Source organism: Thamnophis sirtalis, unplaced genomic scaffold, assembly GCF_051295495.1.
Source record: "Thamnophis sirtalis isolate CommonGarterSnake01/CBP01778 unplaced genomic scaffold, rThaSir2_p1.2 scaffold_9, whole genome shotgun sequence".
In the NCBI taxonomy this organism is placed as follows: domain Eukaryota; kingdom Metazoa; phylum Chordata; class Lepidosauria; order Squamata; family Natricidae; genus Thamnophis; species Thamnophis sirtalis.
The window spans coordinates 46,291,391-46,521,102 of record NW_028261389.1 but is presented as its reverse complement, the minus strand read 5'-3'; the positions used below and the strand labels follow the sequence as shown (position 1 = coordinate 46,521,102).

The 229,712-nt window shown below is 38.7% G+C and overlaps 6 protein-coding genes across 9 annotated transcripts; 4 read left to right on the top strand and 2 right to left on the bottom strand.

Annotated features, from left to right (window-relative positions):
- The first annotated feature begins 26,502 nt into the window (after positions 1 to 26,502).
- On the top strand, positions 26,503 to 75,912 carry FRS2 (fibroblast growth factor receptor substrate 2). Its single transcript, XM_014056102.2, has 7 exons — positions 26,503 to 26,644; positions 58,037 to 58,145; positions 59,652 to 59,743; positions 60,403 to 60,589; positions 63,517 to 63,675; positions 65,640 to 65,803; positions 66,039 to 75,912. The coding sequence occupies exons 3-7, from the start codon at positions 59,678 to 59,680 to the stop codon at positions 67,026 to 67,028; spliced, it is 1,566 nt and encodes a 521-aa protein (XP_013911577.2). The 5' UTR covers positions 26,503 to 26,644; positions 58,037 to 58,145; positions 59,652 to 59,677; the 3' UTR covers positions 67,029 to 75,912.
- Positions 75,913 to 79,716: 3,804 nt separating this feature from the next.
- On the top strand, positions 79,717 to 92,393 carry CCT2 (chaperonin containing TCP1 subunit 2). The gene is made up of 16 exons (XM_014066663.2): positions 79,717 to 79,840; positions 81,032 to 81,106; positions 81,228 to 81,293; positions 81,375 to 81,486; positions 82,096 to 82,172; positions 82,543 to 82,655; positions 83,399 to 83,601; positions 84,952 to 85,052; positions 85,130 to 85,257; positions 88,631 to 88,734; positions 89,266 to 89,385; positions 89,957 to 90,085; positions 90,179 to 90,282; positions 90,720 to 90,819; positions 91,224 to 91,365; positions 92,136 to 92,393. The coding sequence occupies exons 1-16, from the start codon at positions 79,838 to 79,840 to the stop codon at positions 92,164 to 92,166; spliced, it is 1,608 nt and encodes a 535-aa protein (XP_013922138.1). The 5' UTR covers positions 79,717 to 79,837; the 3' UTR covers positions 92,167 to 92,393.
- A 560-nt stretch (positions 92,394 to 92,953) lies between these two features.
- LRRC10 (leucine rich repeat containing 10) lies at positions 92,954 to 96,984 on the bottom strand. The gene has a single exon (XM_087723455.1). The coding sequence runs from the start codon at positions 96,933 to 96,935 to the stop codon at positions 96,099 to 96,101; it is 837 nt and encodes a 278-aa protein (XP_087579581.1). The 5' UTR covers positions 96,936 to 96,984; the 3' UTR covers positions 92,954 to 96,098.
- Positions 96,448 to 121,422, top strand: LOC106540835 (cathepsin E-like). Its single transcript, XM_087723454.1, has 9 exons — positions 96,448 to 96,595; positions 103,144 to 103,321; positions 106,565 to 106,682; positions 107,986 to 108,104; positions 108,594 to 108,793; positions 109,563 to 109,682; positions 111,275 to 111,419; positions 115,310 to 115,408; positions 120,418 to 121,422. Exons 1-9 carry the CDS (start codon positions 96,582 to 96,584, stop codon positions 120,607 to 120,609), a joined length of 1,185 nt encoding a protein of 394 aa, XP_087579580.1. The 5' UTR covers positions 96,448 to 96,581; the 3' UTR covers positions 120,610 to 121,422.
- Positions 121,423 to 121,449: 27 nt separating this feature from the next.
- BEST3 (bestrophin 3) lies at positions 121,450 to 143,270 on the bottom strand. Its single transcript, XM_087723450.1, has 12 exons — positions 142,726 to 143,270; positions 141,302 to 141,476; positions 139,538 to 139,774; positions 137,841 to 138,004; positions 136,509 to 136,603; positions 135,658 to 135,891; positions 134,145 to 134,299; positions 132,682 to 132,759; positions 131,600 to 131,752; positions 125,885 to 125,965; positions 124,716 to 124,867; positions 121,450 to 122,483 (listed from the first exon to the last, which is right to left on the bottom strand). The coding sequence occupies exons 4-12, from the start codon at positions 137,990 to 137,992 to the stop codon at positions 121,574 to 121,576; spliced, it is 2,010 nt and encodes a 669-aa protein (XP_087579576.1). The 5' UTR covers positions 137,993 to 138,004; positions 139,538 to 139,774; positions 141,302 to 141,476; positions 142,726 to 143,270; the 3' UTR covers positions 121,450 to 121,573.
- On the top strand, positions 142,801 to 187,201 carry RAB3IP (RAB3A interacting protein). Of its 4 annotated transcripts, XR_015697751.1 has the most exons (13): positions 142,801 to 142,921; positions 155,652 to 155,811; positions 157,559 to 157,834; positions 157,967 to 158,228; positions 170,381 to 170,476; positions 170,983 to 171,060; positions 172,458 to 172,661; positions 174,727 to 174,855; positions 176,332 to 176,444; positions 178,114 to 178,213; positions 178,311 to 178,380; positions 180,404 to 180,516; positions 186,772 to 187,201. XR_015697751.1 is itself a non-coding variant. In XM_087723453.1 (12 exons), the coding sequence occupies exons 3-12, from the start codon at positions 157,584 to 157,586 to the stop codon at positions 180,412 to 180,414; spliced, it is 1,314 nt and encodes a 437-aa protein (XP_087579579.1). In that variant the 5' UTR covers positions 142,801 to 142,921; positions 155,652 to 155,811; positions 157,559 to 157,583; the 3' UTR covers positions 180,415 to 182,105. The 4 variants fall into 4 exon arrangements, 3 of the variants coding, with proteins under 3 accessions (XP_087579579.1, XP_087579577.1, XP_087579578.1); XM_087723453.1 differs by lacking the exon at positions 186,772 to 187,201 and having other exon boundaries at positions 180,404 to 182,105; XM_087723451.1 differs by lacking the exons at positions 180,404 to 180,516; positions 186,772 to 187,201 and adding an exon at positions 179,606 to 180,004.
- Positions 187,202 to 229,712: the final 42,511 nt, after the last annotated feature.

Below are 229,712 nucleotides of genomic sequence, written 5' to 3'. Positions count from 1 at the left end.
CCCCACTCGAATTGTGTGACTGTTGCGTTTTTAATAATGATGTATTGTCTGTATGTTAGAAATTGTTTGTCCTCCCCCCCTTTTTTTGAACTGTGAGCCGCCCTGAGTCCCCCCAGGGAAAAGGGCGGCATACAAATAAAGGGAAATACAAATACAAATACAAATACAAATTATTTTTTAATAGTGGTAATTATTGTAATTAATAACCTTTATATATAGTCCAAAAATATTTCTAACCTTCCTTTCTCATATCCAATTATTATTTATCATATCAACTCCACATTATATACATTACTATCAGTTATTATTCAGCTATATCTATTACAAATAAGAGTAATTAGATTTAGCTAATTTTAAGTTGTATTCTTCCATCTGTCAGCCTATGTCTCTCCAATAACAAAACCTTCTCAGTCCTATTGTCATTCGTTCAATAGATTTACCAAATGTTTTTATAAGCAAGTCCAAACAGGGATATCTTCGCACCTTTTTGCTCAGAATGTCTCTGATGAAATAGTAATGTTGTCCCACGCTTGTTAAACTTTTCAAATTGACTTTAATTCTCAAAGGTGGAATTATGGAGTCTGCCAATGATGTTTCATAAAGTGTAGTTTCTTTAGCTCCCCCCCTTTCCAGCATAGCATTTCTTCCTTCCTCCGAGATAGAACAGACGTCATTTCTCACATTTTTCATTTGTACTTCAGGAACATTCAAACATTCAGCGTTCTCACCTTTTCCTTCAAGTTTTAATGTCAAATAATCCATTTTTTTTTCCAAATCTTTGATAAGAATCAAACAGTTTTTGAAATGCAGAAAAAAGTGTATGAAGCGAGCCCTTGGAAATATAATTCGACGCCATGTTGTGTCGTAGTTAAAGACTCTAAGATATTTGCAAGTAAAAACACGCTGGGAGCTGTGCGATCTTATCTGATCTTAGACCAACACAGCCAAGCAATAAAAGTGTCAGATTGTTAGTTTTACAACCCACTTAGAAAGAGTCAGGGGGAGATGTTGAAGAATTCCTTAAAGCGTTTAAGAAATAGGGTAACCACCAGCCATAAATCCATTAAAAAAAAAACACCAATTCGCCGCTAGATTCTTCTGTTCTTTGGTTCCAATTAGCTTAAATTTTAGTGCGGACCGTCTCTCTTTGAGTAATAAAATCAGCTTACCAGTTGAATCCATTCATACCATTCTTAGGGGCAACCTGCAGTTTCGGTTAGCATACAGCTAATCCAAAAAGGAGTTGGCAGGAGGGGTTAATTCCACGCCCCCCAGAGACTTTGCGATTGTCTCTGAGGTCACTGGATCTCCCCTCACCTTTCACTGTCTTCTACGGGACAGCTAGGGTCCAACGACCCGTCCAAAAATCCTTCGGAATAGAGGAATTTCAGGAATAGCCTGAAACTCCGTCTTCTCACTGCTAAGCCCCGCCTTCTTCCAAAGTTGTAGCCATTTTATGGCAATACAGTAGAAGCCATTTAAGGAACAACAGGCTGTATCTTAACAGAACACACACACCGAAGGGTTTTAGTGTCTTTCCCCCCACAGTATTTGTTTCCAGAGAGTAAGTCATCTGTGTATCAAGTTTGGTTGAAATTGCTTGAGGTGTTCCAGAGTTATGCTGGAACACACACACAGCCGTTTTACATATATCTTAATTAATTTTAATTGCTTTTATATTTACTTTTTTAAGCTTATAAGCTTCCCTAGAATTGCCTTATTGATGAGATGGATGGCATACAAATATAATAAACAAACAAACAAACAAACAAATAAATGTTCTAGTACGGTAGCGGTTGCTTCCATAATGTTTTTCGACTTCCCAATCCAGCCATAACCCTTTCTGTTAATATCTCATCAGCGTATTAACCAGCTCAACCTACCTTTCTAACCCACCTACCATAATTTTGCCCAGATATTGTCACCTGCTGAGACATTAAGGTCAGATCTACCTAAAAAGAACTATTTAAAAATACACTTGTTCCAAGGAGCTTACTTTTATTAAAGCCAGATTCAAATGATATATAATATTTATGTGTTGTGCAGTAGGTGGCAGTTGGAGATAATTAAACTCTGGGGAAGATTTACAATAAAAGAGTTTCCTTTTGATTTTTTTTAAAATTTTAATTAAACAAAAACACAAAAAAAGATTCATCCTTCATTACATTTTGTAGAAAGAGTGTCGATTGGTTACAGATAATTTTCGTGCATTTCTTCCACAGTCATTACTTATAGTTCATATTAGATTATACACTTTAAGTCAAAAATCTTTGTATATCAATCAGGGACGTGCAGTCAGGGGAGGTGGGGCCTCACCAGTGTAATGAGGAAAAGAAAAGAATATTTAAAATAATTAAAAAGGCTAAGGTAGCTGCTGCCAGACTCCAGAGTCACAGTGACTCTGAGTCTGCTTAGTGCTAACTGCAGGGGGAGGCGAGAGAACTATGGACCTCCTTTGCATAAGGAATTTTTCACCTTTTAACCCTTGCTCAGAGTTAAGCAAGGGTTAAAAGGCGAAAAATTCCTTATGCAAAGGAGGCACGTGATTCTCCCGCCTCCTGATCTGGGAGCAGCAAATCGTGCCTAACCTAAGTAAGTTGCTTTTTTAATTAATTTTTTTACATTTTCATCATGGCAGGCGGACAAGAGGAGAGTTGAAATCCACAGCTGGAAAAGGTATGTGGATCGGACGGAGGAAGGGGGATTCAAAATTATTGTAATTAAATTTGTAATTTTTTATTGTGAGGAATTTTTGTGTGTGTGTGTGTTTGTATGTGCGCGTATGTTTCTTTCTTTACAGCAGTGGGGTCGGAGGAGGCGGGGGGCAAGGTGGCAGAGCGTGGCAGCGGCAGGGACGTTCTCACTGCTGTATCCAACAGGAAAGGCATCTTGCATTTATGTCCACCATAAACACGAGACGCCTGGCCTGTTGGACACAGCAGTGGCGGGCTGGCGCTTCCTTTCTTTTGCCAGGCCCCTCGCACCCATGTCCAGCTTGCTGGAGTTCGCCACACCGGGGGAGGAATGGGCTGCGTGGGCTAGCTGGCTGGGGAGGGGGGAATCATGGCTGCTCAGCCCCGGCGGCAGGGCTTTAAAGTGGTGGCAGGGCCCCGGCAGCAGGACTTTAAAGTCCCAGCACCGCGTCCACCATAGATCGAGTCCTGCTCTATGGCGGATGCAGCGGCGGGGCTTCGGCGGGGCTTTTGTGCTTGCCTCACCGGCCATGAAGCTCACTGCACGTCACTGCTATCAATGTAGCACAATTCTCATTTGACTACAATTATTAGATCATGCTTTTATCTCAAATCATTCATGCTTAAAGACACAACCACATAATGGCATTCATTAGCTATTTCAAAAACCCCTCCAATAACATTACACCTTTATAGCATCTTTTAAGTAAAAGTCAATAGATAACATTTTTAAACCTTTCCCCCCTTTTTTCCCCCAACTCACTGACTAACATTTATATCTAAGTTACTTTAGCCAATACCATAGCATGTATATATTGTTAAACAATGACCATTAACATTTCCTTGTTATTATAATTGGCTAAAAATCATTTACTATTTATGCCCCATGACCTCTCATCACCCCCCCCCCCCATAAAAGCCTTACACCTTTATAACAAAATCTAAATGAAAATTTGTTAATAAAATTTATAGGTCTTTCTCCCAAGTCACAATTTACAATTTATATCCAAATTTCTTTTACTAAATTGTCAATACATGTATATATCGTTGCACTGTATCCATTACCATTTCATTATTATTATTTATGGTTAATTAATTGTTAGCGAGTAAACATTTAATAACAATCTAAAACAATCTAGAAGTTACAAAGTTCCTACTATTAATCACCAATAATAAAAAAACTAATTTTTTATTACCAACTTTCATTGTCAACCTGTATCTTTCCAATAACAAAACAGTCTTATCTCTCTTGCCAATTGTGGAGTCAGTCTTCTTTTTGTCTCCTTTGCAAGGTTTTATTTTTTAATATAAATTTTTATTTTTATTACACAGACAACACATACACACAACAATAAAAACAAAAACAAAAACAAAAAAAGCATCATCACATACAGCATGTCGTTTGGTTACAGGTGTTTTAACATCCATATTCTCAAATAACATTTACCATCACAGATTTTTCATCTAGTATAACTAAATACCTCACTTTCATTGTACAGTATATGTTCAATTACAATTAGTATTATTTTTTCCCAATAAATCATAATTCCCTTACATTCTTGATTGTCTATTTGATAACAGTATACCTTTATATAATCCCCATGTGAAAGAAAAAAAATTTTTTTTTACCAACCATTTATATATCACTATTTTCAATTATGCATAGTTCCACCAATCAACTATCAGGTATGCTTATGTTCATTGTTATCCTTGTATCTCATACATTCAAACAGAAATCTTATTCCTTCAGTTTTCAACAAAATATTCTAAATAGTCGCTACATATATACCAATTTTCAATTATTCCTTTATTAAAATTATTTATCAACAACAAGATATCATTGTAATATGTTCTTAAGGTTATACATTATATTACCAATCCTCTATCAAGTATACATAAAACCATTGTTATCCTTATCCTTTTTAAAGCAAAAAATTCTAAAGTATTCAATTCATAGATGTATCAGTTTTTCATTGTATCGTTGTTAATCTATTTCACAGCATAATTGTGTTATCATTTAACTCCTTCAGTTAAAACATGAACAAAACATTTTTCATTTCCAGGTTTTTTCCCCCAGCCACTGATAAAACAAGTCCCATATCTTATAAAATTGCTCATCCTCTTGTTCTCTAATTTCAAGTGTCAATTTACTCATTTCAGCACAGTCCATTATTTTTCGAATAACTTCTTCCTGTTTTGGTATTGTTTCATTTTTCCAGTTTTTTGCAAATACGATTCTGGCTGCTGTTAACACGTTTACAATCAGATATTTTAAGTCTTTATTATAGATTTCTGGTATGGTTCCCAATAAAAAGACCTCTGGTTTAAAGTCTATTTGTTTGTGTGTCATTTTCTCCAACCACATGTGGATTTTAGTTCAGTATCTTTTAGCTTCAATGCAAATCCACCACATGTGGTAATATGAGCCCGGTATCTGATGACATTTCCAACACTTTTCTGATTTATTCTTGGACATTCTTGCAATTCTCATTGGGGGTAGATGCCACCTGTAAAACATCTTATACAAATTTTCTCTATATGCAGTAGACATTGTCATTTTATAGTTTTGAAACCACAGTTTCTGCCATTTCTCTAAATCAATCCCATACCTAAAATTTTCCCCCCAAGCTATCATCGTTTCTTTAACTTGTTCTTCTTGTAATTTAACCTCCAATAAGTATCCGTATAGTTTTTTAATTGCTTTTTCATCAGTACCTCTTAAGATTTTGTCTAACTCAGTCATTTTATTGTAAAAACCTTTGGATTTTCTATCTTCATTATATCTAGATTGTATCTGTACATATGAATACCAATTCATTTCTATCCCTTCTTGTTTCAACTCTTGGATAGATTTGAGTTCACCCTCTGCATTCAATATTTCAATATATCTAACTGTTCGTTCCTTTTTATATATTATTGGATATGAAAATGCTTCAATCGTTGATATCCAGACTGGAATTTTTAAGTAGTGTAATCTTTTAACATTTTCCCAGTTTAATAACAAAGCCTCCTTTATATAATGTCTTCTAAAATAGCCATGTGCTTTAGTTCCCTTATACCATAAAAAAGCATGCAATCCCAACAGTAAGTCATGACCTTCTACATTCAATAGTCTAGAATTTTTTAGTGTTATCCACTCCTTAATCCACAACAAGTTTGTTGCTTGATAGTATAACTCCCAATCAGGTAGGCCCAATCCTCCTCTAATTCTAGCATCTTGTAACAGTTTAAGTTTTATTCTAGCTTTTTTCCCTTGACAAATAAACTTCAAATTTATTTTATTTAGGTCTTAAAAAAAATCCTTACCCAATCTGATTGGGATTGTCTGGAACAGATATAAAATTCTAGGTAGACTGTTCATTTTAATTGTAGAAATTCTTTCCATCTTTGATAGTTGTAAATTTTCTCATTTCATCAAGTCAGTCGCAATTTGTTGTTTTAGTCTAGTATAATTGTCCTCTTTGAGAGTACTGCATCTAGGTGATAGGTATATCCCCAAATCAGTGACGTGCGGTGAGGTTTATGCCTGGTGAGGCTCAGCTGGGCATCTCTTCAAAGACTCACCAGCTCCAGCGGAGTTCCTTCCCAGATTTTGGTGAAGCAGCTCAGCAGGGCAGCGGTTAGCCTCGGCGGGGGGAATTTGCATTGCGGGAGCCACCAAGCGCCCGGGTCTGCAGCAAAGGTGCTTGGCGGCTCCCGCAATGCAAAGTGCCCCGCTACCGCCACCCGCCCGCTGCCCCGGCCTGCAGCCGCTGCTTCTCCAGGCTCCGCCGCTGGAAGTCCTGGATCGCCTCTGGGGGAAGACTGAGCGAGAAGCGGAGCGAAGCTTCTCTGCGGCCTCCCGGCACCGTGCAGAGGCTCTTGCATGAGCGCATGCCAGCGGCCGGTGGCCCGGAGCAGCCCCGGCTGTGAGACAAGGCAGCACTTAAAGCAGCCACTGCCACCGCCCCTCCTTCGCCCGGCGGGGCGTTCTTGCCACCTTGGGCCGCTTTGCCGCACGGCGGCTGCTTCTGCAAGGAGGCGCTGGGCCAGGAACTGGAGAAACCGGTGGATCGCTCGGACTGGAGCCTCCATGGAAAGGGCGTGGAGTGGCTTCCGAGCGATCCGCTGGCTTCTCCAGTTCCTGGCCTGCCTCCTCCAATGAACAATTCTGTTGCCCCGGCCTGCAGCCAGCCAGCCCACCCACCCCCGTCCGACCTGTTCCATGCCTGGATTCACCGCTCTCCTCCTCCTCCTTCTCCTCCTCCTCCTCCTTCCCGCTCGGTGCTGGGCTGGCTGCAGGCCAGGACAGCAGGATTGTTTGTTGGAGGAGGAGGGGGGGGCAAGTCGGTGGAGTGTGACGGTGGCAAGAAGCATCTCAGATGGAGCCGGGACACCCGGAAGGCAAGCCGGCATTTCAGCATGCCTTTAAATGCCGGCTTGCCTTCCGATGTCCCGGCTCCATCTGAGATGCTTCTCACCGCTGTCGCGCTCCACTGCCTTGCCCCCCCTGCCTCCTCCAATAAACAATCCTGCTGCCCCAGCCTGCAGCCAGCCAGCCCACCCCCCGCCCGACCTGATCCCTGCCTGGACTCACCGCTCTCCTCCTCCTCCTCCTCCTCGTCCTCCCCGCTCATCTTCCCTGCCCACCCAGCCCATTCCTCCCCCCGCCACCACTGTGTCCAATAGGCCAGGCATCTCGCGTTTATGGCGGACATAAACGCGAGACGCCTAGCCTGTTGGGACACAGCAGCGAGAACGTCCCTGCTGCCTCCGCACTCCGCCACCTTGCCCCCCGCCTCCTCCGACCCCACCGGACCGCTGTGAAGAAAGAAACACACACACACACATACACTCCACAATAAAAAAAATTACATATTTAATTACAATAAATTTGAATCCCCCCCTCCCTCTGTCCGATCCATATACCTTTTCCAGCTGTGGAAACTCTCTCAACTCTCCTCTTATCCGCACAACGTAAGCGTGCTCAACGTAAGCGTGCTCATAAGGCATGATTCGCTGCTCCCCGATCAGGAGGCGGGAGAATTAGTGCCTCTTTTGCATATGGAATTTTTTGCTTTTTAACTATTTCTTAACTTTTAAAAGGCAAAAAATTCCTTATGCAAAGGAGGCCCCGAGTTCTCTGTCCTCCTCCTAGTTAATACTGAGAGCAGACACCAAGCCACTATGACTTGAAATCTGGTAGCAACTACCCTGGCTTTAATTATTTTAAAAGAATTATTTAAAATTCTTTTCTTTCCCTGAGGAGACTGGTGAGGCCCCACCTCCCTTGCCTCTAGTGACTGCACGTCCCTGCCCCAAATATTTAAACTTGCTTGTAATTTGAATCTGCAAAGCTTCTGACAACTCTTCCTTTTGTCTTGCTGGTATATTCTTTGTCATAATCTTTGTTTTGTCTTTATTTATTTTCAAACCTGCTACTTTTCCATATTCCTCTATTCTTTCTAGCAGTTTGGGTGCTGTTTCTAGTGGATCTTCAAGGATAAAAACTAAATCATCTGCAAACGCTTGTAGCTTATATTCTTCTTTTTTAATTTTCATTCCTCTTATTTCTTCTTCTCCTCTGATCTTTCTGTTTAAAACGTCTAATGTTAAGACAAAGAGTAACCAATGGGCTGATTGGTGATAATGGGCAACCTTGTCTCGTACCTCTCTTTATTTCAATAGGCTCTGTCAATTCTCCATTTACCATTATCTTTGCTGTTTGTTTATGATATATTATTCATATGGTTTGAATAAATTTCTTACCAAAGTTCATCTGCTCCAGTTGTAGAAACATAAATTGCCAATTCACATTGTCAAAGGCCTTCTGTGCATCAAGAAACATCAAAGCCATTTGTTTTTTGGGGTGGGCCTCATAGTATTCCAAAGTATTCAAAATCATTCTCATATTGTCTTTGATTTGTCTCTTAGGTAAAAAACCATTTTGGTCTGAGTGGATGAAGCTATTTAAATATTTTTTAAGTCTTTCTGCTAGTATAGATGCAAATAACTTATAATCTGAATTTAATAAAGAAATTGGTCTATAATTCTTTGTGTTAAATCAGTCTCCTCCTTGGGTAGCAATGCAATGTATGCTTCTGACCATGATTTCGGTAATCTACTCTCAGATATCACTTCATTCATGACTTCTAAGAGTGGGAGAGTCAAAGTTTCTTCAAATGTTTTGTAGAATTCCACAGGTAATCCATCCATACCTGGGGCTTTTCCATTATTTTGTTTTTTAAGTGCTTCCTTTAGCTCCATCATTGTTATTTTACTTTCTAGCATTGTTCTAGTTTCGTCTGATATCTGGGGGAGATCGGCATCCTGTAAGTACTTTTTGACTCCTCCCTCCTCCACCTTCTCTTGTTCGTAGAGCTTAGCATAGTAATCTTGTATAATTTTTTTTCTCAGTATTTCCATACTGAATTTGTCCTTGTTCATCTTTTAATTGAAATATTTTCTTTGTTTCTCTCTCTTTTTTCAGCTTATATGCCAACCATCTGCCTGGTTTATTTGCATTTTCAAAGTAATTCTGTTTAGTACCTCTAATTTTTTGTGCCAGTTCTTCCTTTTCCAGAAGATCCATTTTATGTTTAATTATATCCATTTTTAACTTAACATCTTTTTTTGTGGCGATCTCTGTAATTCTCTTTCAAGTATTTTAAAATCATTATCGAAAGCTTTATGCATTTGGACTTCCTGGGGGCGTGGCCTGTTGCCGAGGAGGGCTCAACCGAGCTCCTCTCAGGGATCTGGTCTGTATATCTAAATAAGATCATAGATATCACCCCTTTTTGGCTAAGGAAGGGGCAGGGAGTAGCTCTGTATGCTAGGGTCTATTCGTAATCCACAGCCTTTTCTCTTTTTTTTTGGCTGTGGACAGAGATTAGATCCAGCGGGAGCGGAGCCTTTATCTCCAGCCAGTTCTTCTCAGCTGCCTTTTTTGGCAGCCCCAGACAGGCTAGCCCCCCCCAGGACAAAGCAAAGTTTTTTTCAAGCTAGGTTAATACGGGCGGGTCCCACTCCTGTGAGATTTATGCTTTTATTACTATCTTAAATACCAGCACCATTCGTCTTAGAGACTTCTTTGTCTAAAGGGACTTCAAAATGGCGATTTCCCCCCGTTGGTGATTGATAGCGGATGTACTTAGCCGGTTTTACCTTCCTGCAGACCGCTCCTTAACAAAATAAACTCTTTTTCTTTGGAAACAGAGGGGAGCAAAAGCGCTGCTTATCTGTTTATTTATTATGGCACCCAGATCAAAGAAGCGTCTTGCTACAAATGTGCCTAAAGAATCTAAAGAATTTATATTGGAATCACAGCCTTTGTCTCCTATGCCCTCTACTGGAGAATTTTTAACACAGGAATATTTCTTTAAAATGTTTAATGATTTTAAAAAAGAAATTAAGGAATTTGTATTGGAACTATATGATGATTTAAAGTCTAAAATTAACCAAATGAAGACGAATACGTTCGCAGCCGTGTCTGCCCTGTCAGATTATTCTGCTGAAATAGAGAATAAATTGGAAAGCTTGGAGAAGGCTAATTTTAATTTGACTACTAATATTCAAATATTACAACAAAAAATTAGAGACACTGAAGAACAGCTCATGATGATAAATTTTAATAGGAAGGCATTTGCAATAAGAGTTAGAGGATTCCGTGAAAAGGAGCAAGAGAATTTGAAACAGACCTTTGCTGAAGCCTTCAGCCATGCGGTGGGAAGCCCGGGACTTAACTTTGATTGGCAGATTCGGAAAATCTATCGCCAGAACTCATTGGTAGCGGAACAGCGACAGCTCCCGAGGGACATAATTATATATTTCTCCACAAAAGAATCCAGAAATGCGATTGTGCAAAAGTTTCATAATAACAGTCTCCGAGTTGATGACCAGGACCTGATTGTCTTCAAAGATATTCCTTTCCAGATGTTGAGAGCAAGAAGGGACTACGCCTTTTTAACTAAAGAGCTTAGGAGTCAACAGATTCGATACAGATGGGAGGCCCCTGCCGGCATTACGGTCACATTTGAGAATCAAAGATTTCGTCTTAACTCTGTTTCGGAGGCCCGAGATTTCTATCGTAGGACTTTGAAGGCGGGACTTCCTGACTCACTTGGAAGAGAGGAGAGACAAGCGGAAGGAGAAGGCAAACGGCAGGCCGCGTGGCTGCAAGATGGAGGGGGTAGCCTTTCCTCCCTCGGAGAAGCAGAAAAACGGAGATCGAGAATTTAGACATTTTAAAATATTTGCCAAAGTTGTGGACCGAATGGGGGTTTGCGACCTCTCTCCGGTAGAAAAAGCGGATTAATTCTTATTAGAAGGGAAAGTTGGGTGAAATTACTTTGAGCTAGATCTTAAACTAATGTCAGCATAAATTTGATAGTGGTAAACATCAGACAAGCAAGGGATGAGGGTAAAATATATACGGAATGATTTACGTTGTTTAAAGCTTATTAGAAGAGGAAAAGCCGGTTGGGATTATCTTAAGATAGATGTAAAATGAATGCGGAATGAATTATGTTGTTTAAATTTTGTTAGAAGGGACTACTTTAAAACAGAAGGTTAACTGACTTTTGTTGAAAGTATTATTTGAATATGTGGAATGATCCATGCTATTTAATTCTTATTAGAAGGGAAAGTTGGTTGAAATTACTTTGAGCTAGATCTTAAACAAATGTCTGCATAAATTTGATAGTGGTAAATATCAGACAAGCAAGGGATGAGGGTAAAATGCATGTGGAATGATTTACGTTATTTAAATCCTATTAGAAGAAAAAGTCGGTTGGGATTATCTTAAGATAGAAACTGATTTTTGTGTAAAGTAATACTTGATCTACGCTGCTTAAACTTTACTAAGAAGGGGAAGCTTGGTTAGATTATTTTGAATTATTGTTTGAAAAGGAGGTTAAGAAAGATTATTTACGCTGTTTAAATTTTATTAGAAGGAAAAGTTTGATTATTCTTCTGTAAAGTAATATTTGAATATGTGGCATGAACCACGTTGCTTAAATTTTATCGGAAGGGATCAATTTTGGCTAGACTGTATATTGATGCCTACACAAATTTGTATAAATGTTTACCTGAATATAAGGTTTAGGAAGGGGAACGGGAGAGTCTACAGAAGGTTGGGGTAAATAACAAAGAAGTAAGAGACGAGATTAAAATATAGATAGAATGACTTATACTATTTAAGCATAGATAAAGATGGGTGGCTGAGATCAACACGAAGAGTGGTTTCTTTTTTTTTCTTTTTTTTCTTTTCTCTTTTCTTTTCTTTCTTTGTTTTCTTGTTTTTCTTTCTTTTAACATATTACTTTTATTTTTAATCCATATGTATACAAGATATTTTAGACAGAAGGTAGTGCCAGGTGTGGGCCCTGGGAAGTCGGGAGGATTAGGGATGGGGATTTGTGGGGGGTGGGTGGGGGGGCATTAAAATAGTCTCAATAAGAACAAGAATGTATTTATATACGGTGGTTTTTTTTCTTTTTTCTTTTCTCTCTTTTTTCTATATATATATATATATATATATATATATATATATATATATATATATATATATATATATATATATATATATATATATATATATATATATATATATATATATATATATATATATATATATATATATATATATATATATATATATATATATATATATATATATATATATATATATATATATATATATATTTTCCCTTGGTTTATTTTACTTTTATCAGATTAAACAACACTCGAATAAAGGCATACACCAAGGAGGGAGATAGAGGGAAAGAAGAGGGAGGAGTAAGGAAGGAGTAAGGGGAATGTAAGGAGGGCGTGTGGGGACTAAGGGGAGAAGGAAGGTTTGAGGGGAAAGGGAAGTAGGAGGGGAGTGTTAGAGCGAGAAAGGAAAGTTGGAGGAGGTAGATGGGGTGTATGGAGGATGGAAGTGTTAGGTGGGGTTGTGAATGATGAGTTGTGTTCCTTTTTATTTTGTTTGTTTTATTTCTTTTTTTTTCTTTTTTTATAGTAAATACCCTGTATATAAGTGATTGCAAATGGAATGTGAAAATGAATAAAATATATTTTTTTTTAAAAAAGAAAGCTTTATGCATTTGTCTTTTCTTTAAGTTTCTCTTCCTTGTATAGTTATCAGACCTCTAGTAACAGCCTTCATTGTATCCCAAAGATTCTGCATTGATGTATCTTCTTTTCTATTTTCTTTAAAGAAAAGGGCTAGCTCTTTTTCCATTTTTTGTACAAAGTCTTTTTCTTTCAGTATGGTATTGTTTAATGTCCATCTAGATCTTGCTCTTTGGCCTTTCCATTTAATTGAGATTGGGTTGTGGTCCGCCCAAGTGCTTGCTCCAATCTCAGTTTCTTGTACATTGCAGATCAATTCTGCTGAAGCCCATATCATATCAATTCTAGAGAATGATGAATGTCTATTTGAATAGAAAGTATATTGTTCTTTTTTGGCATTTCTTTCTCTCCATATATCTTTTAAATTTATTTCATCTATCATCCTAAAGAAAGATTTCGGCAGCAATTTTCTATTTAGCTTTTTTGTTTTGTGTGTTTTATAGTCCATATTCTGGTTCACAATGCCATTAAAATCTCCCATCATACAAATATCAACATAGTCTAAGTCCAAAATTCTTTTATGTAGTTTTTTATAAAATTCGTCTTGTTTTTCATTGGGAGCATAGATTCCAATTAGTAGTGTTTTTTGATATCCATAATTTCCACCATCAAAATTCTTCCCTCTTTATCTGCATAAATTAATTTTGCTGGAATATTGTCTTTAATATAGAAGATCACTCCTCTTTTCTTGCAGTTCGCCAGTGTTGAAAACATTTTCCCAAGCTTTGGTTGAGTTAGTAGATGTTCATATCTCTTTTGGATATGTACTTCTTGTAGGCAAATTATGTCAAGTTTTAACTTCTCTAATTTATGAAATGTTTTCTTTCTTTTAGTTGCTGAATTAAGTCGATTGATATTAATTGTAATCATTTTTCTTTCCTCCATGTTTATACTTTATATACAGGATTTATAGTTCTAGTAGATCTGGGTTCTCGTTTTTCTCTGTAGCTTACACCCCCCACTGCACCTTCTTCTTTCTCAATTCCACCTACAGCTCCTTCTACTTTTTCAGTCTCAGTTATAGGTGCCTCCAGTAGTTGTGCCACAAAGTCATCTTTCCCAGTTTTCTCAGCCATTTCTCTAAAATATTCTGCATAGAAAGCTTCTGCCTTATCAATTGTATCTATCCTGTGCTTTTGTCCTTGCCATGTACATGTAGACCTTCCAGTATGAGCCATCTGTAATTAACACCTTTTTTAATCAGAACTTTAGTCAAAAATTGGTATTCTCTTCTCCTCTCTCTCACCTCTCTCGGAATTTGTTTGAGAACTATGATCTCCTTGCCTTTGTATTCTAATTTTCTATCTCTCATTTTCTGTAGAATTTGTAATTTGATTCTTTTCTTAGTAAATCTTACATGAACTTCCTTTGGAAGAGCATTTCTCATTGCATATCTTGTATCTACTCGAAAGGCTTCGTCTATGCCATCGATCATCTTCTCTTGGGGTATCTCTAATACGTTTATCAGGAACTTAGATATTATCTGTACTAAGTTCTCTCCTTTTTCTTCTTCTATGTTTTGAAATCTTAAGAAAAATTCAGAACTATCCATCTCCCATCTTAGTATTCCACTACTCTCCCTTTCCACGTTGCTCAGTCTACTATCTAACTTCTCAGTTTTCTTCTCTCCTTCTTGGATTTTACCTTCAATTTTTTGAATCCTGTCTTCATATTTCATCATCCAGTTGTGCGTATTTTCCATTTTTCCTTCCATTTTATCAACTTTTTGTACTATGCTTTGATTTTGTTGTTCTATTATCTCCATTCTTTTTTCCATACTCTCAGACTTCTTTACAATGGTGTCTAACTTATCATCCCTACTATCAAGTCCTACTTGCATTTTCTGTATCGCTTGCATGATTGTCTCAAAGTTTGCTCCTTTCTCTTTTTCTTGCTGAAGCATTAACTGTATTGACCTCTGACCTCCCGCCAGTAAGGAGGCAGGGGTTGTTGTTGTAGAGCCAACAGAAGTTACTTTTCTACTCATGCTCAACAATTTTTGAAGGTGTGAGGTTATAAATGCAATGAAAAAAGGGCATAAGAAAAAAAGGGTGGAGAGTGAAAATCTGACTTAGGAAAGGGGGAAAAGAGAAAAAAAGAGAAGAGAGAGAGGGGGGTGGGAAAACTCTTCAGTCCAATTTGCTCAAAATTTAAGGTGAGTCATCCATTGATGTCCCAATATCTTCAAAAGGAAAAGAAATGCAAAAAGAAAACATAGGGTAAAAAAAAGCAAAAAACAAAGATACTTCAAGCCACAAAAAAAGGAAGGGAGGGAGTCAAAAAGTCAAAAGGAGTAAAAAAAAAAAGCAAAAAGTCAGTATCTCCCCAGCAGAATAATATAAAAATAATATAAAAACTGCCACCAAGCTAGAACAAATAAGTTCAGTCTTTTCCCCCGCCCCTAAGATAAAAGTCTTTCCAAGGTCATACTCAGCTTCCTTTGCTGCTTAGTTATTTAGTCTAAGGCAGGATTCCAGATAGCAAAAAGCTCCAGCTGCATAAATAAAGCCTACGTTTTTTTTCAGTCTAGTCAAATGGTTTACAGGGAAAATTTTGGTAACAATATTTCAAGTTCACTAGATGGCAGTATTAGCTTGTGTTAGTTTGTTAACTTGTATCAACTCGATATTAAGACTTCTGTTTAAACTTTTTTTAAAGAAAAGAAAAAATAACGAGTTACTAAAGAGCAAGCTGAGAGATAAAAAAAAGATCTTCAAAGCACTTTAAGTTTAAATTCAATGTCCCCACAAGGTCCAGAATTAAGAATATCAGCGATAAAAAGAAAAACACAGAAAGCCAATCTACATTGCAAGAAAGTCCAGCCCGGCTTCCGGAGATAGAAAGAGAAACGGAAAAAAAAAATCATTCAATTGGCAAAACCTATACCCGCTGCTTTTCTCACTAGTCAGCCTTATTTTAAATTGAATTTCCAAATTTAGAGTGATCTCTTTTCAATAGAAAAAAGGTTTTAAAACTCTCACCAACACGACATGCTTCTATCCAGTGCATTTAGGGCTGTCAGCAGTTTCAGTAGCCTTGGCTGATCCGGAATCTCTGGCAAAGAGGGTTTTTCCCGGGTCACCAGAGACTTTGCGGGTGTCTCTGGGACCACTGAATTTCCCCCTACCTTTCACTGTCTCTTCGGAACAGCTTGGGTCCAAAAAGAACCGTCCAGATGATCCGTTTTAGATGGACACTCAGGAACAGCCTGAAAGTCCGTCTTCACACTGATAAGCCCCGCCTTCTTCCCCTTTGCAAGGTTTTTATAGGCATCTCTCCGCAATTTGTTGCTTGAAGGGTCTCTCAGATAATCTCCTTGCCCACCAGTTGCTACTAAAGTTAACTTGTCTTTGTTTGTCAATCTTGCTTCTGAAAAAAAAATTCTTCTTATGTCTATCATCATTAGTATTTTTTTCTCTTCTGTGTCTTGGAATCTAGGGTAGAGCTCCAATTCGTCGAATTCTCTTTTCCACATTCCCTTTCCATTTTCACCCACATTTGCTCCATTATTAAATTCATCTATTTTCTTATCTTTATCTCCTATATCTTCATTCTCCCCTTCAATTTTGGGGACTCCAAACTCATCATCTTTTGCTGTGAGCAAGATTAGTCTTTCCAGCTTCTTCTCAATTCTCCCATATCCTTCCAATAAATTTTGAATTCCAGCCAAGATATTTTGGAATTTTAAGGTTTCCTCATCTAAGTATTGACCCATGTTTCCAAAACAGAAGAGAGAAAGAAAAAGAAGAAAAACCAATAATGATTGCCAGTCTAGTCTTCCAGGCTTCTCTTAGCTTTTATTTTATTTAAGTTGACTTAAACACAAGTTCTTTTTTATAAAGTTTTTTTGTTTTAATTAAACAAAAACACAAAAAAAGAATCATCTTTCGTTACATCTTGTAGAAAGCGTGTCGAATGGTTACAAATACATTTCCTGCGTTTCTTCCACAATCATTACATATACTTCATTCAAATTGAGTTGTACATTTTAAATAAAAAATAATTATGTATTTTACTATCATTGTACCACAATTCTCATTTAATTACAATTATTTAAATGTGCTTTTATCTAAAATCATTTGTATTTAAAGACACAACCACCTATTGGCATTCATTCGCAATTTCAATAAACCTCCAATAACATTACACCTTTATAACATATTCTGAAACAAAGTCAGTGAGTAAGATATCTAAGCATTCCCCCCCTTTTCCCCCCAACTCACAATTTAAAGCTTATATCCAATTTACTAGTACAACACACACATATATATCATTAAACATTATCCATTAACATTTCCTTGTTATTATTGTAAACTAAAAATTATTTACTATTTATATCACCTCTCATCTCATCAAGCCCAAAAGAAATTATACCTTTATAGCAAGCTCTAAACAAAAATTTATTAATAAAATTTATGTCTTTTCCCTAAGTCCCAAATTACAATTTATATCCAAGTTATTTTTACTAATTAAGGTTATCATTTCATTATTATTATTGTAGTTAATTATAAGTTAACATTGAACATTTAATAAGAATCTAAAACAATCTACAAAATGCTAACAAAATGCTACTTATTAATCACCAAAAATATCCATTAACATTTCCTTGTTATTATTGTGGTTAATGAAAAAATTATTTACTATTTATATCACATCTCCTCTCTTCAGACCCAAATTAATTATACCTTTATAACAAGATCTAAAATTTGTTAATAAAATTTATAGGTCTTTTCATCAAGTCCCAATTTACAATTTATAACCAGGTAACTTATCCTAATTAAAGTTATCATTTCATTATTATTGTCATAGTTAACTGTATGTTAACGAATAAACATTCAATGATAATCTAAAACAATCTACAAAATATTGAAATCCCTACTTATTAATCACCAAAAATTAGCTAACTTTTTATCATCAACTTCCATTATCAACCTGTATCTTTTCAGTAGCAAAACAGTCTTATCTCTCTTGCCAGTTGTTGTATCAATCCTCTTTTCAGCTCCTTTATAAAGTTTGTATAAACTTCTCTCCGCACTTTATTGATGAAAAGATCTCACAAATAGTCTCGTTGCCCTTGAATTGTTATTAACGTTAGCTTGTCTTTGGTTGTCAAACTTATTTCTGAATAGGTTTCTCTTCTTAACTCCATCATTATCACCCTTTTTTTTCCTCCTGTATCTTGAAATCTGGGATAAAGCTCCAAATTGTCAAGTTCACTTTTCCATCTTCCCTTCTTTCAGCTTTCACCCATATTTGCTCCATTAATAAGTTCATCTATTGTCTTGTCTTTATCTTCTATATTTTCATTCTCTTCTTTAATTTTTGGGGCTCCAACCCATCATCTTTTGCTGTGATAAACAATAGTCTATCCAACTTCTTCTCAAATCTCCCAAATCCTTCTAAAATATTTTAAATTCCGGCCAGGATGTTTTGAAATTTTAAGGTTTCCTCATCTGGATATTGATCCATTTTTAAAAAAGAAAAGAAAAAATGAAGTAGAAAAAAAGAAAAAAGGAGTCTTATAGCCACTGCCACTCTAGCCTTCCAAGTGTCAGCATTCCAAATATCATGTAGAATTAAATCAGAGTCCAAGGCAAAATGATCCTTAAAGTTCCAATTTAATAAATCAGACATCTTAGCATCATGCTGTGGAATCCCAATTCTAAAGAACTTCCTGGGATTCCACCCAGTTAAAAGTTCATGATCTTATCCCCACACCCACAAATCCATCATGGTCAAATCGTCTTTTTTCACACTGGCATCTCCACCAGCTGCTTCTGGTCAGGTGCAAAAGTGCGGAGACAAAAGATTACCTTGGTCTTCTAGAAAAGAATGACAACAACACATTCCACAATCCTACTCCTTTCTATTTCCCCCTCCCAACTACTATACTAATGGAACAGCACATTGAAATAACAGAAAGTGTGGCACGCCAAAGATCCTAAAAGGGATATAATTGCAGGTCTGACACCAAGCGTCTTTTATGTATGTATGTATATGTATTTTTTACAACCCCTGGTAAGCCCCAATTATGGGAGGAAGCTAACTGCTTCCATCATCTGTCCTTCGGCTCGTCACAAGAGTCCATCACGACAGAAACCCAATATTTTTACTGTTGCCTTTTGTTATATTTGTGTTTTTATTTGTGCTGATAAATAAATAAAGGGAGACTAGTATAGATCTATTTCAAGCTATTTAGCTCTCATCAGCTAGTGTCACAACCCCTGGTATGCCCCAATTATGGGAGGAAGCTAACTGCTTCCATTATCTGTCAATCGGCTCGTCACAAGAGTCCATCACGACAGAAACCCAATATTTTTACTGCACAAATATAACACACACACACATATATACATACATACATATATATGTATATGTGTGTGTGTGTGTGTGTTGTATTTGTGCTGATAAATAAATAAAGGGAGACTAGTATAGATCTATTTCAAGCTATTTAGCTCTCATCAGCTAGCCATACCCTTACTGGGATTAGAACCTGTGCTGTATTGCATTTTAGGCAGATGTGTTAACCATTAAGCCACAAGGTTCTTCTCCTTATCAGCTGATCCAGGGAGAAAGGTATATATTTAAAGTCACAACCCCTGGTATGCCCAAATATGAGAGGATGTTCACTGCTTCCATTCTCTGTCCATCGGCTCGTCACAAGAGACCATCCAGACAGAAACCCAATATTTTAATGTTGCCTTTGTTACATTTGTAACAATATATATATAAAGTCTTAAGCACCAGTTCTTTTGTACTCTTCAAAGGAGAAGGGTTCTTATCTTTTTCTTTCCTTTTCGTTCTCTTGCCAAAATATTTTCCAAGAGCACCTGCAAAAAGCAATTCGTGCCCTTGACTCTTTATCAGATTTTGTAAGCAAGTTGCAAACCCTTCAGTTACAAAGTCAGTAAGATCAAATAGGAATGAACAAAGGATACATTGTTTCAAAGAAAGAACTTCAGACTCTGGCTTCCGAATGGCAGATTCCACTTTTTCATACTTTTCTCAATTTTATAGAAAACAAAAATCTTTACTTGTCTTTGGTGGAATTTAATAACAAATAGAAGGGAGAATTTGTTAAAATAAAAAAGAGAGTTTTAATTTAAGCCAAAAAATAAGGTGGTAAAAAATAGAGGAAAAAAATCAATCCATTTGCTTCAAATGGAGAAACAAGAAATGTTACAATCACTTCAATCCACAAAATATTGTTACAAGAAAGAACAAAATCTTTCCAAGGCAGTCCAATAAGAATTAAATTCACTGCTTTATTCTTTTACTTAAAGGACTAATTTATCTTTTTTTTAAAATTATTTGGGCAATCTTTCTCAGAGTAAAAAAAAAACCTCATCCGATGGACTCACTTTCATTTCCTTCCTCCCGGAGCCGTCTCCGACTTCGTCAGCCTGAGGGCTGCCTGTTTGCCGCCGGCTTGAAGCACTTCCCTTGGGTCAAGCAATGTCCCTGAGACCAGCAAGGCTTTGTCTTCTTGATCACCGTCTCTCCAGGACGGTTTAGGTCCTGCTGGACCATCCAGTGGCAAAAGTGTCAACAGCGGTCTCGGACAGTCGAGACCACACGTTGTGTTGTTGCGACATTGGATCCTACTCATCTCAAATTCTTTTATGCTCTTCAAAGGGAAAGGGTTCGTCCCTCCCTCCCTCCCTCTCCACCTCCCTCCCTTTCTTTCTCTGCCAAAATAGTTCTCAGAGGTACCTGTGAAAACAATTGGTGCCCTTGGTTTTTTATCAGTTTCTGTAAACAAGTTGCAAACCCTTCAGCTGCAGAGTTAGTGAAGTCAAATAAAGAAAGAGATATGTTGTTTAAAAAAAAACAACCTCCGACTGGCAGTTAATTTTCACCTTCTGTAGGAAACAAAGTTCTTTAGATTGCTTTTAGTGTGATTTAATAACAAGTAGTAGAAAGAACTGTTAAAATAAAAAGGAAGATTTTAATCCAGAAGTCAAAAAATAAGCAACAAGAAGCAGAAGAAAAAAAAATCAATCTGTTCACTTTAAGAGGGGAAATGGAGAATGTGATGGACATTTTAATCCACAAAAAATAGTTATAATGACAAAGGGAAAAAAAACTTTCCACAACGATCCCATTAGGATTATTTTCGCAGCTCAATTCTTTTGTTTAAGGATCAATTTGGTTTTAAGGAAACATTTCTTTGGGCAGTCTTTAGCAAAATAGAAAAAATACTTCACCAGATGGACTCACTTTCTCTTTTCACTTCCTTCTTTCCGGAGCATCCTGACTAGGGGCAAGGGGCTGCCTGTTCTCCGCAAGCACTTTCTTTGGGCCTAACAGGGATTTTGCAATATCCCTGAGAGCAGCAAGGCTTTGTCTTCCTGATCACCATCTCTACGGGATGGTTTAGGTCTTAGTGGACTCCCCAGCGGCAAAGTGTCAACGGCGGTCTCAGAGTGTCGAGACCTCACGTTGTAATGTCGCGACGTGGATCCTCCAACAATAAAAGGGTTTCTATTGTTAGGTTTAGGTTTAGGTTTAGGTTTATTGGGATTTATATGCCGCCCTTTTCCCTGAGGGGACTCAGGGCGGCTTACAACCACAGGGGAGGGGAAGTGCAAGGTCAAAACAAACACTTTGTGAACAAAAGAAAAATAATAAAACACAGCTTTCATTCAGCAATCAAACACTCGGGCGGGTAATTGGAAGCCTATCCCCAGGCCTGCTGGGAGAGCCAGATCTTGAGGGCTGCGCGGAAGGTCTGGGTCGTGGTGAGGGTGCGGATCTCCATGGGGAGCTCGTTCCATAGGGTCGGGGCAGCAACAGAAAAGGCTCTCCTCCGTGTGGTCGCCAGTCGACATTGACTGGCAGATGGAATTCGGAGGAGGCCCAGTCTGTGCGATCTGATTGGTCGATTTAGGGAGGTAATCGGCAGAAGGCGGTCTCTCAAGTACCTAGATCCACTACCATGGAGTGCTTTAAAGATGGTCATCATTATCCTGAAGCGCACCCGGAGACCAACAGGCAGCCAGTGCAGCTCGCGGAGGACAGGTGTAACGTGGGCGAACCGAGGTGCGCCCACTATCACTCGCGCGGCTGCATTTTGGACTAGCTGTAGTCGCCGGATGCACTTCAGGGGCAACCCCATGTAGAGCCCATTGCAGAGCCCATTGTTAAATCTTTCATTACATGAAAACTCTCTCGAACCGTTTAATGCACTGTTTTAGTCACTAATCAATGATAAGCAAAATAGTTCAAACAACAAAGTGTAAACATTTTAGGTTATTTAGCTGTTAAAATTCAGAAGTTACTGGCAGAGTGAGAAATACTTTTGAAATATTTCGATATTATAGATGTTTATAATGTACATTCAATGCAACGTGCAATAGAAGAGGGGGGAGCTGTGTTGGATATGTTCACTACGTTGAGTTATTTGTAAAAATAATAAGGGATATAAATAAATTAATAAATAAAAATATTCAATTGAACCTGAGCTAGGTAGGATTGACTGTAGCAATTGTTTTGTAACAATTGGCACTTTGATTACAGTAGCAATGATGCAGCACAGGAAAACCTGAAGGACCAATTTCGGGACAGATCTTGTATAGTTGCTAAGAGACAACATCAACTCGGCCCATAATCAAAGAGAAAGATGCTATATTCATAGTAGCAAAGTAACATATTTGACTGTTGACATGATGTTCTTTGAAGAAACAACAGAAATATATCCTAGCCATTGATTATGTTTCTGTTCTACAGGGCGGGGCATAACCTTTTCCTAGGGGGTCACAGCAAGATCGACAGCAGTTTACAACTTCCGCGACACCTCATTTTAAAGCCCATAAAAAACTGAATTGAATGAGCTATTAAATGTTAAATTTGCTTTAAGAATGGCTGGAAAATTCGATTCGGAAGAACAAAGGATCATTGACAGAATAAAATGCATTGCCTTTCGAGAGGCTCGCGATGCTGGAGCGACGTTTATCAATCGAAAATGGATTGCAAACAAATTGAAACGTCATCCGGATTGGGTTACTGATAATTGGAACAAAACAGCCCAAGAATGTTTCACAAAATTTGGAGAAGGGCGTCCTCTGCAACTGTCCCAAGAAAGCAAAGCCATCATTGCAACTGGCAGTCGCAAACAACGAAAAGGAAACCGAAAAGTGGCCCAAGAAATCCTTCAAATTCGTGGAAAACGAGTTGATCAAAGGACAATCGGCCGATATCGAGAACGAGAAGGTTTGAAGCCATTCCACGTCATTTGCAAACCATTGAAAACTCAAACACACGTTCAAGATCGGCTTTGGTTGTGCGATTGGTTGTCTGAATGGACCGAGGAAGATTTTCTTCATTTGGCGCCATCTGACGAATTCTTCGTTTATGCCATTCGAAAACCGAATTTCCAGAACGATCGAATTTGGGCTAAAGACGTCGACGACATCGCCAAACATGAACGATATCGACAAATCGTTCGCAATCCGACTTGCATCGGGATTTTCGTCATTTTCACAGCCAAGAAACTGCATTGGGTTTTGAAGGATAAAGGGGAATCCTGGGATGGCAGTTATTTCCGTGAGAAAATTTTATTGGAGAATGTCATTCCATTTCTCAGTGATCCAGACAATGTCTTGGTGGTTGGTGAGGCTGTCTTTCTTCATGACAAAGCTCCTTGCATGCATGCAAATGCGACTCAGCAATTGTTAAAGGAAAACAATGTCGAATTTTGGGGCAATGACGTCTGGCCGGGAAATTCGCCAGATCTCAATCCGGCAGAGAACATTGGGGCCATAATTAAGGATGAAGTGGAAGCTCTGATGATTCAGGAGCAAGGTCAAAATCGATATTCGGTTGAAACTTTGAGAATGAATTTGGAAACTGTGTTGAAAAATCTGGAAAATCGAACGGAACTGTTTGAAGATTTGTTGTGTTCTTATCCACCTCGTTTGAATGCTGTTCGAAGGGCTAATGGTGGTCATACTGACTATTAAATCGTGTCAATAAACTCAGTTTTTGATGGGCTTTCGAATGGTGTATGAATTATTTGTGTTGTTATTACAAGTGTTGCTGTGACCCCCTAGGAAAAGGTTATGCCCCGCCCTGTATTGTTGTATTTCTACTTTCTCCATCAGAAACACCAAGTTAGGCCCCAGGAAGTAACTGTATAGTATTGAAATAAATGTAAAACTTGCCATTATTCTGTGCAAACTCCTATGCAACAGATGGAATCAGACTGATTCAGTACTAAAGTAATTTGGCACAACTGAATTACCCACATTTAGCAAGGGAACTTGTAACTTGAGTTATATTGATTCTGAGCATAACATGGAAACGTTTGCCTCAAATGAATTCAATCAACATTCGCTAATGTCCATTTTTACAACAATTTGTTGTTTAGGGATAATAATATGATTTATAAAAATGTTTGCATACTTCACCTAACCAGGTGTCTTTTGACCATGATTTTTGAAATGAAACAATTAGCTTACCCCAGAGTGGCAGCCATATTTTTGTATTGTAGATGTGGAACATTTTCAGTTTACAGATTTTTCTCCATTTCCAGAGATGCCTTAAAAATTTGAGGATTATAAATCTCACATAAGTAGTAAGCAAATAACTAGTGTTTAAACCACAATTTTTGTTGATTTTGCTACATGGATCACATGAGAACATACCCCATTACTTTATTCTGTTTCTCTCTTTGTCTTGGATATTAATGTAATTCTATTCTCACCATCCACTTTCTTTCTCTATGGCTATTGTTGCTCTCACAGGAATTTCCTGCATTCATCTGCTGAAGTGGCTGTAATCTACAAAAATTTATGTGATAATCAAACTGGCTAGTCTTTAAGGTACCACAACTCTTTACCATTTACCATTCTGCCAGAGGAAGGTAGTTAAAGCTCAGAAATGTGTGAGGTCTCAAATGGAGACAGAGTGCTATTATACTCCTTTAATACGGTCCCTGTTTTTCATGTGCAAAAGTGCCACTTTCAGATGACCTCACAGGAATTGTGGGAAATTATCTAGCAGAGGAATGAGTCTTACTCCAGCTAACCAAAGAACAGCATGGGAAAGAATAAGGAGCAGTTTATTTTACAGATATATTCCACTGAGTAAAAACAAGTTATGCTGCTTGACTGCTCTTTAGAACTACATAGAGTTGGCTACTTGCTAAAACAATATGGGTCATAGGTGAAAATATGTAGTCTATGCAGTCTAATTTCCATGACAAAAACACCACACAATAAGAGTTCTTTCCTGTAAGAGTGCAAAGACTGGAATAATAAGGTCATGACAGGTCAAAATTGAGATGGCTTGGAAGAAAGAGAAGCTAATGCAGGCCCCAACCATAGATACAGTAATGTGAGAAATTTTAAGGCTGCACTGCAAAATCTACTCATGGAGAAGTGATTATTACTGAATTTACCTTCTGAATCTAACAATATGTTGTTAAAAGATTCCAACAAGATAACTTGACTCTGGCCATGTTCACAATCTATTTTTAATTCAAGTGATTAAAAACAAACAAAACCAGAATACTTATTCTAAAACAGCAACGTATTTGCTCTTGCACAAAACTGCCTTTTCTGTGGTTGCCTCTAACTAATGTAGAACACCCACTCCCCAGTGATCTGGCAGGCCCCCACCTTTAGCCTTCTGAAAGGCCATCAAGACTTAGTTGGTGAGAAATCGGATAGTTGTTGAGGCATTCTAGACTGATTGAGACACTGGATTTTTAGGTTCGGTTTTTTTTTCTTTTTTGTTGTCTTTTGAGTCAGTGTTATTACTATATTTTTATTCTTACTTTTAATAGGAAATGAATATACTTCATGCCCTGCCCTGCCTATTTTCTCTAAAACAAGCGCCTTGTGAGATGGATTGGACTGAGCAAAAGTTACCGACCCAAAGTTACCTTGTATTTTTCCTCCTAAAGAAGGCTTAGAACTCAATCTTTCACCACACTAAACTAGCTCTCTTTTCAGTTTATGGTTTTGTAGTTTAACTGCACTCATAGTTATGCTCCGTGATGGCAGATGTAGAAATCTCTTAAATAAATGATATATAGTAGTTTAACCAGATTGTATTTAACAATTCCAGATATTAAATCTGTGAGTACACTTTATACATAAAAATGAATATTAAATAATAAAAAACATGTCTGACTATAGAGACATTATCCATCAATAATTTAGTAAACCTCATGAACAAGCTAAACAGAGCTTTTTTACTAGTCATTTGCTTTAGGATTGACGGCAAGAGAATGGCATGTGGTCATTGAAATAACTAAGATAATATGTTTAATTGAACAGCACTTAAAAACTTCTGTTTAGCGGGATGTTATTTACTCCCAGGAAAAAGTCTTGATGGGATTACAGGCAAAATGCCTCTGTTCATTTGGAAGCAAATTATTTTGGTAGGAGATGAATTAGCCAATAATACTCTCGCCGGGCTATCAATCCTGGACCACCAAAGGATGGTCCGGATTTTGTAATCCAGGATTGATAGGGGTTAATTTCAATCCAGAATTGAAAGGGGTTAATTTCCTTCCTCCGCCCCGCTTTTCGCGCCGTGATTCCCAAACCCTCCGTAGCGACAGCCAAAGGCGCGCCTTCCCCACTCCCACCGGCAAAGACGGAGAAGCCGCGATTAGGGAGACCGGCCGACCACGCCCACTTTCTCCCTTCTTTGGCCCGGAAGGAGTCGCCTGTTTGGCCTCGGAAGTTGTCTTGGGCAGGGTCCGGCCCCGAGCGAGGCCTGGCTGTTACTCTCGGGACTGGAATTCCGGCTAATCCAGGCAGGGGTGGACCCCGGTCGGCTGCCTCTTAGCCACCTGTAGGGCAGTCGGCCTCATGAAGAAGAAGGTGAGGGCGGAATCTTTCTCGGCGGCCGCTTCGGCTGCTTCTTTCCCGGTTCCCCGCCACGTCCGGGCGCTTCGCTGATTTAGCCTTTTTCGGGTCTGAGGTGGTTTTGTCGATTTGACTTTGAAAGAGGAAGGGGGAGAAGTTGGCTGCGGGCGCCGTTCCCTTCTTCTGCGCGCGGGAGGAAGGCTGCGGCGAAGGGAAGGAGGCGCCCCTTTCCCGCCTGTCCCCGGAGAAGTGGAGTCCCGGCGAAGGCTGCGGTCCGAGGCGGGTGGGTGGCTGTGGGCACTGGTGGCCTGACAAGGCTCGAAGGGGAGCGGGCGACAGCGGGGACGGCAGGCGGGAGAGTCGGCGTTGCGCGCTTGGGTTCTTTTTACAAATGTCTAAGCGCTCTTGGCGGGTGTCGGCGAGAACTAAGGTCGGTGAAGGTCTGCTCCGTGGCGGCTTGAGAGATGCGCTAACTTGAGATGCGTTCGCTTTCCCCGAGTTGGTCCCTTCCAGATGCGTCTTTGTTTTGCCTTATAACTCTCCTCAGTATCTATATTATACATCCTGTTTTCTGAGATGTCTTTGGGGGAAAAAACTTACATCTCGCTAATTCAGAATTGTACTTCACACAGTAGGTAGCCTGCACATAGCTTTCTAAAAGCAATAAACATGTGTTTGTGTTGTGAGAGGAGGCCTAATCTGCCATACCTGTAGATCAGGGGTGTCAAACTCGTGGCCATCATCTCCAGCTTTCCCTTCGGGGTGGCTCCAATGGACATGATATTCAAAGATCTTGGCCGTCTTCAATCTTCAATCAGTCGCACTGATCTCACCAAACGAGTCAGTCCGGCGCCTCCTTTCTCAGAAGTGTTGCTTTTGAGCCTTCTGTGGAAGCGGGAGGGGATCATTCAGGAGCAGTTTGATGTCCGGTTGACCAACACTTGCTAGCTTGACCCAGACGAATCACATTATGGCGTAGTAGGGTATGTGGACAGAAACGCTGCTTTCCTCACCCTTATTAATAATAAACAAAATGCGGTTCTGGTAAACCGAGGCTTCAACTGGGGCTGATAAATAGATTCTGGAGTTGGCTCCCTGTCTGTGTGCTTGTTCCTTGGTTACTCTCTGTTTCAGGGTTTGAAGAGCAAGCAGATCCAGATTTTAAAAACAATCCAAATAACTTTCGGATTGATGACTGTCTATAGGCATTCTGTGCCTAGCAATTTTTTTTACATCAAACACTTTCAAGAGGTGCTTTTTAAAATTATTTAAATAGGTACAGCTTTTTAAAAATATAAGCAATTTTATTTGTATAGTATAAAACTTTAAGCATGTTTCTAGATCTCCTAGGTTCCTTGTATTTTTTCACAATAACTCAGTAATGCAGTGTTCTCTTGTGAGCCTCCAAGCTAACAAGGTATCAAATTAATCACAAATTCTAAATGTGTATAGAACTAGTAAAACATTCAGAATATTTTCTGATACATTAAAAAGTCAAAGGATTCCTTTTCAGTCAATATGATGGTCTAAATAAATTACATTTTATTTTCTGCATATTTCTTTTCAAAGATGCCAACTTAGATTGAGCAAGGTGGTTATTCCCTTGTCTCCCAGAGCTGTAAACCTGCTAGAGACCACTGTTTTGCAATCTCATTGGGAGCAGCTGTCTGGAACACTTGTGGGCAGTTGCAAAGAGCTGGCTCTTCACCTTTGCTTTTCACAGAGCTCTCTTTGGTTTGCCATTTCTTCATGCATAAATATGTTGCTTTTCAGGCTAAGATAAAATGCTTCACATTGATTAAATAAAAAAGATTAGAACCGTCCCTAAGATTTACAAATTTAAAAGAATGGGAGTTGAGGGAAAAAAGAATAGCAGAATTTTATCTGATAATATTTGAACAAAAGAACAAGCCTTCAGTAAGCCTTTATTTTCAATTTTGATTGGATTATTTTTACCTGATAAGAGGGAGTGTTACTTCCCTGGGCTTCTTCCTTTGGCAATTGGAAAAGATATGATTTGCTTTCCTTCAGGTGTGCAGCTACAAGGCAAGTGGCAATTTAATGTGAATAGAGATGTTCTTATGATTACATAGTACATTCAACAAACCAAGTTAACGCAGGTTGGCTAATTTTGTTTCACTTTTTAATCCAGTACTTCTTGTATCATAGTACATAATTTGGCTCACACAGGGAGACATTTTCAAACAGCGAGTTACAATTAATGGGTGGGGATTGTAAACAAATTGGGAAGGTCACTGGTTTTTTTTCAAGGTGACCAGAAGTATGCATATTTAGTGGGAACACTGGCAACACTCATTCCATGTTTTGTTCCTACTTTGCATAGTGAATCCCCCTCTTCAATTATTAGTTTTATTCATGAAGTCACACAATATCATTTATTATTAGTGGGTCACAGTACCACAAAGTCTGAGATCTCCTGCCATAGGAATAGAATACCCTAACTTTTCTTCTACTTTTCCCTTAAGCATGTTTATAATCTTATTTCACATATTCTTGGGTAAGATTTACAGTATTCAGTAATCACATAATAGATTTAAAATGTCATATGTCTGTGTGTGTGTATGTGTTGAGTTTTGAACATTTTAAAAAAGTGTCTACATTAAAAATATAAGTTTTAAGTAAAATGCCTTTTTGCAGAATAAAAATCAATAACCTTTTGCATCATATTGTTTAAAAAAGACTGCAGAATTTTTTATTAATTTTATTGAAAGACTAATAAGCAGAAGTATTTAAAAATATTTCAGTAATCTTTAATTTGCTTGATTCATGACATTAAAATGTTAAATATTAGGAATGTATACTATTTTCTTCTACAATTTTTAATAATCACACTGTAATTCCACTAAAATTATATTTATAAGAAATATTAAAAGTTGGTATACCAGTTTTAATTTTTAAAATGCATGTTATTATATTGACATTGAGTCTTTATTGATTAGCCCTTGGGCCATATCAAACTGCAAAGTTCCAGAAACAAATTATTACTAAAATGTAATAAAAGCAATTTAAAATGGAATTTGATAAAATACAATTTTAAATGTAATTGGAATAAAATATAGTCTTAAATGAAATTGGAATACAATGTAATAATTTAAGATACAGATAAAATACGATAAAATTGTATTTTGGTGTCACCCTTGCATTCTACCCCAATCAGTCTGCATATGGAGATCTCAATCAAACCATTTTGCTTAAGTACTGTGCTGGGTTAAATGTTATTTTCAGGTTCTAGCCGCACATAAGGTAAGTTGTTTTGATATGGGGATCCCAGTGGGTCATTCGTTTGGTATATAGACCAAGGTACCTGTCTCTCATCCCCTTATACAAGCAACAATCAAATAGGATGTGAGCCAGGTCTTCTACCCTGCTGCTCCGCAAATGCAGAGACACTCATTGTAGGGTATAGAATAGAATCTCCCATATCTGACCATTGTGTCAAGCTGTTTGAATCTTGCTCGTGTAAATAACTCCCTAAGATGTTTTGGAAGTTGTAACTTCATCCTTGCCCTGAACTTGATTAGGCAGAGTGGATTGCATTCAAATGAGGTTGATACAACAACATAAAACCCTATGCTCCAATTTAATGGTTTGCGGAATTTTTAAATAACCATAACAATTCTTTCCTAGTACCGCAGACCCTGTCTATATCCCAAATTATTTCTCGGGGAGGATTTTTGTCTTATACAGTTTTATTGTGTACAAGGATACTTAAATAAACACTGCCAGGAGTTTGCGGCATGTGTAATTTAGGTTATAAAAATGTTGAAATATAGATGAACAAGAAAATGTCCACTTTTCCTATACTGGGGGTGTGGGAGGACTAATGCCTCATGGTGTGTCCAATTTGCTGTAAAGGCTGAGTGGTTAAATAACTTCTGGGCAGATTTCTCAATATGGGAAAGAGCCATGGGAGCCTCCACTTTTTTGCCTCTAGTATTATTTTGCATGTCAGCTATGTGAGGTTGAAACTTACTTTCCTCCCTTTTTCTTGGGCAGTTTGAACTCCATTCCCATGCTTCTCCCTTGAGCCCCAAGAAGCGAATGCTGTTATTATCAGTGTTTGGATGATCTGGGTCCTGACTTTGGCTATTTTTGAAAGAGACTTTATTTTTCTGGATGGGTTTTGAATTTCCAGGCTCAAAAGAGGGCTGAGAAAGCTTTATGGAGCTACAGTATATGGTCTGTATATTGTGTATTCTCTTTTATCTCGTATAAAGTATAATTGCATTTGCATTCCAGTGTATAGGAATGGATGGAACTGGCAGTAGTGTGATTGTTTCTAGCTTTAAAAAAAGAAATGTTGAAGTAGGACATCTGAGTGTGCTGGGATGTAAAGTATGTACTGGAGTGATATTCCTCTTGTCATTAGTTAATAGTCACCTTCTGTATACATGGGTACTGGCAGTATTTTCAGATTAGCTGGATGGATAAAAGATGCATTAATAAAATCTTTATCCCTTTTTAAATAAAATATGTTGATGTAACAGAATGCAGTCCCACTCAGTATGTTGTGTAAATGTGACCCTAATGCTCCTAGAGAAACAATATTACTCATTCTGTGATGTCTAGTCAAACTCTGACACAATAATTATATACTTCAAGTGACTAAAGGCAATCTTCAACCTATGACCATAATGGAGCCTTTCTATTACAGTTGCAAGTGGTGAAAACCATTAAGTCAGACAGCTTTGCATAATGACTCCCACCCCTGCTCACCCTGATACCACCATTAAATGAACACACAGGATATTGAAAGCAAGCATATAGGGCACCTTGTGGATCGGGGAGGCCCTGGAAGGCCCACTATCCAGCTGGGTCCATAAAAGAGGCAGATAAGCAGCAAAAAGCAAACAAACAAAAAACCAGCTAGCATGGGGAAGAGCCCAGCTAGATTAGGGACTAGTGCCATGTTCCAATATCAGAGAAGCTTCCAAATAAGCCTCTGTGCTGGCTGATGAAGATGGCCTTGTGGGCGGGGCCTCTGTCCCTGATCAGCTGGCCATCGGAAGACTGCAAACCTTTCCTAAGCTTTGGGGAAATCAGCTGCTTGCATGCCAAAGCAGCAGTTTCAGTAAGAAGGTCTCAAAATCTTCCCTACTTACCATATTTTTGGAGTATAAGACGCACCAAGATTTGGAAGAGGTAAATTTTAAAAAAAGTTTTTGCACATTGCAGGCCTTCCAAAACCTCTGCAAGCCTTGTTTTTTGTGAAAAACAGGGCATGCAGAGAGTTTTGAGAAGCCTGCAAAGTGCTCCTGGAGGCTGGGGCTCCCACCCAAAACGAGCAAAAAATGCCCCATTTTTTGCAAAAAAACAGGGCATGCATAGCCTTTGGGAGGCTTGCAGAGTGCTCCTGAGGGCTGGGGGGGTGAACAAGCAAAAAACTGCCCGTTTTTTTGCTTGCTTTTGACCTCTTCAGCCCCCAGGAGCACTTTGCAGGCCTCCCAAACCCTCTGCACCATTTTTGTGAAGGAAGGCCAAAAACGCAGTATTCAGTGTATAAAATGCACACAGATGTTCACCCTCTTTTTTGGAGGGAAAAGGTGCATGTTATACTCCAAAAAATATGGTAACCCTCTGCCTCCCACAGACATCCACATTTCTTCAATAAAGCAGAAAAAAGCTGGGGGGGGGGAGAAATGAAATACTTGTTGATCTCCTCCCTCCCTGACCAATTGGGTATTGAAACTAACCTTTCTACCTCTATTCTAAAATCTTGATATTTTAATTTATCTCATTTTCTAAATTTACTCTATGCCTGAAAAGAGGGTAACAAAAAAAGCAAGTAAAAAAACTTTTTTCTTCAGCTTGTGTTAAGGAACTAAAGAAAAATTCAGCTCAAAAAGTTCAGCTGGGTAGAGCATATATTCACCGCAAGGGTCAAGGCAGAAGCTGGCTTCTCAGAAAGCTTCTTACTGTTAGTCTGACTGCCTTTAGGACTCACCTAGTACTTGTCTAAAGGCAGTCAGATAAACAGAAAAAGCTTTCCAAGCAGCCAGCTTCTGCCCTGACCATTTACTGCATGTGTTGGGGAAAGGTTTTGAAAAGTGCCTTCTGAAGTTGTTGCCTTTGCATGCAAGTGGCTGGCTTCTTAAAGACTAGGAAGAGTCAGGAGAAGTTTTCAATCTTCCGATGACCAGCTGATCAGGGCAGAAAACTCCAAAAGCAGCTACCATTTCTGCAAGAAATTGCCCAAGCACTGAAAATGGCAACTACTCCTAGGAGGCATAGAGAGCAGGCTCAAGTAGTCTCCTCAGAGTTGGATGAGGGTAGTAGGGTGAAGAAGCACTGCAATATCCCTGTGGTTGGTCAGAGAGGGGGAATGACCACGAGGGCGCTAAAGCTGCCTTAATTTTGAAACAGGTTTGTATATTTGAAGGAGCTGTTCTAATTTTGAATAGCTGTTAAGTGATCCATCATATCTTGAAGACTACCTTTATATAACTATTTAATATTTGTTATTTAACCTACAATGTGAGTTGCTTAGACGTAAATGGAATATAACTGGTTATATACAGCTTGCTTTTACAATTGTCTCACTTGTTTGGCAGTGTTCTCAGAATCAAGTTTGCAATTAAACATTTATCCTAAATAAGGTATTCTGTTAATTTATGTAAAGAGCTTTTGTCACCGTGGTAACTTTCCTGAGGGATATTGTAATGCAATGCATTTTAATAATACTAAAATGTTAAATTGTCATAAAGCATGCCTTTTCATGAATTACTCATGTAAACACAGTGCATTTTTGTGCATCTGTGGACAGAGTCCCTCTAATGAGCTTCTAATTAAAAACAAATACAAGACACTGCAGGTATTTTCTGAAGCAATTTTACTTTAGCAAAAGGGTGGGTTTCAGGTTGGTGAAATTTAGTGTGCCTTCTTGTACCCCTTCTTCCGGAGGCCCCGTACTGGAACGCCGCCTTCCCCTGGCCTGACCCCCTGCTCGCTCCCCCCGCCTTCTGGTCGTCGTCCTCTCGCTTGCTTGCCCCGCCCACCCACTTCCTTTGCCCACCTAGCTGAGGCTTCGAGGCTGCAAGTGGCCATCTGCCCAAACAAGGAGAAAACTATCTTACGCTGGGGAAGCAATTGGGTTGATCAGAGAAGGCAGGACAATAAGGAATCCAGGAGAAAATTATTGTAGAGATAGAGGTCATATAAGGGTTACGTAGAGGCCATTAGTAGCAAAGTGCCACGCCTCAGTAACTGTTTACCTCAAATGTCTATGAGCTCACCTAATTAGCACCACCAGGCAGTACCAGGAACCATCTAGATATGTGAGACTCTATCTCGGCTGGGATGTTCTTAGAGATTGACAAGAAGAATACGCCAATAATGATGCTGTTGCCATATACTCTTTGCTGCTTGTGAAAAACTGTATAAAAAGCAATACACTCTGTGGAGGCAGACAGATATTTTGGATACTCTACTATGACTGAGTTCTGAATCCATCAAGCTATCGCATGCTGGGGAAAGCAATTGGGTTGATCAGAGAAGGCAGGACAGAGAGGAATCCAGGAGAAAACTATCACCCAAAGATCTCCCAAAGTTCTTTCTCCAGCGTGTCATCCCTTCTTCATTCACAAATCAGGAAAGAAAACCACCAGACTCCATTTGTTGAAATCAAGTGTACTTTTACTAATTATAAATGAATAGAAGCGAAGCTAAGCTAAGTCTGATTATTTAGGCGCGAAAGCAAATAATATATTGTATAATTCATTCCCCTCCCCTTGGCATCCCGTATTCAGTCCAATCATAATTCTCCCAAATGTCAGGTGTGAGAGGGGGGGGGAGGCTGGTTCTGGATTTCTTGCCCCCAACCCCCTTTGGCTTCTTCACCCTCCCTTAACCTATGCATTGAGTACCTTTGCTCAAGATCTTCAGCCTGCTCCCTTTCCTCGGCTCTTTCACAGCTCTTGCGTTCAAACCAAGCTTCCTCGAGGAGCCTCATGGCGTGGGACAGTTTGTAATTTTCTTCCCCAGCGGCACCCCAATCCGCTGACTTTTTTTTTTTGTCTCCTTCTCGTGACTCCAGCATCCAACTCCTCCAACTCCTCTTTTTGCCCCGCACCCAAAGTCCATCAGGGACAAAAAGCAGGCTCTTCCATTCTTAGTCCAGACAGCCTTTCAGTTAAAGATGGTTCTGCCGTCGCCCCCTCAGTTTCCTCTTGGTCACTCACTTGCAAAGACATTTCTTCTTGTGAGGACACCCCCCTCGGTAGGTTGTAGCTCCGGGTGGGGTGAAAGTGAGACTTAGCTTAATTGTCAGCCCTTTTTCATTCACAAATCAGGAAAGAAAACCACCAGACTCCATTTGTTGAAATCAAGTGTACTTTTACTAATTATAAATGAATAGAAGCGAAGCTAAGCTAAGTCTGATTATTTAGGTGCGAAAGCAAATAATATATTGTATAATTCATTCCCCTCCCCTTGGCATCCCATATTCAGTCCAATCATAATTCTCCCAAATGTCAGGTGTGAGATAACGTCGAAAGGCATCACCAGGATGGAATGCTGAGCCGTTGGCCTTGGCAGGAAACACTCCTCCTCCACATGCGCGTAAGGTGGTCAGTTCAAAATCTAGAATCTTCCTCCAGCACACCAATGATTCCCCTCCCAAATACCATGCCCCCCTCCCCGTTTCAATGGCAGCCGAAGCAGCAGCAAAGCGGAGGCTGACACAGCGTGTAATAGTTTTCTCTTGGATTCCTCTCTGTCCTGCCTTCTCCGATCAACCCAATTGCTTTCTCCAGCGTGTGATAGTTTTCTCCTGGATTCCTCCTTGTCCCTTCTCTGATCAATCCAATTGCTTTCCCCAGTGTGCAATTTCAGCCCTAAATCCTTCAGCGGTCTATTTTTCGGAGTTTTTCCCCTCTCTTTCCCCCCTTTTCCCTTCATCGGAGTCACAAAAAGGTTTGCCATCGTGGGCATGGCTTGGTTGGGGGGGTGTCATGTGACTGAGTGTGCATGAGTGATGTCAAGTTGGCCATGCCCACCCCAGTCACATGGCTGCAAAGCCACTTCCACCCAGTCACATGACCGCTGAGCCACTCCCACAAAACAGGCCACATCTACAGAATAGGTTCTAAAAAAATTTGAAACCCACCACTGCTTTAGCAGTAGTTTGTTTATTTAACCTGATGGCAATTTATGATTACATCATGCTAATTATTTGGGAATATAATTTGTTGTACTTTTTATATCATATTCAAAAATGATTGATTTTTATGGACTCGTTGTTCTTGAAAAAGCCTTTTCTGATCTTATTCAGTGTGACCATCCTATTTATAGCATAAGAAATGGTAGAATGTTGCATTTTCTATGGGTGGTACACAATCAATCTCTGCTTAGCCATGAGCATGATAAAATGACTCAAGAACAATCATGTTCCCATCATATCTAAGAATGTTTGAAGGATAAAATGGTGGAATAAAGTAGACCTCATTAGAGGAGAAACAAAGTAATAGTGCATTACAAGCTGTAATGTATCAAAATATGACAATTTGGCAAATAGCCATTTTTAAATCAATGTTTCATAATATTGTGTAATAGCGGTGAACTAAATAATATGATCATAGATTTGGAGTCTAGTTTAATGAAAATAAGGACTAGGGTTGACATGATAGCAGTATTCCAATGTCTAAGCGGCTGCCACAAACAAGAGGGGGTCAATCTGTTCTTCAAAGTCCTGAATACCGGATAAGAATCAATGGAGGAAAATTAATCCAGGAGAGAGCCAACCTAGAACTAAGAAGGAATTTTCTGACAGAACAATTAATTGGTGGAACAACTTGCCTCCAGAAGTTGTGGGTACTCCTACACTGGAAGTTTTTAAGATTAGACAGCCATTTGTCTAAAATGGTATAGGGATTCCTACCTGAGCAGCGAGAAGACTTCCCAGGTCCCTGTTGTGGCCGCCAGCTGCCAGCAGAGCTGGCAGCAGACTCGGACAATGAGGAGGTTGGGGAGGAACTTGGGCCAGTTCTGGAGTCTTGTGAATGTTCAAATTGTGAATGTTGTGGTTTTGTTTTTAAAGTGTTTTCTTTGTCTAGTTTTCCCCCTTCCCTTGTCTATTGTGAGCCGCCCGGAGTCCTTCGGGAGTGGGCGGCATACAAGACAAATAAATACAAATACAAATATAAGTCTGGGGAAGGCTCTGATGGATGCTCTGCGTCCGATGCAGAGATAGAGCCAGGGCCGTCTGGCATTTTCCAGCCACCGGAGAGGCAGCAGTCTGCAGGCTGATATGAGTGAGGAGTCTGTTTGAGATGCAGGTTTGCGCAGAGCAGTTAGAAGAGGTGAGCAACGGAGGACAAGGAGTTGACTCGGAAAGCAAAGCACACGTGGATGCTGAATGGCACCTCCCTGGCTGGGGAATAAATAGAAGGAAAGGGAAGTATTTGTCATAGGAGACAACAGTTTGTATTTCTGAAGATTTTGTTCATTGTGTTTTCGTGCCATAAAGACTGCTTGCCAGAACTTAATTTGCAGGTTTTCAGTTGGGAGCTCACCGCCTTGCAATTATCACAAGTAACTGATAAGGTTTGTTACTACATTTAATTACTTTACCTGGGCTTTTCAGTGGTTGAATGCAGTTAATTCACAAGAGGTAAATAAAGTGAGTTTTTTTTCCGTGACAAGGAGTGTTTCTTGCTTCTGCTAAGGCTGGGTCAGAACAGTCCCATCCAACTCTGTTAATAATGCCTACTATCATCTTTAAGTTTTCATACCTTTCTTGGCCTTTTATGTAATAGGCAGAAATTGATCTTATATTCCTAGGGGAAGCTCAGGTAATATTGTGTTTCCCCGAAAATAAGACAGAGTCTTATTTTCTTTTGCCCCACAAAATATGGCCTTGGGCTTATTATAGGGGAGAACTTATTATTTTGTGGGGCAGGTGAGAAGCGAGGCGCACCTTTTACCTTTCCAGCTCCGTTGCGTTCCTCACCATTGTGCTCAGGAAAGCGGCTGGTAAAAAAACCCCTTCTCGCGAGTTCAATCAAGCTTCTTGAAATCGTGAGAAGGGTTTTTTTTACCAGGGGCTTCCCTGAACACAATGGTGAAGAATGTGATGGAGTAAGAGCCGCGCCTCACGGCCCAACACTGCCCACCTTGCCCCAATGGTAAAGATAACCTGTCTGGTCCCCTTCCCTGCCATCCCTGTAGCGAAGGGTGGCAGGTGGGGGGGAGGGAGGTCCATTGCATTCTCGCCCTTTCGCCCATTGAATCCCCTTATAAAAAAAGGTTTTTTTTACAAGGGGATTCAATGGCCGAAAGGGCGAGGAACACGATGGAGCTGGAAAGGTAAGAGGCACGCCTTGTGGCCCAACAACACCACCTTGCCCCGATGATAAAGGCAGCCTGCCTGGTTTCCTATCCCCGTGGCCCTTTAGTGAGGGGTGGCAGGTGGGGGGGGGGAGAAGCGAGGCATGTCTCTTACCTTTCCAGGTCCGTTGCATTCCTCGCCGTTGAACTCAAGAGGTTTTTTTTTTACAAGGGGATTCAATGAGTGAAAGGGCAAGGAACGCAATGGACCTGGAAAAGTAAGAGGCGTGCCTTGCTTCTCCCCCCCACCTGCCATCCCTCGCTAAAGGGATGGTGGGGAAGGGAACCAGACAGGTTGCCTTTACCATTGGGATGGGTGGTGTTTTTTTGCGCAAGAAGGAACAGGTGGGAGGGGGTGATCACATTGCTGGCCTGCTGCTGTTTTTGCGGTGGGCTCTTTTTGCATGGGAGAGAAGGGCGGGAGGTGGAAGCACTTTGCTTCGTCTGCCACTCTTTTTGCGGCAAGCCCTCTTTTTGCCCCGCACGCTGTACCGGTAGGTGGTACAGTGGTAATGGTGGGGACCAGTTGCGCATGCGCTTAAATAGTTGGGGCGGGCTTATTTTTGGGGGGAAGGCTTATGCCGCATGCTCTGAAAAGACCGATTGGGCTTATTAGCAGGGTATGTCTTATTTTGGGGGAAACATGGTAATAAATTTACTTTCCAGGAATGTTGCAAGATTCTAATACAGGGGTGTCAAACTTGCAACCCATGGGCTGGATGTGTCACATGCTGGCCACGCCCAACCCCAGTTTAGCGAAGAGGGAAAAAATCACAATACGTCACTTGATGATGTGACGCCACAAGTTTGACACCCCTGTTCTAATACAATGCCATTGATCCTGTAACAATTGCTCTGGGCATTGCAATCTGACCTTGGGGTGAATTTGCTGGGACCTCCACTCCTGGGAAGATTGGCAACTATCTTGAATGTTTTCCACTTGGGAAATGGTGTTCCTTACTATAGAATGATGGACTGTTTGGAAATGGTCCAGACTGATGGGGCAGCAACAATTGCTTCTCTAAAATCATTGCTGATATCTTTCCTATTTGGCATTGTGTTAACATACACTTAATGCTGGAGACCAGGAAACTCTTAAAACTTTAGCTTTTATAGAGGTAGTCACAATTGCTACTCATCAATTGATTAAGGGCATTTGATTAGCAGCACCTGGTTGCTATTTAGCCTCTTCATACCCATGGAAGCAATAAGGGTGTACATAGTTGTTCATACATGGGTTCTCCATTTGGCTTTCTTTTTTAAAAAAAAAATAAATGATGACATGGTGTAACACATAACATCAGGTGTTGTTATTTGTATAAGGTTATATTTACCTATTTTTAAGAAATGCAAACAACCAATGATTTTTAGTATGTCCTGATATGTAAAATCATTAGAACTTCAAGTTGTTAAGAAGATGTACTTTCTTTTTCATGTGAGTACTTGAGGTTTAAATTCTCCCTGAGATGAGTAGTTTTGGGTATGTAAGGGTTAAAGATCTTTTTATACCAATTTCTGCTGAATAATCTCAATATAACACTACAATCTAATGCTTTATTAGAAAAAGAATGCTTTATAAAAATAATCAGTAATTGTTTAAAAAAAATCCCATCGAGAAAAAAAGGTATTAAAGAGCATCACTTCCAGCCTACTCTTTATTAAATAGATTTACAACTTACTATTTTCATAACAGCCATTTTATTAAATACAAAATATTGCATATTATGTGAGATCCCACTAAGCATTTTAAAATTTCTAATGAGCCCCCAGCAATATACAAAATGACATCTTAATCAAAAGCTACCATATATGCATGGTCAATTAAGAACTCTAAAAGTCCATTCTAAACATATTTTCAAGTGAATGAACTTCCTGGATTCAGAAGGATTACTTGAAAGTAAACAGACATTGCACTGCATTGTTAAGGTTTACCTCTCTATAATTATTTTGCAGTACTAAATATGTTCTTTCATCTCCCATCATTCATGCACATGTATCTTTTCTCTGTTAGACTGAATATTTTATTGTTACTAGCCCAGTCTATCAAGATCGAGTGGTGAGTACATACTAGAAATTAAATTTACTTTGAGTTATATTATTTTAATTTTTTTCTACACAGGCAAATAATAGACTTTCAATTGAATGAATATTAAGAAATGTTAAGTGTATATTTTAAATAATTGTAAGATAGACAATTTTAGTTAATATAGGTTTCTAAAACAAAGGCCTTTTTCTTGCCCCAGATCTTCAACAGTACAAATAATTCTTCAAACTCCTAATTGTTAGTATAAAAATCACTATGGAATAAACTGAAAAGGAAAGGAAAACATAGGACAGAAAAGTGGAATGTTCAATAAAATGTAAATGAAAGAGTTAAGATGGAACCATTTCTCATTCCTTTCAGCAATATGAGAAAACTATATAGATAAAATCATTAAGTAAAAACTGGAGAATTTTCTGAATAAAAAACAAAAAACACACTAGAACAATGATTGGGGAGAGAGCACACTGCATAAAGAATTTGAAACAGACACCAAGATAAATTTATTCACTTAGTACAACAGACTGTCTGATGCATTAATGGTACCATTGAGCTGATTCAGCACATATGGAAGATTCTTGCCTGAATATGTAGCCTTTTGCCTACATATGCAATTTCTCTTTGTGATAAGTCCAATTAACCAGAAACATCAATTAATCAATCAATCATAGCTTCCTGTTTTATCCAAATTAGGAACATAAGGTTAGCAGTTTAGGACAAGCTGAGTGGATTTATCAGAACCATAAATAAGTCAGTGAAGAATCAGAACTTTGGCTCCTAGCATTCATGATTTAATGGGTATTATGGACACTTAATGGGATGTTTTCTATCTGAGATGTTTTCTATCACTGGAGAATCCAATGAATTTACCCTAGAGCACAAAAAGATTTAGCTGTTGGTTGGTTGAAGCTTTATTTATTATCCTTGAAAAATTATAGATAATTTCTATGAATCTGCAGTTGTTTTAATATTCTAAGCTATAATGAAGTTGATAAACATAGTTTCATAGCTCACAGGAAATGGAAATCATATCTAATATAGGATTTGTGTGGTAAAAGGAAGAAATTGCATGAACAAGCCAAAATTATTTCACATGTCGCATTATTCTGTTGGATGTGTGATCTGTATTTCTCTTATTTTTCATTTCACACTAGCAGGTCATTTCTTAATTATGCATTAATTATAGCTGTTGGCAAGCCCAGTCAGTCATCAATTCAGAAATATTTCCTTAACAACAACAACAACAACAACAACAACAACAACAACAGAATGACCAAGGACAGGCAAAAAATCAATGGGAATAGTAGCAACTTCCAACTTTCTATTAGTTTCCCCATTGAATTTCCTTGTGGGAAGCTGAATTAGTATTGGAAACCTTCCTCCACCTCCCAGCAGGCAGGTAAGTGGCTGCTGCTGGGAGGGGGGGAGGAGGAAAAGGGATTGTGCAAGTGTCCAGAAACTGTCCAAGAATGTTGAAAATGAGGACAACATGAAGCCTGCAGTACAGCAATCCACTAGCGCTGAAGTTGCCACAACTTCCCTAAATTTCATTCTCAGGAGAGAAGGGTCCCAGCATTCTGTAAGTTAGCTCATTTAGGATACCTTAGCTGACAAGGTTTTGTCCTATGATGCATCATTTTGATCAGTTAAAAGTTTCTAGACAGGAGATTTTTAATAGTATATTGTTTATATTTTTTACTATTGTGTATATTGCACCAAGCTAACCTCTGCAATCCATCCACACAATATATCTTCTATCATTGGGTAGCTAGTACAACCATGAGATATGGTCTCAAGGAATTACAGAGATTAAAACTATATATAACTCATGGACAACAGATGTATAAGATTTTGTAGGATAAGGGACTTTATTATATGAATTGATTTTGTTAGAATTTACAGAACAGCTATTCCTTTTTCAAAATCAGAGTTTTGAATGGCACAAGTTTCCTAACACTAATCAACTGATAAAACGAAAGCTCCATAGTTCAACCAAATAAATACATAAGTCTATAAGCCAGTCTCTTCCACCTCTCAGTTTTCTTACTGTGTCAGTGTTCAGAGTCTATGACATTATTTAGTTCACCACTATTACACAATGCTATGAAACCATAATTTAAAAACTGGTATTTACCGGTCATATTTTGCCTACATTACAACTTGTATGCACTATTATCATGTGTCTCCTCTAATAAGGCCTACTTTACACCATCATTTTATTCTCCAAACATTCTTAGATATGATGGGGATATGATTTTTCCTGAGTCACTTTGTCATGCTCATGGCTAAGTAGAGATTGAACCCAGAGAAAATGCAACAATTCATATATTTTCTCATTAAGTGGACAAGGAAAAAATATGATACTACAGTGATAATGATGCATATATTGTCAGAAAGGAAAAGTCCGCATATATCATGCTCCAAGAAAAGCAGTGGAAAAAATACATCAAAAACCCATAATATGATATGTCATAATAATTTCCTCTTTTTTGACAATAAATCACTATCACCATTGTTTTTATTGCTCTTTTGTTATTAATTAAAATAAATAAATAGAAAATAGAAAATGACAAATAGTCAAACTACAAAAATCAATCTAAGCCACAAATCTTCACATGAGCAATTTAGCAAATTAAATCCATGAAGAATATCAGGAAAGCCAGGGAGGTAGATTAGACAAACAAAACAAAATGGGAAGTAATTATTGTATTTTTGGCGAAGAAATCTATTGAGAAACTCTTCATGTAGTAAAAAAGGAGGTAAGCTCAACTCCAGGAATCTTTCACTTTTTGTGCAACAGAAACTTACTAGGAGTACACCCCCCTAAGTCATTTGTTTGACTTAGTATACAAAATCTTAGGTTTTTTTTTACTACTTAGGTTATATTTAGTGCAGGGTACCAAGGGTAGTATTTGTTCAAGTCAAGTTGTTTCTTGTTTGTCTAATATAGAGTTAGCTTTTCACATGACTGAGATAATCAAGGGTTTAAACAGAGAAGCTGAAAAAGACCCCTGCAGAGTTGGGAGTGGAGAGGAAAGATAATTATCTAGTTAATTTGACTGACAAAGCAAGCAATTGAATAAGGATTTAGGAATTAATGTGAGCACAATTAGTGCAATAGTGGAAATTGCTTTCAACATTTTTATATGATTCCTGTTTATAAACAGACTTGCATATAAACCGGAATCAACTATGACAAAGCTTTTTTCTTATATTATTTATGTATAAGAGGGAGGGTAAAATTGTATGGCAATAGCAAAATTTAAAAGGCAATATTGAAATTTAGCTTCATTAAAACACAGATTATTTATTTAACTTATATGGCCACCTGCCCATATATTCTTACATCTCAAACAAGTGATTCTGGGCAGGAAATAATCATAAAATCAATTAAAAATTAAATGCATCCAACAGGCAAGAAATATTATAGTCTGTAGATCTAAGCATAACTAGGAAACAGGGCCCTTCTTACATACTCTGGGCACCAAGCCTGGGCAAATAACTAGATGTTCAATGTCTTCCAACAGGCCAACAAGGTTGAGGCCATTCTAATCTTGGGTGAGAGGATTTTCCTGAGGGCAGTTACTATTGCAAAGAAGGCATGTTTTCTGTGTCTCATCAGCTAATACTCCTTGACGGATGGGACCTGGATCACGCCTATATTGCCTGACTGGATTAGATGGGTAGAAGCCACTGAGAGAAAAGATTCCCTCTGGTAATCTGATTCCAATCATGCATTCATTTTAGGGAGCTTTGACTAGGAGGGGCACAAATTTAACACGGAAGTGGCCAAAATAACAGTACAAGCTACAGCCTGTCCACTGCCTAAGATGTAATGGAATTGAACTCCTCCCAAATAATTGTGTAGCTCTATAGTCTCCACTGGCCCTGCATCAAGGCTGCAGTCCAACTCAGAGTGAGTCTGAGCAATTGTATCTTACAGATGTTCAATACATTTCTCACAGTGATTCTGAAGATGAACCCCACAATTATTCCTTCCAAGAAGGTTCTGGGTCACCTGAAACAGAGCCACTGGATAGCTATTTGAGAATGCGCTAAGGATGGAGAAATAATTATATTTCAGTACCCTTACTACCACAAGATAGATTTAATTGTGCTGTAGCTTGTTCAGTTATCTTCCCTCTTTTGTTAGTTGCCAGTGGTTGTATAGGCATCTCTTACCCTCTTTAACTCCATTAACTCCTCTGTATACTAAGGAAAGTTCTGAGATCCAAGGATGCGGAGAGGATGCTCAGGTGTGAACCAGTCCAAAATCACAATAGCTCTCCAATTTCAGGCAGGCATCAATGCTCCACCAAACCAAGTAGTAGACTCTGAACAACCCCAAGCTCCCTCTGGAACCCAGTGAATTTCATCTGGGCAAATTACTGCAGAGGAGCGTGGCACTAGAGAATCGGTATTTTACCAGGAAATGATCTCACCATGTTGGGAGAAAAAATATACCTCCCAAATTCAAAATACTATGCCACTGCTGGTCAGAAGTATGACCCACTATTATGCGTCAGGCCCTCAATGATTTGGAAGAGGCCCATGGCTATCATGGTAGCTATTAATTCTCACACTATCTCTGATCTCAGTCCAGAGAATACAACACAAAGTTCCCCAAGATCATAAGCCTGAGGGATTCTACCACAATCTAAACACGAAGTCAAGAAGCTGAGGCAGAAAGGTTGCTATACAATAGAGAGGTGGGTACAATAGCAACAATCCCAATGGATCTCTCTTAGAGCCCAACGTAACAAATAAGGTCTCATGCCCAACAATCAAGTCTCTCAACAGTCTCAGATGACTACTTCCATCCCACTTCCCCTACTCTGGGGTCTTGGCTGGTGCCACATTTAGAAACCAGATGGAGATATCTCAGAAAGGGGAACCTTTCCCTCCTCTCCCCGACAGGTTTTGGTAATACATGCCAGGTCAGCCTTCTGATACCGTATCAAGAATTATGGAAGAAGGAAGTTATGATGTAACCTTAGAGAAAGAGAGTAAAATATAAATGCACTTATATACTGTTGTCAAAAAGACTGGAAGCTGCTTCTCTTTATCTTTCTTTTAGTTTAGTTTTCTATTTTGTTACTTATTCACCATTCTTTACTTTTTTATTTTTTAATATTTGTATTGCTTTTATCTTGTTAAAATTTCATACACATACACATACACATACACATACGTAAACACACAAACACACCACACATGACATTTTAACAATAACAACAACAAGAATAATGTGGAATAATGTGGAAAAAGAAATCAAGTGTTGTCCCAATTGTAATTGGAGCCCTTGGAGTAATACCTAAAGGGCTACCTCGCTATTTGGAAATTCTAAATTTATTGGACTTGAACATTCTGACTCTACAAAAAACCACCCTACTTGGAACAGCTTATATCCCCCAACATTACCTTATCAGTTCCTAGGTCCTTTGTTAGGACTCGAGCTATTGAGCTACCAACCAGCCCCAAAGGCTGTGAATCTCACCAAAGATTAACATAATAGTAATAGTAATAATAACAACAACAACAACAACAACAACAAAGGTCATTATGTAAAAAATATGATTTACCTGTATCCAAAAAGTCATGAGAGCACAAAGTGGAAAAAGTTACCAAAAATGAGAAGGTGAAGATCTTGTGGGAGTTTCGAATACAGACGGATCGTCATTTGGAACACAACATGCCAGATATCACAGTTATAGAGGGCCGAAGCATACAGTTTATTGATATCGCTGTATCAGGAGATGTCAGAGTCGAAGAAAAAGAACTAGAAAAAATAATGAAATATTGCGACCTGGCCATCGAAACTACATGGCTATGGATGAAACATGTAACAGTGATACCCATTGTCATCCGGGCACTTGGTATCATCTCCAAGACACATAAAGAAATTGCAGCTTCCTGAAATAACACCAGCAGAACTGCAAAAAAAATCAATCCATCCACATTTCTATTGGTTCAGTTACAAAATGGGCAGGGGTACTCCCAGCGATTGACCCATCCAAGTGGCAAAAGGCAATGGGCAATTTCAAAGTCCTCAGTCTTTAACCCATTTTCTCCACCACCTCTGGGCTGATTACACATCGGGTGCATCTAGAGTCTAAAAGGGCCAGCATCTTCCCCTGGGCTCCAGTTGATGGCACTTTTAATTCTACTGGGATTGTCATGGGGCCCGATCAGGGACTCACCGAGTGGTCATCATCTGAATCATTTTCACTTTCTCCCGTGGAAGAGGAGGGTTCCTTCTCCTCCTGGCCTGGATGAAGGGCATTAGCACCTTCCATGCTTCCAGGGCAGCTTCAGAGCATCTCCCTAGCTGCCAGCCAGGTTCCTCCCCACCAGCTGGGGTCAGCATATGCACAAACAGCTCACAAAACTCCTGTGTGTACTCAACCTCAGGCCTCCCCTCCTGGGTTAAGGGTTTCATCCTGCATTTCACCTTTTGATTTAGGAGGGTATCATCAAAATGTTTCCTCAGGGCAATCATAAACTCCTTGTAATCCTTCAGCAGGGGGGAATCATTACGCAAGGGTATCATCCAGGTAGCCGCTTTGCCTCCCAAAGCCATTGTAACACTTCTCACTTTGGCAACTTCCGATGAGAAAACTTCCCCATACTCTTGCATGTAATCCCAAACTTTCAGTACCCCCCCCCCTCAGTTCTTTGGGATCTCCTCTGTAGTTCCCTCCAAGTGGACGAATCTGAGGCATTTGGTGACTTTGGGGGTTTTCCCCCCTCGGGGGAGCTCGAACTGCTGTGGCTGTGGCTGGGGGCCCTCCCTCTTGACCAGCTCTGGGAGCTGTTCCCAGGGATGTTTCAGGGCTAACCAGGTCTTCTGCTCCTCCCTCCGCCTGCTCGGCTAATCCACTCTCCCTTTCAGTGAGATTTACACGGGTGCACTGTTGTTCCCAAGCCTCCTGAAGAAGGTGTAAAGCATGGGTCATCATGAGATCCTCTCTTTCTGCTGTCTGCCAGTCATCTTCTGGTTTTTGGCTGGTTGTGACCCTTGCCATTCTCTTCTCCTGCTTGTTGCAGGGGTTAGACATTTGGGTGCTCCCCCATGGAAGCTTTTAACTCCGGGATGGGTGCGAAGTGAGATCTTGCTTAATGTCAGGCATGCCTCCTTCAACATCCAAGAAAGAAAAACCTCAACTCCATGTTAATAGAGATAAAGTATTTTTACTAGATATGAAGTGAAAGCAGCTAAAAGGAAAGCAAGATCTGAGCCAGAAAGGCGGAAACATATACATATCAAACGTTTACCCAGCACCCTCCCCCCAATTCCCCAACCCAGTGTCCAATCTGCAACTCCCTAAGATGTCATGTGGGGTGCATCTTCAAATAGCCTCATCAAGTTGGTATGTGAGACGTTTGTCCTTGACCAAGTCCAAACATCAGCCACCAGCATGCGCAGAAGATGGTGAGAACAAGACTCCTCCAGTACAATATTATTCCCTTCCCCAATACCATGCCCCCCTCCCCCGTTCCTATGGCAGCCTATAGTAAGCATTTGTAGCAAAGCAGCCATAAGCAAGTAACCAAAACAGGCTGACAGGCAGTATGTTGATTAAATATCTTTAATCTTTTTGTTTTGCAATGCAAAACAAAGTTTAAGCACTGTAGTCCTCAAGTTATGAAATTACAATGGTGCTGAATGAAGGGACTTATTACCTGCTGCCTAAACTGAGCCATTGCAGCAGCTCTATAGTCATATAATTGTTGCAATCTGGACTCTTGACAACCTGTTTGCACATGATGGGTTGCCAAGCCCTCGGCGATCATGTAATCACCAAATATGCAGAGACTTTGCAAAACTGTTGTACAAAAGCACTTTTATTAGGCACTGCTCCTAATTGACACACTGTGTTGTTGTGGCACACTCCCCCCCCCCCCCCGGCTTGCCTTAGAATGAGTCTCTGTCCCTCTACTGCTCATGTTCTTGGTTTGCTCTCTTGCCATCTTGGTTGCCCCTGGGAAGAACCCAAAAGCGTTGGGACAGCCGTGATCCAATCTTAAATTGGTCCATACTTCTGCCATTTTTAGTCTACTTCTAAGCCGGGCCACTACAACCACAACGCTGTATGTCAAATAGGAGCAGCGCCTAACAAAAGTGCTTTTGTACAACAGTACAAAAGCTTTTGCAAAGTCTGTGCATGTAATCATCATTTGCAATCTTCCTTGCTGGTTTCCTCAGAAAGTGTCAGGCCCGAAAGACCAGGTCCACAAATGAAGGTTCAATTTAACTGCTTTATTATTAAAAGACTAAGCACAGGAATCTTCAGTCAGCACTTGGTTATGGTTAGATAAGGGTCAATGGCCATCAAGAGAAGGTTGGACTTAACTAATTTATGGCTTTTTGTATATTATATAATGATTCTAGCAGACTCCTAGAATCTTTTTCGTTCTTTGCCTTGGCTCTGCCACTCCTCCTACAGAAAGTCAGTAGGAAAGTCGCTACAGGGCTTCCTCTGGTTCCTGGGGACTGGTTGAAAAAGATGTATTGAGATCCATTTTGGGATGGACCTTTCCTTTTCCAGCCAGCCTCTGAGTGGGAGGGCAAGCTTTTCTCTATTTCAGAAACATTGGATGTGCTAGAAAGTGAGCAAAAGTTAATGAATGATGAAACCATGAGACAAGTTGCCCATTTTCATTTGAAAAATTGGGTCCTTACTTACACGACACACACTGTTGCTGTACAATTTTTTTTAAAGAAACAGGGCTGGAAGGGACCTTAGAGGTCTTCTAGGCCAATACGTATACAGAACAGCCTCAATAGAGTTCAGATTATTTTGACTTGCATTCCTTATAGGTTATTGGAAGTGAAATTAAGTATGCAACTGTTACGTATTAAATAAAGCAAATAGTTAGAAATTAAAATTTGGCAATGCCAATTTTGATAAGCGAGTTAGGTACATTTCTTTTGTTTCTTTTCCAGATGATAAATGTCTGTTAAATTTTTTCCAGGTGGCATTTTCCAAATGGCAGATAGCATTTTCCACAGTCCATATTTTCCAGGTGGCATTCTGATGGCAGTACATTTTCCAGGTGGCAAAACATTTTAGTAAAATCTTCCTGAGGACTTCTATCACTTTTTAATCAGCAGAGTGCCTTTGACTCTATATCTTTGCTTACCTCAGCAATAGGCCTTCCATATACAGTAATAAATAATAGGATGATAGCAGCTTGGAGAACTGTTGATAAAAGAGATGGGTTCTACACCTGGAAGTGAATGGCCTTGCATTTTTCTTTTATGTGTGTCAGATAGGTAGAAGAGAATTATTGAGCCAGAGATACAATTCCTTGAACATTGGAAAATATTTGAAGCGTAGAACTAAAATGTACTTTTACTAGTAATTTTTTTGAGGGGGGAAGGGAAAGAATCTTAGCTTTTGGAAATTTATACACTCGAGTTATTTGAGGTGATTTGAAGGTTTCTATTAATATTTAAAAATTATTACAGTTATTACACTACATTATATTGCATTATGTTTACAATATTCTGTACTACAGATGCAAAATGAATACACAAGAATCTCTGATATATGCTGTTATATGTACTAATTAAAATGCTTCTTTTGTCTCCATTATGTCCTTAAGCTAAACCACAAGTTGTAGACACATACATATCTAAATTTTTAATGTATTCGTATTGCTAGAAAGGAAGAGTGTGTGTATAACAAAGTTGAAATACTTTCAAATTAAAAAGATTTAATCTTGAAAAAAATCTGAAAACTAGAGGCAAGCAGTACTTGAAAATTAGAGAATCTATTCTCAACCGATTGAACAAGCATTTCAATTGCCAGTTTTGGCTGACTTTAAATGGACCAGCTGCCTGTGTCAGCAGCATAGGGTTACCAGGGTAACGGTGGCTGTTCAAAGAAGAATGTAGCTGAGCGGGCAAGTTTTTGATCTGTAAGTTGAGGGAAAGAATTTGATGTGATCATCCATTAGCTTTTCTACAGTAATCACACACATTCAAGTACTAAACACTATATTAGTGGTGTGTAGTAGCCTATAATTCTGTTGCATTTGTATGAGGGTTTTAGTTACTTCATTTTTAGAAGCTAAAGAGTTTATAATAGGCAATTCTACATTTTTAGTTTTGAGGCACAGTATTGAGACACTGCTATATTCAGTATCTAACTGTAGCATTTAATTTGCAGTTGCAGGAATAAAATACGTCTCCAGCTCTGGATTTCATAATTTGCCCTCTTTCAGTAAGAAGAAACATTCAGAACTGTTTTCAGGGGAAATAATGTACCTACCCTCAGTACTGTAGATCCTTTTCTTTGTAGTGTTAATATTACTGGTTATTCATTTTACCTTTCAGGTTTTTGATTTTCTGGAACAATAATTCCAATTTGCAAAAAGGCAACATTTTCTTCTCTTCTCTACCAGGAAAAGGTAGGCAGGATTTAGACCACACATGGGCAACCTTCACATGCCCTCAGAGACTTTGAATATGCCTTGCCATGAATGCTGAAGCCCTGAATCCATCTCCAAACTATTTTGCTATTTAGAAAATTGTGAGAGGGGACTAGGATAATGCCCGGGTAATCAATATACAGGAATGACCTTTCTCTTCACAGTTCATACCAAATTTGGAAGCTGTTAATTTGTAAAGATATAGGGAATTTTTCATAACCCATTAAATTTGTTCAGCTAGTTGAAATTGATCGGAGCACATTATTGAATATGCTGTCCTATGAAACTTCTTAATCATAGTAACTTCTGCAGGAAAATCACATCCTAATGTGATATTCTCAGAAATTTTTCCAACAACAAAGTTCAAAAGTGGCAATACTCTCTGCTTCTTCACAGTCCAACTTTCACTTCCATAGACTGACATGGGGAAAACCATTGAATGAATCTGATCTTTGTAGGTATTGACACATCCTGACATTTTAATATTTTTTTCCCAGGCCTTCATTTCTATTCTAGCAAGTACTAGTGTGTGGAATATTTATTGATTGCTTCTCCCTATATTGTTCATAGTCAATTCTAAAAGGCAGGAGCTATCCATCAGTTCAGTTGCAATTAGTTTTATATTTTCATATAAATATAAATAGTTTATATTTATTATTATATAACATAATTTTATATTCAGTAGCAATTCTTTATATTTACTTTTAATTCCATATTTCACTGGGCTCCTTGACTTTCATTAACAGAATTTCTGCGTCATTTGCATTTTCAATTCTCAACACATTCTCAAAACCACATTCATTTTCCAATCTAGTTGTCTCATTCCTTTGCTGACTTGGGGTCTGTCTGTTTTGCTATCTTCTGTTCAGATTAAGGCATTTGTACCTATGTACTAAATTTACATGAGGACAATGAAATATATTGGGAAATCACATGTTATAGTAGTCCAAAGTTTGTTAAATTATTTCTGGGATCAAATATCATGGAAAAACTTTTTTTTTCATTTAATTGTGTCTGATTGATTCTCAGAGACTGCCTGGACAGGACCCTGCAGTTTTCTTGGAAAAGTGGTTTGCCATTGCTCCTTTCTAGGTTTGAGACAAAGTGTCACCCAACTGGCTTTATACCCTAGGTGGGGACTAGAATTCATGGTCCTCCAATTTCTAGCCTGATTCTTAAATCACTATACCAAATTGGCTATTTAGGATAAGTTTCTTCAAACATAAACAAATATATATATTTTCAAGCTTGTCTCCCATCCTCCCAAGAAAAATTTAAACCGTGCCTAATTTATGACAGTGATTACGTGCACGCAATATGTGAGGTCAAAGTTATATTAAACAAATCTATATTGCATAATACAAGAATCTGTGACTCATTTTTTAGGTTTGAAAAGGGAGAAATATAGCCAATTATAATGGAAGAGTGGTCAGATGATATTTTAACTAACACTAGTACTGTAGCTTGAAAATATATTTATCTAAAAGAGAAGGTAATGGTATTGGAAAACCAATCTTACCAAAGATTAGATTGCAGCTAGTTCATGGGAGGAAGACTAAATTAGCAGCAATTTGATGGTTCTGGACAGGAAGGCAGTTGGTAATTAATACCTTCAAACATAATAAACTCATAAGAAATAAATGCTTCTTTAAATATGCTGAATAAAAAGATACTTGGGAATCAAAAGATAATGGATATCATAAATTGCAAGATTCTGCATCAAAGCAGGTTATTTTTTATCAGGTATGTAAGTTGAGGATATTTTTCCTTGTTTCTGAAATTTGTTCTTGTCAAAACAAATACTGGACTGAAACAAAAAAAAGTATTATACACATATTTATGAATCTCTGAGTTTTTTTAATCATCCATTCATAGCATTCACTACCAAAGTGGATATTATGTGAACTGCCATTTAAATACTTTTTTTCAAATTTAATGGACTGATGCTCTTAAGAGCTATATGTAGTTTTTTTTAAAAATTAATGCTATAGGTACCAACCTGATTCTACAAGTTTGACTATGCTTGAATAATGTAGGAAGTGTGAAAAACAGTTGAATAATTATTTGAATGATTTCTGTATTTTGTTGTATCAGCAGTGTCAGAACTGCCATCTCACTATGCCATGCTTTGCTTGCTGCCATTCTGCTATATGCAGTGGGGAGAAGGAACTGCGGGGTTGGATCAGGGAAAGAGGAATCAAAACTAAGCATCTTGCTGTCCCGTGAGAGTTGCTGGCAGTTCCAAGGTCACACTGTGGAATGCAGCACCATCCAGCCTGCGAAGGCAGGGACTGTTATCCAATCAATTTCTCTGAATCCAATTGGAGACCTAGAGATAACAATGGGGGAAGGTTATGCTTTGGATGTGAAAATCTCAGATCCTACTTTACATCTTTGTAACCACTTGGCTTTAGTGAAGTGTACTTTCTCTAACAATGGATTTGAGAGTCTTTCTTTTCTATTTGACCATGTTAGGACGATTGACACAGAGCGTCCAATGTTTGATGAAGTTATGAATTATGAAAAAGATCTCAGAAAGATTCTGACTTTATCATATGTGATACGCTATTGTTTCGTGATTTCAGCTTTCTACCTTCAAAATGTTGAATTGCTTTTTTTACAAATGGGCAAATTCATTTAAACCTCCTTTTTGACAACATTTTCAGGATTATACCAAGGTGTTGGGGGATGTAGTCTTGACTTTTCTGAGCTTTTTATTGTGGTGGTATTTAAATAATGTTTTCATAAGGTTCAAAACTAAATTTAGTCTCTTTCATGTTCTGAAAACAATCAACTGTAGCGTTCTGTTATAAAACTTAACAAAAAAAATTCTTTATAAAAATAAAAAATTCTTCATGCTATTTTTAAGCCGGTCTTTATAGCATTAGATATTAAAAACATAATTTATTTATTTATTTATTTGTTTGTTTGTTTGTTTGTTTGTCTTGTATGCCGCCCACTCCCGGAGGACTCCGGGCGGCTCACAAAAGACAAGGGAAAGGGGGGAACAAGACAAAGACAACATATTAAAAACAAAACCAACATTCACAATTTCTATGGAGGTAGATGCTTCTCAGCTCCCCCAGCCTGCTGGAACAGCCAGGACTTGGTGGCTTTGCGGAAGGCCGGGAGGGTAGAAAGGATCCGGATCTCAACAGGGAGCTCGTTCCAGAGGGCCGGAGCTGCAACAGAGAAGGCTCTCCCCCGGGGAGTCGCCAGCCGACATTGGTTGGCAGATGGAATCCGGAGGAGACCCAACCTGTGTGATCTAATTGGTCTGAGAGAGGTAATCGGCAGGAGGCGGTCTCTCAGGTACCCAGGTCCGATGCCATGTAGGGCTTTATAGGTAGTGACCAGCACCTTGAAGCGGATTCGGAGACTAATAGGTAGCCAGTGCAGCTCGCGGAGGATAGGTGTAACGTGAGTGTACCTTGGTGCACCCACAATCGCTTGCGCGGCTGCATTCTGGACTAATTGGAGTCTTTGAACACTCTTCAAGGGCAGCCCCATGTAGAGCGCATTACAATAATCCAGTCTTGAGGTCACGAGTGACTGTCTGAAGGGCCTCCCGATCCAGGTAGGGTCGCAATTGGTGCACCAGGCGAACCTGGGCAAAGGTCCCCCTGGTCACAGCCGACAGATGGTGTTCTAGAGTCAGCTGTGGGTCCAGGAGGACTCCCAAATTGCGAACCCTCTCTGAGGGGCGTATAATTTTGCCCCCCAGCCTGAGAGATGGAACAGTTGGAAAATCTTTGGGAGGGAACATCAGAAGCCACTCGGTCTTGTCTGGATTGAGTGCCAACTTGTTTGCTCCCATCCAGACTCTAACAGCCTGCAGGCACTGGCACATCACTTCTACTGCTTCGCACGGGGCAGACAGATACAGCTGCGTATCGTCTGCATATTGATGATACTTAATCCCGTGCCGGCGTATGATCTCACCCAGCGGCTTCATGTAGATGTTAAATAGGAGGGGGGACAGGACCGAACCCTGCGGCACCCCATGCTTGAGGGGCCTTGGGGTCGATCTCTGCCCTCCGACCAACACCGACTGCGACCTGTCTGAGAGGTAGGAGGAGAACCACCACAAAACGGTGCCTCCCACCCCCACCTCTCGCAACCGTCGCAGAAGGATACCATGATCGATGGTATCGAAGGCCGCTGAGAGGTCAAGAAGCACAAGGATAGAGGGGTGACCCCTATCCCTGGCCCGCCAGAGATCATCGATCAGCGCGACCAAAGCAGTTTCCGTGCTGTAACCAGGCCTGAAACCCGACTGAAAAGAGTCTAGAGACTGGACGATAGTTGCTCAAAATGGCTGGGTCCAAAGACGATTTCTTCAGGAGGGGTCTCACCACCGCATCCTTTAGGAGGGGTGGGAAGATTCCCTCCCGGAGAGAGGTGTTCACAATCGTCTGGATCCAGCCGCGTGTCACCTCCCTGCTGGTCGAGACCAGCCAGGAGGGACACGGGTCCAGTATACAAGTGGAGGCCCGTTGAAACTCAATCCATAAAGCATGCTCAAGACCCTCCCCCGGTACCTCGGCTGGTATCGTGCAATTGGAGTCCAGCTCTGTCCGAATCTGAGCGACTTTATCCGTCAAATACTGAACAAATTCCTCAGCTCTACCCTGTAGAGGGTCACCCGCATCCCTCCCTTTCAAGAGGGAGCGAGTTATTCTAAACAAGGCGGCTGGGCGCGATTCGGCAGATGCAATAAGGGCGGCAAAATGCGAACATTTCGCCGCCCGTATTGCCACGAGATAGGCTCTAATAAAGGCTCTCATCCGTGCTCGGTCTGACTCAGATTTACTGGCTCTCCAGCGGCGCTCTAGGCGTCTCTTTTGGCGTTTCATCTCCCGGAGTTCCTCGGTGAACCAAGGAGCCCTCCTGGATCCGCCGCCTCGGAGAGGTCGCAAAGGCACAATCCAGTTTAGAGCCCCCGCCGCCGCTATATTCCAAGCAGCGACTAAGGACTCCACCAGATTGTGGACGATAGTGTCAGGTATTTCTCCAAGCGCCGTCTGAAACCCCATTGGGTCCATCAGGCGCCTGGGGCGGAACCACCTAATCGGTTCCTCCTCCCTACAGTGGGGGATTGGCCTCCGAAAGTCAAGCCTCAGCAGGAAGTGATCAGACCATGACAAGGGCAAGGTTTTAATGCCCTTCAACTCTAATAGTTGAATTTAATATTAATATATGTCTCTCCTCCTCCCTTGATACTGATATCAATAGATTTTTCTAATGCAAGAATTTGAGGTTTAAAAACAGACAATTTCATTTCTACTCCTCCAGTCTGGTTCGGCAGGGCAGCATGGGCATGCATTGGCTAAGGAATACTGGTTGACAAGGGCCAAGAAGAGTCCTTCCTTTTCCACTGTAACACCCGCCATATGGAGATTAGACCCTGACTCTGCAGTCTATTTGTAGCCCAGTAAAGACCAGGTTCTGTGCCCAGGCCTGGGACCCTGAGTGTGTGTGAAAGAGCCTGCCTCTTGGATGTATTAGCACTGCTGACTGTTGTTTTTCTCAGATGCTATATATTATAATTTTTGAATTCAAAATATCATTGTTTTTATACTATTTGTTGTTGTTTGCTGTTGAGATAGGCAGCTTTTCAAACGGATTAAATAAATAGAATTTAATTCAAATTTGCTACTTAAATATTAGAATCTAGGTATTAATCCACACAAGTATTAGAACCTAATCAGATTATCATGATCAAAGGCTAAAATGTGGTTTAGTGAGAGATGGCTAGATGTACAAATATAGTTTTTTTAAGTCAAACCTATATAGTGGTTTCCTGTTCATTGTCTAAACCAGGGGTGTCAAATATTTCATTGAGGGCCACATCAGGGTTGTGTTTAACCTTTGGGCGGGGGTGTCAGAAGGGCATGGCCAGGGTGGTCATGGCCAGCTTGACATCACTTATGCCCAGGATACCTGTGGTGGCCCGAGTGCTTTGCCAGTGAAAACAGAGCTTGGGAGGGCTGCATTCAGTCCACCACCACCCCCGGGCTCCATTTTCGCTGGCTGAGGATCTGCGGGCCGGTCCTTCACTGTTTCCAGGGTGGCCCCACGGGCCAGGTCTAAACACCTCATGGCTCACAGGCCTTGAGTTTGACATCCCTGGTCTAAACTATTACTACTGAATTGTTTTTCCATTCCTTTATAGTTGTCCTAATTTACCAACCACAGTAGGCAAATCTTCTGCTAAGCAACATTATTGTAAAGTGAAACATCACATGACCACACCCAACTTACAGCATCAGTTCGGAATGCAGATATTAAGTGACTCATCATAGTCATTAAGTGTAATGTCACATGACCATGACTTGTGACCTGCTGGCTTCCCCTTTGATTTTTTCACTTGTTGCAAGCTGACTGTGAAGCTCACAAATGGTGGTCACATGATTGCAAGACCCTCTGATCATTGTAAATGTGCACTGGTTACTAAGCACCCAAATTCTGGCCACAAGGCCACTGGGATGCTTTGATAGCCCCAGATGCAAGGACTTATAATAAATTTCCTTTTTCAGTACCATTATAACTTGGAATTGTTGCTGAATGAGCAGTTAGTAAGCAAGGATTGTCTGTACATTGAATATTTGAGGATTTTGAGTTTATTTTCTTCATTAAATTACATAACAAAATCTTTACTGCCCGCACAAGAGAAACTGTTATAAGGTAGTTGACCAGTTTTTTCATTCTTACATTTGTCACCCATAAACTTGACTATGTTCCAGCTTTTTACACCTGTTTTATTGCAAATGATATTTTCATATATTTCACTATCCAAAGTGTGTGAGGTGTTATAGATTCCAAAATATTAATGTCTATTTTTAATGTAATGTAAGTACAATATAAGCTATTACACATGATTTACTAAATTAGGCTGAGGAAAGCAATATGGAGCTCTTTAATGTTGAACTACAACCCTTTAGCCATTATACTAGATGGTACAGGATGACAGGAATTGCAGTCCAATATCTTGAGGGATGAGTGTTGACCGCTGTAACAGAATGTAGAGGAATCAACCCTACATAGCTAGCTTTTAATAGCATGATGTTGATTGTGCAGTGGTATTTACTATACAGAAGTCAAGATTGCTGGAAGCAAAATACCTATAACTTTTCTTATATATGCTCTATTATCAGACAAGAGCCATGGTGGTGCAGTGGTTAGAATACAGTATTGCAGGCTAGTTCTATCATAAGGTTGACTAAGCCTTCCATCCTTCCAAGGTTGGTAAAATGAGGACCCAGATTGTTGGGGGCAATATGCTGTAAACAGCTTAGAGAGGGCAATAAAACACTATGAAGCGGTATACAAGTCTAAGTGTTATTGCTATTAAAATGGATGTGCAAAAGTTATAATCTAACATACTTCAACAGAAGATGAGTGGAGTGTCTTCTGTTGTACACTGAATTCAAAAAGTAGTTTTTTATATATAAACAAGAAACATATACCCTATAGTAGCTGTTCATTAGGAATAATTAGTAATGGTTCAGAACAGAATAGTAATCACTGTTTTATTTTAGAGGCAGTTTTTTTATTTAAAGCTGTTGTCTTAATTCATTTTACAGTTTGTTCAAACTTTTATTCAACTATCTGGAAAGAAAACACGATGTTTTGAAGTATGAAAGGATTACTGCTGCTATACCAGAGGCTACGAATATTAATGGGCAAATCTAGGTGAGTATATCTACTTTCAGTGAGATGTTTCTCTATCAGAATCTGAAATCATCTTGTATATGAATTATAAGGTATACAATTGTTACTATATTTCCTGTTCTGTACATAGATAGAATGTCAGTAGCTTGCCCCAAAACAACAGAGCAACAGAGTTTTTTATTGTGCTTTTTAATTAGCTAAAAATACAAATTGTGGTTTTTCCAGCTTTAATTTTTGTGGCAAGTAAGCACCTTTGCCAGTTTACTAATGTATTCTAGCTATAACCCTTTTTTAAAGAAAGTGATATTACCTTTCTACCAGAACATGTATGTATCTTAACATTCCTCCATCCCTTTCCCCATCTTTAGAAAACATTCTACCAAGGTATATACATTGATCTATTTGCTCTAATTTTTCATTATTTGTGTAAAACCTGCAGCATTTGCTTTACTTTTCCATTTTAAGGTTTGTACTCCTTGTTGCATCAAGCAGTGTAACGTTTGCTGCAAATTGGCAGTTGGTCTTACCTGAACTGCTATTTTAGGAGTTGGGACAGGAGGCTCCAGTAGGGGCATTATCACGCCCAATTGGCCACGAGACTGGGATGAAGCTGAAGCCACCCCTCTGTGCTCCACCCTTGACTCCCAGTTTCATCGAAGCGAGCTCTCCCGAGACCTGAAAACAAGGCACAAAGGAGAAATCTCACTCCCCACCAGCTATCTAGCTAACATAGGGCGGGAACTGGAGCCTCCTTTCCCAACTCCTAAAATAGCAGTTCAGGTAAGACCAACTGCTATTTTCCAGAGTGAGGAACAGGAATCTCCAGTAGTGAGACCTCAAAAGCGCCGCTCAAAATGGCCACCGCAATGGCGACAGAGCCTTCTCAGCCCTCAACAAACAAGGCACTCTCCGTAGTGGCCAGCAATGGAAGCCACAGTCAGGCAACTTACTGGCAGGAGAAGGGAGCTGTTTCGCAAGAAGGCTGCAGAGGCAAGGAGGGTCCAGTAGTGATAAAGATCAGGAGTCAAAATTTTATGTCTTGTCTCTAGCCAGACTGAGATGAAACTGGAAGTCAAGGGTGGAGCACAGAGGCGTGGCTTCAGCTTCATCCCAGTTTCGTGGCCAATTGGGTGTGATAATACCACTACTGGAGCCTCCTGTCCCTCACTCCAAAAAACATTCAGTTTCATTAAATTCTGCTCAGTATTTTCCCAGGCATACTTAATAGACTAAGTTTCATACAATTTTTGCAATCATCCTTGTTACCTTTCCTTTTGTATGTGGAAACATCAACAGCATTATCAAATGAGTTATTATTAAAAAATACAATATTTTAGAAATATGGAATTCTGTGTTCATTATTCAAGCATTAGATATAATATATTTAAGACAGTTTACATTTGATCTCTTCATACTGCTTTTATAATATCTATCATGTTTTTTGAATATGTTGCAATTATTTGCACTTCATTTTCCATTCTCTTTATTGCATTTGTCTTCAAAACAATTCTTTTTTCTTTGCTATAGTAATCACACGGTCTTCTAAAGAAGTCATGGGTAGCTGTTGTAGCTGTCCTGATAAAGAAGCAGTCCCTGATAACCATCGGAACAAATTTAAGGTACATTTCTACATGGAAACTTTTGAATGCAAGTTCTGGTTTGGGATTGACAAAGGGAAAAAATTAATTGTAAGGAATGATGGAGATTTTTGAAGTAATTTTTAAATACTGACTCTATTTTCAAGTTGATTCTTAAATTGAGAGCTAAGTAAGGTTGAGATACAGTGCTAGGCAGTCTGTGTTTGCTATACTTTGGACTATAACTCCCATCAATGCAGAACTAATGCTCATAAATTTTGAGCACTGTAATGAAATAATTGCAAAATATCATACTCCTTTATCTGCTACTTAATGTATATCTCTATTATTTACCACATGGATTATTTGGATATTTTCTTTTGTAATATTTTCAGATTAGGAACAGTTGATATCATAATTCATATCATCAAATCTTTGGGATAAATTATATCTACTTAAACCCACTGAAATGGATGATGGAAAGATGTGAAATATATTTTGTTGCATGGAGAAACATTTTCACATTCTGGAATTAACTATGTATTATTCTTACAATTATGCTAGGTTTATTTTCTGTTATCTAGCAGTTTTTAATAAATATTTGCTCAATTATATTTAGTAAAGTATATGGATGTATATAAATAAATATTTGAGTTTGATTGTGTAAATCATGTTTATTTTCTGAAAAATGTATTTTCTAGGTTATTAATGTGGATGATGATGGTAATGAATTGGGTTCTGGTATAATGGAACTTACAGATACAGAATTAATCTTGTATACCCGTAAACGGGATTCTGTCAAGTGGCACTACCTCTGTCTGCGCCGTTATGGCTATGATTCCAATCTTTTCTCATTTGAAAGTGGTCGAAGATGTCAAACTGGACCAGGTATGTATAAATAGTTCCCTATTTCATAAGTCTGTTAAATGGAACTCATATATAATGTAAAGCTAGTAGTATTGGTAAAATATGAAGTCTTAGAAATACATAGTATTAATCAACCTGTATCAACTGTACTTAGTTAATCCCTGTTATGGATACAATTATTATCTCCATCTTCTGAAGTGCTTTGACAAGTTCAAAGCCCTACTGATAACCAACTGGCAAGGCAGAAGGCCAGCATTTGCTATCCCATAGTTTTAAAACTTCCATTGCAGGCAAAAGGAAAGATTATATTTAAGTCAATATGAGAGCTGGCTGAATGTTGTGTCTGACAGAGTGATGGGTACATCAAGGATAGTCTGGAATATTAGCCCTGCCCATCTGCTTTCTGGGGGCACTCCCTCCCTTTTTTAGGCCTTTCCAAAACGAGAGATAATCAGTAAAAGAAAAAACCTGACATGAAGGGAAATTAAAAGGAATGGTATCTATCAGATTCCCCTCTCTTCACCATAAGGTTGGAACTAATTAAAATATTTGGAGAAGGAAACCCAACCTTCTCATCCTGAAATACTGTCCTGCAACATAGGATTATGTTGTTACAGAAGGTTTTTATTGACATTAAACAGTATTAATCTAATTGGCATTGATCTGTACACTATCAATTGAGTGTTCAGTGGCAGCAGGAAAAAGACATGTTTCAATTAGAAAGCAACTGAGGAACAGAAAAATGGCTGGTGCCAGGTTCGGTTAACGTGGGTTCATTAGTCAGAACCTTGACATAGAATTTATTGGATTTTCTTTTTTAAAAATACAATAGCCAAAATCTGTAGTCACACAAGGAAATTAGAGAAAAGACAGAGTGATACAATAGAATTTTTCCTATGAAGAAATATTTTTTAATTTAGAGATGGACCACAGAGAGATAAAATATTGGGAAAGAACTAAATTGATGTTTTTTTCCCCCTCTCTTTATTACAAAGGAATCCAGGTAATGGCTTTGGTATGAGTTAAAAAAATATTTGTCACAAGATGAGAAATTGATTGCTTCAAGGACTGTGATGGCCACTAACTTAGAGAGTTTTAAGATAAAATTAAACAATTTCATAGAGAATAGTTTTATCAGTGGCTAGTTGAAACTTCATGTTGATATACAATGTGCTTCTCAATACCAACTGCTGAAGGTCAATATCAGAGAAGTGCGGTTTGTGAGTCATTGAACTTACATAATGGCCTTGAATAAATCACATCTCCCACATTATTCATGTGTAGATAAGTGACATAAATTGTAAATATGTTTATATTCTCAAAACTTAAATATTTTATTGGATTTTAAAAACTAAGCTCATATAAATGCAACCATATTTTCAGGATCCAACTATTGCCTTATATTTGAGAATATACAAACATGGTCCTATTTATTTATCAACATTTCAGCTTTTTTGTTCAGGAATATGGTTAAATGCAGTATAAAAATGTAGTATACATCTTTATGATTTATTGTCCAATTATTCAAATTATTAATTTATCTCCAAACTGTTGTATAATATTAATTTCCTGTTTGTATGAGTTGTATGTTTCAGTATCAAGTAACTCTGTAAAAAAAAAATTATCTTAAAATACTAGCCTTCACTGTGTACTGAAATTATCGGTTATACACCATAGCTTTCATAATGTCAGCTCCAGTTGGTATAGCATTTTAAAAGTCTTATTTAGAATCACATTTGTTAAAATTGCTCTATAAGGCAAAATCCCTAATTTTGCCATATAGTTTTGCCTATTTAATCCTTAAAATTTCAAATTTATAAACCTACTTTCCTGGAAGCTGGCCTAGACTAGACAATTTTCTTCAAAGAGAATCATCCCAGACAGTATAGTACATAGCCCAACTACTGTTAGGAAGTTTGCATGACACTAAATCAATAGATTACTATTTAAAGGGTGGGGGAGGTTAAGTTGAAATTTATTATTGGCTTGAATAGAATAATACATAATTTTTAAAATATTATTTAAATAAATATTTGATGTTAAATAAGCCAGCAAAGGCAAAGATACAATTGCTAATAAGAAGGTCAACTTAATTATTTCAATGGACAAATAATACAATATTGCAACTATATTGTTTCCCTTTGTTGATGAGAATAAGATGGGGGTTTCATTGCTGCTGAAAGAAAAAAGTGGAACAACTCTAGAGGAAAATCTTTGATACTGCTTACTTTGTTTCTGATTTTAGTCCTTGAGACCAAACCAGATTTGTTTTATTTGTTCTATTCACATCTGTCACATTCCTTCAAATTTTAACTTTGACATGAATCTGGGCTGTGTACCAGAGGTGGTATTCAGCAGGTTCTGACCAGTTCTGGAGAACCGATAGTAGAAATTTTGAGTAGTTCGGAGAACTGGTAAATACCACCTCTGACTGGCCCTGCCTCCATTTATTCTCTGCCTCCCAAATCCCAGGTGATCGGGAGGTAATGGAGATTTTACAGTATCCTTCCCCTGCCATGCCCACCAAGCCACGCCTACAGAACCAGTACTAAAAAAAATTGAATCCCACCGCTGCTGTGTACCTTGTGTTAGATCCTTCTTATTTCTTTATATATAATGTTTACATTAATTTTGGTACTATAATGGACCTGAAAACTTGGAATGTATTAAGTGTGAAACTATGTTCTGCTAAGAGGCAATTGTTCTTGAGATGTTTTCTGATATTATTCACGTCCTATGCTAGGCTACAAGTGTACTCCAAAATTCTTGGTCTGTAGCTATGGTCTTGCAACTAGTTTTCTGATACAGATACCAAAAATTCTCCTTTGGAATTGCAGGAAGTTATAATTGTTAAAAATTTAAAAACTAAATATCTTTCATTAACAGGTATATGAATAAATGATTATGCATACATTCATTATTATGATGTCTAATATATGTTTTTGCAGGGATATTTGCCTTCAAGTGTGCTCGTGCAGAGGAACTGTTTAATATGCTGCAGGAAATCATGCAGAACAATAGTATAAATGTAGTAGAAGAACCAGTTGTAGAAAGGAATCTACATCAAACAGAGATTGAGGTTCCAAGAACACCTCTCACACCTACCAGTAAGTTGATGTGTGAGTGATTCATTGACTAGGCTTACATGATTTGTTAAGGTTGCCATTTTTTTTTAACTTTGAATGTATCAAGTGATAATTATTATACATAATTTTCACACCACGTGACAGTTAATATTTTAAAGAAAATATAAAGTAATTAGTGGACTAAAATAATTTGTCATAAGGAATTCATTACTGTATTTTTTTTCAAGTTGATAATCTGATAAGGATTGATGTTAGTCACTGTTATTGAAAGTTTCTGAGGAAGGGAGATTGTCGGCAGAGATAGATTGTCTTGGAAATGACCTATGACAACTTACTGTAGAGTCAGGACAAAGTTTGGATTGGAGAGGCCTACTCTACAAAAGCACTGACAGATATTGGCCCTCTGGCTGTACCGAGGTGATCTCTTGGAAGGACTTCAGAATGGGGCTTTAGCCTGGGATTTACACATGCTTGCTAATATTGAAAGAGAGAATATGTTTCTACAGTGCCATATACTTGCCACATTGGGGAGAAAGTAGTGGACTATATAAATGTGATTGTATAAGAGAAGGTAATTTTTTCAGAGGATAATGTTTTTTTGAACTACATACCGTACCTAGGAGACAACCAGATAGCATAAATGGATTCTTTGTACTTACTATGCTACAAAACTGATATTGCAGCATTAGAAAGATAAATGTATAACTCCATTTATTCAATTGATTGAAGACCTGATTCACTTACTACTTATAGGCTAATTGCCTATACATGTAGACTATGTACAGCCAATATCATGAAATATAGGACTCATTTATGGAGAATATAATAGACTAAAAATTATTAAAATTATTGTCATATAAATGTATTAGAAATACATATATACTTGAATAATATTTACATTAAATATTTACATTAAATACACACACACATATATGTATGTATGTATGTATGTATACATTATAGTATAATGCCCTATCATACTGTTTTTTTCTTTGTTATTTTTTTCACTTTTTTCTTACAGCATGTTTTATGTGTTTATTCTTCTCTTTGACAATGTACTGTATTTTTTGGAGTATAAGATGCACACACACCCCTTAAAAGTGGAAGAAAATTTAGGTGTGTCTTATAGACCAAATCCGGGCATTTTTGGCCTCCCAACGCTCCGCGCGTCACGTTTTCATCCTCCCCAGTCCCCAGAAGCACTCTGCAGTGCTCTGCACAGCCCGTTTTCGCCAAAAAATGAGCCTGTTTTGGGCCTCCCAAGCCCTCCGCACATGACTTTTTGGAACCTAAAAATGAACCTGTGTTTGGCAAAAATGGGCCCAGTTTTGGCAAAAACGGCATGTGCAGAGTGCTTCTGGGGGCCAGGGAAGGCTAAAATGCAAGCACCAAGGCCAAAAACTATTTTTTTCTTGTTTTTCCTCCTGTAAAATAGTCTGGTGTGCCTTATAGTGTGAAAAATACGGTATCTATCCCCCATTATTGTCTTTGGGTTTTTTCTCGTTTTTTCTCAATTTTGTTACTTATTAAAAAACAATAAATAATTGCTCCAAGTCTTGGGAATGGTGTGGTTTATAAATTTTAATGAGTAAAATCTGATGCAGAGTAGGCCAAACACAAGAATTGCATTTGTTTTTGTTTCGTCTTTTAGCCAGTCCATGCTTCTAGACATGTATTTGGTTTTAATATATGTGACCTCTTGCTCTAGGCAGGAGCCTTTTTAACATATATGGCCCCTGGTCCTGAACAGAAAGTATGAATTTTGCTTTTCTTAAGATAAAATGCTGATAATGAAATTCTGTGAACTCTTTGCTGCAATGTTTGAGTCTGTGCTTTTTGAGTTTTTGATTCCTAGCTACTCTCTGGACAAGCCCTTGCAATTGTTACAGTTTAACTTGTAGTGAATTAGTATTTATTAATATATATGTTCTGAAGGAATAATATTAATGATATCAATGTAAAAATTGGATTTTCTTTTTAACCAGCACCTGGATTGAGTGGGCAGAATTTACCTAATGGGTACCCAAGGTATCCCTCCTATGGAGATGCTTCATCACATCCTTCCAGCCGACACCCTTCAGTAGGAAGTGCACGTCTTCCTTCAGTAGGTGAAGAGTCCACACACCCCTTACTTGTAGCAGAAGAACAAGTAAGTTATTCTGAATTTTCTTTTCCATATTCTAATTTTATTGTAACTAGCCATTATGATATATTTATATTAATATTGCTAAAATATGCCCTGTATATGATGGAAGTACACTGAATCCAGTTTTATGTTTAGTGGGTGTCTACATTATTATATGTCATTGTTAGATTTATGTGATCAAGGGTCAAAAAAGAATATGGCAATGTATAAGATTGACATTGGACTCTAACTTTTGCAGGTCCATACATATGTGAATACAACGGGCGTACAGGAAGAAAGAAAAAGCAAACCAACTGCACGCACACCTCTGGAACAAAAGGTTCCCAATGCAGAAACAAACAAGGCAAGAGAAGAAGAGGCTTGCTGTGATAACAGGGATGCACAGGTTGTACTGGAACCTCAAGGAGTCAAATTTGTTTTGGGCCCTACTCCTGTCCAGCGACAATTAATGGAAAAGGAAAAACTGGAATCAAGTGGGAACTGTACTCAAATTAGTGGCAACAATACTGAAACAAATGGTAGCAATACTCAAGCTAGTGGAAATAGTAACCATGAATGGGATACTGGATATGACAGTGATGAACGCAAAGAAGTGTCTTCTGGTAATAAACTAACGTATGAAAATGTAAATAGATTGTCTATCCCTAATGCTCCAGGGCACATGAGGGGTCGTCTAGTGTCATCCAGTACTTCTGATACTCAAAACATCAATAATTCAGCTCAAAGGAGAACTGCACTGTTAAATTATGAAAATCTTCCTTCTTTGCCTCCAGTTTGGGAAGCTCATAAGCTAAGTAAAGAGGAGGATGACAGTTTAGGACCAAAGACTCCCTCTTTGAATGGCTATCATAATAACTTAGATCCCATGCATAATTATGTCAATACAGAGAATGTAACAGTACCATCAAGTGCTCACAAAGTCGAATATGCAAGACGTCGGGACTGTACCCCTACGGTCTTCAATTTTGATATTAGGCGACCAAGTTCAGAACACAGGCAACTCAATTATATACAAGTTGATTTGGAAGCTGGCAGTGACTCTGATAACCCACAGACTCCCAAAACTCCTACTACTCCACTTCCTCCAACACCAACCAGGCGCACCGAGCTATATGCTGTGATAGATATCGAAAGAACTGCTGCTATGTCAAACTTGCAGAAAGCACTGCCACGAGACGACGGTACTTCTAGAAAAACTAGGCATAACAGTACTGACCTGCCTATGTGAGCTTGGAAAGCAGTAGTGAAATCATTTGCACCTTTGTGAAGAATTGTTTTAATTGGATGAGTGCTGTTTTATTTTTGAATGCTATCACCTTTCATAGGTTAATAGATTTTTCTGAATACTTCATTTGCTTGCTTAAAGGGAATTTAAGGTAGAAAAAGTATTAAATAACATTATCATTTTATAATTATAGAAACAGCTTTTAAATATTTTTGCCATTTTTATAGTGCCTATTTTATTATCTGAAAGTTATAGTAGCCAATTATAATAAATTGGCCATGTGCCTAAAATCACTGTCAAGGCATTATGACACTCCTATGCTGCCTGAAACTTGCATTATTTTCAAATCAGTAGAATCTCTCATAGTACATGAATAGACTCACAGATTCCAGTTGAATTTATGTGTGGTATAAATGAGAAAGATTTTAGTCAATGTCAGTTGTAAAATCATGGTACGGTTTTCTTTCAGAGTGCTGGGTTTTTGAGAAAGGATTGACAGGCAGCTGTTACCCTCCAAACCTCTTCTAATAGGAGCAGCTTTCTATAGTAAATCCTTTTATTAAATCTAATAAAGCCAATTTTAGTACTGAGGAGAATGCCATTTAATGGCTGATTTGGGAGAGAGGGAAAATGGATGAAATTGTCATCTTCATTAAGATTTCATTCAGATGTCATGTAGCTCATGGAATTGGTTTAAAATTACCCATGATCTTTAGATGCACTTTAAATTCACTAACCATAAGTCCAATAACTAGTAATTTAAAACATGCTCTGGTACTATTTTATTAAAAAGTTTGTTTTGCAGTTCTAGAATTTGTTTTTTCTTTCTCAAGTTAATAACAACAGGTAAATAATATGAAGAAGGTACATCATTTATCAGGAAAATGACATGCACCTAAATAATTTCAAACCTTTTGCCAAGTGAAGATGGATATTGTTAAAGGAGTACTATGCTTTATGGGCTAAGGGCTATAAATTGTATATATAGGACATAAAGGATGATATTGCATTTATCTACAGTGCAACTTTTCTAGCTCTTTTTTCTTTGTGTAGCTCTATTACTTTCTCTAAAACTGCTTTTGAGACCTTCAAAGACCTATGAAGGCCTCCTGGAACAAATATTCCATGCACTCTGACAGGATGCAAGCAGAAGTAAAAAATCAGGTCTCCTCCTAATCCATTCAAAAGTACCACTAATGCACAGGTCTCTTTAGTTTGTGATTTCCGTGTTAGTTATTTTTTTAAATACACCAACTTGAGTTTAGAATTCACCTGCCACTATTGTTGTATGAGATACAGCATTAATTTTTTTCCATCAGATTTCTTCCATCAAAGAATTTAAAATTTGTCTTGCTTTAGATAGCTCTTTTTATACTTTTATACAGATATTCACACTCTAAATATTTTTAATATAATTCACAATCATGTATCTACAGTGGGTTCTTTTTACCTTTTACTTTTGAAAATCTTCTTTTACTTCCCTCTTTTCAGTTGTATCAGTAGCTTAACTCTGTATGTAATTTGTGTTCAGCATATTTTCTGTGTTTCATCTTGTTCAGTGTTTTTCATGTGTATTGGAAAGGCCCATTTGTAATATTGTCAATTAAGAGAAAGCTGACTTTCACAATTTAAGGATGCATTATGTTCATTTCAGAGCATTGTTATTTTTACAGAGGCATGATGTAATATGTTTTCATATTTAGTTTAACCCAGAAAAAAGGAATTGCAAACCAAAGTATCAAAGTTAGAATGATGGATTTAATACATTGTATGACTTACTTATAAAAGCCAGTAACATGGTTTAGTTCTATGAATAATGAGCTTGTGGCCCAAAAATCCTTTCAGTTTTGTTATAAGCTACTCTTTTCTATAAACTGACTTAATCTTAAGTCAGTTTTACTGAAAGTAAAAATGGAATGCCTACTGAATGTAATCTCTTAAATTAATACTCATAACTCCTTAATAGATACTTGATAGCTTAATTACTCCTGAATACTTCCTATACATTTACCATTGCTGAGTTTTACCTTTCAATCTATTTTTGACTCTGTCGAATTCCCAGTTAGAAGTCTCTATGTATACAGTGCTGTGCAAAGTTTATAACAGTATGAAGCAGTTTCTATCTACAATTTAAAAAAAGTAAAACCTGTTTTAAGCAGCTATAAAGTTTATACAGATAGTCCACAATTTACAACAACAATTGGTACTGGAATTTTGGTTGTAAGCCAAGGCTCTATGTGACCTGATTTTTTTTTACAGTTGTTAGGGTTAGGGTTACAGTGGTTGTTAAACAAATCACATGGTCATAAATCCACTTTCCCAAATTGACATTTTTTTGCCGAAAACCAGCAAAAAATGTTGCAGTTCATGCTCATGGGTCACTGCAAGCAGTTTTAAATGTGAGCTTGGGGGAGCACATATTATGGTGGCCAGAAGTGATTTATGAACCATTAAAGCACTCTGAGGCCATCATAACTGAATGGTTGCTAAATGACTGGTTGTAAGTGGAGAACTCTCTGAAGAGAGGTTGCCATTCTAATGCATTTTGAGAATGTAGAAAAAAAAGTAGTTTAGCTAGTGTGGTTTCCTAGGGGAAAGAAAAACAAAACAAAGCCAAACATTATGAGGAAATTCCAGTATAGAGGATGCTTATTTCCTCATTGGACTTAAAAAGCATGAAATGTATAGATCAGCACATAATGATAGTGCTTCATATATTTAAAAAAATTGAAAATTGCATTTTTATTTGAATGGTAATTCAAATCTGGCCAGTGTTATTGCATAATACATTTTGTCTAAAGCTGCAATCCTTCATCTACTTACTTGGGGCTAAATCCTATTAAAGTCTATTTTCATTTACTTCTCAATAGACATCCATACATTTGTACCATAAGGTACTGATTTTTTCAACAGGTAAGAAAATGGGGTAAAATTGGAAAGATCAGTATAGTAATAAGTAAGATTTTGTTATTTGAATTTAAAACAATATGTAGACCTTAGTATAATCATGCAGAAATTAGAGGAATTCATATTTTCAGATGAAGCTCTGAAAGTAAATATTCATGTTATGTAGCAGTGGAAGTATATTTGGATACTAAACATAATGATGTACTATTTTTTACACAAAATATTGGACACTTAACTAGAGTTTAATACCTGTTGATTCTAGGTAATTGTTTCTGACTAAAGAGGACTAGATTTTTAGCCCCTAGATTTTTAGTAAAATAATTATTCCCAAATTACATTTATCTCACATGGTAATAATACATTTATCAGATTATGAGCTTTCAGGTGGTGTCTCCACCCTTCAAAAGGACCAAATTCTTCAATCAATATAATTATTTGTTTTGGAAAGTATTTAGTATTCCAGATTTGGAGCAATAGCAACACTGCTAACACTTAGTAATTTAGAACATTACATCTAAAATACATGCATCAGTACGAGTTCAGATTACAACAATGAAACCTTTGGAAACATAAGAACAGTATTCGATCAGACCAAAGGGCAATTTCTATGTGGCCAACCAGATTTATCTGGGGAGTTCACAGCAATGTTTGAGTGCAGTGGCATTGTCACTCTTACAGAAACTACCATTCTGAAGCATGCTGGCTCCAATTCCAGAAGAGAGTGTGTGTTTGTGTATATATACAGAGAAGGGGAGTTCTCTTTGCTAAAGTTCCTATTCTGTTGTAATTTCATTTTTATTTCATTAGAATGCTTATGGTGACAAATTGCCTGAAAGGTGTTCCAATTATAGTGTGTAAGAATATAATCAGATATTCAACTAGAACTCTGTCTTGGAAAAATTGATGTTTCCTTTATGATGACATTTTAATATTCTATCTGGCAAGCATTTCGGTTTTGTTGTCAATAAATTTAAGAATATTCTCTATAAGGAACATTAACCCCAAAAAGTCAAAATAATATACGAGTTCATCTCAGTTTAATCTACAGTATTGCAATTAACTGGAACTATGATAGAACCACATGCCTTAAATAGTTTTTCTTCAGACTGGTGCCAAATGTGCTGTGTTACAATGGTCTGATTTCTAAGGCAACATATTGGCTGAAAATTAGAGGCACCGCATTTGCAAAACACTTGAAGAGACCAGGCTGTAGAAAAAGTTCAAGTTCCAAAATTCTCAAAATACAATAGGAAAGCTAATGTAACCAGAAAAAGTAAGATTTCAATATGATGAGCTGTATTTAATTCTGTTTCTCTATTTTTCATATATTCTGTACCTAAAACATCTAAGTATGTTGGAAAGTAATTGCGATAGTTATTTCTTTTCTCTATAGTTTTATGTTTCCAGTGATTGGCAGTACATCTCATTAGCTGCTGTCAGCTGATGACATTTTCCTGGATAGAGTCCATTATGGTAAATTCAAAATCGCAAATTTCTAAATGCTTTTCTTTTCATCAGTACTAATATTTGTATTGAACTTGCACAGTGCTTATCAGGACAGCACTGAAAATAAACATTTAGGGGAATTAACAGGCATAGTAATGAAATTTAAAATAAAAATACAGTGCCTTTAGTAACGCTGATAATCTATTTTTTGTGACCTCGTGATAATTTAGCCTGAATTTCAATATTGTAGAAAGGTGCAAGAAATGAGATAAAATTGCTACACTTGAACCCTTTTACTGTGATAGTTTTGTGCTGAAAAGCCTAAGGGAAGGTGTAAAACTTTGCCCCCCCCCCCCAAAAAAAAGTGCCATCAGAGCTAGAACAGCCTGTCCACTGCTATTCTGAACATTATATTTAGTAAAACCATAATTCTGTCCATTTTTCTGTGCCATATTTCTACATCAAGACTATAAACATAACATTTGCCAAATTATATTATGTCAAGCAAATTTTCATATGTCCTTTTTCCATATTACCTAAGTACTTGAAGGCTAGATACATAGATCACACACAAAATGTACGTCCATTACAAGAGAGTCTATTTAGCCTACCAGAGCTTCAAAGATTGTAGTAGGCATTTAAAACACATCTCAGCTATTTCAACTACCAGATTCCTTTTTTTCATAGGAAAATCAGTTTGGAAGACCGGTGGTGCTTTTAGACACATGAACACGGCCATGATTACATGTTGAGATGATCAGCTTCATAAGTTCAACTAAAAGCTGCTCTACTAAAGCATGATAGAAAGCAAAATTGTCTCTTTGAACTTCTAATAATTTACATATTGAATTATTTCTATATAGAAGAAATATGTGGAGGCTTCTCTAATTGTTAGTATCAGTTGAAGCAGATGAGATGCAGTTTCAAGATAGTCAAAATTATCTTTATATGGTTTATTCTAAAGTGATTCTGCTATGACAATGTGCAGTTGCATGCTAAAATGATCTAGTCATCATCATAGGGCTTCCCTTTTTAGTTTCATTGCACAAATTCCTACCTTGAGGTATAAGCTTTTGTTTGCCCTATGGGTGCCAACAACAACAACCCTGATGTTTTCTCTGTTGGGTTAAGTTATCCTTTTCTTTTTTAATTATTTACTGATTTTCAGTGAGTTTTGCACTATTGCATCTATCCATTTATTAGTCAAAATTAAAAGGTTTCTAACAGAAGCAACTGATTTAAATTTAAATTATCCTTACAAAAACGATTATCTAGTGATATCATAAACCAGCTAAATCCGATTGTTTATTTAGACTAAATCTGACTGAGACTATTTTTTTCTTCTTGTTCTTTCATACACTCCCACCTGTCCCCTCCTGTCAATTTTTTAATTGACTAAAATGTATTGTTATACTGCATTACTGAAGGTAGAAAATATATGGGTGCATTGCCATATATATTTTTAATAAGAAGAGTATATTCACTGAAAGTTTGTTAAGTTTTATTTCTGGCCAGCAAAGACGATCAAATAGAACATTTACTGAAAGGGCAACAGACATAGTATTAAGTAGGTCTAAATTATACAAGTCTATTTGGTAGATGGGATAAAGATAATTTGGCTGAAATATAATTTGTGGCTATTACGATTTATCTCAATGTACTCAGGAATAGTACAGTGAAATGTACTTACTGTATTATGTAAAGAAAATTGGTAATAGAATATATCAAAGCAATATTGCATGTGATCCCACTATATAATGATTTCTTTACTTTTTTAAAAATTATCTTGAATTCTTGTTCTGGAATCCTGATGAAAGTTCTTTCCCCTTCCTGCTTGAGAAATTGTATCCATTCTAAATTTAAAAAAAGTTTATGGCAAATGCCTTCCCATTTAATTTCAAAATTATAAAGTTCTAAAACATGTGCATTTATTAAAAAATAAACTAAGAGGAAGTTATGGTGTCCTAAATTAGATTTGAAGCCTATAATTATTAAAAATGCTTGGACATTCTGATACTATTCCACTGTCTCTTCTCTAGAGTAATCTTGTTTGATGGATCTTACAGTATCTTCTCCTGTTTTTATTTTTTCTATTAGCAATGCATTGCAACAATGGATTACTTGCTAATGTTATTTAAATGTGTGTGACCAGATAAATAACAAGAGTTTCTCTACATTTACTAATGATATGAAACACTATTTTAGTTAAAGTGGTCAGTCCATTTTGGATTCCCCAACTCAAGCATAAATTTGCAAGACAACATGATTTAAATGAATTTTGTCTATTTATGAGATATATGTTCCCCTAAGTCAGTGTTTTTCAACCTTTTTTGTGCAAAGGCACACTTTTTTCATGAAAAAAATCACGAGGCACACCACCATTAGAAAATGTTAAAAAAATTTAACTCTGTGCCTATATTGACTATATATAAAGTAATTCTCCCACGGCACACCTTACACTATGTCACGGCACACTAGTGTGCCACGGCACAGTGGTTGAAAAACACTGCCCTAAGTATCCGTTTGGATTGCATTCTTCCATCTTATAACAGTGTTTAAACACTACGTACCAGCACTATCTAATTGATTCTAATAAATAAATTCTCACCTCAGACTTCATAACTGGCTGCTTTTGTGGTATAGCCAAGTTGTTTTTCACATTTTATGGTCTAACATGGTAATATACTAACATGCTAATAAGACTAGAGCCTGAGACCCATGAGCAGAAGGAACATTAAATTACAGGAGTTACAGGATTTTCCTGCCCCACACCCTGGAAAACCAGTCCCTGAGATTTGGAGCAGCAAATAAAATATCATAGGATAAGATGTAAAGGATCATTGTGGGAGATATCTTGGATGAATAGTATTTGCTAAACAGGGTGCTCTAGTTTGAGATGATTGACAACTGATTCAGAGGCCCGGATCAGGTGAACTGGTAGTGGCGGCGATGGGAGGCTCCACTCACCTGCCCGGACATTTCTACGCATGCGCAGAAGCGTCATGCATCTGCATGAGGAAACCGGTAGTAAAAAAAAAAAAATGGAAACCCACCACTGAACTGATTGCATCGATTCTCATAGATTTTGGTAGAGATATTGGAGGAGAAATTAGTGAAAGTCTTTTACAGCTTCCTTCTCGTTTCCATAATTTTACTTCAAATCTTAACATTTCTTGTAAAAGAATGTATGCTAAAGTTAAGATCCCTCAAAATAGCCTTCATAATCCATGAAGCATTGCTGAAAATCAAATTTTAACCATGTACTTGCAAAAGGTATGTAAATTATTTTTGGTTTTTAAGGCTAAAATTATATATTTGGTAACATACATGTTGACTGTCATAGCCACTAGAGTTAACCTTTGTATTTACATTTGTAATGAGTCCTAGTCTTTATAAATTAGTTTATTAATTATTTTGGCACAATGTGGTCTTCCTGTATGCTCATAAAATACTGTCTTGGAACAGGGCCTTTATGAAAACGTAATTCTCAGTGAGATGTCCTTTTGAAACATTATGTAATAAATTTTATGAGGTAGAGGGCTACACACACAAACACACACAGCCTTAAAAGAGTATAGAAGCAATTAGACAATTTCTCTAATATATGAAAGGATGAAATTAGCCCCAAATTAGAAAGTGTCTTCTAGTTCTCACTTTCCTGAGACATAATCTTTATCATATAAATATTTATAACAGTGGAAATAATAGTCATATAATTACACAAACTATTACTTTCTGTAAAGGGAAGACTGATTGAAATCTTCTCAGAGTTTAGAGATTCAAATGTAATAAAAAACATGAATTTTGTCTTTTGCAGTAATTATCTCCCCCCAAAAATATGGAAAAATGCTCAGTAAATCGAGTATTCAATAATTAACCAGTAAATTCAGATACGTGTGTAAATATTACTGTGAATTTTGCTTCTCTTCATGCTTTGAGTTTTGAAATACTCTATGTGAAATAAATGATTTTAAAAATGGAGAGGACCTTTCACTCAGGAATTTCTATACTTGTTAACAATGGATGTCAACATCTTAAACTTTAACTTCACCTTTAAAAGTACATGCATATTAACTCTGTATTCTTATTATTTGCTAAACTAGGAATACAGATAGTGTTGCTTGTAAGACTGTCACCGAATGCAAAGGAAATGCTTCCATTTTGTAAAAAAGATTCAATGTTTGTACATTATACTATGTTACAGTGTGTCTCAACCAGCAAGTATGATGCCTTTTTATTTTTATGGCATAAACATCCATTCATTGTAGCATCACCTACTGTTATGTCTTTGGAACCACTGTGTAGGTAGAAAAGGAGGCAGTGTTTCAGAAGTTATTAATCTGACATCTTAATATGAAAACAGCTAACAGTCCTGTAATCACCAGTGTGCCACAAATGCATTTCTGAAATGCATAAATATACATTTCTATGAAAGCCAAATCTGTATTTGTATGTTAATTTTTCATTACACTGTAAAATACTGTAAAGTTGTATGTCCTAATTTTGAATTATAAAAATGTTTTCCTACATAAAAGCATCAGTATAGCAACTTTGTATGAAAGTAGCTTTCTACAGTTTTATTTTATATATTAAAAAGTCTAAAGTTGCCAAAATACTCCTTGAGAAGTTCAAAAGCTGTTTTTTCCCATCCACGGTGGCTCTTTTTAAACATTCCAGGCTTCTTTTGAAGCAATAGTGTTAGTCTTAAAAACATGCTGTATTTGTTTTTCAACAACCATATATTACCATTTAAGCTTGCTTTTACATTGATTTATCAAATGATGTCCATTTTTAAATTTATTCTGTAATACTGATAGCATTGTCCTCCTCAGAAGTGCCAGCTTCACAAAGAGCTGTAGCATGGCAATAAAATATTGATTTTATTATATAAGAATGTTCACTGTGTCTTCAATATTACCCTGTTTTCCCGAAAATAAGACTTCCCCAGATAATAAGACCAATCGGGCTTTTGAGTGCATGCGCTAAAAAAAGCCCTCCCCGAAAATATTGCAACACAGCAGCAGCCATGAGGTGACCACTCTTGCCTCCTCCTGCACCTCAAAAATAATAAGATCTCCCTGAAAATAAGACCAAGTGCTTTTTGGGGGGATCAAAAGAAAATAACACCCTGTCTTACTTTCGGGGAAACGCGATATAAGGGATGCTGTTTCCACATGTCCTGGATGTATGGTATTTTTCTTGATGTTCAACTTTAAACAGACTGACAGGAATCAAATATCTTTTAATGAAGATGCTCAGTAATTTCTTTCAAGTAGGACATAATATGTCTTTAGAATCTATACGGTGATAAAGCAGACCAGTGTCTGGACCAAATCAACTCTGTTGTTTAATAAGTCATCAACAAATGGTCCTAATTATGCCTTTAATTAAATTGATTGGACTAGCAGAAGAATTGTTTTCCTACTACCATATCATGTTAGGATGACTACAAAACAAGGATCAAATTTATTTGTTGAATCAGAGAATATAATATTTTTCAAGAAAATTAGAACTTTCTTTGTCTATGGAGCTTCTCAGTCATCAAGGTTATGAGTGACTCAAAGTTGCTTTTTTAAAGGCATGTAGGGAGCCCCTCCCCAATTAAAATATTCTTTATTCTTAATATTAAAAAGAATCAGGATATAAAATTTTCCCTAAAGGAGAAGAAGAGAAAAATCTTAACCAAGGCCGAAAGCAGCCACAGTCTTCTTGCCATAGGAAAACAGCCTCAAGCAGAAACTTGAAGAGGCTGGTCTTCAGGAATGGAGATTTTTTATCCATTCAGAAAGCCTGAGCCAATCTATTCATAAGCAAAGAGCAGCCCGAAACCCTAAATAAGCACCTAGGATTTGCATTTCTCTTTTTGCCTGTAGAGCCAGCCATGACTCCTCAATGACCCCATAGGAATCTGGCAACAGACATAGATCTTGAAGGACATATTCTTGCACAGGAACAGACATCTCAATTACAAAGCCCCAATGAATGTATGCCCACCTACTCTCAACCCCATTTCTCATCCACCCCAGAAACATGCCATTGTTCCTAGTTTCTGGCTACCAAATAAACAAGAGACTTTCTTTCCTGCAGCCTGCCTCCATTTTATTTCCAGGGTCTTTCTTCCAGCTTGGAATCAGACCAGATTTTCTTCCAACAGGGAAGTGGACTTTGTTTTTCCTTGAAGACATTTCACTTCCCATCCAAGAAAAGAAGCTTCTTGTATGAGAAGCAAAACATCTTCAACTCTCCCCCCCCCCCAAAAAAAAAGTCCAGTTGCCTTTTGTAAAAGTACCTTTGGGATAGTACTTGCTTTCTGGATCTGTAACTGATGCAGCCTGAGACCTTTACTTGTATTTCTTGCATTTGCCAAGTTGAAGATTACCATTCTGATTTTCATTTGGGCCAGAAATGAAAGAGCGAGCAACGGGAGATGTCCAAGAAGAAAGAATAAGAACAAGAGAGATGCTGGTTTTTACTCTTACATGAAATTTTACCAGGGTGCTGTTGTGTTTATATGCTATCTCATTATTGCTTCTGTCATGCTTGGTACATTAACAATCTTTATTAACATTTAAAAAAATTAATTGACCAAATATGTTTAGTTTTCAATCTTAAACATTCTTATTTGAGAGTGTTTTGATGAAATTGTTTCAATGGGTTGTTTCAAGTTAGTCTGTCCTCTAAAGTTTATTACACTGATGAAAGAAGTGTCCTTCTGGGTTCGGCTGCAAGTGGGGATAAAGACACTGGAGACATGGAGGCTGCTTGGAAAGATGGACAGGACTACATGGTTTGAGTCCACCTTCAATGTTGGTGGAGAAGAAGAAAAGGGCTGAGGGAGGGGCTTGCTAGGCTTTTTATAACCTGTTCAGTCCCACCTCTGTGTTTCCTGTTCCTATGTAAGAAATGTATTCTGATTGGTTGTCAGACTCCCATGGGGCCATGCAGGGGCAACTCTCTAGGCTGTGTTTTGAATCCAGGTTTGGTTGAGTTCTCAGATGCCATGTGGCGCGTTGGGGCTAATATTATCATGCTTTAATCCCATCTCCCTGGAGCTGAAGTGGAGAAGTCTTTATTATGTAAAGTGGACTAGTTTGGCCTTCTTAATGGCCCATTGACAAAGTGGGGATGGGCAGGAAGCTACAGGCAACTATTCTGTCTTTTAAAACATGTTTCTTTCTTTTCACATCCAGAGAAATATTCTGCCTTTTCAATATTTCCTAGGATATTTCATTTTTCTGAGAGGGGGCTGAGTGATAACTTCATACAACACAAACTGCAAAAGTCAGGCAAAAAAAGAAAAATTGTAGCTCGATTACTGTAATGCGCTTTGCATGGGGCTGCTCTTGAAAAGTGTTCGGACACTACAGTTAGTCCAGAATGCAGCCGCATGAGCGATTATGGGTGTACCTAGATACACCCATATTACACCTATCCTCCACGAGCTGCACTGGCTTCCGATCAGTCTCAGCACACACTTCAAGGTGCTGGTCATCACCTTTAAAGCCCTACATGGCCTAGGACCTGGATATCTGGGAGACCGCATACCTCCCAACGGCCGATAAGAACCCACAGACTGGGCCTTCTCCGGGTGCCGTCGACCAGACAATGCCGGCTGGCAGCTCCTTGGAGGAGGGCCTTCTCTGTAGCCGCTCCGACTCTGTGGAACGACCTACCCATAGAGATCCGGACCCTCCCACTCTCTCGGCCTTCTGAAAAGCCATTAAAACCTGGCTATTCCGGCAGGCCTGGGGCTGTTGACTCCAGGAATGAGGTCCAGCCCCACCCAGATTGAGTGTATGGTGCGTTTTTTTAATTGTTTCTTTTTAAATTGTTTCCTTATTTTAACTCTTTATTAACTTTTTCTGTAAGCCGCCCAGAGTCCTACGGGATTTGGGCGGCATATAAATTTATTAAAAGTTAAAATTAAAGTTAAAGTTCTGTCCTTAGTAAATGGTTGCTTTAATAAACTTATTTTCATAGGTTTCATATTGTTATTGCTCACTTCAGAGACTGAAATACATCAAACAACAAAATGCTTTGAATGTTTATGGCTCAGCAGCACATAATGTTTGAACCTAAGCAGCTGCTATGCATGAAGTAAACCAAGAAGAGCTAAACATATGGACAGCAGCGAGAATTTCAACCACTGGAATTTTTTCCCCTTTCTCTAATATAATACACTTCTGATGTGGTTTGTTTTCGGTACTGCGAGAAGTTAACACACCAACTGCGGTTTTGCAGAAGACACACCGTTGAGAAATCACAACCTAACGTTTGCCGAAGGGTGGATATAGAGCCCAGAACTACATCTCCCGACATGCAACTTTCTCATCCGGCGGCTAAGGGCGGGGGCGCTTCCGTCATTTCCGCCGCTCGTTGGATCTTGGGCACGAGCGGCTGGCTTTATTCCCCGGACACGAGGCGGCTGGAGAGATTCGAGCCTTCGGAGCGTCGTCACTATGGTGAGCCTTTGGCGCGCGGTGCTGAGGGGGGCTTTTCACTGCGCGGGACCGCAGCGCTTTCTCGGTGGGGGGCTTAGGCCATTTCGGCGGGAGGGGAGATGGAAGGTTCCAGAACTGCCCGCAGCGGACTCGGCTGGGTGAGCTGGGTGGGGAAGGCTATAGGCCCGTGAATTGTAATTTCTCCTCAGCGAGACTTCAGTTCTCATTATTCCCAGCCGGTGAGGCTTGGTACAGTGCAGGCCAGGGATGATGGGAATGGCAGATGGCCTGTTTCAGAAGAACCGCGTTGTGGAAGGGCGGGCCGAGTATCTCTTCCCTCTCAACCGCTCTTAATGTTCTCCACCGTCGCGAGGCAACGAATTCCTTTCCTTCCTTTGAGATTTTAATTTCAAAATGTAATGGGAATATATTTTGTTTCCTGGAGTTTGTCTACGATTCCCATAGGACCAATTAGTGACGTAAAGTCCAGTGGTCTCCAACCTTGGCAACTTTAAGACTTGAGGAACTCTGGGAGTTGAAGTCCACAGGTCTTAAAGTTGCCAAGGTTGGAGACCACTGAAACCATCGCCTCTGTAGTTGTTACAGTCGAGAAAGCTACCAACTGCATTTCAACTGTCCAATACAGTAGATTTTGATTCCCTAGCACTGTCTCCATAAACTCTTTTAATGGAAAAGCCCACTTCAACTTTCAACTTTAATAAGATTTGTATGCCCCCCACTCCCTTGGGACTCTTTGTCCGAGCAATGTTTTTCAGAGATTTAAATTTCTTAGGAATTTGAGTCCTGTTATATTTTCTAAATAATTTCATATTGTTACCCTTAGTTTGATTATTTTTTAAAATCACTTCCATTCCTTTAACCACTTTAAAACAACATATTCAAGATATAAACAACTTAAAAACAACATGGCTAATATGAACGTATTGTATGTATACGTTTGAAAACTAAAATTATGCATGGAAAATTGTATGTGAAAACAAATTGAGATGGCATTCTTCAAATATATTTAACCTAACTGAACTCCAAAAATTAACTTTTGTTTTAATAATTTTGTTTTAATGGTTATTTTAATGACATTGAATATTTATTTGCTGTAATGTTAACATATCAAAAAATCCTGTAGTTAGTGGTGAAGTGTTTTGTAAGTTACTTTATTCAATGTGGTTTATATCATCCCAATAACTTATTCAGGCAGCCATGTCACTTGCACCTGTGAACATCTTCAAGGCTGGTGCTGATGAAGAAAAAGCAGAAACTGCTCGTTTAGTAAGTCTGTCATTGATTTGTTCTAATAACTAGCTACATAAAAGTTGAAATGTATTTTTTATTTTTGGCACCCTGAATCCAAGCTGAAAGAAATTATATTTATTGGCTATTTCTATTACAGTCCTCTTTTGTTGGAGCTATTGCCATTGGAGACCTTGTTAAAAGCACTTTGGGGCCTAAAGGCATGGTAAGATTCTGTAAGAATACTTTTCGTCATTGTTAGGATTTTGAATTTGGTGCTTTATAATCACAAATATGTAACTTGCAGGACAAGATTCTTCTAACTAATGAAAGAGAGGGGCTAGTGACAGTGACAAATGATGGGGCAACAATCTTAAAATCAATTGGAATTGATAATCCTGCAGCTAAAGTTTTGGTTGGTATGTATGTTTAAATATATTATTCATATACTTTTAAAAATTATAAATTATTCATAAATTATATGTATAAATAAATATATGTTTAGTAAAATACACAGTATGTATATTCTACTTTTGATTAAAAACATCTATAGCAGCTTTAGTTTGGCTTTATCAGCTTACTCTGAGCTGATTATGTACTCCCAGGCAAATATAATTATTTGCCAAGGAAAGCTGAGGATACGACACATCTTGCCTATCAAAAGCAAATTGGTGGAGACCTCATCTATCCTTATGGAGATTCAATAATCTGCATAGCTTTGCTTATGTATGACATTTCTATTATCTGCACAGTGAAGCTGTGCGGAGTGCTGGATTCAAAGGGTAAAAAGCGCTTTGAAGTAAATGTAACATTCAGTTCCCTAAAACAGCTGCAGTCTTTACTGAGAATCTTTACTGCTGCTATTCTACACAACTGTAGCAAGGTCCAAGGGGAAATGGACTTGCACATTAAGGAATTTGCAACTCTTTAGCACTCTTCCTTTTGAATGAAAAACACTGCATTGTTCTTCTGGAGAGGTCTCTATATAACAAATGGGAACTATTAATTATAAAATAGTATTCCTACAGATATGTCCAAGGTTCAAGATGATGAAGTTGGTGATGGAACTACTTCAGTAACTGTTCTGGCAGCTGAATTGCTAAGAGTAAGTTATTATATCTTGTTTTTAATAAAGAAGATATAACTATCCAGAAGCCAGTTTTCAACTTATATTCAAAAATAGCTCATAAATCATTGAGGTTTAAATGTGAAAAAGCTGTCATCTGCTAGACAATTTATAATAGGTACTATATAATCTAAGGAGAAATCATTGAGAAAAATGTTCATGCTAATTTTTATATTGGAAATTATAAAGATAAATGCTATCAATTAGTTTCAGTATAATTTTTGAAATGTACCAAGCAAAGAGAAAATTCGCAATCGATTTTTAAAGTTTGGATTTCATGCAGTACACTACTAATCATGATATTCAACAGAATTGAAAAATAGTTGATATGCTAATATTTCATTAATAGGAGGCAGAACTATTGGTTGCAAGGAAAATCCATCCTCAGACCATTATTGCTGGCTGGAGAGAAGCCACAAGAGCAGCCAGAGAAGCCTTGGTGAAATCAGCTGTGGATAATGGGTTAGTATAGCCACAGGCAAGGTAGCATTTTTGTATCAAACTTGAAGTCAAAATTATATCTAATAGAAAATAGTGCTTACAACTTGATTGCTGTTCGCTATTATGGAAGAATTTGAAACAAAGGATGTTTACTGTAGCATTCTAACAAAATACACTGAATGTTCAGAATTCTGTATAGTATATATACCTGTGTAAACTAACACAAGCATTAAACGGATGCAAGCTACCATTTTCCTCATCCTATATATTTCACTCTTCAATGCAGAGTTGATGTTTCCTGAATATTTTTGTTCTCTAGAAGATGGTTCAATATTTGGTGTAAGAATTAAGAAAGTCTGTTCCAGGATTTATTGTTAAATACAATAAATATTGTTAAATACAATAAATAAGTACAGTATATGTAGATGAGTACGTGCTTTGTAACATTTGGTGTTTATAGATTTTCAGTACGGCAAAGTTCATCCTTTGGGAACAATATCTTGTTACTGAATTTAATTATCTCTGTGAACAATATATTTAAATCTCCCTCTTTGAAGTACAAGAATGAGAAGTCACATTAGTCGGAATCTATTGGAATTCTAGAAATTGTTATGGGATTTCTTGCTATTAGTTACCTGCTTTAAAGTGCTATTTTTTACATTCTAAAAACAATAAGTCGTATGAATATATTTTTAGAAAAAGGAGAATGAGGCTAAAAGGTATTTTTTTTGTTGGTGGTCCTGATTATTTTTTCTGTTTTTCAGTACAAATGAAGTCAAGTTTCATGAAGATTTAATGAACATTGCCGAAACAACACTATCTTCAAAACTGCTTACTCATCATAAAGAGCATTTTGCAAAACTTGCTGTAGATGCTGTCCTTAGGCTGAAAGGGTCTGGAAACCTAGAAGCTATTCATGTCATCAAGAAGTTAGGAGGAAGTCTCATAGACTCTTACTTGGATGAAGGTATTATATTGCTGTTTTTGATTATCTGTATGAATAGAGAAAGATTTATTTGCCATAAAACATGGCAGTGCTTGTTGCAGACTTCAGTAGAAAGTTTATTGTTAAAAGTTCCAGTTAACCAAAGAAATAACATAGCAATATTATTTGATAAAATGTAAAAGCAAATTCTTGAGGGAGCCTTAAAGTTATGTAATTCTGCATAATTTTAATTGTCTCTTAATTAGGTATTTCTCAGATTATGTATAATTTGGAGCATACATGTATACCGGACTTTTGTTAAAACTATATCTTTATCAAAAAATAAATATTTGAGTTTCCATTACTGCAGATTTGGCCTTTCCATATTTTTACACATGATGTACAACGCACTTTGAAGGCTGTTGAGGAAAACAATCTTCAGTAACATTATATAGCAGAGGTGTCAAACTGACGGCCTGTGGGCCGGATGCATCACATGTGGGCCATGCCCACCCCAGCTCCATGAAGGGAAAAATGTCATGTGACAGCAAGTTTGACACCCATGTTATATAGGATGTATAATGACAAACTGAAGCTGCAAGTTTATCAAACACTACTTTTGACTTGTTATATTTCCTGTTAATTGTCTTGAGTGAATAGGCTGCAATATAAATTTTCCAAATGAATAAATTTCAGAGATATTTCCATATCTAAACTAAGAAATAGTATGGATATGGATGAACAAAAAATTGGTGGAAGCAGGAGTGAATTCTGGTTTCCAGGCAACTTCTCTATTGAGTTTCCTTGTGGCAAGCTGGCAGTGAGAGTCCAAAATCTCCCTCCCTCTTTTTCTCTTTTCATTCTATCCCCTTCCTTGCTTCATTTTTCTCCCTTCCCTTCCAGCAGGTAAGTAGTTAAGGAGAAGGGAGCAAGGAACTGTGAGTGGATGGCAAGGTGTGAGTGCAGAGCAAGAGACTGAATGGTCAGCACAGTTTGGGTGCAGATGGAGTGGCAGACAGTACAATTTCTTCATTGTAGACTTTGTGGGAAGGTGAGGAGCATCGATAATCGTATCAGTTCCTTCCAGGCTCACCAGTAATGTATGGTAAGCTATCAGGAAATGTTGAAAATGGGGCATAATTGAGGTAGCACTGTGGTAATGCTGAACAGCAGTGGCACTGAAGTGGCAAAACATTCTCAGATTTCATAGCCTTAGGAATAATGGACCCCACCATTCTGTAGGCTAACCCATTTGAGATTTTGTCCTATGATGCGGTGTTTTGCTCAATTGAAGATTACTAAATATCAGACATGCATGAGAATTTTAGTAGTATATAGATTTAAAACTGTTCACTTAATCATTTATTGTTTTACCCTGCAAACTATTTTCAGGTTTTCTGTTGGATAAAAAAATTGGAGTTAATCAGCCAAAAAAAATTGAAAATGCAAAGATACTTATTGCCAATACTGGCATGGATACTGATAAAATTAAGGTAAGTGGATTCCATAATACATTTAATTGAAACAATTGCATTTTAGTTAATATAATTATTGTATTCATTTAATGTAGATATTTGGTTCCCGTGTAAGAGTGGATTCCACAGCAAAGGTAGCAGAAATAGAACAAGCAGAAAAGGAGAAAATGAAGGAGAAGGTTGAGCGTATTCTAAAGCATGGAATAAACTGTTTTATCAACAGGTATGTATTTTGCCAGCAAAATTGTAGTTGACAAGCTTGCTGCTCCAGTGGATATAAAAAGTCTACACTCCCCTGTTAAAGTGCCAGGTTTTTGAGATGTTAAAAATTTATCACTGTATAATTCTTTCCACCTTTATATAACACATAAACAGTACAATTTAATTGAAAAACAATATGGTTTTTTTAGTTGGAAAAGAACAATAAAAAACTAGAATAATGTGGCTAAATAAGCATGCACACTCTTATCTATCTAGGAATGTGGCTGTGTTCAAAATTAATCATATTCAAGCTGATGGTAGATACACACCTGCCATCAATTAAAATGACCGATCAAGCCCATATAAAGTCCAACTGTTCTAGTAGTATTTTTCTGACATTTATTCAGTTACCTATTACAGCAAAAGCCATAGTCTGCAAAGAGCTTACAAAGCATCAAAGGGAACTCATTGTTGGAAGATGTCAGGAGTAGGTACCCAATTTTTTCCAGGAAATTGGATAGAACATGAAGCACAGTGACAACAATTATCAACAAGTGAAAAAATATGGGCACTACCCATATTTATATTACCAAGGATTGGATGTCCCTCCAAAATGTATGAAAAAAGAAGAGAAATTGTCCAAGAAACCTATAGCAACATTAAAGGAACTGCAGGAATTTTTGGCAAGTACTGGTTGTATACTACATGTGACAATAATCTCCTATTCTTCATGTCTGGACTGTGGGATAGGGTGTCAAGAAGGAAGTCTTTTCTTACAAAGAAAAACATCCAAGCCCAGATACATTTTGTAACTACATCAAGTTTGACAAAAGCATGTAGGAAAATGTGTTCTTGTCTGATGAGATTACGATTGAACTTTTTGGTTATGATTCCAAAAGGTATGTTTGGTGCAAAAACAACACTGCACTTTAGAAATACACACTACCCACAGCAAAGCACAATGGTGGCAGCATTATGTTTTGGGGCTGTTTTTCTTCAGCTGGAACTGAGGTTTTAGTCAAGGCGGAGGAAAGTATGAATATCAGTCAAGTTTGGCAAAAATCTTTAGGCCTCTGCTAAAATAGTATAGTATAGCCTTTATTATCATTGTACAAAATAAATACAACTAAATTGGTTAGAATGCTAGAGATGAAGAGTCATTTCAATTTTCAACACGATCACAACCCAATGCACATCTCCAAATCAACAAAAGAATGACTTCACCAGAGCCTGGACCTGAATCCAATTGTAAATCTATGGGGTGACCTGAAGAGGGCTGTGCAGGAGATGCCCTTGCAGTCTGACAAATTTGGAGTGCTTTTGCATGGAGAGAGGGCAAAGATTCCCAAGGCAAGATGTGCCATGTTGATAAGCTCCTACCCCAAAAGATGTAATGCTGCTATAAGATCAGAAAGTTCTTCAACAAAATGTCTTACGGGTTGCATACTGTTGAACATTTTTTATTATCTCTCCCCCCCCCCTAAAAGATTTCAGTTTGGTTTTCAATTGAATTATAGAGCTTATAAATTGCATAGTGGTATTGTACTAATGCTGCTATAAGATCAGAAAGTTCTTCAACAAAATGTCTTACGGGTTGCATACTGTTGAACATTTTTTATTATCTCCCCCCCCCCCCCCCCCCGTAAAAGATTTCAGTTTGGTTTTCAATTGAATTATAGAGCTTATAAATTGCATAGTGGTATTGTGGTACTGATTGCTAATTTGGTTCAGTGAGGCGTGATGAGTACCAAAAACTATGAATACCAAATTTTTCCCACTAGAAATAATGTAATGAGTCACAAGGCAGTCACTGATAAGTACCAAGTAAACAATGAGTACCAAGACATTTTTGCATTAAAATATGTTGAGTACCAAATTCAATGGGTTTCTGGGCAGTTGAATATCAAGGCACCACTATATTAAAAGTGGAAAAATTTATGAAGTAATTTATCGTGGTCTAATTTATTTTACATCTCAAAAACCTGGCATTTTACCATAGATGTGTAGACTTTTATATCCACTGTACGTAATTGGTGTGATTTAGAGCAGGGTTTGTTCATCTCAGTAATTTTAAGATGTGCAGACATGCTAGCTGGGTAATTCCAGCCCACATATCTTAAAATTGTTTGAGAAACACTGATTTAGAGGTTGAGAAACACTGATTTAGAGTTTCAGTTTAAATATTTCTATCACCAACTAGACTTGCACTCAGAATATTTCTACTTAGATAAAAGTAGAGAAATTGTTTATCTTACCTTTATAGTTTTTAGAATGAAAATACCTAGATATTTTGGAGGTGCAACTTTAGCGGGAGGAGTTAACAAAAGGGGAATCATTGGAGTTTGCATGCCTGCCTGCTTTGCCCAAAGGAAAGGCTGCATTGCATTGGAAATGAAGACAGAAAGAACCCTTCTGTTCACTAGAGGAATACTTTTGAAACCACTATATTACTCTGATGCATGACAGTAGTTAGATTATATCCCAAGACGCTTTACTGGACAGTTTCAAAATAGACAAGATGGTAGGCATAATATTGCACCCAAGCCTCACCTCTTTTGTATGCATATATAATGAGCTGTGTTTGCATTGTAACACTGTATCTGTTGTGTCTGTTTTGATGCTTCCCTCTCCCTGTGGATGATGCATCCTTTTGTGCATTTATTTTCTGTCTCATATTAATATTTATAACTTGTGCTTATATTTTAAAGTATATTACATAGATATAAAAAATATCTTAATTTTATTGATCAGTCAGTAAATAGTTCATAGTTCACATATTCTTTCAGCTACTGAACATTCTCATTCTTCCAACCAAATCTGTGTCTGTGGGGGCTATTAATGATCATTTCTGTGCATATCTGAGCATTATGAACATTGCTTATGAACAAAAGAGTTGTTTTCCCTTACAAAGATTTGTCGTACTAACAATGTGCCTGATCCATAATGATTGTCCTTATTCAATTGAGTGTAGGAAAATGCCTGGTGGATTACAAAAAATTAATTTTATAGCAGAAAGTTTGGAAACAATTTTAGGAACATCTGATATTTGGAGTTGTGCATTTTGAAATGCAATGGTTCTATAGACCTGTTTTGTGCCACTACTTTTTGACTCTCTTGCTGATGGCCTCTTAAAGGCTTTTTTGTCAGTCTTGTCAAGTCCAGACCACTTTCAGTTTGAAAAACTGATCTCTTTAATCAACTATCCTTCAGAAATCTTGAATTAAAATTGATAATTTCCAGACATTATAAATTAGAATTATCAGGTTTATATTCCCATATATTGGAAATATAAGGGATTTGATTATTCTGTTTTTGTGTGCATGAGGAAGTTTGTTAAGTTGAAGAATAATCATTGTTTCCCATGTGATTAGGAATGCTGTATGTTTCCATTACAGGCAGTTGATTTATAATTACCCAGAACAGATGTTTGCTGCTGCTGGTGTTATGGCAATTGAACACGCAGATTTCGCTGGAGTTGAACGTTTAGCTCTTGTGACAGGTAAGTAAAGAGTAATCCATTCTATAATTAGTGTTGATTTTCACTATTTACCCTTGAAATACTTTCAGTTTAATTGGAGGAAATGGGATAGATAAAATGAAAACAAAGAATTATAGATTATTTCCTACCTTCTGGAAAAAAAGTCCTGAAGCTTAAGAATATTTAAAGGTATATTATGTAGGGAACGGTAGCTATGTGGGTAGATTGGATGTCCTCTTTTCCCATGAATCAAAATGCCTTTCCCTTGTGCAAAAGCTTCTTGACTTAATTGTTTTGAATGACAATTTCCTTTTAACATTATTCCTTGTTGATTTCTCATGACACTCTTCAGAGAAATTTCATAGTTCTGCATTTTCTTCAGAACAATTTGTTTTGAAGTAGCAGTATAATAACTATTTCTTCATAAAGCTATCAGAGATACTTAGGAAGAGAATGCCTTTTGCTTTATTTTAGCAATTTGGGAAGATAAATAGTCCCTCTCTGGACCATTATGCAAGTGAAAATGGTTCATGTGAACTTTAATTTTTTTAGGTGGCGAAATTGCTTCAACTTTTGATCACCCAGAATTGGTAAAGCTAGGAAGCTGCAAGCTAATTGAAGAGGTCATGATTGGTGAAGATAAACTTATTCATTTCTCTGGAGTTGCTATGGGTAAGATGGATTGAGCCAGTCTATTCTCCAGTTATTCCTATCTTACTAAATGTTGGACACAACAATCCTAATCCAAATATTTATAAACTATTACTTGTACTGTGTAGTCACCAGACCAAAATAGGGGAAAGATGCAAAATTAAAAGCAAGAGAATGTAAAAGTAATACCTGACCATACATGGAGCGATCCCATGAATTCACATTGATGATCCATATTTTTCATAACGCTCCTGTGTTATAACATACATATCATTGTATTTGTAATCTAGTAGGTATAGTGGAGTTGGTAAGCCCAGTAATAACAAAGAGACAATGCATGCCACACACTCTGTAGAACTATTAACCATTAGATGCTCCATCCTGTAACTGCTCAGAAAGGGGTGTATATGCTGAGATTTGGTCTGCCCATGTAATACAGAATTTATGAAATTATTATATAGCATTAAGGTCTGTTAGAATGTGACCATCAGACTTTCTACAAGTAGCTTTTGAGCTAGTCCATATATCTCAACTAATAATCTAAGACTCATTAAATTTAAATTTACATATCTTTCCCTTTTTTGATACTTAGGTGAAGCTTGCACCATAGTCTTACGTGGTGCAACACAGCAAATCATAGATGAAGCTGAAAGGTCACTGCATGATGCACTCTGTGTTCTTGCCCAGACAGTCAAAGATACTAGAACTGTGTATGGTGGAGGTGAGTATTCAAACTTTGAAACCTAAATTTTCTTCAATGCAAATATTATGTATTTACTCACATTGGCTAAGAGTTGGTTTTTCAAATTTTCAGGCTGTTCAGAAATGTTAATGGCTAATGCAGTGTGGGAGCTTGCAAAAAGAACCCCTGGAAAAGAATCGTTAGCAATGGAGTCTTTTGCTAGGGCTCTAAGTATGGTAAGCTCCTGTCCACTTAATTGTATTACAAAATAAATATATAAAGCTAAAAGATATGGAAAAGATCAGCTGGCTAGCCTTTTGAGGGTTTTAACTCTTGGGAGAAATCATCATTTCTGTGGGATAAGTTACTTGTTCCATGAGTCTTGAAAAAAAGATAGTGATTAATATTCTGAACTATTTCTCTTCAAGGTAGCCATCCAAATAATGTACAGTATATAATGTAAAAGGTCCAATTAAAAGGTATATGTCTGAAAATGGAATAATGCTGCAATTGACCCTGTCCCCCAGGTAGCATCCTCGCTGTAATTTAAAATGCTTAAATGTGAATGAATATTATTGAGATTTGTTGCATGTTATCTTAGGTTTGAATGAGCTTTTATTGCTTGTTTGGTACTGGTTTTAAATAGTCCTTTAATAAAGGCTTATCTTTGTAGCTCCCGACTATCATAGCTGAAAATGCTGGTTATGATAGTGCAGATTTGGTTTCCCAACTTCGAGCTGCCCACAGTGAAGGGAAGAATACCTATGGACTAGGTAAGTTTATGTTTTAAGAAAATCTTAATGCATGAGTGGGAAAAAACCTAGTAGGCATTTGCTGATAAATAGTTTTTACACATCAGTGTCTGAAAAAAGAGAAATTGATAAAATATTATTTCTCTGTCCCTCCTCACTTAGTTAGAACTTTCATTGGAAACTATTGTGAGTTCAATTCTAATATTAATTACAAACACAACTTAACTTCTACGGGTTTTAAACTTGTATATTCAAAAACAGTCCTCAGATCTAAATGGACATCTGAGCTCTTCCTCTCCAGGTCACCAACTAATCAAATCCCCAAGCTTATAATACAAATGACCTTAATAAACAATAATTGTGTAATTGAAAACTGCAACAGAAACAAAATGAGAAAGTCAATAATTCCCTGTAATCTCTTGAAGATATGAAAGAAGCTGCTATTGCAGACATGGCAAGTCTAGGAGTCATTGAAAGCTTTCAAGTGAAACGTCAGGTTTTGTTAAGTGCTGCTGAAGCAGCAGAAGTCATTCTCCGCGTTGATGACATCATTAAGGCAGCACCAAGGTAAAGTGCAACTTTTCAGCTCTTGTGAGGGAATGAGCTAATTGAATATCAAATATTTTGCAGTGGGTGGGCAGGATTTTCAGCAAAATGTATTTTTCTGTTTACTGTCTTGACCTCTGAGGGCAACAGAAATAGGACATAGATGCAGAGATATCACCAGATATAGGCAGAAATCACCATAGGCAGAAATCATTGACTTTTGGGGGGAGTTGAAGAGAAATAATTGGGTTAATCTCTGTGGAGATTCAATATATATATTGTTGATTGTGGTTTTAAAAGGCCAAAAATTACTCTCATTTGGTAATATATAGTTGGAAGGGATGCACGAATGAGATGTCTATATTTTTTATTATCTACCCATGTTTTTCTGTTTAAATATTGCACACATAGCTTCAATATTTATTTTATGATTCACTGTTACCAGGTTATATGAGCTAATGCTACTTAATGAAATCTTAAATTGAGATTTATCATTTCTAATTAACTGGTGATGCAGTGGTTAGAATGCAGTTTTGCAGGCAAACTCTGCCTACAATTTAGAATTTGATCCTGATGAGTATCAAGGTTGAGTCAGGTTTCTATCCTTCCAAGCTCTGTAAAATGAGACCCAGATTGTTGGGGCAATGTTGGGGACATTACAAACTGCCTAGAGAGTGCTGTAAAGCACTATGGGGTGATATATAAATCTAAGTGCTATTGCTATTCTGAATAGAGAAATACTTTCATGTCCTGTGGCATCTGCTTACACTCAGTTCTATTACTTCTTTCAGGAAACGAGTCCCAGATCGGTATCCTTGTTGAGCATTTTACATTCAGAAAGAACATTCAAACCAGACATTTTCAGACTGGGTGTACTTCTAACAGACTACAGAAGAAATGGCACATTTAGTACCGGCGCATAAGTGTTTTGGTTTAACTTATATTGGTTTTTTTAAAAACATCTAATTCATGGGGCAACATATGTACTCCTTCACTGTTCCTTTTGTGTAGTACTCATACTCACAATAAACATTTCAAATAGAAATGGATTAATCTTTTAGTTTCCTATCATTATTCCACTGAATGTGCACTTAAATTTGGAAAAGTGAAAGAGCAGATTACTTAAAATATTTGTAGGTGGCAGTTTGATCTTATAAGCAGAGTTCAGGATCATTATTTTAAACAAAAAAATTAAATCTTATGTTTAGTTCATTTAAGACTATTCCTCAGTTCCCATCACTCTCAGCCAATGTGGCCAGTAATAAGGAATTAGGGAAGTTATAATTGAACACTTCAGGAGAGTATCAGATTGGTTGTTCTTACATTAATAAAGATAAAATATTGTAGTAGATTTTCTTTATGTAATAGTAAGTGCAAAGTTATTTGGTTCCTAAGCATTGTATATACTCTCAGATGAGCGGGGGCTGGGGTGGGGGGTGTTTTAAAATGCACTGCCAAGATTGGGTTCTGCTGACCTATCAAACATACTTTTAAAAATATATTCTCTATATATGTAAGACTATCTGAATAAGCAGACTCTTGAGTTTTTAATCAAAACATGAAAAATGCCTCCTGTAAATAAGCCAGTTGTGAAAATTGAAACATGAAATCTTTCAAATTCATTTTATTGATATGATTTAAAATTCTGGAGGTAGATATCAGACATCATTGGAGCAAAATGATAATTTCATAGTCTTGTTAACCAGAACAAATGCATTTAGTATGAAAGTTTGAAGATTTAGCCAGCATTTTGAGATGCACAAAACAACAAGAAACTCAGAATTTGCAAAAGGTTGAAAGAAAAGATAAAAAATATTATTTAGGCAGAAACATCTTTCTGAATAAAGTACATCTTTCACCTTAGGAGAAATGCAATTGTAAACTGAATAGCAATCGGAGAAAATGCACAAATTATACATTTAACGCTTTGTTTCAAAGTCTGAGGATAATGCATACTTTTATTTCATAAGTTGAAAAAAGAACTTCATTGTAGGCTGTATAAAAACTCACAGCAAATAAGATTCCAGGTTCGGCATCTCTTCTGGTTGGGAAAGAGTCTTTTGTGTCACTTTAGAAGAGCTCATAAAGCATAACATGATTGCAAAACTTGGTATGTCAATGTTCTGTTCTGATATAATGCAGCTTTCTGTGTCCTACATAACAGGAAAAGCATTGTGGCTGCATTGGACTTTTTGTCACATGGAAGACTGCATCCTGAAAACGGGTGCCCTAAAGTATTTGCAAGGGAACACATTTTGGTCCCTGCCCACTCAGGGTCACAGAAAGGTAGCTGGTTGGACATAACTTTTTGCATCCTGCTATATATAGTTTCCAAGCCTTCTTGGGAAAGAAGCTCCTTAATTTAGGAACGTTTTAAATATTTGGTAAATTTATGAAATGTCTAATAGTAGTTAAGAACTACATTCCCAAGAGGGCATAGCCTCATCTGATGCGGGTTTTTAAAATAAAAATCAGGAATAAATACCGTATTTTTTGTACTATAAGTTTTACAGTCCAAAAAATCTGGTATTTATTCCCAGCTGACATTTCCAAAGTGGGTAGAAATGCCTGTGTGTCTTACAGAGCGAATATTGCAGCGGGTGAGGGGGTTGATGCGGTGCCAATCATCTGTTCTAGTTGGTGTTATTGACGCCACTGCCTCTGCCCATTCAGTGGTGAAGGGACAGCAATAGGCGGCAAATGGGCTGTGGCGACAGACAGACCACATCAAATGGGCCATGGCAGCATATGGGCTGCAAATGGACTGCAGGTGGCAGTAAAAGGGCTGCGGCAACCATGGCAAATGGGCCGTGGCACCAATAACATGCTGAAGTTGACCAAGCTGTTTGCTGCAAGGATGCGAGCCAAATGAATACTGGATGGATGCTGGGAGGCAGGGCCAGATTTGTTTTTTCTTGTTTTCCTCCTCTAAAGCTAATGTGTGTCTTATAGTCCAGATCATCTTATAGACCAAAAACTAAGGTAATAACTGGATACATTGAATATACAGATGTCTCCCATTAGATTTTCTGAAACAAAGTAGCATTTTGTGTCAGTTGAACCTAGTAGGTAGAGTACATTGCAGCAATTCAGCCCTGAAAGTTACAAGGTGTGACTTAAGGTAGTTGTCTTTTCTAAGAAAAAAAAAACTTCAATAATGGATACAATGTGAACATGTCTTTTAAGTTTTAAGTTAAGGGCTTAAGAGAGGAATGTTAGTAAACTGCCTAGAGGCACACCATTGCATTCCACAAAAAAGCCTGTAAAATACATGTCTTCTAACCTTAACCCATGTTATTCAAATGATGTTGCTACTCTGGATACCTGAAGTTATCCATCCCTATATAGATGAAAAGCATGTTATTTATCAATACCTAGTATCTAATTTTTCAAGAACCGCTGTGTTCTGGAATACCCACAGTGTATCAATATTGCTGCATAAAATTAGGAAGTAAAATGGATTTCATGGCCACCTGCAGCCTTCCAGGCACCAATTTGCAGCCTCAAAAATGCATCAAGTTCCTGCCAACATATTACAGAAGTCAAATATTTCCGTTTAAAAGTGACAATGTGTACAAGAAAAAATAAGTCATTACTAACCTTCCATTTCCTCATGGCCCCCTGCTGGAAAACATTTGCTCTGCCTATCCAGTGAAGACATGGTCCCTTGCCATCTGCCTTTTCTGTAATCCTTAGAGATCATACATGACCCAGGTGGATTACAAGTGCTGCCCTAGTCCGAAAAAAGTGATTCACACACCTGGGTGCTTTTGACAGAGAGCTATAGTAAGAAAGTCATGCAAAAAAGACAGTTTGGTCTAGTGAATTAAGGCACCAGGCTAAAAAGTGGCATACCATGAATTCAAGTCCTACCTTAACCATGAAAGCCAGCTGGATAATTGCACCAGTCACTCTTTCAATGCACCCCACCTCACGGGGTTGTGGGGAAATTAGGAAGAGGAAGGTATGTTAGATATATTTACCCTTGAGTCATTTGTAAAAATAAAGGCAGGATGCAAATAAATAAGATTGGTTAGAGTGTTTACTTTGTGATCTACTTTCCCTAAAAAAAGTGGAAAAGTTAAAATATTTCTCAGTTGCAGTGTAATTAACAAGGTGAGCTTGGTATAAATATATTAAAAGGAATCCTGGTGATGTGTAAAAGTATAAGAGAAAAATGCCAAATCATTTTTTCTCTCCAGCCTTTAATAATTCTTAAAAACATTTTAAAATCTGATTGAAAGACCTTATTTAAATAGCAACTAGTTTGAAATGTTGCTTATTTATATTAACATAATTATAAAAGGTTTCAAAATGTTTTCAGGATGCTTCTAGACAATGCCTCTTAAGAATCCAGTGCTATAGTTTATTGTCAATAAATGCAATAAATTTATCCAACATCTGTTTAAATAAAAATGGCCATTGTGACATCTGATTCATCTGTGCATTGCTTTAGCCTTCCATTTTGATTTTTTGGGGGGAAAGCAATTATATAACATAGTTGCTGACTGCCTTTTCTCTTCTGTACATTTTTCAACTACACATTTGCTACAAGTGTTCACATAGCTACTGTGCATATGCAGGCATACAGACGCATACGTACCACTGGAACAAATGATATTCTGCCAATGTCACCTTCATGCAAGCTTGCAAAAGCAAGAGCCAGTTCAAGCGTCCTGTTGAACTTTTCCAAGAAGTAGCCTTAGGCACTAATAATTGTTTGGTCTTTGGGGGTTGAGGAATGTTCTGGCACTTTAATTGGACACTTTGCAGGAGAGAGGAGGAGGGAGAGGAAGCAGGGAGTTGATGTCTTCTATTCCTTTGTTCTTGTCCATCCCAGATCTCTTCCTAGGCTCGGGGCTCTCCTCTGACCATCTCCCAACTCTGTGCACCCCCTTAGCCACCTTGGGTGCATTTCTACAGGGGTTGTGGTCATAGATCACCAATTTCAAACCATTCAGGTGGATGAGACTGGGAAAATCATGAATGGCATTGCAGTCCACATCAATCACTTCCAGGAAAGGCATATGCAAAAGCACTGGTGGGAAATCAGCCAGTAAGTTGCTGGAGAGCCAGATAGTACGCAGTTCCTTCAGATACTGTAGCTGTCCAGGCAGAGAGCGCAGTGCATTGGATCCAGCATGCAGCGTCTTGAGTTGCTTCAGCGCACACACCACATTGGGCAGGTGGTACAGGCGGTTGGATTCAATCCATAAAGTCTTGAGGTTTCGGAGCTGATGCATCTCTGCAGGTAGGTCTCCCAGTTTGTTATTGCCCAGATAAAGGATACACAGCTGTTTCAAGGTGCACACTACTTGGGGTAGTGTGTGGAAGTTGTTGAAATCCAGTGCCAGGATCTGAAGGTTTTGTAACTGTTCTAACTCAGGGGGCAGATGACTCAGGTTGTTGTTGCTCAAGTACAGTTTGACCAACTCCCTGAAAGAGCAAACACACACAGGAAACCGTCTCACTTGCCTGCCACTCAGATCCAACATTTTATCAATTGGCATCTCTTCAAGGTCTCCCAGGATGTATTTCTGGCACTCATCAAATGGGAGAAAGGCTATAATTGCTCTTAATGTGTTGCCCATTCTTAAAAGCTACAATGGCTTTTAGAGTCAGATGAATAGTCCTTGTAGATGTAGAAACTCTCTGGGTCTTACTCTGCTCTTCTGTCATTTCCCCTTCCCAGTAAAATAGAGGCATGGTCTACATGGCAACAATCATGATTTTCAAGAGCCTTGAAATATTTCTGATAAGTGAATGAGTGTCTGCTGATGAGAACTACAGACATTCCCGTGGAGCAGCTCTAATAGAAAAGGGCAGTAAAACTATCTCAGGGAAGTTCTTGTTGATCTCAAATGTTTTTTGGAAATGCTTCTGAGTTTCCTCTTTGGGATATTTCATTTTTGAGGTTTGTGTCCCATGACTTAATGACCAATAATGTGATCAATACTTTCAGCAATTTATCCATTCATATGTATGGGTTCAGACATGTGTTAAGTCATGATATGGCTTCCTGATTTTGGTTTAGCAAGTGGTATGAATATGTGATTATGATGGGGTGAACAAGATGAACAAGGCATTGAATATCAGCTTCAGTAGCTGAAAAATTAGGCCCGTGTATGGACTTAATTTCCCCCTCCATTTCACATGATCCCATTGGCAGAATTTTATTTAAAAAGTAATCATGGAATGAGAAATGTTTTAAAGCATCATCTGATACCAAGTGCAATGAATTAGTGCATCTTGCATAGCACAGTTAATCATATTCTCTAGTCAGAATGTGGCTTTTTGTTACAAAACACAAATTGTCATATTTACTTAATAATAATGACAATTTGTTTGTGTTTTATTACATTTCTTTAGTATTTTTGGGATGTGCCAAAATTTAGGTGGGAAGGTCTGGCTTACCATTTAACCATTAATCTGTTTTATCGACATAGATCATTATGACCTTAAACTATTGCATCTTGTGACCATTGACATAGCCAACGTTTCAGCAGAGAGATAGTGAAGTAAAATATTGCAGAGAATGAGTTTTGGAAAGTCTTTGGTTTGTGGGGAGAGGGTGGGAACCAATTAATATTTTTTTCTACTTCTAAAAGATGGAATCTTTTAGGGGAAAAAAGCTTTTAGGGCTCAATGTATGTTTTTCCCCTTTGCCAATATTTTATCCTCCCAAAAACCTGTAAGGCTGAGAAGATTACTGGACCAATGTGGCTAACTGGATATGGTTTGAAGTGCTTTTCTCAATTTTAGTTCATTCTGACCATAAGATTATACTGATTCTGTAGTAAAACAATGTCAATTTAGTTTCCTTTCTTGAGTCATTTTAAGAGCCAGTTTGGTGTAGTGATTAAGTCATCAGGCTGGAAACCAGAAGAACCATGAGTTCTAATCATGACTATGAGGCAGTCACTCACTCTCCACCACAGCAAACTACTTCGGAAAAACCTTGTCAAGAAAATTGCAGGGACTTGTCCGGGCAGTTTCTGAGATCAGGTGAATTGAATAGAAGAAGAAGGGGAAATGAATCATTTAGCTGTATGTTGAATGTTGAATGTTGAATGTTGAATGTTGATTTTATTTATATGCCGCCCTTTTCCCCCAAAGGGGACTCAGGGCGGCTCACAACTCAACCAGGGAAGGGGGATACAAACAGAAAATTAAAACGACACAGAAGCAATACATAATTTAAAATACACAACAGTCATACCAATTCGAGACAGGGGCAATAGTTCTTAGCCCCAGGCCTGTCTGAACAGCCAGGTTTTAAGGGCTTTGCGGAAGGCCTGGAGGGTGGTGAGGGTTCGAATCTCCACGGGGAGTTCGTTCCAGAGGGTCGGAGCAGCCACAGAGAAGGCTCTTCTCCGGGTAGTCGCCAGTCGACACTGGCCGGCGGATGGAATTCGGAGGAGGCCTAATCTATGGGATCTAATCGGTCTAGTGGAGGTAATTGGCAGCAGGCGGTCTCTCAAGTACCCAGGTCCAATACTATGAAGGGCTTTATAAGTGGCGACTAGCGCCTTGAAGCGTATCCGGAGACCAATAGGCAGCCAGTGCAGCTCGCGGAGGATAGGTGTTACGTGGGTGAACCGAGGTGCACCCACGATCGCTCGCGCGGCTGCATTCTGGACAAGCTGAAGTCGCCGAATGCTCTTCAAGGGCTGCCCCATGTAGAGCACGTTGCAGTAGTCCAGTCTAGAGGTCACAAGGGCGCGAGTGACTGTTGTGAGGGCCTCCCGGTTCAGGTAGGGACGCAACTGGTGCACCAGGCGAACCTGGGCAAATGCCCCCCTGGTCACAGCTGACAAGTGGTGTTCAAAAGTCAGCTGTGGGTCCAGGAGGACTCCCAAATTGCGAACCCTGTCTGAGGGGTGTACTGTTTGACCCCCCAGCCTGAGAGATGGAACACTTGGCCAATTAGTAGGAGGGAAACACACCAGCCACTCGGTCTTATCTGGATTGAGTACAAGCTTGTTAACCCCCATCCAGTCCCTAACAGCCTCGAGGTCCTGGCACATCACGTCAACCGCTTCACTGAGTTGGCACGGGGCGGACAGATACAGCTGCGTATCATCCGCATACTGATGGTATTTTATCCCGTGCCGTCGAATGATCTCACCCAGCAGCTTCATGTAGATATTAAACAGGAAGGGGGAGAGGACCGAACCCTGCGGCACCCCGTATTTCAGGGGCCTAGGGGTCGATCTCTGCCCTCCAACCAACACCGACTGCGACCTGTCCAAGAGGTAAGAGGAGAACCACCGTAGGACAGTGCCTCCCACCCCCACCTCCCGCAGTCGTCGCAGAAGGATACCATGGTCGATGGTATCGAAAGCCACTGAGAAGTCAAGGAACACTAGGACGGAGGCATAACCTGGCTCTCCAGAGGTCATCGATCAATGCGACCAAAGCAGTTTCCATGCTGTAGCCCGGCCTAAATCCTGACTGGAAGGGATCTAGATAATCGGTTTCCTCCAAGGACCGCCGGAGCTGAAAGGCTACCACCTTCTCAACAACCTTCCCCACAAAGGGGATGTTGGAGACTGGACGATAGTTGTTTAAAATGGCTGGATCCAGAGATGGCTTCTTCAGAAGGGGTCTCACCACCACCGCCTTTAGAGTGGGGGGAAAGAACCCCTCCCAAAGGGAGGCGGTAACAACCGCCTGGATCCAGCCCCGTGTCACCTCCCTGCTGTTAGCAACCAGCCAGGAGGGGCACGGGTCCAGTACACATGTGGAGGCACTTGCGGCTCCCATGGCCTTGTCCACGTCCTCAGGGGTAACAGCTTGAAATTCAATCCAGTGATGTCCTGCCAGATTCTCCCCTGGTGCCTCAGCTGGCTCTGCGCAATTGGAGTCCAGGTCCGTCCGAAGCCGAGCAACTTTATCCGCGAGGAATTGGACGTAATCCTCAGCTCTGCCTTGCAAAGGATTGCTCATATCCCTCCTATTTAGGAGGGAACGGGTTATCCTGAACAAGGCGGCTGGGCGCGACTCAGCGGAAGCAATCAGAGAGGCAATGTGTGTTCTTTTAGTCGTCCTAATTGCCCGGAGATAAGCTCTGATGCTGGATGTTAAAAGCGCTCGGTCTGACTCGGACTTACTGGATCTCCATCGTTGCTCTAGGCGTCTCTTTCAGCGCTTCATCTTCCGGAGTTCCTCAGTAAACCAAGGGGCCCTCCTGGATCCACTGCCTCGGATCAGCCGTAAAGGCGCAATCCGGTTAAGAGCCCCTGCCGCTGCTGAATTCCAAGCAGCAACCAGAGTCTCCGCCAGACTGCGGGCGAGGGTATCAGGAACAACGCCAAGCTCCGTCTGAAAGCCCGAAGGGTCCATAAGTCGCCTGGGGTGGAACCACCTAATCGGTTCCTCCTCCCTACAGTGGGGGTTTGGTCTCCGAAAGTCAAGCCTCAGTAGGTAGTGGTCCGACCATGACAGGGGTAAGATCTCGCTACCCCTCAAACCAAGATCACAACTCCACTGCTCCAAGAGGAATATGAGGTCGAGCATGTGACCCGCCGAGTGAGTCGGGCCCCGAATTACTTGGGTCAAGCCCATGGCTGTCATGGAAGCCATGAACTCCTGCGCTTCATCAGAGTGTTCACCGAGCGAAGGCAAATTGAAATCCCCCAGAACCATAAGCCTGGGAAACTCAATTGCCAGCTCGGCTACTGACTCGGGGAGTGAGGGGAGGGCTGCTGCAACGCTGTTGGGAGGCAGGTACGTTAACAGCAGACCCACTTGACCCTTGAGGTCCAACTTCACCAGCAGGGACTCACACCCGACAAGCTCCGGAGCAGGGATCCTACGAGGTACTAGAGACTCTCGGATAACAATAGCCACACCCCCACCCCTTCCCTGGGATCGCGGCTGATGAAGCACCTGAAAACCCTCTGGGCACATCTCTACGAGGGGGACTCCTCCCTCCGGGCCCAGCCAGGTTTCAGTAATACATGCCAGGTCTGCCCTCTCGTCTAATATTATCATATTATTACTAATAATATGATATTTCAAATACATCATAACAATTAGAACATTTAATCAGTGGAAAGATTTGCCTCCAGAAGTTGTGGAAGCCCCAACATTGGAGGTTTTAAGAAGAGATTTTTCTGAAATGGTTATAGGATTTCCTGCTTGAGCAGGGGGTTGGACTACAAGACCTCCATGGTCCCTTCCAACTCTGTTATTCTGTTATAATTCATAAATGCAATATATTTCTCCAGAAAATAACTCACAGATGTCCACCCTTCAATAGCTGTGAAGGATGCTCCAGAAAAAAACCTTCCTTCAGATGTCTATGGAGATTCTCAGTCATCCAGGTCATTGTTGTGCCAAAGGTGCTTTTTCAAGAGGCAACTACACTTACAGCAAGTCCAGTTGCCTCTTGAAGCAGCACCTTTGGGACCTTCCTTCAGATGTTTGGTCACAAGTGATTCATACTCACTTAGACTTAGAGAAAAGGCTTTCTATGACCTGTATGCAATTTGGTAGCAACTCTTGGTAAAATAATGTTTGTCATTAAATGTTCTGGTCTTATACAATAGAATAGTATAGAATTCTTTATTGGCCAAGTGTAATTGGACACACAAGGAATTTGTTCATAAGCTCTCAATGTTCATATGAATAACAAAGTGATAAGTCATAGGGCATAAACCATAAGATACACTCATAAATAATAAGATACAAACAACAATTGATAAATCATAATAGTTCAGTGATCTACCAGTAGATCCCAATTTGGGTCTGCTCATCCTTAACAGGTTGCAATATTTACACAAAACAACTCTGCTTTTACAGCATATTGCAGATGTCCTGCCAAACAGCTATTGACTCACCAATAGCTGATTGTGTTCCCAGGAACCACAGTGACATATAAAAGAGCAAATGCTCCAAGAAATCACCTACATTTTCATTTTCAATACACCGAAGGCATGAAGGTTCTTTTTGTAACTCTGGTTTATATTCCATTCATGACTGCTCTGATAAGGTAAGAAAGAATTTCAGAGCATTTTTATTTGTGTGTTTATGCAGCAATATGAAAACAAATTATTAGTTTACTTCAAAGCTTCTTTAGAAAACTTTATAATGTTTAAATAATGTCCAAAACTATTAGAGAATGATGCTACTATAATTTTCATTTGTGGCAAAACCAAATCAAATCACGTGAATCCACTTCTTAAGATGCTCTTTTTACAAGGCCAGAGTATTTAAGCACTAAGCCTAATTTATCTGCTATGGAAGTAGATGATACATATAGATATCTCCTGCTGGGTCTCTTAGATGTTATATTAGACATATAACAAATATTTATTACAAAAACAAATATTAGGAAAAAACAAAGAAAAGAGAAAAGGAAAAGAAATAGTAGGACAAAGAAGCAGAATCTGTTGTGGGTGGTGGTGGTGGTGGTTATAAATGCATTTATATTGTACCCATTCTTTCTAAAGTTTCATCATCATTTCCTCCTTCCCCAAGCTATCCTGCTTTTTCACTTTCTCTGCTAAAGTTTTGGGCTGGAGGAGAGTCCATTTGGACCTAGATCGATTGCATGTCACAGGGAGTTTTCTTTTTATATGTCTCTGGCCACTTTTTCCAATGGCAAGATCTAAATGGTTCGTGTCCAGTGAGTATGTCCAATTGAACCAAAAAGATAAAGCCTACCCATAGCATACTTTGATAATACTGTAGTATCAGTTCACTGAGCCTCAAAACAGGAAAAACAATGCAAATAATGACATTTGGTAAATGGCAGTGTCAACATTCAAATCTATATTTATATTGTTCAATCAGGATTCCGCTAGTTCAGTTTAATTCTATCCAAACTGTACTTCGAAAAGGAGGACAACTAGAGCAATTTTGGAGGAATAATTTACCTGAAAGTTTTGCTCAGAAGTACCATCCTTGCTTTCCATCTGATATTCTTTTGTCCCTGAGAACTGCAAAGGAAAAACTTCATAATTACATGAATGTGAGTATGTTTGTAGAAAACAGAATGAAAAGAATAGTCTGGGACAACTCTGGGTCAACCAAAATAAGCAAAATAAGCATAGAGCTAGGGCACCAGGGGGAAGGGAGGCCCACAGAGTTTTCCCCTTTAGCTGTTGTGCTCTGAAATCAACTTTAGTCCATTTTCTGCAACTGTCATTATCTATCAGGCTCCACTTTCATCAGCATTGTATAATAATAACTTTTTTTGGGCATGCTGAAAGACTAAAGTTTAAAAGTTTAGCTTGAAAGTGTCATCAGCTATTACATTTGCTTCCATCCCATGGAGTGACAGTTTTCCTTCTATTGTTGGGCTGTATTGAGAGGAATGGAAACTTCTCCTGGAGCAACCCTTAATTGGCCTTGTTAATGAGACCTTTTGCCTAGACCAACATATAATGCAAAATGGGATTTACTAATTGAAGCAATAAAAATACCAATCAGATACTTACAACATGTAAACTCACTAATATTGTTGGCACATACAAACATTTTGTAATCTAGCAGATGCCAGTTATGGTTAATTCCTAAAAATAGATTATGAGCTCTGGGTTGATATGGAGAGTGGACTGATACGGAGCGGATTCCCGATAAACCTCTGAAAGCAACAGTGACTGATTGTCTCTTGACATCTCAGATTCAATGGCTCATTTTTTTAAAATCAACTTCAGAGTTATTTTCAACCTTCACAAAAAAATAAAATTGCTGGCAGAGTTCATGCAGAACTTTGGAATGATATATCACTGGTATGCTGATGACACCCATGGGCTGATGAAACCAAATGATCTAAACATTTGCTTTTTGACCCTTCCCCAATAGCTTTGGGTTCCTGTGTGACAGTGACCGCAGAGAGTGTATTTGCACTGTGCCTTATCTAATCATTCCTGAGTTGCTAGACTTGGCCAAAGTTTCCAGAAAGTAAGTGCCAAGCACTGCAGATTTTTAATATGGAATCGTTTTAGTTCCAATATTTTGCACTTATTTGCTGCCTGGATATTTTACACCAATTGCAGCTTTAGACACTTCTCATGTTGTGCAATCCTTGAGAAGTGTCTAAAGCTGCAATTGATGTAAAATATCCAGGCAGCAAATAAGTGCAAAATATTGGGGTCATTTCTGAGGTCCAGCCCCAATCAGATTGGGTGCATGGGTGATGTTTTTTTTTTAAATTGTTCTCTTTTATTTTTTTACTAATTATTATTCTTGTTCTGTAAGCCGCCCGGAGTCCTCCGGGATTGGGCGGCCTATAAATCTATTAAATAAAATAAAATAAAATAAATAAATAAATAAATAAATTGGAACTAAAACAATTCCATATTAAAAATCTGCAGTGCTTGGCACTTACTTCCTGGCTACCATTTAAAGTAGTAGTTTTAACATTTAAAGCCCTAGACGGTGAACCTATGTCATGCGTGCCAGAGGTGTCACATAGAGCCCTCTCTGTGGGCACATGCGCCATCTCCAGCTGCTCTTCTGGTTTCCAGCATGCACATGTGCACCACCCAGCTGGTCTTCACAGGTGCCGAAGCTCTGGAAAACAGCCCGAAAACAGCCTGAAAAACACATAAAAGTCTGTTTTTCAGGCTGTTTTCTGGATGGTTTTTGGCCTGAAAACAGCAGACAAATGGCCTGAAAATGGCCAAAAAACAGGCATGTGCGCACCAGCCAGCTGGTCTTCGGGTTTCCAGTGCTCCAACATGCATGCACATGCATGCACATTCCAGTTTGGGCACTCATTACCGAAAAGGTTCGCCATTACTGCCCTAGACCAAAAAAAGCCCAACCCCTGATTACCTGTGACCTAACCTGTTATATCAGGTTTAATACTTAACCAGGACAAGAGGTTGTCTTCTGATGTCCTTACTCTCTGAGATCTTGTTATGCATATGGGGAAGACCCTTCCCTACACAACATCCATGCTGCATCTAGGAATTTAACCCAGTCTTCACTTTTTCCAGTTTTAGAATAGGAGTTAGACCTTCCTAGGAGACCTTCCTGTTCAATTTTAATTAGTTTATAATAACTTTTTAAACATCTTAAATGATTATGCTTTATTGAGTGCCATATGGACATAATGGCAAAATACTGTATAATTGGGATTTTTTAAAAAAAAAATGCTTAATACATGATTTGTGTAGAAATAGATATGCACCTCACAAAGAACATGATGAAGTTGTATTACCCTGACTTAATAAGTAAAACAACAACCAATAGTGGAGTTGATTTTATTGATTTGGATTCATACCCCACACAGTATTTCCCACCCTGCCCACAGTATTTCGGTATGCAATATGCAGTACTTCTGTATTGCTCAAAATGCCTTTCCTGAGCCTTGTGTGAGCTGCCATACATTGATCTTTCTTTTACTATTTCTCCTTTCTACAGCACCTTTTCTTCCCATATAACCTCTTGGATAGTCTCAAGCATCCTCCTCAGACGTATAAGAAAAGCTTTCATGAACCAAAATTAACTATGGAGAAATATAAATAGGCAAATCCTATTTTGTGAGCCAAGATTTTGGGTTCAAATTATGTTATAGTTTATATTTATAATACAAATTAAAAACAGGTGAACAAATAAATAATAAAAATATAATAATACAAATCCAAATGTGCCCTGATTTCCTAAAAAAAAATTGATGTTGAAGGATTCCCATTAATGGAAGGGTTTTTGTTAGTTCCTCCTATGCTTCCTGGATGTTTTTTTTCTTAAGGGTTGAGAAGCAAATAGAATTAAATATGGAAATGAAAGGATTAGCAAAAATCCACTCCCTGAAGTTATTATAACATTGTCTGTGCTATTCGTATGCTTGATTTCAGGGTTATGGGTTATATTAAGTGTTTTTATCAGACTCACAGAGTCCACTAATCACAGCTAGAAGCCAGTTAGAGACAGAGGGCACAATGGAGCCAATGACTTTTTAAAACCCCAAACTTGTTCCCCATGTTTAGAAAATAATAATTCTAAAGAAGAAGCTGGAATGATAGCTATCAGAGTTTCAACCCCACCCCCCAAATTCTCCAGATCATTAACAGGGTCTGCCTAAGACTTTGGACAAGAACAAGTCATTTTCATGTTTTAGAGATGAGCAGGCTAGCTATGAGCCCTTATACTGTCCTTTCTTACAAGATGTCTGGACTGAAGCCTTAGAACTGAAAATGATTTAGAGCAAGTTGGAATTGGTAGGTGACTAATTACTGAATGATGGATGTCTTTTTTCTCCTAGGCCCAATACTATGGAGAAGTGAGCATTGGCACTCCCCCGCAGAAATTCTCTGTGATATTGGACACTGGATCTGCTGATTTTTGGATACCATCAATATATTGCATGAGTGATGCTTGTTGTAAGAAATATTTATATCATTCAAGAACTTAAATAAAATCAACAAAGAAAAGTTCAAATTTTGTCATACAAGAAATTAGGGGAAAAGAATTGTTAATTCATGACTTCATCTAATGCAAAGTTCTCTCATAGATATGGAACCCCTTTGAGATTTCTTCTCTGCTGATATTTCCGATTTATCTCAGCTAGATGATACAACTCTTCAAAAATTGTGTCATTTTGGAGTGGTCTCGTTTTTTTATGAACATTATTTTGATTTTTCTTTTTTATTGATTTTTCCATTTTTCTGTCATTTCTTTTAGAATTTGTGGTTTTATTATTCATATTTTTCTTTAAACTGTTTTAATGAGGAGGAAAGTCTGCACAGAACTAAAATAACTAGGAACAAAGAATAATAGAATGCTTAAGCTGAAAGAGATCTAACATACCCAATTCCTTCAGCCTAAATCATCAATAGTTATGATAAATCTAAGCAAAGATGTTCATATCCACAACAGGTACTTTGAATCTGAAGCTAATTTTTGTTCAAGTGATTATTCTGCCCTAGTAGGGCAATTTCCTATAGCCATTCTTCATAAGCAGTCAAGAATTATTAGCTGTAGAGTTTTTCATTGATGCTTTCAGCAAAGAAACTAGATTTGAAGTGAGTCACAAACACTTTTCAATCTTTCTCTTAGTAGGAGAATTTCAGTATTCTTTGAATAGCTTAACATTTAGATCCAAATATCAGCTTTGCTGAGGCCACACCACAATATGTATCTCTCTGAACAAAGAAGACGACGATATTCTTTCCTAATATATAAGAAACTGAATAGACTTCATGGAACCTCCAGTTCTTCCAGTTCAATTTGTCCTTAGCCTCTGTCACATAAAGCAGCTGCCTCTGGAATGGGCCAACTCGGTGCACCCAACTCGCTGCGGGACATTTATCAATTCAATTTAATTATTTAAAATAAGTATATTTTTGTCATTCACATTTCATTTTGTTTCTCCATTTGCATCCTTTATTTAATGATTCTATTCCACCACTTCTTTGATATTAATGTAAATTTTGTACTGTAGCAAGTTGTCCTGAGGCGAGTTGGCTGTAGTGAGTTGGCCATGGTGAGTTGATAGGACAGTGATGAATTGTCATTGACCTGCTGCCTTATTTGCCAAATCAAAGAATTTCTTTGCTTTCTGCCAAATAATTTGACCCTGATACTTTAATCCCATGTTTTTCTTTTGCTGAAAAAAATATTTTTAATAGTTAATCCTACTTTCCAGAAGAAGTAATGGGTTAAGAGCAAATTTTATTTTTACAGTAAAACACAACAAATTTGAGTCATTTCTGTCACATTCCTACAAACATGGAGGGCGACAATTTTCTCTGCGATACGGTACTGGGCACCTCATGGGCATTTTTTCCAAAGATGTGGTCCAGGTGAGAGAACTGCTGTTATCTTCAAGAGTTTTATGTTTTCTGAGAATATGTACAGTATTAGAATTAAAAAATAAATTGCTGGAAATAAATGAGACTACTTTTAAAAAGTATTCGACTAAACTAGGAACCTTCTTGTTAGAGGAGTTAGGAATAATAATATCCTAAGGAAACAATTGAGAGCCAATTTGGTATAGTGGTTAAGATGTTGGCCTAGATACCAGGAAACAATTATTTCTAGTCCCATTTTAGGCATAAGAAACTGGCTTGGTGTTTTTGGACCAGTCACTCTTTCTCAGCCCAATTACCTCAAAGGGTTGTTGTGAAGAAAATATGAGGAAAAAAGGAGTGATGGTATGCTTGTTTCCATGCATTCTAGATGAAAAAGTGGAATAAAAATCTAAATAAAACAACATTTCCCTTGAAATGGTTCCTACTATATGCAGCTGTAATATCTTTTCATACTGTTTTTCTTTTACAATCAATGAACAGATTAGCAACATTTCCATTGAGGCCCAAGACTTTGGTGAATCTCTCTTGGAGCCAGGCAACACCTTTGTCTCTGCACATTTTGATGGGGTGTTGGGCTTGGCATATCCTAACTTGTCAGTGGTGGATGCTGTTCCAGTCTTTGACAATATGATGAAGCAGAATTTGGTTGAAGAGCCTGTGTTTTCCTTCTTTCTTAACAGGTCAGTATTTGAAAAGAAGGGCCAACATTAACCTATACAAATGGAGGAGAAATAGATGCATCAGTTGATCAATATCTATTCAAGAGTTGTTTAATCTTAATGGCATTGCCTCTTTGGGGGAATGGTCCAGCTCTATGTCAAAAGAATAATACATGTACAGGAAGACGATTGATTTATCTAATTCTGCATTATATATTCTGGGAAACACTATTCACAGCTCTTAGATAAATACAGTTGGAAAGCTTGTTTTGCAGCAAAGAAGGCTTCCTTCTCTCAAAATAAACCCCCAAAATAAATCACAACACAATTACATGTTAACTTTCAGCTCATCTGTTTGCTCAAAGCTCTGTATTTTTTAAAAATAAATAAATAAGAAAATCCATTTTTCTATGAACTTTTTCTAAGAATAGATTATTACAAGTCCTATAAGCATATTTCCCTACTTATATCTGTATACAGCTTTCCTATTACCTGTATTATAGATATTTCCAAATAGATATGCATTGCAGGAAACCTCCCCAAATACACACCATTTTATAGGCAGTTATGCGGTGAGAAATACTTTGAAATAGATTTTAATAACTGATAATTCATGCTACAATAGCTTCCATTTTGGCAAGTACATATTTTTCTTGAAAATAAATCCATAACAGATTTCTTTACCATCCCTAATTTATTTCAAATATCTCCTCTGAGTCCCAGTTGTGTTCTCATTCAGTTTAACAACTACATGTTTTGCTCATCAGCACAATGCATTTCATCTTTTCAGAGATGGCACCAATGATGGAGGTGAATTGATATTTGGAGGCATAGACCATTCACTCTACCATGGACCCATATATTGGATTCCTGTCAGTCGGAAAATGTACTGGCAGATTCCTCTTGAAAAGTAAGTTTGCTAAAACAGAAACCTTGAGGTAGGCATGCAAAAACAACGTCTGACTCCTGATGAAGCAGATGAACCACAGCCAATACATATATATTATGCTTATGTTTGAGTATGAGAAGCAATTTTCTGGGCCTGCACTGTTGGCTGGCAGCCAACAAGATAACAAGCTGGATGCCTGCTACCAGAGTCCAGTAATATATGAGCTCAGGAAGATTTTTTAAAAAAAAGAAAAGAATCCTTTTTACCAATATATTATGATGGCAACTGTAAACACAGACACACAGCCTTGGTATAATCAAGACCAGGAATTCACTAAACAATGACAAATCCAAGCGGCAAGACAAGAGACACAATGAGGTGAAATCCAGAGTTCTAAATATGGCACAGTCATAGACAGAGTTGAGGACTGAAAAGTTGTTTCCAGCATCTACTACCAGGAAAGAAGTACAATACACCAGCTTATTTTTTTGTAAGCCATCCAGAGTCACTGAGAGTGAGCAGGCAGCCACGTAAAATTTCTAAATAAATAAATGAATAAAATACAGAGCAGCGGCAGCTGAGCTCTCAGCATTGGATCTTCTGTTGTCCTGTTTCCTGCCAAGTCTCTCCACTCTATGGAGTTGTTTTCTCTATGGCTGAATCTTTATCAACCACTCTGCTTAGCACTGGTGGCTGGACCTCAGAGTCTAAGTGGCTGTGAATGCAGAGCATATTCAATTTAACTAAATATAATTAGTTATTACATAATAGAATTGTACATATACTTTTCTTTTAATATCTTCACCTGTAGAAACTTTTTCAAAAGAAGAGAGACATAGAAAGTATTACCAAGATGTTTTCTTTATATTTTTGTTTTTCTGTTTTTTAAAAAAACAGAAGCATGGTTTCCTTGTGCTCCCCTTATAAATAAAATAAATTAGATGTTTGCATGGTAAAATGTAAAAGTTTCTCTGTCATCCATGTCTGACTCTGGGGCATGGTGCTCATCTTCATTTCATGGACAAGGGAGCCAGTGTTGTCCAATGACAGTTTCTGTGGACATGTGACCAGCATGGCTATATATCAAAGATGCATGGAATGCTGTTACCTTCCCACTGAAGTGGTATCTTTTAATCTCCTTGCATTTGCATGTTTTCAAACTGCTAGGTGGGCAGATATTGGCATGGGTAAGAGCAGGGGTGTCAAATTCACATCATCACGTTGTCATTACAACTTTTCCCCTTTCACTAAAATGGGAGTGGGCATGGCCAGGGCATGACGCATAACACCCCTGGGTTAGAGGATAATTCAATACATATTTATTGAAGCATAAATCTTACCACAGGATTTTAAAAAGTATGAGATTGGAGCCTTATTTTCTCTTGACAATACTGAATGCAAAAATCCAAATGATATTAATGGACAGATATTGTGTGTGTGTGTGTGTGTGTAATGCAAAGAAAGAAATGGTCTAATGTTTGCTTTTTCAAATACCTATTTAATTTTGTTTGTTTTTGTATTTATGTATTCCAATTACGCTCAGTTTGTTTCTTGATTATTGATGATTACTCTCCTCCTTTATCCCTTTATGCTTTCTGCATCCAATAATGCAGTGTGAAAATCCAGGGACAGATCGTAGCATGTAAAAATGGCTGTGAAGCTATTGTAGATTCAGGAACCTCTCTTATTACTGGTCCATTACTAGATATTAAAAAACTACAAGCAAAAATTGGAGCTGTCCCCAGTTCTTCTGGAGAGGTAAATAAAATTCTGGGCTGGAAAGGATAAAAATTATTGATATCATGGCAACGCAAACATATTAAGAGAGAGAAGACCTCTCAAAATAAGAGCTATACTAAAGCATAAATAAAGATTGGTTTTCTGAAATGTAAAATTAACCGTGAAGTTTTGTTATAATCCTTTTATCCACTATGCCTATATCTAATATATCTGGAAACCAGCATAGAAGCTGTTGGAAATGGAAGAGGCTGAAATTTTAAAGAGATAATTTGGCATTTATTTACTCAGCTTTTATTCACTTTATTTGGAACAAATTTTCTTCTACGATGGATATTGATATGGGAGAATGAAAATAGGAAAGGCACTGAATGGAAGATGCTTAAATGAACTGGCCAGCTTTTTTTATTCTAGCGCTAGTAGGTCTGGCTTGCAAACATTTGGATGACCACTTGATATTTCTATGTTTATCTGGATTCTTCAGCCCAGAAACTCGGTGCTCTTTTTTTATGGGGCTGCAAGAGAACCCACAACAATCAAACCAGACTCTTCCTTTTATCCATCACGTCTCTGATCCAACCCACCAATTTGGGGACCTGATTGGCTCAAAGGGCAGCAGACCAATGGTGAAAGTGAAGAATGAATTAAAGGGTTAATGAGAACGAAGCTATCTGCTGCTTCATGGCACAGTCCTTCCCAGGGGCCTGTCATTGTTTGGCCACTTTTAAACATGGCTTTAATCGCTTTTCAAAGAGTGCTAACCTCATGTTTTAAAGACTAGACTGACTTCACAATTAAGAAATGTGAAGGGGGAAATTGCAGAGCAAAGTGTGAGTGAATTTTAAGCAGCCACTCCCCATTGGTCAGCTGTTAGTTTGGCTACTTTTGAACACAGGTTCATTATACTTCTAAGAAAGTGGGAAACTGGTCTTCAGGAGGAGTGAAAAAGAAGCTGGAGAAATGAGCATCTGTCAAAAGTAATTCCAGGCTTTGCACAAACTCTGTTGGGAGCTAATTATTGACCTTCCAGCATCTAACAAGAAGTCTGAAAAACAGATTGAACAGTAAAGAGGAGGAGATCCCACTTTCCTGCTGTGCTCTTCAGCTCCTTTCAGCTGTTTGGGTTTTTTCTTTTACTTTTTCATGCAGTGAAGCAGGTTCTTCTCCTCTTTACTGTTCAACCTGTTTTTCAGACTTGCTGATAGATGTTGGAAGGTCAAGAATTAGCTCCCAATAGAGTTTGTGCCTGGATATTTTCCCACTAGCTGGTGACATTTGGTAGAGGGAGTGAGAGACAACTCAGAGCTTCTTTCCTTTCCCTTGTATAAGGATACCACCATTTGAGAGGCATTTGTCCTGTAGTAGGTTACAAGTTGTTACAAATGAAACTTTATACTAGTATGGTTTAATGCTGGCTAAAGAACAGTTAGACTGGCTCAATAATTTTCTTGACTGAAAGTCATAATTATTATTGCTTCCGTTTAATTAAGTTGACCTAATTCATGTGGATTTCTTTTGAAAAGTTTCTAGGACCTTTTACTGCCATCTGTTGTCCTTATATCATTATGAGTTGAGAGATACTGATATAGTTGAAAACTGCAATTGTATTTAGATGGCACTGTGAAGTCTTTTTACAAAAAGGATAACTGAATCGAATGTAGTGCATTTGAGTAAATTTAATGATCAACATTTTAAATATCTTTTATACATTCACCAGCTTTGTAGGAGGAAAAGAACTGCTCAAATTATGAACTTCACTGTGTAGCTCCAGAATTGTGCTCACTCCCTTCTTAAAACTTCCATTTTGACAATTGATTTTGTACATCATCATCTATATTGATTGTCCCCTTTGACTGGCTTGATAATAATGCTTGTTTCTATTAGTTACTGCTGATATGGCTAGTTGGCAGTTGTGCACACCTCTGAGAATGGTGTTTCACAATGTATATGTTGGACCTTATTTTGAATCATTAGAACAGTGACATCCTTTTAAAGCTAACATGGCTGTTTTAACAGTTTTAAAATAAATTGCTCAGCATACAGGCCCATACAGTGCAAACTACTCAGTGGTGGGTTTCAAAAATTGTTGGAACCTACTCTGTGGGAGTGGCCTCCTTTGTGGGAGTGGCTTGCCACCCATGTGACCGGATGGGAGTGGCTTGCCACCCATGTGACCGGATATGAAATTATGAATTAGTACTTAGGTTGGTCCAAGTAGCTATTCAGAAACACTGGCATTGAATCATGCAAGTCTTAAAGCTGTCAAGTTATAAGATCCTTGCACCCCTAACCCTTTAGAAAAAAAACTAGGGGTCTTCAAACCTGACAGCTTTAAGACTTGTGGACTTCAACTCCCAGAATTCCTCCTCCAGTCATGTTGGCTCAGAAACTCTGGCATTGAAGCATGCAAGTCTTAAAGCTGTCAAGTTACAAGATCCTTGCACCCCTAACCCTTTAGGAAAAAAAACCAGGGGTCTTCAAACCTGACAGCTTTAAGACTTGTGGACTTCAACACCCAGAATTCCTCCTCCAGTCATGTTGTGGTGACGTCATCTGCGCGGATCTGCTCCATCTTCGGTTTTTTCACAGGGGGCAGGGCTGCCGCTGAAGATGCCGACAAGCCCCCGCCGCCACCAGAATAACTGCTGCATCCTCCTCCTCCTCTTCCAACAGCACCACCACATTTGTTGCCCAGTGCTGAGGCTGAGATGAAGCTGCCAAAGCTCCCGCTGGCACCCCTGCCCGTGGCAGCAGTGGCAGCACCTCCCCCTCCACTCGGAGCACCTGAGCTGGGCCCTGCGTTATACCTGCCGCCTCCTCCTCCTCCTCTGCTGTGCTTTTGAGAAACCATGAGGCCTTTTTTTCCTGCTCCCGCCCCCTCTGCTGCCTTTCTACTGGCTCCCATGGCCTTATGGCTCCTCAAAAGCACGTCAGAGAAGGAGGGGGGAAGGATAATGCAGGGCCCAGCTTAGGTGCTCCGAGCGGAGGGGGAGGCACCACTGCCAGGGGTGGGGGTGCCGGTGGGAGCTTTGGCGGCTTCACCTCAGCCGCAGCGTCGGGCGGCAAATCCGGCAGTGCTGTTGGAGAAGGAGGAGGCGGCAGCAGATATTCCGGTGGCAGCGGAGGCTTTGGGGCTTCAGCCACAGCACCGGGCGCAAGCAGCTAGGACTGGCTGCCCACAAAAGACCTCCCTGGGCTTGCTTTGCTGAAAACGGGGTGACTGATGGTAATGAGCAGCGCAGCCGGCGCCTAGGAGGAACATTGCCAGCGTCCCCGGAAGTTAATTACTTCCGGGTTCACCGACCAACTGGTCCGCAAGAACCAGCAAGGATGGTAGGAACCCACCCCTGAAACTACCTCTTGTGACAGTTCATCAGTGTCAAAAGTGTGTCAGCCTTGCAAACAACACAAACATTTTAATGATTCAAGAAATTTGCCTTTATTCGTTACCCACTCTTTCAAAGATTTGTATGGCCCTATTTCTTCCTTGGCTCATTCTCTGTTATTTATGGCCAGTTTAACTTTATGCCAACAGCATCATTAGCTTTTTGTCAAAGAATGTAGGATAAATCTATCCAACCTTGGCATTTCCTTGTTCTCTCAGTTTGGATGTTGCAAGCCCACCTGTACCAGAGGGAAAGCAATTTGGGAGATTACATTCTTATGATAAAATATTGGCTCTTTAATAGTTCCAATATCTCCTCATGCTGCTTTTAATAAGACACTATATCAGTTCTTTGGCTTTTACTGTGGCAGGCAGATCCAGCATTTGCCATTTTACTTAATTGTTAAACATGAAACTTCCATATTCAAATGCAATGGATGATTAGATGTCAGGAATTATCAGGAACAAGTCAGTGTAAATGGTGACCAAAATTTTAGATCAAGGAATGCTTTGATTTGTGTTACAGTTTCTTGTGGACTGCAGGAGACTTTCCAGTCTGCCCTCAATAAGCTTTACCTTTGGGCAGAAAGAATTCACATTAACATCAAAGCAATATATAATTAAGGTATGTATCAAAGCTTTAATAATGTTCATTTAATGATCACTTAATAATGAATTTTAATAATGCTGTGCTTCAATGATTAGATGTCCTAGACATAGATCTTTTTAACATATTTTATTGGAGTCTACTAATCTATCTGAAATGTTAATATATATTACTAGTCCATGTATGATATACCATATGATAAATAAATCAATAATGAATACATTTTCTAGCACCACACAATAGGCATAAGTGCAGATTTTCATCTGCATGATTTTATTACACAATAATAATATTACACAATATTATTTTGGAAGGGTTTAGAAATTGGCTCAAAGAACTTTTTAATATATTGTTCCTTATCTTTCATATATCAGTTCCTGTTGCAGTCAGAATATGCTGCTTTAGGACTATTTTCTCCTTCAGTAAATAAATTTGCTCATTTGGTGATGAGACTGTACACAGGATGGACCTAACTTATCTGGAGATAACCATCCTTGGGTAGGTGATGGTAATATTGGGAGGAAATGGATCCTTTTGCCCTCAGTCTAAAGAAGAGGCCTTGTGCTCCAGCTGTCAAGTCCAATTGCCCCAAGGCTTGGGCAGCAGGATTTCCATTTAATCTGTTCTATTCATATGTGATTATGGATTGGTAATTAAGTCAAGCTGATTTTTCATGAAGCCATGCAATAGTTCAGATTCTAGTTCAGATTGAACAGAAGAGGATAGAAGAGACTGAATAAAGAGACAATGATTAGATCATACTGATGTGATGGTAATCCAAGAGCAAGTATCCATGGTGAGAGGTTGACTGCAAGAGTTTTAAAAGGCCTACCCAGTGTACCCCAATTGGCTCCCAGGAGAGGTAGAAAAGAGCAATTGGTGACTCTTCTCCAGATATTGCTGAACCAGAATGCCAAGCAGCTTGAGCCAACATGGCCATTAGGAACATCTGGAGAAGCACATGTTGACTACCTTAGTTGATAGAATCAGCTGTGTTTCAGAGGTTACCTGAATGGCATCCTTTCTTCACAAGATAGGTTTAAAGATCTTGTCAATTCATGGTTACATTAACATTTTTGGGGAGTGAGGACCACAGTAGAAGAAGTCTTGCTTCCAATGTGGGTGGTATCAGGATTTTCTGCTTTTCCTGGATTTGGGGCAGTTCTGAGACTATTATTATTATACAATTGTATCACAGCGGCCAGTTGTTTCACCGGATTTGGCATTGGTTACTAGTTGGGCCCCACCCAGGGGCTTAGGACGTCGTAACGTATTTTCGTAATATGCACCCAGGGGCTTAGGACGTCGTAACATATTTTCGTAATATGCATTACGTAATATGTAACCCGTCCGGGAAAAACCCCTGGACTACTACAATGAGTGGCCAGCCCCAGCTGACTGTGGGAAGAGATCACCATGGATTTCATCACCGAGCTTCCAAACAGCGGCGGTAATAGAGTAATCTTGACAGTTATTGATTTGTTTTCCAAGCAAGCACATTTCATCGCTTGCTCGGGGTTGCCATCCGCAAAGAAATTATCGAAAATGTTTGTGAAACACATTTATCACCTACACGGGGTGCCAAAAAGGGTCATTTCAGATCGCAGAGTTCAGTTCACCGGTAGGTTCTGGAAAGAGTTCCTCAAATCAATTGGGTCCACGCAGGGGCTCAGCTCAGCATTTCATCCCAGCACCAATGGTGCAGTAGAGAGGGCCAATGCGATGGTGGAACAATACCTCCAGTTTTATGTGGATTATCAGCAAGACAACTGGTCAGACTTACTACCCTTCGCTGAAGTGGCATACAACAATGTGGTCCACAGCAGTACTGGTTTAACTCCATTCCAGATTATTCAGTGGCATGGAGTTCGTTCCCATGCCTGAGCTGCCATGAGAAATTCCCTGATAAGCCAAAGGGTCCCCCAGGGAGAGGAAGGGGTGGAATATATATAAACTTTCTTTAATTTTCTTTTCCAGAAAATGTTTTTCTTTTGAGGAGAGGCTTCCTGTCAGGCCTGCAGCGATTCCTTTAAGAATCTTTGGCCTGCCACACTCTTATTAAGGGGGGGATTTAGCAAAGGGTAGAATGTGTTGTTTTCAAAATAAAAAAATTCCTTCCTAGAAGCTCAAGATCATCTTTTGTCTCCCAAACCTTTACACCTGATCGGAAGCAGTTAGGCGTAGACGCCAGTGTGGAAGAAGAAGATTGGACCATGTGATGGACTGTGGGTGTGGGGGCAAGATCATGAACTTTTAACTGGGTGGGATTCTGATGTAACTTCCAGAGTCGGAATCCCATAGCACTATGCCAACATGCCTGCTTTATTAAATTGGAACTTTAAGCATAGTTTTGGCTTCAACTCTGATTTAATTTTACATGGTATTTGGAAAGCTAACAGCCTTTTTGTAATCAATCCAGACCATATTCAAGTTCGTTTTCCTGTTCTTACAATTTTCTAATATCATCTTATCAATTAGGAGCTGATCTTTTGTGCCCCTGCTCCTTCTTTTGTTGCCTTTTTGCTCTACTGGTAAGATGTTGTTTGTTTCCAAATAATCCATCATGTTATCTGCAATAATGCCTGTGAGTAATTTGAAGGTTGTTGGCAAGCATGTTATTGGTCTGTAGTTTTCAGGTGTTGTTCCTTTAGTTGCATCTTTCTGAATCAAGTATGTTTTTCCAGTTGTCAACCATTCATCAATTTGGCCCTTTTGTAAAATTTCAATCAGTTGCCTGGCCAATATTGTTTCGCTGGATTTGGCATTGGTTACTAGTCGGGCCCCACCCAGGGGCCTAGGATGTCATAACGTATTTTCGTAATATGCATGCAGATCCAAGCAGTGTGGCTTTTTGCATTTGACTGATGGTGATTTTGTCAATTTTTAACTGTTTTAAATGTAATTCCAGTGCTTTTGGAATAGCACCCAGTGTGCCGATTACCACTGGAATTACCACTCCTGGTTTGTACCATAATCATTGAATTTCGATTTTTAAGTCCTGTATTTCGTGATTTTTTCATATTCCTTCTTGTCGACCCTGCTATCACCTGGAATTGTGATGTCTATGATTGTAACCTTATTTTTCTCAACCGGTGTGATGTCTGGTGTATTATGCGCCAGTATTTTGTCCGTTTGTATATGAAAATCCCATAAGATCTTGACCATCTGATTTTCGGTGACTTTTTCAGGCTTATGTTCCCACCAGTTTGTTGTTGTTTTAATATTATGTTTGCACAAATTCCAATGGATCATTTGTGCTACTGAATTGTTGTTGTTGTTTGTTGTTGTTGTTGTTGTTATTATTATTATAAAACTCAAATATATTTCAGGGCTTAGTCAGCTAATGTTTCAATGGGAAAATCAGGCCACTGAGTTTGGCAACTGTGGTCAAAAGGAGGCATCAGATTAGAAACTGGGTCCCACTTTAAGCACAGAGCCAGCTGGGTGACCTTGGGCCAGTCATGATCTCTCAGCCCTAGGAAACAGAAAATGGGAAATCACTTCTGAAAAACCTTGCAAAGAAGCCTTCAGGAGCTTGTGCAAGTAGTTGTCAGGACTCCAGACTGACTTTAAGGCATTAAAAAAGAGGGGGTGAAATTATAGTACATGGACCAAACACAACCATGATGAGATTTCACTCACCCCAGTCTTAGGATTTAGTCTGCCTGAGAGATTCTAAGCCACACTAATACAGCACTAGAAAACCCATGTAACATTGGGTGGCAGGGAAACTGGCAGGGAGCATTAGAAATCTTCCCTTCCCTTCCTTTCCCATCCCATCCTGATAAGCAGATAAGAGGCTGCTATCGGGTAGGATCAAGGGATTGTGAACTTGGCTGGGAAAGTGTCATAAAGGTTGAAAATGAAAATCACGTGACAGCAGCACAGCAGCCATCAGCAGAACTTAAACAGCCAAAACTTCCCCAAATTTCATTCTCTTGAGAGTCATGGGTTCCGGATTTTGGACACATTCTGTAGATTAGGCCATTTGAGTTAGTAACATGGTTCAAAAACTGTTGCCCAGTGATGCACCATTTCACCCAGTTAATGGTAATGACAACAAGACTTTTAGTAGTGCACAAATAGAAACTGGCAATTAAGGGTTTGATTGAAGGAAGTGCCCGCAAATTTACAATATTCCACTGATGAATGACTTCTACTTTCAAATATGTCTGGTGGTGAATGCTATGCATCTATTGTATGCTATTTGTAACTGTATCTGAACTCCAGTGTGGATGAGAGTTTGCATCTATTTCTAGCTTAGCTTGTTAATTATATGTAATAAGATTGGGGAAAGAATCATTAGAATGATTATAGGACTGGGTGAATTTGTCAATGTTGTGTTCTCATTTTTATGAAAGTATCAATTTGGCGTTTTTTTATTTCCTTTTTGCATAAAAATGCAACAAAATTTAGAGAAGTTTTAGTGGATATTTTTGCAACTTTTTTTTTTGCAATTTTGCCTAGTGTGCTAAGATTGAGTTCCAGTCCCAACATTAATCATAAAACTAGCTGGGTGACCTGGGACAAGTTATCTCTCTTAACCCTAGCATGGTGGCAACAGCAAACCACTTCTAAAAACATTGCCAAGAAAACTGTAGGGACTAGTCCAGGTAGCCATCAGGAGTTAGGACTAATTTAAAGGCAGAACAAAAGACAGACAAGGAAAAAAAGGGAGGGAGTCCATATGCATATTGTACAAATGTTGAATTAACATGAACAAGTTTTCAAAATTGTTGATGAACTGTATTTTAAAATAAGATGAATTTTGAATATGAATAAGTTTTACTACATGTATTGGTTCAAAAATGCAAAATTATAGATAATTTACATTCTAATATCCCCATTCCTACAAGGTACTACATTGAAGGAAATGCACTATCATCTCTTCTGCTAACTATCCACTCTCTTCTTAATAATTTCATAGCATTTAGTTAAAGGGGGCAGCAAACTTTCTCATCACTACAGCCCTCTATTTCAGGTCTAGCACATGCTATATAATGGCAGTCTTTGTTTCTCTTTGGCAGGAAAACAGCGGAAAAGAGGCCTTGTGTTTCAGTGGTTTCCAATCGCTGGATCTCATCTCTAAAGAAGGACCATTGTGGATTCTAGGAGATGTATTTATGTCGGGTTTTTACTCTGTTTTTGATCGTGGACATGATAGAATTGGCTTTGCTAAATTAGCTCATAAAGGAAGGAAAAGAAATCAACAGAAATAGTAAAAGCAGCATAGGTAGAGATAATATTGATAATTTTGCCTTTCACACAATGAACAAGAATTGTTTTTGATATGTGGAGAGAGAATGGGGAGAAGGTGTAAAAGGATTTAACTATATCGGGATACCACTTTTACAGCTTGATTCTGATCCTTCTGTGGTCATAATGGAGGTGTAGCAACTCTTTCCAACTATTGACTGTCAGGGCTAACCGGGTGACTGATTGGAGATCTATTTATGATTGAAACCTCACTACCTATTAGGTAGCCATATTAGAAATAGCTGAATAAAGTCTTCAAAAGTCATAAAGCTGAGCCATTTGGCTTACCTAATTTATATTTACTTGGATCATGATGTATGTTCTCTTTGTCCACCTGTCATCTGGTCATATAGTTTGTATTACAAAGATTATAGTTCTTAGTCTTATTTGTATATGACACTAGAAATGGCTGTCTATTTCATACCTGTCTTGAGTAAACGTCATAATTTTTTTATTATGATTTGTTTGTATAATTCAAAGCATTTCAGGCACCCTATTCTGAGCATCTTTACTTACATAGAAATCAAAATTCAAGTTGTCATGCCTTTACTTAAGCAACATCAAGCAGGGATGAGTTTTAGAGATAATCTTCACTGATAAATACTCAGAATTTACTGATAAATGAATTAGGCTGTTACAAAAAGAAAGAATGCCAGTTTCTTGAAGTGTGATTATCCTCCCTCTTTCCTACTCCTTTTAATATTTACTCTACTGCATCTTAATCTTGTTTGATTTGTATTTACATATGTCTAAAAATAAAGGTAAGTTCAAACATTTTTAAATTGTTTTTATCAAAATAAAAGCATTGAAAATACACAGTAGGATAGACATTATGTGGGCTGCCAAGCTTTGTTTCTCCAAGGCAAATTAACATTCTACATGCCAAGAACTTTATATCAAAACTATGAGTCCATAGCACTCTATTTGTCAAAGATGATCTTTAGTGGAATCATTGTTAAACTCAGCTATATGAAGAATATCAGTTTCTTTAGTATCTGGTTGCTCTAGTAAGTAACATATGTCAAATGTATTTGGAGAAATAGGACTAGGTGTAGGTGTGCTATCTGGACTTAAGTTGTTTTTTCCAGAGGAAGTTGCCAATTCTTTGGTACTGAGCACTTCATGCTGAGCAAGAACATCTGGAAATCTCCATCTTTGATTATCTGCCATATTGACAGTTGATTTTTGAGACGAGGGTGATTTATTTCCTTTTGGCATACCCAAAGGTGGATCCTGTTGCTTGGATTCCGTATGAGGAGGTTCTGTTTCTGAAGGTGTTGTCAACAAATCTGCATTGCTGTTGTGTGTTCCACAATGGGTCAGCACAATTCCTTCAGAATCTGTTTCTGACTCACTTTGACTGCCCAAATATTTTCTTGTCATGACAGAGGAGTCCTTGTCTGAATCTACTCTGGTTTCTTTGCTCTTAGTTTTGACAGTTACTGAGTCTACTTTGCTAATTCTCTCATCCACTTTGGATTGATTGGAATTCTCTAGAGCATCATTCTTGCTGCTTTCTCGAATAACTGTAAGATCCATACTTCCATGCATCTTTCCATCCTTATCAGACCAGTTATGAGTTTTTCTGCCATTTAAAGGGAAGTGTCTCCCTCTAGAGTGCATTTCCAGAAGATTATCAATATGACGCATTTCATGTGATGGGAAAAAAATTGAGCTTTCACTGGATTGCCGTTGGTAGGTCCTCCTGCTGGGCAAAGGGGAGACTTCTCGGACACTCAGAAAGCGTTTCACCCTTCGCAGCACCGAATGCTGCCTTCTAACTTTATCATCATCCCGGAGCCAGTTTTCTGCATGGAAGAACTGACTGTCTGCCAGGCTGCAAGAAAAAACATGCAACATTTATTTTATGTATTAAGAGCAAACTGGGTCTCTTGACCTATATCATTGGCAAAGGAAAAAACTCTATAAGGACAAATGAAACCTTTAGTCCTCAAACAATCTCAGTAAAACTTGAGGAGACCGAATGATCATTCCTGAATGGGGAGTGGAGGGGAGAGTGGGGGGAAAGAAAGGGCAATACGGTGGATTTTCTCTGAAGAGGTATGGCTGGTTGGCTAATAAACAAAACACAGGCCCTAACTTTTTGCAGATCCTATTTGAATTGTATCTATTATTACAAACAATTCCTTAAGTAGTGGTATAAATACAAAAATAGTTTTAATATTGTGATCATATTATTAGATCTGCAATCAACCAATTATTTTATTATTGTTGTTTTTATTATTATTATTCCCAGATTTTTTCATATACAACTGAAAGCAGTGAACATACCTACTAATCCTTCCTCCTAATTTTTCCCACAACAGAACCCTGTGAGGTGAGTGCTCAACTCAGCCCATGACAGAGATTGACAGGGCCAGTCATCCAGCTGGCTTTCATGCCTAAGGAAGGGCTAGAAGCCTCCTGGTTTCTAGGTTCCACAACAAAACCGCGTTCGACTAAAGCGCGCTCGACGAAACCGCGTAGCTGACGTCATCAACAGGGCGACAACAGCGCGGAGACAGAACCACGCTGTAAACGCTAAACCTTAAATTAACCCCTAAACCTAAACCTAACCCCCTTAAACCTAAACCTAACCTTAAACCTAACCCTTAACCTAACCCTAACCCTAACCCTAACCCTAACCCTTAACCTAACCCTAAACCTAATCCTAACCCTTAACCTAACCCTAAACCTAACCCTAACCCTTAACCTAACCCTAAACCTAACCCTAACCCTAAAGCTAACCCTAAACCTAACCCTTACCTTAAGTTGAATCGGCTTGCTTTCAAAGCGCTATTTAAAGCACCCTTCTTTCTCCGCGCTCGCTGTTGTCGCCCTGTTGATGACGTCAGCGACGCGGTTTAATCGGGCGCGGCTTAGTCAAGCGCGGTTTTGTCGTGCCACGGGTTTCTAGGCTAGCCCATTGCTGCATGGGCTATGCCATTATTTTATTAAATATTATACATATCTCATTTTTCTCTGAAAAAGATTTTATAAATTATTATTCAATGAAAAAAATATCAGAATAAAAAAATACAAAGCAGAAAAATAAATCAACAAGGACCGGCCCTTAAAATCAAAACCTGGGGTTATGTGAATATTTTGTTTTTTCAGGGAAAGAAAAATCCTGTTCATATTCAATAACCCTCCCCACAAAAATAATGAACAGCCTCCCCCAATTGTATTTCTTCCACTCTAGCCATGTGAACTTTAACTCCTGACATTCTCAATAATAATTGTATGCTGGATGAAGTCCACATATCTGGATGAAGTCCACATATTCACATATTATGTGAATTTATGAATTATTTTATAGTAACTTGATGACTGAAAGTAGATTTAGAGGAAATTTTATATCATGCATTTCCAGCTTGATTAATTAAATTCGGATTCCAAATCCTCTTGATATATATTTCTAAAATGTTCAGGAAAGCCTGTTGGATTTCATCTGAGAATTCCAAACAGCACTGAAGTGTTCCTTTTATTTAAAATAAACTGTTTAAATGCTGTTCATGGTTTTAATCAATGGGTTCTGGTAAGTCAAAAAGAAATGTTTGAATTTGTCTAATCTGTCCACTCTTCCTCCAGCTGAGTGAAGGGTAGACCCATCCATTTTATTTCCACAACAAATCTCTGAAACAGGGCAGGCTGAAAGAAAGGTCAAAATCGCCTGTCCTTATTCCTATTAGGGTTCACATCACATAATTAAATTAAATTAAAAATGCAACTAAAAGCTAAGATCAAACAAAATATAATTCTTACCTAGGTCAAAGAAAAAAAATATTCAACTGATAGAAAAAAGACAATCTTTTATGAGAATGCCTCAAAGTTATCAAAGGTCACCTGAGGCGGAAAATTCCATAGCATTCATTGTCTTTTCCATAGCCTTTATTACTGAAAAATGTTGCTTATTAACAGATTTTCAATGGTAATATGTTAGGGGGAATATAATGACGGGTAAGTAAAGGTTCCATCTAACTTTTTTTTAATTACAAGAAGAGGCTGTTAATGATATATTATAATTTGTATATGAAAAAGTAGGATAAGACATTGCAGATTTGCATACCCCATTTCAATAGTTGATCCAAGGAAGGATGGTATGCAGGAATCTGCAGCTGCTAATGTATATGGTGGACGGGCTGAAGAATCATTCCAGTAAATATCTTTTTTCATTCTTGGTAAATTCATATGCATTTCATCAACAGCCAATAGTGAAACCTATAAGAATTAAGAATTAGAACACCTGCCATGCACATTTTAAATATCTCAAATATAAGTCACAATCCAAAGAACTGCATAATACAACCATATCATTTTTATTTAAAGCAGCAACAGCAGCCTGTACTTTTCTGGGCCAAAAGGAGAGTTTAAAATGTGGTAACCATGTAAGAGGAAACAAATCTTTAGAAGATGCTTTTAGATCTTTAGATATCCAGTAACTGAGTGAGACAGCCTTGATGTAGCCTTACCTGCAATCAGAATGAATCAAATTAGAACAAAAATTAGACAATCTCAGAAGGGGGGGATCCTGTTGCAAGACCTAATGGATATTAATAACGAGTCAGCTTCCGTCATGTAATCCTGACAGAAGACATTCTACCAGAGAAGTCTACAGGTTACCAAATCTAATCACTCTGGCTACTCCCACCAGCATAGTTTAAAAATCCCAGGAACAGAAATGCTCAAAACAGGGGGGAAATCCTTATTTGGAATGGTTCTTTAATTATGTTTTAAAAGATGGCTTTCTAATATTACTACCTGAATGTTGCTGGAATATTTCTTTCTCAATTTCTAGACACTGCATGCTCAGACTTCTTGCTGAACAGCTCCATTATTGCTTCAGTAACCTTGCCATGAACTGCATCTTACTCTACTGGATAACACCCAGCAATATATTTTGAATGCCTTGATCCATATTGTAGCATTAGTTGCAGTTGCACATGATAAGACAATGTTTGTAGACCCCTTGACAGTAATACAAAAAAGTAACCTAAGCAGGAATTGAAATGTAAATGAAAAAGCGAATGAACCAACAGCAAGGAAGCTTCAGCAGCTTGCAAAATGAGCACTGTATATGAGCACTGAACTATAAATAATTTTACTTTAATCCAGAAAATATTTATAAAGATGGGAGCAGGATGCAACACTTGTGCTATTTCTTGCTAGAAATTGCATAAATTTATGATGTTGCAAGACAGCAAAAAATAGCAATCAGATGAAGCAAAAGGGTGTTACCTGGAGATTCCTATCTATGCACCAGTTTGTTTCAAAATCATCATCATCTTCACCAAATGGGTTGATAAGTTGCTCAGCAACCTGTAATTAAAGTTGGATTATCCAAAGCTGATTTACAAACACATCTAACCATTACAGATATGAACGGTTCTTTGGCAACATCAAGGAGAAATTCACATAGAATAGATACACTACATTGTGTGATGAGATATTTATGGACATGCCATATTTTTAAGCATTAATCCTTGGTTTTTCAAGAGACTATTGCTTTGTGTATTTATTTGTTAGATGGATATGTTGCATTCCTTTCCAGATACAACACTCAGAACAGCCTAACAAAAATAAATAGAACAAAACATTAAAAATGGACAGCTGAAGGTGTAAATATTTGCATATTTATTTATTTATTGCAATTATTTATATTCTGCTTTTTGGGATTATAATCCTCCCAAATTATCTTTCAAACAATTCCACCCAAACAATACATATTATTTAAAAACAAAGTAACAACATTCAAAGAACTTTCCCACAAGACACTTGTTGGTAACAAATGGAAATCAGAGCAGGCTATAGGGTTCATCTTACATTGCCTTTCACCCTCTCTCCTTCCCACAACACAGTTGATAGAGTGAGCTAGAAGCAATCAAGGATGTAGGATGTCAACTCTTCACGAGTGGAACGGTATCCAGTCATAGTGATTACAATTCATAAAAGTCTCAGAAAGTTGGGAAATGGTGGCCTAGAATGAAATAGTGGAAGCATGAGGTAGAACCATGAGGTGCAAAAGGTGGTTTGATAGGTGGGATTCCTCTGAATATTCTTCCTCCATTGTAAAATATGCCATACTTAGGTAAAATATGCTAGGCTTGTTTTGCTGCATTCCTGTAAATGATTGGTACTGTTTGATATACTTTCCTAGACCATCCAATATCTTTCCACCTTATTTATTCAATTTACATGCCGAATAAATATTAAGGGAAATTGGATTGGGGTGAGATGAGTGTGGTTTTAACATTGCAGAAAGAAACATCAATAACTTGCATTATTCTGATGACACAATATTGATAACTGAAAATGCAAAGGAGCTGCAAGCTGTAAAGTAGTAATAAAAGTCAAGCAGCACAGTGAAAAATGGACTGAAATTAAACAGGAAGAAAACCAAATGAATGGCAACAGTGACAACACTTCAGCCTTAAAACTGATAATGCAGCTATTGAAGTGATAGATAGCTTCTGCTTTTTAGGATGAACCGTCAAAAGTAAGGGAACAATCAGTCAAGAAAGACACATAGGCTAGTACTTGGAGGAACATCCATGAAGACCTTTGAAAAGTTATTCAGATGTGTGTCTATAAATATGGAATAGTTGTGAGATGCAAGCAACCAGAACCACATGTGAACAGTTGAAGTCAGTACTTTCTACCACCTATGTTACAAGGATCTCATCAGGCTGCTTGCTTCCTCTGGGAACGATCATGGATTTGTGGGAAGGTCAAGTTATACTGCTGCTTGTGGCCGCACAACAACTCCTTGCTTGACTCCTCATTCCAGCCTATTTGGCAGTTTCTCATCAATAATGCAGGCAATAGTATTCCCTGTAACACTTTATAGATGTGAAAGTATGGCTTTAAAGAAGCTGATGCTTTTGAACCTTACTGCTTGAGAAGACTCCTGAAAATACTATGGATATCTAAAAAAAAAACAAATGAATCATAAAACAAATAAACCCATAGTTTAAAGTACAAATGACCAAGCTCAAATTATCCTACTTCAGGCACATTAAGGAAAATTACAGCTCTCTGGAAGAGGCTCTTTTGCTGATAAAAATGGAAAGAAAGAGAGGAAGAGCAAGATTATCTGGAAGGTGGATTGACTTGGTTACAGTGGCAATGGGTGAACCACTGAAATGCCAGGAAGATTAGGTTAGAAAGAGATGGTCATGGAGAAAATCCATGTTTGTTAAGAATCAACACTGACTTAATGGCACACAATCAATCAATCAATTTTCTTTGTACATTACCTTGAATCTCAGAGGACTTTGTCTATTATTCTTATTTATTCATATTTCCCTAGCTGTTCCATATGTTTTTCTTCTACATGGGCATCCAATCCTTATATCTTAAACCAAGACTGCAGTAGTATTTTCTTTTATTTCACTATGAAACAAACTAATAATAACTAAGTAAATAAAGTCTACAATTTTATCAAGCGGCTAGATTAGTAAACAATCTGGCATTCTTTATTATTCAATTTCTTTTGCTCCAGACATCCCTCAAAAGTATCATGGCAAAGTTGTAATCTGGAAAATACTAAATTTCCTCTTCCTATGAACAAGTTGGTTATTTTATGTATTGGCAAAACTACAACAGGACACCCTTAAATGAAATTGAAAGATATATACAAGTGTGACAACACTAAGAAACTTTGTATTGGCTAGCTGCATTGGTATGTGGCATATAATCTCACAGGATTGAATGGAATGCAATGGAAGACAATTACATGTTATTTTAGACACTTGGCTACCACAACAAAAAGGATTACAGACTAATCCCAGACAACAAGGGCTAGGATTAAAAGGATTTCATGTGAGAAAATCACTGTCCTATATATAATGTGATTGGCAGGCAAGCAACAACTTAAAATCATCTGGCTTTAAAACTGTTTTCCTTGCAAAAGAATACACATACTCTTATAATTAAATGTCCTTTGTGAATCAGAGATATAGATGAAAACATATCCAGAGGAAAATACATTTCTGCATCCTTTGTTATGCTGAAGCAGGTAACAATTTTGTACTAATTATATTAAAATAATTCAGCATATCCATTTCAACAGGCAAATTCCATTTAGGATGTCTTAACATCTTGACTTTGCTATGATGAAATTTACTGTCAGCCTCTGCTTTGCTGCTGCTTCGGCTGCCATTGAAACGGGGAGAGGGGCATTGTATTTGGGAAGGGAATCGTTATGTGTTGGAGGAAGATTCTAGACGCTGACCTGACCATCTCATTGCGCATGTGGAGGAAGGGAAAATTTGCTGCTATTTTTGTTTGATTATGGTTTTAGAGTAGTTTATCAGCTTTGTCCTATTTTATTGCATGTATTTGATTTTAATAGTGTTTTGGAAATATAACATATTATTTTATTGTATATTATTTTATAATATACAATAATAAATAACACTAAGGTACTACAACCACAACATTGTTAAATCAGAAGCTAGGATACCAATAATGCTAGAAATTAGAATAACAGTCTGGATTATTCTTTAAAAGTTATAGCCCAAAATATTATGCAAGAAAACCAGCTCATGTAAAAGGACAGTGTTTGTTTTTCCTTTTGTTTTGGCTGTGCTTGGTCCAAATCTATCCTGGAAAGCCATTCAGTCCTTTGAAACTAATTTGGAGCAGTGAAGGAGCAGAAAAATCTATTTTTCACCAGTGGATGTTATATGCCAGCAGAATGACCTTCTTCAATATCCAATCCTTATTTATTTTACCATTAATACACTAAATTTTCTTGAAACTAGTTTTTATTCTGTTTAAACTGTATAGCCTGCCACGATAAATTTGTAATATAGCTCATGAATTTTAGTGAAAACAAATAATTATTACAAATCAACTTTGCATGCATAGGTTTATTGCCTGTTAACCACTAGGTATAAAATATATAAGATAGTTAGACGGATTCTCCACTTGTACCTTCCCCCCCCCCCCCCCAAAAAAGACATACTTTGCATGTATCCGTTAGACTAGTTATATTTTCACGGCTTTTATTTCTTCTTCTCTCAGTTCAGTTAGTCTTTTATTTTCTGATATTGACCAGTTAGTTTTGGCAGCTACCTAAGTTGTCACTTCACAATAGAAGGAAGCGCCTACAGGCTTCCATATGTAATAGACAAGGAAAACAGAGGTGATTTTTTTTCACTATGTTATATGCTGAGTAAGACATACCTTTATTTTTTCCCACACAAACACCAGCCTCAAAAATATGTTCCTATAAAAGTTATTTGCCTGACTTTAATATTCCTTTCTTCATTCTTTCCACAACATAGAACTATCTACTATATAATACTTGACTTCTATAACAAAATCAGATTGAAATATATGTACATTTCATATTACTCCTTTCTCAAATAGGCATCAGTAGAAAATAAAGTTCCTTTACAAGAAAGATTATTAGGAATTTATTTTCTTAGGTAGTAAAAATCCATTATAGGTTAAACAAGCATTACTAGAGGCAGTGAAGGGAGGAAAATGGCACTCTACACTAGCATTGATGACTTGTTTACATTAATTATAAAAAAGCAAGGTAAACCACTTCCATCTAATGGACATATTCTGGCACTATGTCTGATTTAATTTAATTTCAATAGTACATTATAATAGCACAGCAATGTGGTTAATCCATGTATCCTACCAAAACATGATAAAACAATAGTGCTTGTATTAAAAGCAAGCAAATAAACACCCAAAATATAATTAGCTCTAGAATCTGCAGAATTTATTCTAATGAATGATTAATAGAAATGTTTTAATGGCATCAGTATATTTTCTAGATGTTGTTGCCTTAAATATTCTTCACTTAAATTATATTCCATTTTAATAAATCCAAATGCAAAATAAAATTTGCACTTATTCTCCACATGGAAAACAAAAAGTAGCATTTATAGTGGGTTCAATGAAATTACTTAAAATACAGAAAGAACTATGAATTTTACAGATATTAAGCTTGACAAGAAATAACTATCAATTATGACAGTTAATTACTCACTTGAATCTCTTTCCTAAAAGATATAAACTTAGAAAAAAATATAGACTCAATGTTACGTGATCTGTGATATCTTTTAATTTTGAGATCTTGCATGCAAGAAGTCTGAAGTTTGTATTACTGTAAGAGCATTGGCTGAATATGTACATCCAGCTGTATTTAACAATACAACCAAGCCAAGTCAAAGGCAGGCAATTTGATCTTTGAAGAAAATTAAGCAAAAATTGGAAACCGTTTCCTTTAATTAGCTTTGCTCTTGTTTGAGGCCTGGTGATGAACATCTGATAGCTATGACTCATTCTTTGGGGATCTCCTCTTGGAATGTTGTGAATCTTTCCATTTTGTCTAATGAAGTGATCTATGAAATTTGAAACTTGTGATTTCCTCAGACCAGGCACAGACACTTACACAGAATGCAGTTGAATATCAGAATGGTTTCTGCAGTTCTGATAGTAGGCTATATATAAACCTGGGAAATTGTATGGATGACAGTGGGCATAGGAATAAATAGTTAAATACATTTACACCCCTGATAATGGGCAGGGTTTATCAAGGTACTATAAATATGCATATGAGGTTTGATCTCGAAGTACAGCTAACACTGTAGTTATAAATGCTAAATACTTTGATGTGTCTTATCGTTAGTGTTAATGTGTAAGAGATATGTTCAGTGCAGAGGTACTCAAGGTCTCTTATGCAGACAAACAGCTTTGTTAGCTCTTTAAAATGCGCACAAATGTTTTTATAGCACTATTGTACAACTGTAAAGTATTTCTTGCTTCATGACAATTGGTGCTAAGTAAATTGTTAACTCAGATTCCCAGAAAATATTAAAATGTTAGCAAAATTTTATTCACGTTCATGTAAGAAAACTTTCATTCACATGAGTCTCTGGTTTCGAAGAAAACTATCAGAAAATTCCAACCCTTTTTAACATTATTGTTTACCTTAAGCCATCCTGCATAGAAGAAAAACTGTAACAATGTGAAGATAGGAATGTAAAGATCTAAATCATGACCTGGGATGCTTTGGTCAGGATCCAAAAACTGACGCCCAATAAGGCAGGTGAAGAAGAAGGTATAAACAGCCAGGGTGACAACCTAGAAGAGTTAACATTCATACAAAGTTATGAATGTAACAATGAATGCAGGATGTTTTCTATACAGTATATCTAAAGACCTGCCTTCCTTAACTTCTGTGGTATTGTATTACAATGTCCAGAATTCCTAGTCAACAAGGGCAACAAGAAATATCTAGGGAAATCTAACTTGAGGAGGCATGCAAAAGACTATATTTTGAAGATACGAATTACAAAACGTGATGGCCCATTCAATGCAAAATGTTTCTATTTCTGAAGATCTTGGATTTCATTCCTTGGTTGTACTTGGCAGTAAATAAACAAGGCTTATAAATCTCTGGTTCTTTAGATATGTTGCAAGTATGAATCTTGTTAGGATCAGCCACCTCAGCCATTTATGACGCCATTAACACAGGGGTGAAATCTACTTACCTTTGCTACCAGTTCTCAAATGTGAGTGCACACATCACCTCTGCGTATGCACAGGAACTTCCGTGCATGCTCAGAGCATAAAAAACGGACATGGTGACGTCCGGGTGGGCGGGCAGAGCCTGCTACTGAGTGCGCCTGTAAGGTAAGTAGAACAGCAGTGTGTGGGGAATCTGCTGTGCCACACGATTTATATTAGCTAGAAAGCTGGAAAACCTGCTTTCTAGCTAATATAAATTACATGTCACAGCTGATCATTGGAAATAACGGTTCGTCCGAACTGGTCCAATCAGGTAGCATTTCACCCCTGCATTAACACTGTATCTGGAGATGATGGAACTGAGACTTGAATGCCTTAAATTAAGAAAAGCTAAATCAGAGTAGTGAGAGGTACAGAAACGTTTTCAATGCTTGAATATAAAAGTATTTATATATGAATTTAAAGTTTTCAGCACTCAAGATTTCACCCTACCCTAATACATCTCAGATATATTTAATAATATATAAGCATTCACTTTGTACCTGTGTGTACACGAGTGGAATTCCAACCCAGTCATAACCAAATAGTAGGCTACACCATGATCGAAACCGATTCATCTCCTAAATGGAAAATAAAAACAAATAGAGCAACTGATGTATTGTTGAGGATTATCACAATGTATTAATTATTATAGATACTGTATGATATTTGCCAGGAAGTAAGATAATGAATTCTGAGGCTATGTTCTGATGACACTTTTCTTTGGTGCTTTCCAGTCAATGTTGGCTTCTGGTGGCTGCCTGGAATAGTTCCTTGCAATTTACTTAGTGACTTTTGGGGAAATGTTTGGATTGCCTCTTTCCTAGGTTTGAGAGTCACTGGCCCCAGATTACCCAGATGCCTTTTTGCTTAAATTGGGATTAGTATTGATAATCTCCTGGTTTCTAATCTAGTGCTCCACTGCTACACTAAACTGAAGATTCCTTGGTTCTCTCGGAGTTTGGTTGTTTGCCCATAGATGTTTCATTACTCTACATGGTAACCTCTTTGTTTATATACAATATTTCCCTGCCAGTGTCGGTATGAGTGTGAGTTTATCTTTAATAGTTCTTTATTTAGGGTATTGTTTCTGCTAGATTTTTTTTGTCTGGTTCAGTATTAACTCCTGCTTATCTGGATGTTGGCTGCTGAAAAGGATATATTTTGGTCTTTTTGTTTCCTTTTTGGCTCTTTGATTGTCAGTATGTAGAAGTTGTTTATGTTCCTGTTGATGACTAATTTGTCTGCATGCCAGGGTTCTAGGAATTTTCTAGCATTTTTGGCATTTTAGCTTGGTCTAGGATGCTCATAGTTTCCCAGTTGAAACAATGCTTAGGTTTGTCCATGTATTGTGAAATTAAGGTGTTTTCATCATGTCTTCTAGTTGAGGTTCAGGGATGTGCTCTGCTAGTCTTCTGCCCATTTGTCCTACAGAGTGGCTGTTATACAGTCCTTACACTGTATGTTGTAGATCATTTCTTTTCTTCTTCTTGGACTACTGGGTCTTTTGGTTTCTGAAGATGCTTTAGAGGGTTTTAGTTGGCTTCTGTTCTCAATATTACATTGCTGTAATAGTCTGTTGGTTATTTCTGAGATGTTTCTGATATAAGAAAGAATGAACTGTCAAATGGTAAGCCAAACATCTATAGTAACAAGAGGCCATCAGCAGCCATTTAACCAAATGTTTCCTGAAGCCTGGAGATAGCCTTCAGATACTGTACAGTGAAAACATTTAGGTTAGGAAGTGGGCAGTTTTGGAATATTCTTTTTGCCTTGAGTGTCATTTTCATCTATGAACAGCCTTGCACAGGAATACAAGAACAGCAAGTCTCAGAATATGAAAAAATGAAGATAGATAAAGAAATTGGAAAAACAATTTATATGGAGTAGATGAATAGAAAAATAAGTATTGTATTTTTGGCTTTCTAATATTTTTCACAATTGTTCACTGCATTTGCTTACTTACAATCATCAATGTTTGCAAGTCCACACTATCTTTGATTCTTCCATCTTGTCTTGCTTTGGTTGCCAAATTTCCAAACCAAACAAAAGGGATCCAATATTTAAGATGGGGTGATTTAAGATCATCAAATATTATCCTTTCTTCAGCTGTCATAAAACCTGTGTATAAAGAAATGCAGCTGGATTTTATGCATGCCCGTGTATTAAAATGTATGTTCACTTCTTCAAACAAGTAGTTTTTAATCCAGTGCTCAAATCAAAGATGACTACCAGTGGCCAACAGAAATGACTTTGAAGCTATTTTACTGTATCTGTCATGTGATGAACCCAATAAATGTTAATTTTACAACCTACACATCCACACAGCCACTATTTTATTTACAAAGAAAAGTAATAATACCTTACTATCTATATTTCTGTTATGCATGTTATGGCATGTTGTGTTTTAGTAATATCTTTTTGGCCCATTATATCTTATATAATTTGAAAGAGCTTTGCTTCATAAAAAATTAGTTGTCTGAACTATGTATCAGTTCAATTCTTTCCTCTACAATATAGCTATTACATAAATATTTTACAGCAACACAACCTTAGCTGACTTTGCCAAAGGCAACTATCCTGTACATCACATTCAGTTCTCATCCCAACCACTTCACCTCCATACAATTAGTCTCTGATGTGTGAACTGAAGCCCTTGTTGCTAGATGATAAGCTTTTACTGAAGATTATAATAACAGCCTTGCTGATCAGATCAAGGCCTTAGTCCAGCATTTTATTTTTCAGAGTGACTGACAAGAGGCATCTGGCTGTATCACGGGATATAATCTACCTATTATCTATGGTTATTCTCTTGCAACTATCCACAGTATACTGGGCCCAGTAGAAATAACACTATATCAGTGGTTCCCAATGTGGGGCCCATAACCCACAGGGGGGCAATTTGATTTTTAATAGGGGCAATTTGAACCTTGTTTAAACCAAGTTAATGGCCTTTTAGGCTTCCTCTGTGTGAGTAGAGTTCATTTTTTGAGCAAATTAAGAATTATATGTCACGGGGGATTTCTAGCCCAGTGACAGACAGTACTGTGATACAGTGAGAATTGCACAAAGTGCTGAGTCGTATCCTGAGATTGGTCACATGAGAAACTGTACAAAATAAGGCAAGTTTCCCCAATATCTTTGTCTTCTATCATCCCACTGGGTATGAGGGCTAAAGATTGCGGAAGTTGTAATAAAAAGAGAATACCAGATTGGGGAAACCTGTAGTAAAGTATAAGATCATATTAAATTATAAAAATATTTATTTATTTAAAATATTTATATGGCCACCCATCTTAAGCAGCTTGGGTAGCTTACAGTAATCATAAAAACATAAAACTAATAGCTTCATCTCTACTTGTTTCTTGCAATGCAGTGTAATTATAGGGACTCCACATAAGCACTGTCCCAAATTTCTGCTACACTGGGAAATGTTGACTAACTAGGTCAAGACAGGAATGAAAATAAGTGAACAGTACCTCCTTCTACCACATGTTCTAAAGTTGGAAATCTCTTGTAGACAGCTGTGCTCACTGATCGAAAGATGAGGAGAGATGTTAAGTTTACATAACGCATTAGAGTTCTCCTGAGTAATCGGCCATACTCATCTCTTCCCTGAACAGTGCTGGAGATCAAGAACATAATTCTGTCTGGCCATGGCAGATTTACAAATTGGTTCCACCAGCGGTTCACCACCAAAGTAACATAAAACCCTGGAGAGTTCAAAAATCCTGATTCACATTACTTGTTATATACCCAACAGAAGATCTTCTAATATTATGCATGCATAAACTCTATATATACTCTTCCAGTAATTCCCTTGACATCAAGCAGTAGATTCTTTTTTTCATCCATCCCTGCTCCAAATACATTGATGAAATCCCAAGTAAACCTTTATTTATATAGTGCTCTCCAACTATGGCCATGCTGGAAATTGTACCTCCAAGAGATCTGGAGAGCAGTAGGGTAGGGAAGGGTCTCCTAAACCAGGTGTGAGTCATTTTTAAGATTTGAGAGAAGCTGCAGCAGATGGGTTAACTAGTCACAAAGTAAGACTGGAACAATTGCCACATATAGTGAGGAAGGGGTTTTTATCCAGGGTTTTCTTTTTTTTAAAAAAACCCTCCACATTAAGCCAATAACTTAGTGTGGTGCCACCAATTAGAGGAAATCAATTGGAACTTTATTTATGTTTCCATTCCATCTCAAATCCTTAGGGATTGGGACAGGTTGCAACAACTGTACAGTATATTTTAGGTTTTACATTTCTATAAAGTAGCCTTGCAAGTGTTTCCATCCCTACTCTGCATGAAATGGAATGTAAGCTTACCCAGAACAAAAGTGACTGGAATTTGTTCTGCATATTTGTCACAGTAAAGGGACAATTTCTCAAAGTACCGTTTCTGGCTTCCTGAAAGGAAAAATCTGTGACAAAAAAAGACAGGGACTTTTGATATAAAGACTAAATAAATACAAGTTAAGAACAAAGTTAAGCATCCCAGCACTAGATTGTATATTGGACCTAACAGAAGGAAGGCAGTGAGAGATTCTGCAGTGAGAGATTTCACCGTTAGTTCCAGTTGGAGGTTGTAATAGCTACAGACTTCAAAGCTACATCAAATCTAGATCTGACTATAAGGGATTATATTAGTAATTGTAGCAGAGTGAAATCTTGAAACAATTGCAAAATAAATACTTGCACATTTAGTTTTGCTTCAAACTGCAATTCTACAGAGGGATGACATTCAATTAAGATTTGAAGCTGAGCTGAATTTTCTCATATCACATTCACTGAAGCTGCTCATTGTAAATTTATATCTCCATGAAATGACAATTGCCATGTGGTGTCCTTCAGAGATAATTGATTTACAATTGTCATGTCTTGATACTTTCCCCTCAATAGTGAAGACAAGAATTTTGTTTGGCACTTGCCTTCTTTGTCAAGATACAATTATGAAACATTAAACTATTTAACTGTTTTATGAAAACATTATGAAATACTAAAACAATATGTAACTATGTTTTACAATACATTTAATTCTAAATATAACCAAAAATTCCACAAAATAATTTTAGTGAATCGCCTAAATTATTTGCTTTAATTGCAAAACAATCAAATTATACAAGATGTTTGATAATGGCAAAAAGCAAGCTTGAAAAGCAGCGCTTTTGCACAGATCTTATAAATTTCAACACAGCTTTTTAAAACAAAACCTTCTTGAACAGTTATGATCTATTATATACCAAAAACAGCTTCATTTTCCAATTTCCAGTATTTGTGTAGTCAAAATGGTACCCTAGATGAATGTATAAAAGAGAAACACTGGCAGATATGGGGAAACATCAAGACTTGCAGAAATAAAAAAAATTAATAGGAAAAGTTTCTAAAGAAGGCATGTCCAACTGGGCCCTGCGGGCTGCATGCAGCCCTGGATGGCTAGTAAAAAGATCGCACAAAATGTAACTAAAATATAAAAAATAAAGGAAATTTGTTATTTATATATATTAACTATATTATATATTTCACATGCAGCTCAAGACAATTTGTCTTCACTTAATGCAGCTCAAGTAAGCCAAAGGTTTGGACATCCATATTTTAAAGGAAGAATCTATAAAATATTTCTGTTAGGACTAAGCATGTAGAATGTGAAAAAAGTTGTACCTATACAATATACTTATCGCTGTGTAAAGACTGGCAAAGAGAATAAATTCTCTGTAAAGCAGTTTGTAGATGCTTCCTTTCCATTTGAGAAGTAGCCTGTGGAACCCAAAGAAGGTAGCATTTGCAACTTTACTGGAGTATGTGACGGTCATCTCTCCAAAATGCTTTTGAAAAAATGGAAGATAAAGGCACAACATGAAACCAATGGACTTCATGGAGAATATTGATTTAAACCTAAACGGTCATGGTTTTCACAATGAAAGGTGTCATCAGAATGTTCCTGAACTGGATATACTAGCACTGAGGATTTCCTACTTTGGGTAATGAAAACGTCTGCAAGAAAACAACTAAGCTCAGAGAACATCAAGGGCCCCTCATTTCAACCCTGAGCTTCAACTATTCTGCTTTATTGGGTATTTGTATAATTTCATCAAACTAGAGTTTTACAAGTTGCTCTTTTAGAATTACAGTAATGTAATTCATTCTCCAACCTGCTTCCCTTTGGATACATTAGAGTAACTTCAACAAAGCAGAAGTTAGTTACATGTAGAGATCACTTTTGATGTAGATAGTGAATTCCATAATTGATACCAGATCCTGCAACTGTGTAGCAATCCTGCTGACAGACAGGATATGCATTGCCTTACTCAACCACTAATCATGGCATTGCAAAAAGGTAATATCAATAAAATCTCAATGTACGACTGTTGAACTAGAACTTTCTTTAAAAATATTTTTATGTTTTGTGAGCTGCCCAGCATTGTTGTACATAATATAGCTCTTGTCCCTGATGTGAAATATTTTCATTGATTAAGCTAAATACAAAGTTACAAAATGTATTTGCCTTTATCAATGGTATACATCAGTAGTTGTCAACCTTTTCTACACTACAGACTCCCTTTAAATACCTTTCATGGCCATGGACCTCCAAGACTTAACTCAAGATTTAAATCATAACATTTCTTCAAGCCTTTGCAGACCCCCTGTGATGACATCATGCCCTTCCCAGCATCCGTGGACCACAGATTGAGAACCACTGGTATACATTGATCAGCAACAAGAAACTTTCTAATAAATATGTTAGTTGCAATTTTACTCATGGTTTCTGGAAGGCAAGATCCCTTGATGATAGTTGGGACCCAATGAATGTTAAAAAAGAATTAAAAATGACAAAAACATTAGCAGTGAGCCACATATTGATTCTAGTTCTAACACAAGTCATTCCAAGGGATTACTAAAATATATTTAAATATATTTAAGTATATGGAAAGTAATAATTAGAGGTATTATTCTTCCTTAAGGCCCAAATTACCAAAAACAACTAGAAGTTGGCAAAAGTTTGGGAGTCATCTTTGGTAGGAATATTTCCACCATATCTTTTCCATTTTTTAATGCAAACATTTTGGAGTAATTCCATACTGCTCTAAGCATGTGGAGTAAATCTAACATATAAGGAATGAAGTGATTGTGGAAGGGCCTCAACTATGTTTAAGCTAAGGGAGGACCTTTGTGGAGTTTACACCTCCACAAAGCTTTGCTATGTATTTTTGGAGGTGGTAAACTGTCTAGGTATTGATTAAATGTTAAATTAATTGTCTGCATTAGAAATGCGCTGTTAAGAAATCAGATATAGTTTTCAAGCACTCATAGCGATGCCAAAACAAAAAGAAACACAATAAGATTTTGGAAACACTCACCCTTTATTCTGGCTAGGGCACTCAAATACAGAGGTGATGATGTGGGGCTGTTGTGTTCCCCAAATAAAATCATTCAGGTTACTTTGTTCCTCTCTTTGCTTTCAGCACACAGCCTATCAGGGTTCTAATTTCTCCCTGGAGCTTTCACAGGACTGGATTGACAAGCACAGGGGTGAACGCATCTTTCCACTTCAGGAGATATGTTTTTGCCAAGTTTTCTTCTTCTGTCACTTACAACTGAGAACAAATACAAGCAAGCAACAGCTGCTGATCTGGCTCATCTCAAATCTATAATTATCCTCCACTCGTTCTTCATAGGAGAACCCCTTTGGAGGGAAGTCACAGTCATAGAAATAATTTGCATCAACCTTTTCCAGTTGGGATGCATTCCTTTCTCCTATCGCTCAGTGATATAAAAAAGGTCAATTATTCAGAAAAGAAGAAAGAAAAGAAATGGAAAAGCAAAAAAATGAAGGTAAAAGAAAAATGCCTTTAGATTCTTATTTTGTTGTAATTAAAAAATAAGAGTCAGAAAGGGAAACGAGGCTTTTGAGGTTGTGGCCTAAAAACTATGTGCTAACTAGTCAAAGGTGATTGGACCAGTTAAATGATATTGTCATATTAACTTCCCAAAGACGTTTCTCTTGAATATAGTTTCCACGGGTTGGACATGGTATAGTATGAGCAGCTATGGAACGAATGCTTAAAAAGTCCCACATTGTAATTGCAACAGACAAAATATGCATCTATTAAGAATTAGATGATTCACAATGCAATTTCAAAGATTTATCTAGATGTTAAGCCTCAGTAACTGCAGTGGTTTAATAATATGTAAATATGCATATGATTGCTTTGAAAGTTTACATATATCTTTACTTTTACCTGCAGTATCTCTATGAATAGATACTATTTGAGTGTTACAAAGGATAAGGAACTGGTGTCAGGAAAATCAGAAATGGTGTTATTCATTTTCTTGTATCTTACAGGATTACAAAGGTGGGGTTCTGTAAACTATGGGATAACCTATAGGAAGAGGATTTGGCAGTGAAATAACTGACAAAAAGACATAGCTCAGAAATCCTAATACAGAATGATTTATGATAAGATTATCGTAGAATTTAGTGTAACAAATGATAAAAGTTTCTGTATATTCAACCAAGTTTAATTGGCATTACAAGAGAAGCAGGATGACATATTTGATATGGGGGAGAGGAGACATTTTTCTAATATTGGCCAGTAAATCAGTCAACACCATCTATTAATCTAGCAGATCACATGTAGAAAGTTAGCACTCACCCCTCTCCTAGAAGAATGAAATATTTTGAGAAATATTAAAAAGGCAGAATATTATATTTCCCTGGAAACATGTTTTTTTAGATGCAGGAAGCAGACTCACTCTTAATAGCCCCCACCTTTCTTAATAGTCCCACCAGATATCAGCACTTAAGAGATAAAGAGACAGCTAGCCCTATTCATAAGCAAATTCCCTGCAGCAAAGTCTGAACAAAGGTAGGGTTAGTCCTCAGCCACAATAGGAATTGCCCAACAAGCCGAAGGGTTGTTTGGCTCATTGCATCAGCCAAACTTCAACTAAGCTTAGCTAAGACAAACTCCTAGGATTTGTACATGGCACCATGGAAATCTGACAACAGCCAATAAAATGCATGTTCTTGCACAGGAACAGGAAGTTCAAGTGCAAAGCCCAAGAGAAGGTATAAAAACCCCTCATTCTCAATTCCATGTGGTCAGCTGCCCAGAACTCACGTGGTTCTACTTCATCATTAAACCATCTTTCCAATCAGCCTCCAAGTTTCCAGTGTCTTTCTTCCAGCTTGGAAATGACCCAGATGGATTTTTTCTTCCAATGCTTAGATTTGCCATTTGGAAACTTAGCAAAGTGGGAAATTATGAGGAACAGAACAAAATATAGTTGGATAGCCTAGAAATAAAACAGGAAAATAATTTACCAGTTTCTACTGATTTAATTATTTCTTCATTGTAACATTTTTCAACAATTAAGTGACACCAGTGTGCACATATGTTGTCAGACAGAATACACGGAAATCAAATTGATTATGTTACTGATTGAAAGAAGTCGAAGAGAGGTTCTACAGCCAGTTTCAACAATAAGATCCTAAGCACTTTCCCATCCTTTGCAAAAAGAATGCCAGGAACTGTTTTGAAGTCCTGAACTTCATTGATATGGAACCAGAGGACTATGGTATAAAATCAAACAGGGTTAAATATGGAAAGAGACTACCTAGGACCAAGCAACAGAAGAAAGCAAATTGAATGTTAGAACAAACAGTGGAAATTGCCATGATGAAAAATCAAAGCCAGGAAAGACAAATAGCTCAGAAACAAAAAAATCAGAAAAGACAAGAAGCAGGTGCTTCTTCAAGAGGCAACTGGTCCTTTGGGGCAACCATGATCTGGATGATGGAGTATCCCCATAGACCAGAAGTGTCAAACTTGATTTAATTGAGGGACACAAAATGTTGGTGAGAAAGGAAAAGGAAGTCAGGTGACTATCATTTTCATTAATTTGATTAAAACTTTTGGGATAGCACCAGTTTCCACAGGGTGTGGTCAAAAGAATAAAGAGGCCAGCCAAGTCAATTTTTTATGTACAACATGCACAAAAACCTTTTCTGTCAAAGACCATAAGATTGTTCATCATTTATAAGAATTTTTTTAGAAATCTCTGTGGCGGATATGGTCCAGAAAGTGTTGAGTCAAGCGACACTTTTGTTGGGAAATAATCCTGCTCAGCTTCAGGCGATTTCTCTCCCCCTGAATTAGAAATAGGATTTTAGAACTTTTTTTTTCCCCCGGAGGTGGGAGGAAGCCTTGCACGGGCCACTTTTAGCTGCTTTTAAAAAAAACCACTTCAAGCAGGAAATACGGCAGGAATGTTGACAATACAGTTTGCAGATGTCATCATTTCGCTTCTCTCCCAAGAAAATACAGCTCAGGACAAGTCCAAGTGAAATACAATTTTCAGTATTTTTTAGACCTCGGAGGGATTAATCTCCAGCTCCGATTCTCCTACTTTTCTCGCTTCCCCGCGGAAAAAGCAGCTCCGGCAAGGTTGCTGGGGAACCTCCACTCCGGCAACAGCATGCAGTAGAGAGCGACATCCTCTAGGGGGAGCTGCGCAGCTCTCCACTCCATCCCAGAAGTCCTACCTGGCATCGGCGGACTCCGGTTCCGCCCCGATCGAGGTTGTTGTGCTTTTAAACGCATGCGCAGCCGCGCCCCGTGGTGCCTCCGCCGCTGGTGTTCAGGATCGGATCTGGCAGCCGGAGCGAGAGAAGAAGTGGGAGCTGCTGTTGCTGACTCGTCGCCTGCGGCTGGGAAGGGTGGTATTGCTGGCCTCCGCAGGTAAGTCCCGCCGCTGGTAGGTTTTCCTCCTCCTGCTCCTCCTTCTGGAGTCGCTCCAAAGCTGCCGCTCCAGAGGAGTCGTGACACCCAGTGGCATTGGATTGCAACTCTCATTGCCTCTGGTTAACGTGGTTGGAGATTCTGGGAGTTGTAGTTCGACACAGTTGTGGGCACCACCGGATTGCAGAAAGATGCCTTTTTTTTTGCGTGCCGCCGCCGTGGCCGCCTGCGATGAATGGAACCGCGTCTCTTTTCCCCAACTCCCTCGGCAATCGCAGTTTCTCTGTCTCCTTACTCAGGTGTTTCAGGCGTCCCTCTGACCGAGTGTCTGTGCAAGGTCACTTGAATGCCCAGCTTTGGGTCTCTTTGCTCACCTGCGCCCGGCAATGATTCCTTATACACACGCACGCACGCACGCGCACGCACTTAGATTATATTCAGTGTTGTAGATGGGCTTCCGCCGGAGATCATTTTGAAGGGTCTTTTAACATCTATTCCGTATGATGCTTTTTAATTCGTAGGGAGAAAGGAAATACTGTGATAAACGGAGGATATAAATATATGGATAATGGCATATTGGTATTCCTGGCTTGCTAGATAACTCAGTATTATACCGTGCATTCAACGTTCAGAATCTCCTGCTGGGGCCTGAGCATCCAGCATCCATGGCGCTTTCTTATTTTCAGAGTCATCAAGCAATCATCTGCTTTGCTCTCCTTAGTCTAGACTATTTCTCAGGTTCTCTGAATTCACAGTTAACTCTCCCGGTCGCAGAATTTGCACATTTGAACTGATAGTTTGCAACATTCACGGAAGTGGATTTTGATAAAGCTGATTGTTTTCCAAGATGATGCAGCACTCGTTTTCCCCCAGAGGCTAGCACAGCCTTTCTGAAAACATTTATTTTATTTGTCAGAAAGCCAGAACTACAATAACCTAGATGCCTGAAAATATACAGACCAAAAATGTGCAAAGCTTGTGCCTTCTAAGCAATTATGTCTGGCCTAGCAGAATCTCTTCTGTTTTCCCAATGTCTGCAACTTTTGTTCTTTGCCTCCCTGAACCAGTAAGCATAACTTTTACTAAACTAGAAATGTTGGTTGCAATGGCCAAAATAATTTGGGCCTGGACTTAATCTGGGTTTGGTAATAAATTAGTATTAACTGGAGATTACCAATATTGCAAATACGACATATTTAAAGTAATAATAGTATATTACTGAGGTTAAATTGGTTGAGGGAACAATGGAATATTATTGCAGGATTTACATTGAAAGTCTTTAATGAAGCTTTTGATAGAAATTGTGCATTTAATTCTTCATTGAAATTAATAGATTGTGGATTATTTTAAAAATATTGAAGTTGTACATAGCTCTTGTAAAATTACATCTGATAAATAATGGAAAATGCATAATGCATGTATTTGAAAGCCATTGATACCTGAGCTTAATCTTTTATATATGAAAGGGGACTGTTGGCAAAAGTTAAATACAATCATATATTATTTTATATCATTCACTTTACATATGTTTTGTGCACATTGTACATGTCAGTTGCAGAACTCTTGTACGATTAAATTAACAACTGAGAGCAAGGATAAATAATTCACTCAAGTTGTGCTTTTAATAAATAAATAACTAGTCTATGTAATTTGCAGCTGATGTCTTTTCCTATTTAAAGGAACAATACTTGTGGAAGAGAATTCTAATGGAACTTTTTTTTGTCAATAGAGAAAATATTTTAACTAGGTTCAAGGAAAAAGTCCTTGGCATTAAATAAATTGGATGACTTTTAATTGATTTGGGGCTGTTCTGAAATGTTTCAGTGAATATCACAGAGACGCACACTATTTAGAATGTTGAGAATTCAAACTGAAAGTATTTCCAGAAAGCTTTTAATATGGGCTCCAGTGGCCTCCAAAGCAAGTCAATTACAAATGGTAAAGTGCCAGGTAGGGATGTTGTTGAGTGCACTACTGAAAAGTAATCACATTATTTAACTTTAAATATAAATCAGAGGCAGTTTTTATCCTGACTATCTTTTATCAGTGTAGACTTTAATATGTTGTTCAAAGTCCAGTTCCAGACTTTGCATCTCCCAGCCCTCTCCCAAATGTTACAAACCCCTGCTATAAAATATTTTTTGCTGGGATTATTTATTTCAGTTGTTTCAGGATATTACCCCATCAGAGTGATTCGTAATTAATATTAAAATATATAATCACAATTATATCCATATATAAAGTCTTCACAATCCTGTAAACATTTTTGAGGCAATTATTTCAATAACCTTCTGGCCTCCAGTCTTGCCCTTAATAAAATACGGAGCTTTTTAGATATAGAAACCAAACATGAATTAATATGACCATCAGGATCTAAGAACCTTAAAATTTCCTAATAATCTGACATCCAGATATAACGGTGAAATTGAAGAGAAAATGGTTTTAGTGAAGTCTTCCCTCCTATTGTAAAACAAATAGGGCTATCATCAAGCAAAGCATGTGATTAATAGACAATCAGAACTTGATATCAGCTCTGCAAATTATTGGATATTTTGTAAATGTTGTAATAGGCAAAAATGCTTCCAATTTTAAAAGTATTTTAGGTATTCAATCTTTCCCCATACATCAAAGTATTAATCCAATGTTCCTTCAATGCTATTGGAACGTAGGTTTAGGAATATCTTCCACAGTGCTGGAATCTATACTTGTGATTCAGTGATTCACTAAAAGATTGGCCCATGCCCTTCCTTACTGTACTTCATTCTTATAAAATTTTAACAAAGTATTGCCTTTGATTAGGAATATTCCTGGACAACCTGAAGAATATTATAAATCATTGATGCTGTTCAATATTGCTGTCTTATATTTTTGTCTGTAGCTGTAATAAAACCCATCAGGCACTTAGTTGCAGATGACCATCTGAGTTGGTAATGGTAGAGGTTCAACTGTAGTAGACCCCAATGTCATTTTGCCTGCATCCTTCATTTCCTTAGATTCCATCCTAAATTAATTTTGCTGATTACACAGTTTTTATAAAGACTTTTTAATACTTCTTTAGATCAGGCTTGAATCTGCTAATCTACAATTTTCTTGGCAACTTTTTCAGAAATGGTTTGCCCTTGCCTTCTTACTAAGACTAAGACAGAGTAACTGGCCGAGGTCACCCAGCAGGATGTGTACCCAAGGCAGTCCTAGAATATGCATTTGCCAGTTCCCTCTCTTCAACACATACTGTATATAGTTATTTATTTTGTCAAATTTATTTTCAGCTTTTAAAAGAAGATAATCCTTCACTGTGGTATAATAAATATTTATCACCAACTATTACATTCCATTAGTCTTCATTCCTCATTGTTCTGCTCTTTTGATTATATAGTCACCTGTTTGGTTGCAGGAACTATTTTTAACAGCTGTATTGTTGAACTAAGTAACTGCTATGTTAATGAAGTTGAAGAAGTACTATGTATTAAGAAAGGTAAGTCATTTAGAGGTAATGCTGATTTTTAGTTGTCCTTTGGACTTTGTGTTCAGTTGAAAATCAAAAGATTGGCAGTTTAATCATTGCTGTATATGACAAATATTTACTATTTTTGGTCTGATATTAATCTTTATTAAAAGAGGTAGCAGATGTTAAACTCACTAAGTAGAGTCAACATATTCAGCTTTTGACGGACAACCTGTTGTTAATACTGTGTAAGTAACCCATGTTGTTTGTGCTCCTGAGGCACCTTCAAATCTCTATGTAGCTTTTATTCTTTATTCTTAGCTTGATCTTAACATAAACTTGGTGTCTAAATTAAAAAATGTAGGACTTTTGGGGGGCAGGAAAAAATATATAGGGACATTTGTTAGCAAATACAGAATAACTGAAGGGGAAAGAGGAAAGCTACCCTGTTTCCCTGAAAATAAGACCTCCCGGATAATAAGCCCAATCGGGCTTTTGAGTGTATGTGCTAAAATAAGTCCTCCCCGAAAATATTGCAACATAGCAGCAGCCATGAGGTGATCATGCTCGCCACCTCCTGTACCTCAAAAATAATAAGACCTCCCCGAATATAAGGCCAAGCACTTATTTTGGAGGTCAAAAGAAAATAAAACCCTGTCTTATTTTTGGGGAAACACAGTACTAGTTGAACTTTTAGTTGTCTTCAAAGATAACTCTGCACTGCAACTTTTTCTCTTATTTTTGGATTTATATCATGTCTTTATGCCAGAAGAAAATTAATTTTAAAATGTTTCAAAGTATTTTTTAATTTTTTGAAAGTATTCTTCTTTACCCTAAACTTTTCTGCAAAGGTTGTATTCTAGGCTTACTTACATTTATTGCAAAAGATTTCTCTAGCCTGTCACTACAGTGAAAAATAGCTAGTAATGAATCACCAAAATAACAAAAGGCATAGTCCTCTCCAATGGCTTCAAATTCACAGGTTTGTGTGTGTGTGTGTGTGTTAAAATAATCAGGCCATAAAACAAATGAAATGCTTTAAATCTAGGAGTGGTGTTCCAATCCTGTAAAAAGAAAATAGCTCAAATTAATTAACATGCCTTTGTCGTAACCTAAAAGAATGCAGCAGTGATTTTAAGATTTTAAATTTTAAATTCCCACCACTGTTTTCTGCCACAAAAAGTAATAAATCTTTCAGGTGGTGGGAGCATTGCACTCTTTTCATTCTTTACCCCTTGTAAAAAAAATGTAGTCAGAATTTTTAATGTTTTCCCCCCCTTGTTACTTAGATGTATTGGGAATGTGGCTCTGAAACTAGATGCTGGTCTTTGAACAAAGGAAAACTGGCGAGTAATGTAATTCTATTTGCTTGGCTGAAGTTTAACCTGATTCCAACTGGGTTGCTTCCATTAATGATAGCTGATAGAGATAGATCTGCTTGGTGGAAAAACACTATAAGGAAAAAACTGACTTACCGCATTTTCTCTGAATTTTCGTTACTTTCTGGTCTTGTAAGTGTTTATTGGACTTCTCCACTAACTGTCTGCATATTTATTTATTCTAAATGTCACTGGGAATTCACCAGAGTCTGTCAGTGTCTTACCCTCAGCAATTTAGAGGTCAGTTATACAGGTAGTCCTTGATTTATGATGACAGTTAAGCCCCAAATTTCTGTTGCTAAGTGAAACAGTTAAGTAAATTTTGCCCATTTTATGATCCTTCTTGCCACAGTTGCTAAGTGAATCACTTCAGTAGTAACATGGTTGTTAAAGTGAATCCGGCTTCCCCAGTGACTTTGCTTGTCAGAAGGTCATAAAAGGTGATTACATGACCCCGGGACACTGCAACCGTCATAAATATGAACCAGTTGCCAAGCATCTGTATTTTGATCACATGACTATGAGGATGCTGCAATGGTTATAAGTGTAAAAATCTGTCATAAGTCACTTTTTAGTGCCGTTGTAAGTTTGAACGGTGACTAAATGAACTTTTGTAAGTCAAGGACTACTTGAAATGGCTCTCCAGTTTCCAAAGGTTAAGCCAATATGAAGCAGAAGAGGTTGGCATATTGAATGCACTCTCCTTTGATGTAAGTTTTGTTCTAGTGTTTAACTCAGTCTTTACTAGGACTGAAAAGAACTTATGTCACCTTGATGAATTTGATATATTTATTGATGGACAAGAGTCTCTAAAGTGATTATATTGTTGTAAAATTCTGCTATTCAGCCACAGATTCTGTTTGAATACTGTATTTGTGAGGACTAAGGTGAATAAGTGGGTTTAAGTTTCAGACATGACTGTTTTCATGCTTTTTATTGCTGTATCTGATTTCATTCTGCTCTAAGAGCTGAGTAATAATAATAATTTATAGAAAGAGAAAAATATAGAAAAGTTATTTACTGCTTGGGGCCTTTTTAGTGAGGTAGTTTATAAATCTTATAAATACATATTCTCATACCCATGTGTATGGAAGGTTGAACAGTATGTAGAGTATAGGTTTTTTTAAATTTTGAATTATGTAAACAATAGATCTTTGGAGAAACTTAAAATTGTTTATATGTTAACACTTCTGCTCATATACCACAAAAGAAGAAAGTGATCATTTTCATACTGTTGCAAAAAAGCCCAATATGGATGTACGTAAATAATCACCTGGAGTTAACCTTCAATTGAGGAAGACTTTAATTTCTAATTTAGCTCCAAAGTAAACATGAGCTGGAATCTCTACATACTGTATTTTTCGTACTATAAGACTCACCTGACCATAAGACACACCTAGGTTTAGAGGAGGAAAACAAGAAAAAAAAGGGCCACAGATAGGTGTCCTCTCATGTGTCAGCTCTGCCTGTTGACTCCTGCACTGCAGAAAAGAGACAGAAGTGGCGGGCTTCAGCACCGTAAACGCCACCGCAGCCTAGCTGCTATTCTAAAGGACCGGCACTGCTCCACCATTGGGGACCCCTGAGGTAATACACGTCATGGTCTGTGATGCAATATTCACTCCATAAGACGCACAGACATTTTCATCCACTTTAGTGGTGGTGGGGGGAGTGTGTCTTATGGAGCGAAAAATAAGGTACATGAGGGATGGTGCTTACATCATCATTTTACGATATTAACCTTTTCTGGTGAAATTGCTGGATTGCTTGTATCAACAGGCACTAACTATTCCAAACAACTCTTGGTAACTGTGCACTGTCATTGAATAAATACTAGAATAGCATCATAGGAAGAAGGGCAGTTAAATAAATCAGATCACTAATTTGTAGGGGGTTTTCTTTGTGGGAGGAATTAATGGTAAGCCCTGCTGATTCCCAAAGATATTTGCTTATGCCAAGTCTGAACACAGAAGTATTTCCAGATGCAAAGAATAGTAGGTTTAATTAAATTAAATTAATACTAGCCTCTAATACTAGATTTTTTTTTTAAACATTCCTGGAGAAAAACCATTCAGGCAGATGTTGAAGAATTGATTGAAAATAAACAGTGAGTCCTTGGTGCTTTCTGAGTTTGGTTGTTTGCTTGCAGATATTTCATTATCTGCACAGACACTAGATGTCTATGGAGATTCTCAGTCATCCAGGTCAGGTGCTTTTTTAAAGAAGCAACTGGACTTTCTGGGTTTTCTTTGAACATGTTTCGCTTTTCATCCAAGAAGCTTCTTCAGCTCTGAAGTGAAAGCATGAGAAGCCAAATGTCTTCCAAAAAATCCCAGAAAGTCCAGTTGCCTCTTGAAAAAAAGCACTTTTGGGACATAACCAACTAGATAAAATATCAATGCTAGCGAGTTTGGGGTTTGCTCCCTGTTTATATACAATCACTTGCCATGCCAGCTTTGGTGGCGGTGTGAGTTTATCCTTGATTAGTGTATTAGTTTCTGCTTGATTGTTTGTCTGGTATTAATCGTTGCTTATCTGGGTGTTGGTTGCTGCAGAGAATGTGCTCTGCATGTATGTTATGTGCACACCTCAAACCCAAGAATACACTAAGACAGAAACTTGCCCATCCCAAGAATAAAATACCCAGACAGAAACTGAGCAATGTGGTATATGCATTATAATGCAGTGAGCCATGTGCAGATCTGTACATTGGGGAAACAAAACAACCACTTCATAAACACATGGCACAACATAGAAGAACAAAAACATCAGGACTAGATTCAGCAGTCCATCTGCATTTAAAAGGCACGGCCCACTCTTTTGAAGATAACAAAGTCCATATTTTGGACAGAGGATCACTGGTTGAAAGAGGAATTAAAGAGGTTATGTCAAAATTGAACAGCCCTCTCTCAACAGAGGGAGAGGGATAACACTTACTTCCAATCTGCAACACAGTCCTTTCAACAGTTCCAAGAAGGCTCTTCGCTAATTTGCACTCTGACCCTGATGACACAGATAAACCTCCAGGTGACCTTAATGACTTGCTAAAAGAATGTAATGCCCAGCTGTCTGCAAGGAGTATAAATCCTTCCATTCCCCACCATGCAGTCAGAGCTGAAGAAGCTTCTTGGATGAAAAGTGAAATGTCTTCAAAGAAAAAGTCCAGTTGCCTCTTGAAGAAGAAAAAGCACCTTCCATGACCTGAATGACTCAGAATCTCCATAGACATTTAAGATGTTTTGGCTGGCTTTAGCTGGTTTGTGTGCTGTGATGATGCAGTGTAATAGTGTGGTGATGTTTTTGATGTATGGCAGTGTATCCTTTTTATAACTTGTGTTTATCATGCTGTAATGGGTTGCGTGATCAGGCACGTTTTGCTAAAGTTGCAAGGGGATTCATTTTGATGGGAGATGTTGTAGAGGCAGTCTGCTCCCCTTTTGTTGTGTTCTGGGTTGCATTTGTACTTGTCTGGTAATGTCCTGTTGTGGAGATTGTATCAACCTTGTTACTTTGATAATGTAGCACTTGGTCTGGGTTTTTTTTTAATCGACTTGCATTTCTAATTGATCATGATTTTTTCTGTTGATAAGGGTTTTCCAGAAGGTTAGAAAGTTTCATTTTTTCTTTGTGAATGTTATCCCTTTGAAGATTGTTTCATGTTTTTTTACTATAACAAAGGTGTTTACATAGCAGAATCATACTTTTGGCTGTATGTATGGGGTGCAATCTAGACATAACACCAAAGTTATTGCTATGAGTCCTCAGAATGATAATCCCACGAATTCATGTTTTGGTATATTTATTCATCAAACTGAATATAGGTAATGAGGTAGAAGTTTATGAGGTCCATGATTCTGGGAATTACAAACTTAGTATTTTTGGTCAGGTTGGATGAGCAGTACTGTAATACTGCTATGGTGCTTTTCTTTTTTTGCTAGTTCTGGCTATATGACATAGAATGCTGTGACATCAAATGAAATGACTAGCTGAGGAAGTCTGGAAGTTGAACAAATCTTAAAAGTTGCCAAGGTTGAGAATCATTGGTTTAAGCTGTAGTTGAGACTTTTCTGGAGGATATTGCATTCTGCAGTGGAAAGCTAGGAAACAAACAAAAAACCCACACATGATTCTGGAATAGACATTATCAAGATGTAAATACTGAAATGAATGCACTGTAGGGAAAAATTGTGATTGTAAGTTTATCGTTATAATTTTTAGATATAAAAAATCTAAAGGCATCTCTTCTCTATCTCTTTAAGGTATATTTTTACATATAATTTAGATCACAGATACATTTTTAATTATATTTTATAAATATAATATAATTTGCATAATTTGTTTAATTTAAAGTTGAGGGGGTATGTGTTTGCCTGCTCTTTCATTACAAAAGTGTTTTATTCATAAGTATCTATATAAATTCTAACCTGATCTTTTTTGGAGAAATATTCAAGTATGTAAATCTATTTCCTGCTGTCATATTCTGAAAAAGGGTTAAATGGTGGTTGTTTTCTGAAATAGTTTTGAGTCTTTGTTTAATTCTGCATGATTGTCCTTGAATTACTTGTTATTGAACAATAGTGCTTGGCAAGTATAATACCCGTAGTACCTTTTGAATGCTTCTTAACTGGAGATTAAAAGAGATTAATTTGAATCTTTTTGTATTCATATCTTCTTTTAGTGGACTGATTTGGTTTGTTGATTTTTGCTCCCCAATCAGCAGAATGAATACAAAATTGGTTCTTCGTACTCATGGCATTTAAACATAATATTTAGTCTAATAGTGAATTTGAGTGCTAGTAGAATTTTAGCCAGAAAAAGGCTATGTTAATCGTCAGAGAATGAGTGCCATGGTCAATCCCAAATATTAAAAGTTAGGGGGTGTTGGACTATTTTTATGGACTATTTTGAACAGGTGGTCCTCGACTTATATGAATTGAGCCCAAAATTTCTATTGCTAAGTTAGCTATTTGTTAATGCCCCATTTTATTTTTATTTATTTATTTATTTATTTATTAAATAAATATATTTATATGCCGCCCAATCCCGAAGGACTCCAGGCGGCTTACAAAAAATATAAGAAAAAAAACACGTAATGATAAAAGAAAACAGTTTAAAAACAGCAATACCCTCATACATTCATTCTAATCGGGGCTGGACCTCAACAGTGAGGTCAACAGCCCCAGGCCTGCCGGAACAGCCAAGTTTTTACAGCTTTCCTGAAGGCAACCTTTCTTGTCAGTTTTTAAGTGAATCACTGCAGTTGTTAAATTAGTAACAAGGTTGTTAAGTGAGCTTGGCTTCCCCATTGACTTTACTTGTCAGAAGGTCACAAAAAGTGATCAAATGACCCCAGGATACTGCAGCTGTCATAAATAGGAGTCAGTTGCCAAGCATCCAAATTTTGATCACATGACCATGGGAATGCTGCAATGGTCATAAGTGTGGAAACTGGTTATAAGTTACTTTTTTCAGTGCCATTGTAACTTTGAACAGTCACTAAATGAACTGCTGTATGTCGAGGATTACCTGTATCTCATAGTACCTAGGAAGAGATGCAGTATTTTCACTTACATTTCTGATTAACTGAATTCCAGCACTTCATCCAAACTCTAAATTTGGAGATAAAGTAAGCATCTTACAGTTGCCTTTGCTAGAATAAAATCATTCCCACCCTTTTACACCATCCCCTTTTAATCATTTTATATTGCTCTTCCTTCCAGCTTCATGATTTATTTTTGCTCTCAGTTGATTTATGAGAAAAACCCATAGCTATAACACATGTATTAATGTTGACTTCCAACATATCTCTAGAAACATTAAATCTTTACTGTAATTTGTTTACATCCTCTTCATCGTTGTTGACTGTGCTTCCATGGCTAGTGATAGTGTGGTATTACAGGTTGCTGACTTGTGTCAGGTAGCAGCTAAGTCTCTTGGACTTGAATGCTTGAAGGGGTTGGATTACACTAAATAAAACAAAGACTCAGAAGTGAAAACCAAATTTTGGTCACCGTTATCATGGCTGCATCATGTTTTTCAAGAAAATGCCAGGACTTTCAAGTTTGCTTTTTGCATTAAAAATAGCACAGCTCAAAAGGGTGATATTTTCTCTAAGGAATTTATTGTCATCTTGACTTCTGAGAACAAGATCAAATGGAAAGAGCATTGAACATCCTATTTGGAATATTCCAAAAGTTTAAACCAGGATTATCTCACAGTGCAGGCTTGCCACATGCTTCACATGATTTTGATAGAAAAAAATGCAGAATTTAAGATTTTGTAGCTCACTAGCTTTTATTTATTTATTTTTGTTTATGTGCTTTCAGGATTTGATGTTTATACGAAAAAGGAAACTAAATGTTAATAGTATTATTTATGTTAACAGTATTATTTGCGCACATGACAAATGACAGAATAATTGAAATAAATAGAGTGGCAGTGTATATTTTTCTAATGGAGACCAACAGGTGGGTTGTTGCTGGTTCGGCCCGGATTGGGCAAACCGGTAGTAGCGGTGGTGGTGGGACTCTGCCCACCTGCCCGGATGCTTCTGTGCATGTGCAGAAGTGTCACGGAAGAATGTGCCCAAACCAGTAGTAACAAAATTGGCAACCCACCACTGGAGACCATGACCATAGCATTTCCATGAGAAAAAAGGGGGAACATTAACAAGAGACTGCTAAGGGAAAAAAGTTCAAGGAATATAAAATTCTATTGCAGAGTGAATCATAATGAAAGCTCTGTCTTCTAATATTAATCTATTCTGAGTAAATCTTCCAAGAAAAGGGAGTCTTGAGATAGGAGAAGCAGATACATTAAATTTTATCTATTGGTTTATAAGAAAGATGCACTTTTCATTGCAGAAGGATTAATGGAAATTATTTTTGTCCTTAGTAGGACAAATAGGATCTTTGAATATTTGTCTGGGCATCACTTGCATACTGCTTATACTATGCTTCTGAGTTACTGGATATAGGGTGTGTATACATGTGCATTTTTGCAAGAAAAGGGTACTTTTATTATATAGTCTGTATTGTATTTTAAAGGGGAGGGGAGGAGTTCTGGCATTAAATGCTATGAAATCTAATAAATAAAATTATCTGACAATTACTTTCCTTTGATCTTTAAGCTTTGAGTATAGTTAGTTGCTAGGTACTAATTTAAGATATGATTACTGAAATGCTGTATGCAAAATGCGTCATGTTTTAAAATAGAAGTAGTTCTCTAATAGTCTTTTAAAAAACAACCTCTACAATTCAGTTAGGTTTTTGAAATATTTGGAAATATCTGTCACAATTGAATACAGTTTGTGGCATGGAAATATTTGAACTGTTATTTCAGTGTTTCCAGTGATATTACAGTTGGAGACCCTTCTATGAAATTATGGGTAATATTAATATTGATGTCTTCCCTTCCCTTTAAGGATTTTAGACCAAGACACCTGTGGAGAACTAGTGCCTCAAGGCAGAAGGGATTGTTTAATGAATCTGGGGTCTGTGTTTCCAGCGCTTGAGCCCTTATTCTGTACTCTTACTCATATCACATTGTGTTGCAAACATTTTGAAAGATCATGTTTTTTTAAACTACTTGTTTCTTCTGTAACCACAAATATGTTTTTTCAACTGCAAATGTTTATGCAATATTAAGTACTTTATTGACTATTGCCGTTATTTTTTTATAATAGCTGAAGCAAATATCAGCTAGTACTTCAACAGGTTCATCTAATAATACAAATTGATTCCCATATAAATTCTCTACAGGAATCTGGAATATGTGTGAAACAAAAAAAATTTGAGACATCTCCATGAATAGAAAAATTATATTTCATGTGTGTTACAGCAATAGTCATCTTGGGCTTGATTTAAAACATAATATTAACATAATTTTTCCTCCTGTCTTTTTACAGATCTGTTCATCTTGATGCTTATGGAGAATTGTTTGCTCGAAGCCTATCTCTGAATCTTCCAAGGACTTACCTTAACAAGGAAGAGGATTGGTGATTCTTCACAGAGCCTGGGATTTAGCAACTGGCTTCTAATATAACACTCTATATAACAATGATTGCTGTATGGTCCCATTTTCTACCTTTTATCTGGCTTCAGCTTGTCTAGTTCTCAAATTAGAGTTGAGAAACTTTTTGAAACGAGAGCTCATTCCTACATGCTATATTTGGGAATTTCCTGTTCCAAAAAGATTTTTATGTGTTCTGGATTTTTATGTGTTCTGCCTTTTTACCCAAAGGCACTGTGGTGAGATGATTTTGCATCATTTTCAATACTATTTTGCCTATCAGATCTATTTATAGTTCAGAGGCATTCTCATAAATAAATATAATCCTAGCTACTCTTTTTTTAATTACACGAGTCTCTAAAAAAGCAAAAATCCAGTGAATCTTATAGGTATCAAGGGAGATGTCCCTAAGCACTGTGTTACCTAATCCCGTTATAAATCCATATTCTTTTTAAATAACTTTATTAAAACAAATTGTCCGTCAGTTGCTCCTGCTGTTAGAAGGATTGTAATATTGAGTGGGACTGAAGAATTGGAGAAAAATGTGAAATTGAGAACATCAGATTTAGGAACAAGTGGGGATCCAGCTGTCCTTATAGTTATTTCTATTCCACAGTTGACATATACTGTACTACTAGTCATGGAAAAGCAAGTATGTCACCATTGTGCTCACAAGTACCTTCCTTGGCAACCTCTAGAGTTTTTATCCTATTTTGCATTTTTCTAAAAAAAGAATACTTAAAAGTATAATTCCGAGGGTCAGCATCATCTTTATTTCAAACATCCTATGCCCTGGTAGCTTAGAAAATAAAAATAACAGATGATTTGAGGGCAATATTGTGCTCAGAAGTAAACCATTTGTCTGGGAAAGCTCAGAGTAAACTGGGGTGATAGTGTGTAGATTTGGAAGGCTGTGTTCTGATAAATTAGTGCTTTGAGATATATTAGTCCCTAACTGCTCTTTCTTTGAGATTGGACAGGTCTCCATGGAAAACTGTGTGTATGACACAGTCTTAAAATTCTAAACATACCTTTAAAAGATGGAGACTTGTGATTTAGGTAATTCTGGTACACAGTGCCTAGAAAACAAAAGGTTAAAATATAATTTTAAGTAATCTCTCATTAATCTTAAATTATTGATGGTAATATAAATCAATGAACTGTTTCATATTTAACAGTATTTATTAAATTTATATGCCGCCTATCTCACTATTAAAGCAATTCAGCGTGTAAAATAGATAACTGAAATCTCTTAAGTGAGTGTCTCACAAGTATCTATCAATAAACTGATCTGAACTTTTTGATGTCTTTATAAATACACTGAAATGCCAGTATGAATATGGGAAATAGCACTACAGAATTTAGGGAAGTGTGTAAAATAAAGGATAACCATTACTGATCTGATTTAAGAGGTATGAATTGTGAAAGAAGGGCTTTTGTTCTCTACCTTAATTGAGGATAAAGTACACATGGTTTGAATGTGAACTTATTTTTATGAGCAAATAAATCCCCCATGCCTTCCTCACTTTCAAATATTGAGATGTTTGGCAATGATTTAGAATACAACCTGGCAAACAGAAGGAAAAATGTCATAAAATAAGCTTTATTCTATATATGGAGACATAATTTTAGGATCCAAATATGTATGTGTGTATAAATGTATATTGCTGTCTTAAAGTTGCCAATATAGAATGTTTAATATGCATTTCTGAATAAGCTGATACCTTCACCATCTATTTGTATGTAATTTGGGGATTGGTAACAGTCCAATAATTCCGGGTTGTTGGTTTTTTTTTTTTTTAGATCTTCATATGATGATTTTTTTATCATGGCAAATGACACTTTAGAAGGTTTTCATGAAGTGAATCTAGCTTCCCCCACTACTCCAGATCTTTTAGAAGTGCATGAATCTAAAGCTTCTGAAGAACCTACCTCACCTACCATTATTTACCGGCTTCATCCTTCAGCTGTGTGCTCCTTACCTATTCAACCAAGTGCTCTGAATGTGACTGACCTTCCTACACAACCTGTCTACTCATCTGCCAGGCACCTAAATTGTGCAGAAACACCAGGTATCAGGTTGGTTGTAAAAAAAAACAACTTCTATTGATTATTACATAGGTTGTGTAACTAATCACTTTGTGTTATCTGTGAATGCAGATAATCCATGCATAATATATTACTTTTTAAAAATACACTCTTTTCTTACAGCATCAATGTCACAGAAACTGTACCGTGTTCTACCTCAGGAAGCTATGGCGGGTTGTCCAAACATGATCATTCCAGGAAGGACAACTGTAGCGCAGAGAGAGAATTTTTGCAGGGTGCAACAGTAACAGACTTTTCTGAAGGAAGAGATGATGTTTTTGGGCTAAGCACAGATAGCCTGTCTCGTCTGCGAAGTCCATCGGTATTGGAAGTTAGAGAGAAAGGCTATGAAAGACTGAAAGAGGAACTTGCTAAAGCTCAAAGGGTAAGAATAATACATATAATGCTATTTCTGTGTAAGGGAAAAATATTGGTTTTGAGATAAAACATGCCAAATCGTGGTAATTCTTTATTTGTCTTTATTTTCTAACTTTTCTGCCCATCTCCCCTAACTATACCTTTCATTATGTACCAATAAAATATTGCACTGCCCTTTAGATAGCTTCTAAGCCATTTCACTGTTTATTGAAAAACAGTGTTATATTGTGGATGTCTGGGGAAGCTATGATGAATTGAAGATGATGTTGCTGTTGACCCTGTCAACTGGTGGACTGAGAAGTCAGCAAAAGAGCAGGTTTCTCGTTATTCCTCTCCAGACAAGGAGAGGAATCAGGATTGCCCACATGCACTCCAGACATGAAGACATACAGTAACTCCCCACGAAGAGTGTGTGATACAATGGACTTCCTCTGAGAGCTGAGGAAATCTTTGCCAAAGCTATGGCTTTGAGCCTTCAGAAGGATACTTGTCGCTTATTAATTGCCTTTTGGATATTAAAATAAACTATGAAAATTTAAGGATTTTTAAAAACTATTTTGGAATAAGCAAAAGGATGATTACAACATTGATTTTTGAATGTCACAGGTGGGCTAAGGGAGCAGAATTTGAAATAAGATTTTGAAATTAATTATAGAAATCTCTCCTGTGAGAAAATGTAGTTTAGGGGGAAATGAATCTTTTGAAATTAAGTATAAGTTGCGTTTATTCAGTTGCGTTTATTTATAGAAATATTCTTGCAGGAAAGTGATGATCAGAATAATACATAAAATGGGACCTTGAAGGTTAAACACTAGAGGGAACCAGAAAGAATTAAAAGATTATAATTAAAGGTCCAAATTATTCTGAATAATTTGAATTTAAGGATATTTGGGAATAATACACTCAAAAGTTATTTTTAATTTGTATTTTTTTTTTGTATTTTATTAAATTTATATGCCGCCCTTTTCCCGGGGGGGACTCAGGGCGGCTTACAACTTAAAAAGGGAAGGGGGAGAAACAAACTTTGGACATATAGAACAATACAATTTTAAGAACACAACATTCATACCATTCGGGCGGGTTACAATCTTAGTCCCAGGCCTGACGGGATAGCCAGGTTTTAAGTGCTATGTGGAAGGTCTGGAGGGTGGTGAGGGTACGAATCTCCACGGGGAGATCGTTCCATAGGGTAGGAGCTGCTACCGAGAAGGCTCTCCTCCGCGTGGTCGCCAGTTGGCACTGGCCAGCAGATGGAACTCGGAGGAGGCCTAATCGGTGAGATCTGATAGGTCGCGTGGAGGTAATCGGCAGTAGGCGGTCTCTCAAGTACCCAGATCCACTACCATGGAGGGCTTTATGGGTGGCAAGTAGCACCTTGAAACGTATCCGGAGATCGACAGGTAGCCAGTGCAGCTCGCGGAGGATAGGTGTTATGTGGGTGAACCGAGGTGCACCCACAAGCGCTCGCGCGGCCGCATTCTGGACTAGCTGAAGTCGCCGAACACTCTTCAAGGGCAGCCCCATGTAGAGCACATTTCAGTACTCCAGCCTAGAGGTCACAAGGGCACGAGTGACTGTTGTGAGAGCCTCCAGGCTCAGGTAGGGTCGCAACTGGTGCACCAGGCGAACCTGGGCAAATGCCCCCCTGGTCACAGCTGACAAATGGTGTTCAAAAGTCAGCTGTGGATCCAGGAGGACTCCCAAGTTGCGGACCCTGTCTGAGGGGTGTAGTATTTGACCCCCCAGCCTGAGAGATGGAATATTTGCCGAATTGGAGGAATGTTTAGGAATGTTTAGGAATGTTTATTATAATTTATAGGCCGCCCTTTTCCCTGAGGGGACTCAGGGCGGCTTACAAAACACGGGAAAGGGGGTACAAAGACAAAAAACCTAAAACAATACATAGTATTAAAAAATAGAACACAACAATCATTCATCATTCGGGAGGGGACAAACTAAGATTTTTTATCCCCAGGCCTGACGGGATAGCCAGATCTTAAGGGCCGTGCGGAAGGCCTGGGCGGTGGTGAGGGTGCGGATCTCCACGGGGAGATTGTTCCATAGCGTCGGAGCTGCAACTGAGAAGGCTCTCCTCCGCGTAGTCGCCAGTCGGCACTGACTGGCGGATGGAATTCGGAGGAGGCCTACCCTGTGCGATCTGATGGGACGCAGGGAGGTAATTGGCAGAAGGCGGTCTCTCAAATGAGAGGGAGGGAAACACAACAGCCACTCGGTCTTATCTGGGTTGAGCACAAGTTTGTTAGCCCTCATCCAGTCCCTAACAGCTTCAAGTCCCTGGTTCATCACGTCCACCGCTTCATTGAGTTGGCACGGGGTGGACAGATACAACTGGGTATTGTCCGCATACTGGTGGTATTTTATCCTGTGCCGCCGAATGATCTCGCCCAGTGGTTTCATGTAGATGTTAAAAAGCAGGGGGGACAGGACCGAACCCTGCGGCACCCCATATGTTAGGGGCCTAGGGGTCGATCTCTGCCCTCCAACTAACACCGACTGCGACCTGTCCGAGAGGTAGGAGGAGAACCACTGCAAAACAGTGCCTCCCACCCCCACCTCCCGCAGTCGTCGCAGAAGGATACCATGGTCGATGGTATCGAAAGCCACCGAGAGGTCAAGGAGAACTAGGATAGAGGCATAGCCTCTATCCCTAGCTCTCCAGAGGTCATCGGTCAATGCGACCAAAGCGGTTTCTGTGCTGTAACCAGGCCTGAAGCCAGACTGGAAGGGGTCAAGATAGCTAGCTTCCTCCAAGGACCGCTGGAGCTGAAAGGCCACCACCTTCTCAACAACCTTCCCCAGAAAGGGGAGGTTGGAGACTGGACGATAATTGTTAAGAACGGCTGGATCCAAAGATGGTTTCTTCAGGAGGGGTCTCACCACCGCCGCTTTAAGTGCGGGGGGAAAGACCCCCTCCCGAAGGGAGGCGGTGACAACCGCCTGGATCCAGCCCCGTGTCACCTCCCTGCTGTTAGCAACCAGCCAGGAGGGGCACGGGTCCAGCACACATGTGGAGGCACTCACAGCTCTCATGGCCTTGTCCACGTCCCCAGGGGCAACATCCTGAAACTCAACCCAACGGTGGTCTACCAGATTATCCCCCTGTGCCTCAGCTGGACCTGCAGAATCGGAGTCCAACTCCGACCGAAACCGAGCAACTTTGTCCGCTAGAAACTGGACATAATCCTCAGCCTTACCCTGCAGGGGATCCCCCGTATCCCTCCTATTTAGGGGGGAACTGGTTATCCTAAACAGGGCGGCTGGGCGAGATTCTGCGGAGGCAATCAAGGTGGCAATATAAGTTCTTTTAGCTGTCCTAATTGCCCTGATGTAATCCTTGATGCACGATGTTAGAAGTGCTCGGCTCGATTCGGATTTGTTGGACCTCCACAAGTGCTCTAGGCGTCTCTTCCGGCGCTTCCTCTCCCGGAGTTCCTCGGTAAACCAAGGGGGTCTCCTGGATCCACAGCCTCGGAGCGGCCGTAGTGGCGCAATCCAGTCAAGGGACTCCGTCACTGCCGAGTTCCAGGCAGTAACCAGAGTGTCCACCGGATTGTGGGCGAGAGTATCAGGAATGACCCCAAGCTCCGTCTGGAACCTCAAGGGGTCCATAAGTCGCCTGGGGCAGAACCACCTGGTCGGTTCCTCCTCCCTACAGTGGAGGTTTGGCCTCCGAAAGTCAAGCCTCAGTAGGCAATGGTCTGACCACGACAGGGGTATGATGTCACTGCCCCTCAGACCAAGATCACAAGTCCACTGCTCCGAGAGAAATACGAGGTCGAGCGTGTGACCCGCTGAATGGGTTGGGCCCCGAATTACCTGGGTCAAGCCCATGGCTGTCATGGAAGCCATGAACTCCTGCGCTCCATCAGAGTGTTCACCGAGCGTCGGCAAATTGAAGTCCCCCAGAACCATAAGCCTGGGGAACTCAACTGCCAGCTCGGCTACCGACTCGAGGAGCGAGGGGAGGGCTGCTGCAACGCTGTTGGGAGGCAGGTACATTAACAGCAAACCCACTTGACCCTTGAGGTCCAACTTCACCAGTAGGGACTCACACCCGACAAGCTCCGGAGCAGGGATCCTACGAGGTACTAGAGACTCTCAGATAACAATAGCCACACCTCCACCCCTTCTCTGGGCTCTCGGCTGATGAAGCACCTGAAAACCTTCTGGGCACATCTCCACGAGGGGGACTCCTCCCTCCAGGCCCAGCCAGGTTTCAGTAATACATGCCAGGTCTGCCCTCTCGTCCAAAATTAAGTCCCGGACGAGGGGAGCCTTGTGAACTACAGACCTGGCATTTAGCGACAACAGCCTGAGACCAGGGTCCTGATTACTCGCGCCCTCTGGCCTTGGAGTGGGACTCATAGGGTCGGAAGGAGGGATCTCTGTGACGTAGCGAGCCCTCCTTCCCCGGTAATGGCCAGCCCTAAAGTCCCCGCCATATCTGCCCCTCCCTGTTACGACCGTAATGCTCCGGCCCACTCCCGTGTCCGTGGTCCCCCCAACCACACCTATAGCTCCCGCGTTCCCCGGCAGGCCCTCCGAATCAAACACACTCATTCGTTCACTCAGACAATCCCCACGTGATAGTTAAAAACACATAAAATACAACAAATAGGTCAATAAAAGTGGGAGCATTCACTCAATCACACACGTATCCCATACATATCCCATGCAAAAGAAAGAGAGAAGAAGAGAAGAAGAAAAAGAATAGAAAGAAAAATTGCGCAACTATTAAAGTGCGAAATCAGGCAGGGCCGAATGGCTCTTAACATTCAAGATGACTGATGTCCAGCTATGGTCCAGGCGGGATGTACAGGGGAGTGACTCGTATCCTCCTCTTGCAGGTCTGAAAAGTCCAGAACAATTGGAAGCAGCAGGGGGCCTTCTTACACAGATGTTGTCCCAAATAGAGCCCCAAAGGCAATGACGGATGATGATGATGGTAATAGTCAATGTCCAGTGGGGCTGTGTCAGCAGGCCAAAAAGTCCAAACGCCGCAGCCAAAGAAGGCCAGATGATAAAGTACCACAATAGGGAGGTGCCAGATATCAGGCGGAGGAGCACAGGGGGAGAGCCAGATGGTGAAGATGGTAAACAAAGGGAAGGAATCTCCATAATCGTTGGAATAGTATAAGGGAGGGGGGGCGCCTAGGGGGGGCGTAACAGCGACAACAAGGCCTGCCAAACTATCCCCTTTGATGCCATCCAAGGCAGCTACCCCCTCCCTGGCACGATAATTCCCAGTTCAGTTCAATCCAAAAGGATCTATTAGGTCTCTCACCCGAGGAATAAAGATGTAAGACACCGGCCTTGTTAACACTGCCGGGCACAAACAAGCTGGTAAAAAATCCAAGGGCTCCTCCGGGCTCCTCTCGATTATGAAAAAGCAAAGCCAAATGTCTGGAAAAGGCCAGGAGATGTCCGAATCGTCGCCAGCTGATAGAGCGATGGGGGGGGGGGCATCTGGGAGGAACGCAGCGGCGGCAGGCAAGGCAAGCAAAGCCAACCGCCAGGTCTCTTCAGTGCCATCCGAGATCAGCCACCCCCTCTCTGGCACGACAGCTTGCTGTAAATCTAAGTTCGAGGCTTCCCCCGGTCGGAAAATCCACAGCGAGATCGAAAGACGCTGGGACCGTTGGAAACCGCCGGGGAACGTCGTCGTCAGCATGCCACCATTTCCTTTACAGTTAGATGGTCGGAGGACTACCGAGGGCGGTCGCGCAGCCTGGGAGCCGTTCGAAAAACGGCAACCCTCCAACAGCCGCCCGCTCGTGTCCCCTGGATCACCCTCTACCATTGGAGCTCCTTCCCGCATCGATTCCGACTAGGTTCGGTGGTGTTTTTTGATGTTTTTCGCCTACCTAGTCGGAGCGAGGAAGCGAGCAGCAGCCATCCGCAATTCGCACATGCGCAGAATTTTTAAGACTTATTAACAAGACTGAGGCTGATTTGAATGTGGATTTAAAAATGGAAGATTATAACAATTATACACATAAAGATTTTACAATGAATATAGATAAAAGAAACCACCTGGTGTCTTAATACTTAAAAGATATACAGAAATAACAAACCAGAAAAGTGACTTGTATACCGTTCTTAGTTTGTATTTAGAAAAAAGATGTTGGAGGAGATAAAGAGAAAATTGAAAAAAATCAAGGAATCTATTCAAAAGGAATAAAGATTAAGATTGTTAAAAGTAAAATGAAGGAACATAAAGTGGGGTTATTTGATCAAGGTTAAAATGTATATGTTTCTGGTAACTCTTAATGGATTTTTGCTGATGAGGATTGAAAGATGAAGTTCCAAAATTTATTTATAAATAAGACTTAAGATAGAGGAAGAAGAGATCCTTTGTTTTATCCTGTTTCCCTGAAAATAAGACCTCCCCTGATAATAAGCCCTCCCTGAAAATATTGCAACACAGCAGCAGCCATGAGGTGACCACCCTTGCCGCCTCCTGCACCTCAAGAATAATAAGGCCTCCCCGAAAATAAGGCCAAGTGCTTATTCCAGGGGTCAAAAGAAAATAAGACCCTGTCTTATTTGGGGGGAAACATGGTATTTTTAGGGAATGTGATAAGGTACTGTGTTAAATAAAGGCAGGACTATATAGCTGGTTTATTTATTGTTATTTCTGGTAACTCTTAATGGACCTTTGTTGGCTAGGATTACATGACTACAATCTATTGATGAATAAAAGATGCCACATGGCATGAAGAGTGCTTATGTTGCAGCATTAGAGAAGAGGATAAGCTACTGAAGTTGTTTGTACTTGTTATGATGAAGGGAGAAGTTATTTCTTTATATATCTTTTTTCGTAAATATGATTTTTTTTCCTTTTTGTACTTTTTAATTTTTTAATTACATTTTAGTGTTACAATTTTCATTTGTGTTAGCCTTATCTTTGTAATTGTAAATTTTAATAAAACTACTATTGAAACAGAAAAATGTATATTTTTCATAAAATGCCAATAATAAAACACCAATAACAATTAGCAAAATCGGTCAATCTGATAAAACAGCTGTAAGTATTGTACATTTTTGTGTTACTTAGGCCTGTATTAGGTAAGCATTTTAGCATTTGGATGCAATCTACCTTCTTTAATTCAAATCCATTGTTCTACGTTGTGCCTTAGAGAATTAAAAAGAGGTCCTAACTGTCTTCTGTATTAAATCATTTTATATATTTTAAGAGCACCATTGTATCTCACAATATAGTCCCTGATTGCTACTCTTCTCAAAGTGTGGTGCCAAGAACTGCACCTAGTGCCTAAAGCAGAATAGAGTGGACTAATTAGTACCTGTCCTTTAAAATTAAACTTGTGTTGGTGCAGCCTAAAATTGTATTTGTCTTGTTAGCAGCCACCTCACATGGCTGGCTCATATTCAATCTTTATTTTTGAGCTAGCTTTGTTTCTACTTAATTGCCCCAGTACCCAACCTATATTTTAACTAGTTTGCTTATTAATATGTCATGGGGTAGTTTGTCAAATGTGAGGTAAATGTGGGTTACATTTGTAGAATTCCATACAACAGACAAAAAGCAAATAACATTTCATGGAAATTTAAAACATGGGGTCAACTATAGAAAATTGCTATATCTGAAGCTGAGCAGGGGTTTTAGCACATCTTAAAACTTGGGGGTAATAGTGGGAAACAGTGGAAAATTCTGTCTGTAGATAGATATCCACAGTCTGGTGAAGGTGATACTTCCGCTGTAGAATAACTTAGCATTTTTTTTTAAATTTGAATTTGTTTTGCATAAGACTTCTAAGAAAGTGTATTTTTATACCTCTTTAGAGACTGATAACAAAAATGCTGACCAGTTGCATGCTGGTACCTGCCTCCCAACAGCGTTGCAGCAGCCCTCCCCTCGCTCCTCGAGTCGGTAGCCGAGCTGGCAATTGAGTTCCCTAGACTTATGGTCTTGGGGGACTTCAATTTGCCTTCGCTTGGTGAACACTCTGATGGGGCGCAGGAGTTCATGGCTTCCATGACGGCCATGGGCTTGACCCAGGTAATTCGGGGCCCAACCTACTCAGCGGGTCACATGCTCGACCTCGTATTTTTCTCGGAGCAGTGGACTTGTGATCTTGGTCTGAGGGGTAATGAGATCATACCCCTGTCGTGGTCAGACCACTGCCTACTGAGGCTCGACTTTCGGAGACCAAACCCCCACTGTAGGGAGGAGGAACCGACCAGGTGGTTCCGCCCCAGGCAACTTATGGAGCCTCTGAGGTTCCAGACAGAGCTTGGGGTTATTCCTGATACTCTCGCCCACAGTCCGGTGGAGACTCTGGTTGCTGCCTGGCACTCGGCAGCATCGGAGACCCTTGACCGGATTGCGCCACTACGGCCCCTCCGAGGCGGCGGATCCCGGAGGCCTCCTTGGTTCACCGAAGAGCTCCGGGAGATGAAGCGCCGGAGGAGACGCCTAGAGCACCTATGGAGGTCCGATAAATCCGAATCGAACCGAGCAATCCTAACAACCAGCACCAAGGAGTACATCAGGGCACTTAGGGCAGCAAAAAGATCTCACATTGCCACCTTGGTTGCGTCCGCTGAGTCCCGCCCAGCCGCCCTGTTTAGGATAACCCATTCCCTCCTAAATAGGAGGGATACGGGGGAACCCTTGCAGGGTAGAGCTGAGGATTATGCCCAATTCTTAGCGGACAAAATTGCTCGGTTTCGGTCAGATTTGGACTCCATCCCTGCAGTTCCAGCTGAGGCACAAGAGGATGAATTGGTAGACCACCTCTGGGTTGAGTTTCAGGATGTTGCCCCTGGGGATGTGGACAAGGCCATGAGAGCTGTGAGTGCCTCCACCTGTGTACTGGACCCGTGTCCCTCATGGCTGGTTGCTAACAGCAGTGAGGTGACACGAGGCTGGATCCAGGCGGTTGTCACCGCCTCTCTTCGGGAGGGGCACTTCCCCGCCGCACTTAAAGCGGCGGTGGTGAGACCCCTCCTGAAGAAGCCATCTTTGGATCCAGCTGTCCTTAACAACTACCGCCCAGTCTCCAACCTCCCATTTGTTGGGAAGGTTGTTGAGAAGGTGGTGGCCTTCCAGCTTCAGCGGTCCTTGGAGGAAGGAAGCTATCTCGACCCCTTCCAGTCAGGCTTCAGACCCAGTTACAGCACAGAAACCGCTTTGGTCGCATTGACCGATGATCTTTAGAGAGCCAGAGATGGAGGCCATGCCTCCATCCTGGTTCTCCTCGACCTCTCGGCGGCTTTCGATACCATCGACCATGGTATCCTTCTGCGACGACTGCGGGAGGTGGGGGTGGGAGGCACTGTGTTACGGTGGTTTTCCTCCTACCTCTCGGACAGGTCGCAGTCGGTGTTAGTGGGGGGGCAGAGATCAACCCCTAGGCCCTTAACATATGGGGTGCCGCAGGGGTCGGTCTTATCCCCCCTACTATTTAACATCTACATGAAACCGCTGGGTGAGATCATTCGGAGGCACGGGATAAGATACCATCAATACGCGGACGATACTCAATTGTATCTGTCCGCCCCGTGCCAACTCAATGAAGCGGTGGACGTGATGAACCGAGGTCTTGAGGCCGTTATGGACTGGATGAGGGCTAACAAGCTTGTACTCAACCCGGAGAAGACCGAGTGGCTGTTGTGCTTTCCTCCCAATGATTCGATCAGCGTTCCATCGCTCAGGCTGGGGGGTCAAACCTTATACCCCTCAGAGAGGGTTCGCAACTTGGGAGTCCTCCTGGACCCACAGCTGACTTTTGACTACCATTTGACGGCTGTGACCAGGGGGGCATTTGCCCAGGTTCGCCTGGTGCACCAGTTGCGACCCTACCTGAACCGGGAGGCCCTCACAACAGTCACTCGGGCCCTTGTGACCTCTAGGCTGGAATACTGCAATGTGCTCTACATGGGGCTGCCCTTGAAGAGCATCCAGCGACTTCAGCTAGTCCAGAACGCAGCCGCGCGAGTGATTGTGGGTGCACCTCGGTTCACCCACATAACACCTATCCTCCGCGAGCTGCGCTGGCTACCTGTCGATCTCCGGGTGCGCTTCAAGGCGCTACTTATCACTCATAAAGCCCTCCATGGTAGTGGGTCTGCGTACTTGAGAGACCGCCTCCTGCCAATTACCTCCCTGCGACCAATTAGATCACATAGATTAGGCCTCCTCTGAGTTCCATCTGCCAGTCAGTGCCGACTGGCAACTACACGGAGGAGAGCCTTTTCAGTAGTAGCTCCGACCCTTTGGAACGATCTCCCCGTGGAGATTCATACCCTCACCACCGTCCAGACCTTCCGCACAGCCCTTAAGACCTGGCTAGCCCGTCAGGCCTGGGGACAAAGATAACTGTCCCCACCCGAATGATGAATGAATGTTGCTTACTATTTTACTTCTATGTATTGTTGTGTCTATTGTCTGTATACCCCCCCCCTTATTTTATGTAAGCCGCCCTGAGTCCCCTCAGGGAAAAGGGCGGCCTATAAGCATTAATAAAACCTAAAACCTAAAACCATTCCAGAAGCTTGATGTTTACCTACACAGGGAGAGCTCCTTTCCATTCTGGGATCGTGCAGCCATTGCCCTGATCTACATTTCTTAATATTTACTGCCCCCTAGTGCTATACATTATCTTTAACACTAGTTAAAGTGTAGAGGATTAACACTTTGGGACCTAAATTGAATTTTTTTTTTAGTTAACCAGTTTTTGTATTCAGATTTGGCTACAAATATAGAAGATATATGATTTTGTTAAATGTAGTTTGTGTGTACATATGTGCAAGTTCCACACATTTAATTGTCTCACCGGTTCAGAAAAATGCCTTTAATTACAGGCAAAAAAAAAAGCAATGCAACAATTGCACTTCAACTTATGGACACTATGTTAGCTGCCACATAATATGGACCAAGGAGGTTATTGAGGTCATGTTATATCTTCATATCCCTGGGTTCCTTGTGTTTTCATTTTTCCATTTTTTGCTCAGCCACTGTAACTATTATTGCTCTTTTGAGATTTCTTGAATTTTCTGGCTGTGGGAAGGGTTGTTATTCAGGTATTCAGTAGATATTTTGTAAGCAGTATCAAAGTTCAGTCCTTAGAATCTCAATATAATTTGGGGAAAGGCCTCTCTAAATTTCTGGAACTTGCTGCTCCTGTGATACTGTGCAAGACGAATCACAAAATACCTTGACATACCATAGTATAATTGAAGTCTGAAAATAGCAGGAAAATACTTCATTGGAATACTTGGACTAAAAAGGGGTCAATACTTTAAACCAGTTGATTTTTAATAGTGATTTTAACAATTGTGAGATATTACTGTTTGAATTTTAGTTTCCTTCAATATACGCTTGCTGAATATACAGCTATATTAGTATATAGAGCTGAAACATCTCCTAACTGAATAGTATAGGCCAGATAGTTAGCAGCCTCTGAGTGTCTACAATATTGATTTCTTTAAGAAATGCTTTCCTTGCATGAAAACCTACCATTTAATTTTATAAGCTACAAAAGATGAAATTAAATTATTAGTTATGCATTGATTTGTGGAAAGAAGAATTGAAATTTTCAGTTTTGGAAAATCAGTGGTTCAGGTGGTAAAAAAATACATTGCTTATGATTTTAAAATGAAATTAATTCATCATAAAATTTCATTAAAGTTTTATTTGACCCCTACAAGAATATTTTAAACTAAGTTAAAGGGAAATTAAATTTCTTATTTTGAATGATATGAGCAATTTAACGTAACATGATTTGGTCTTGTTCTTTTATTGCTTTATTTTGGTTTCAGATTTTAACATATATGTTAATATAACTTCAGAAAGACCTGTTTAATAATTTCAATATGACACTGAACTATGCTCTTTAAGTCAGAAGTCTACTTCTTAAATTCTCCCGTGTAATATGAGCCAAAAAAAAGTGAAGAAGGTAGAGCTTTCATCTCCTGTTGTCTTTGTGATATTTTATATTAAAAATGGATTCTATGCATTTTGATTAGTTATAAAAAAAAGCCAGATCCCTGAATGAAATGCACATGGCTGTCTAGTTGCACATAACATGAACCTAACTTCCATATTCTTTTTGAGTTTGCAAGTTAAACCTGTCATTTATGACTGTCAGAATAACATCCCCGCCCCCCTCCCAGGAGCTCAAACTAAAAGATGAAGAATGCGAGAGACTTTCCAAAGTACGTGATCAACTTGGCCAGGAACTGGAGGAACTCACTGCTAGCCTGTTTGAGGTTTGTTAAAAGACTTTGGTGTAGTATACTCTAGGAATGATACGGCTAATTTCATGAAACCTTTTCCTCCTAAAATAGCAAATTTGGGAAATTGTTTGTGCTTCTGAACGTTGCATATTCAAAATGAAGAAAATCTCTCCATAGGTTAGATGATGTTATTCAAATTTATGTTTTTGATTTTAGAATGATATTTTCACAGTTAGCTTCTCAATGGTAATCAAGTCTCAGTGACTGTTTAAAATTGACTTAGATTCATTTTTCCAATTACTGTGCTATACTTCAGTAATTTTAAGGCATGGGTAAAAGGTCTGAAGAGTGAACTATAACATTTTCAGAAGTTGTGTCACCACAGTTGCAATCACCAAAAGGATCTTATTTCTGTCTAAAGCTTCTTATAAAAGTAAAATAAAAGAGAATTTTAAAATTGAATATATTGGATCCTATTTTACACCTATAGTGTAGATCTGTGTGAAGTAATTATACCACATAAGCTTTGTTTTCAATAGGAAGCTCATAAGATGGTGAGAGAAGCTAATATAAAGCAGGCCACAGCAGAAAAACAGTTGAAAGAAGCACAAGGAAAAGTGAGTTCTAATTCTTGATATTATAGCATTTACAAAATTTCTCTTTCTCTCTCTGTGATTTTCCAACTGCATTTCAAATGTACAAAGTTCAAAAATCAGTTTAGTTGATTTTATGTCAAAACAATCTAAAGAGAAATTGGTGAGAAACTGTATTCATACCATTTGAGAATAGGGTTCTTATTTTGGGGATGATTATTTTGCATAAAGAGCTAAATCAGTATTCAAAGTTGCTGAGCCTTTTCAAATTTAACTCACTGCTGAAATGATCAGTGTAATCAATCTATTTGCCCAATTTATATGCTGCTTTTGTGGTTCAAATTGAACACTGTGAGTGGCTCGTATTTTTAATTGACATAAAAAGATAAAAAGAAGGAAATTAAAGCAATTCCTGGCAAAAAAAGAATAACTAGCATAGCTCTTAACTGTTCAATTCATAGTTCCCCTTTCTTTTCTATTTTTAATTAGATATTTTATGTTCCCTGTCAGAGTCTTGGCAGCGTGGCTATTATTATGAGATAAACACTAGGAGCAAATCACAGCACACACAGCCTTTAGACCAGTGTTTCTCAACCTTGGCAACTTGAAGATGTCCGGAATTCAACTCTCAGAATTCCCCAGCCAGCAAATGCTGGCTGGGAAATTCTGGGAGTTGAAGTAAATGAGATACACCACAAGAGAGACACCTCTTAAAAAGGTAAATGACTTGTGTGGACCAGAGTCTTAAAGAGCCAGTGCCTGTATTGCTGAATCATCCTCTTTGCATCAGCTTCCAGTTTACAGCTTACAATCAGCTGGCAGCTATTAAATCCTCATTACCTGACACTCCTACCATTTAAAAATGTACAGCTGATAATCCAAACACTTTAACCTAGTCTTTATACTTTTCTACAGATATGGGTTTTGTTAACATATCAGCTGTATTACAATAGCTAGAACAATGCTGTAATCTGATCAATTTCAAGGAAAATATTTATTTATATGTATGTGTGTCCCCTACTAAAAGAATTTTCCATAATTCGATTACTGTTATACATAAATATAACATGTATACAGAAATTCAAAAGATACCAGATTTTAGTTGCCTTCAAAATCAATCTTGTGGCTAGTTTGCTACCTACGCATTGAAATCTTGATTTCCTGGGATTGCAATTCTTTTTATTTCAGTCATATTGGCTTTGAATTGCACAGCTTATATTTATATCCACCTTCCAATAGCAACGGGCCATGTCTTCTCTTGTTATAAATAAATAAATAAATAAATACATACATACATACATACATACATACATACATACATACATACATACATACATACCCACCCATTAGTATCTCATCTTACTGTGCAGGATGCAGAATGGCATGCTTCTGATACTTTTTTCTTTTGATAATATATTTAGATTGATGTACTTCAGGCTGAAGTAGCAGCTTTGAAAGCATTAGTGCTATCTACTTCTCCAACTTCACCAACAAAAGAGCTTCAGTCTAGTGGAAAAACACCCTTCAGAAAAGGCCACACAAGGAACAAGAGTACAAGTAGTGCAATGGGCGTCAATAACCAGGAGGTTAACATGATGCAGCCAATTGTAAAGGACTGCAAAGAGGTATTTTAATAATTGGGATTTGGTGAAATATGGAGCTCAGGGATTACAAAGATTATTGGGTGCTTTTACAGAAAGTCCTTGATTATTATTTGAGCCTTCTTCTCCTGCCACATGCAATTGAAACTCTTCAGTAATGGTGTTTGCAACTTGTAATGTTTTGTTTTAAAGAAAAGTCTATCTGTAATAACAACTTGTTAGACCTGTCATTATATTCATATGAATGGATTTTGACTGGAACATATCTTTGACAGATACTGATTTCCTCTGTTTCAGTTTTAGCCACATACAGTACAAGGAAATGCTATATTGAGGAGAAACTCTAATTCTTCCTCCCCTATCTCCTGACTGTGGTTTGAATGATATAATTGCAGCTACACATTTAATGTAATTTAGGGTTAGCCTTTAGTTTCATTGGCTTAACAAGGCTTCTTCCTATATTAAGCAAGCTAGTCATTGTCAAGTTTTTGTAGGATTAAAATTGGGAGTTAATTCTAATAGGAAAAAGTAGATAAAGAAAATAGAACCTCTTTTTTAAAAGTTGCAGGATTAAAGCACTAAATTAATGGCAACTGGAGGAATCTCAACAATATGCTGTGTTCAGGAGATCTCCCATTTGTTGCATCCATCAGCCAACTATACCATCCACTATTTCATTCCTGTCAACCATCCAATTTATCAGCCACTGATACATTTATTGAGCATGTTTAGTCTACTTTTCCTAAGCAGACGGAGCATATATTTGCCATGTAACTTTAAATATTGGTGGTCCCATAAATTGTTAACTTTTTTTAGTATGGTGCTACTTTGGCTTACACTACTGCTTATCTCTTAAATCCGGTAAGAAAAATTGATTGAAGTTATGAACAATGGCATATATGTATGTAAATATTAAGAAGCCAAAGGTAGAAGTTGACAATTAAGTGACACTACAGTTCAGTTGTCTCTGTTCTGGGTATTCTTCAGATATGTGGACTTCAATTCTTAGAATTCCCAGTCAATATAGCTATTGCTGAACTGGATACTCAGTTTGGTGAAGTCTGCCTTACGTGTCTAGTTCTGCAGTTTACTGCCTTGAAACTGCTATGCAATGGTACGATGGAGTTTCATTATCTTGATTTAAGTGGAAGAATGAGTCACCTGCCAATTAATGTGGATTCAGGGTTCTTAACAAAACTCTGCTGTCCACAGATTTTTATCACTGAAGTGCAAATGCTATGTAATGTCTATCCTTTGTTAATTATGGTTTGGTACAATATGGTTTATGGCATATAGCAGCAATGGTGAACCTTTTTTGGCTCGCATGCCATAAGAGGAGGGAGCGCAGGGGGGGTTGTGTGCAGGTGTGCCACACCCATAATGCAGTGTGCGACCCTCCAGTGTGCATGCGTACACTACAGGCGCAACCCCCCCCCCCATTTTTTGTATGCTTTTTTCACCCTCCCCAGGCTCCAGAGGCTTTACAGGAGCCTGGGTAGGGCGAAAACAGCCTCCCCCACCTCCCTGGAAGCCTTCTGGAGGCTTCAGGGACCTTCAGGAGGCTTCCCTGAAGCTTCCAGAGGAGTCCAAAGGACCCTTGAGCAAACCGTAAGTGAATTCCGGTTTGCTTGGAGGGTCGTTTTAAGCGTTCCGAAGACTTCAGGGACTTTTAGGAGGTTTCCCTGAAGCCTTCGGAGCAGTCAAAACGAACCTCCGAGCAAACCAGAAGTCATTTCCGGTTTGCCCGTAGGGTCGTTTTGAGCGCTCTGAAGGCTTCAGGGAAGCTCATGAAACCTCCAGAGGGCCTCTTGGGGGGGGGGGCGGTGGAGGCTCTTTTCACCCTTCCCAGGCTCCTATAAAGCCTCTGGAGCCTGGGGAGGGCAAAAATGGCTTTAAAAAGGGTGAACTCAGTTGGCCAGCGCGCGCATACGTGCTGGGCAGCTGACAGGGCAGCGCCTCGCATGTCCTGACAAATGGCTCCGCGTACCACCTGTGGCAAGTGTGCCATAGGTTCGCCATCACTGGTATATAGTGTGATTCTTGAATGAAGACTTGCACTCTCATTTTGCTTGTTTTATTTCAATGTTAGGCTGATATATCTTTATACAACAAATTCAGATCCTGGAAGGATGATCCTACCATGGACAGGACATGCCCTTTTCTCAATAAAATCTATGAAGAAGATATCTTTCCATGCTTAACCTTTTCAAAAAGTGAGGTAATGCTTTGAAAACATATAGTGATACTTAGATTGGTTAGGTAATATGAAAGAATGTCTTTTAAAACAACTACCACCAAATACTTCGATATCTTCAGTTAAGTCCAAAATTCCCTCTTTTACCTGCAAAGTATTTCCACAGAATTATAGGTGTTTGTATTGCATAAACTGTAGCTCTGGACCACTTCACAATGAAGGTCAGAAATATTATTTCATGAGAAAAGTTTTCTTCCGGATTTGTTATTGAGAATTTCAAAACAGCATATTGAACCTTTGAATAGTTTCAGTTGATAAGGAGTCAATCTGCATATAGTCCACGATTAGTGACTGCCTCATTTAGTGATCCTGAAGTAACTTAACCAGTCTTCACATTTATGACACAAGTCTGTAAAGCAAAGGAAAGCTGAAGTAAGGTCATAAGCACAGTCCCAACTTCACTTTATAACTGCTTTGCTTAAACTGCAAGCTGTTTTGATGGAAAATATTGCAGTTAGTTTTACCAGATTATAATTTCTTTTGTTTCTCTTATTTTTGTACAATTTGCTATTCATCTTACTGCTCCTAAGAACTTACTCTGTTGAATACAGATATTGCATTGGTTCCTAATCTTATGAACCCAGAATTAGCTTCATAATTAACCAAGAATCTCTGGGCAGTTCTGCTACATTGCTATTCTTCTTTCCACTAGCATTAAAAGCTGATATGTTCATTAGTTTCTCAAATTGAAAGCCATGTATCTTAAAATATAAAATATTACACACTGAGAATGCTTTATTCTTGATCATAATCCATCAATGGGCAACCGTGATATCTGAGCTCTTGTTTGTAGGGTAGCCATGGGATACTCTAGCGTAGAAACAAAGAAGAATTGCAATTCAACTCTAAAATGGACTTTGCTTTCATCATCATCTCTGCCTATAAAAATTTGGAAGAAAATAATGTGAAATTTCCCAAAGATACTGGCCACCAAAATGTTGCCTTCCCTTGCAATGCAAATCTAAAGCTGGTTCTTATGGTAATGAATTGTATGGTTTGGCTCCTTTGGTGTTACATCCTGTGTTGTTCTGGTTTATATGAGAAAAACCATGATAGTGTCTAGGCTTCATGCAATTTCTGCTACTACCGGTAGTATAGCTTTAGAGAGGGTGGTGTTGGTGGCGGTGGCTGGATATATCATATTTTCATTCCTGTGCCTCTAAAGCAATGTTTCTCAAACTTGACCACTGAAAGATATATGGACTTCTACTCCCAGAATTCCCAGGGAGCCATGCTGGCAAGGAATTCTGGGAGTTGATGTCCATACATCTTTAAAAGGCCAAGATTGATAAACATTGATTTGAAGTATTGAAGATACATGCTTCATTTTGTCACAGATAAATTAATAATATCTCCAGACAGAGCTCATAGCATGCTTTGTCAAGCCTTGGGAAACACCTTGGGAAAACTACTACTTGCCTCTTTGTGGTCTATTTTCAGTTGGCCTCTGCTGTCCTGGAAGCTGTAGAAAACAATACATTAAGCATTGAACCTGTTGGTCTGCAGCCTGTTCGATTTGTAAAAGCTTCTGCAGTTGAATGTGGAGGACCCAAGTATGTTGCATTTTAAGGATCTTATGGTACTGGGAATATATTGCTGGGTTTTATTCTGGCAGCCAGAAAGAAATGACTAACAGATTTACACCAAAACAGAAACCCCATATATGCTGCATGGAAAGCTACAGGATGCACTATTTCTTTCTTAGCAAGACATGGATCTCCATCTTCTTTTATACAGAGAGGGAAGGTTGTGGCCCCTGCAGGTGTTACCAGGGCAAAAGCAGTTGATGTGCCATGAGAGAGATTAAGAAAGTAGACCGGGCTATTATTTTATGGGCTTTTATGGGCTTTTGATCAAGTTAGAAATCTAAGTAAGTCTGAGAATCACTATCACTCTGAGTCGTAATTTAGTTTATGGGGTTTAGATTAATAACCTGATTCTAGTTTCTTTTCTTTATAAAATCAGGAACATTAGTAACATTTACTGATGGTGATTCTGAGGCTGAATTAGAGATTATGGTTGTGAGAATAAATATTTTGTACGATTAAGAATAATTATGTAATGGAAGAGAACAACTTAATTTCACTTTCTAATATTTACTTGTAAGACAAATAATTATAAAAAGAATACATAGATGACGATACTGGCACATGTTCTAATATTTGCATAACAGCTTTTTATTTTAAATGTTGAGTCTTTGTTTCCAAAAAACAATACTTTGTTAACATCTGCATTATATAATGTCAGTGACATGCAGGGGTTATAAAGCACATTTATGTACACTGATTATCTTCTTCGTTTTGGTAGTTGCCTAGAACTATTACCATGTATCTGATGTGCTTCAGTACTTGGAAGGGAATCTTTGTATATCCCAGGCTCTGCAGATTTGACACTTAATTGGCTCAAGAACAAGGAATGACTCTTCCTGTCTCCATACTTTACTGTGCTTTCTATATTTTCACTCTTTTATACCCACCCCTACAAATTACACATCACCTTGGCTATATCCCCATTTTTATGGCATAAGGAAATCTCCCCCCCCCCTCGGGTCAGGCATTCCACTGATCTCATTTCCCCCATGGCCCTCCATTGCATCAGAAGCTTACTTCAGGTAGTACTTCAGGTGGAACTTCTTATCATTAGGTAACTAACAAGAGATGAGCAGCTAGCTACTTCCATAGATAACACTGTGGCTGTGTTCATACATTATACTAGGCCAGTGTTTCTCAACCTTGGCAACTTGAAGATGTCCGGACTTCAACTCCCAGAATTCCCCAGCCAGGATTCGCTGGCTGGGGAATTCTGGGAGTTGAAGTCCGGACATCTTCAAGTTGCCAAGGTTGAGAAACACTGTACTAGGCTGTAACCCTTGCAAATCACCACAACTGGGTTCATAGAAATACCAAATGACAACAAAGTGAAGGGGTCTCAAGTCTGGAATAGTTGAGATGCTTTTAGGGGGAATTTCTTTTTTAAAAAAATTGCAAAGATCACTATAAAGGACAATTGTGTCTGGAATTGTAAATTTTACCTATGTGTTGTTAACAGCTTTACAAAACATTGTAAACACTGAGCAGATCAGTTCATAATTTGCAATAATTTATGTCAAAGTTGTGTAAAAATGGATGACAGGCTCTTTGGTAAACAACTGTATCATAATTAGAGTGTTCATGTAAATTAAATCATAAACCATCTTTTAAAACTGTTCCATTCTGTTGACAGGAAATGTGCTCTCAGTGGACAAAGTAAATCCTGCAAGCATCGAATCAAGCTGGGGGACTCGGGAAACTACTATTATATTTCTCCTTTCTGTAGGTATAGGGTAAGTGTCGAGCTCTAAATCACGGTTTGTATATTTGGATCAGGCAGGTAATTGAACGTGTGGCATTCTAATTCTTTATCCCCCTCCTTTTCTCCAGATCACATCAGTGTGTAATTTCTTCACATACATTCGATATATTCAGCAGGGGCTTGTGAAACAGCAGGATGGTAAGTTAAGACTAAGGCCTACTGTAAGAAAGTTGTTTTATTTCTTAGCAGGGCTGCTATGTTTTTGCAGCAGGTTGCAGATTTTCAAAAGTGTATTTTTGCTATATAAACCAAGAACTTGGGGAAGTTGTAATGCTCCTACATTACCTCTGGAACTGTGTCTAAACCCTCCTACTTTGCTGCTTTTTTATGTTCCCATATGGCATAAGTTAGGAAGAGGAATTTATCTTTCATAATTAAGCTAACAATCATCTGTGCAAATTTCAGAGGGACAATATGTCATAAAGCTTTTAATTTCTAGACAATCAGTAGGCTTCATATAAATATATCAACAGATTTTTGTGACAGATTGTCTGTATCAAGGGAAGGTGGGGGAAGAAAAATAGAAAACTATGTTTCATTCTTCTAAACTGGGAATACACCAGTTTTCCTATTCTCTTAGTTCTTTTGTAAATTTTCCATATCTGCACTGCACTTGGGGATTAAACTACATAAATTATTTAAAAGTTAGATTCAAGCATGCAAACTGATTTTATTTTATACTGGTAAAACAGTTTTAAAGATGTAAGCATCATCAATGTACTGTCACTTAAAATCTATTTTGCATGGTCTCAGTATTTTTATATGAAAAATGTTGTGAGAGATTTGATATATTCATTCTTAAATCGTTAAATATCAGTTAAATACTCTGTCATAACCTTTTATATACACAGTATACACAGTTGTTAGTTCTAATTTTGTGTTAATGTTTTACCAAACTTTAAGACCTACAGTATTAGTGTAAAAAGTGGAAAATGTTATTTTGAAATTTAGATGTTTTTATCTCTGTCCTTGTAGGTGCATCTAAAAAAAACCCTAAATGATTGCACAATCCTAAAGTAAAGAAATATTTTTATATAAGTAAATAGTTTTAAGGCAGGAAAAATATAATTAACATAGTGCAGTTGGTAAAGATTGAGGTGTCATTAAATTTCACCCCAAAATCTTGAATTAGTTTGAAAGATGAATTGAATGATAGGCTATGTAATCAAAAGTGGTTAGACATAATGCTATCCTTAATATAAAATACATGGATTTTTTTCCAACCAGCACCTCTCAGTATCTTATATTTAAATAGTACTTCTAGTATCTGAAAACTCAGATTTAACATTGCTAAATATCTTTGTTCGTTGGGAACTTTTAAAGAAGCATTTTTTTCCACAACATCTCCTTTTCTTTTGCACAGTGGACCAGATGTTCTGGGAAGTAATGCAACTGAGGAAAGAGATGTCGCTGGCAAAACTTGGCTATTACAGGGAGGAGCTGTAACTCCAGCATTTCTGGTGCCTGCATGAACTTCCATAACTGTACATATATTTGAGCCGGTTCTATATCTATGTCTATTTATTTTAAAATGGGTCCAAGATTATGTGCAAAATTGCACTACATACTCCTATAATTCAACAGAATAATTTTACACAAGAGATTAAAGCTGGCAAGGCAAGAGAATTTTCAGGTATACTTGTGACTATAACTTATGACTGAGAAATTCAGATGAAACACTGCTCAAGATTTATGTGCTTTTTTGTGTGTTCTAGAGAGTTTTTAATATAAAATTTCAGCTTAATAAAAGGTTAAATCGGAACTCCCTGGGTCTGAAACATTCTTTAAAAAAATGTGTGGTTGGTAAAATATATGAAAGAAAGTGATTATTTTTACCAAAAACCAGTAATCGAGGGCCTGAAATGATTCTGGATAAATGGTGATTAATTAGTGCAAGTGGGGTATAGCAAATGTTCATACTGAAGCATACATTTCCATTAAGAGCTGTTTGCAATAAAATGTGGAGATGAATTAAAAATAATATCAACTACTGCTGATTTATCTTCAGAAGTATTGAGTGTCTGTGAATGCTTTCATCTTCTGATTCTACTTAGCAAAATTATTTGAAGTATTTTTCTTTTCAGTTTACAATATTTGCTTTGTTGGGAAATCAAACAGAAACATAGTCTCTAAGGAACATGGGGCTGTTTTTTGTGATTAGAGAATGAATAGAAAGGAGTTCCTGCTGAAGAAAACAACATGGAAAAGGTTCATCAGCTTTGCCCTTGTCCCAAAGCAACGCTCCCACACCAATAGCCGCTGAATAGACATCAGGTACTGTCAGTACTGATGAGATCCCAAAGGACTCTGATTCTTATTGATTCATCACCTTTTCTTTTGTTTGAGCATGGCTAAAAATACTCTCAAATCATTAACTTCACTATTACTTCTCTTTCCAATACTGAAATTTAATCATACCTTTTCTATTTCTAGTTGAGGTTTATCTTCCACTTACTATGCATTACACAGGTTGCTACACTGAAGCAAATACTGGGATATTTAATCATTTCTTGGTCATTAGGCTCCATATTGCAAAATAAAAGCTACGGAGTTGACAGATTTTATCTGAATGGTAGCTCTCTGTATCTTGCAGTACTATAAACCAGTTTTTCTCAACATTTTTCTCTGAGAGATTCTTGAAATAATTTTCAGTCCTTAGGAGACCACTGGATAAAAATTGCAAAAAAATACAAAAACTGCACAATATAATACAATATAGTTTTATAACGTTTATACCAAGAACAACCATTGTGTTGCATATGAAGTTAAAAGACATTTTTTTAATCGTGCAAAGCCAGATTGCTGTAGTCCCTTTCTTTACCTTACCAGAAATGTTTTAGTTTTTTAATGCCTATGCTAGACAATTTTGCTATATTCAAGGTCTGTATTTTTCTGTTCCCCCTAGCTATGAATAGTATCTTGGGCCATGTGGAGCCACTTTTCTGGTTTTTGGGAATGCTGGTTTCTGTAGTTGAGCATTAAAATCATCGTCATGATATCTGAAAACTGCAGCTGATTCTCTGGGCATGTCATTAACAAGTTTCAGCTCTATTGTTCAGGTAGCGGCAACAGCTGCATGTGCTGCTTTCCCAGCTCAGTATTGGAGTACTTTCTCACGCTCACACTCCTGTCACATATCTATGTACATAATGCATCTACAGTTATGCTACTTGTAAACGTAAGAGGAAGGACTCCAGCAAAATATGCAACTTTTATTGCTTTCTTAGTTGCACATCAGTTGGAAAGTACCTTGAATCTGAGAGCAAAGGTCCTTAAAATGAGGAAAGAAGAAAAATCTGCTACTATTTGCCTGCCTGCAAAAAAGAAATAAGTCTATCTTTTCTCCTAAGAATAGATAGAATCTCTTAAGGCAAAAATGAACAAATTGATGCATGGGCACACTTGGCAAATTACTGAATTATTTGAGAATTAATCAGTATGCTTTTCCTGCAAGAGAAATAGGATGATAGAATGAGCAGTATATTTGAAGCTCACTGAAAATAATATGTCTAGTTGGATTGGGGCTTTTTGTTTTATTTTTGAGTGTGTGGAAACTCTTCTTTTGTGCCCATAGGTGTGATGGGTAAAAAATTGACATTAAGTATCTGAAGAAGGAATATTGAAGATGCTACTGTTTAATTTCTAATGTGATCCCTTTTTCCTATGTATCAAAAGATGGGTAAAATTGAACATTTTGGGATCATATTGACATATTGAGCCAGTGATAGCAGGTGAGGTGACAAAAGTAATAGTTTATTTTTTTCTGCCTTAAACGCTATTGTTAATTTAAATATAATGAAAGATGGTATAAAAGCCTTTCATCAGTATGTTTTGAATTTTAAGTAGATTGTGTTTCCTATAAAAATTTAAAAAAATTTAAAAAAATGGCAAATCATATTTCACAATTTGATGGTTGGCATACCCAGCATTAAAAACATGAAAACAAACATCCACAAATTGAATACAAAGCAAAGGAGAAAGACAACAGAAAACAGAAAAGAGTAAATGTAGTTTAGGGTTGGACTGTGGAGTCCTTGATTCTGTCTGAACCTGGTTATGTGCTTGCAGACATTTCATTACATCAGTGTGCATCATCAGTGCAAATCATTAGCGCATTGGTGAGATGATGGAAGACTGCAAGCAAATAGCTAACCTCAAAGAGAATTGAAGACTCCAGAGACAACAGCAAAATCTTCAGAACTTAAAACCTACTAGTAGTGAAAGCATGGTTAGAGATATGATAACATGTCTTGCGAAATATATTCCAGAAGTGTCAGCTGAATCCAGCTGAGGGAGATTAATCTAAGGCCCACTATGAATTAAATTTCAAATAGACTTGAATCTTGGGATGGGTTAGCCATAATCTGCATGTTAATCTTGGATGCATCTTCAAACAATTTATTCAAGATCTGCATTTGTAAAATGCCGCATTTTTCGGAGTATGACACACCTATTTCCTTCAAAAAAGAGGCTGAAAATCTGGGTGCATCTTATACACTAAATACAGCATTTTTTGCCTCCCAAAACCCCACCCTCTTCACCAAAATGGCTTTGCAAAGCCTTTAAGAGGCTTTCTGAGTGCTCCTGGGGGCTGGGGAGGGCAGAAATGAGCAAAGAATGGGCCGTTTTTTGCTCATTTTTGCCCCCCCCCCGGTCCCCAGAAGCACTCTATAAGCCTCCTAAAGGCTATCCATGCCCTTTTTTTGACAAAAACCGGGTAATTTTTGCTCATTTTTGGAGACCCCCCCCCCCCAGGAGCACTCTACAAGCCTCCTAAAGGCTATTCATGCCCTTTTTTGGGGAAAAATGGGCCCATTTTCATGAAAAGGGCTGTTTTTGGGAGGACTGCAGAGTGCAAAAACTTTTTTTTCAATTTGCCTCTTCAAACCTTGGTGCGCCTTATACTCCAGTGCATCTTATACTCCAAAAAATACAGTAACTATACAGAGTGTTATTTGATTTTATATTTAAAAACACAGCCATTCTTATAGAAGAACCCACAAGTATATTTTAGTGTATAGGCAGTCCTCGACTTAATCATTTGTTTAGTGACTGAAATTACAAGGACACTGAAAAAAGTGACTAATGACTGCAGGATCCAATGTGGGTGGGTCATCACGGCCAGAGGTTTAGTCTTCCAAGTTTTCAGACTCATGCTGGAGGCCATCCTCAGGGAATTTCTCTCTGTTGGAATATGTAGTTTGGGCTATTCTATGCTTCATATAAGGTACAACATAAATATGAAGCATAGAATAGCTCAAACACATATTCCGGTAGAGAAAAGTTCTCTGAGGATGGGTGCTAGTACGAGCCCGAAAGTTTGGAAGACTAAACCTCTTGTCTCAGTGACTGACCCAGATTGGGTCTTGTAACATTATCCTGAGACACACACATGTGCCTTCATTCGTGACTTATGATTATTTCTCACACTTACAACCATTGCAGCATCAAGGTGGTTACGTGATCAGAATTTGGGTGCTTGGCAACCGGTTCGTGTTTAACTCAGTTGCAGTGTCCCAGGTTCATGTGATCACCTTTTGTAGCCGCCTGACAAGCAGTCAATGGGAAAGCCAGATTCACTTAACAACTGTGTTACTAATTTAACAACTGCAGTGATTCACTTAACAACTGTGGCAATTAAGGTCATAAAATGGGGCAAAACTCGCTTAACAATTGTCTCGCTTAGCCACAAAAAATTTGGGCTCAATTGGGGTCATAAGTCGAGGGTTATCTGTACTTCACTATACTCAGAAGTTGGCAAGACTTTATAAAGTTAATTTCAATAAAATATTTATGGATGGAATGTGCTGATCTTAATCTTGCATAGTTGGAAGTTGACCAATGTCCCTGTGTGTATTTTTCTTTGAACTATTTTGTCCCCTTCAAGATGCAGCATTATGTTTTTCCATGTTTCAGTGAAATCCCAGATGAAGACATCACAAAGGAATCCCTCCTTTATGTCTTTCTGGAAGGTTTAGGGTTCAAAATGATGAAAGATGCAAAAGAGAAAACAGCAAGGCCAGCAGTGGCATTCTTCCCCACCTTCAAAAATAAATGCCTCAGAAATGCCGCCAAAGAGGAAAATTCAGATGTCTTTAAAAAACTTTTGGAGGATGGTCTTTGGTAGCTGCAGGGGGAAGGGAATTAAAGAAAAGGAATTTTCAATTAAAAAAAAGCTAAATTGACTTACATTCCAGACTAACACCTCTAAGATGTTAGAAGTGCTAAACTGGACAAGCAAAGAGCTGTACTTATTGAATGACGAAGAAATAATTTGGAGCTCTGTTGATATCAATGCTGGTGACACTGATAACATTTTGATATCTCCATCAAATAACAGTAAATTCATTTGTCTCCAACAAAGCTTGTGATTAATATAAAAAAGACTGCCATCAAAAGTTCTGAGAAAGAATGCAAGTACACCAATCTAATTTATCATGAATCGATTGAATATCTTAACAGATATTTCCAGGCCTTGCTACACTAGCATCAGTTTTTTTTAAAAATGTATTCAACTGTGACCACACTAACATTGTTGCCAAATCACATTTTCATATCTTGAGATCTAAATTTTGGTCATGCCAGATTAGCGCCCTCATGCATCTCAAATCATGGACAGGAACAGAGAGGCTTTGTTACGGACCAACCTGGCATTCAATACCAGCAGCCAATGGAGTCCAGGGCCACATAAGGTCCTCTAACAGGACATTGGAGATGAGGTCGTGTTTTATATATCTTTGTTTTTTTCATAATAATACCCTAATTCTACAAAACAACAACAACAACCAGTTTGCTGTTTTAGTTATCTTAATAATTCTTAGGTCCTTGGTTAGTATCTGACTTATTAAGTTTTGACCACTTAGACAGTGGCATACTATAGCATACTCACACATAATTTTAACTGCACATTACTACATTCTTTTATAAACTAATCTCCAGTTTCTAGCTCTTTAGGTCATGATAGTAAAGTACTTGTTAATTTATGGAAAATTATTCTAAATCAAATAGTGACAAATCTGTGATTTACACCAAAACTATGTTGTCATGATAGCAGTGTGAGCAATCTTATAATAACATTCACCTGGCCTTGAATCAAATTACTGTTTAAAAAAAAAGATTTCGGCTGTGGATAATTTATAATTTTATTTGCTATACCATAAGGAAAAGTTGTAACTGATACTATTCAATAACAAATGGTGTACAAAAATCATAAGAGTTAAACTGGAGGAAGAAGATGAAATGTTATACTGCTGGGAACTTTAAAAAGTCTAATTGACACCAAACTCTTATAATTCTCAACATGTGGCAATTGAGTCTTGTTATCCATTACAATTGGAGTCGTTATCACAACCATTTGGAAGACACAATTGGAGAAGAGTACTTAATGTAATAGTGTTTCCAGGGTGATATCTTGTTTTCTACAGCAAAACTACTGAACACTTTATTACATTATCAGTTTTTGTGAGCTATAATCAACTTCATCAGTTGCATGAAATAGGAACATGAATTCAGCCCTAATTGGAGGAGAAAAAGAATAATGAGATTAGAAGACATGAACTGGAGAAGACACAAAGCATGCTAATTATTTTGTAAGCAATTCAGTTTTTTATTCTCAATGCAGATTTGTATTGTTATGGACATACTTTGTTAATGACTGCACATAAAGTAAGAGATCAATAATCCCACAAGATGGCAGCATTTAAATTTAAATGTGGGACTACTCTGCAGAAAATATAATTGCATTTAATACCACTAATTCCCAAAACAAAAAGGCAAGGTGTTACACCTTTTCAATCATTTTCTTATTTTCTTATTTGTTGGTTTTATTTAATACAGACACATGGGCATCTATTCGTCAAACAACCAAACAAATGCAATTTAAATATATGCATCAGACACTGGGACACAAATATGTAAGGTGGCAATAGCGTCACCATACATATATCATTATTTTGGTGTCTGCTATGGTGCACTAGAGACTGTTTCAGCACATTTTATTTATTTCTGTTGGTTCAAAGAAAGTTGTAACTACAGAGACTTCAGTAATAAGCTGTAGATAAAAGCTAATTATCAGACAGTAATTCACTACAACAAAATGTAATGCTGTTTCTAAAAACTTGCTTTAGTTTGTGCCATGATTGGATTTCGGTTCAAAAGAATTTTGTATTTATATTTATTAGTTTGTCAAACATGTACAAGACAGCAGGTATAAATATAAACATGGATATGAATGAAAGAAATGAATACAAATAAATGGGGACCGTATTCTTTAAAAAAATTGTTTTTCAGGTTATGATTATTTTCTGAAATATATTCCCTAGTAAAATAATAGTAAAAATAAAATATATCACAACAACTTATAATAGTTATAATTCTGTTCATAATATAATCCCAATTGCAGTATTAATCAACAATCAAAGCCACACAAAAACATAAGAACAACCAAATTGCTTGAAAAGATTTCCATCTCCTAGTTTGAAGACAAGTTTTTTGATGTCTCAAATGCTCACTTTCTTCTCCCTGTATCAGTAAATCTCAGGTTTACAATCCAACTGAACAGAACAATTGAACCAGAGATCAAGGAACATCTGTATTATTTCTTCCTTCTTATTTCTCAATTGGAAATTACTTCCTCTACTGAAAGAATTGGGAACTTGGAACTCTAAAATGTTGCACAACTACAACTCCCAGCAGCCTCAGTGAAGGACATGGACACAGTTTCCTCACTCCTATGGAAGAAAGTTTGGGCTAGTAAAACAAGCAAGATGCGCTAATTTACAGAAAACGGCCTTTCTTTAAGGCAGTGTTCTTTTGTTTAAGTAGAAATCAGAAGAAGAAAGTATTGAAAACAGTATAGGCTGGATTTGTTCAATAATAATAAACACCAAAGAAGAGATTAAGAAAGCATAAAGAATACCTGGTACAATTTTTTCACTTTGAATGAATTTGTCAGCCTCTGTTTTGCTGCTTGTTTTCGGCTGCCATTGAAACGGGGAGGTGGGCATTGTTTCTGGGTGGGGAAGTGTCAGCACTGGAGAGACTGAATAAAGGGAGGTGTTCTCACCATCTACTGCGCATGCTGCAGATAAAGGATTTGCCGCCCAGACCAACTGTCAGGCATACCAGCCTGATGATGTTTTTTGAAGATGTCTCCCACATGACACCTGTGGGGTGTACTGATTGGATTATGGACAAAGGTTTCCAGGGGGAGGGGGTTGGGTCACATATTGATATCTATGATTACGCGCGCTTTTGCCTCAGACCTCACTTTGCTTAGCTACTATCTACTTATGACCAGTAAAAGAACTCTTAATTCTGCAAAATGGAGTTGAGGGGTTTCTTTCTTGGTTACTGAGTGAAGCAGCCTTGACAGAATTCAGTATATACGTATATCAATTATAGTAATTGTTTATACTGCAATTTTTTTGTTTATACAGATAATTTAGCAGATGAAAAGGACGTATTTATTTTTCCTGTATGTTCTCTTCTTTTGGAGACTATATCAGGCAAATATTACACATAGCTACTTAGCATATAGCACATAGCATATTACATAGCTACTTTGTTATGAGTAATGAACCCAATGGGGCTACCAAATCTATGCTGCAAAAATCCAGACTGTAGTAGATGTCAGACTGTAGTTAATTATATTGATTTTTGCAGGCTGTTCTACAGGTAACAATATTTGTTTAATTTTAGAAATATTTATTTTTTAAAGGAAGAGAACAATTTTGTGGTTATAAGAGACATAATTAGGAGAAAGGGTAGTCTACTTGATAGTAGGATAATTTTGGAAAGTGTTAAAGCAACTTTCTCTGGCTAAGTGTATGGATAAAAGTTGAGATTCTGGAGAAGAGAATAATTTTTAATGAATTACAAAAAGATAGGATTTTCTCCATTTGAAGATTTTGCTATTGAAATGAGCTTCCTAGGGAGACAACTACCATGTCAATTGCTCTTTTTTTAGTCTTCATAATTCCCCCCCCCCCCAGTTTGATTTAATGACTGTTCCATATTGGAATTCTAAATTTTATGTTTTATGTGCTATTTATTCATTCTATATATTTTAAAGTTATTTTTATCTTTGATTTTTAGAAACTTGATGGTTTATGCCATTCTATGGATGTTTATATTGTAATGTGTGATATTTTAAACTGCCCAGAGAAACAATTATCCTTTCCCCCAAACCTCATTATTACAAAGAATCAGTATAATATAATAATAATAATAATGTGTGAGATTACAGCACCACAGAATTATGCAACATTATAAAATGATCACATAAAGAGAACATGGAGAAGTGGATTTATCTGTGAATCAATGTTCCCTCTAAGCTGCACGGGTGCGCGGCCGCGCACATGGCAACAAAACACCACACAGCAGTTTCCAACTGCCGCCCAGTGGTTTTTGTGAGACGTCTTCCATGATAATAGGAGAGGAGAGCCAGCCTGGAGACAGCAATCACAAGGCAGAAAGTGGCTGAGAGAAGGGGTGCGGGGGTTGGGAGAAGGCATGGGACGGGCTCCCAGCAGCAGCTGCTCAGATTTGCCATTTGAGAGAGAGGGGGGGAGAGGGAGGGAGGGGGGAGAATGCGAGTGTGTGTATCCCTCCTTCCTTCAGCCCAACCCTCTCGCTGGCATTCTGGCCAGACGAGAGGGACTGCAGAGGGTCTCCTTGAGTCTAGGGCAGCGAGTCATTCGATGGGAAAGTTGCCTCTTGGAAGGAATGACCCGGCTTGGCTCCCGCTTCGTCTCTCCTGCCTCTTCGCTTCTCCGTTTGGTCGTCGGGCGGCAGATCGAAAGCGGGAGCCAAGCCGGGTCATTCCTTCCAAGAGGCAAGTTTCCCATCGAATGACTCGCTGCCCTAAACTCAGGGAGACCCTCTGCAGTCCCTCTCGTCTGGCCGGGATGCCAGTGAGTGTGTTGGGCTGAAGGAAGGAGGGATACTCACACTCTCTCCCTCTGTCTCTCTCTCTCTCTCTCTCCCTCTCTCTCTCATTAAGAGAGAGAGAGATAGTTGGTGGGCAGGCTTAGCACTTTGTTAAGTTTGTTTCTCTTTGTGTTATGTATATATACATGTCTCCATGGATGCAATTGTGCAAGCATTTTTTTTTCCTCTTTAAAAGAATTTTTGGATTTCTCCTCCCCAAATCTTTAAGACTGAAAGAGTTAGAGTTGAAATATAAAGAGATTGTCAATCGCCATACTTTTAGATTGATAGGCAATTATGGACTATCTTGATTATATCCTCCTTAGAAAGAATATGCTACTGTATGGTTGAGAAAAAGATCAAACTTCATTCCATGGAAACCCAACAAAGTTCATAGGGAGGGTTTCTTTCTACAATGGGCTTCTTGGGTCAAGAGTGAATATCAGTTATCAAAAAGGTAGGTAGAAAATTAAGGAGGCAATAGGCAATTGCAAAAAGGGAAGCCAACTTTCTGAATTCTGTTTCTTTGCACTTAGTGACTTATAAATAGACTTAATGTTCTGAAAACCTGACCTAAATTACTATGTATTTTAAATAGCTGTAAAGCTATGCCGAAAAAGTTATTCTCACGGTATTGTGATAAATTCAATAAAAAGAAGGGAATTCTTGATGAACCTAAGGAGAAATGAGAGTATTGGATAGTAAATGGACAAATAAAATTACAAATCAAAGAGAATATTTGCACCTCAGGGTTGAAATGAGATGTTCTCTCTTACTCTTTTCTCTTCCTCTCTTCTCTCTCTGTCTCTCTCATCCTCATTCTCTTTGTTTCTCTTCTCTTTCTCTTTCTTTTCCATTCTTCTGTCATTTTCTCTCTCCTTCTCTGTCTCTTTCTGTCTCTCTTCCCTCTTTTTTTCTTTCTCTTTCCCACTCTTTTATTATTTCTCTCTACCGCCCAATCTGTCCCCATACTTATCTTCGACTGATCATGTTTGCAATAATTTACCTTCTTTCCCAAATAGACACAGTTCCCTTACCGGATCCCTCACTCACTCAAACACACACACACACACACACACACACACACACACACACACACACACACACACAAACAAACACTCACACACACACACTCACACACACACACTCACGCACGCACAAAACCATTTTTCTCCATTCCAATTCGGATCCTATAAATCAATTGCTCTGTGAAACATCTGTGAAAAAAATTCAGGTGCTCAGGCATGAAAATGTGCCGCTCAAACACTATACTTTTCCGCACACACTGAAAAAAAATTAGAGGGAACATTGCTGTGAATGTTAAAATAATAAAAGTAACTACAGTGTAAAATGTAAAAAGTAGTTACAGCATGTGCTTATTTCAATAAACCAGCTGAGCTGCTACTCTACTGTGATGATGTTGATCACGTGGTTTTCCCTTAGGCCATGAAAAACCTTTTTGGCTTTGTTGATCATGAATGACTCCACTATTATCTGCTGGGCCAAGCAGCCAGCCAGCCATCAGCCCCACCTTTTTTGAAAGCCATATTCAGGCTGCACTCACTGTGAATCGCTGTGACCTATATTACAGCTTTAAGCCTGGAGGGAATGAGGCTCTCCTAGTCTTGAGCATTATCCTGTGATTGCTCTGTAGCGTCAATATTTCTCATAGAAAGAGAAGATTGTAATAATCTTTCTCTCTCATAAATGAGGCATACATTTGAAGATGAGGAAAAACTGCTCAACAGACAATTTACAAAACTTTACATTGGATTGGTGATTATATGATATGATTAATGAAAGTGCATCTGTGGCTTTAGGCCAAGAGTGGGCTAGATTCCAGCTCTGTAGTACTCTTACTTCAAAATGGCAGGAAACCAGTAATATCAATTATTGCCAAAATAGCTCCAAGGGCCACAAGAGAACTGGAGCCACAGGGAAGGCAACTCTTTTCGGCTCATGAAATTAGATCAATGTCTCTCCAATGTCTTTTCAACCGTTTCCACTGTTTTTCCTCTGGGCGGGCATTTAGAGGCAATTCTCCCTTGCTGTGATTCAATAAATCCTAATGTGGTTATATACCCCAGTGAAAAGATCTCCCTTTCTGACCACGTCCCAGATTCTGCTCATTTATTCATTTATATTATGTGGCAATTAAAAATAATCTTATCAAATTATTCTAGGAACACTTAAAATATGTCCATACAGTATAAAGATGCAGATCTCCATCCTTTTTAACAGAGGAGACTCCTTTTTACAATGATTTTTTAAAAAATGCCCCCCCCCCGTTAATATCAGATGCTTTATTTGAAATCTTTTAGAAAAGCTATTTTCTTTGACTTTCAAATGGCACTTAAGTGCTTAAATGCACACATTTGTACATATAAAGACTGATATTTATAAATGACTAGGAATTATTAGTGGCCTATCACAGAATTACAGAATTGAAAGAAACCTTGGAGCATGAAAGCTCGCTTAGAGTTTGTCTCTCACAGTCTGAGTCCTTCAGGTGCTTTTTTGCAAACCACAAATGGGCTTTCATGTGTTTTGCACTGAGGAGAGGCTTCCATCTAGCCCGGGGGTGTCAAAACTCAATTTCATTGAAGGCTGCATCAAGGTTGCATTTGACCTCGGAGGCCAGGTGGGTGTGGCTGGGGTGGGCGTGGCCAGCCATGACAGCCTCCTGCAGCCCTCTGCCAGCAAAAATGGAGGTTGGGGGGGGAGTTCTTGGTCACTTCTCTTATTACGGCCCTTCTGATCGCTCAGTTTGACTGGGCAACCAGCTCTTGGAAGAGTCCTGGTTGTCCCTGTGCTCTTAGGAACCTTCAGTGCAGCAGAAATTTTATTGTAGCCTGTAACACAGTGGTCTCCAACCTTGGCAACTTTAAGACTTGTGGACTTCAACTCCTAGAGTTCCTCAGCCAGCAAATCTGGCTGAGGAACTCTGGGAGTTGAAGTCCACAGGTCTTAAAGTTGCCAAGGTTGGAGACCACTGCTGTAACAGATCTGTGCCTTATAATAATCCTGTCTCTGAGCTCTACAGGCAGTTTTCTTGACCTCATAGCTTTTGCTCTGCTACAGTATGCATTGTCAGCTGTGATGTCTTGTATAGAGAGGTATGTGCCTTTCTAAATCATATCCAATCAATTTAATTTACCACAGGTGGACTCCATTCAAGAAGAAACATATTAGCAATGATCAGGAGAAATGGGAGGGACTAGAGCTAAATTTCATGTGTTGTTGCAAAGGGTCTGAATACTTATGCCAATGTGATATTTCAGTTTTTTCTTTTTAATAAATTTAGTTTTAGTTTAGTTTAGTTTTAGCGCATGTGCGAGATCCGGATGGACATTTTTAAAATTCTGTTTTCACTTTGTCATTATGGAGTATGTATGTAGATTAGTGAGGAAAAAAAAGAATTTCAACAACCGTAGAATCAGGCTACAGCATAACAAAATTGACAGAACTGAAGGTGGGTCTGAATACTTTATGAATGAACTGTATAGAAGTTATAGGTGTAATTAAAAATGGAAGGGCTAAAAGGTATGTCATGAAGTTTGAACCAGTGTCGTCTAGACAGTTGTGGATATGTATGAAAGTAGGAATTCATATGTTCTTGATCGTTGTATATTATGTTTTAGGGCAGGAGTGTCAAACTCGATTTCATTGAGGGCAGCATCAGGGTTGTTGTTGATCTTGGGGGGCGTGGCTGGGGGCATGGCCAGCTTCCTTGCTTCCCTCCTCATTCTGCTCTGCCTTCCTTCTTCCCATTCTCATTTCTCTCCCTTCTTTCTTCCTTTCCTCCTTCCCTCTCCTTTTCCTTCCCTTCCTCCCTCCTTCTCATCTCCTTCCTTCCGTCCTCTGAGGGGAGGGGGAGAGATTGGCAGCGCTGCCGGTCGCCATGCTTATCACAGCTATGGCTTTCCCATGTGCAGTGAAGGGGGTCCCAGTGAGAGGGAAGCCACACGGGCTGCAAGGTTGAGCCAGCAAGCAGGCCATGGAGGTGCTGATGGTGGGCACAGTGCTAATCTATAACTGGATGGTGGCCATCCGGCCTGGAACAGGGTGAGCCTTAGATCTGCAGGGCTACCTGGAACCAGCTGGGGGCTGCCCCCACTGCCTCGTCCCTGCCCTCTGGGCGTGTGCACAGGAGGCAGCAAGTGCCCAGGGTATGGAGCCAAAGTGGCGGGGCAGTCCCTCACCGGCTGCAGTGCAACCCCATGGATCTAAGGTTCCAGCCTGGATGGCGGCCATCAAGTTATAAATCAGTACTTAGTTGCCCTGGCCTGGGGCCAGGGTGGAGGCACTGGGGCCAGTCCTTTGCTGTTTCCAAGGCAGCCCTGTGGCCCAGATTTTGCCACATTGCAGGCCAGATCTGGCCCATGGGCCGCAAGTTTGACACCCCTGTTCTAGGGAATGATGATAGTGAATCAGGAAAAAATGGGGGAAATTATACAACATTCTGAATTGAAAAGGCCATTAGAGTAGATATTCCAAATATTTTGCTACCACCCATTCATTCAGGAACAGTGATTGTGATTAGTACTGTAGAAGACTATGAAGATTATGGATTAAAATGAACATCTCCTGAAAAACATTATCAATTCATCACATGGCAATCGCATCAGATATTTCTGTGGAGTAATCTGTTTAATTATAATTATGAACAATTGTAAGAATCTTTAGGTCTTTTAGTGTGATGCTTTGAATGGTAAGAAATATGATGCACAAGCAGAGGTGGGTTCCTCCCAGTTCAACCAAATACGTAGTAACTATCTGGAGCGTACTGGTTCCATCCTCGGCGGTGCCATCTTGATTTTCTGTTCTGCACATGCGCAGAACGATCATCATTGAAAAAATGGATTTCCCCCCTTTTTAATGTTGTGCGCATGCAAAGACTTTTTAAAGGCTTAAATGCTTTTTCATCCATTTTGCATCAATTCGGGAATTATTTTAAAATTCACATAGCAAATATTGGTGTTATACATTTTATGTCTATCCTCAATATACGCATATCTCTATAAGCAATGTTGCCCAATTTAAACTATTTGTGCTATTTTCAGCAATACATGCAGTTTTTTGAATATTTTATTCTACCATTTCAGATACACATACAGGTGCAGACATATTTTTGTGTGAATGTCAGAGAGAACTGGATTCCAGTTCATGTATTGATTTGAAAAGGAGCAATTAGCTAAGTTCATTTGAAAAAAAACCCCAATCAAATTATTTTCATATTTGAACCAAATGTGTGCTGACTGCATTTTAGCATATACAACTATGTACTTTGCAATCAGCACACTCATTTTGTTTAGAAAATGCTTTTATAGCCCTTCCCTGCAAACTGTTTTTCAAACTCCCTGAAACATGTTTAAGGAGTTGCTGATTGCTTTCCCTTTCAGTAATCTTTGCATCAAACCACAAATGGCTTTTTAAATGGGTAGGGAGTCACTGTTTGTTTGGAATGCAGTTCATAAAAAACTGAGGTCTCCATATATTTTAAAATATATCATTGCACTGGATATTACTTTTATTATTTACTTTTTTAAATATATGGTTTCTTTGCCTCACTCCCCCCTCTCAGTATTTTAAAATTGTATTCAGAAATACTAAATAGTCTGATAAATGTGCAGAGACAAATATCTCTACAATAAAATTGAGATGTATCGTATTTTTCAGAGTATAAGACGCTCCGAAGTATACGACACACCTAGATTTTTGGGGAGGAAAACAAGGGGAAAATATCTGCCTCTGCCTCCCAGCAATTTGCCTCCTTGCAACAAACAGTACAGACAACATACACTGTTTGTAGTGTTATATTTGAGATTATACTTGTACACATGCTGTTAAAATTGATGTGCTTTCTGGAAGTATACTTATTCTCTGCTATTTAAAAAAATAGCACTTTTTAAAACAATAGCACTGGGCCTCTTCAGATCAAGCATTTATTTTAAAAAGCTTCTTCATTTTGTTAAGTTGTCTAGAACAATAATAAAGCAGTCTTTAAAAAATAAGACTAATAATTTGAACATTCTATAGGCATTTATAGATGTTGACTTACCTTCTTGCAGCAAACAGCCTGATTAGCACAAGAAAAAAAAATCTGCCTCCCAGCAATTTGCCAAGTGGAGCAAACAGCAAGTTTAACTTTCATTTTCTCCCGATCATCTGTTACAGGCTGCAGGGATTGCTATAGCTTATTAAAGCCTCTGCAAGCCAGTTTGCTGCAAAGTGGTAAATTGCTGGGAGGCAGAGGCCAAATGGTTGGGGCCTGTGGGTGGGTGGGGCTACATTCAGTGTATAAGACGCACCCAAATTTTCACCCTCTTTTAGGGAGGGAAAAGGTGTTTCTTATACTCCGAAAAATACGTTATATCTTACTGTAAACCACCTAAATAAAGATATAAGACACTGAAAGTCATATAAGACACTGAAAGTCGTATTGCAGAGAATGCAAATATAGGTGTCCAGCACTGGGAAGGTAGGAAGAGGCCTTTCTTCAAATGAAGCACAATGAGGGTACCATGATCAAAACGTTGTACCTTTTCAGATATTACATATAAAAAAGGAAGGGCCTCTAATCACACACATACAAAGCCATCTTGTCTTTTTTTAACCCTTCCTGCAGATCCTTTTGAAATACTCCCTTGAAGATCTTGCATAGCTCTACTAAGTGGACTAATGGTAGGATTCAGCTGTGCTGCTTCTGTGTCTCAATATTTAACTGACTAATAAATTTTGTAATTGACGTACAATGCTTTTTAACTTTGTTGTACAATGCCCAGAGTCACTTGATTTGTGAGATGGACAGTATATAAATTTAAAAAATCAATAGTTAAACTTATTTTAATAATATTTAATGTCAACATAAAAGACTAACCAATCGGGTATTTGAGCTTTCCTTTTACTGATAGAGTAGCACAGATTTATTGCCTGATTTTATTAATTTTTATTCCTGCCATTAATAGAATGAATCTCAATGAAGCTGTTGTTATATTTGTCTTCAATGTTGTTGATTAATATTGAAATCTTATTTCATAAATAAGCTTTTTGGGATGATATTTAATTGTACATACTGAAATCCCCTCCTCTCCCCGTTATCTAAATTGTAATCTCGAGGGCTAAATCTTCCATGAACATAAGATTTGATGATAATGATGATATTAAATGGATAATATTAATGACATTAAATGATTCAGCTATGGTTTTAACATCTTAAAAAGAGCACTATTAATACATCATGAAGCAATACATTTATTCCAAAGTGGACATTATATGAGACAATTTTTTTCTGAGAGATATTTTACTTACTAAAAATGCACTGAGTCCCTTTAGCAAGAGGGGAAGCATACTCTTGAAGAGAGAAGATGGGACACAGCATGTCTAAATTAATTTGAAGTTATGGGTAATTCTTAACCATTTTATATCAAGATCTATTTAACAGTTCCTAGAAATATATATTTCAAAGGAAAAACATTATTAGGGTGGTATGAATAACTCTAAAACTGAGCTATTTTTAGATATTTCCAATTGTGTTTGGGCTTTCAAGCAATTAAGCACACTGGGTCCCATCTATTAGACGTAATGGTATGTGGGAATGATTTTGGAAGACCCACAGCCTGAGCAATAGTCTGATAAGTGGTAACTCAGTTTGTAAGTGGGGGGAAATCATAGAAAGCATCTCAGAAGGAGCAATCCCTAGTTTACCAAAAAGTGAAAAGACAGTATAGGTGATATACTTTTAGTCTTGCAAAATTCTGTTAATGTAACCTTACAGTAAAAGGATTGCTGCATCTGGATGTCTTTGAACCAGCTTACAAGGCTGACACAGAAGGTGTCCCTTTGTTGCAGTGCCTGCTTTCTGAATGTTTTCCTTCCAGAGATTTGTGTGGTTCCCATTCTCACGGCATTTTGGAAATTACTAACCATTTGGTTATTTTCCCAGGTCATGGAACAGAGTGATTTTGGAGACTCTCTTAGTTTGACTTAGTTTATGTTATTATTATTGGCTATGCCTCTTGCCATTGAGCGTACCAAAATTTTGAGTACTTGAAACTGGAAACAATGAATAAACACCTGAAAAATATTTCTTGATTTCTGATTTGGAGCCCAGCTGTGGGATATCACATTGTACAACAGATGCATTTTTCTGTCTCAATTATTGTTGTCAAAAGAAAAACAATTTCCAGATTATAATCCATATTTGATTACTATAATCTCCCCATCATAAAAATCCACTTGGGGATGAAGTAGTAGAAATGTTTTATTTAAATACTGTTAGCATTACAGTGCTTCTTGGATTGGATTGGATTGGATTTATTCAGTTTGTAGGCTGCCTTATTCCCGAGAGACTCAGGGCGGCTAACAATAGAAGAGGGCAGGGGTACAAAATAAAGATAAAAAGACAAACACATTTTAAAAAACAACAACAGTCATACCCTCGAGTGGGGCTGAGAGATTCAGCAGCCCCAGGCCTGCTGGAACAGCCAGGTCTTAATGGCTTTGCGGAAAGCCGGAAGGGTGGTGAGGGTCCGGATCTCAACGGGGAGATCGTTCCTTGCTTTCTCCTTTTTCTTCCTCTCCCTTCTTTCTTCAGTTATAAATACCAACCTCTTTAGCAAGTAGATGATCAACAGGATCAGCTTTTACTTTTTTCATAAAGAAAATAAAAGCAGAGGTATTGGATTTCAACTACCATAATGATTAGCTAGCACTCCCAGTTGCCATGACCACAGGGTAGCTGGTAGTACAGCTCAGTCATTGTCTGTTGTGGAGATGAGATTAACAGAATGTTGGGGTCAGAATATCAACAGAGCATTTACTCAGATTCAGTGTGAAGAATTTCTGATTACCCTAATTTAGAGGAAACCTTTGAAACCTCCTTTTTTCTGACCTTAGGATGCATCTTATAAAAGTTTGGCTTCAAATTTTTCTATTGATTATGTGGTTATTCAGCCAAGTATTCAATTTTAGAAAGTGATAGCAAGTGAATGTGAAACTATGGAATTGCCTATGGTAATTCTTCAGATTTCTTACAAGCCTCAATTGAGCTTAGACAAATTCTGAAACAACAACTAAGATTTAATCAACAAGTAGCTTCTTGCATTGAGTTCGCCTGTGTCTCAATTGTGGTTTTTTTCTGAGAGGAAATACACTTTATAAAAAAAAAACATTCTCTACTTTTTTTAAGGTCTTGGGCCAGGTGGGAATAATTTAAAAAACACAGAGGAAGAGAAAAACTCAGCTCAAAACAAGCTCAAAAGGTCACTGTTAGTCAAGCTGTGCCATGTACTATTGTGAAAATTGCCTTCATTTTCTTTTCCTTCCCTTGTAAAGGTTCAAAATCTAGAGCAAAATGTCACCTTAATCTATAATTCTAGGTTCTGATTATCCCACGTACCCAGTCCATGCTACCTATACCTTCTGTTACACTTAGCAAAAAGGAAATAAGATTGCTGCAGCTGATAGTCCCCAGCAAGAAAAGGATTTTGCTGCTTGGCTTCAACTGGTATTTTCTTTGTTCACAACAGTGGCCTTGCAGGGAGATTGAACACATACCAACTTCCCTTTTTATCTTAGTGTAACATCTGTATATAAGTCTATCTCAAGATCTTAGGTGTAGTAGCTAGAACAGAGGTGGATTTCAGCCGGTTCTGTCTGGTACGCGCGTATCGGTTAAAAGAATTTAGCATGCCTTCCTGTATTGGGGCTTCTGGGGGCCCGGTAACAGAATGGTCCCTCCCCTTGCCTGCCCTCCCCTGCTCGCCCACCAGCAGAAGCCTTCTGGGAGGTTTTGGCTGACTGGTGCACTGAGGGAGGGTGGGGAATTGCAGAGGGAGGAAATCAAATGGATTCCCCACCCCCTTCATTGGAAATGAGGCGGCTGTCAGAGGAGAGAGCAGCGCGTGCCCGTGGGCTTGTCCAACGAATCCTCCCCTCCTGTTCCTTCTTCTGTTTGAAAAAGGTGCGCGGGTCATGCTCCCTTGTCTTTCACAGCTGCCTCGTTTCCAATTAGGGGGGGGGGGAAGAAATCGATCTTTTCTGTCCCTCTCCATGGATCTATGCCCCAATTGGAAATGAGGCTGCTGTGAAAGACAAGGCAGTGTGACCTGCACAGCATGTACAAACAGCAAAAGAAGGAACACGATAGGAGTTCCACGCGGGACTTTTCAAACAGCCGAACTCCTCTCCTGTTCCTACTTTTGCTGTTTGTACATGCCACATGGGTCGCACTGCCTTGTCCCAGCTGCCCCACTGCCTCTGGCTTCCCTCCAAGAGTCTCTACTCTCCGGGGCTGTAATTGTGCAGACTGTGTGCACGGGCCTATGTTTTCCAAGGTGTGGAGCTACTCTGGAGTCCATCCCTGATCCCCCGTGGAAAACATAGGCATGCACGCACAGCCTGCACAATTACAACCCCAGAGAGTGGAGACTCTCGGAGGGAAGGCAGAGGCAGCGGGGCCAGCTGGGAGAAGGACTTTGGTCCTGCTGCCTCTGGCGGATGGAGCTTTAATGTCGCACGGCAAAGATTCCATCCCCCATCCCGGAGCCTTCGTAACTTGTTCTCACTCGCCCAGGCTTATGCAGAGGCTTCACTCTCCGGGCCTGTAATTGTGTGGGGCATGCGCGCACCTATCTTTTCCATGGCGTGGGGCCGCAGCTGGATGATGAGGAACGTGAGGGGGTGGGCAGCAGGGCCTCGTCCTTCAGAAGAGGATTTGTCCCTGAAGAGGGCAGATGTAGTAGCATTGGTCTTTGGATGTTCTGCGGAGCCCCCCAGGGGAAAACACTGCTGCCAGGTACTTTTAACCATATATTTTGCAGAATACTGCAAAAAGCCATAAATACAGGCCAGTAATGGTGGTGACCACAGTATGTTTCTGTGTCCGTGACTGTGTCTGTGTCTGTGTCTGTGTCTGTGTGTGAGTGAGTGAGAGAGATAGACAGAGGTACACAGAGAGAGAGGGAGTGAGAGACAGACAGACAGACCCACACAGAGGGAGGGAGGAGAGAGAGACAAAGAGCCACAGAGAGAGAGAGACAGACAGACAGTCAGTCAGAGAGAAACAGAGAGAGAATGACAGAGAGAGACACAGAGGGAGGGAGAGAGAGAGACAAAGAGCTACAGAGAGAGAGAGAGAGAGAGAGAAAGAGAAAGGGAGAAAAAAGAAAGGAAGGAAGAAAGAAAAAAGAAAAAGTGGGAGAGAGATGAAAGAAAGAAAGAAAGAAAAAGGGAGAGAGAGACAAAAGGAAGGAAAGAGAGAGAGAGAGAGAGAGAGAGAGAGAGAAAGGAAGAAAGAAAGAAAGAAAGAAAGAAAGAAAGAAAGAAAGAAAGAAAGAAAAAGAAAAAGAGAACTTATGATCACAATTGAACCCAAAATTTTGGTTGCTAAGCAAGAGCATTGTTAAGTGAGTTTCACCACATTTTCCAAGTTGGCCATGCCCACCTGGTCACATGACCGCTGAGCCACTCCCACAAAACAGGCCACACTTACAGAATAGGTCCTAAAAAAGTTTGAAACCCACCACTGAGCTAGGTCTAATTTTGGATAGGAAACCCAAGTTCAAATCACTACTGAGGAGCTAAAACAACTGAAGTGTAAATACAACAAAATGTTATAAACCAAATACCCACAAGAATATAAAAACATAATAAAAAACCAATACAATTATTGTTTTTTAAATAAAAAGTATGATTTTTTTTAAAAAACATTGCATGGCAATTTTCTTAGGGCTATCATTTTATGATAGCACTTAGACTTACAGTATATATTGCTCTATAGTGCTTCACAGCACTGTCTGGGCAGTTTACAATGTCAGCATATTGTCAGTCCAGGTTCTCATTTTACCGATCTCAGAAGGATGGAAGGTTTGAGTTAACTTGAGACCCTTCAGGATCAAGCTCTAGGCTGTGGTCAGTGTTTTGTCTGCAATACTGCATTGTAACCACTGCTGTCAGCGTTCCAAATATCATGTAGAATTAATTCAGAGTCCAAGGCAAAACGATCCTTAAAGTTCCAATTTAATAAATCAGATGTCTTAGCACATCTGTGAAATCCCAATTCTGGATGTTACATCTGTTTCCCACCCAGTTGAAAGTTCATGATCTTGTCCCCACACCCACAAATCCATCACATGGTCCAATCTTCGTCTTCCACGCTGGCATCTCCACCCAGCTGCTTCCGGTCAGGTGCAGAGGTGCGGAGACAAAAGATGACCTTGGTTTTTAGAAAAGAATGACAACAACACATTCCACAATTCTAGTCCTTTCTATTCCCCCCTCCCAACTACTATACTAATGAACCAGCTTAATAAAATAAGGGAGAGTGTGGCAGACCAAAGATCCTAAAAAGGAATATAACTGCAGGCCTGACAACTGCACAACTAGGGCTCCTTAGTTATCCTTATCCAATATAGTTGGATTAAAATCAAGGAGATTGACTGAATGTGATTTTGAACCCAGGACAACTTACTGGCTGAATTTGGACCAGTAATTCTTTTTAACCTAATTTACCTCACAAGGTAACTGCGGGGATTCAATTTCATTAAAGAGAGATACCCATATAAACTACTGTGAATTCCTGGAGAATATATGGACCTACTAATTAAAAATATGTCTAAATATGTTCAGAAATGTTTGGTACAAGAAATGTACCAAAGTCCCCTCAGGGAAAAGGGCGGCATACAAATAAAGTAAATGAAATGAAATGTGAGGGTTGGCATCATCTCAGTTATGCTAACAAATCTGGGCCCACATTGGTGTCCAGAGATTCTTGGAAATAAAAATGCCAAAGGAAAAGACAAAGGATGGTAAACAGCATGCTTGGGAGCGAGAAGGGGAAATTTGATTAACATCTCTTTTAATAAATAGACGTTTGATAAGGTCGGTGACTAAAAATCTGTTTGATTATTTTCATCTAATCTCCATGTATTTTGGTGTGCTGAAAACAAATAAAATATTGAAAAAACTCCTAGATGTCATGATTTGCCATAACATGCAAAATTGTCTTCAAATTTATCATTTTTTTAATTTTTTGGTATTTTTTTTATATTATGGGTTTTTAACCAAATTTAAAGTCCAAATTATTATTAATTAATTCACATAAGTGCATTTAAGATATAAAATGCCAAAAAAACCTTAAAGGATTTGTCCGAGTTATGTAAAAAAAATATAGCACTGTACATCTGATGGTCAGCAATATATACATCACCTAAGCAAGTTTTAAGTCTGTGCTTCTAATGGTAGAAGGGGTTAATCTGTCCTGAAGAATCCAGTGGGAGGGAGACACAGGGCAGATAGCAGCATCTCCGGTCAGTGCAGGGGACATGGTCAGCACTGTGACATCTCATGTACATACACAGAGCTGCTCTCTCCTGCATGCCACACTTGTGCACGAATCATCATCAGGTTCTTGGTTCTAGGCTGTTCACACTTTTTCATCGCAATTCATGTTAGCTCGTGATTCTTCAACCTTTATGTTATGGTTCCGCGAAAGTGTATTAATTCGCCAGACAGTTTCTGTTTCATCTGTGGTGAATATACAATGTTGAAGCAACAGCAGAATATTACAGACTTTGTGAAAAAAGTATACTTTGCATACTTTGGACTAAAAATTGGAGATCAAGATAAAGTTTGGCTGCCTCATAAAGTGTGCAAATGGTGGGTTGAGGACCTCCAAAACTGGTTCAAGGGTAAGAAAAAATCTTTCCGTTATGGGATTCCTGTGGTATGGTGAGAGCAAAAGAACCATAGTGATGACTTTTGTTCATGCGATGTGAAAGGGTTTAATTCCAAATGGAAGCATTCCATTTCATACCCCAATCTTCATTCAGCAATTTGTCCCATCCCCCATGGCACCGATATACCAGTACCCAAGCCCCCTGCTACCTTGGAAGAGATACCTAGCTCTGATGAAGGTGAAGTCATACCTGAACCAGATGATGACTCAAATTCTGACTTTGAGGATGATACAAGATCAAAATTGTTTTTTTCAGGAGGAGATGAATGATTTGGTAAGAGACTTGAATCTTCCCAAAGATGCCGCTGAGTTACTTGGATCAAGGCTGAAAAGCAGGAATTTATTGTTGCCAGGAGTGTCATCTTCATGGTTCAGACATAGTAAAAAGGACTTCGTTCCTTACTTCGCCCAAGAAGACAAGTTGGTTTATTGCATTGATGTCGAAGGTCTGATGGGTCAATTTAAAATCCAATATGATTCAGAGCAATGGCGTCTTTTTATAGATTCTTCAAAAAGAAGTCTCAAAGCAGTTTTACTCCACAATGGTTTTTACGCTTCCATACCTGTAAGTCATTCCATACACTTGAAGGAAACCTACGAGAACTTGGAATTGGTTCTTTGTAAACTTAAATATGAAGACCATGGTTGGCAAGTATGTGGGGACTTGAAGGTCTTGTGCATGCTGCTTGGGCAACAAGCTGGGTATACCAAATACTCTTGTTTTCTGTGTCTATAGGACAGTTGAGACCGACAAAATCAGACCAAGAAGAGTTGGCAGCCGAGGGTGCTAACAGTCGGTAAAAAAAATGTCCTCTGAGAAACTTTGGTACCTTCCCATAAAGTTCTTCTACCATCTCTCCACGTAAAATTGGGATTGATGAAGCAATTCGTAAAATCACTTCCAAGAGATGGAGAATGCTTCAAATATTTGGTCACCAAGTTTCCATGCCTATTGGAGGCAAAATCCCGAAGGCCTTTCTTTACCAGAGGACTGATCGGAGGACGGGGAGCCTGCCCCCCCAACTATCGCCAGCTGCCCTAGCTGCCTCAGATTTCCTGCACCGCTTCCAGGCCCCGCAGAGGAGGAGATCGAGGAGAATGAGGAACTTCCCCCCAACTACCACCGGGTCCAGCCGCCTCGGACTCGCACTGAGCGCCTTCCCTGCAGGGCTCGGATGAAGGTCCTTCCCTGTGGGGCTCGGACGAGGGTCCGGTTTCGGGCCAGGCTGCGGGAAACAGCAGAGGATAACCCCATGCCAGAGCTGGAGACCCAGAGGACGCTGACCCAAGATCTCCCCCAAGCAGTCGATAACACCCCCTGCTTGGAGGTTCCCCTGCTACAGTTAAGTGACTTTCCGGGGACAAGACCGTTCGGAACCGCTGATCGGGACTTTCAATTTTTTTTACCATTCCTAAATTATTTTAATTGCCATCGATTTAGGAACGGCATTTTTTTAGCTGGTTTGTTAGGTGTATGAGTGTATGAATGTGAGAGAAAATGTGCCCTCTTTTAATTTAATTATTGTATTATTGTATTTTAATAACTATTGTGGGGTGTGTCTGAAGAGAGTGTTTGATTGGTGAGTATGATAGGACCGGGAGTGCGACCTGGAGTCCCCTCCACTGAGTGCAGAAGCAGAAGTGGATGGGGGCCCAGACTTGCCTCCCGCCCTGGAATGAATGGTACACGTGGCCTGCCGGGAAGAATGGGGGCCATGGGGGAGGGGGGTCTACAGGGATGGGGGGATGTCGGAGCATTTTGGTTACGACTGGGAGGGGCAGATATGACGGGAGCTGTAGGGCTAGCCATTACCGGGGAAGAAGGACTCGCTACATTACAGCGATTCCTTGTTCCGGCCCCTCAGGCTCAACTCAAGGACCTGGTGGCAGAGTTGTACAGGGCCCTGGTCTCAGGTTGTTGCTGCTAAATGCCAGGTCGGTGGTGAACAAAGCTCCCCTCATCCGGGATTTAATATTAGACGAGGAGGCAGACCTGACATGTATAACCAAAACCTAGCTGGGCCAAGAGGGAGGAGTCCCCCTATCAGAAATGTGCCCAGATGGGTTTCAGGTGCTCCACCAACTACGACACCAGAGAAAGGGGTGGGGGAGTAGCAGTTATTGTCCGAATGTTGTTAGTTCCTCGCAGGATCCCTGCCCCAGAGATTGTGGGGTGTGAGTCTCTCCTCTTGAAGTTGGACCTAGTGGTTCAATTGGGCTTGATGTTGATGTACCTACCTCTCAGCTGCGTCACGACAACCCTGCCTGTGCTGCTAGAGGCAGTAGCCGGGTTGGCGGTGGAGTTCCCCAGACTAATAGTACTGGGGGACTTTAATCTGCCGTCTCTTGGTGAACACTCTGATGGGGCACAGGAGTTCATGGCTTCCATGACAACCATGGAGTTGACCCAGGTAGTTCAGGGTCCGACTCATAGAGCAGGATACACGCTTGATGTTGTATTTCTCTCGTGGCAGTGGAGTTAAGGGGAATAGAGACCTCGCCCTTGTCATGGTCAGATCACTACTTGCTGAGGCTTGACTTCAGGACGCTACTACCCCTTGCAGGGAGGTGGAGCCGATTAAGTGGTTCCGCCCCAGGTGCCTGATGGACCCGGAGGGATTTCAGAAGGAGCTTGGAGAGATTTCAGAGGGAGCTTGACTCCCTTGTCCGCAATCCGGCCGAGTCTTTGGTCGCTGCCTGGAACGTTGTGGCGGCTGGAGCATTGGATCGGATTGCACCTTTGAGGCCTCTTTGTGACAGTGGATCCAGGAGGGCACCTTGGTTTACCAAGGAACTCCGGGAGATGAAGCGCCAAAAGAGATGCCTAGGGCGATGTTGGAGGGCTAGTAACTCTGAATCTGATCGATCACTATTAAGAGCCTTTATTAGGACTTATCTAGTGGCGATACGGGTGGCAAAATGTATGCATTTTTCTGTTCTTATTGCGTCTGCGAATCTCGGCCAGCCGCCCTGTTTAGGGTGACCCGCTCCCTCCTGAAAGGTGAGGAGGCGGGGGAACCCCTGCAGGGAAGAGCTGAGGAGTTCGTTCAGTTTCTGTCGGATAAAATCACTCAGATTCGGACAGACCTGGACTCCGCTTGGGCAGTAACAGCCGAGATGCCGAGGATTAGTCTTAATTGGATTTTATGGGATGAGTTCGAATTTGTCACCCCTGAGGAAGTGGACAAGGCCATGGGAACGATGAGTGCCTCCACCTGCTTATTGGACCCGTGCCCCTCCTGGCTGGTTTCGACCACCAGAGAGGTGACACGAGGCTGGCTCCAGATGATTTACTAACGCATCTTTGCAGGAGGGGTCTTTCCTGCAACCATTAAAGGAAGCAGTGGTAAGACCCCTCCTCAAGAAGCCTTCCCTGGACCCAGCTATTTTGAAAAACTATCGTCCTGTCTCCAACCTTCCTTTTTTAGGGAAGGTTGTTGGGAAGGTTGTTGAGAAGGTGGTGGCGCTTCAACTCCGATGGACATTGAATGAAATGGATTATCTAGACTCTTTTCAGTCCGGTTTTAGGCCTGTGTACAACACGGAAACCGCTTTGGTCGCCCTGATTGATGATCTCTGGCGGGCCAGGGATAGAGGATATTCCTCTATCCTGGTGCTTCTTGACCTCTCAGCGGCCTTTGATACCATCGACCATGGTATCCTTCTGCGACGCCTAGGGGAGGTGGGAGTGAGAGGCACCGTTTTACGGTGGTTCTCCTCTTACCTCTCTGACAGGTCGCAGTCGGTATTGGTCAGGGGGCAAAGGTCGACCCCTAGCCCCTCAAATGTGGTGTGCCACAGGGTTCGGTCTTGTCCCCCCTCCTATTTAACATCTACATGAAGCCGCTGGGTGAGATCATGTGACAGTATGGGGTAAAGTACCATCAATACGTGGATGATACTCAACTGTATCTTTCTGCCCCATGCCAGCTCAGTGTAGCGGTGGACGTGATGTGCTGATGCCTGGCTGTTAGGATCTGGATGGGGGTGAACAAACTTGTGCTCAATCCCGATAAGACTGAGTGGCTTTGGATGCTGTCCCCGAAGGACTGCTTAGACAGTCCATCCTTAACCCTGGGGGGTGAAAACTTATGCCCCTCAGAGAGGGTCCGCAATTTGGGGGTCCTCCTGGATTCACAGCTGAAACTGGAACATCATCTATCGGCTGTGACCAGGGGGGCCTTTGCCCAAGTATGTCTGGTGCACCAATTGCGGCCCTATTTGGATCGGGAGGCACTTCAAACGGTCACTCACGCCCTTGTCACCTTGAGGCTGGATTATTGCAACGTGGTCTACATGGGGCTACCCTCGAAAAGCATTTGGAGATTGCAGTTAGTCCAGAATGCAGCTGTGCGAGCAATATTGGGTGCACCGAGGTACACCCACATTACACCTGTCCTCCATGAGCTTCACTGGCTACCAATTGGTCTCCGGACGCAATTCAAGGTGTTGGTTATCACCTTTAAAGCCCTACATGACTTAGGGCCAGAGTACCTTCGAGACCGCCTACTGGCACATACCTCCCAGCGGCCAGAAAGATCCCACAGATTGGGCCTCCTTCAGATGCCGTCAGCCAGACAGTGTCAGCTGGCGGGCCCTCGGAGGAGAGCCTTCTCTGTGGCTGCTCCGACTCTTTGGAACCAGCTACCCCCAGAGATCCGGACCATACCCACTCTCATGGCCTTCAGGAAAGCTGTAAAAACTTGGGTGTTCTGGCAGGCCTGGGGCTGTTGACCTCATTGTTGAGGTCCAGCCCGATTAGAATGAATGTATGAGGTGTTGCTGTTTTAAACTGTTTCTTTCATTATGTGTTTTGTTATGTGTTTTTTTTTTCTCTTTATTTTTGTAAGCCGCCTGGAGTCCTTCGGGATTGGGCGGCATATAAATGTGGTTAATAAAATAAATAAATAAAATAAAGGTGTGTTCGTCGGACCAGACATTAGAAGGGTTATAGTTGATCAAGAGTTTGTCAATGCCATGACGGATCCTCAAAAAGAAGGGTGGATTGCATTTAAAGAAGTCGTACAGAAATTTTTAGGCAATAACAAAGATGCTCACTACAAAAAGATCGTCGGAAGAATGCTGAAAGCATTTCAAACTTTAGGTTGCCTGATGAGTTTGAAAGTGCATTTCCTCCAGTCCCACCTTGACTACTTTCCTGAAAATTTGGGAGCTGTGAGTGAGGAACAAGGTGAACGATTCCACCAAGACATTAAAGAGATGGAAAGGCGATACCAGGGAAAATGGAGCATTACAATGATGGCAGACTACTGTTGGATGCTTCAGAGAGACATTCCAGATGCTACTCACAAGCGTAAATGCACCAAGAGGAGCCTCACAAGGAAGAAGAATCGAGTTTAGTGTGTGTAGGTGAGCTCATTTCAGTTCAAGAAAGGATTTTCATGAAAATATTGTAATAAAACTTTAATTTTATAAGTCTATTTCCATTTATTTTAAGGTATTGCCTTATTTAACATAGTTACCTAAATTGTCAGGAAATGTGATGTCCTATGACAAAATGGAGGACATTTTCGGATTCAGCGCACCAAAAAACATAAAGATTATGTGGAATAACCAAAACAGCTCTTGAAATTTTTTTTTTGCAGACCTGTGAAACATCAAGAAATATAATCATTTGTTAAAAGGTAAGTTATTGATCTCTAACTTCCAATACCACAAGCTAGAATCCAGCAGGCAAAAAAGATTACTAGGTTTCAGATAGATATAGTGAGTCCCTACAAAATAGAATTTGTATAGAGTGCAGTCTTAGCTATGCAAAAAGAAGGATTTCTTTCTTTTAAATAGCAGTTTGCTCATCTAAGGTAGTTGGGCCCCCATGAGATGGCATTTACAGATAACTAAAAACACAGATACCAAAGGTCAAGCCACCAAATCTCCATTTTAAAGATTTAGCACTCAGAAAAATGAATTTGTTTTTTCTAGCCATTACTAAATACATTAGGAAGAGAACCTGAGTGCTGAAGAACAAAAGAATACTCACAGCTTGCAGTTGATCTAAGAAAGGTGATCCAAGAATAGGTGTTGACCATGTTTAGATATACACACATACTAAATAAAAATGCTACGACTGCTATTACTGAATATGAAGTCCAGATAATCACCCTTTTTGGGCTTTTATGTTACTTATTTAATGCCACATATTTTCTAAACATAATTCACATAATAGTCATTTTTAGACATTTTATTAGGATTTATAGGCCGCCCTTTTCCCTGAGGGGACTCAGGGCGGCTTACAATCGCAGGGAGTACTAGAAGGCCAGGAACTGCACAATAAATTCCTGGTCTTCAGTGGCAGAAATGCTTTGAAGATATTTTTCAGTACCTGAACTGTGAACCTCTCGCATGTATTAATTCAGTGAGTTGGCCATGCTGTTTAGGTTTTGTTATCTATAATACAGAATATGTGAGTATACAATATTGATTCTATTGCAATAGAAAAACTCTGTGACATTTCAAATAATGTTCCTATATGGCTTTAACATGGTGCAGCAGTTTAAATATGCCCATAATAATTCCTGCTTCATTCAAAATCCAAATGGCAGATTTCATGTTACACATTGGCATGGGGAAAGAGTTGTATTAAATGGAGCATTGTAATTAGTACAGTGTTATGGGAGTATTTGCATAACCTTTCTCAAATCACATGAATAGTTAGACCTCCATAGAGAAATAAAAGATGAAATGAATTAATTTTATGTTGAGTGGGAGTGAAAGACAATAGGAAGACTTAATCGTGCATACAGGAGCACGAGCCCCTTCCTATTGTGTATAAAGTCCCTATAAATACAATGAAGTTTTTAGATCAGTTCACATGCCATTTTTATGATATGTGTGAGTTGTTTTAAGATGGTCTCATTAACAGCATTTGTAAAGAAATAATTACATAGGCTGGATACAGGGGTGGGTTCTGGCCGGCTTTACTGCTGGTTCGCTCATGTGTTTTGTGCACTGCGTGCTGGATGCATGCACATGCGCAGAACTAAAAAGCAAGATGGCAGCAGTGTCCGGGGAACCAGTTTGGGGGTGTGGTAGGCCTGGCTCACTGCCGATTCCAGCAACCCAGGCCACCATACCACTACCAGTTTGTCTGAACCGGACCAAACTGGTAGGAACCCACTTCTGCCTAAATATGTGTTTTTACTTTTGGATACAGTCTTCATGAATTTTAATGTCAGAGGTTGGCAATCTGGTCCTTATGGGACCAAATGCAATTGTCAATGTAGCGGTGACCCCTGGTCTCATCAAAATTAGAGAGCCTTCTAATAACAATAGTTTAATTCTCTTGTTTTTTTTCCAAAAACATTAAGAAGTTAAGTACCATATTTTTGAACTATAAAATGCACTGGTGCATAATATTTTGAAGAGGTAAGTAAGGAAAAAAAGTTTTTGCCTTCCCTCAGTCCCCAGCAGCCCTCTGCAGGCTTCAGCAAGGCTGGGGTAAGGCAAAAACGGGGGTGTTTTTGCCTTGCCCCAGTCCTGCTGAAGCGTGCAGAGGGCTGCTGGGGACTGAGGGAAGGCAAAAAAGGGCCTTTAAAAAAAAATGGGATGTGGGGACAGGGCTTCAGGAAGCCAAAAATATGGTAGGTACCTAAACTTTAGTTAAAGTACTGTAAGTATATCTGGTCTATTAAGAAATGAATAGTCTACTTGTTTTGGTCTTAAACGAAATAAGCTAACCTGAACTAATATGTTATTGGGGCAATCAATAGCATTCGCTGTTTCTAAAGAAGTCAGTTAATCTCTTTTTCTGCTTTGAAAAATTATGTATCGATATGGAGATAATCCAAATGGATTTATGAGAAATGCAAGAGATATGAACTAGAATAAATCTGGTTCACTCATCTCTAATTCCTCCTTAATACAGAGAAGGGGAAGGCAACTTGATGCCCATCATTTTTTAAGATATTATTCTCGAGCATTGCCCAATAATCCAGGAAAATTGTAATGCAAAAACATCTGGAGGTTCCATACCTTAACCTCAATATAGCAACTTTTCTATGCATTAAAATTTCATTAAATATTAATAGATAATACAGTATAATGTGAGCTGAATAATGTTCATTCAACTTTGTCATATTTTTTAAGACACTTTCTATTTTAACCATTTTAATCCAACCATGTGTTTGAATTGACTTAGTATAAAGGAGGGGAAAATAACTTTGTTGTTTTTCTAAAAGATGCATTTAATGTAATGTGATTTTAGTCCCTTACAGGAAGCCTGCGAGACTACCAGCAACTGCTTTAGTCCTATATTTATTTATTCTTCTTAAAAAAAATACTCTCTTTTCAGAAATAGCACAAGGGACTCTTGACTTCCATCTGTCTTTTTTCCCCCTTGGGTGGTTGTGTTGGGAACTGCAAGATAAATGGTTCAGCTGAACCTATTAGCAGCATCTGACGTGCCCTGAATATAAACCTGATAGTAAAATCTGGACCTGTCTTCAGAAAACTGTTTGGAGAGCAAAACCTTTAAGACCCTCAGATGCCTGCTGTGATATAGTTAACAACTAGGGATCACACTAATTTGAAACAAGTATTTTGGTGTGATAGTGCATTAAATTTGCACAATGGTCCAGGGCAATTAACTGTAGATGAAACACAGCTCTTTTTTTCCCCAGCGTTAAAGCAACCCTTTTTCTAGTCACAAACCATTTTCAAACAGACATTGGTTCCAATTTCCTATTGCAGTTTCTGTGGGGAAAAATGGGATTCATAATTCTAAGTTAACTCTTTTTGACAGTAAACTATCAGTAGATTTTTGCTTCCTGTAAATGTTCATCTTTTCTGATCTTCCTTCTCCAACGTTGCTTATGTCATTATTTACTGACATGCAGAGAAGGAAAGTAATACATTTTAATAATGGATATATAATTCTAGGAAATTTAGTCAAGCTGCTGCTTGCTTGGTATCAAGAAAATCATTTCCATAAAACAAAAACTTTTTAGCAAGTTTTAAGTAATTTTTTTAAAAAATGTGTTGCTTTTCTGAGGCTTAGGGTCAAATTTAACATTAAGCCATCTTGTTTATTACTAGCTTAATATGATACCTGAATCCACTTTTTATGGGTTTAGTAGACTCTGCAGTTCATCCAATAAACCATGCTACATGTGACCCAAGCCAATTGATATGGAGTATGTTTGCCTTAAAAATTCTGTGTATTTTTTCTCTAGATGCAGTTTGTCTAAGCATTTATGCAGTGAGCCCATATTCCATTTAAGCAGTGAGCCCACTTTTAGATATACAGTATATTACAAAGAAAAGGCAACCATGGTCGAGCTCCAGGATTTTCCAGTTCACTGTAATTACTTTGATTGCTGCTATGGCATTTTGGTTTTATAACCATTATTATTTCCTTTGTTGGAGAAAATGGAATTTTTCAAAAACCATTTTTGCTATTCCAATTAATAACAAGAAGAAATTTCCTTTCATCCAAATTGTAAATATAGAAATATTCCATTCTAAAATGGAATAAAAAGTATCAAGGGAGTCCACAAGAAGAGATGTGAAGGCAGCAGGAGAATAAAGGAGATGATTTAGTTTGGTAGTTTCCCATACACTGAAAACAAATGTTATAATTTTAGGTTCAGCCAAAAAACAACAACATGAAAATCGATACAGATTAATAGAATGTTATGCAATAACTCACAAATGTACAGGATTCTCATAGGCATCAAACAAGATAGTAGCTATGAGCTTACATAGTTTTAGAAAAAGAAAAGAATAATCCATAGAAGAAAAGTATTATTTATTTAATCAATTTGTATAGCCTTCTTCAACAAATGACTGGGTGGCGAACAACATTAATATTAGATATAATAGGTACTTTGATGGAAATGCCATGTCACAGTTGCTGCAATTATTATTTCATTTTGCTCTGCTCAGGAACTTTGAGTTCTGGGGACATCTGGTTAACCATTGCAGAAAGAAGAATGCAGGAATAGATGTCTCTAGTATGTTCCAGAAGAGAATTATTCTTGTATATCTGGATTTTTTTTTTTGCAAAGCACAAAGTCAACCTGATAATACTAGATTAAGCAGATGTGCCATGTGATCCAACCCTTAAATTTCTTAACTATTCTATTATATGCATTTGAGAAAAGAGTAGCAGCAACAATTGTGTTTGTCTATTTCTGTTATTCTTTCTTTTTGTTGTTGTTAGTTGCGAAGTCGAGTCTGACCCATCGTGACCCCATGGACAACATTCCTCCAGACCCTCCTGTCCTCTACCATCCTCTGGGGTCCATTCAAACTCATGCCTACTGCTTTGGTGATTCCATCCAGCCAAAGCAAGATGGCAGCACCTACAGTGGCACCGAGAGAACCAGTTTGGGGGCGTGGCAGGCCTGGATTACTGTCAGTTCCAGCGACCCAGGCAGCCATGTTACTACTGATTTGGCCGAACTGGTCCGAACTGGTGGGAACCCACCTCTGATGCATATGCTATTTAATATGTCCCAGTGGTGGGTTTCAAAAATTTTCGCTACAGGTTTGGTGGGCATGGCTAGGTGGGGGCAGGGCCATGTGACTGAGTGGTTGTGGCCAACATGATATCACTCCCACCCACTCCCACTCAGTCACATGCCCCCCCCCCACCTAGCCACGGCCACAGGGAAAGGTAGGAAAAGTTTTAGTTTTCGGTATCTATCTCTGCCCTCCCTTTACTATTCCACCCCATTTCCCCGCTTCCTCCCTCCCCCTCTTTGGTTGCTTACCTTCCGCAGCAGCTGGTCCAGTCTGGCAGGCAAGCTGACCGGAGTTTTTGGCAGCCCCCAGCCAGCCACTACTGCTGGGAAATGGCTGACAGGCAAAGAAGACTCTCAGCTGCTGCCTCTTTGCATACCAGCTCTGAAAGAGGCCGGCGGCTGGCCACAGGCTGCTGAAAAGCCCTCAAGTTGGCGAAAAAGCAACTACCATCGCTGCCATCTTCTTCACGCATGCACATCCCATTGCCTTGCAAATCCATTGCTGAATATCACCTTTGTACTGTCCTTAGAATCGTTTTACTTAATGCATTGTTTTAAGCCCATTTTTCTATCCCTTATAATAAAAAATATGCCGGAACAGGAAAGTTGTCTGGGACCAGAACACCAGAATAGGTTAGGTTGAGGTGGTTAGAAAAAGTATCAATTTAGATATATTAAAAAATGCTTAACTGTGTAACAAATTTTGTAAAGTTAGGGAACTTAAGACTTTGGAAGCGAAATGTATTTTTGGTATGTGGTACCCAAAAATAACATTATGGCTATTGGAATAGGCAGCATGGGAAGATCTTTGCAGTATATCTCAACCAATTTTTGAAATTAACAATTACATAGCTTTAGTTAGATGGAAGAAGTGGATTTGCTGATCTGACTCAGGTCACAAAAATGCAAAGTTTAGCAGCATTTTCCCTCTCATAGGTAATATAAGGATTGCAGGATGTTTGGCTTCTTCCTGTCATCCCCCTGTCTAAATGTCTGCACTGTTTTTGTGGTGCTATTTCAGTAAATCCTATTTCCAAAGGGAATTGAGATCCAAAGGGAATGGAACATACAAATGCTTTCGGTGTGCTTTAGTCTTCTGTTCTGTTTTCTGCCATTAGCAATTTGTTCAACATATCCTTATTATGTTATACATATATACACACAATTATTACTTGTTATATTTTATTACTCTAACTGATTATATATGTGTGTGTGTTTATTAATATAAATATAATTATTACATGTATTTTTATCACAATTGTATTTGAAAGGATAGCATTTTTTTCTGAAAAACAAAAAGAAAGGGAAGAATATTGGTATAGAGATCTCACTTAAAAATCACATCTTGGACTGGCAACTTGATCCTTAAACAAAGCAGTCATAAAGTGAAACTGAGACTTTGCTTATAATCTTACTTCATCTTTCTTTTGCTTTACAGACCTACAAAGGTCGTAAATGTGAGGATAGACCACAAAATTACATTTTTAAAAATCACTGCAGAACTGTGAACGGTAGCTAAATAAGGCAGTTTCTAAATAAAAGACTCCCTTTACTGAGAGTTTTATTATCATACCCATTTCCCTCTGATAAATATCCACTAAATTTTGGTTTAATACAAAACCTTTGTGCTGGAAATAAATGGAAACAAGTCAAAATGAAGCACTTTCTTTTGTTAGAACTCTTTGTAGCCATTGCTGGTAAAACTAAATGATTACTAACAAATGAAACATTTAGCCTACTTTAGTATAAACTGATTTAGGCAATAAAAATCAATGAAATTAAATTCAAATGTATGTCTGATCAAGTTGGATTTGATTTTAATTGTTTATTTTATTGGTGCTATAGAACACAATACTTGTACAAAAGTTGTCTTCCTTTAAACAATCCCTCAGCATATTTAACTGTCTCCTAAACAACTTGGGTATCCTGGACTTTTAATTGAATTCAGAATGCATATAAAAGCTTGCACCATTTTGCATAATTTTTGTTAATTATTCTTGGAGTGAAATCTGACCTGTATAGATAAAATTATGAATGTGCATTTAACCTTTCCAATCTATATTTTTTCTTTCTTTGATGAAAATTAAAATGAATTCTCCATTGACTACCAGTATTAAAGCATATTCACAATTTTATCATATTTAGAAATGCCATATTGATTTTGTATGAACAGTATTATTGCAATATAATTAGGGCTTCATTCTCCAATTCAGCATGGAACCCTGTATCTCACACTATTATATCACTCTCAAATATGGTATACCTAAAACGTAGTGAAACTACTCTGTTCTTTATCAAACTGCAAAGTCTGAACATGATCTCTTTCTCTAAGACTGGGAACATTTATCTATTGGTGAAAGAATGAAATTCCTCAAGCAAGTAGCCTATCTCAAATCATGGCTAATGTTCAGACTAACGCCAAAGATATCCACAATTTTCAGCAATGATGTCTGCTGCGTGGCACGACAAAACCGCGCTCCACTAAAGCGCGCCCGATTAAACCGTGTCGCTGACGTCATCAGCAGCGCGACAACAGCGACCGCGGAGAAAAAAGGGCGCTTTAAAAAGCGCTTTGAAAGCAAGCCGATTCAAGTTAAGGTAAGGGTTAGGGTTAGGGTTAGGGTTAGGGTTAGGTTAAGGGTTAGGGTTAGGGTTAGGTTTAGGGTTAGGTTAAGGGTTAGGTTAAGGGTTAGGGTTAGGTTTAGGGTTAGGTTAAGGGTTAGGTTTAGGGTTAGCATTAGGTTAAGGGTTAGGTTTAGGGTTAGGTTTAGGGTTAGGTTTAGGGTTAGGTTAAGGGTTAGGTTTAGGGTTAGGTTTAGGGGGGTTAGGTTTAGGTTTAGGGGTTAATTTTAGCTTTAGCGTTCACAGCGTGCTTTTTTCGTCGCGCTGTGATGACTTCAGCTACGCGGTTTCGTCGAGCGCGCTTTAGTCGAACGCGGTTTTGTGGTGGAACCTGTCTGCTGATACTGTACTTCCACCCTTTTATTTGTTTGCATATTTAACATAATCTCAAAAATTCACAGTCCATTATTTGAGAGGGTGGAAAGGATACGTTGTTATTGCTGTAATTTCAATACTACTAATAAGAATTGTTTACAGCAGTAGTTTTCAGACTTTTCTTCATCAAAGACCCCCCCCCCTAAATACTTTTCGTGGCCATATACCATTTAACTCAATATTAACTCAATATTTAAATCATAACATTTCTTCAAGCCTTCCCAGACCCCATGTGATGACATCGTGCCCTTCCCCCAGAGGTCCACAGACCACTATTTGAAAACCAATGGTTTACAGAACTATTTATACTTCTCACTTATCCAACTAAGAATGGTGATTTCTATTTCTATTCTGGTTGTAGGCCGTGTTATCATCACTTGATTCAAGGAGTGAGATAAATTAACAAACACTATATAATAACCTTAATCATTGAGGAGGAAGTTTTTGCAGGATTTTTGGCTATGACACATTTTTAGAAGCTGTCTTAGTAAACAATCTTATAAGAAAGGTAATGGACTTGCACATTTACAACAAGCCATGTTGAATCATGTTTCTTTAAAATAGTTTTTACAATACACTCAGCTTTAAGCCATGATTTACAAATCACAGTTTCAGATTGCCTAACATCCACTAAATTAAACTAAGTTACTATAACCTGAATATTATATGTTTATTTATTTATTTGATTCTCACATGTGAGACGATGTTGTGCTTGATTTAATTTGTGTGTACATGAAACGGTATTCTGAAATACAGTGGATTAAATGCTACTGGTTAGAGCTAAATGCAGCATTTAATTTGGAAAGTTCTCTCGAAATGTTCTTTTTGATCTATTGATGTTAGTGTTTGAGCAGAAAATCTGGAGTTGTGCATTATATAAATTCTAGGTCATTGATGGAAAAAAGGATTAATGTGATGGACAGAAGCACTTTTCTTTTGGGGTACAACAATTCTATGACCATTTCTAGAACTTCATATGAGGTCAAATACCCAACTTTTTTAATTTAGGGAGCTAAAGAAAATAATTATTTAAGTTAATTACAAGTCGAATTGCTGGTTAGCCAGTTTTGGGAGGACTGTTATCCTGAAAAATAGGATATAAAACTTGATTTATTGTTCAGTTTCTGCCAGATAATGTTAAAGTTGCTGCAATCTCTCTAGCAGGCGATCACATTACCATGGCAATTTTAGAAACTGGAATAAAATCTCCATTAATTACTCCATTAAAGAAAACTGTTTGTCACCAAATGTAATTGTGCCTTCTTCTACACTAAAAACATTTAGAGGCTGGTACAAAAGGTTTTGTCCTGAAACTTAAATGATTCTTACCATTATTTAACACACAGACCAATGAAGACCTTAATTTTTGGAGATTTTTTTAAAGGCAGAGATTATTACATAATTGGAATTTATAAATTGTAATTGGGTCCAAATTTGTTCCTCCTTTAAGCTTAAAAATTAACATGCTATAATGTAGTAATACCTAACTCTACTAATTCTTCCTGCTGTTACTAGAAAAATGACCACAATATATTATACTCAGACTATAATAGAATGGTTCCTTGAGGTTTTCACTGAAAAGCATGATTGTAAATACAATCATTCAGTAATTCTAGGTAGTGCCCATTAAGATCTGGGCAGCATACAAGTTTAATAAATAAGAATAAAAAGTAAGCAAAGATAGTACCAATACTAGAATATCCAAAGTGCTACTGGAACATATCAGCATTGACAAAATGATCATCAGTCAATTGCAAAAGGCAGCTTCACTTGGAACAGTTTACATCCTGCAATGATACTGTATCTTTAGCACAATCAAACAACATCTCCCTATCTCAGGACCTTGGGAAGTACTCAATAGATGGATAAAAATGCCAAATCCTGTCTAAACATTTGGCTGAATGTGCAATGAAACATAATAATAAGAAGGTATCAAACTATGACTACTTATTATATGTATTGTTTACAGTAACTTAAATCATAATATGTCTGTTTCAGTTTGGGCTTATCTGAAACAGGAAGGTAATTATAACACCAGTTTAGGGCTAGTGTTATACGCAATCAGGTCATTTTGGATTTTTCAACAAATCAGAGTTAATACAGGTATAAACTATGGCTTAATGTGATATGCAAACCCAAAAGCTTAACTGATGTGTTGCTTCAATGAATGCGGGTAGTCCTTGACTTACAACAGTTCATTTGGTGACTGTTTATTGAAAAAAATAACTGATGACTGTTTTTCACAATTACATCCATTAGAGCCATCCCTTGGTACATGATCAAAATTTGGATGTTGGGCAACTGATTCATATTTATGACAGTTGCAGTGTCCCAGGGTCATGTGATCAGCTTTTGTGACCTTGTGACAAGCAAAGTCAACGGGAAAGCCAGATTCACTTAAAAACAGTACTAACTTAAGAACTGTAATGTTTCACTTAACAATTGTGGCAAGAAAGGTGGTAAAATGGGGCAAAATTCACTTAACAAATGTTCCACTTAGCAACATAAATTTTGGCCTCAATTGTGGTTGAAAGTTGAGGACTATCAATTGTACAACTGAGAAGCAGTTTTTTGTGGCAGGTCACCATAACTTTCCCCATCTCAACATCTTATAGGTGTGTGGACTTCAACTCCCAGAATTCTCAACAATATGTATGACAGCTGGGGAATTCTGTGAGCTATGATCACATACAGTATTTAAAAGGAAAGGCTGTGAAGCACAACCAGTGGAGTCCATCTGCATTAGACACCCCTAGCTCTTACCATATAAATTACTCGCTTTATCTCTCTATTTGAGTGCTGCATTCATATCATATTCAATCAATACTTACTGCTTCCTTTCTCCCAACTTTAAAATGTTAAAATTATTGTTAGGAATGTTCCAGCAATAGACTTGAAATTGCCTAGGTATATTTCAGAATTTGTTGGGAATCTAAGTTATTAAAAAAAAACCCTCAGGAATAAAATCAATATAATTTGAGCTTATTTCATACACTCTGCTCAAGTTTGAACAAAGACTCCCAGTGTTAAATAAGAAGCTGCAGCCAGTGTGAAAGGTATGAATGAGCAGTTTGTTTCCATTGCATTCTAGAACATGCAGTGGGCATCCTAGAGCAAATAACATTTGAAGTTCATAATTCCACAAAGAACTAAATTGACTGTGAACATCATAAAAATGAGTGAACGGGAAGTCATTACAGGTGTGGAGAGACACCAGCATCTTACAATAGCAGAGTTGGAAGGGACCTTAGAGGTCTTCTAGTCCAACCCCCTGCCTAGGCAGAAAACCCTATACCTTTCCAGACAAATGGCTATCCAACATCTTCTTAAAGATTTCCAACGTTGGGGCATTCACAACTTCTGGAGGCAACTTCTGTTCCACTGATTAATTGTTCTCACTGTCAGGAAATTTCTCCTCAGTTCTAAGTTGCTTCTCTCCTTGATTAGTTTCCACCCATTGCTTCTTGTTCTACCCTCAGGTGCCTTGGATAATAGTTTGACTCCCTTTTCTTTGTGGCAACCCTAGAGATAATGGAACACTGCTATCATGTCTCCCCTAGTCCTTCTTTCCTGCAACTGTTCTTCATATGTTTTAGTCTCCAGTCCCCTAATCATCTTTGTTGCTCTTCTCTGCACTCTTTCTAGGCTCTCCACATATTTTCTACATAGTGGCGACCAAAACTGAATGCAGTATTCCAAGTGTGGCCTTACCAAGGCATTATAAAGTGGTATTAACACTTCACATAATCTTGATTCTATCCCTCTGTTTATATAGCCTAGAACTGTGTTGGCTTTTTTTGGCAGCTGCTGCACACTGCTGGCTCATATTTAAATGGTTGTCCACTAGGATTCCAAGATCCCTTTCACAGTTATTACTGTTGAGCAAGGTACCACCTATACTGTACCTGTACATTTCATTTTTGTTGCCTAAATGTAGAATACAACTTGGGATACAACTTTGAGGCAATTGTTGACTTTTCATATCTATAAAGAAAGATGGTTTTATTTTGTTTGTCTGATTATTGTAGATTCCCTCTTAGAGAGTAGATAGCATATTTTTCTTCAAGTTATCAAATTAGCCAAAAATGATTCATGGTTGTATGGCAGGAATGGCAAAAGTATGTCCTAGCAGCCTATTACAATATGCCAGGGTAAATAAAATCCAATTTAAATCAACACTTCCTTCCACTGCTTAACTGACAAGAAATGTTGAAAGTGAAATTAGAGATTAAAATGTCTTCCAGTCCATCGAGATTAAATATAAACATTTTAATCTATTTAACACTAAATAGCAATATATAATATAAGCAAAATATTTACTTACAACTGGGACAACAGAAAAATGCAAATTTCCATGTCTCAGTGTATTTTTAATAAAATTGTTATAAGTGAAAAATGCAAATACAAAAATATAGTGAAAATTAAAGACAAGTAGACCTCCTAGCAGCCAGTAAGATCCCACAGATTGGGCCTCCTTCAGATGCCGTCAGTCAGACAGTGTCGGCTGGCGGGCCCTCGGAGGAGAGCCTTCTCTGTGGCTGCTCCGACTCTCTGGAACCAGCTACCCCTGGAGATCCGGACCATACCCACTCTTATGGCCTTCAGGAAAGCTGTAAAAACTTGGCTGTTCCGGCAGGCCTGGGGCTGTTGACCTCACTGTTGAGGTCCAGCGCCGATTAGAATGAATGTATGAGGGTGTTGCTGTTTTTAAACTGTTTCTTTTCTCGTTATGTGTTTTTTTCTCTTATTTTCTGTAAGCCGCCCAGAGTCCTTCGGGATTGGGCGGCATATAAATATATTTCATAAAATAAATAAATAAATACGTATGGCAGGGATAAGAGTTAAGGGCATGATAGCTATAGGTAAAACTATGTGGTGAGTGCCCCTTCCCCAAGTGTACTAAAAAAATGCTTATTTTTCTTAATGATTAATCCAGGGTTGCAATATGCTTTTGTGTTGTGTCAGTTTCCTGGAAAATGAAAAATAATAAGGGTTTAGGCTGAAAGCATCATTAAATGTTAATCTGTCAGAACTCCTGAGTCCACTAAGGTCAGTTTCAGTAACTGAATATAGTGACATGTTCTGACCCCCCTCCTCCGTCCAGGAACGAAAGCTGAGACAAACGTAAATAAGAATGTTTTTTAATAAGTCCAGACTCTCAGTGGTTAAAAGCCAAATCAACAGACAGATAAGCACTTTGGCAGCAAGTCCTACAAAACTTGGCAGCAATGCAAACAAACTCTGGCAGCAATCCAGCCTGCCAAGTTTGTTTCTCGTTAGTCCCTAATGTTGTCTTCTGCAAGAAGGACGTGGCACAAGCAGTCCCTTTTATAATCTGGAGAGGAGCTTAAAGAGTATCAGCTGAACGTAATTACCTCCTGTAATTACGTAGTTGTTCTTGACGCCAAGTAGCCCTTCGATTGCGTGCATCCCGGAACAACTCACAGGTGGTTTCTGGATCCGTCTCTCTTGTCTCCTCCCACTGATCCAAGGCTCAGGTGCCACCTGGTGGCCAACCAGTCTCTCTGCGCCCTGCTCGGAGTCGGAACCCTGTCCAGGGTCCTCCACATCCTCCAGGGCTGACTCATAAGGCCCCTCGCTGTTGGAGTCTGGTGGCAGCTCCAATGGCTCCTGCCAGGCCACAACAGTGACAGATGGAAGATCTTCTGTGAAATAATGCAGCTTTGCCAAAAGCTATCAGTACACAAACTCTCTGGGACCCAACACATGTTCTCCCATGCATCCTATACTAAACTATATATGTGAGCATGACAGAAAACCTCACAAAGGAGTACTAGCAAATCTTGATTGTCTTATTATGGAGCTTCTGATTACTGTATGCAAAAACTTGCCTTTGGATAATTTGAAAGGGAAACAAACCAATGATGTAGAAAAAACATAATTAGTGGCACTGTTTCCCATTCCTTCCTTTGTTTTTCTTTCCACCACGTAAAATCAGCCATGAATTTTGAATAAGTACAATCGATTCCTAGTGCACCCTTTCTCATAATGAATCTTGGTACAGTCTACTGATACATTCACTTTAGAAATATGCATTTGAGGTCACTACAAGCTTGCTCAACCTCATGACAGAAGCCTGAAGGCTTTACTTGACCATTTTCAAGTTTCAGAAAATGATACGGGTGGGCAATCTTTTTGGGAAAGGCAAAAATGAGCTATTTCTGAAGGTGTGTGGGGTAGCAGGAGGTGTATTAATGATGCATGCTGCTCTAAGGCCACTAATGTTCCTTGGCCTTTAAAAAGGCCAAGAAAGTTAATAGAATGACTAGTCTAGAGATTTGGACAAAAATGGCTAAAATTCCTGCATGTTTCACAACTATATTTCTCCTTTAAATACAAAGCAAAAATTTAAAAATGCTGAATTGTCTGGGATTGGTAGAAAATGGATGCAGCCAGATATATTAAAAAACATAACTGACAAAAATAAAGGTAAAGACCTAAAGGAAACCTCACAAAAATATATTGATTAACAAAAATAAAAACAAGTACTGTTCCTTTGTGCTACATTTTTTACAAACATTTTTCCTTTAACAGTATAAAATATTTTGCAATTCATATACTTTCATTTTATAAACTAATCTTAAGAAACCATCAGATTAGTGTAATTCCAGATTGTTAACCCAGAGGTACACTGCAAACTTCTCATCTGAAAAATCAAGAGCGACAGATGGCAAAGTTAAACTTTTTTTAATGAGATGGAACAGAGAAAGATTTCTGATCTTATTATTTTTATAAATAACTCAAGGCAGTGAACACATCACATACAACAAATCTTCTTCCTATTTTCCCCACAACAAGAACCCTGTGAGGTGAGTTGGGCTAAGAGTGAGCGACTGACTTTCATGTCTAAGGCGCGACTTGAACTCACAGTCTCTGGCTTTCTAGCTTGGTGCCTTAACCACTACACCAAACTGGCCAAACTAATAAACACAATAAAAGTAGAAATGTATTTAGTAGAATTAAAGGAAGAACGTTAGAAATGATAAGCATAGCAATAAAGAATGTAAGAAAAAAGAGAAAAAACTAGAGCTGAAAATTATATTATAAACAACAGCACAAACATTCATCATGTTGCGAGGAGTCTTCTTCCCTGGTGTTTTGTCAAAGACTATAAAAACTAATAAAACAAAACATGCACACCATCATTATTTGAAATGTCGACAAACAAAACTATCAACAATATATTGCTACAAATTTCTCCTTCCAGTGCTGTATAATAAAGAAATAATGCTGTGAGAGATCCAGTTTATCCCCCAAACAGATGTAGACACCACTTTTAAACTGCAATTATCCCACAACATAAGCTTCTTAGGAGTAAATAGGTCAAAGTTATATTTGAAATGCCCAGTGTTTTCCAGCATTCAGTGTGTTATGAAATGGGTTCTTCACCAGCGGGGATCCCAATTCATGCTGGGATCTGAGACTACTTCACAAAGGAGTACTAGCAAATCTTGATTGTCTTATTATGGAGTTTCTGATTACCGTATGCAAAAACTTGCCTTTGGATAATTTGAAAGGGAAACAAACCACTACCTCTCAACTACAAGAGTAGGTGAATTTGAAAGTTCCCCTTTCCAGACAGTAATTGATGCTAGCATGTATCCCCAGTGCTTGAACCTGAAAGTGTGTAGTAGAAAATTAATTCCACCTTTACAGGTAATTGTAAATACAGTGACAACTTTTGGGAAATCTTTGCCAAAGAAACACCTTGAATAGTTTGTAAACTCATGAAAATATTGTGATGGAGATGTATTAGCATGAAAAGATCTCATAAAATCAAAATCAGTTATGAATTATTTCTATTTTATCTCAAGAATGTCTTTATCATCTGTCTATTTTTTTTTCATTTGTACCAAAAAGGATAAGTTCAAATTTAATAGTTGAGAAGGTTTCCTGGAAATAGTTGTAGCAAGATAAATAAGGCATAGTATAATATGAACCCCCAATGTATATGTTTATTTAGATAGTTATCACAAAGAATTTTAATGATTTTACATTTTTTAATTATTTAAACTGGGTGACGTTTTATATTCAAATGGTTGCAGAGTAAGAAGAATTAGATTGCTTTTAGTTTATTTTTTAAAAAGCAACATTCTTTCCCTTTAGGCTTTATTTTTATTGTTTTATTTTAGTTTGTCAAACATGTAAAAGACAACAGGTATAAGTATAAATATAAATATGAACATGGTAAATGGGTATGAATAAATGGAGACAGTAGACAGGGACAGTAGGCACGCTGGTGTGCTTATGCACGCCCCTTACAGATCTCTTTGGAATGGGGTGAGGTCAACAGTAGACAGTCTTAGGTTAAAATTATGGGGGTTTGGGGAGGTAACAACAGAGTCAGGTATTGCATTCCAGGCATTGACCACTCTATTGCTGAAGTCACATTTTCTGCAATCAAGTTTGGAGAGAGGGAGGGAGGGAGGGAGGGAGGGAGAGGTAATCTTACAATTCACAGTAACTGGTTTCCTTTGCTATTAATACATATTCCAGCATGTTCCATAAACCACCTTATCAGTGATGTTCTTGATCTTCACATGCTAGCCTTTGTTTCCATCAAGTAACACTCAACACCTCATGATTTAAATTGACATATCCATGTCATTTTCTTGATAGTAATACAGAAGAGGTTTGCCATTGCTGCCTTCTTTAAAAAAAAACTTTTCCATCTAACCTGCAGACCTGGTATTTTTGGAAATCTCCTGCATACTATATCTGACCCTACCTGGCTTGTGAGCCAAGTCAACATTGGCTAAGTGCTGCCACCTCCTGTAATGCATACTTTCCACAGAAAATAAATTCTTTTTGTGTAGCAAGTGTTGAGTATGTGGGGATCCAACAGAATGTTGTTTGTCTATGCCTTCTTAGATTTCACACACTGACAATAGAACTTGGCAATGTACTTTCATGGCTTCCTCAGTCTATTTTTCATTGAAATTCAATTGCTCTGGAATGACCTTAAATAGAAAATATTTGTGGATAAACACTTACTGGGGGGTGGGCATGTTCTGTAAGACTTTTTCTTTATAAGCATTAAGTTCTGATTAAGATAGATATCTGACCTATTTGATCAACTTTTAATATTTTTCCCTTTTGTTGAATACTTGGATACTGATAAGAGGCATAGTGGACCTCTGTGCAGTTTGTTGGCCACTGTTAGCACAGATTGCTGGACTGGTTGGGTCAGGGGTCCAGCAGAGCATTGCTTATGTTCTTACGTTTTATGGCTCCTATTCAAATTATTTTTTGTTCTCCTGAAAGAAAAACACATTATAACTTCAGAATGTAATCTCTTTTGCTAAGCATTCAGTTGTTTATCCTCACCAATTTATTGAAATTTATTGGCATGATCTAGTTTTATTCATTTTAAAATTAACCTTATATTGTGTCTTCCACTGCTATGAATGACATGGATGTTTCTGCAAATGATCTATTCAGGCTGCACCCTGCTGCCAAGAGACGGGCTTATGGCTAAAATCAAAGAATACTCTTGGAGGATTTGAGTTTATAATCCTCAGAAGAAAATATAGTCTATGGGGATTCTTGATTAAATGGATAGCTTTCATTTGCTTCTAGTCAAAATGATCTAAGATCTGGACCTACAAACTATACCTCAAAGATGAAATCAAATACCCAACAAACCCTACAAATCCTTTTTGAACAACTCCCTTTAAAAAAAATCATGATACTATAAAGCCAACAGTGTCCCATCATCAATATTAGTTTGTAATTGGCAAAATTAATTGAGGTTTATTAAACTCTTCAAAATGCTGGTTTTAAAGGCTTTATATAGCTTTTTTCACAATAGGTGGCAGCAAGTAGCCAACTTTGATCCTGAAAAAATAAACAGGGATGTGAGATCACCAGGAATTCCTATGGTCAGAGTATGGAAAGTTTAAAAAAAGAAAGAAGGAAAATATCCTGGAAGATGGCCATGCAAATCACTGCCCATACTATTGGCCATCCAAGCCATATGGATATGCATTTATAGTTACCAAAAGTAAAGCACAACTCAAGGGAGTCTTTACCTTTTACCTTTCATGTATCAGCCTAATACTAGTGAGAAGCTTCTTTCAAAACTCAAATTCCTTCATGGGTCACCATCAGGGACTTATTTCTCTCCTGCACAAACCTTGCAGATTGGCCTGATCCAGTGGTGGGTTCCTAACCGGTTTACTACCAGTTCGCTGAGAGGGCGTTTTGCTCTGCATGCGCAGTTGACTGAAAACTGTTCTATGAATGTGCAGAAACATGCCGGCAACAGCAAAAGATACCGGAGAACTGGTTCAGGGGCATGGCAGGCCTGGATCGCTGTCGGTTCCAGCGACCCAGGCTGCCATACCACTACCGGTTCGGCTGAACCGGTCCAAACCAATAGGAACCCATCACTGGCCTGATCTGTTCTTTAGGCTGCAGCGGACAAAATAAACAGCAGTGAGTAGCAATTGGTTAAGTTGGGCAGCTATAGAAAATGAATGAATGAATGAGCTGACTCCATGGATTGGGAATTTGGGGTACCATCTTTGTGATCCTAGGTCTCTTGGCAGCTTTTGATACTATCAGTCATAGTATCCTCCTGAGCTGGCTCCATGGATTGAGAATTTGGGGTACCATTTTATGGTGATTCTCTTCCTTTCTCTGGAACTGGTTCCAGTGCCTGTTGGTTAGCAAGGAGAAGCCATCCTGTGCATGTTTGAACTACAATATCTAGGGATATTATAGCTTTGACTTTAGATGCAAATCCAGATTGGTTTGCAATTCGGGGGTCCTCCTGGACACTCATCTCCTGATGAACCAGTCCAATCCTAAGGGGCTTTGCAATGCGCCATTTACTACCATCACCAGAAGCAGTCCATTGGATGACTTGTATTGCACCTGGAAAGTGCCTTGTCCAAGACCCGGGACTCAGTTCCCTTGGTAGTTGCTTAGGCGGATGTCTGGAACTCACAGCTTGTGCCTCTTCAGGTTGGGGACAATGTTCTTGAGCGTAGCCCAGGACATAATGGTCAGTGATGACTCTGTGTTGATTTCCATGGAGCATGGGGATCCCTCAAGGAGGACTGTGACTCTCAGCTTTGCAGTTCGTGTGATGCAGGTTTGGCCGATGGTCATGTGGTAAGTCACTCCAGTGGCTCCCTCTGGCTGCTTGGGTCATGGTTGCCATGTTCCACATCTCTATGGCTTTGGGTACGATGGCTGATTCTGTGGCTATCAGGTTGCTGCTGGGAACTTGCTCTTGCAAACTCTGGCGATGTGTCCCTTCCGCTCGCAACGCTGGCAGATGGTGTCCCTGAAACAGCAAGCCGATCTTTGGTGATTGCCTCCGCAGCTGGTGCAGGGTGGAAACTGTGATTCGAATTTCCATGCTGATTCCTTGTGATCAGTGCGCATGCGATAGACATCGTCATTGCTGTCTGACGCTTTTGGCTCTGTGGTCTCGTGATGCACGCTGGTGGTTTTGCATGCGCTCTTTGGGCTGTTCTGCTTCTGCAACGTTTCTGTCAACTTGGTCGAGGGCTTGGTGGCCCTGGCTTCATCTAAGGCAATCTGGAGTGTGAGGTTAGTTTTAGCAAGCAGCCTCCTTTGCAAGTTAATGTCCCGAATCCCACAAGGAGGAGCTCGTCCAGGTCTCTGAATTCACAATATGCTGCGGCTTTTCAGAGCGTGGCAACATATTGATTAATAGTCTTGCCTTCCCTTTGATTCTGGAGGTTGAATTCGTGCCTCCTTACATATTTGGACGGTTTGGGAGCATAGTGCTCCTCAGCATCTGTTGGAGTACCGATCAAGCGACCGAATAGAGTGGCGTTGATTCGGATAAGTCCATCACCATCTTGAACACTTCGGGCCCACAGTAGCTTAAAAATATCGCCTTCTTCCGGCCTTCGGACAGGCCCAGGAGGTCATTGGCTTCGAGGAAGCAGTCGAATCTCATCATGTAGGACTCCCAGTGTTGGTGGCTGGGTCGAATGGAGCTGGTGGGGCATCTATAGTCATCTTGTTTCTTGCTTGAAGCTGATTCAAATCTGCCGCTTTAAGATGGCTTCTCACTGCCATGTTTTACTCCAGGCTGGATTACTTGCTGGATCGTTTCTGCTCTTGGTTTCCTTCCTATACCATCCTCGTCGCCAATGTTAGATTGTGGGAACAGGTGAGGCAGACTCAGGCTTCAGCAACAACAGCTCTTTATTAGTGACTCAGAATCCAGCAAAGACCCTGTTCAGCAACAGCTCTTTTATAGGGCTCAGGCAGGGCCTCCAATCAATCAGATTTGAATGAATTCCTGCTGGTAACAGCGGATCTGAGTGAAAACTACTTACAAGGCTATTTACATGTAGATTACTCCAATTACTTAAGAGTAGGTATCACTGCAATCTTCCAGATAAATGTTGTTTATTTCTCTTATCAAATTTTTTCCCAGACTTGTAGGAGTAAGGTATATTTTCCATTCATCAGAAGGTGGTGCCCTCAGCTTAGGTTCCAGCATTGTCTCAGATCTCACAAGTATTTAATCCAATTTTAATTCTATTTATGGAAGCAAAGTCAGTTATTAAGTAATAGTTCCATCACTTTAAAATACCTTTCCAAAAACAATGCCTACCAGTATAAAAGTCCAATTCTCTATGTTTTAAAAGTTTTTTGCTTTCTTCCCCTTAGTTCCTTTCTTTTGGGTCTGGGATTTTTCTCTAAGTAGTTATTCGCTGCTTTAACAAATAGTTCTAAGAGTCTTTTTTCTTAATTTTTTTTCCTTTTAGGATTAGGTTCTAGGTACAAAAGGAATCATCTCACCCAGATCCAATCACTGTTCATCTACACCACTCCTGCACTTTATTTGTTGTCTCGGCTGTCCCAGCTTCACGGCAGCTATGATGGCTGCCTCTTCTCCTTGTGGATGAGAGGGAAAAGAACCCTGGGTCAAGTGGGAGAGATGCAACTCTCTGCAACCTACAGGGCATCCCTCCTTTTTTCACCACCCCTCTAGGGTGGCTTTAGTTCCTTTTGAAGCCCTCCAATAGTGAGAACTAGGCGTGGGAGCACAGAGACCCGCTTCTCGTATCCAATCTTGTCACAACATCAGCCGGATATCCTGCACAGAAACTGGTTACTTGAGGGACTGCCTGTCTCCCATAATATTTTCCCAGCTGGTTCAATATAGCAGGATTGGCATGCTTCAAGTTCCATTAATTAAACAATCTTATATATCAGGACCATTAAATCTTCTCTGTCTTCTAGAATGATCCGCCCTTTGATATTCAAGTGGCTTTTATCCCACTGCTAGTCCAAAGAGCCTTAAAAAT

Bases quoted from the DNA above. Each gene is read 5' to 3' on its own strand.
- LOC106540835 (XM_087723454.1), top strand. The intron at 106,683-107,985 runs GTAAGAAATATT...TTATTTTTACAG, and splicing joins TTGCATGAGTGATGCTTGTT to TAAAACACAACAAATTTGAG. The intron at 109,683-111,274 runs GTAAGTTTGCTA...CCAATAATGCAG, and splicing joins TGGCAGATTCCTCTTGAAAA to TGTGAAAATCCAGGGACAGA.
- FRS2 (XM_014056102.2), top strand. From the start codon at position 59,678: ATGGGTAGCTGTTGTAGCTGTCCTGATAAAGAAGCAGTCCCTGATAAC. The intron at 59,744-60,402 runs GTACATTTCTAC...TGTATTTTCTAG, and splicing joins ACCATCGGAACAAATTTAAG to GTTATTAATGTGGATGATGA. The intron at 65,804-66,038 runs GTAAGTTATTCT...TAACTTTTGCAG, and splicing joins TACTTGTAGCAGAAGAACAA to GTCCATACATATGTGAATAC.
- CCT2 (XM_014066663.2), top strand. The intron at 82,173-82,542 runs GTAAGTTATTAT...TTTCATTAATAG, and splicing joins TGGCAGCTGAATTGCTAAGA to GAGGCAGAACTATTGGTTGC. The intron at 91,366-92,135 runs GTAAAGTGCAAC...TACTTCTTTCAG, and splicing joins ATCATTAAGGCAGCACCAAG to GAAACGAGTCCCAGATCGGT.
- BEST3 (XM_087723450.1), bottom strand. From the start codon at position 137,992: ATGACCGTCACATACTCCAGTAAAGTTGCAAATGCTACCTTCTTTGGG. The intron at 136,604-137,840 runs GTACAACTTTTT...TTTTTGTCACAG, and splicing joins GCGATAAGTATATTGTATAG to ATTTTTCCTTTCAGGAAGCC. The intron at 131,753-132,681 runs GTACAAAGTGAA...TAACTCTTCTAG, and splicing joins TTCCACTCGTGTACACACAG to GTTGTCACCCTGGCTGTTTA.
- RAB3IP (XM_087723451.1), top strand. From the start codon at position 157,584: ATGGCAAATGACACTTTAGAAGGTTTTCATGAAGTGAATCTAGCTTCC. The intron at 158,229-170,380 runs GTAAGAATAATA...CCCCCCTCCCAG, and splicing joins AACTTGCTAAAGCTCAAAGG to GAGCTCAAACTAAAAGATGA. The intron at 178,381-179,605 runs GTAAGTTAAGAC...TCTTTTGCACAG, and splicing joins GCTTGTGAAACAGCAGGATG to TGGACCAGATGTTCTGGGAA.
- LRRC10 (XM_087723455.1), bottom strand. From the start codon at position 96,935: ATGGGCAACACATTAAGAGCAATTATAGCCTTTCTCCCATTTGATGAG.